We start from the raw sequence: 239,049 nt of genomic DNA, 5'->3' as shown, positions 1-239,049 counted from the left end.
GTGATCCATCCTGCTGCATGGAAGTTGCAGGGAGTGCCTAGTAGGAGGCTCTCTATTTAGGAATCATCTCCTTTACCATCAAGTATAAGCAAGTTAGGCCTCATAACCCAACCTGGCTATTACCTGATTAATGGTGAAATTTAGATATGTTTCCAACAAAGTATCTGTCTCCATGTCCAAGGGTCGATCCTTGCACAGTGTTGCTCTTCAAAATTCTGCTCCTGAGGAATTCTCAAGTTGAATTCTTATACAGTTTTCTTTCTTGCAAGCTTGTGGTGTGATATTATTGATGATCTTTTAGATTCATTCATCCACAATATTGCAAGTCAGCAGTGCGCCTTCTTATCGGAAGTAGCTTCCTTGTTCCTTGTTCCATTTGGCATTGACTGTCTGAAGACTCAGCATTCCTCTTTATATTCTACTGCAGGGCACAATTTTGTCATGGTGGCATAGAGTAGCCAGTTACCAAGCAGTTGTTAAGACATGTCCTTACCCCAGCCACTACACTCCAGGCTTTGTTATCACATAGTCTGCTATTCCACACAACCCATTGTTAGCCACTGACAGCCCACATTAGCAGCTATTCACCTGCCTAGCCAGACATTTATCCACTCCTTTGTCTATCCAAATGCTCTCTCTCTTTGGCCTCTATCCCCACCAATGTTTGCTCCTTAACTCCTCCCTAAATTCTGCTTTTTAAAAAAACATTTCCTAACCAGCATCTGAGGAAGGGTGATTGGATCTGAGACGTTAACTCTGGTTTCTCTCCACAGATGTTGCCAGACCTGCTGAGCTTTTACAGCAATTTATGTTTTTGTTTCTGATTTCCAGCATCTGCAGTTCTTTTAGTTTTTTTTTAAGTTAAATCTTGTAATTTTCTGCTGAGAATTTGATTGGAGTTATTGTCCCTTCAAGTGGCTATCAATTGTTAATTTTGTTTCATTTTAGTTTCTTTATTAAAGGTATTATAAAGAGACACTTGGCCCTTTTAAGTACCAGTTCCTGGTTTAATTAGTTAATTTGGTTTTTAAGTTCATTCTTTTTCCTAGAAGTATAAAGAGACATGGAAACTGTGACATGGTTGGGATTGGAGCTATACACTTGTAAATCATTTTGGAACGAATTAACATTGGCTCTCCTCCTATCATTCACCAACAAGCATTCCAGAAAGAAAGCCAAACATAGGGTGTTTGGTTATTCCCAGTGTGTCGGATCAACCATGACCCATAAAAGGGAAGATGGGGGTGGGGGGCATTGCCACCAAAGAGACACATCCCTTCAGAATGTCAGACTTGGAGTGTGGAAAGCTAGTCTCCACTCACCAGGTGTTTGCTTCCTAGGGTTAGGGTATTTAAGACTGGGGGCATATTTTTAAGGTGAAAAGAGAAAGATTTAGAAAGGACATGAGGGGCATTTTTTTTAATGCAGTGGTTGTACATGGAATGAACTTCCAGAAGAAGTAATGGATGTGGGAACAGTTATGAATAAATGACATTTAGATGAGTGCATGATTAAGAAATGTTTAGATGGATAAAGCAGGTGGGACTGTTGTAGTTTGGGATTATGTTTGGCATGGACTGGTTGTCTGAAGGGTTTGTTTGGGTGCTGTATGACTCATTGAGACCAGGCCTATAGAAAGCATGGTCAGTCCTGCTGAGGAAAGCCAGTGACCATCCACAGGCTCTGATCCGCACCATTACTTATTAGTCTGTGCTGTAAACAGGCTCATGGTTTCACACTGTCCTACTTGACCACAGAAGTTGCAGAACTGTAAAGACATGGCTCCTTTAAAAGAGACATTAATCAAATGCGAGATGATAAATAATTTCTTTTGATTTCATTTGAAAGGTGATAATAAAGCATGAGTTTATTGTGGAATCTGAAGGTACTGAGCGAGTCTTGGCTGGACGTGATCTTGGAAATTCATCTGAAAAATCCCAATGTTCTCCTACTGCAGAAACAGTTGAGAGCAGGAGCTGTATGGATGTTTCTGTGATTTATAATTTTTGACATCCTTCCAAAGCAACAGAGTCAGAGGACCAGAAGCATGTTTTTTGTTTAAAACGTCATTTTTTTAGAGACTCCGCTGATTTATTTGGTTATTTAGATTAGATTACATTACAGTGTGGAAACAGGCCCTTCAGCCCAACAAGTCCACACTGACCCGCCGAAGCGCAACCCACCCATACCTCTACATTTACTCCTTACCTCACACTACGGGCAATTTAGCGTGGCCAATCCACCTAACCTGCACATCTTTGGACTGTGGGAGGAAACCAGAGCAAACCCACGCAGACATGGGGAGAACGTGCAAACTCCACACAGTCAGTCGCCTGAGGCGGGAATTGAACCGGGTCTCTGGCGCCATGAGGCAGCAGTGCTAACCACTGTGCCACCAGGTCCTGGAACAAAGCATTAGAATCTGCAAGTGCTTCAAAGAGTTGATTCTCTCCAGGTAATTGTTCTGAAATACTAGGTCATTGGTTGCTCCAACAATTTCTATTCAAAATTTACCAACCTGCAAGATTTGAATAGACTGCAGCTCTCAAACTCCTAAAAGCACTTAAGGCAATAATAAATCCATCATCTACTTAAAATAACATCTCCAGTAAAAGTCTTAATAACACAATGTTTTCTTCAGGTTGAAACTTTAGTTCTAGTAGCAATTTAAAGGGACACTCCCCATCAGTAGACAAAATTTACCAGATTGGTGGCTTGTGAAGAATATAAGGGATATTCAGTCAGTTTAAAGGCAAGTGTAGTGTTCCCAAGCAGCAAGAGTTAGATAATTGCCAGTTGGAAAAACCATAACTAATCCTCAAACTACTGATAACTTTTGGAACTCTTGTTTCAAGCAATGGAGCATTTGGAAGTTACATAAGGTTTTTTTTTGAGATTGTAGTCATTCATAGGTCAGATTCTTCCTAAGGGAAGAGTACTAAACTGGGCCAAGGCCAATTATAGCAAAATTAGGCAGGAGCTCGGAAATGTGGATTGGACACAGCTATTTCAAGAGAAGTCCACATTTGAGATGTGGGAGGCTTTCAAAGATAGGTTAAAGATCGTGTAGGATAAGCATGTCCCATTGAAGGCAAAGGATAGGAAGGGCAAGATTCGTGAACCGTGAATAACAGGAGAAATTGTACGACTAGCAAAGAGCAAAAGGAAAGCGTGCATAAGGTCTAGGCAGCTAAGAACAGAGCGAGCCCCCTGGAGGAATATCAGAAGAGTAGGGCAAGTCTTAAATGAGGAATCCAATGGGCTAAAAGGGGTCATGAAATAGCTTTCGTGAGCAGAATTAAGGAGAATCCCAAAGCATTTTATTCTTATATAAGAAGCGAGTAACTAGAGAAAGGATTGGTCCACTAAAGGATAATGAAGGAAGGCTGTGTGTCGAACCTGAGAGAATGGTTGAGATTCTGAATGATTACTTTGCAACAGTGTTCACTGAGGAGAGGAACATGATGAATGTTGAGATTAGAGATAGAAGTTTGATTAGTCTGGATCACATTGACATAAGTAGGGAAGATGTGTTGGGTAGGCTAGAGATTATTAAGGTGGACAAAGCCCCAGGACTGGATGGGATCTACCTCAGTTGCTGAGGGAGGCGAGAGAAGAAATAGCTGGGGCTCTGACAGATATCTTTGTGGCATCTTTAAATACAGGTGAGGTGCAGGAGGACTGGAGAGTTGGTCATCTTGTCCCCTGTACAAGGAGGGTTGTAGGGATACTCCGGGTAACTACAGACCAGTGAGCCTGATGTCAATGATGGGAAAATTGCTGGAGAAGGTACTGAGGGATAGGATCTATTTATATTTAGTAAAGAATGGGCTTATTAGTGATAGGCAACATGGTTTTGTGCAGGGAAATTGTGCCTTACCAACTTAATAGAGTTCTTTGAGGAAGTGACCAAGTTGATAGATGAAGGAAGGGCTGTTGATGTCATATACATGGACTTTAGTAAGGTGTTTGAAACTGTTCCCCATGGTGGGGAGCAGAGGGATACAGATGCTTAGGAATTGACCAACTGGTTTAGACAGTACATTTGGATCAGCTCAGGCTTGGAGGGCCGAAGGGCCTGTTCCTGGGCTGTAAATTTTCTTTGTATTCTAGATAGGATAGTTTGGAAAACATTCCCCCTTGGGAGAGGCCTTCTCAAAGGGGAATAACCTTAACATTATCGGGTGGCACGGTGGTACAGTGGTTAGCACTGTTGCTTCACAGCGCCTGAGACCCGGGTTCAATTCCCGCCTCAGGCGACTGTCTGTGTGGAGTTTGCACGTTCTCCCATGTCTGCATGGGTTTCCTCCGGGTGCTCCAGTTTCCTCCCACAGTCCAAAGATGTACAGGTCAGGTGAATTGGCCATGCTAAATTGCCTGTAGTGTTAGGTAAGGGGTAAATCTAGGGATATGGGTGGGTTGCACTTCGGCGGGTCGGTGTGGACTTGTTGGGCCGAAGGGCCTGTTTCCACACTGTAATGTAATCTAATCTACAGCAAAGCTGTCAGGAGGCATTTTTCATATGAAAGCAAGCCATAAAGATTAGATCAGCTGACAATTTTAAGATTGATTCTGTTTTTGTTTGGTAAGGGTTGAGGAAACAGGACAATAAACTGGAATTAATCATAGAATCCCTACAGTGTGGAAACAGACCATTTGGCCCAACAGGTCCACACTGACTCCATAGAGTATCCCATCCAGCCCCATTCCCCTACCATGTTACTCCACATTTCCACTGACTAATGCACCTGACCTACACATCCCTGAATACTGTAGGCGGTTTAGCATGGCCAATTCACCTAATCTGCACATTTTTGGACTGTGGGAGGAAACCAGAGCACCCAAAGGTAACCCACACAGACTCCGGGAGAATGTGCAAACTCCACACAGACAGTCACCTGAGGCTGGAATCGAACCCAGGTCTCTGGCTCTGTGAGGTAATAGTGCTATCCCCGGTAACGATCAGGCATGATTGAATTACATAGCACAAAAGGTTCAAGGAGCTGAATTGTCTCCTCTTTCTATGTTGCTACTGACTTAATTATGAGCAAGGAGTTTCTCACATGCTCAGATGTTTGATAGCAATAACAGTTCCTTATGTAAAACTTAACTTCTACCGAAATCATTATAAGAACGGAGGAGAGAACAGGAAGAAAATATATGTTTTTTATTCTGCCAAAGAGCTTAAAAATAAATTACTTTCAACTGAAATTAACATTATTGCAGGCAAATATCACAACCCCTTTGTGTACAGTGTGGTGAGATGTGGTTTTAAGAGGGATTTCTTTGGTCCTGGTCCTCTTGAAGAGGGGTGGTGAAAATCTGGTGCCAAGGTGTCCGCACCATGGAAACTGACTAAATTGTTCTGGCTTTTTAAAAAATTAGACTAAAGAAGCATGAGTGGGTGGAGTCAGGCTCACACCGACCCAGGGTTTTAAGTTTGCTTTCAGTTGTTGAAGTTGGGGATTTCACAGTTGAAGTTGCTAGATACAGCTCTCACTCTGCTGCTGCAAAACGTTTGGGTTCTCTCTTTCTGCTGCGAGATTTTTCCTGTTGGCTTTTTCTTTCTTCCGGACTGGAGGAGATGAAAAATTAGCAAATCTGTTCTGCTGAATTTGTCTTTTCCAAGGATGTGTTTATGGGATGCTACTGTATTGGAACAGTTGAGAAATAGTTCAATAATATTTCACTTTGTTAAATATTTCAATAGAGTTAAAGTTATGCCAATTCTTCTTTTCATGTTTGTATTTTAACTGTGGTGTAAGAATAACATTTTGCTTAAAACCTAGTAGTTTGACCACTCAAATCAGATCTGGAATGCAGCTGCTTGCCTTTAGATAAGATAAAAGCTGGGGTCAAGGCTAAATCCCTTAATATGTTCTGAGAGGGTTTGATCTGGTCCATAACAAATTGAGGGCTCTTGATGGGATCAAAATCTCTCATTCCAGTTGAGTTTTAGAATTATTGGACTCAAAGAAAGTGAATGGTGAGTGTTGGTATTTTCAAGTGTTGAATTGAGTTGGTTTAAATAGGGAGTATCTTGTGTAATAAGCCACTGAAAGAGCTGTAAGCATTTTCTGGATGTGGAAGAAGTCACTTGGGGTGGTTTACAGAGGGTGCCTAAGGCAAAGCTTTCAGGATTGACAGACAAGCTAAAGTTGGGGTTGCCTTTGATGGTGTGGAAAGGAGAAGTAATTGTAGCAATAGCTCAGCATTTACAATGGCCAGAAATGCAATCGGAATAATTGGAAATAGCTAAAATTCAATTGCGAATAAAACAACTTGAATTTGAAAAGGATATGAAACAGTTTGAGTTACAGCTGAAAGTAGAAGAAAGGGATAAGGAAAGAACTTTTGAACTTTGGAAGTTGGAACTGAAAAGTGGAAGTTGACTTAAAATTTGATTTTATTTATTGTTATGTCCTTAAGTACCATTAGGTTTTGGCACCATGGTGCAAACAGTACACGCAGATCATTGTAAGCAAGGACATACAGATCACAGGGTGAAAGAAAACTTTGAGGCATACGGGTTACCTAACACAGGGCATGCACTAGGCAAGATCAACTATGGCTGAAGTAGAGGTGAAAGATTGGAGTAGTGCTGAGGACAGTGATGAAGAGCAAACCCATCGTAGCCAAAAGAGTGGTGCGGATCTGTCTAAACCTGTTCAAGCTCTGCCTAGGTTTGACAGGATGGACGTAGAAGCTTTATAATTTTATTTGAGCAAGTGACTAAGCAAATTAAATAGCCACCAGCCATGTGGGTTTTGATGATTCAAACAAAGAATCTTTGATAGGTGGACAGGGCATTGAAAATTGATCAAACATATGACGGTCTTAGACAGTTATTTTGCAGGAATTCCAAATTCACTTCCTGAAGATTAGCAGCAGAAATGGCAGATGAATACGATCTGGTTCATAAACCAAAGTTTGGCTTCCAACATTAGTTTCAATCTGTGAGGGATACAAATTGGGAAAAAGAGAAATCCTCAGCTGCTAAAGGAAAAGGAGGTCTTATTGAAGACGGTAAAGATAGGTTACCACAGTTTAAAAAAGAAACCCATGAGGGAGAAAGAGAAGTAAAAAAACTTCAGGTGTTTTCACTGCAATAAAGTAGGCCACATGAAGGGTGGCACAGTGGTTAGCACTGCTGCCTCACAGCGCCAGAGACCCGAGTTCAATTCCTGCCTCAGGCAACTTTCTCAGGCCTCAGGAGTTTGCACATTCTCCCTGTGTCTGCGTGGGTTTCCTCCCACAGTCCAAAAATGTGCAGATTAGGTGAATTCACCATGCTAAATCGCCCAAAGTGTTAGGTGGAGGGGTAAATGTAGGGGAATGGATCTGGGTGGGTTGCTCTTCGGAGGGTTGGTGTGCACTGTTTCCACACTGTAAGTAATCTAATCATGCAGTCTCAGTGTTGGTGGTTTACAAAAAAACACTGGAAAGGTGGGTGTGGGAAAATTGGATAAGCCAGGGCTTTGAAAAGGTGATAAAGGAAAGCATGGTGAAAGCTAAAAAGCTGCAAATTATGCTTGATGTAGATATAGGATAGGCGAAAGTGAGGACTGCACATGCTGGAGATTAGAGTCGAGAGTGTGCTGCTGGGAAAGCAAAACAGGTCAGGTAGTATCCGAGGGGCAGGAGAATCGACGTTATGGGCAAAAGCCCTTCATCAGGATATGCTACTTCACTTAAGCAATGTGCTTATAGACTTAACACTCTTAGAGTCATAGGGTCATAAAGATGTATAGGACTTTGGTCCAACTTGTCCACACCGACCAGATATCCCAAACCAATCTAGTCCCACCTGCCAGCACCCAGCCCATATCCCTCCAAACCTTCCTATACATATACCCATCCAGATGCCTTTTAGATGTTGCAATTGTACTAGCTTCCACCATTCTCTGCGTGAAAATGTTGCCCCTTAGGTCTCTTTTATATCTTTCCCCTCTCATTCTAAACCTATGCCCTCTAGTTCTGGACTCCCCCACCCCAGGGAAAAGATTTTGTCTATTTATTCTATCCATGCCCCTCATGATTTTATAAATCTCTATAAAGTCACCCCTCAGCTTCCGCGCTCCAGGAAAAACAACCCTATCCTATTCAACTTCTCCTTGTAGCTCAAATCCTCCAACCTGGCAACATCCTTATGAATCTTTTCTGCACCCTTTCAAGTTTCACACCTTTCTGATAGGAAGGAGACCAGAATTGCATGCAATATTCCAACAGTGGCCGAACCAATGTCCTGTACAGCCGCAACATGACCTCCCAACTCCTATAATCAATACTCTGACCAGTAAACGGAAGCATACCAAAAGCTGCCTTCACTATCCTATCTACCTGCGACTCCGCTTTCAAAGAGCTATGAATCTGCACTCCAAGATCTCTTTGTTCACCAACACTCCCTAGGACCTTACCATTAAGTGTAGAAGTCCTGCTAAGATTTGCTTTCCCAAAATGCAGCACTTGGCATTTATCTAAATTAAACTCCACCTGCCACTTCTCAGCCAATTGGCCCACCTAATCAAGATCCTGTTGTAATCTGAGGTAACCTCTGTGGTTTTTATTGAAAATGCATTCTGAATTTTTGCAGTGTAGTTGCTCCACTGACTGACCTGTTGAAGAAGTGCAGAGAATTTCAGTGGATAGAGGAGTGTCAGAAAGCCTTTGATGTCTGGAAGCTGTGTTGACTACTGTGTTACACAGTAGCTACTAATTAGGCGTAGCTACTGTGTTAGCTACGCCTAATTAACAAAATCATTCAAGGTGGCAATTGATGTGGGTGTCAGTGCTGTACTCTTACAAGAAAATGGTGAGAGAATTGAAAGGCCAATTGAGTAGTTAGGTTCTGCCAATTTTTTCTTAATATTTTAACTGTGGTGTAAGAATAAAATATATTTAGCTTAAAGACTAATTTGAATTGCACCTGGAATGCAGCACTTTACATTTGCCTGTAAATAAAGTAAAAGTTAGGGTCCGAGCTATCTCCTTGATACGTTTTGAGGGGGTTTGGTCTGGTCCATAACAACAGTAAAATCTGACCATGAAATAAATAACCAATTAATATTTTGTTTTGATAATGAAGGAATGTTGACCAATTGTAATTGTTCACATGAAAAGGCAGTCTGACATGTTGATTTAATAGTTCAATTTGGTGATGAGATGATAGCCTAGTGGTCTTATCACTAGACTATTACTTCAGAGACCCAGTCAACGTGACGAGGATGTCAATTCAATAGTAAATTTGGAATATAGAGTCTAATGAGGGGCATTGTTGGGTAGGCCTATCTGATTTATTTTAGGAAAACTGCTATCTTTAACTGGACTGGCCTATTTGTGACTCCAGACTCATAGCAATCTCGATTGCCCTCTGGGCTATAAGGAATGGGCAATAAATGCTGATAACATGCACATCCAATTTTTTTTTAAACATCCTATTTTAGTTTATCACCTCTCTCCTCTCTTTCAGATGAATAACTTCAGCATCCATTTTCTTGCAAGAATCTGTTTGTACAACACCAATCTTAAACCACCACATGAAACCCCCACCCTATGTTCTGCATATAAACCCACATTTTCCTAGCTACCATCAATTCTGAGGAAAGGTCATTTGACCCAAAACATTAAATCTGATTTCTTTCCACAAGATGCTGCCAGGCCTGCTGAGCTTTTCCAGCAATTTCTGTTTTTATTTCTGATTTACAGCATCTGCATTTCTTTAGGATTTTACCACATGAAACTGTTTGGCTAGTCTTTGACTCAGGACTAACCCTGGCATCTTCTATACCATGTGGATACAAACGGTTGTCAAGGCATAGAGAAAACAATATTATTCAAGCAAAGGTGAGTTTGCAATGGAATTGTAACTTTTACCAGCCTAGTTTTTAATTCCTCAAACTGAAAGAAAATGAAAACAAGGCTAGAACACAGTCAATTACATTTCGAACAAAGGAGGGGGAAATTAAGGTTGAAGTGGATTTGAATTATTAGTTGTTTTCGGCCTATTTTCAGATACAGTCCTGAGGTTAATGCATCTGAAAGTGGGTCTTGGGCCTACACAACTTATTTCTGGTGAGCTGGTTAACTGAGTATCTAGGGTCATCTCATCACTGGCAGCTTCCCAGAAGGAAGGAGATGAGGTCAAGGAGAATGGGACTAAACCTGCACCTGCAGCATGTCCTTAGGGATTGCTGACTCTAAATGAAAGTAACATTGAAGTTAAAGCCTGCTACTGCAGGATTCTGCTTGTTGCTGACCAATTTGACAAAGACTTCCTTGATCAGATGTTAGGCCCCTTGTTGGCATATGCAAGGGTGTCATCTCTGTTTAGGGTGCCCACCCAGGATGCCTGAACATCATCCAGAGTTAGAAGTATGTCATATGTCAAATTCATTTCTAACCATGCCTTGAAGGCAGGAGCAGTTTTAAGTTTGTTAGCCATTTCGTTTTGAAGTTCTATCACAGTGTGTTTACAAGCAGTCATGGGAAAAGGTTTGTGACATCAGTAGACTGATTGTGACACTAATAAGAAGGTAATATCCCTCCTCATCTTTCCACTTTCAACACAAAATCTGATGAGACAAGCTCTTCATAAGTTTAGATGTTCAAGAAGAAGTGCAGGAGAATCTAATGGTCATTGACTGGTAAGAGCAGCTCACTTAATGGGCCTTGGTTTAGAATATAGAGGTGCAAGAAATACAAATATGTTCCAAAATTCATTGTCAAGAATTTAATTTCTTTTTGATTCTCATGATGCATTATGCATAATTGTGAGATACAAACCAGAAAGTCCCATATCACTTCACATCAACGAGTGAGCGAATCTGTTAGAATGGCACTTGGAACAGACCAACTGACTGCACTGACGGAAAGGGAAACTAAAAAAACCAAAGCAGATTGATTTCTAATGCCAAGTGCAAGTATGGACAAGCTCAGAAAATCATAGCCACCGTGTTTGAATTGGCCTATTTCAAATTCACCGGATTCAATGACAAAGAAAAACCTATGTGCACGGAAGACCAAAGGAAAAATGATGGACAATGGAATTATTCTCCTGGAAAAGGCATCATGTGCAAGTGTGGGACTAATCCCAAAAGAAACATCTGGTTTTGTGATGAGGAATATTTGTTATAATTTTCATGAAAATAATCCTAAACATATGCATTGGGACTCATAAGTGTTTTTTAAGATTATTGAAAATAGTTTTGACCTTTATACATAGCTTACACATAGAATGGATGAGGAGTAGTCAGGCTGGAATTTAATTTGTGATTTATGTCCTTTATGGACACTTCATTCCTGATGAAAGTGCCTCTTTCTCACAGCCATTCATTTATTTTAATACTCCAAAGTGTTTAAAATAAATGGATAGCATTTCAGTGCTTAAATTACAAACTTCTGAATCCAATTGGTATTCACATGCTCAGTAAAATGAGGGATAGCTTTGGATGAAACTCCCATTATTTATTCAGCATTGGGTCTAAACCAATTCTTTATCCTCACACATGGGAAAATCTCTCATTTTGATTCCACAGTCCAATAAATGATACAAGATGGGATCAATTTTGCTATGTTTATGTTACATCTTATAAAGAGTTCACGACACAAAAATAAGACATGAATCCCAAATGGTCTATGCCAGCAGTTAAATGTCACACAAGACTCCTCTGAGCCCTCTTCATGTGACCGTCGTAGTAATAGCTTGATATTCCTTTCTTCCTGGTCCACTTATCCAGCTTCTCTTTAAATATATCTAAGTTACTCTTTTTTTAAAAATTCATTCATAGAATTGGGTGTCACTGGCCAGGCTGGCAGTTATTACCTATCCCTTGTTGCATTCATTGCTTTGGGGCTGGAGTCACATGTAAGCCACACCAAGTAAAGACAGCAGTTTCCTTCCCTAAAGGACATTAGTGAACCTTTTAAAAATAAATATTACATGTTTTAATGGAACATATGAAAGTAATACAGTCCAAGGTAGAGAAAATAATAATCGTTTCTCAAAGTCAGGAGGTTCTAAATTCTTCCGCTGCTGGAGAGGACGTCACTGAGGCTATTTTTGAAATCTGCTTTGCACTTTTGACCTTTCCCAGTGCATCTTGTGGGTTAATTCTTTGAGAAATTTGCAAGCAGGGGCATCCCTAGCCAAGAGTCAATGCCATCCTTTAATGGAGGCTTAGCAGACAAATCAAAGGTAGAAATAAATTTATAAAAGGAAGAAATAAAAGACGGAAACAGACCCTTTGGCCCAACTCGTCCATGCCAAGTTTCCCAAACTAAACCTTCCCATTTGGCCTGTATCCCCCTAAACCTTTCCTATTCATGTCCAAAGTCTTTTAAATGTTGTAACTGTACCTGCACCTACCACTTCCTCTGGCAGTTCATTCCACATGCAAAACATCCTCTGTGTGAAATCGTTCTATTGAAGAAACCTTGGCTTGTTCTTTCAGTTTAACTTACAGATGATGCCAATATAAATCAGTGGTGATGGGAAGTTAATGTTGAAGTTGGTGGTGGTGGTGCCAATCAAGCTGGCTGTTTTGTTCTGACTGATGACAAGCTTCTTGAGTATTGTTGAGCTGCATCCATCCAGCCAAGTGGGAAGTATTCCATTACACTCCTGACTTGTGCCTTGTAGATGCTGGACAGGCTTTGGGGGGCATGTCATCAATGAGGGCATAGTGGTGAGTTACTCACCACAGAACTCCTAGCCTGTAATCTGCTATTGTAGCCAATGTTTATATGGCTGGTTCAGTTCAGTTTCTGGTCAATGGGAACCCCAAAGATGATCAAAGTAACCAGAATGTAAAACGTGGCTTGCCCCGTGCAGAGTAAGGGAGTTGCAGCTGCACTAGGTTGGAACAGCAGTTATTGAACCTTTGTAGTGAACCTGTCTGCTGAGCCATCCAGGAATGTATCTTTAAATTAAGCACACTGTGAAATTGGTTAAGTTTCTGTTAAACATAGAACCACAACAAGTAAGAAGCACCTAAAATATAATTGCTTGAACTGGGTTGTCCTGACAACCTGTACTAAAGATCTCAGGACTTCAATGAGATCCTTGCCACTAGCTAATGACGATTATGATCCCCAAAAATCAATTAACTAGGAACTGTCAATGTTTAATTCTTTTGTTTACAAAGTTATGCATGATGATCAATGTTCTGCATACTATCTACAACACAAGGCTGACAATATGGTGAATTCTTGATGTTACTTCGTTTGGTTTTACATGGGTACCTAGCTCCCCACAGTGATTCACTACCATCATCATTCACCTCCATGGTGAGTGTGCATACTTATCATGGAGGAGTGTTTTGCACATTTATCCTCTAGTATGTGAACAATGTGATTTTCAGTACACTTGTCCGATATAAGTTGAGCACATCGTCATCCCTCATCATCAATACCCCTTCCGGCTGTAGAATCAGTACAGGAGGTGGTGTTTCTGCCCATCATATTGTCCTGTCACTAACTTCTCCTAGTTTTCCTGGTCTGAGAGTTCATCTCCATCAGACATTCAACGTATTGATTTTAATATGATCTGAGCTGCAATATTCCAGATTCTGAAAATTTTCAATTGTGTTCTTTTCTCCCTCTCCGCTGTTAAAGGATCTCAAAACATTGTAAGTCAGGATGGAAATGATTCCAGAAGACTTTAATCTGTGGGCGACCAGTAAATCTGCACCAACACAAGCCACTTTGCTTGGTCAGATTGTGCTCGATGCTGTTCTATTCCTCTGCCTTGCTGTCTTTGTGGTTCACGTGGTAAACTTTCTCATTAGGCATTTGTCCCGTCAACCTTCAAAGGTTAGTGGTCATTCTCTTGTTAATTACCATCTGACAGTACTAAGGCTTTTGGGACCATACTTGCAGTATAATGGCTTAATCAATAAAATTATTTGAATATTGAGGAAAACAAAGATTATCTTCCTCTAGGCTTCCTAAGAATAGATGATACCTTCAGATGGCTATACCTACTAAGAATTTTAAGTAGGCACATATCTTTGAGTAGCTCTGTTGGCTGCCTACCTGTGCCAGTCAGTGGGATAGGAAAACTGGGCTAATCTCTTAAAAAAAAAAACTGGGATCTAGTATTTCTTTCAAATAATGTGTTGGAAGAAATTGGCAACGACCCGAACTGGTGTTTGTCAGCTTGTTTATGTTCCATGAGGAAATAACAATAAGGTTGGCTCATTAACATCTTTTTGTTTTCGTGGGAAGTGGCTGCCACTGACTGAGCCAGCATTTATTTCCCATTCCATGTTGCCCTTGAGAAGGTGGTAGTGAGCTGCCTTCTTGAACTGCTGCAGTCAATTTACTGTAAACAGACCCTAAAGGCTGTTAAGGAGGGAATTCCAGGTTTTTGACGCAGAGACAGTGAAGGAACAGTAATTGTTTTCCAAGTCAGGATGGTGGGGGGCTTGGAGGGGAACGTGAAGGTGGTGATGTTCCCAAGTATCTGCTGCCCTTGCCATTCTAAATGGAAGTGGTCATGGGTTTGGAAGGTTCTATCTAAGGAGCCTTGGTAAATTTCTGCATTGCATCTTGTCGACAGTACACACTGCCGCCAGGATGATCATACTGAATGACAGAACAGTCTCAAGGGGCTGAATGGTCTATAACTGCTCTTATTAACACACCATGCTTCAAAGCATCACATTTAAGCAAATACAAAGAAATGTATTGCTGATAGTGAACAAAGTAACAGCATAGAAATTATTCATCAGCAGATACAATCCTGAATACATTGGGTTTTTAAAAGGTTATCACATTATATCAAGGACAAGAGACCAGGATTTCTATTTTTAAAACAGTCGTCTGAAATCAAGAAGTTCCCTTTGGCTTGCACTGACCATTTCACTTTCTCCAACACAGGAAAGACATTACAAACTCAATCCTTTAACACCAGATGAAACTAGAAGATTGCACTATGGAATCACCATCCAAAAGGTTATACTGAAAAAGATGCAACTTGTCGAGTTAAAGATTGGCTTGCTAAAAGCTATTCTCAGCTCTCTGAAGAAAAAGAGAAAAGTGAAACATATTCATGGCCACAACAGAAACTTATGTTGTGCATGTTCCTATTGCAACAATGCCAGTACTGGTACAGCTGGCACAGATGTTAGTGTGGCTGGATCAGACAGATGAAATACTGCAAAGAAATGTACTGCTAAATATTAGAAAAAAATTTGAAAAATATCTAATAATGATTAAAATAATCTACTCTAGTTTTTGTATCTGAATTCCGTTTGTGGATGTGCGTGCGAGTAGAAGATGGTCAGAGTTCATAAGAACAAACAAGCACAGAAAGTGCTGGAGAAACTCAGCAGGTCTGGCAGCATCTATGAAGAGAGAGAGTTAATGTTTTGAGTCCAGTATGACTTCTTCACAGTGATTCTGAACTCAGAAGAACTTTAAAGAGGAGTCATATTGGGCTTGAAATTTTAACTGTTTCTCTCTCTCCACAATTGCTGCAGACCTGCTGAGTTTCTCCAGCACCGTTATTTCAGATTTTCAATACCTGCAGTACTTTACATTACAATTTTTAAAAAAATTTGGTTGCCACAGTGTGACAAAAACTTGCATTTTTTTTTTTACATTATTCATGACCACAAAACATTACAAAGTACTTACAGCCATTTAAGGTTTGATACCATTGCAATGTAGAAAGCACACAAGCCAATTTATGCACCCAAAATATCCTGAAACAAAGTAATTCTTTAGCAAAACATAAGTAACAATGAATGTATGCCTATATTGATTTGGTTAAAGTTAGATACATATTTTTATGAACATTAATGTAACTGTGAGCATGACAATACAACCAGAATCATAAAGTACAAGGAAAGATTCAAGATACTTAGATTATTTTCACCAGAGCAGAGAGGCCTCGGTGGAAATTTAATAATGGTTTATTTACAATCATAGTATGTATGATAATGTGATGAGAAACAAAAAGCTAATCCCTTTGATTGGGAATTCAATGTCAACAGGTCAATTTAAAATGTTGCACAAAGTAGTATAAGGAATATTCATGGAAAAGGTTGCTGGAATCGTGGAATACTTTATCACAGGAAAAGGTTGAGACCAATCTTTTAAAACTTAAAAATCACACAACACAGGTTATAATCCAACAGATTTATTTGGAAGTACTAGCTTTCGGAGCACTGCTCCTTCATCAGGTAGCTACCTGATGAAGGAGCAGCGCTCCAAAAGCTTGTACTTCTAAATAAACCTGTTGGGACTATAACCTGGTGTTGTGTGATTTTTAGCTTTGACCACCCCAGTCCAACACTGGCACCTCCACATCATGGCTACAATCTTTTAAAAGACAGTTTAAGGATGACTTCAATGAACATTTACAACACAACAGATGGAGAGGGCTTGAGCTTTGGGATTCATTTGTGATTCTTCAAACAAAGGAACTGGCTCAACAAGTTTACAGTGGGAAAACTGATAAGTATCACCCTGGATAAAAGATATTCCAGATAAGTGCTCTGTTCTGAATTACTACACCATTTTAGTACCTGAAGAAGAAAGCCTAGACAGGCCAGGGCAGTACGGTGGCACAGTGGTTAGCACTGCTGCCTCACAGCACCAGCGACCCGGATTCAATTCCCACCTCAGGCAACTGTGTGGAGTCTTTCACATTCTCCCAGTGTCTGCGTGGGTTTCTTCCGGGTGCTCCGGTTTCCTCCCACAGTCTAAAGATGTGCAGGTTAGGTGAATTGGCCATTCTAAATTACCCGTAGTGTTAGGTGAAGGGATAAATGTAGGGGAATGGGACTGAGTGGGTTGCTCTTCGGAGGGTCGGTGCGGACTTGTTGGGCCAAAAGGCCTGTTTCCACACGAAGTTATCTAATCTAATAAATTGTACTCTCTGCAGTATAGAAGAGTCATATGTAATAGGGTTAAGGAGAATCCAAAGGGTTTTTGCAAATACATTAAGAACAAAAAGGTAACTAGGGTGAGAATAGGGCCCCTCAAAGATCAGCAAGGTAGTCTTTGTGTGGAGCTGCAGGAGATGGGGAGATACTAAATGAGTATTTTGCATCAGTGTTTACCATGGAGGAGGACATGGAAGATACAGAATGTAGGGAAATAGATGGTGCTATCTTGAAAAATGCCCATATTACAGAGGAGGAAGTGCTGGATGTTTTGAAACACATAAAAGTGGATAAATTCCCAGAACATGATCAGGTGTATCCGAGAACTCTGCGGGAAGCTAGGGAAGTGATTGCTAGGCCCTTTGCTGAGATACTTGTATCATCGATAGTCACAGGTAAGGTGCTGGAAGACTGGAGGTTGGCTAACGTGGTGCCACCATTTAAGAAAGGTGGTAAGGACAAACCAGGGAACTATAGACCAGTGAGCCTGATGTCAGTGGTGGGAGGGAATCCGGAGAGACAGGATGTACATGTATTTGGAAAGGCAAGGACTGATTAGGGACAGTCAGCATGGCTTTGTGCATGGGAAATCATGTCTCACGAACCTGATTGAGTTTTTTGAAGATGTAACAAAGAGGATTAATGAGGGCAGAGAAGTAGATGTGATCTACATGGACTTCAGTAAAGTGTTCGACAAGGTTCCCCATGGGCAACTGGTTAGCAAGGTTATATTGCATGGAATACAGGGAGAACTAACCATTTGAATACAGAACTGGCTTAAAGGTAGAGGACAGAGGGTATTGGTGGAGGGTTTTTTTCAGACTGGAGGCCTGTGACCAGTGGGGTGCCACAAGGATCGGTGCTGGGTCCAGTACTTTTTGTCATTTGTATAAATGATTTGGATGTGAGCATAAGAGATATAGTTAGTACGTTTGCAGATGACACCAAAATTGGAGGTTAACTGGACAGAGGTTACCTCAAATCACAATGGGATCTTGATCAGGTGGGCCAATGGGCTGAGGAGTGGCAGAAGGAGCTTAATTTAGATAAATGTGAGGTGCTGCATTTTGGGAAAGCAAATCTTAGCAGGACTTACACACTTAATGGTAAGGACCTACGGAGTGTTGCTGAACAAAGAGACCTTGGAGTGCAGGTTCATAGCTCCTTGCAAGTGGAGTACCAGGTAGATAGGATAGTGAAGGTGGCATTTGGTATGCTTTCCTTTATTGGTCAGAGTATTGAGAACAGGAGTTGGGAGGTCATGTTGCGGCTGTATAGAGCATTGGTTAGGCCACTTTTGGAATATTGCATGCAATTCTGGTCTCCTTCCTATTGGAGGATGTTGTGAAATTTGAAAGGGTTCAGAAAAGATTTACAAGGATGTTGCCAGGGGTTGGAGGATTTGAGCTATAGGGAGAGGTGGAATAAGCTGGGGCTGTTTCCCTGGAGCATTGGAGGCTCAGGGGTGACCTTATAGAGGTTTATAAAATTATGAGGGGCATTGATAGGATAAATAGGCAAGGTCTTTTCCCTGGGTTGGGGGAATTCAGAACTAGAGGGTTTAGGGTTAGAGGGGAAAGATAGAAAAGAGACCTAAGGGGCAACTTTTTTCATGCAGAGGGTGGTGCATGTGTGGAATGAGTTGCCAGATGAAGTGGTGGAGGCTGATACAATTACAAATTTTAAAAAGCATCTGGATGAGTATATGAATAGGAAGGGTTTGGAGGGATATGGGCCAAGTGCTGGCCATTGGGACTAGATGAGGTTGGGATACCTGGTCGACATGGACGGGTTGGACCGAAGGGTCTGTTTCTGAGCTGTACATCTCTATGACTCTCTAACTTAAATGAAACATAAAAGATGCTAAGAGAACATGGCAGTGTGAATGTCAAAAGGATGTTTCCGCTTGTGAGAGAATCTTGAAATAGGGGTCAGAGTTCAAAGATAAAAGGGGTTGCCCCTTTCAGAGGGGTGAGAGCCTTTGGAATCCCCTTCTTCAAAAGGCACTGGATGAGAATCCTTAATTTTGTTTTGAAAGGCAGATGGAGATAGATTCTTTATTGCTGGTGTGAGGGGGTGGGGTGAAAGATTATTGGGGATATGCAAGAATGTGGGGATGAGGTTAAAAATCAGATCAGCCATGAACTCATTGGATAACAGAACAGACTCAAAGGACAAAGAGGCCTACTCTTGTTCCTTGTTCGTATTGGTACCACTACAATTCACAAAAAAGTTGTTAAATTGAAGGGAAAAGAAAACTATGGTATAAATCCTTAATCACCATCAATGACCCTCCATTGCTGCACTCTCCTGATGGAGAGCACTAACATAGATATTAGCCAAGGGCAGGACTGGACCAAACTGTGAATCCGCTATCTTCATTCCTCTTACCAACACAGACCTATACAGTCAGGCCTCACACTTGAATAAAGGCTACTTTGTTAAGGTACTGGACTCATGAAACAATATCCCCAAAAATCAATGCATTCAAAACGGTGAGGGAGGAAAATTGAGAGTTTGGGAGGTTGGCTGGGTAGTCGGGTTGGTAGATGAATAGAAAATAATTTCTCCAAAGTCTTCTACCAACTTTTGACCTACAAGTAAAAATAGACTACTAGAGAAGAAATGGGGAAAACACTTTGAGACCTCAGTTGATTTGATACAAAATGAATAAAGTTGAAGTCCCAATAAAAGTACCATGGAGTGAAAGGCCTTGGGTTTGCACAGAGAATTTCAAGCATTTTCTTAGTCCTCTCATTACTTAAGTCAGAATGCCGTGAGAAACTAATGAGTAAAGAGTGTAGAAAGAAAGAGAGAGAGAGAGAGAGAGAGAGAGAGAGAGAGGATGAAAGAGGATGGGGGAGGTTCAGGACACCAAGTGGGATTGTACATTGAGATTTTTGGGAATGTGAGCTGCAAGGACAGCAATAGCTACCATGTGGCTTTGCCTTAGACCCCCGCCCCCCCAAACCTTTCCTGGTCTCACAGATCCAGCCTCTCCGACACTCGTCTCATCCACCCACCCTCCCGTGCCACAGTTGTCACAGAGGAGTTGCGATGATTCTTAAAATTAGGCCACAGTGAAAAATGTTAGGGAAACATGGCCTCAGCAGTTACACCATAACAAGTCACCTTAGTCTGTAGCCTAGGAAGACTAAAAGTGATTGGAAAGGGGATGTTTAAAAAGCAAAGATCATGCAATACGACCACGCAATTATGAAAATTCTCGACTAAAAATGCTCCTTTTAAACCTGGCACCATAAAAATACAACTTGCTCATTCCCAATGGTAGTTTGACCTGCAAACCTGATGTCCAAATAAGACCAATCAACATGCTTCATAAGGAAAGTACTAAAGATGTAAGTTAGTCGTGGGCATATTGTTTTTTTTAATACAACGCCTGAGTCACAAAACGACTTTCACCTCTCAATTTGTCCATTTATTGTAAATCAACACCACAGTGGAACTGAATTTATCACAGTTTTTTAAAGATAGGTTTGGTTTAACAATTCCAAAACATGCCAATTAAATAATCATACTGACTTTGATCATAGTTTGGTTCAAGGAATCCATGCTTACAGATATTGAATACTTTAAAGATAAAGCAAAACAAGCAGGATTCCAATATTCACACTGCCTTTGAAATGTGACGACCTTACTGTTAGTGACTTGTGAAATCATTGACCAGAGAAATATTTTTTAATCCACTCCCCAATTTAAATAATACTTCCTGTCTTGTCTCATTGTCCATTTTTTAAAATTTAAAAGTTCCATTGCTTAATTTAAATTCAACTTTAATGCCTCATTTGCAACATCTGTTTAATGTCAAAGCCACAAAAAAAGTTAAAAACTGAAAATAGTGTAAATGCACAGATCAGCACATGAAACAGGAACTAATCTTTGGCAATGGAGCCCTTCATCAGAATGGTTTCAAGCAATTTTTTTAATTTCCATTTTGTATACACAGAGGACTAAATAAAAAGTATTAAGAATACTGCACCGTTGATTGGTGTGCAAGATACAGATGTGCAGTAAGTCCTTTCTTTTCCATTGTCAAAGTAACATTATGGCTTATTCACTGCGCAAAAATGACTTATTCCTGATAAGCTGTTCTGCATAGTTAACAAACCAACTTCAGGCTTTTGAATGGACTGACCACAAGCTAAGGGCTGAGCCCATCGTCAACGCAAAAAGCAATGGCAAACTTCATCTCCAAATTCCTCACATGAAACATAAAATCTGCATTGCCCTCAGCTTCAAACATTTTGCAACGCAACCAAGTGATAATATTTGTAAACAACTTCTAGCTACCTCTACTGGTTCTATAGATAAAATATGTCAGACTGTGGGGTCCCGAGGTGTATATCAAACAAGGAATGTTTGACCAGCTGTTTTCCCTAGCATCACAGATGTCCAGTGGACAGTGGAAGAGATTCCAGAATCCTGGGCTACTTGGGGTGTTCCTGTTGCCACTTGTTGTTGATTGACCCACAAGGTTGGGATTGGAATGGGTTTGACAGTGACGCTCACTCCAACACATTGGAACACTCAGCTCATTAAAGTTCGCACATGAAAAACTGGGAACTTGGGCGAGGTAGTGGAGGGCTAGAATTACTGATGGAGAGCACCACTTGGAATGGAAGATCAACAGGGAGGAAAAGAAAAGCTCATGAAACCCTGCAAGTTAGTTTTTCTTACTTCAGCTGATTTGGAAATTTAAACAGCAACAAATGGGAAGTCAATGAAACTTCTGGCATCCCAGTTCATGAAATAACTATGACAGTAAACTACAAAGGTCCACAATTCAGCAGGGACAACACAGGTGGTGCCAACTAACTGTGTGCAGAGTCACATTCAGTGAAATATGTATAAATCTCTTCCATCCCTCAAACTGTACACACCATGAACATTTATTTTATACTTGGAACTGGTAATTTAACAACTGAATACAATTAGCAGCACCCTCACTTGACCTCTCTTGTAGCATACATTAATGCAAACAAAATGGACCAAGATGCTCTGGGCAATACAGAAAGATAAGGTAAGGTATCATACAAATTACTTCACAGGTACCAAATAAAAATGCATTATCACATGCCAGTTAAGGTACAGACTAGGATTATTTCAGTCAGAGTCAAGTTGCTTCATGTACAGTCACTTGCAAATGAAAGAAACAAAATATATACTTTAACCTTCACTGGTCAAAGCTCACTAGAATTCAAGTATTCCAAATATAATAAAATTAAACCTGACATAAAATGAGGGGTATCCACAACCCTGCAGAGATAAACAAAATGCTAAAACTGGCACCAGATTGAGCAAATTTTGCACCATACATATTATCAAAACACAAGAATCACTTTTAATCATGATAGGAAAAGCTATTATAGTGCATATTTACTCACATCCTACATCTGTTGACATAGACATGAGCAATTTAAAGAAACCCTCTTCACTAATAATGTTTGTAGTGTGAAAACTGACAATTAAACTACTGAACAAACTTGAAACTACCATTTACCTCCATATGTTTTTACAATTTTAACTTATTTTCACAGTGACTGAATTTTCTCCCCAGACACTATTCCTCGCCATTTCTTTTCTAAAAGCCTTGGCTCTTAGTGGGATAGAGTTCCATCAGTATTGTCCAGTACTTTTCTGTTGCTCATTATGTCGAGATAGCAAGTGTCAGTAGACTTGTTGACTGAGTTTCCAACATGCACACACAGACCATTTCAGTAAGGAAGTGTCAAAGCATAATCCTTAATTTGGCAGTTAAATGCCAATTGTAGCACTACTAAGCCAATTCCTCATATGTATGGTTAAGGCTGTTCTACCAACTGAGCTATCACGGAGCCCTAGAATAGACAGGAAGCTCACCAAATAGCTACTGTGCACCCAACATGCCCCGCTCCCTCAAAAAGAAGCAGGGAAAAGGAGAAGATAAAACATTTTACTATCACCTCACCTTCATTTCAGAAGAGAAAGGAGAAAACTCATTTGGCGACCAGCTACATTTACATTTATTCTTTTCCTAATCTCTTCCAACCCAGACCTTTATGGTCTCTCAAAAATTGTATCTCAAAACAGCATTCAAGTTCAACTCTAATCTATATCATTTAGAAAACTTGAGGCCATTAATAAAAAGGATTTTTTTTTTAAAAAGCCATTTAAATAGAGATGTTATCTCACAGTTTGCTGGTTTGGAAGGTAGCTAAAGCAAGAGTAAAATTTGCTACAGGATGCACCAAAATAAAGCTTTATAAATTTGCACTTTTACTTTGAATGTGACGTACATGAAGCAATTTCCAAGAGCACTTCGAACAACATCTCAGATATGATGCAACTTAGATTGAAAGATTTATAACCTTCGATATCTGTGCTGGTGTGGCTTAAATAGATTCACTTATACCACATTAAACTAGGCATGTGCTAAATTAAAAACTAATTCAAGTCTCAGTGTAGTTTTAACACAACTTAAAATATTATTTTGATCTGTACTGCTGGCAGTCAGTGCATAAGCTAAATGCGCTCAGATCCTAATCCAGTTCCCATATTACAAACATACAGTACAGATCTGCACTGTTCATGGAATGAAAACTTTTAAAAAAAATTTAAACAAAAAATACTATCCAATTTCTTAAGGGTGAAAGTAAGTTCCTTTCCCTTCTCTCAGTCCTTCTTCTTGTCCTTTAAGGCACGGAGTCTCTCCAGGAGAGGTGGATGGGAATAATGCCACATGGAATACAGCCAGTCAGCAACTGGAAAACCTAAGTTATCCTTGTTCAGTTTTATCAGTGCAGAATACAGGTCTGTGGCTTTTCCTAGATCCTTTGCAAATGTGTCAGCCTGGAATTCAAATCTCCTGCTCAGTACAGTCAGGCTAAAGGATAGCACCTATTAAAAACAAAAGTTCATCAAATGTCAGATGCAAACTTAGGAAATTGGGACAAAAGTAGGCCATTCAGCATCCTGACCCAACTTCACCATTCTAGATCAACTGTTGCAATGCCATTTTCCTGCACAATCCCCATATTCATTGATGTCATTATTCTCCAGTCATCTACAGATTCTGGTGTTGAACATATTCAATGACTGAGTGTCCACAGACCTCTGAGGTGGGGAGTTCCAAAAATTTTCTTATCCTTGGAATGAAGAAATTTTCTTCTCATCTATGCTCTAAATTGGTTTTACACATCTCAGCCAAGAAAAACATCCTAAATATTTGAAGGGTGGAAGTAGAATGGAAGTTCATTCAGAAGCAGTTTCCAGTTTAACAAAACAGTTGGTCATGGCTTGAAGATCGTAAGAAGTCTGCCCTGTCCCACCAGTGTTCACATATGGTGATGCATATGTCGACCGATTGGCTCCTCCACACTGCTGCACCATTCAATCCCTGACCCAAAAGGACAAACCTGATTCAGACTCACCTACAAGAGGAAATATCCTTTCCAAGTCTGCCTTGTCAAGATTATTGACAAATAAACCTGTTGGATTATAATCTGGTATTGTGTGATTTTTTAAAAACTTTGTCCACCCCAGTTCAACACCAGCATCTCCACATCAAGGTTGTTCAGAATCTCAAAGACATCCCATACTTTAAAACTCCAGTAGAAATAAGTCCAGTCTGTGCAACCAATCATGTACAACCTGCTCATTCCAGTATCAACTTAGTGAATCTCCCCTAAACTCCCTCCAAGCCTGTTACATACTTCCTTGAGGGAGAGCAGAACTGCAAACACAGCTCAAGATGTGATCTCAACAATGCCCTATTTAAATGGAGCGTAATATTCCTACATTTATGTTCAATTTCTCTTACAATAAATGGATTGCATTCAAAGAGTCATCTTCATGACTTTCTTTGCCTGTTTAATCTTTTTAAATGCATGTACTAGTTCACCTAGATCCCTTACAGCCATTATCCATTTAGGCAATACTCTGCATTTTTATTTTTCCTGCCAAAGTCAGCAACTTCACCTTTTTGCCCACTCATTCAAACTATTTATGGCCATCTGAAATCTCATATCTACTTCACAACATACGTATATTTGTGTCATCTGCAAATTTACCTGCTGTGCTTTTACTCCCTCACTGAAGTCATCATAGAGTCATAGAGATATACAGGACGGAAACAGACCCTTCGGTCCAACTTGTCCATGCCGACCAGATATCCCAACCCAATCTAGTCCCACCTGCCAACACCTGGCCCATATCCCTCCAAATCCTTCCCATTCATATACCCATCCAGATGCCTTTTAAATGATGCAATTGTACCAGCCTCTACCACTTCCTCTGGCAGCTCATTCCATACACGTACCACCCTCTGCATGAAACAGTTGCCCCTCAGGTCTCTTTTATATCTTTCCCCTCTCCCCCTAAACCTATGCCCTCTAGTTCTGGACTCCCCCACCCCAGGGATAAATGTCTATTTATCCTATCCATGCCCCTCATGATTTTATAAATCTCTATAAGGTCATCCTTCAACCTCCAATGCTCCAGAGAAAACAGTCCCAGCTTATTCAACCTCTCCCTATAGCTCAAATCCTCCAAACCTGGCAACATCCTTGTCAATCTTTTCTGAACCCTTTCAAGTTTCACAACATCCTTCCAATAAGAAAGAGACCAGAATTGAATGCAGTATACCAAAAGTGGCCTAACCAATGTCCTGTACAGCTGCAACATGACCTCCCAACCCCTGTACTCAATATGCTGACCAATAAAGGAAAGCATACCAAACGCCTTCTTCACTATTTTATCTCCCTGCGACTCCACTTTCAAGGAGCTATGAACCTGCATTCCAAGGTCTCTTTGTTCACTAACACTCCCTCGGACCTTACCATTAAGTGTATAAGTCCTGCCCTGATTTGCTTTCTCAAAATGCAGCACCTCGCATTTATCGAAATTAAACTCCATCTGCCACTTCTCAGCCCATTGGCCCATCTGGTCAAGATCCTGTTGTAAGCTGAGGGTACTCTTCTTCACTGTCCACTACACCTCCAATTTTGGTGTCATCTGCAAACTTACTAACTATACCTCTTATGCTCACATCCAAATATATATAAATGATGAAAAGCAATGGATCCAGCACCGATCCTTGGGGCATTCCACTGGTCACAGGCCTCCAGTCTGAAAAACAACCCTCCACCATCACCCTCTGTTTTCTACTTTTGGGTCAGTTCCATATCGAAATGGTTAGTTCTCCCTGTATTCCGTGAGGTCTAACCTTGCTAACCAGTCTCCCATGGGGAACTTTGTTGAACGCCTTACTGAAGTCAGTGTGGATCACATCTACCACTCTGCCCTCATCAATCCTCTTGTTTAATTCTTCAAAACATTCAATCAAGTTCGTGAGACATGATTTCCCATGCACAAAGCCATGCTGACTATCCCTAATCAGTCCTTGCCTTTCCAAATACATGTACATCCTGTCCCTCAGGATTCCCTCCAATAATTTCCCCATCACTGATGTCAGGCTCACTGGTCTATAGTTCCCTGGCTTGATCTTACCACCCTTCTTAAACAGTGGCACCACATTAGCCAACATCCAGTCTTCAGGCACCTTACTTCCCTAGTTTCCCACAGAGTTCTAGGGCACACCTAATCAGGTCCTGGGGATTTATCCACTTTTATGCGTTTCAAGACATCCAGCACTTCCTCCTCTGTAATATGGACATTTTTCAAGATGTCACCATCTAATTCCCTACATTCTATATCATCCAAAATACTCGTTTAATATATCCGCCATCTTCTGCAGCTCCACATAAAGGCTGCCTTGGTGATCTTTGAGGGGCAAAAGTGAGGAATGCAGATGTTGGAAATCAGAGTCTAGATTAGAGTGATCCTTGAAAAGCACAGCAGGTCAGGCAGCATCCGAGGAGCAGGAAAATCAAGGTTTCTGGCAAAAGCCCTGCCAATTAGAGACTCATTTATGCATAATGTTTTCTGCTGGCCAATCTTCTATTCATACTAACATATCACATCCTGCATTAGGAGTTCCCACTCTTCACAATAACCTTGTGTGCAGCACCTTGCAAATACCTTCTGTAATTCTAAGTACCGACAATCTACAGGCTCACATTTGTCCTCAGCACATTAGTCTGTCAAACAACCTCATTAAATTGGATAAATATGATTTTGCTTTCAAAACTATGCTGACTTTTCCCAACTATCTTGAGATTTTCTAAATGTCTGATTTTAATCTATTTAATGATTGATTTTAACATATTTCCCATAAAGATAGCAAGTTAAATGGCCCATTTTCCCGTTTTCTGCCTCTCTCTCTTCATGAAGTGGGACTAGATTGAGTTGGGATATCTGGTCGGCATGGACAGGTTGGACCCAAGGGTTTGTTTTCATGCTGTACATCTCTATGACTCTAAGTGTTTTATTTGTTACTTCCCAGTCTGATGGAACCTTTCCAGAATCTAATGAATTTTGATGACCTCAGAATATCACACATTAAACCAACTTAGCTTAAGTGTAATGTAATCCCTCAGTTTCCTGCTGAAAATGAGAAGCCCCAGTGGTAGCAACTAAAATGATTCAAAACAGTAAAGATACAAGAATTCATCATAGCTTCAGCTTACCTCATTGTAGGGAGAGAAAATGAACTGGAAGATGATCATCAATCCAATAAGAGTAGGCTGGGTGTCATAGAAACCAAAAGCAGAAAAAAGCTCCTTTCTATCCATGAGAACAGCAAACAAGAAAAAGCAGAAGAAAGAGTTCACCTGAAATACAAGCACAGGTAAGCTAGACCAATAAAGGCTACAACATGCTAATACAGCAATACCTACCATTGCAGATCATAAAAGAGCAAACATCTACATATTAGTCCACTCCAGACAGTCCTGTGGATGGTTACCTAACTCATGTTTTATTACATGCATTACACTTTTGTAAATCTTAATACAAAATGGAACTTGACGCCCATGATTCCTACGATTGCATTTGCACACAAACAATTACAAGCCCTCATTCAATTAAAGCACTAGAGTAAAAGTCAGAGCTAATTAAATACAACAGGGTTAGGGTTGGTATGTATACAAATATAAACCAATGGATTGTATTAAAAATACTGGAAATTTGGAATGTAGTATTTTAAAAGCAAGAACATTTTTATTTGCATCAAACTGATTTCAGAAATGTTATCATTTCCACAGTCCAGAAGCACTTCAGCTCCCTTCAAGACATCTTATCTAAACCACATTAGCACAGTGAGGAAGTACAATGCATGCACTGACATTGGCAAGTCCCAGATTTGATCAATGTAGGCAAAATCTAAAGCAACAGAAAATCCTAGAAATATTCAGCAAATTAAGCAATGACAAAACGTCAGTGAGAGCCTGAGCTTTCTCTTTCCACAGGTGCTGCCTAACCTGCTGAGTGTTTTGAACCCAGAGGTTTTTCACTTGCAATGAATTTGTGAATAGAAGCCATTAAAACTAATCAAGCACAGTTGGGAGCAGAAAGGGATTAAGGCAGATGGTGTAATGAGTAAATAATATCTTCCAGGGGAGAATTATATTTATTTTTCCCTTCAATATGCTGATATCTCTTCCACATTCACTTGCAGCCAGTATAAATCAAGTGATTCTGTGCAATTTTGAATTCTTCCAAGTGGATATACCCCATAAACACCATAGGTAGCAGCAATTTTGTGAAAAATTACTTTGGTTTTCCCTCCACATCAACAGGTCTGACAATTTAACAATGGATAATGGATCGAACAATGAAAACAAATTTGCCTCACAAATGTAATCAGAGCAAAAGAACTGCAGATAAAAACAAGGAGAGACTCAACAGGTCACTCATGAACCTCTGTAGTCAAAAGTTCCAATCAGATCAGCATCTTTGTAATGTTCACAACATGAACTGTAATACTCATGCCAAAGATAATGAAAGTTAATTGTGTGTCTTGGATCAAACTGGGAACTCTTTAAAATAAAAATCTCTGTGGAGAGAGATAAAGGTAACATTTTGAGCCCAATGTGGCTCTTCTTTGGATCATTGAACTGAGTTTAGATTAGATTAGACTCCCTACAGTAGGGAAAAAAGCCCTTCAGCCCAACAAGTCCACACCAATCCTCCGAAGAGTAACCCATCCAGACCATTTCCTACCCTATATTTACTGCTGACTAATGCACCTACACTATGGGCAATTTAGCATTGCCAATTCACCTAACCTGCACATCTTTGGATTGTGGGAGGAAACCGGAGCACCCGGAGGAAAGCTACGCAGACACAGGGAGAATGTGCAAACTCCACACAGACAGTCGCCTGAGGCAGGAATCGAACCCAGGTCCCTGGCACTGGGAGGCAGCAGTGCTATAACCACTTCAGCCGGCAAAGTTGGACAGCCCAGTACAGCTCGCAGTTAGATGGAAACCCAGACTCTGAGAAGTGGACTGGCTTGAAAAGCTCTCAACTATGAAATACCCATTCTACCAAGACTCCCATCTTAAGAATGCCTACATGGGAAACAACAATAAAACAATTTTATTGCAGCAAATCACTGTCTCCAGAAAGGGGAGACAATATCTCTTTACAGGTAACAATGAATTGTAATCTGTGTTTCAGACAACCTGACAGACAGACACACAAATATAAAAATGGACCACACATTACCTGACTAATAATGATGTTTTTCACAGTATGGCCCAATTTCCAATGCCCAAGCTCATGACCAAGTACTGCTAGAACCTCTTGGTTATTGCAGCCCTGCTTCTTATTCTGGAAAGAAAGCATACCTTACATGAAACTTAATTATTTTAAAAGTAATGTCCCAGTCTACTGTGGTGAGAAGTTCACAGATCAGTCATGTGTTTGAGCCAACATCTCAGACGTCATAGCCTGTTTTGATAGTGACCGACAGTTGGGTATGGCCATTTGGATACAGAACAGGCTCGAAGCTAGAAGACAGAGGGTGGTGGTGGAGGATTGTTTTTCAGACTGGAGGCCTGTGACCAGTGGAGTACCACAAGGATCGGTGCTGGGTCCACTGCCTTTCATCATTTATATAAATGATTTGGATATGAACATAAGAGGTATAATTAGTAAGTTGGCAGATGACACCAAAATTGGAGGTGTAGTGGACAGCGAAGAACATTACCTCAGATTACAATGGGATCTTGACCAGATGGGCCAATGGGCTGAGAAGTGGCAGATGGAGTTTAATTTAGATAAATGCAAGGGGCTGCATTTTGGGAAAGCAAATCTTAGCAGGATGTATATACTTAATGGTAAGGTCCTAGGGAGTGTTGCTGAACAAAATGATTTTGGAGTGCAGGTTCATAGTTCCTTGAAAGTGGAGTCGCAGGTAGATAGGTTAGTGAAGATGTTCAGTATGCTTTCCTTTATTGGTCAGAGCATTGAGTGTAGGGATTGGGAGGTCATGTTGCGACTGTACAGGACATTGGTTAGGCCACTGTTGGAATACTGCGTGCAATTCTGGTCTCCTTCCGATTGGAAAGATGTTGCGAAACTCGAAAGAGTTCAGAAAAGATTTACAAGGATGTTGCCTACTCGGGCTGTTTTCTCTGGAGTGTCAGAGGGGTGACCTCAGAGATTTATAAAATCATGCGGGGTATGGATAGGATAAATGGGGTGGGGGAATCCAGAACTAGAGGGCAGATGTTTAGGGGTGAGAGGGGAAAGATATAAAAGGGATCTAAGGGGCAATGTTTTCAAGCTGAGGGTGGTGTTTGTATGGAACGAGCTGCCAGAGGAAGTGGTGGAGGCTGGTATTAATTGCATAATTTAAAAGGTCTCTGGATGGATATATGAATAGGAAGGGCTTAGTGGGATATGGGACAAGTGCTGGCAATTGGGATGAGATCAGGTTGGGATAGCTGATTGGCGTGGACAAGTTGGACCCAAGGGTCTGTTTCCATGCTGTACACCTCTTTGATTCTATGATTCGACTTTCTCCAGTGCCCTGCCAACAGTTTCAGCCTAGGTTTTTGATTACTTATGACTACCTTGAGATGGCGCTTTCACTCTTCTCTCCACTACCTGATCCCCCACATGCCAGGCATCAATATCAAATTAAACTAAAGCAAATCATCGCCCATTGTCTCGAGAATAACCAATAGAAGAAAGTTGAATAGAAGTTGCTGGCTTACCTTTGGTCTTACTTTGGTTTCAATGCTCTCAGTTTCACTCCCATCTCCTGCAGCTGTCTGTATTTCAACGTTCTCATCAGTTGTCCCTTTATTTAATGGGGAATGATCTTCAAGAAGCGTATCAAACAGAACAATACGCTTGTTCTTAAAAAACCCATAAAAATATGCATTGCTGTGCGATGACCTCTTTGATCCTATTTAAAACATTAAAGATTTATAGATTTTATTACAAAGTATTGCAACATACGTTTTATCCACCTCATTTTTCCACAAAACTTTGGAGAGGCTCTGTAGTCAAAATCACCCTAAACTTCCAATCAGATCAGTATCCTTGGAATGTTCACAACATGCACATAGAACTGTACACTGCAGAACTGGCCCTTCGGCCCTCGATGTTGCACTGACCTGTGAACTAATCTAAGCCCATCCCCCTACCCTATCCCGTCATCATCCAAAGGTTGTTTAAATCTCCCTAATGTGGCTGAGTTAACTACATTGTCAGGCAGGACATTCCACACCTTTACCACTCTGAGTAAAGAACCTGCCTATCACCCCTCAATTTGCAGTTATGCCCCATCATACAAGCACTTTGGGAAATAATTGAATTCAGTTCCTCTTCACCTGTGTTTTTGCTTGTTACATTGTTTTTAATTTTAAAGAGTTCCCAGTTTGACCTAAAACTTTCAATTAACTTTCATTACCTTTGGCACGAGCAATATTATGAATGCACCGCAGATACTCAAGTAATAGTTGATCTCGTGTAAAATGTCATCATCCTAGGAAAAAGACTCTCACTGTCAACCCTATCTAATCCTCTGATCATCTTATACATCTCTATTAAATCCCCTCTTAGTGTTCTTCTCTCCAATGAGAACAGACCCAAGTCCCTCAACCTTTCCTCATAAGGTTTTCCCTCCAGACCAGGCAACATTCTGGTAAATCTCCTCCACACCTTTTCCAATGTTTCTACATCCTTCCTGTAATAGGGGCGACCAGAACTGTACACAATATTCCAAGTGAGGCCACACTAGAGTTTTGTACAGTTGCAGCATGACATCACGCCTCCGGAACTCAATCCCTCTTCCAATAAAACCTAACAAACCGTTTGACTTCTTAACAGCACTGAGAGATAGTGAGGTCTACAGATGAGTTGAGTGTGTGTTGCTGGAAAAGCAAGCAGGTCAGGCAGCATCCGAGGAGCAGGAAAATTGACGTTTCAGGCTGCAGCCTTTTATCAGGAACCGAATTTTTCCAGCAACACACGCTCACTTCTTAACAGCACTATCAACCTGGGTGGCAACTTTCAGGGAGCTACGTACACTGACACCAAGATCCCTCTGTACATCCACATTACCAAGAATCTTTCCATTGACCCAGTATTCTGCCTTCCTGTTATTCTTCCCAAAGTGAATCACCTCACGCTTAGCTGCATTGAAGTCCATTTGTCACCTCTCAGCCCAATTCTGCAGTTTATCCAAGTCCCCCTGCAACCTTCTTCCACATTGTCCACCACTCCACCGACTTTAGTGTCATGAAGGACAGTGTACTGTATATTCTCGAGTAATAGTCAAATTTTTTTTGACAATTTTTAAGGTTAAATTTATGGCGTCGACTATTACATGCATACTATTTTTGAGGGGCTGAAATTCGTCCCTGTCAAAATTCATACCGTATCATTAGCAGAAACCCAATTGATCTCTAAACAAATAAAGGAAAGAAAATGAATTATGGTAATTCTGAAAACCCAGAGTGGAACAAAACAGCCAGCAGACTGGAAGCAGAGCAGAACAAACGGCAGACTGGAACACTGGAGTGGGATGTGACAGCCAGCACACTGACTCATAAACATTGATCTGTTATCTGTGAAGAACTAGGGTTGACTTTTACACAAAATATATGGAAAATTCCAGATTATTTGGACAAAAATAGGGGGTCAACGTTTACACGAGATCAACTATTACTTGAGTATATACAGTACATTCACTATATTGCTCGTGCCAAAGGTAATGAAAGTTAATTGAAGGTTTAGGTCAAACTGGGAACTCTTTAAAATTAAAAACAATGTAACAAGCAAAAACACAAGTGAAGAGGAACTGAATTCAGTTATTTCCCAAAGTGCTTGCGCACGTAGCCCAGAAAGGACAATTACAGGGTAAGGCAGTAATGCAGCAATGAGGGCATCCAAGGAAAAGTTAGTGCAATTATATACAAAACATATCCTTTTCGGTACAGAGTATCGCTAACATTAATGTACCCAGGTTGACAAAGATGAAATAAAACAGAAAAAGGATGTTTATGACAATTGACAGAACCCAGATTCAGTCAATGACCTGGAAGATTATGGCAGCTACAAGAGGGAATTGCACAAGTTCCTAGAAAAACCAGAGAGAGATCACGAGAAAATATTGGCAGACAATATTTGATTCAACTCTGTATCATTTAATAAACATATAAAGTGTAAGCTGTTAGCTAGGGAGAAACATGGACCTTTTAAAAAGCAAAGGACAGCCTTTCATCGAGGGAGAGGACATGAAAAACATACAAAATATTGCCCCTGCTTTCATAAAGCAATTGGATAATGTGAAGTTCATACTAAGGACAGAAGAATGCTCTTGTACACGATAATAGACAGAGGAATCCCACTAAAAAATAATAACAATACTGAAAGTTGGTAAGTGAGCTGGTTCAAATGAAGTGAACTCCAAGTTGCTGAAAGGAACAAACGTAGAAATAGCAGATGCATTGGATCATTATTTCTTCATCGTGAATGATTACTAGTGTAAGGAGGACTGGAAGGTTGCTGATGTTCTGCTGCTGTTCAAGAATGAGAATAAATCAGGAAACTACAGGTCAATCAACCAGTGATTGGTGATGGGGAAGTTATTGGAAAGCATTAAGAGGAAACAAACTCTCAATTGGAAAGGTATGAGCTATACAAAGGGAGCTAGCATGGATTGATTTGAAAGCAGGCTGTATCTGTCTAACTTGATCAAATTTGTTGAGAAAGTAAAAGGAGATCGATGAAAGCTGGATAATGTGAATAATTATGGGTTTCAAGACAGAATTTAACGTACTTGTATATCATTCGCTGTTCAACACAGTGGTGATTTATCAGTGCTGCTTACAGACCAGAATTTTCACTGTTCCATGATATACAAACTAAAATTAGACACTCTGTAGGCCACAGGTGCAGAAATGTGAGCCAGTCCTTTACAAAGGATCAATTGGGAAAAGAAGCATACCAAAAGGCCTCCTAAACTGATATCATGAGAGATCAAATAAACTGACCCATACTCCATACCATTAACATACAAACTGAGCTATCATGTCTTTTTGGTCAATTTCAGACTGGGCTACTGGTAAAGTATGGCTACCTAGGGATAATATCAGAGTGACTGCAGGATGAAGGATCGAGGAGAGGAAAATAATATATGTATTACAATTTTAGGGAAAGAACACCACACATTGGGTTTCTAAGTCTTTCAGGAACAGCAGTTCCATTTCGAGCCATTGTAAACATCTCCTACCACACTGCAGGGCTAGCTTCAAGAAACAGAGGCCTACACAAACCGTGGTCAGAGAATTCCACAGATACAAAATCAAAGAAATGTAGGAAATGGCCAGTGTATAAGCCTACTATATGGAATATAATGAACTAGAAAATACACATTTGGATTGGGTTGCAAAGGATAAATCAAGTGATTGCTTAGAATTGCAAAATCAAAAAATCAAAGGAGAATATGGCTTATCTGCTATTTACAAAAAAAAAGTGACTTTGGAGATGGATTTCAAAACTTTTAAGACAGACAAGGGTGAAGTTTTGTTACTTTAGCTGCTGAACAAACAAACAAACAAACAAACATGGAAAATCCTGATGGATCTGTGCTGCCAACATCAACCAACATTGAGGTAAAGATTTTTTTCCAGTACACACCTAGAAGCTAGAAGCTATGGGCAGCTCCTAGAGAAGTTTGCAAGAATGCCATACTATCTCTCTCAGTTAGCAAGACTGGAATGCAGTACACTCTATATTTCTTTTAGCAAAACAGTTTGAAGAAACCTGATAAGATTTCAAATAGTGTGATTCCTAATTGTTTCTCAGCTGAATCTGTGCCCTAGTCTGAAGATTTTGCATTATAGGGGTTTAAAGGGATATGGGCCAAGTGCTGGCAAATGGGACTAGATTAAATTGGGATATCTGGTCAACATGGCTCGGTTGGACCAAAGGGTCTATTTCCGTGCTGTACATCTCTATGACTCTATGACTACACCTGAGCGGATGCAGTATAATTAAAGGAATTGCGAGGTTGTAGTGCCACAGGAGCAGGCCACTTCAAAAAGCCTTTAGCCAGTTTTTTTTCATTTGAGATAAAAATGAACACTCAGCAGATTAAACAGAATAAAGAAGGGAGCAAAAGTTGTATTTATACAGTACTATACACAATCACGAAAATTCTCAAAGTGCTTTACAAACAACGAAGTTGTGAATGTAAGACAGGAAATGTGGCAGCCAAGTTCAGAGCAAACCTCCACAAACAGGGATGTGATAATGACCAAATAATTAGTTTTGTTTCTCTGTTGCGTGTAGGATAAATTTCAGACCTTTACAGCCACTTGACCAGACAGCTGAGCCCTTGGTTGAATGTGTCACCCAAAAAGAAGACATCTACAGTAATGCAGCACTCCCTCAGCATTATAACTAGACTGTCAGCTTCTAATTATGTGCTCAAGTCCTCGAATGGAAGCTAAAACCTGCTACCTTGTGCTTTGGAAGTGAGAATGCTCCCAATGGAGAAAGAAACAGGTTTAACATTTCAGGTTGCTGATGACAACTTTTCTAAACGGCCTGATGAAAAGTTAACCACCTGAAGAACTCTGGTTTTTCATCTCTCCATAAGTGTTGCCTGACTTTCTCAGCACTGTCAGCATTTTACAGTTTCATTTTACGCCTTCAGTATTTTGCTTTTGAAAAGGCTCACCAGGATATAACTGCGCTTTCAGGCAGACAGTAGAAAAGAGCCAAGTACTCCACTTCAGTTAACAAGAAGGATTTCATTAAGCAGCATAGTATTCTCTTTAAACAGACTACTTTCAGTGAAAACGTGAAATAATTGCGTCTTCAAGTTTCATTGATTAAAATGCTACAGAAAAGACGTATTGTCTCATTAAACAAAGTGCCTTACCCTCTACTACATAAACCTTGGTTAAAGGAAAGCTGATACTCTTGGCCATTTCCTCAATACTCTCTCTCAACTCTCCATCAGGAAGTGGAGTGAATTTGTCAAACAGTGGTGCGATATAATCAGCATAGATAGTCACCAACACCTAAAGACAAAATGGATAGGGAAGAAATGTTAGAAGCACATTAACATTTCACAACCTTGTCATCAATCCATCAGCTGCTCAAGTCTGTCCCACCACTCATTAACACCATGCTGATCTGTTAGTTTCAGATCCCACATACCTATTTGATCCCAATAACTTCTAATTCCTTGCTGGACACCAATGTTCTGTCTGGACCACTGATATTGAACACATTTATCAAATATCCTCTCAACTCTCTTCTCTATGGAGAGCTCCTGACTCTCTCAAATCCTAAAATTACCACCTTCAGCAAAGGAAAGAATAGGGAATGGGAAGTCAAATTGGAAATCGGAGCAAAATCAGAATTAAAAATAAAGAGGGTTGCTGTGTACTCACCAGAGAAACAATCAATGTGAAAAGCCAAGCGTAAATGAAGAAATAATCACCACCAATTTTAATAATGTACAAAAGCAGAGAGGTCACGGGAAGCAAAATACACTGAGTCACTGCGAATTTCTTCAAGGCATCCTTAAAAAAGAATCCCAAAGTCTGCAGAAAAGAAAGACACTGCATTTGTTACAACCTGGCAATATCACACTGAGCACTGATTGCCTATTAAAACATACATTTCACTGTCACAACTGGGCAACACAACTGTTTTCCCATTTATTATTTATCAATGTATTAAGTATACAAAGGTTTAAAGGAGAAACTAACCAGCTGCAATAACGTGTTCACTCAATCCTCAAAAGAACAAATTATGAGTGTCCCGGACAAAGTCAATCAGGGCAACCTTAACAGAGCAGCCAAAATTCAGTGGGCACAGATTTAAGGCAATTGATAGAAAACTTAAGAGGAGGGATGAGGAAACAATTCCTCTCAGAAAGAGTGGTAGGGAACATGGAACTCACAGCCTGAAAGGGTGATCCAGACAGGAACTGCCACCCCATTTAAAACATTCTTAGATAAAACATACTTCTACTTGAAATACCATGACCTGCAAGATTACAGATCTGGTGCAGAAGTGGTTTTAGGCTGGGCCATTCTTCAACAAGAAGAGTGGACACAATGGGCTGAATTGCCTCCTTTTGCGCCACAATTATTTTCATAACTTCTGGAAGGATAATCTGGCCAAGTATTACAAATAATTACCCTCAAAAATCCAGTTTAAGACAAAAATGGGAGAGAATGAGATTCATGCAAATCATGGAGGGGAGACACCAGTCTACAACAAGCATGTAAAAAAAGACAGGTTTCAGACTCTACATGAGAGAGTTGCATTTGAGAACATAGTATGTATTGCTGTAAATAAAGGAGTGTTACAGAACACAACGAGGTGATACAAGGAGCAATTAGCCTCAGGGATGGTATGTGCCAATGCCCACAGCCTAAGATTCTCCATGATGTGGAGGAGCCAGTGTTGGACTGGGGTGGACAAAGTTAAAAATCACACAACACCAGGTTATGTTCCAACAGGTTTATTTGGAAGCACTAGCTTTTGGAGTCCCGCTCCTTCTTCAGGTGGTTGTCTAGGTGTAGGTAACGCAATTGGTTTAAAGCATGAGATAAAGCAATTATCTTAACTGAAATTAAGTTAATTTATAACTTGTGAAAAATGATAGCAACTGAACTTAAATCTGCTTTTTGTGATTTCTGTAGAGCCAACAGAAGCCAAAAGTTGATGGTGCTTTTTAAATTTTAAAAAGATCAAGCGAATTTTGTTTCAGACTGTCACCAGTCTTCCTAGATGCCACTCCAGCATATTTACATTACGGTACTTAGCACATACAGGTTAGCTGAAGAGTCAGAATCAATCTGCGATTTTTAGACAGCGAGACTGTAAAGTTTACAAAGCAAGTGTCTGAGTTATCTGGACCAATCTCGAGAACCAGCATGAGACAGAATCAGATTTCCATACACAACAGTAATTTCCATTTTACTCTCTATTTGGCAGGTTTGCTCATAATTCATCCCAGTCAAATGTTTTCTCACAGAAGGGACTGTGGAGCCAGGAAGATAACTGAATGAGGTACGGTAGGCTATTTTTATGCAACCTCTTAGTCCTGTACACATAGGAAGAAAGAGATATTTTATAGGATCTTTATAGTGTGTCAGCAGGCGATTTAGCCCATCAAGTCCACACTGACCCTCCAAAGAGCAGCCCCCACCACTGCCCAACATCCCTGTACCTCTGCATTCCCCGTGGCTAATAGAGTCATAGAGACGTAGAACATGGAAACAGACCGTTCGGTCCAACTCATCCATGCCGACCAGATATCCCAAACCAGTCTCATCCCACCTGCCAGCCCCTGGTCCATATCCCTCCAAACCCTTCCTATTCATATACCCATCCAGATGCCTTTTAAATGTTGCAATTGTACCAGCCTCCACTGCTTCTTCTGGCAGCTCATTCCATATACACACCACCCTCTGTGTGAAAAAGTTGCCCCTTAGGTCTCTTTTATATCTTTCCCCTCTCACCCTAAACCTATGCCCTCTAGTTCTGGACCCCCCCACCCCAGGGAAAAGACTTTGTCTATTTATCCTATCCATGCCCCTAATGATTTTGTAAACCTCTATAAGGTCACCCCTCAGCCACTGACACTCCAGGGAAAACAGTCCCAGCCTGTTCAATCTCTCCCTGTCGCTCAAATCCTCCAACCCTGGCAACATCCTTGTAAATCTTTTTTGCACCCTTTCAAGTCCTACACACTCCTAGCAACTATGGACAATTTAGCATGGCCAATCCACCTAACCTGCACCTCTTTGGACTGAGGAGGGAATCGGAGCACCTGGAGAAAACAGATGCAGACACAGGGGAGAACGTGCAAACTTCACACAGACATGATGTGGAGCTGCTGGTATTGGACTGGGGTGTACAAAGTTAAAAATCACACAACACCAGGTTATAGTCCAACAGATTTATTTGGAAGCACTAGCTTTCGGAACACTGCTCCTTCACACCAAAGCTTGTATTTCCAAATAAACCTTTTGGACTACAACCTGGTGCTGTGTGACTTTTAACTTCACACAGACAGACAGTCAGCAGAGGGTGGAATCGAACCCAGGTCCCTGGCACTCTGAGGCAGCAGTGCTAACTACCAAGCCACCATGCCGCATTTCATTCAGAAATACAGAGTAAATCAGGAAACTTCAATAAAAGTTAGTCAAAACATTTCTAACCTATTTTGAGGAAGAAAATTTTTTATTAAATTCCAGTAAAGGCTGAATGAATAAGTGGCTCCTCCAGCATGATACTAAACCATGGTGACCAGGTCCGATGAAAAGTCACAAACCTCAAACACAAACCATATTTTGCTTCCCATGAATGCTGCCTTACTTGCTAAGTTTTTCCAGAATTCATTGTAAATTTTCAGCAACCACTGGATTTTGCTTTGTCCAGGCAAGCGAGTTCCTGGTTCAATCCCTGGTGTGTTCTGAGTTGGCCATCAGTCAGGGCAGTAATGGAATCAATGCAATCAGCTGCAGTGGCCCTGATCTAGGGAGGGCATTGAAAGGGGTTGGGAGGTTTCGTTTCCAGACAGAACCAGGATCAACATCAGTGTGCCTGATGTAAATAGCCTGACACTCACTGGTTTAGTTTTAAACAAAGGAATAGCTACTTCATTCGGGTACCGGGAGGCTGCAATGAATGAGGATGCATGCACAACAAGATCACAGTCTGTGAGAAAAAGCAATGGAGAGGAAAGTACAAACTCTTCCTCTTTTTTTAAAAAAAAAAGCCCTGATTACAACAGTTACTGGAACACTGCAGATTTAGTTTCACAATTTACAAACTCAATAACATATACTCTATTCATTCTGTGGCATATGAAGCTATCAGCTACTTTTGCCTCAAGCAAGGAATTTCCTAAACAAAAACAAAAATTGCTGGAAAAACTCAGCAGGTCTGGCAGCGTCTGTGGAGGGAAAACTATTAATGTAACAGATCTAGTGACCCTTTGTCAGAACGGATTGCAGCTAAGAAAAGTTTGGTATATATGCCGAAGAGGGGGATATGAGAAGGACACTACAATGTTCTGTCTGCAAAAGTGACCAAGATTCTTGTTGCCTGCCTATTCAACACACCACCAAGTATGCCAGCCAAAATCTCTGTCTCAGGCTTGCTACAGTGCTCCAGCAAAGCTCAGCACAAGCTGGAAGAATATTTCATTTTCCACTTGGGGACCCCACAACCTTCAGGACTCAATACAGTGTTCAATAACTTTCCCCCGTGTCTCTCCATCACCCCACCACCCGACCCACCAGACCAGACTTTGTTATCACGTGGTAAAAACAATGACTGCAGATGCTGGAAACCAGATTCTGGATTAGTGGTGCTGGAAGAGCACAGCAGTTCAGGCAGCATCCAAGGAGCTTCGAAATCAACGTTTCGGGCAAAAGCCCTTCATCAGGAATAAAGGCAGTGAGCCTGGAGCGTGGAGATCTCTCCACGCTCCAGGCTCACTGCCTTTATTCCTGATGAAGGGCTTTTGCCCGAAACGTCGATTTCGAAGCTCCTTGGATGCTGCCTGAACTGCTGTGCTCTTCCAGCACCACTAATCCAGAATTTGTTATCACATGGGTTGCTACCACAACCAACCACTGTCGGTCACGAACAGTCCCATTAGCAGCTTTTGATTTTCCCAGGCTGACCTTTACCCATTCCATTGTCCCTCTGGACTTTATCTCCATCTATTACTTACTCTTCCATCCTCATCTTCAGCAAATATAGCAACCCTTTCTAGCCAGAATTGGTTCTGAAGGGTCACTGGACCAAAACGTTAAGTTTGTTTTCTTTTCACAGATGATGCCAGACTTGCTGAGTTTTTAGCAATTTCTGTTTTTGTTTCTGATTTCCAGCATCTACAGTTCTTTAGTTTTTAAGGAATTCCCTAAATCTCTCTCCTTCTATCTCTCCCTTCTTTAAGATACTCTTTAAACCTACCTCTCTGTCAAGCTTTTGTTGCCCTAGCCCTAATAGTTTACAAGGCATAAACAGTTACATTTGGTTTGACAATACTCCTTTAAAGTTCCATTGGACACTTCACCATGTTAAAGGCACAATATAAATGCAAGTTGCTTGTTTCCCCCCATATAAATACATTATCTTTTTGACTGACTACACCAAACACAGTTAATATTGCTTACTGTTAACTGTCTCTGTAAGCCTCAGGGCATATACATTACAGCTTTGCGTATCATGCCAAAAACAATGAAACGCTGCAATGTGCTTGCCAATACAGATTAATTAGTGTCCATTCAGTGACTATGAAATAGAATCTCAAGTGTTTGGAACATATCAAATCTGTCTTAAAGGGAGGAGTCAAATCAAGTCAAATCATTCCATTGAATTATAAATATCACCAGATATTGTTCACCATACCTTTTATATTTGACAGCAGATTTGCAGTCAGCAAACATTGTTTTGAATTCTCCAAACTGCTAACATTTAAACAATTGCTACTGTCTGGCATACAAGGATATCTTCGGAAATATTTGAAGCTATATTCTTAAGCTGCGCTGAACCAACAGCAAAGCCAACTTGGAGCTTGAAGATTCAATAATGACAGCGAAGCAAAGGATTATTTCTTTCACAGGTTAGTTACATACTTGGGGTTAGTGTCGCTGAGGCACCTTGGCTGTTTTTCATACTAGCATGATGAAGTTTGAATAATATTTAGTAAGACCAGATTATTTATCTGTTTATTAGAGTCATAGAGATGTACAGCATGGAAACAGAGCCTTCGATCCAACCCGTCCATGCCGACCAGATATCCCAACCCAACCTAGTTCCACCTGCTAACAACCGGCCCAAATCCTTCCAAACCCTTCCTATTCATATACCCATCCAAATGCCTCTTAAATGTTGCAATTGTGCCAGCCTCCACCACATCCTCTGGCAGCTCATTCCATACACGTACCACCCTCAGGTCTCTTTTATATCTTTCCCCTCTCACCCTAAACCTATGCCCTCTAGTTCTGGACTCCCCGACCCCAGGGAAAAGACTTTGCCTATTTATCCTATCCATGCCCCTCATAATTTTGTAAACCTCTATAAGGTCACCCCTCAGCCTCCGATGCTCCAGGGAAAACAGCCCCAACATGTTCAGCCTCTCCCTGTAGCTCAGATCCTCCAATCCTGGCAACATCCTTGTAAATCTTTTCTGAACCCTTTCAAGTTTCACAACATCTTTCCGATAGGAAGGAGACCAGAATTGCATGCAATATTCCAACAGTGGCCTAACCAATGTCCTGTACAGCTGCAACATGACCTCCTAACTCCTGTACTCAATACTCTGACCAATAAAGGAAAGCATACCAAAAGCCTTCTTCATTATCCTATTTTATTCAGTTAATTTGTTTGGCAGTTTATAGTCTTGACAGTGAATTTCACTATAATGGCTTGCTGACGATCAGCATGAGAAATATTGCAGCACAGTGACAAGGGATGTTATTCAGACATTAATTCTTGCTACATGTCCTGATAGCCAGCAGATAAAGGCTCACTCTGGTTGTGTATGTACTATTTTCAAGAATGAAATCAAACTCAAGGAAATATTGAAGTTTAAAAACTTATAACTTGTGGTTAGTTATTTTCTTTTTGTTTTTAACAATATTGATCATATTTTGGCCTCCTTTTCCGAGAGCAGTGGAACAGAGTGTCCATCCTATTTAACTTTAAAAATGTTAATGTTTGATATATTAACAAACTATAATTCACAAGCCATTTGTAGTCTGTTCCAAGAATTAATTTTTTCACTTAAAGAAATTCTGGAATCCACAGACCTGCTGATTGAAACCATGCTTCTCTTCAATGATAAAGGTGTTGTAGATGCTCCAAGGGAGACCTGTGACTGCACTGAATAATGTTGCGAGAAATAGGAATACCAAGGACTGAGTTATCTGTTCAAAGAAAACAAAAATATGAAGGAAAAGTTTCCTTAAAATAAAAGCACAAGCTGCACCACAAAGACAATTCTGAAAAGACGGATTCCTCATATGAAATACTCTACAATTTGTACATAACTTCAAAAATAATGAAATCACATCCATATCTTCCAATATGAAGCTTTGCAAGTGAGAATTCAGAATTGTAGATTCATTGTAAGTGGTAATGAATTGAAACTACAAGTTACTCCCTGAAAGTGCATAGATGTCCGATTTGTTTGAAAAGCAGGTACATGCATGGAGTGAAGAAAGGACGCAGACAGCCATTTTAATGTTTTCTGTAGGTCCTCCATCCAAACATTTTCACTGTTTGGTACAAACAATAGGCCATCTTCAAATGTACTTTATTCTTTTGACATTTTCCTGCTCCCTTCAGCTAAAATGTTTTGGAACTTGCTGAGGTGTAGACTTAAAATGAGACCATGAAAACATGATAACTGGTTATAGTTAGTGTTCCCCAGGACACAGAATATAATTGTTTGTCTTGTTATATACTGTCAGTTATTTTTACATCCATCTGAGGGGGCAGATAGATTAGATTACTTCCAGTGTGGAAATAGGCTCTTCGGTCCAACAAGTCCACACCGACCCGCTGAAGTGCAACCCACCCAGACTCATTCCCCCACATTTACACCTTCACCTAACACTACGGGCAATTTAGCGTGGCCAATTCACCTAACTTTGTTTTGGACTGTGGGAGGAAACCGGAGCATCCAGAGGAAACCCACGCAGACATGGGGAGAATGTGCAAACTCCACACAGTCAGTTGACTGAGGCGGGAATTGAACCCAGGTCTCTGGCGCTGTGAGGCAGCAGTGCTAACCACTGTGCCACCGTGCCGCCCACAGGGCTCAGTTAATCTCATGCAATATATGGTACTTGCAATAATTTTTTTTATTCATTCATGGGAAGTGGACATTGCTGGCTCGACCAGCATTTATTGCTCTAAGGGCAATTTAAGAGTCCACCACTTTGCTGTGGGTTTGGAGTCACATATGGGCCAGACCAGGTAAGGATGGCAGTTTCCTTCCCTGAAGACTATAATCAGACTTAATTCCAGATTTTCTTCCCCACACTGAATTCAAATTCCACCATTTACCATGGCAGGATTTGAACCCAGGTCCCTCGGACATTACCGGGGTCTCTGGATTAATTGCCCAGTGATAATACCACAAAGCCATTGCCTCCCCTGAAATGCAGCACTTGCACAAGCACTGCACTGAGTTATCAACCCAGGATGCTAATACACTGATGTTTCAGCAACACGGCTCAAATCAACTTTGAGTCAAAAGGTGAGAGCGCTGCCTCTTGACCAAAGATTAGTTTTATTTTCCCTCTTCCTCTTCCCTTTCTCAATGAGTGCCTCTTTCATCTCTGCACGATCTTCATTTGGATGGCACTAATCAAGCGTGACTGTCCTTGATTGGTTTTAGCTAATATGGTATTCAGGCAAGAATCATTTTACTTTTGAGGCCTCAGGCAGGGTAAGGATGAATGGTGACAGTTGGTCTAGCTCGAGCGTTAAAAAAAAGGATTGGAACTAAAGTTGTACCAAACTTCTGAATAAAATAACAATGTTAAAATTATAGCTTTGCTGGGTTAAAATAACTGCACTTAAAAATTATGGTTTGGCAAAGAAGCCGAGGCTAAATGTTAAGAAATTCTAAATTCTTCAATTAACCTTATAGGAAAAACAGAGTCATTGCAAGTTCTAGCAATTATGTTTTACACTTCAATTAACCCCCTGTCCACCACACCTCCTCACTCAAAGCTACCAGTTAGACTGATCTCACCTTCCATGCTGAGGCCGGGTTAGTTAAAACTGAAAAATTTGACCAGCTCAATGGTCATTTCTTCCATGTAAAGCAAGATAATGGAGAGATTTAGACTAGGAAAGGAGTGAGGGAGAAAGAAAGGTCATGACAGTGGGTCAGCAGTTAGCACTGCTGCCTCTCAGCACCCAGCACCTGGCTTTGATTCCACCCTTGGCTGACTGTGTGGAGTTTGCATATTCTCCCTGTCTGCTGTGGTTTCCTCCCACAGTACAAAGATGTGCAAGTTAAGGGGCAGTCCCAGCAGATTGGAAAATAGCAAATGTTACGCCACTGTTTAAAAAAGGAACTAGACAAAAGATGGGGAATTATAGATCAGTGAGCTTAACCTCTGCAGTGGGGAAGATACTTAAGACTATTATCAAGGAAGAAATAGCAGGGCATCATGAAAGAAATTGTCCCAATGTACAGACGCAGCACGGGTTCATGAAGGGCAGGTCATGCTTCCCTTTGGAATTCTATGTAGATATTTCAAGCAAGGTGGACAACAGGGACTCAGTGGATGTGGTGTATCTAGAATTCCAAAAGGTCTTTAACATAATGCCACACAAGAGGTTGCTGCATAAGATACAGATGCATGGTGTTGGGGGTACAATATGAGCAAGGATAGAGGATTGGTTGACTAACAGGATGCAAAGAGTAGGGATAAATGAGTGCTATTCTGGCTGGCAATCAGTAACTAGTGGTGTGCCTCAGGGATCGGTGTTGGGACCAAAATTATTTAAGATTTATATAAATGATTAGGAATTGAGGACCACATCCATGGTGTCAAAATTTGCTGATGACAGTAAGATGAGTGGCAGAGCAAAGTGTGCAGAGGACTGTGAAACTTTGCAGAGGATCATAGATACATTGAATGAGTGGGCAAAGGTCTGGCAGATGGAATACAATGTTAGTAAATGTGAAGTCATACATTTTGGTAGGACCAACAATAAAATAGATTATTATTTGAATGGTAAAATGTTGCAGCATGCTGCTATGCAGAGGGACCTGGGTGTCCTTGTGCATGAGTCGCAGAAGGTTGGTCTGCAGGTACAATAAGTAATTAGGAAGGCAAATGGAATTTTGTCCTTCGTTGCTAAAGATGTTAAGTTTAAAAGCAGAGAGGTTACGTTGCAGCTGTACAAGGTGCTGGTGAGGCCACTCCTAGTGTACTGCATGCAGTTTTGGTCTCCTTACTTGAGAAAGGATGCACTGGCACTGGAGGGAGTGCAGAGGAGGTTCACTAGGTTGATCCCAGAGTTGAGGGGGTTGGCTTGTGAGGAGAAGCTGAGTAGATTTGGATCATATTCATTGGAATTCAGAAGAACGAGGGGGGAGTCTTATAGAAGCATATAAAATTATGAAGGGAATGGATAAAATAGAAATAGATAGGATGTTTCCATTGGCCGATGAGACTAGGACAAGAGGGTGGCCTCAAGATTAGAGGAGGCAGGTTTAGAACTGAACTGAGAAGAAGCTTCTTCACCCAGAGGGTTATTAATCTATGGAATTCCTTGCCCAGGGAAGTAGTTGATGCTACTTCAGTAATCGCTTTTAAAGCTAAGGTAAATACATTTTTGAAAAATAAAGGAATTAAGGGATATGGTGAAAATGTGGGTAAGTGGAGCAGAGTCCAAGAAAAGATCAGCCATGATCTTTTTGAGGGACAGAGCAGACTCGAAGGGCTGAACTGCCTACTCCTGCTCTTAGTTCTTATGTTCTTACTGGTCGTGCTATAATGCCCATAGTGTTCAGGGATATGCAGGCTAGGTGGGTTGGTCATGTAAAATGCAGGGTTAAAGGGACAGGACAGGGGGTGGGGGTGCTCTTTGGTGGGGTGGGGTGGACTTGAAGGGGCAAACAGCCTGCTTCCACGCTATAGGGAAGCTATGATTGAAAAATATAACCCAAAATAACTTCACAAAACAACCTGACTAATGGAACAAGGCTAATTTTTGCTTTTTTTTCTGGTAAGGAAAATTAGGATCACAGTCCTGAAAGTAATTAAATGATTGTTGCGAGCTATCTGTATATGATGCCCGCCTCCCCCTCACCCCAGACAGAGGAAAATACAGACGAGATTCAAACCACATTATGGAAGCTAGATATAAGCCAAACTGAAGGATGTGTTCTATGGTACTGCCAGGAAGAATCACCAAAATCATTCAATATTGAAAATCTGATATTCTAAGTTACAGAGTGCTTACTTCATACTCAGGTCCTAGACCAAAACGTCCAATGACATGTCCGGATACATTCCATAGAAAAGGAATTCCACCAAGCAAGAGGATAAGCTGCAAAGAGAGAAGTACAATTACACGAATCATGTTACAATGATAGCTTTTTAAACCAGTGATGATTTGGTACTAAACCTTTACTTGTAACAAATGGGCCACAGTTGTACCCAAAATCACCCAATATTAAACCAGATGAGAATTGTGCCTTCAACACTTCACACTTTGCTTTGGGGTTCACATTTTCTCTTTGACTGTTTACAAAATCGGTTCTGAAATCTCACTCTCAAAAGGGTAACCATTCTTCAATCAAAGCACTGAGATCACCAGGCTATCCAACCATGAAAGGGGGGAACTGCAGACAAATCTTTTGGAGGGGGGGAATGGAAAAAGAGAAAAGCAGCGAGAGGGGAAATATCTGAAATCCACCGGATTATGGTATAAGTTTAATTGTTTCCGACCTGTCACTTATAGCTTGTCCACACTAAACATGGTATCAACCTTCAGTATTAAACATTGCTAAAAAGCTGCTAGAAGTCGAGACTTTTCATCTTCACTCATCAGTACTAGGTCAGAAGAAACAGACTCGAGAAAAAGAGACACCACGTCTTCATATTGCTAAAAGTCACACAATACCAGATTATAGTCCAACAGGTTTCATTCAGTTCATTAAGTTCTGAGATTTACATATTAATGAACAAAAACCTGCAACCCATTCTAAAAGATGAAAGACTTAACAGCAATCTAGGTTTGTTCAATATAGCATTTCAGTTGCATGACACTGTAATCTTTTGCTATAAAGTCTGTGTCTTATGATCCTCTACCTGATGAAGGAGCACCACTCCGAAATCTAGTGCTTCCAAACAAACCTGTTGGACTATAACCTGGTGTTGTGTGATTTTCAACCTTGTCCACCCCAGTCCAACACCAGCACCTCCACATCATAATATAGCATGAGAGATGTTGGTTGGTTAGGCCATCATCAACATAGCAATGCAGCAAGAATAGTTAACTGTTAATCTTAATTCTCAGGCCAGGCATGTATATTCTGATTGGTAAGGATGTCACTATGGGGATATAGCAGCTTTGGCTGTCTCATGACCCTTTTTCTTAATAAGGTGCAATATATGCCCACATAAAACAAGGTCTGAATATTTATCTACATAGTTTCTAGCACACACATATGCATTGTACTGGATTATGATCTCACATTTATTTCCTGTAGCACAGCTTGTTAGCCACATTCAATCATGAAAGGCAGTAGTCGAAAACAACTAACAGGTGGTGGATGCTCCAGAAATATTCCCATTCCCAACAATGGGGGCGTTCCGTATATCATTACAACAGATAGGGTTAAAACATCTTCAGCTAGATATGCCAAAGAAATTGCCCATTCCAGCTTCATTCAGAGGCCTGAGAATCAATGAATACAGCAAAGGCCTTGACAACATTCCAGTAACATTACCGAAGAGCTGTGCTCCAGAATTAGCTGTGCCCCTAGCCAAGCTGTTCCAGCACCGCTAACAATGTGGAAAACTGATTGGGTATGTCCTGTCTACAAAATCCAATCCAAGCAATTACTGCTCTGTCAGTCTACCTTTGCTCATCAGAAAAGTGTTGGAAGATATCATTGACAGTGCTATCAAATGGCACTAGATCAGCAATAATCTGCTCACTGATATTCAGTTTAAGTTCCACTAGGACCACTCTGTTCCTGACCTCCTTACAGTCCAGTCACTCTCCCACCGTGAGCCATCAGGAGCATTACGCTTACTGACAGTTGAACAAATGCATCCCTGCAACTCCAATCCACATAGTACATACACATACACACACACAATCTTGTTCTACCTGCATTTCACTTCAAATTCAACTCCTAATGGAAGGACAAAAACAGAAGAAGGAAGGACTTTTAGGATAGATGTGAAACACCATGCTGTTTTACCAAGCAATTGACAGCTGCACCACAACATATAAATATTTGAAGGCACATGGGTACATCATTTCAGATTTTTGGAAGACATTAACTTTCCCCGCCTTTCCTATTTCCTGAGGTTAGGATACAGCACTCGTGAAACATTGCAAGAAAACTTTAATAAAATCAAGAAAAATGCAAAACCAAATTCCTAATGAAATATTACCATGATAATGTAGAAAAATGCAAGAAAGCTAATACAACACTGAAGTTAAAAAGTACAAGATAACTGACAGAAAATTAAGACTTCATAAGAAATACACATTTAATCATATATTTGGAATTAGACAATCAAACTTCTATGTACAAATATATCATACACAGCACTACTCACTGTCCCCTCAGTCTCAGAATAAAGCCCAGACCAGAATCCAAAAGTACTTTTATCCAGCTGGTACAGACGCGATTTCTCAAATGTTTCAGAATCCATGATCTTTCCCAATTCTTCAGGCACCAATGTGGTGTCTCTGTATGTCTTGCGCTAAAAAAAGGTGAAAGAGACAGTTCATGCATCATGTCTGCAGTAGAAATGTATTATATCCCCATTTACTCTCCAATACACTGTCATTTTCTCTCTGATTCCTGCCTCCCATGCCTTTTAGTAAAGTGGTTGTTTACAAGCCTGAATAGAGTGCGAGCAGTCTCATCAACCACAGAGACACCAAGTCTAACTCACGTTTCAGCAGGGATCTCTTCATAGTTACCCAAACCAGAAATTCCGACTACTGCTTCCGCCTTCTCCCTCCAGCAGCTATCTGTGTAGTACCTTGGTCAAGATCAGCACAGTCCACCAATTCTGGAGTACCTCTGGTCCTTTATGACTTAGGTGCAATGATAAACAGTGCATTAATTCACTGAACATTATAAGGCGTGGGTGGGGGGTGGTAATCAAGCTAAATACATGAGCTGCTTTACACTTTTTTCCCCATTTTACAATAGGAAATCCTGAAATAAAATACTAATTTTCGTCCAATGGCAGAAGTTAGAAGACTTGTTCAATCAATTAGAAATTTTACAATAGCCAATCAGAGGCTATAAGAAAATGTAACAATTCATTTATGGAGACTTGGTGCCAAAATCCAACCCATATTACGATCAATGGCAATTGACGGTGGATGATAAGTAGCTCACTCTCCTTTTGTTTGGGGTGGGATGGGGAGGGGAGATCTCACTTGCAGGCATCAGTTCTGCTTCTGATTTTTACACACGAATGAAAGGAATAGGAGTGGAGAGGACCATTCAGCTCTTATAGTCACAGGTGGTTAGCACTGCTGCCTCACAGCACCAGGGACCTGGGTTCAATTCCTGCCTCGGGCAACTGTCTATGTGGAGTTTGCACATTCTCCTTGTGTCTGCGTGGGTTTCCACCAGTTTCCTCCCACAGTTCAAAGATGTGCTGGTTAGGTGAACTGGCCATGCTAAACTGCTCGTACTGTTAGGTGCAGGGGTAAATGTAGGGGAATGGATCTGGGTGGGTTGCTCTTCAGAGGGTTGGTGTGGACTTGTTGGGCTGAAGGGCCTGTTTCCACACTGTGGGAAATCTAATCCAATCTGGGAATCTAATCTCAGCTCCACTTTCTCACCGTTCCCCTTATCCCTCGATGTCTGAGATTCCAGACATCCATCTATCTCAGTCTTAAAAGAACTGATAGAAAAGATAGAAAATAGGAGGAGCAGGCCATTCAGCCCTTCATACCTGCAATGCCATTCAATATGATTGAGGCTGATCATCAATCTCAGTACCATGTACCCTTTGATCCCTTCACACTTACGAACTATATCTAGTGCTTTCTTGAAAGCATTCAATGTTTTGGCTTCAACAGCTTTCTGTGGCAGAGAATTCTGCAAGCTCACAACTCTTGCTCTTCATCTCAGTCTTCAATGACTTATCCCACACCCTTAGATTCTGAAGCCTGGTTCTGGACTCCCTGTTTATTGGGAACATCCTTTTTGCATTTACTGTCTAGTTTATAGGATTATAATTTTACAAAAAGACAATTTCCATTCTTACTTATCTAATCACAGCTGGAGAATCACTGGAATTAGCTTCTCTCCCTGCTCCAAGTCCTTGGTTCTAGTGTCCAAAAAACTATCCTTGGCCACTTCCTATTTCTCATCTACACACTGCCCTTCAGCCATGTCGTCCAAATACAGTTTTTTTTTCCACATGCATGTTGATGACACCCAGCTCCACATCACAACCACCTTTCTCAACTCCTTCACTGTTGCTAAACTGTCAGACTGCATAACAGACATCCAGTACTGGATGAGCAGGGATTACTTCCAATTAAATATTGGAAAGACTGAAGAGCCTTTGGTGCCCCCAGTCCAGTCTACAATCCCTTTCCCGGGCAACAGTCTGAAGTTTAGTCTTTTTGCAACTTCGGTGACACAGGATTCTGAGATGAGTGTTGGAACTCATATGGATACCATTTGTAAATAGCTCTTGATAAACAAACTCTTGATTTTAAAATTCACATCTTTGTTTTCACATTCGTCCATGACGTCACCCCTTTCTATCTCTGTATCACCTTCAAGCCTCCTTTATTCCAAAACCCTCGGATCTCAGTGTTCCTCTAATTCTGGGCTCTTCAGCTCCCCTGATCATAACTGCCCAACCTCCAGTTGCCAAGCTCTGGAAATGCCTGTATACTCTTCCCCTAGTTTAATTTCCTCCTTTAAGATACTCCTTTAAATATAATTCTTTCACAAAAAAACTTTGTGATCATCAAACTGTCAAAGTCTCACATCTTTTAAAAAATCTGAAAGACTAGGCAGAGTGTGAATCATGAACTTTAACTGTGGAAAATAATTTACGGAAGTGATCCTTGCCAAATATTTCCACTCTTCAGCAGAAGTACCTGTGTGCAATGAAAGCTCTACCTGACCTCCCTAGTTCAAAGACATGATCTAATTCAGATCAATCCAGGAATTACTGTCCTGTCTTTTTTTTAAAACCAAAACAAAGCATTGCCAGTCTCTCAACACAATCAATTTGCTAACACTAACTGGTTCAAGCTTGTACATTTTCTAATCAACCTGTTCACAGATGTTATTACACAACCCTGAAGCAAGGATACATGTCAGGTATAACAGCATTGTTTTAAGAAAGTGTTTCTTTTCAATACTCAACACAACTTTCCAAATCATATGCATGTGCATCTGGCACCAGAGTGAAAAACTCCCAAGTATCATAATCAACCATAATATCGTCACATGTTTGACAAGGTACCACATGGTAGACTTATTAGTAAGGTTAGATTACATGAAACAGGGAGAACTAGCCATTTGGCTAGAAAGGGGAGAGGTAATGGCCTTGTGATATTATCACTGGACAGTTAATCCAGATAATGTTCTGGATACCTGGGTTCGAATCCTGTCAGACCAGATGGTAAAATTTCAATTCAATATTTTAAAAAATCTGGAATGAAGAGTCTGACAATGACTAGGAATCCATTGTTAATTGTCAGAAAAAAACCCATCTGGTTCACTAATGTCCTTTAAGGGAAGGAAACTCCTATCCTTGCCTGATCTGGCCTACACGTGACTACAGATCCATAGCAATGCGGTTGACTCTTAACTGCCCTTGGGCAATTACAGATGGACAACAAATGCTGCCAAGCCAGAAACACCATTGTCCCATGAATGAATTTTTTAAATGGCTCAAAGGTAGTAGACAGAGAGTAGAGGCTTTTGACCAGCAGTGTGCTGCAAGGTTCGATGTGGGTCCACTTTTTGATTATTTATATCAATGATTTGGATGTGAACATAGGAGGTATGGTTAGTGATGTTTGCAAATGACACCAAAATTGGTGGTGTAGTGGACAATGAAGAAGATTACCTCAGAGTACAATGGGCCAAGGATTGTCAAATGGAGTTTAATTTAAATAAATGTGAAGTGCTGCATTTTGGTAGGGCAAATCAGGACAGGACATAAACACTTAATGGTAAGGTCCTGGGTTGTGTTGCCAAACAAAGAGACCTTGGCGTGCAGGTTCATAGCTCCCTAAAAGTGGAGTCGCAGGTAGACAGGATAGTGAAGGCAGCATTTGGTACACTTGCCTTTATTGTTCAGTGTGAGTGTAGGAGATGGGAGGTCATATTGTAGCTGTACAAGGTGTTGGTTAGGCCACTCTTGGAAAATTGCATTCAGTTTTGGTCTCCCTGCTATAGGAAGGATGTTGAGAAACTTGAAAGGGTTCAGAAAATATTTATAAGGATGCTGTCTGGTTTGGAGGTTCTAAGCTATGGGGAGAGGCTAAATAGGTTGGGGCTATTTTCCCTGGAACATCAGAGACTGAGGGGTGACCTTATAGAGGTTTATAAAATTATAAGGGGCATGGATAGGATGAATTGTCCACATCTTTCCTGCCAAGGTAGGGAGTCCAAACCTGAAGGTGGGAGGAAAGATTTAAAAGGGACCTGAGGGGCAACTTTTTCATGCAGAGGTTGGTGCATGTATGGAATGAGCTGTCAGAGGATTTGGTGGAGGCTGGTACAATTACAATATTAAAAAGGCATCTGGATGGGCATATGTATAGAAACCAAAAAAGAGAAAATGCTGGAAAATCTCAGCAAGTCTGGCAGCATCTGTAAGGAGAGAAAAGAGCTGATGCTTTGAGTCTAACTGACCCTTTGTCAAAGGGTTTATTCAGGGTATATGAATAGGAAAGGTTTAGAGGGATATGGTTCAAATACTGACAAATGAGACTAGATTAATTCAGGATAATTCAGCATAAACAAATTGGACCGAGGGGTCAGTTTCCAGGCTGTGCATCTCTATTACTCAAAGTGATTATCCCAAACTTGTAACACATTAACGCAAGGTTACAATTTTAGTCATTTGCAGCTGTTCACGAAAGGTGATGATTTTACAGGTTTAGGGCTATAGACTGGAAGGGCATGGGAAAGAACTTTTCCCACGGAGGAAGTGGTAATGTCCTGGAATTTTCTGTCCACCAATGTGACGGAAGCATGGACAATCAATGATTTCAAAAGGAAATTGAACTGACACCTGAAGGAAATAAATCTAAGGGACTACCAGCGGAGGAGCAAGGGAATGGGGCTCATTGGAATACTCCAGGGGGAGCTGGAACGGACTCGATGGCCAAATGCATTCCTCCTGTACCTTAATGACTTTACCCCAACCGATTCCCGATCGTTTCCCACCCTTCAAATATTTTACAACTGGACCAATGAATGTTTGATTTGTCAGTGGAAAACAAAATTTATATCATTTCAAGCCATCGTATATAAAATTTAACTGCGCAGAGAGGAATTATGCGTGCGACAGAGAGGGGCATTAGCCCCACTGTCGCATTGTCCAACTCATTCAAAAACCGTCAACCAAGCCTAAAGCTGAGAGGGGAGGGGAGGATTTTAGTTTCAACTTCAGCTATTAATTTAAAAAACATTGTAACCAAGTCTTTACACGTTAAATCAAAAGCTACAATGGAGCATCAAAGCTGATTTAGTGAGATGATATTCAAAGCTTCCTATTAGATTGCTGCACCGTTACAATGTATCGAACGCCTCCATACATTGTTACATTGTATCAAGATTGTCGGATACATTGTCTCAGCGAGGGGTGCGATTTCTTTCTCCACCAAACAGGGCGTGGTAACAAAATGCTCAGATTCTCCAAACGGGGGATTTTGGGTATTTTGGTGTTTGCTTCTTTCTTCCCCCACCCCTCCATCCCGACCACCATACCTGGGGGAAGGTGTTTGATGGAGACACCCACTCACCTGTCTGTGAGCCAGATAGGCCTCCCATAGATACACGGTCCATGAAAAGAGTAGCACCGAGTAAAAGATTTGATTTTCGGTGCTTATCTCTGCAATAACGTGAATCATAATTCCCCGGCCACTTTCGACTGTCACTGGCACCGAAAAACTATTCACTTTTATTTAAATCTTCTTTTGACAAGATCTCGACTGTCGCTAGAGAAAATAAGAGTTTTTTTTTTCAGAAAGGGCTTTTCTTTCTCTTTCACACTATTTTCTTCACTCACTATTTAACCCCCTCTTTAGTTAATTGAATTTTATTTTTTTTTCCTCGGTCTGTACACCTCAGTCAACTCATCGAGCTCTTGCCGCCGGCTGGGTTACACTTAAATAGATCCGGGTGGACAGGAAGTTGGTGCGCTAGTAAACTTTGTTCCAACGTACGAAAGGGATCTTTGGAGTTGAATGATATTCATCAAACTAAACAAATAAAAGTGCCATCTTTTTCAGAGTGGGACATTTAGAAATCTGAATCAGAGGAAAAAAGACAAACTTAACCCGAATGTCCAATACAGATTGCAACAGGTTAAGGAGGTAGCTAACCACCACCTCGTCAAGGGCAACTCGTGATGACAATAAATGCTGGCCAAGCATTCACATGCACATCCCAAGAGTGATCTTCAAAAAATACATAAGCAGGAGTCGGCCAGTCCACCCATAACCTTGCTTGGTCAAGCAAAAAGATCATGATTTAAGGCTCATTTGGTAGTGGTCTTAACTCCACATTTCAGCTTGTGCCCCACAGCTACAACATTTAAAAGACATTTGAAAAGGTACAGGAATAGGAAAGGTTTGGAGGTATATGGGGCAAATGCATCAAATGGGACTAGCTTGGTTTGGGAACATGGTCTGCATGGACTGGTTGGACGAAAGGGTCTGTTTCCACACTGTATGATTCTATAACCCTTAATTTCAGCAGGCATTCTAACCCAGCACATTTGATGACCCAGCCTCCAATGCCAGAGAGAATGTCAATCATTATAAAATGATGGAGGAAAGAAATCCTCAGCATCTTTGTCTTAAATGAGGGATCTCTTGTATTAAAACTATATCCCTTATTTCTAGATTCTCTCCTGGGGGGAAATATCCTCTCAGTGTCTAATCTGTCAAGTCCCAAATGTTATGTATGGCCTGTGATTTCAGCCAGTATTGGAAAAGCCTCGAGGGTTCCAATGGGTCCTTCATTTGCCTTCCCCATGGTTGCCCAAATATGGCACACACAAGAAAAAGGGATGGAGCAAAAGTAGTGAAGGGCAGTACCACAGGGTGTTTGTAATGTTAATCATTAAAGGTTAATTGGACATGCCTATAAGCAATGGAAGGAAAATACATGAAAAATAGGCTTGATGTAAAAACAGTCTGTTTTGGATGAATGGTAATTGCAATGACCTTAGCTGGATTTGGGAACAGGTTGTATGCAAAAACACAGAGACACCTGGACCAGTTATTTCACAAAGGAATGCATGGGAAAAGTACTCAGTGAAGGCAATAGATTGTGTAAAATCAGATTCAGACTAGGACTTTTCCCAACTTGGGGGACTTATCTCCATTGGATTGGAGTTCATGAAACCAGGGCCATTGAAACTGAGATGGAACTCCAAGTGCTGACCATCACCCAGGAATTCATGATGGGTAGAAGGCAGTGAGACTCATTTGTTGAATAAAGCCAGTACTTCCAAATAAATCTGTTGGACTATAACTCAGAGAGAAAGTGAGGGCTACAGATGCTGGAGATCAGAGCTGAAAATGTGTTGCTGGAAAAGCGCAGCAGGTCAGGCAGCATCCAAAGAACAGGAGAATCGACGTTTCGGGCATAAGCCCTTCTTCCTGACCTGCTGCGCTTTTCCAGCAATACATTTTCAAGACTATAACTCAGTGTTGTGTGATTTTTAACTTTGCCTGAAGTAGTTTAAGCTAATGCATTTGCTCATTGGTTTGCATGTATCTAAGTTAGATTAAGCTAACAAATTTGCCTTATATCAAAATGCATGTGTTTTCCTGTATTCATTTTGAACAGACTTTAAAGAACATGTTCAGCACTTTCAGCTTAACAATACACTTGATGCTGCAAGCAGAGTCTGAGCAAAACATTCAAGAGGGAAAAGGAGAGGAGAAAGACTGAAGGACGAGTTCTTTAACACCTCGGCTGGAGAGCAGGATGCTACTCATACCACTTTAATGACACTGAAACATTCCATGCCAACAGCTTGTTTGTCATCTGGTATCAGTGAACCAGCCTCAACTGTCACATTGTGTACTTTCTTTACTTAATTAACTCATGTATGACAGTAGCAACAGTTTGATTGACTTTAAGTTTGAGAAGCTGTGAGAAGCAGCCGTCTTTAATTGAAGTTGTCATATTGCTGGCATATTCAAAAACTGATAAGTTTTAGAAAAACTAGGATCATTGACAGTGGGAGCTGTACAGAAAATTGTAGAAATATGTGATGATAATTATGAGTGTCCTTGCTAGACTTTTGAAACAGGTTATGAAAGGAACAACTGAGTTGGAAACTATCTGGAATAGGTTAGCCTACAGTGCCATTTATGTGCTTTATAGTTGGTTAGAGAAAATAAAACGCTGTGAGATTTGGAAAAACAGCTACAGGATTAATATAATTACCAATAGGAAAGCATTGTAGCCATTATATGTAGTACAAAGAAAAGGCTGCAATTGGACCCAACATTGTGACTGGACAAACTGGAACATGATATTGAAACAAAGATAAAATGGACTTCTCTTTTAATACAGCAAAAATAAAAACATGCCAGACAGCAGTCTGTGAACCAACAGCAGCTGGGACTGTTATCTTGCAAGACAAGGAAGTAACCTTGGGAACGTAATTAACAGCAACTGTTCCATCCTTGTGCAGTGAGAGAAAGTTGGTGTGTACTGTCTCCCATAAGCCAGAAGGGGTGGACAAGACTTTCAAATCTTATTTGATTGAAAAGTTTTAAAAACTGTTTTGTTTTTAAAAACTGCTATAGAAAAATGTTGTGAAAAAATGGTTTAGCTTGTTCTGAAAAAATAGATGTGTTTTTAGAAGACATTCAATTTGAACTCAGAATTTGGAATGAAAATATTTTGTCCATTATTTGTATTTTTCTGAAATTCTTTAAAAAGAGTATTGATAAAGTTTTCTTGAAGACAATAGAAATTTAAATTGCCAATTTGAAATTATCAGAAGAATTTGACAGTTTTAAACCTAATATGTGAGAATACAACATGATGTCACTGGGTGATTTAGGCCTGTCCCTTCTCAGACCAGTAGAGTTAACTCTTGTGGCCAGCAGCTTTTAAACCTTTCCACACGCCTTCTGTCTGAGGAGCTGTGTCATTTTGCATAGGACTAAATTCTGAATTTCTAATATTACACTTGCAGAGTCATAGTATATTTTATTTTTGTGCTTTTAAACAGACTTCAAGAACAGAGCAAGGAAGCCGAAAGTCTTGTGGAGACAAAGTCTTTGAAAACAGGAGAAGCTGAAACTTTATTGCTGGAACAGCACAGCAGGTCAGGCAGCATCTAGGGAACAAAAGATTCGACGTTTCGGGCACATGCCCTTCTTCAGGAATGAGCAGAGAGTGTTCAGCAGGAGAAGATAAAAGGTAGGGAGGAGGGACTTGGAGGAGGGGCGTTGGAAATGTGATAGGTGGAAAGAGGTCAAGGTGAGGGTGATAGGTCGGAGTAGGGTGGAGGCGGAGAGGTCAAGAAGAAGACTGCAGGTCAGGAAGGCGGTGCCGGGCTGGAGGGATTCGGCTGAGACAAGGTGGGGGGAGGGGGGATGAAGAAACTGGTGAAGTCCAAGTTCATCCCCTGTGGTTGGAGGGTTCCCAGTCGGAAGATAAGACGCTCCTCCTCCGACCGTCGCGTTGTTGTGGTTTGGCGGTGGATGAGTCCAATGACCTGCATATCCTCGGTGGAGTGGGAGGGGGAGTTGAAATGCTGTGCTACAGGGTGATTGGGTTGGTTCGTCCGGGTGGCCCAGAGGTGCTCTCTGAATCGCTCCGCAAGTAGGCGGCCTGTCTCCCCAATATAGAGGAGGCCACACCGGCTGCAGCGGATGCAGTAGATAATGTGGGTGGAGGTGCAGGTGAATCTGTGGCGGATATGGGGCCTTGGAGAGAAGTGAGGGGGGAGGTGTGGGCGCAAGTGTTGCACCTCCTGCGGTTGCAAGGGAAGGTGCCGGGAGTGGAGGTTGGGTTGGTGGGGGGTATGGATCTGACAAGGGAGTCGCGGAGGGAGTGGTCTCTACGGAAAGCTGATAGAGGAGGGGAGGGAAATATATCCTTGGTGGTGGGGTCCGTTTGGAGGTGGCGGAAGTGACGGCGGATGATGCGCTGTACATGGAGATTGGTGGGGTGGTAGGTGAGGACCAGTGGGGTTCTGTCCTGGTGGCGGTTGGAGGGGCGGGGCTCAAGGGCGGAGGAGCGGGAAGTGGAGGAGATGCGGTAGAGGGCATCGTCGATCACGTCGGGGGGGAAATTGCGGTCCTTGAAGAAGGAGGCCGTCTGTGTTGTGCGTATTTTGAACTGGTCCTCCTGGGAGCAGATGCGGCGGAGACGAAGGAATTGGGAGAATGGGATGGCGTTTTTACAGGGGGCGGGGTGGGAGGAGGTGTAGTCCAGGTAGCTGTGGGAGTCGGTCGGTTTGTAGTAGATGTCCGTGTTGATTCGGTCGTCTGAGATAGAAACAGAAAGGTCTAGGAAGGGGAGGGAGGAGTCCGAGACTGTCCAGGTGAATTTGAGGTCGGGGTGGAAGGTGTTAGTGTAGTGGATGAACTGTTCAACCTCCTCGTGGGAGCACGAGGTAGCGCCGATACAGTCATCAATGTAGCGGAGGAAAAGATGGGGGGTGGGGCCAGTGTAGTTGCGGAAGATGGATTGTTCCACATACCCTACGAAGAGGCAGGCATAGCTGGGGCCCATGCGGGTGCCCATGGCTACTCCTTTTGTTTGGAGAAAGTGGGAGGATTGGAAAGAAAAGTTGTTCAGGGTGAGGACCAGTTCAGTCAGTCGAAGGAGGGTGTCGGTGGAAGGGTACTGGGTGGTACGGCGGGAAAGGAAGAAGCGGAGTGCTTTGAGTCCTTCGTGATGGGGGATGGAGGTGTACAGGGACTGGATGTCCATGGTGAAGATGAGGCGTTGGGGACTGGGGAAGCGGAAATCATGGAGCAGGTGGAGGGCGTGGGTGGTGTCACGGACGTAGGTGGGGAGTTCTTGGACTAATGGGGACAGGACCGTGTCGAGGTAGGAGGAGATGAGTTCGGTGGGGCAGGAGCAGGCGGAGACAATGGGTCGGCCGGGGCAGTCAGGTTTGTGGATTTTGGGCAGGAGGTAGAAGCGGGCGGTGCGGGGTTGTGGTACTATGAGGTTGGAGGCGGTGGATGGGAGGTCCCCTGAGGTGATGAGGTTATGGACGGTCTGGGAGATGATGGTTTGGTGCCCAAAATCCACAAACCTGACTGCCCCGGACGACCCATTGTCTCCGCCTGCTCCTGCCCCACCGAACTCATCTCCTCCTACCTCGACACGGTCCTGTCCCCATTAGTCCAAGAACTCCCCACCTACGTCCGTGACACCACCCACGCCCTCCACCTGCTCCATGATTTCCGCTTCCCCGGTCCCCAACGCCTCATCTTCACCATGGACATCCAGTCCCTGTACACCTCCATCCCCCATCACGAAGGACTCAAAGCACTCCGCTTCTTCCTTTCCCGCCGTACCACCCAGTACCCTTCCACCGACACCCTCCTTCGACTGACTGAACTGGTCCTCACCCTGAACAACTTTTCTTTCCAATCCTCCCACTTTCTCCAAACAAAAGGAGTAGCCATGGGCACCCGCATGGGCCCCAGCTATGCCTGCCTCTTCGTAGGGTATGTGGAACAATCCATCTTCCGCAACTACACTGGCCCCACCCCCCATCTTTTCCTCCGCTACATTGATGACTGTATCGGCGCTACCTCGTGCTCCCACGAGGAGGTTGAACAGTTCATCCACTACACTAACACCTTCCACCCCGACCTCAAATTCACCTGGACAGTCTCGGACTCCTCCCTCCCCTTCCTAGACCTTTCTGTTTCTATCTCAGACGACCGAATCAACATGGACATCTACTACAAACCGACCGACTCCCACAGCTACCTGGACTACACCTCCTCCCACCCCGCCCCCTGTAAAAACGCCATCCCATTCTCCCAATTCCTTCGTCTCCGCCGCATCTGCTCCCAGGAGGACCAGTTCAAAACACGCACAACACAGACGGCCTCCTTCTTCAAGGACCGCAATTTCCCCCCCGACGTGATCGACGATGCCCTCCACCGCATCTCCTCCACTTCCCGCTCCTCCGCCCTTGAGCCCCGCCCCTCCAACCGCCACCAGGACAGAACCCCACTGGTCCTCACCTACCACCCCACCAATCTCCATGTACAGCGCATCATCCGCCGTCACTTCCGCCACCTCCAAACGGACCCCATCACCAAGGATATATTTCCCTCCCCTCCTCTATCAGCTTTCCGTAGAGACCACTCCCTCCGCGACTCCCTTGTCAGATCCATACCCCCCACCAACCCAACCTCCACTCCCGGCACCTTCCCTTGCAACCGCAGGAGGTGCAACACTTGCGCCCACACCTCCCCCCTCACTTCTCTCCAAGGCCCCAAAGGAAACTTCCATATCCGCCACAGATTCACCTGCACCTCCACCCACATTATCTACTGCATCCGCTGCAGCCGGTGTGGCCTCCTCTATATTGGGGAGACAGGCCGCCTACTTGCGGAGCGATTCAGAGAGCACCTCTGGGCCACCCGGACGAACCAACCCAATCACCCTGTAGCACAGCATTTCAACTCCCCCTCCCACTCCACCGAGGATATGCAGGTCATTGGACTCATCCACCGCCAAACCACAACAACGCGACGGTCGGAGGAGGAGCGTCTTATCTTCCGACTGGGAACCCTCCAACCACAGGGGATGAACTTGGACTTCACCAGTTTCTTCATCCCCCCTCCCCCCACCTTGTCTCAGCCGAATCCCTCCAGCCCGGCACCGCCTTCCTGACCTGCAGTCTTCTTCTTGACCTCTCCGCCTCCACCCTACTCCGACCTATCACCCTCACCTTGACCTCTTTCCACCTATCACATTTCCAACGCCCCTCCTCCAAGTCCCTCCTCCCTACCTTTTATCTTCTCCTGCTGAACACTCTCTGCTCATTCCTGAAGAAGGGCATGTGCCCGAAACGTCGAATCTTCTGTTCCCTAGATGCTGCCTGACCTGCTGTGCTGTTCCAGCAATAAAGTTTCAGCTTTGATCTCCAGCGTCTGCAGACCTCACTTTCTCCTCGAAAACAGGAGAAGCCCAAACTGACTGGAATCACTTGAATCTTCAATATAAGAGAACTGTTTAAAACTACCAAGCCTGGATGTAATTGTTTCTGAAACTGGGATTGATAAAATTACTTGATACAAGTTGATAATTCAAACACACACTGGAAAATTTAATTGAATTTTAAGGTGTCTGTAAATTCAAAACTTTATATCTTAGTTTAAAAGAAGAGCCAAAGGAAAAAGTATGTGGTTTTAATTTGTATCAAGATAAAATAGGATACATCATTTTGGGAGGAAATTAATTGACCACAAATGAAACCTGTCAGCCCAACAATATCACTGGGGTTGTACATAAAAGAAACCCTTGAGTCTGTTGTTGTCAATTTTGAATTCAGAGTAATTTTAAAAGAAGAAAAGTTGAGTACAATCTAGCAAGTTGTGTTTGAGAAAATTGTATCTATCTTTTCATAAGAAAGACCAAACAAACAAAATGCTCGAAACAATAGAGTAATAATGTATGTTTATCTCTTGAAAAAGCTATTATGAATACAAAGTTAAAAATCACACAACACTAGGCTATAGTCCAACAGGTTTCATTGGAAGCACTAGCTTTCGGAGCGTCGCTCCTTCATCAGGTGGCTGTGGAGGACACAATTGTAAGGCACAGAATTTATAGCAAAAATTTACAGTGTGATGTAACTGAAATTATACATTGAAAAATTCCTTGATTGTCTGTTGAGTCTTTCATCTATTCGAATACCATGATAGTTTCACTTCTTTCATGTGTAAATCACAAAATGTTTTTTTTTTAAAGTTGCATTCTCAGGTTAGCTAACATATTGGTGTTAGCTAGACAATATGTTTAAGGTGTTAGCCCCTGTGTTCTCTGTCTATGTCATGATGTTTAGATTGATTCTAATCTAAAAGGTGAGATAACAAAGTTTTACATGAATTCATGCAGTTTTTGAGCAAAGTACAATGTAACTCTGCAAGTACAAATTCACCCCACAAAATATATGTATATGTGCGCATGTGTATGTGTCTGGGTTGGGGGATTGCGAGTGTGAGAGAGAGTATATAAGTGTGTGTATGTGAGTGTAGAGTGTCTTGAGTCTGTGAGGAGGTGCATGTGTGAGTGTGGGAGTGTGTGTGTGTGTGTCTGTGGTTGGGGTTGTGAGTGTTTGTGAGAGAGAGTGTATATATGTGTGGTCTAAATCTCTGAGAGGATGATTGTGTGAGTATGGGAGTGTGTGTGTGTCTGTAAGGGTCTGTGTGAGTGCCTATGTGCGTATCTGTGCATACATGTGTCCGTGTATATGTGTGTGTATAGGAGTGTGTGTGTGAGTGTGAGTGTGTGTGTGTAGGAGTGGCTCTGTGTGTGTATAGTGCAATGGTGGTTACCTGTAATGTGACATGAACCCAAGGTCCCAGTTGAGGCCCTCCCTATGGGTATGGAACTTAGCTATCAGCCTCTGCTCAGCCACTTTTCGCTGCTGCCTGTCTCGAAGTCTGTCTTGGAGGATGGTCACCTGAAGGTCCGAGGCCAAATGTCCTGGACCACTGAAGTGTTCCCCAACTGGGAGGGAACACTCCTGTCTGTTGATTGTTGTACAGTGTCCATTCATCCGCTGCAGAAGCCTTTGCTTGGTTTCCTCAATGTCAGCTCTGATCTCCAGCATCTGCAATCCTCACTTTCTCCTCACATGAGTACCTGCCATGCACATGGTGGGAGGTGTCCCCACGTGTAATGGTGGTATCCATGTCCACACTCTGACACGTCTTGCAGTGCCTACTGTGACAGGGTTGTATGGAGTTGTCCTGAAAGCTGGGCAGCTTGCTACGAACAATGATCTGTGGAGGTTTGGCGGTTGTTTAAAGGCTTCCTGGAAGTACTCAGGGATGCCCTCATAAGAACGTGGTACGATGCTCAACTCATCGACTGCCAGTTCCGACGTGCCACAGCAAAGAACCGTAATTACCTCCTCAGGAGACGGACACAGGCTGCAACCGACAGGATACTTCCCAGGAACTGAAAAACTACGCCATGTTCTTCGTGACCTGCAACACATTATCATTGAGGATGAGCACCTCGCCAAGACCTTCCCCACACCTCCACTGCTCACCTTTAGGATGCCCGGAGGCATGGTACATTAGGAAAACCGAGCAAAGGCTACAGCAATGGATGAATGGGCACTGCACAACAATCAACAGACAGGAGTGTTCCCTCCCAGTTAGGGAACACTTCAGTGGTCCAGGACATTAGACCTCGGACCTTCAGGTGACCATCCTCCAAGGCAGACTTCGGAACAGGCAGCAGCGAAAAGTGGCCGAGCAGAGGCTGATAGCTAAGTTCCATACCCATAGGGAGGGCCTCAACCGGGACCTTGGGTTCATGTCACATTACAGATAACCACCATTGCACTATACACATACAGAGACACACACACACACAGGCACTCTTATACCCACACATACACACGGACACACATATACACAGACACGCACACAGACACTCACGCACATCCTCTCAGAGACTTAGACCACTCTACACTCATGCACACACATATACACTCTCTCTCACAGACACTCACAACCCCCACCACAGACACACACACACACACTCCCACACTCCCACATGCACCCCCTCACAGACTTAAGACGCTCCACACTCACCTACACACACATATACACTCTCTCTCACACTCACAACCTCCAAACTAGACACGCACACTCACAAAGACCCATATGCACACATATACATATATTTTGTGGGGTAATTTGTACTTGCAGAGTTACATTGTACTTTGCTCAAACCTGCATGAATTCATGTAAAACTCTGTTATCTCACCTTTTAGATTAGAATCAATCTAAACATCATGGCATAGACAGAGAACACAGGGGGCTAACACATATTGTCTAGCTATCACTGATTGTTACAGCTAACCTGAGAATGCAACTTTAAAAAAAAGTTTTGTGATTTACACATGAAAGAAGTGAAACTATCATGATATTCTAACAGATGAAAGACTCAACAGACAATCAAGGTATTTTTCAATGTATAATTTCGGTTACATCACACTGTAAAATTTTATTATAAATTCTGTGCCTTACAATTGTGGCCTCCACAACCACCTGATGAAGGAGCGGCGCTCCGAAAGCTAGTGCTTCCAATTAAACCTGTTGGACTATAACCTGGTGTTGTGCGATTTTTAACTTTGTACACCCCAGTCCAACACTGGTGTCTCCAAATCATGACTTCCTGAATCAATTATAATGATTACTAAAGTACAAAATCATAGTAATAAATTAGAAAACTAAAGAAATTAGAAGTTCAAAAAAAGGTCTTTCCAACCTGATCCACACTAGGACCAAGCCTCCATTCTGTGTCAGCCCTCACCTCCAAACTGCACCAGGATTCACTTCCAGATTGCACGGGCTTCACCTTGAGGCTGTGAATCCACTCTGGGTTCACCTCAAGGCTGCGAGTCCACGCTGATGCTGTGAGCCCACTTGGGAAAAGTATTCAGAGATGGCAATACAGCATGTAATAGCAGATTCAGTATAAGATTAATATTGGGGGCCCAAATCGGGGTGGAGGGAAAGGAACCTTTCACCAGCGGACTGGGGTTTGTGTGACTAGTGCCGTGGACTATCCTCATTTGGCTGGGGTTCCTGAGACCGGTGCCATGGAAACTGAGATAGCGATTTAAACATCAACAATCACCTAGGACCCCCTGCTGGACAGAAGGCAATAAGATTCTGGATTAGTGGTGCTGGAAGAGCACAGCAGTTCAGGCAGCATCCGAGGAGCAGTAAATTCATTTGTTGAATTTGTCCAGAGTAGCTTAAGCTAAGAGATTTGCTCATAACCTTGCATGTGTCTAAATTAAATTAAGGTAATAAATTTGCTTTACATCAGAGTGCATGTGTTTTTATGTATTCATTTTGAACAGATCTTAAATAACCCATTAGATACTTTCAGCCTAACACTACACTTGGTGCTGCGAGCAGGATCTGAGCAAAAAGCTCAAGAAGGAAAAGGAGAAGAAGACTGAGGGACAAGTTCCCTAACACCTCGGCTGGAAGCAGGATGCCGCTCCCACCACTTTAGTGACACTGAAACATTCTGTTGACAACTTGTTTGTCCCCTGGTATCAGCGCACCAGCCCCAACTGTCACAGTGTGTACTTTCTTTGTCAAGCCGACAAATGTACCTCCACATCATGACTAATGCATGACAGCAGGCGCAGTTCAATTGGCTTTAAATTTGAGAAGCTGTGAGAAACAGCAATCTTTAATTGAAGTTGTTATATCACTGGTATATTTAAAAATGTGACTGATAGGTTAATGGAAGAGTTAGGATCATCGGCAGTCGGAGCTGTACAGAAAATTGTAGAAATATGTAATGGTAATTATGAATGTGTCCCTAATCTGTCTGATTCAATGGTAAATCCAACTTAGAAGGTAGTTACTCATTTGAAAATTGCATCTATGTCATCTTCAGCAGTGGCAATCACTCTCTAACAAGTATGATTATCCACCCAGGAAGTTCCGTGTCACTGGTCATGGGTTCTGTGGGTCCGTGTGTGGCTGATGAGCTCAAACCTAGAGCCACATCTCAAACACACATTCATCTGGTGTTTCCAGGAGGTGGAGTTGGTGCTTGGCATTGAAAAAGCTAGCATTCCTTTCTCTGCTTCATTTTGAGTATTGCTTCTTGGCAATGGGAGTTCTCACAAGAATTGTGTCCCTTCATACAGGAGTTTGCTCCAAGTCAGTTTCTTCTGAACAAATGTCTCCCAGGCACTGATGTCCATGTTGTATTTCTTGAAGGAAGCTGACAGGGAGTCTTTGAAATGCTTGCTTTATCTTCCTCTCATTCGACTTGTGCTGAGCGAAGATGATTTCCTTTAGCAGTCAGAACTCAGGCAACCTAGGCATGTGGCTGGCTCAGTGGAGTTGGTTTTAGATTATCATGGCCTTGATGCTGGTGATATTAGCTACTTCAAGGACAATGAAGTTAGTATGTCTGTTAACATGCCTGTCCTCCGAACCGATGTGGAGAATCCGTCTCAAAGAGCATTGATGGCACTTCTAAAAGGCCTTGTGGTGGTGTCTATATGTAGTCTATGTTTTGGAGCCATAAAGAAGAGTCAGGAGGATGACTGCTTTATACAGAAGGATCTTGGTATCTGCACGGATGTCACAAAGACTCTCATCCTTAGATGTCCATAGGTTATGCTTGCAGATTGGCTCTGATATTGAATCGTTGTGTTGATGTCAACCTTCAGTGAGAGATAGCCTGCCAGGGCAGGGAAATGTTTCACATTGTGAGGACTTCTCCATTGAGCTTAATGGAAGGTTGAACTAGAACTTGACCTAGGTTTAGTTGATAAAGAATTTGAGTCTTCCTGAGTTTGAGGCTGAGACTAATTCTTCGGTCTGCTTCCACGATGGCATGAAGTGAGACTTGAAGTTTCTCTTGTGAGAAAACAGAGGTGACATTTTCACCCACACGCTGAAGCTCCACAAATGAGGTCAGTGTCATTTTCTTCTTGGATTTCAACCGGTTAAGGTTGAAAAAAATTCTGTCCATCCCATAGACAATGTCCACGTAACTAGGAAGCTTGACCCCTGTCCTTAACTAGGACACACCCCTGCTTGACCCCTGTCTTGACCTCGAAGTGTTCTGTATGTGACAATCGGTGAGGACCGTCACCAACATCTTGTTGTGAAGGAGATGGAGGATGTTGATGAATTTCCCTAGACAGCTAGACTTTGACAGGGTCTTCCATTGTACTTCTCAATAGACCTAAGACTTGGTCAGGTCGATGAAGGCCATGTAGGATGGTTGGTGTTGTCCTTGGCATTTCTCTTGGAGTTTCTGAGCAGTGAAAATTATGCCTGTCATTCCACGGTTTGACCAAAAGCCACACTGGATGATGATCTTCCTGGTGATGGAGAGCAGGGAGATTCCTCAGTAGTATCCATAGTCCACTTTGAATTGGCAGCATCCCTGAGATCAATAGGAATTTCTTCTTTGTCCCAGAGTTTGATCTTTCTGTGACTTGGCATCTTGCTGCAATGAAGAGGCTCATGTGTTCCTTTGTTTTGCTTAGAATCGGAACAGGAGAGTGTTTCAATAGCATTCTTCATGGCTGAGCAAGCCTCTTCAGGGTCCATTCTGCTTGTCCTGCACAGGGAAGGGGCTAGAGAAAGTGCCATAAAAATTGTCTGCTCCAACAGTGACCTGGCTGGAAAGCTGTATCCAGTGGGCTCACCTACCTGCAATCTAAACCCTAAAGTCAAACTCAATCTCGGAATCTGGAATATATGAACCCACATGGATAATAAGCAGAACAATCACCCAGAATAAAGAACTCTCCTTGTTGCCCATGAACTCAGACACTTCAGAATTGCGCTGCCTCCAGGAGACTCAAAGAAGGCAAAGGGGAGCTGAGGATGGAAGGTGGTGATTGCACCTTCTTCTGGAGAGGGAAACCTGAGGATCAACACAGAACACATGGAATTGGATTTGCCATCAAGAGTGAGCCTGTCAACAGACTCTTGGAGCTCCCTGTTACATTAAGTGATCATCTCATATCTCTCTGCCTACAGTTTGTCAAGAACCATCAGGCAACAGTCATGAGAGCTCCAACCCTTGGAGTCCTAGATGAGTCCAAAGGAAGTTCCTACTCCACCTTAGACACTGTACTCATCAACATCCTGAAGGGAGATTAAACCATTCTCCTTGGAGACTTCACCACCGGAGTTGGAAAGGGCTCCCAACTCTGGAAAGGAGTGAAGAGAAAGGAAGGAGGCAGAAATTGCAACTCCAAAAGGTTTCTCCTGGTCACCAATGGCATTTACGTAACACTGGGGTTGACCGGCTTTACAGGATTTTGTACAACCTTGCAGTTCAGACATGACCAACTGATCTCCATTACCCAGCAACAGTACCTCAGGTTGCCATCTCCAAAATCAAAACAAAGAGAGAAAATAATATGCTGGGGCCTAATATACAGACCTCACTAAAAAGACAAAGAAAAGGTATCATCAACCAGACCTCATTTCGCCAAAGAGCCTTGATGATTTTCAGCATGGTTAAAATATACAAATCAGGTGTAAATTATGACCAAAGTGAAAAGTGCCAATAATAGCGTGATATGTCATTGAAAATACATTGCTGAGGTATTTCTACAAACCACTTGTCCCCATGTTTTTTTCCTGATAGATGTTATACACCCAATAAGGTGCCCAGGTAGAGTAGGATAGGAAAGTTGGAGAAGAGAACTGAGCAAGTAACCTCCTACGTCACCCAGAAATACCAAAATGACAATGTCTGAATGGAATCCAGAAACACACTCGAGATTTCTGTTGACACAATTCCATGTGCTGAGGAGCATAGATTAGATTAGATTCAATTCCATTCAGTATGGAAACCGCCCTTGGGCCCAACAAGTCCACACCGACCCTCCAAACAGTAACCCACCCCCCCTACATTTACTCCTGACTAATGCACCTAGCACTACAGGCAATTTAGCATAGCCAATTCACCTGACTTGCACATTTTTTGGATTGTGGGAGGAAACTAGAGCACCCGGAGGAAACCCATGCAGACACAGGGGGAATGTGCAAACTCCACCCAGACAGTCACCCGAGGCAGGCATCCAACCCGGGACTCTGATGCTGTGAGGCAGCAGTGCTAACCACTGAGCCACCATGCCACCCCGTGGTTGAAGCATTTGAAGGTAAAGGAACAAATGCCAATTTGACAGATCTGCCTGTGCAGGTTTGCAACAATTCAAGCACAGCTCCCAGGAAGTACTCCTTTTTTCTCAGTGTTCTCAAACAAGATGATATTCACCTCTGGCTTTCCAGAAATCGGTTGTAAAATCTGACCCCTCTGATAGTCCTTATGATGAGAGATCTCGGTTCCAAATGTCAGCCCTTTAAAAACAAGAATGTATCTAATTTCAATTTCAATTTATAGGGACTTATGCCAGATTGCAGTGGGTGGTTTTGGTAATGATTTTCTCCTATCCATGTTATCCATATTGTTGTTATTTTCAATGTTCCTTTATGAAGGGTGTAAGGCAAACAATGTAGCTGTGTTTTTATTTCTCTCCAAACATCTGGGCTGATGATAAAAATGTATATATCTGCACCATTTCCTGTTGTACACCTCATAATTTCATTCTAGATAACTATTATTTACTTTCTTTTCCTTTAATTCTTTCACATCGTACTTGCCTTGAAAGAAACTTGCAGATGATGGAGCTCCCACATACCTGCAGTCTTGGTGAAAGAGTCTTGGTGAATTTCGGTGTTGCACTTTGTAGATGTTACACACCGCTGCCTATTACGTGCTAGTGCTGAAGGGTGTGAATGTTGAATGTGTAGATAGAGAGTCAATCAAGCAGGTTGCTTTATCCTGGATGGTATTGAACGTTTTGAGTATCTCTGGAGCTATACTAATCCAGGCAAGTTGATAGTATTCATCGGACTCCTGACTTGAAGAGTCAGAAGATGATTTGCCCACCAATGTAATAAAAAAGGCCTATGGCATGCTTGCCTTCATTGGAAGTGGCGTTGAGTATAAGGATAGAACGTTATGCTGCAACTTTATAGGACTTCAGTTTGGCCACACTTGGAATATTACATACAGTTCTGGTCATCACACTACCAGAAGGGTATGGATGTTTTGGTGACGGTACCAAAATGTTTTACTAGGATGTTGCCTGGTGTGGGGGATGTTAGCTATGAAGAAAGACTGCATAGATTGGATTTGTTTTCATTGGAATGCAGCAGGTTGAGGGGCGACCTGATAGAAGTTTATAAGATTGTGAATGGCATAGATAGAGTGGAAAGTATGTGGCTTTTTCCCAGGGTGTAGGGGTTAATTACTGGGGACACAGGTTCAAGGTGCAGGGGTTGAAGTTTAAAAGAAATGGACGAGTCAAGTTTTTGACACAAAGGGTGGTGAGTGTCTGGAACATGCTGCCAGAGGAGGTGGTGGAAGCAGACACAATAGTAGCATGCAAGAAGCACCTGGGTGAATACATGAATAGGAAGGGAATACAGGAATACGGATCCTGGAAGTGAAGACAGTTTTACTATGGAAGGGCAAAATGTGTTAGTGCAAGTGTCAGTTCCTGTGCTGTATTGTTGCTTGTTCTTTGTTCACCACAGGATTCCTAGCCTCTGACTGGTCTTTGCAGTCTGTGTATTTATATGACTGGTCAAGTTCAGTTTCTGGTCAAAGGATATTAGTGGGCCATTGAATTTCAAGGGGAGTTGTTTAGATTTTCTCTTGTTAGAGATGGTCATTGTGTGGCATTTTCTTGTGCCAATGTTACTTGTCATTTATCAGCCTGAACTTGGATATTGTCCACGTCTTGCTGCTTTTGGATATGGACTCCTTCAGTATCTGAGAAACTGTGAATGATGCTGAACACTATGCAGTCATTAATGAACATCCCCACTTCTGACCTCATGATGGAGGGAAGATCATTGATTAAGCAGCTGAAGGTTGTTGGGTTTAGGACACTTGCACAGGAACTTGCACAGTGACGCAGGCGGAGATGACTGACCTCCAATGACTGCAACCATCTACCTTTGTGCCAGGTATGACTCCAACCAGTGGAGAGTTTTCCCCCAGTTGCCATTCATACTAATTTTGCGAGGGCTTATTGATGCCACACTTAGTCAAATGCTGCCTTGACATCAAGATGAGTCACTTTCACCTCATATTTAAGACATAGGAGCAGAAATTAAACCATTCAGGTCATCGAGTCTGCTCTGCTATTCAATCATAAGTTTCTCAACCCCATTCTCTCAGTAACCCTTGATCCCCTTAATACTCAAGAACCTATCTATCTCAGTCTTAAGTATACTCAATGACCTGGCCTCCACAGCCTTCTGTGGCAATGAATTTCATAGATTCACCACTCTCTGGCTGAAGAAGTTTTTCCTTATCTCCATTCTAAAAGGTCTTCCTTTTACTCTAAGTCTGTGCCCTTAGGTCCTAGTTTCTCCTACCAATGGAAACATCTTTCCAACTGTCCAGGCCATTCAGTATTCTGTATGTTTCAATTAGATCCCCCCCAACCTCCCCCCCCCCCATCCATCTAAACTCCATTGAGTATAACCCAGAGTCCTCAGACGTTCCTTATATGTTACGTTTTTCATTCCTGGGTCCATTCTCATGAACTTCCTCTGAACACGTTCCAGGGTCAGTACATCCTTCCTGAGATATTGGGCCCAAAACCACATCCAATACTCCAAATGCATTTTGACCAGAGCATTATAGAGAGGATTATAGAGACTCTGAAGTACATCCCTACCTTTATATTTAAGTCCTCTCAAAAGAAATGCCATCATTGTATTTGCCTTCCTAACCACTTGAGTTTACCTTCAGAGAATCCTGGACTAGAACTCCCAAGTCTCTTTGCACTTCAGATTTCTGAAATTTCTCCCCATTTAGAAAATAGTTCATGCCTCTATTCTTCTTACCAAAGTGCATGACTGTTCACACTTTCCCACATTGTACTCCCATCTGCCACTTCTTTGCCCATTCTCCTAACCTGTCCAAATCCTTCTGCAGCCTCTCAGGCTCCTCAATGCTATCTGTCCCTCTACCTATCTTTGTATCATCTGCAAACTTAGCCAGGATACCCTCAGTTCCTTCATCAAGAACTTTAACGAATAAAGTGACAAGTTGTGGTCCCAACACTGTACCTTGAGGAACACTACTTGTCACCGTCATGAGAAAGGACCCTTTTATCCCCACTCTCTGTTTTCTGCCAAACAGCCAAGCTTCTATATACTCTAGCACCATGGGCCTCCTGTAGCCTCAGTAGCCTCCTGTGTAGCACTTTGTCAAAGGCCTTCTTGAAGTCCAGGTAGATAAAATCCATTGGCTGTCCTTGGTCTAACCTGCTCATTACTTATAGTCATATTCATGGTCATAGTCATGCAGCACAGAAACAGACACTTCAGCCCAACTTGTCCATGCCGATCAAGTTTCCCAAACTAAACTAGTCCCATGTGTCTGCATTGGGCCCACATCCCTCTCATACTTTCCTATTCATATACCTATCTAAATGTCTTTATTGCTGTAACTGTACTTGCATCTACCACTTCCATTGGCAGTTCATTCCACTTGTGACACTGTGTGAAAAAAATTGCCCTTAGGTCCCTTTTAAATCCTTTTCCCCTCACCTTAAAAATATGCCGCCTAATTTTGAACTTTACTACCCTTGGGAAAGGACGTTAGCTATTCACCTTATCATGCCTCTCATGATTTTATAAATCTCTATAAGGTCATCTCACAACTTCCTATGGTTCGGTGAAAAAAACCCTCCTTTCATAACTCAAACCCTCCAGTCTTGGGAACATCCTTACCAATCTTTTCTGCACCCTCTCCAATTGAATCATCTCCTTCCTGTAATAGGTCGTCCAGAACTGCATACAGTAATCCAAAAGTGGGCTCATCAACATCCTGTACAACCACAACATGATGGCCCAACTCCTACAATATACTCAATAGTCTAAGCAATGAAGGCAAGCATTCTCAAAGGGCTGAATGGCCTACTCCTGTTCTTATGTTCCTAAAGTTGATAGGTTACAGGCAGGAAAGTAGAGCGGAGACCAAGATTTGATGTTACTGAATTTTAGAGGTGGTTCAGGAAGTTGTATTGCCAAGTCCAGTTGCTTTTCTTTCACTGAGTGCAAACATCTTCATCTTACATATTACATCTATAGTTTCTCCTTCACACCCCTACATGTGGTTGCCTCCCACAAGAACTCATGATGACAGACTTCAGGAGTCAGAAGGTGAATTCATCACTGCACAATTCTCAGCAGCCGCTGACCTGCTGTGATAGTCATAGTATCTCCATGGCTAGTCCAGGTCAGTTTCTGGCCAATAATAATCCCCAAGGTGGGGGTAGTGGTCTCCTCAAAGAATTCTAGCAGATTTGTCAGGCATGCTGACTTTGCCCTATTTTGCCAAACACTACAAAGTATTCAGAAATCTCATCCTTCACAATGGATTCCAGGATCTTATTCACGACTGAGGTGAGGCTAATCAATCAGTAATTTTCCACTTCTTGCCTAACTCCCTTTTTAAACAGGGGTGTCACATTAGCAATTTTCCAATCCTTTGGGACTCTCCCTAATTCTAGCGATTCCTGAAAGATCACCACTAATGCCTCCACTATCTCTTCAACTATCTCCCTTAGAACTCTGGGGTGTAGTCCATCGGGTCCAGGTGACTTATCTACCTTCAGGCAATTCAGTTTTTCTAGTACCTTCTCCTTGGTGATGGCCACCATACCCTGCCCCCTCACTCTCTTGAATCTTTGGGATATTACCCATGTCTTTCACTGTGAAGATTGATGCAAAGTAATTATTTAGTTTCTCAACCATTTCCATGTTCTCCCCTACTATCTCTCCAGCATCATTTTCCAGCAGCCCAATATCCACTTTTGCCCTTTATACATCTGAAGAAACTCCTACAGTCTTCCTTTACATTACTAGCTAGCTCACCCTCATATTAAATCTTCTCCCTCCTTATTTCTTTATTTATTGTTCTATTTAAGCTTCCAAATACTCTGGTTTGCCACATTACAGATATATGCTATCTCTTTTGCTGATATGGTATCCCTGACTTCCCTGGTCAACCATGGTTGCCTCATCCTCCCTGTACCATGCTCCTCTGTTGTGTGTCCTGAATTACTCCCAGAAACCCCTGCCATTGCTGTTCCACTGTCTTTCCTGCTAGGCTCCTCTCCCAGTCAATTCTACCCAGGTCCTCCCTCATGCCTCTGTAGTTGCCTTTATTCAGCTGCAATACCGTTCTATCTTCTCCCTCTCAAATTGCAGAGTAAATTCAATCATATTATGGTCACTGCCAGTGAAGGGTCCCTTCACCTTAAACTCCCTTATCAAGTCTGCAGAACACTGAGAAAGATTAATTTGGAGATATAACAATACTCTATACAGCCCTCGAGCCAGCTAGGAGTCGAACGTACAATCTTCTAAACTGTAGTCGGTCAGATTAGGGACAGCCTGGTGGCTCAGTGGTTAGCACTGCTGCCTCACAGCACCAGAGTCCTGGGTTCGATTCCTGCCTGACTGTGTGGAGTTTGCACATTCTCCCTGTGTCTGCGTGGGTTTCCTCCGGGTGCTCTGGTTTCCTCCCACAGTCCAAAGATGTGCAGGTCAGGTGCATTGGCCATGGTAAATTGCCCACTGTGTTAGTCAGGGGTAAATATGGGTTTGGTGGGTTTCTCTTCAGAGGGTCGGTGTGGACTTGTTGGGCCGAAGGGCCTGCTTCCAAACTGTAGAGAATCTAATCTAAAAGATTGTGCTACAGGCCTCGTGCTAGACAGACAACATGTTTTAAATGTGAACCCGCAACATCCAATTCATGGCTACAAACCTGGTCCATGTGGGGATTGAACCCATGACCTTGGCGTTATTAGCACCACACTCTAACCACCTGAGCTCTTTTAGTTGTATTCGGACCAAAGCAATAATGAGCTGAGTGGCCCAGATAGAACCCAGACAGGATATCAGTGAGCAGGTAAATGCTGCTTGAAAGCACTGTTGGTGACACTTTCCAACACTTTACTGATGATTAAGAGTAGCTGAATGGAGTAGCCATGGGCCAGATTGGATTTGTCCTGTTTTTTGTGTACAAGACATAGTGGGCAATTTTCCATATTGTCAGGTAGATGCTGGTGTTATAGCTGTACTGGAGCAGCTTGGCTCGGGGTATGGTCAGTTATGAAACACAAGACTTCAGTACTACTTTCAGAATGTTTTCAGTTTCCTTATGCTTTGCAATATCAGGTGCCTCCAACCTTTTCTTGATATGATGTGGAGTGAAGTGAAATGGTTGAAGTATCTGTGATACTGGGGACCTCAGGAAGAGGCTGAGATGGATAGTGTAAACAGCAGTTCCAACTGAAGATTGTTATGAATGCTTTTGCAATGATGTTCTGGGAATCCCCCAGCATCGAGGATGCGGATCTTTATGGACTCTCCTCCTCCTGTTAGTTATTTAAATGCCCACTACATTTGCCTTGGACATGACTGCAGACCTTGTGTCTGCTAGAATGGTTGTGGAATGGTTTACCTCTGTCTGTCCCATACGGATTCTGCAGTTTGGCACAGAACAGTCCTTTTTGTAACTTCACCAGGTTTACACCTTGTGTTTAGGAATGCCTAGTGTTTCTCCTGGCCTGCCCTCCTGCACTTTTGGTTGAATCAGATTTGTTCCCCTAGCTTGATGATAGTGGCAGACTGGAGGATATGCCAGGACATGGAGGTTATATATTGTGATTGACTATAATTTGGCTTTGCAGATAACCACAATGCCTTTTGTATATCCAGTTTTGAGTTGCTTCATCTTGTCAAAATATGTCCTACATAGGGCAGCCATAATGCCACACAAGACAACAGAGGGTATCCTCAATCAGAACATGGGACTTTGGATTCACACGTATTTCTTCTGATATTGTCATGGACAGATGCATCTGCTACAAGTAAATTACTGGCAAGTAGGTTCTTCTGTCTTGCTGGTTGCTCACCACCAACAGCAGACACTGTTAGCAGTTATGTCCTTTCAGACACAGCCAGCTCCATTCACAGGAGTGTTACTGCTTCATGATATTAATTACTCCTTGGTATTTCTAATGGGTCCTGGATCCAAATATTATTCGCTTGTTAGTGATGAGTATTTTTAAAACATATGTTTTGGGTCCATTCTACATCAGACAGTAGTTGTATGAAATTGCTTACTACATTGTCACTGAATCAAATCCTGGAACTTACTTTGTAACATTAATGTAGCAATGCTGTGGTCATATGGTCACCACACTGATTACATCAGTTCAAAGGGGTGCCTCACTCACTTAAAGTCAAGTAGGATTACAGAGTAAATACTTGCCTTGCTCCCAGTGACACCCCAACAAGTGAATGAGTAAATAAATGTAAAATGTGCATAATATGCTAACAATATCCCACAGTGCTTCTCTGAGTTGTATCAGAGCACAGTAGCAGATGCACAGGGGGTGTTCCTTTAATATGTAGTTGAGTAATCATTGCACACTGCATTTTCCAATGGCACTTTAACTAAGTATACTTAATCTTGCCAAGCAGTCAAGGTGATCAAACACCATGTCTCTCCATATTCTCTGTAAGATTAGACAGAAAGAGATAGAAATTATTCACGGTCCTGGTTCATTGCCACAAGCCAATCTCCTTAATTTCTGTGACATTAAATAACTCAGTCAAGTCTGGCTTAGGGAAGGTCTGCTATTGTGATTAGTGAAATTTGTTTCAGTCACCATCTGGATGTGTATTTCTTATTTTTTTTATCCTCCTCCCTTTCACTAACTATCGAATGACCATTCTTTATGGTGAGTTTAGACATTTAGTGTTGGTAGACCATTCCCCCATTACTGTCCCATGCTTCCCCTATCATCCCACAGACTACTTCCTGCTCATCCAAACATTTAGGATGTGGCAGGTTCTCCTGTTATGATGCCACTCATAACTCATTTTGAGTGCGAGCAGCAGCTGAGTTTAAACGAACCCGGAAGGCTACAGCTAAGAAAGAGCGGGAGCCGCAGGGGGAAGTGATGACGACCAGAGGGGCAGCCGGGAAGGAAAGCAGTGAGTATAAATACTCACCCTTCGACGCCAACGGTCATTTTGAGTGCGTGCAGCAGCTGAGTTTAAACAAACCAGAAAGGCTACAGCTAAGGTGAGACAGTTTGTTTTAAAATTACTTACCAGTAGCAGGCAGCGGTGTTTTTTTTTTCTCTTCACAGAAAGAGCGGGCGCCACAGGGGGAAGTGACGACGACCAGAGGGGCAGTCGGAAGCTGGTGTAGCGCAAGCTTACCTGGATAGGTTTTTTTTCCCATAAAAGCGCGCAGGAGAGGAACCACCCACCCTCCTCCTCTAACCTAATAATAAGACTCGTTGTGGTAAGTAGGTAAGTGCTGCATTTTGCTTGTTCTATTCTTTAGACCTAGTTTTTTTTTTAAAAGGTTACTTTTAGAGGGATGGCAGTGAAGGCAGTGCAATGTTCCTCTTGCAACATGTTTGAGGTGAGGGATGCCATGGTCATCCCTGCTGATTACACTTGCAGGAAGTGCACCCATCTCCAGCTCCTCCAAGACCGTGTTAGGGAACTGGAGCTGGAGTTGGATGAACTTAGGATCATTCGGGAGGCAGAGGGGTTCATAGATCGGAGCTTTAGGGAAGTAGTAACTCCAAAGATTGCAGACAGATGGGTGACAGTGAGGGGGACTGGGAGGAAGCAGCCAGTGCAGGGACCCCCTGCGGCCGTTCCCCTCAAGAACAAGTATGCCGTTTTGGATACTTGTGGGGGGGACGACTTACCAGGGGTAAGTAATGGGGCTCAGGCCTCTGGCACGGACCTTGTCCCCGTTGCTCAGAAGGGAAAGGTGGAGAAGAGCAGAGCAATAGTTATTGGGGACTCAATAGTTCGGGACACAGATAGGCGGTTCTGTGGGGACGAGAGAGACTCACGTTTGGTATGTTGCCTCCCAGGTGCAAGGGTACGTGACATCTCTGATCGTGTTTTTCGGGTCCTTAAGGGGGAGGGGGAGCAGCCCGAAGTCGTGGTCCACATTGGCACCAACAACATAGGTAGGAGGAGGGCTGAGGATGTTAGGCAGGCTTTCAGGGAGCTAGGCTGGAAGCTCAGAGTTAGAACAAACAGAGTTGTTGTCTCTGGTTTGTTACCCGTGCCACGTGATAGAGAGTCGAGGAATAGGGAGAGAGAACAGTTAAATGCGTGGCTACAGGGATGGTGCAGGAGGGAGGGATTCCAGTATCTGGATAACTGGGGTTCTTTCTGGGGAAGGTGGGACCTCTATAAACAGGATGGTCTACACCTGAACCTGAGGGGCACCAGTATCCTTGAGGGGAGGTTTGCTAGTGCTCTTGGGGGGGGATTTAAACTAACTCTGCAGGGGCATGGGAACGTAGACTGTAGCTTTAGGGTGCAGGACCTGGAGTGTAGGGAGGTTAGGAACATGGCATCAATCTCAAAGGAGGGTGCCTGTAAACAGGAAAGTGTCTTGAAGTGTGTATACTTCAATGCAAGAAGTATACAAAATAAGGTAGGTGAACTTGCAGCGTGGGTTGGTACCTGGGATTTCGATGTTGTGGCTATTACGGAGACATGGGTAGAACAGGGACAGGATTGGCTGTTGCAGGTTCCAGGGTTTAAATGTTTTAGTAGGGTCAGAGGTGGGGATAAAAGAGGAGGAGGTGTGGCATTGCTTGTCAAAGATAGTATTACAGTGGTGGAAAGGACGATGGATGAAGACTCGCCATCTGAGATAGTTTGGGCTGAGGTTAGGAATAGGAAAGGTGAGGTCACCCTGTTAGGAGTTTTCTACAGGCCTCCTAATAGTTCTAGAGATGTAGAAGAAAGGATTGCGAGGATGATTCAGGAGAAGAGTGAAAGTAATAGGGTGGTTGTTATGGGGGACTTTAACTTTCCAGATATTGACTGGGAAAGCTATAGCTCGAGTTCGTTAGATGGGTCTTTGTTTGTCCAATGTGTGCAGGAGGGTTTCCTGACACAATATGTAGATAGGCCAACAAGAGGTGAGGCCATACTGGATTTGGTTCTGGGTAACGAACCAGGCCAGGTGTTAGAATTGGAGGTAGGTGAGCACTTTGGAGACAGTGACCACAATTCGGTGACTTTTACTCTAGTGATGGAGAGGGATAAGTGTGCACTGCAGGGCAAGAGTTATAGCTGGGGGCAGGGAAATTATGATGCGGTGAGGCACGACTTAAGATGCGTGGCTTGGAAAAGTAGGCTTCAAGGCATGGGCACAATTGATATGTGGAGCTTGTTCAAGGAGCAACTATTGAGTGTCCTTGATAAGTATGTACCTGTCAGGCAGGGAGGAAAGGGTCGTGTGAGGGAGCCGTAGTTTAATAAGGAATTGGAATCCCTTGTTAAATGGAAGAGGGTGGCCTATGTAAAGATGAGGCGTGAAGGTTCAATTGGGGCGATTGAGAGTTATAAGGTAGCCAGGAAGGATCTGAAGAGAGAGCTAAGAGCAGCAAGGAGGGGACATGAAAAGTCCTTAGTTGGTAGGATTAGGGAAAACCCTAAGGCTTTCTATAGGTATGTCAGGAATAAAAGAATGACGAGGGTAGGAATAGGTCCAGTCAAGGATAGTAGTGGGAAGTTGCGTGTGGAGGCTGAGGAGATTGGGGAGACACTGAATGAATACTTTTTGTCAGTATTCACTCAGGAACAGGATATTGTTGCCGACGTGAATACTGAGTCACAATTAATTAGAATGGATGGCTTTGAGGTATGTAGGGAAGAGGTGTTGGAAATTCTGGAAAGGGTGAAAATAGATAAGTCTCCTGGGCCTGATAGCATTTATCCTAGGATTCTCTGGGAAGCAAGGGAGGAGATTGCAGAGCCATTGGCCTTGATTTTTATGTCCTCGTTATCTACAGGAATAGTGCCAGAAGACTGGAGGATAGCAAACGTGGTTCCCTTGTTCAAGAAGGGGAGTAGGGATAACCCTAGTAACTATAGGCCGGTGAGTCTCACTTCTGTTGTGGGCAAAGTCTTAGAGAGAATTGTAAGGGACAGGATTTATGAACATCTGGATAGGAATAATGTGATCAAGGATAGTCAGCATGGTTTTGTGAAGGGCAGGTCATGCCTCACAAACCTTATTGAATTCTTTGAGAAGGTGACTAAGGAGGTAGACGAGGGTAAAGCGGTAGATGTGGTATATATGGATTTTAGTAAGGCGTTTGATAAGGTTCCCCATGGTAGGCTACTGCAAAAAATACGGAGGTATGGCATTGAGGGTGAGTTGGAGGTTTGGATTAGGAATTGGCTGGCTGGAAGAAGACAGACGGTAGTAGTTGATAGTAAAGGTTCATCTTGGAGTGCAGTTACTAGCGGTGTTCCGCAAGGATCTGTTTTGGGACCATTGCTGTTTGTTATTTTTCTAAATGACCTGGAGGAGGGGCTAGAACGTTGGGTGAGCAAGTTTGCGGATGATACGAAAGTCGGTGGAGTTGTTGACAGTGAGGAAGGATGTGTCAGGTTACAGTGGGATATAGATAAGTTGCAGAGCTGGGCAGAAAGGTGGCAAATGGAGTTCAATGTCGGTAAGCGTGAGGTGATTCACTTTGTTGAGAGTAACAAAAAGATGGGGTACTAGGCTAATGGTCGGATACTTGGTAGTGTGGATGAGCAGAGGGATCTTGGTGTCCATGTACACAGATCTCTGAAAGTTGCCACCCAGGTAAATAGTGCTGTGAAGAAGGCATATGGCGCACTGGCTTTTATTGGTAGAGGAATTGAGTTCCGGAGCCCTGAGGTCATGTTGCAGTTGTATAAGACTCTGGTGCAGCCGCATTTGGAGTATTATGTGCAATTTTGGTCGCCATACTATAGGAAGGATGTGGAGGCACTGGAACGGGTGCAGAGGAGGTTTACCAGGATGTTGTCTGGTATGGTAGGAAGATTGTATGAGGAAAGGCTGAGGCACTTGGGGCTGTTTTCATTGGAGAAAAGAAGGTTTAGGGGTGACTTGATAGACTTGATAGAGTACAAGATGATTAGGGGTTTAGATAGGGTTGACCCTGAGAACCTTTTTCCACGTATGGAGTCAGCTATTACGAGGGGGCATAGCTTTAAATTAAGGGGTGGTAGGTATAGGACAGATGTTAGGGGTAGATTCTTTACTCAGCGAGTCGTGAGTTCATGGAATGCCCTGCCAGTAGCAGTGGTGGACTCTCCCTCTTTATGGGCATTTAAATGGGCTTATGGAGGATAGTGGGCTAGTGTAGGTTAGGTGGGCTTGGATCGGCGCAACATCGAGGGCCAAAGGGCCTGTACTGCGCTGTATTTTTCTATGTTCTATGTTCTATTGAATTACATAGAACTGTAACTCACAGCTACTGTGTCTGTTATCTATTCCAAAGTGTGCCACTGGAAATTCTTTTATACCATTGTGCCATGTGTTCTGATTTCAATGGGTTTTGAATGTCAGCTTATCCATATCGAAGTCAATTTCTTCATTTGAGGGAAAATATCAGTCCATTTTGATTTCACTGCAATTGTCTCCATGTTTCCTGGAGTAAAATTAACAAGGCATGGAGTAGAGACACAGAAACCAGTGTGCTAATGTCTTAGCTGGCAACCAGTTGTCAGTTCATTCTCTCCTAAACTTCTTGCCAAGTCCAGCATTTGGCATGGATGAATAAGTTGAGGCTGTCGCATGGGTAACTTGCTAGCGCAGTCATCCAGATTGTATATTTGGCATCCCTTACTGTTTACACATTAACAAAAGTACTTCACTCTTCTAAAGGCAGATGTGAACATTCTCAAAAATATAAGGGTGGTTTTTGGGGTGTAACAAAGGAGCCCAAGAGTTTGATAGAATCAATGCTGCCCAATTATATTGCCTCTTACATTTTCTGAGTATTGGAAAATGACATGATTGAGAAATGATTGAATATTGCTAATTAATTACCCCCTCAGACTCCTACAGTCAGTGGACATATGCCTCCCACATAGATGCTAAGATCAGTAGTCACCTTCATTGTCACAGATAACTCATGAGCAATGTCCACTGCTCCACAGTGCAGGAATTCCCAAATTGTGGATCATGACTCTCTGTGGAGCTCCAAGTCAAGACTTTTGTTGGGGAGCTTGGGCTAAATGCTAAAAAGTTGCAAGGTCCCTTTAAATTTTCACTTTTTTTTGTATTGATGGGTATGACCTAATGGACTGAAATTTGAGATTTGATTGTTACAGCAAAAAAATTAGAAATGTTAACTTTTTTTTTCAGGAAAATCTTGCAGTTGAACTCATCTCGCCCACGCCCCTGATCAGGAGTTAAAACTAGCCTAAATCTTGCTCAGGAACTATATATTACCCCTTCCCACATCTGGAACTTCCCCACCCTGTGCTCAAACATTGTCTGAGGCATTAAAATGAGGTCACACTAGAAAAGTAATTATGAAGCACTGCTCAGCTTTGCTGAGTTGACAGCATCATTATGGATTCACATCTGCAAGAATATAGACAGATAACTTGTGTGCAATACTTGCTTTATTGTTGAAGACATTATCTTTCGAATGTGATGTTATCTGTCAATGATAGTTGTAAAATGAGTGGCACGGTGGCACAGTGGTTAGCACTGTTGCCTCACAGTGCCAGAGACCCGGGTTCAATTCCCGCCTCAGGCGACTGACTGTGTGGAGTTTGTACATTCTCCCTGTGTCTGCGTGGGTTTGCACCGGTTTCCTCCCATAGTCCAAAAATGTGCAGGTTAGGTAGATTGGCCATTCTTAATTGCCTGTAGTGTTAGGTGAAGGCATAAAATGTAGGGGAATGGGTTTGGGTGGGTTGCGCTTCAATAGGTGCAGGAGTAGGCCATTCTGTCCTTCGAGCCTGCACCACCATTCATTATGATCATGGCTGATCATTCTCAATCAGTATCCTGTTCCTGCCTTATCTCCATAACCCTTGATCGCACTATCCTTGAGAGCTCTATCCAACTCTTTCTTAAACGAATCCAGAGACTGGGCCTCCACTGCCTTCGGGGCAGAGCATTCCACACACCCACCACTCTCTGGGTGAAGAAGTTTCTCCTCATCTCTGTCCTAAATGGCCTACCCCTTATTTTTAAGCTGTGTCCTCTGGTTTGGGACTCACCCATCAGCGGAAACATGTTTCCTGCCTCCAGAGTATCCAAACATTTAATAATCTTATATGTCTAAATCAGATCCCCTCTCAGTCTTCTAAACTCAAGGGTATATAAGTCCAGTCACTCCAATCTTTCAACATAAGATAGTCCCGCCATTCCAGGAATTGACCTCGTGAACCTACGCTGCACTCCCTCAATAGCCAGAATGTCTTTCCTCAAATTTGGAGATCAGGACTGCACACAATATTCCAGGTGTGGTCTCACCAGGGCCCTGTACAGCTGCAGAAGAACCTCTTTGCTTCTATACTCAATCCGTCTTGTTATGAAGGCCAGCATGCTATTAGCCTTCTTCACTACCTGCTGTACCTGCATGCTTGCCTTCATTGACTGGTGTACAAGAACACCCAGATCACTTTGTACTGCCCCTTTACTTAACTTGACTCCATTTAGGCAGTAATCTGCCTTCCTGTTCTTGCCACCAAAGTGGATAACCATACATTTATCCACATTAAACTGCATCTGCCATGCATCTGCCCACTCACCTAACCTGTCCAGATCACCCTGTAGTTCCCAACATCCTCATCACATTTCACCTTGCCACCCAGCTTTGTATCATCAGCAAATTTGCTAATGTTACTATTAATACCATCTTCTATATCATTAATATATATTGTAAAAAGCTGCGGTCCTAGCACTGATCCCTGCGGTACCCCACTGGTCACCGCCTGCCATTCCGAAAGGGAGCCGTTTATCACTACTCTTTGTTTCCTGTCAGCCAACCAATTTTCAATCCAAGTCAGTACTTTGCCCCCAATACCATGCGCCCTAATTTTGCTCACTAACCTCCTATGTGGGACTTTATCAAAGGTTTTCTGAAAGTCCAGGTACACTACATTCACTGGATCTCCCTTGTCCATCTTCAGAGTTACATCCTCAGAAAATTCCAGAAGATTAGACAAGCATGATTTCCCCTTCATAAATCCATGCTGACTCTGACCTATCCTGTTACTGCTATCCAGATGTGTCGTAATTTCATCCTTTATAATTGACTCCAGCATCTTTCCCACCACTGAGGTCAGACTATCTGGTCTATAATTTCCTGCTTTCTCTCTCGCTCCTTTCTTAAAAAGTGGTACAACATTAGCCACCCTCCAATCTGCAGGAACTGATCCTGAATCTATCGAACTCTGGAAAATAATCACCAACGCATCCATGATTTCTAGAGCCACCTCCTTCAGTACCCTGGGATGTAGACCATCAGGCCCCGGGGACTTATCAGCCTTCAGACCTAACAGTCTCTCCAACACCAATTCCTTCAGCGGGTCGGTGTGCACTTGTTGGGCCGAAGGGCCTGTATCCACATTGTAAGTAATCTAAAAGAAACAAAATTCCATACTACCACTTGAAGGATACGTGTCTCAGTCAGTTACAAGGTTCTGTGTTTAATTCCCAGGATTTAACACAAAAGGGCAATGTTGTCAAAGCTACTCTGTTGGTTGTGCTGTGTCTTAGAGGAGACATTAAAGTTTTTAACTGCCCTTGCAGATGAATACTAAAAATGTAAATATCTTTTTGGAGAACAGCAGCAAAATGATGCCCAGTGTTCCAGCCAATATCTTTCCCACTATTAAATCATAAAGACAAATTCTCCAGCTGCTATCACATTACTATTTATGGGAACTTGCTGTGTGCAAACTGACGACTGCGTTTTCAGTTTTGTAACAGTCACTACACTTCAAAACTCCTCATTTAACAGCCTTTAAAATGCTGTAATTGTACCAACTCCCATCACTTCCACTGGCAGCTCATTCCATACATGCACCATCCTCTGTGTAAAAACGTTGCCCCTTAGGTCCCTTTTAAATCTTTCACCTCTCCCCTTAAACCTATGCCTTCTTTGCACTCCCCTACGCTCAGAAAAGACCTTGGCATTTGCCTATCCATGCCCCTCATGATTTTATAAACTTCTATAAGGTCACCCCTCAGCCTCCGATGCTCCAAGGAGAAAAGCCCCAGCCTATTCAACCTCTCCCTATAGCTCAAACCCTCCAATCCCAGCAATATCCTTGTAAATCTTTTCTGAACCCTTGCAGGTTTAATAACATCATTCCTATACCAGGAAGACCAGAATTGAATTGAATGCAGTATTTGAAAAGTGACCTCACCAACGTCCTGTACAGATGTACGTGACTACCCAAGTCCTATATTCCATGCACTATTTACATTTACATGCTAAATAGCTGCAGGTAGCCCAATTTCAGGATGGGGAAGTGAGAAAGGTCTTAGGGAGAAAGAAGAATGATGGGAGCAGGAAGAGATGCTGAACAGATGGAGACCATCACCACCTTCAGCACAACTAGGGATGGGCAACAAAATGCCACCCCTGCCAGCAGCAGCACCCAAGAGTTAATGAAGAAGGAAAAAGATGTTTTGTTATGGATGCCTAATGGACAAGTCACTTTGGATTGCTTACTTCTTCTCTGGGTCCCATGTTAAGTGAATGAGTAAACACCAGAGCCATTTTAGAGGGTGCTGAGAACCATTATCAATAAAAAGAAACACGGTACAAAATTTCACTCATTCAAATATGAAGCTTTTTACTCTGATAATACAATACATTGTAGGTTGCTTAATGCTTCATTGTATCACATCTTGATATAGCAGGATGATTTTTTTTTTAAAAAAGGTGATTTATTTGTCAGTATCATTTTACTGGTGCTTGTGTCAGGTCGTACGATGAGAGTCCACTTCAGTGCTGAAGACGCTAGGTGTGTGGCATCGTGAACAGACACAGCTTGATGAACGGCTGGTACATTCTGAGCCAGCCACTCGACGTGTCATTTTCTTTGCAAATTTCATAATCATGTCTTCCATATCTCGGATCTTCATCTCCATCTGCTGAAGTTTCCTCATGATCTTCTCTTGGATGGCAAGCCCTCTACGGAAACGTTTGATTTCCTTCCTTTTTTTCTCGCTTTTCATGTACTTTTTGGTGGAGGTGGATCCTATTTTCAAAATGCATGCGTACTTCTCCCACATTTTCTGCAATAAACACATTCAACAGTTAACAAAGTGCGGCTTATGGGCCACAGAAGGTGTTTCCCCAGCAGGCCACAAAGAAATCCACTCAAAGATGATACACATTTGCACCTGATTGAAGGAAGTGATCTGTTAATGGCAGAACAGTGCTGTACAGCTCAAGCTGATGACGGACAGAACCCATGTCATTGTCTTATTTTATGAGTTCTATAGCACAGTGTGAAAAGCCAAATCCCAAAATCAACTTCTTTTCTAGGCTAATCTCATCTCGGGCAACAGTTGAGGCACTGCAATTAGTCTTAGTGATTTATGAAAAGAAAGCAGCCAGTGTCTACACACTTGTGTTGGTTGCTCAGCAATCCAACACCTTCTATGCTGAAAGTAGGTGTTTGGACATCAGAGGAATGTAGGATCAGGCTTAGCTACAATTGACCCATTCCCATCACAGAATCCTCCCCACCCCAGACAACTTAAATTATCTACAACTCCCACATGCCCCCTCTCCTCAAAACTGAACAGCCTGTAGAGTGTGATCATCAGGGTGAGATACTGATTCAAATGGGGTTATATTCCTGCAACAGTGAATGCATTCAGGAGCAAGGCGAGAAATTGACAAATAAGGAACAAATAGAAGAGAGAAACTTATGTAGCCTGTCAGTATCAGGCTATTCCATGTTTTGCTAGATATGTACAAGGCAAGTTTTAAAGTATGTAGAATTACCTATAATTTACAGAAACAAGCTATTAAACCAAAGCCTACTGTTCTCAAAAGCTTCTTTCTTTCTGTCACTCTATCAACACAATCTTCCATTCCTTTCTTACTCCTGTCTTTCTCCAACTACCTTAAATACTTCTGTGGTATTCATGAGAACATTCTTCTGAAATTGAATACAATCAGTCAATTTTTAAGCACAAATCAGGCCCGATCACCATAATAGTTGTATTTGTTCTCAACATGTTTGACAGAAACAATGAGAAAGTGTCCTTTTATTCCCCTTTCTTGGAATGTCAGTGCTTCTGGCAAGGCCTGTATTTGATAACCACCCCTAATCATCCTTAACTTAAACTCGGCCATTTCAGAGTCGAAAAATTTTCATCTATTTACAAACATAAAAAATCTATGTAAACCTGTCACATTCTTAATTGCAGCCTCCCATTAGTGATGCTACAGCACCACCATTGGTAAGAGGCTGTACCTACAACATTTTAAGTTTACACAATTTCCTGGATACATCTGGACATTGGAAGTTTAAACATTATAATAAGAAATACAACAAAGGTATTTAAAGTGTTTACCAACTAAAGTCTGTGCATCTTTTAATGTCACTTTATCTGAAGACTGTACATGACTGTGATTCCTTGAGTGCATCCGTAAGGTGCAGGCCTCACTATATCCAAATAATCCATGTAAATTCATATTACACTAACCTGTATAAAGAAATTCTACATATAAACTGCTAGCTGAAATATCATTATTCCATACTTGTAATAGGTAACTGTTTACTTAATAATGCTATTTGTTAAATATAATGCATGTTCTTTAATTACATAACTAACCATTATCATAGTCTGGATCCTACGTTTCTTTATAAAGTTAATGAAGAAACATATCAAGACAATTAGGCAAGCAACCAGGAAGGCACGGGCTAGGAAATTATCAAGGATAAAGCTTAAATCAGTTTCCTGTGTTATGTGGGGTGCACACCAAGACTTGGAGGATGTGCTAGTGAAGTCACTTGGGATGGTTTCTGTCCGAACCCTTTGCCAGGCCCGGCATCCAGTAGCTTCACAGTGCTCAGGATGAGCACCCCGTTTGGAAGAAAAAAACTCAGAAAGTAGCGCGGCCATTGAAACCTAGAGTAATAATAAGCTGCAGCTGCATGAGTAAGATTTTGCCACTGGCCAAGAAAACCCTGGCAAATACAGCACAAACACTTGTGAATTATGAGGTAACAAGTACCATTTGTGATGCCTAATCAGTTTAATGTGCTCCCTACCCCTCATCATTACTAAAGTTTGATTGGATCTTCTTCCCACCCCACCCCCATTTTCAATCAACCTTTGTGACATAAGAATCATATAAATTAAGCTTATGTCATGATCAATTGTGTGACTCTAATAAACCCTGAGCTTGAGTCCCCAGGCACTTGGTCTCAGGCAGCTAAGATAATGCATGGTATCAAACGCATCCACCCAAACCAGGGCGAGTGGACCCAGTCTGGTAAATCACCTTTGCATCCTCTGAAGAACCCTCACATCCTTCCTAACGTGTGATGAGCAAAACTGGATGCAATACACTAGTTGCCACTCAACTAATGCTTTATAAAGATTCAGTATGAAGTCCAAGATCTTCTATGCCTTGTAAACCATTTTTTCAATATGTCTTGCCATCTTCAAAGGTTAATACACAAGGATCCAAAGTTTCCTGCACATTCTTTAGAATTGTGGCATTAAGTCTATATTGTGTCTTCATATCCTTTCTGTCAAACTGCATCACTTTGCACTTCCCTGGAATAAATTCCATTTTGCAATCTACTTTCACCAATTTTAGTAGAATGTTCTTATTTCCTCTCCCACTGTTCTCCTGTTCTGTTCCACCCATTATCCAAAGGTAAAATCACATTTACACTTTTAGGTTCTGTGACTACATTTCAATTTGAGTATTCCATTTAAAGCTGGGTATTGAAGTTAGTCATTGTTACAAGATCATCAACTTCCAATATATAGTGTGCTTTCTTTCATCATCCTGGCAGGACTTTAGCAGAGAAATAGTGGGATTGTTATAGACTCCAGTTGTTAATCCTGCCCTCGATTTTCAGATGAACTTGAGTAAACTATTTCATTTCCTTTCTTCTGAAGTTGGAGCTAATTGTTTCAAGGCTTTGGCCCTCCAGGGGAGTCTCACTCTACAAATGCCTGGATCTAAAGAGTTGAACATGAAAGTCATCATGGTTTTCCCAGCAGGAGTCTTTACTTTAATTAACATCACCATCGCTGAGTCTAAAGATTACAGGGTAGAGACCCCGTTACAGACTGTTTCATTGAATGAAGACGAGAGTCCCGTTTCTGAATTCAGAGCTTACACCCACCCTCCACATCATCATCCCATCCTTTATTTTGTGGATGGTGGCCAGCCCACTGGTACAGTGAACGTCACAGTCATGCACAGTCATGTGGAGGTGGTGACGGCGGGGGGGGAGGTGGTTCATATCTGAGCCTGAGTTACTGTTAATCGGCCTGTACACCCTTCCAATTCCTTCACATTATTCGACAAGAGACAAGTGTGACGATGTGCCAACTACCGGACTGGTAATGAATGACTTTCCTTACTGCAGTGCTGGCTGAGAATGAATGATGCATTCAGTCAGTCCTTGATAGTGAGACAGCGACACTGCAGTTCTTGGATTTGACCAAGCTGTGCATCTTTGTTACACGCCACTAATTATGTGCATAGTATTATCTTGCAAAACATAAATATTTTGTAACCGCAAATCAAGCTTAAAATGATAATGTGCAACAAAAGGGACAGACGGCTGCAGTAAAGCTCCTGTTTACATTTTCAACTTCTTGTAAAAGCGATTCTGTACAGGGAGCAGGGGACGGTAACAGTCACGTCCTAGAGCTGACCCTTTGACATTAGAAGGGGGAGTGACAGCTGGGGAAGAAGGCACCTTATCCCTCAAGCTGACAGCTTTGGAGAGATTCCATGCCCCCTGTGTGCAATGGTGAAGAAAGAGCTCACGCATAATGGATTGCGCCGTCTGTGCATTGAACACTCCTCTCCCAGCCAGCTCTATGGACAGAGACAGAATAGAGAGACCCACTCAAGTGTGGCAAGGGCCTGGGTTGTAGCAGTCACAACGAAAATAATCCATTATCGTGTAACCACAGACGTCTTTGTGCGAAATTCCTTCAGAAAGTAGCAATGAATCTACTTAAAATACGTTTCCATTCCCCATTCTGGGGTACAGGTGCAGGAATCTGACCACAAGCATTATTTTTGAGTTAAAAAGGATGGGGAAGTAAATTAGCTCGGATTACAACTTCTAGTTATTAAGTAGTGACTTGAAATCAGTAACTGTGACTACATCTGTTCATCTGTATTTTGTGTATCTGCGTATATGTGCATTTCTCGATATGAGTGTGTATCTGTTTGTGTGTCTGTATGTGTCATTGTGCGTGTATTTCTCTATATATTGTCTGTTTATATGTGTGTGCTCACGTGTGTGTGTGTTTCTCTTTATATATGTGTTGTTTGTATGGGTGTGATTGTTTGTGTGGTACAAATTTTCAATGCAGAGTCAGGAATCTAACAGCTGGGTGGATTTTAGGTTTCTGCCAGCATGCCTGAGATGCTATTTTTTAATTCAAATGTCCTACTTGAGTAGGATGAAAGCTCAGTGTTGGAGCTTCAGGAGACAGGATCTATGTGCCTGACGTCATTAGCAAAGGCAGATGACAGCCATTTTGGGAGCTGCCACTGCCTTGTAAAAGAAAGCAGATGGTCCCTTAAGGCCTGACTGTATCTGTGATGCTGAAACAGGCCATACTGACCACTAGAACCAGTGCAAAGAAGTGCAGGAAAAATCACATCTAAATCAAAGATGAGAAGGTTTCTGTGGGCCCCGCATCCAACCTGACAATAATAGACACCAAACTATGTGCATTTACTGAAAATTAAAGATTAAAAATGCAATCAAAACACTAGAGTTCCTTAACAAGCTCATTAATGAACTTAAGGGGGCATTAAAGGAGCAAAAGGGCAGAACAGTGGCCTCACAGCACTAGGGACCCGGGTTTGAATCCACCCTGTGTGCAGTTTCCACATCCTCCCCATGGGTTTCCTCCAGGTGCTCCAGTTTCCTCCCACAGTCCAAAGATGTGTAGATTAGGGGGATTGACCATGGTAAATTTTCCATAGTGTCCAGGGATGTGCAGACTAGGTGAATTAGCCATGGGAAATGGAGGGCTATGGGAAAAGGGTAGAGGGCTGGGTTTGGGTGGGATGCTCTTTGGAGAGTCAGTGCAGACTGAATGGGCCAAATAGTCTCATTCTAAACCATTGAGATTTGATGATCAATTGGCAGTGAGGAAAATTCTCATCTTCCACCCTCTCACATCCTGGTCCCTGGCCCCTACCAGCTCATTGTAAAACGATCTTACAAGCATCAGGTCCCAGAAATGACCTCCGAGACCAGGATTTTGAAATGGCCCTGATCCAGGCCCTTGTGTTGCTGTCATTTGAAAATCCAGTTCTGTGACTGTCACTCTTATCTGTTCATTTCTTTTCTCTTAAAGTGTTGGATTCAGTGGTTTGGAATCTTTTCTCCGGGTGCATGGTCAACAACAACTACACCTTGTATTTATGTAGCACCTTTGACTTGGCACAATGTGCTTCTCAGAGCAATTATCAAATAAAAGTAAACATTGAACCTTACAAGGACAGGCGACCAAAAACTCCAACTAAGAATGAAGTGGTGAGGTGACCCTGCTCCTGAATGTCCCTCTGTATGACTGGAGTGTTAGGAGTACTTGGGTCTTGAGTTTGAAAGTTTCTGTATACATTAACAACTCCAATCTCCTTCAAGGTTAAAATACCTGATGCTACACTGCATCCCAAATAAAACATGGCAAGATGGGGAGCACTTGCAGGAGTGACCACTTACTCTGGGAGCCCAGAGGAACCCTACACCCCCTTCGACTCCACATCCACCGTCCCAAGTCAAGGACCTTCAATAAAACAGAGTAGGAGAGAAATCTGTTTTTAAAAGTACAACAGTGTGGATCTCCCACAGCAAGCTGAGCAGCAAACCAAGTCCAATACTGCTATAATATGTGACATTTACAAAATCATTGGGCTCATTTTAAATTCTATGGGCGCTGAAGAAAATGTAAATGCACAGTTGCAGATGATAAAAGAAATGCAAAAGCACAGCCTGGTGTGGATTGAATAGTTCAGGCAGGAAGGCTTCAAGCTATATCTCAAGTCTGTGCTGTGTCAGCTGTAGCTCACAGTGGGAAGTACGCCTGCTTCTCAGGCTCAAGATTCAATCCCCACACGAGGATTTAGAGAACAAAAACTCAGCTCCCACACCAGTGCAATGGGGAGGGAGGGCTGTGCTATTGTCAGTGTGGTCTTAAACTGGAGCTAACTGCCTTCTCAGAAGGATGTAAAAGATCCCAGTGCACTATGTTGAAGAAGTGGAGTTCTGCCATGGCCAATATTTATCACTCATCTGGTATCACTGGATAAAATGCTCGGATTGCCTAGTGACTCATTGCTATTGGTGGGAGTTCGCTGTGCAAATTGGCTGCTATGTTCCCTACATTTCAACCAGTATGGAGAGCTGGCTGTATTTTCACTAGGCTAGCAATCCAGGGGTCTTAAATTAGCACTGAGGATGTGGGTTTGAATCCCCTCCTCCTCCAAGGCTACTTATGGAATTTGAATCCAATTAATTTAAATTTCTGGAACATACAGCTGGCCTCTGTAATGATGACTACGACAGTGATCATTGCCTTTTGTCAAAACGCATCAGGCTTACTAAGGAAATCAAGCCTACATGTGACTCCAAAACCACGAGCAATGTGTTTGACTCTTAACTGCCCTCTGAAAGGCTGAGCAAGCCTAACCATTCAAGGGCAATTAGGAATGGGCAAAAAACGATGGTCTTGCCAACAATATCCAGATTACATGAAATGATAAAGGAGAATGGGGCTACGTAAATGTACTTATTTTAAAGTCTTCAATTGTTGATGTTTGGAAGTCCTAGTCTATGGAAATTAATGTGAAATTGGCCACATGTCTAATTGACAACGTGGAACCTTTACCACAAAGTATCCAGGAATAGAGAAAGCTTCAGCAAGTCTCCATGGTTGTAGGGTCAGCTGGATTGTTTGTGAAGAATTTCCATTTGACAGCAGCTGGTTCATAGACCCAACAGCCATCATTGCAACACATTGTGTGGGAAAAGAAAGGTGCAAAGAGCAAATCTAAAACATAAAATGCAACAACTGCATCATCGAAGATTTTTCATGCAACTTCCCGCGCAAATATTGTTTGCTTGTTTTCTGCAGATTAATGGAAATAATCTGTATTTCCATAATGCCTTGCATGACCAGTAATGTCCCAAAATTTTTACCCAGCCAGTGAAGTGTTTCTGAAACATAATAACTATCACAGGAAACTTGTCCACAAGACGATCTCATAAGTAGAAATGCGACCATGGTTTTATCATTTATTTTTAGGTATTGCATCTGGCTTAAATGTTGACCAGTCTCAAATTGTATCCCTTAGAAACCATCAAATTGGAGCTAGAAGATTCAGGGTTAATGTCAGGAATGTCTTCAAACAAAGCTGTAACTCTTTGGGTAACAGGAAAGAAAGTGGCATTGCAGTACCATCAAACCAATGGCTCAATGGTTAGTGCTGCTGCCTCACAACTCCAGGGACCTGGGTTCAATTCCATCCTCGGGTGACTGTCTATGTGGAGTTCACACATTCTCCTCTGTGTCTGGTGGGTTGCCTCTGTCTGCTCTAGTTTCCTCCCACAGTCCAAAGATATGCAGGCAAGGTGGATTGGCCTTGCTAAATTCTAAATTGCTCAAAGTATCCAGGGATGTGCAGGCAAGGCGAATTAGCCACTGTAAATGCAGGGTTATGGGGATAGGGTGGGTCTGGGGTGGGATATTCTTCCGAGGGTCAGTGTGGACTCAATGGCCAAATGGCCTGCTTTGACACTGTAGGATTTCAACAAATCATGATCTCATCAGATTGAAGCCTATAAAATTCTGACAAGGGAAATGTAGAAAGAATAGTCCAGAACCCAGCCTGAGAATATGGGGTAGGCCATTTAGGATTGAAATAAGGAGAAATTTCTTCACCCAGTTGGTAGTGAGCCTATGCCTTGGAAAGCATTAAAGCCAAAATATTGAATGATTGCAGATTCTACGACAGGTGCTGTTTAAATGGTCCCCCCTCTCAATATTCAACCAGCTATCTATAATGGCAATGAGAGGAGAGTTCAGATTCTGTACTGTATTTAGAAACTTTGTGCAACAGGGAAATCATGCTTGGCATATTGAAATAATCAAGGCCACTTGAATTGAATGTGCCAATTTTTAAAACATGGTCAGCTGTTTTACACTGTGCCAATTTAATTTCTTCATGGAAATCTGACTCACTTAGCTACTAGGAAAAAGTGAGGACTGCAGATGCTGGAGATCAGAGCTGAAAAATGTGTTGCTGGAAAAGTGCAGCAGGTCAGGCAGCATCTAAGGAGCAGGAGAATCGACGTTTCGGGCATAAGCCCTGAAGAAGGGCTTATGCCTGAATCATCGATTCTCCTGTCACTTAGCTACTAGCCCATTTTATGCTGCTGGCCTTAAATAGTTTCACACCTTTACAGTCTCACTTTGTGTTTGTGAAGGTTGAATGTTGGAGGTTTTCGGGTGAATTTGATGCGCAAGTAATCATTAGATACTAACAACACCTAATAGGTTGTTAAATTGCACAGTCCAAACAGGAGAACAGTAGTAGTAGAGTACTTGCCCCTTTTAAAAATAATATAATGTATAAGAGGTGACAGTTTGCTAGGATCTCTGGAACGACCAATAACTTTCAAAAAGGTGATGGAGGCAGGTTCAACTGAGGCATTCAAGAGAGCATTGGATATAAATAGTATACACAAGAATGGGGGGGGGGTAAGCAGGAGGCTGGCACATGGTGATGATGCTTGATTGAAAAGCTGGTGCAGGCACGATGGCCTGAATGGCCTCTTTCAGCACTGAACCATCCTGTGATTCTAGCATATAGGGCGAAAGCTGGAACAGGCTACTCAGTTGGATGATCATATTGAATAGCATAGCAGGCTGAAAGGGCTGAATGGCCTACTCTTTCTCTTATCTGCCATGTATCTAATGGCAGACAAGGCTCAAGAAGCTCTTTAGATCAAGTAGATTGGACGGGGCAGTGTTTGTGCAGTGTGTCCAGGAAGCTTTTCTAACTCAGTATGTAGATTGTCCGACCAGAGGGGAGGCCATATTGGATTTGGTACTCGGTAACGAACCGGGACAAGTGATGGGCTTGTTAGTGGGTGAGCATTTTGGTGATGGTGACCACAATTCTGTGACTTTCACCTTGGTTATGGAGAGAGATAGGTGTGTGCAACAGGGTAGGTTTTACAATTGAGGGAAGGGTAAATACGGTGCTGCAAGACAGGATCTGAGGAGCATAAGTTGGGAGCATAGGCTGTCAGGGAAGGATGTCATTGAAATGTGGAACTTTTTCAAGGAACAGATACGACGTGTCCTTGATATGTATGTACCTGTCAGGCAGGAAAGAGATGGTCATGTGAGGGAACCTTGGTTGACGAGGGAGGTTAAATGCTGAAAATGTGTTGCTGGAAAAGCGCAGCAGGTCAGGCAGCATCCAAGGAGCAGGAGAATCGATGTTTCAGGCATGAGCCCTTCTTCAGGAATGAGGAAAGTGTGTCCAGCAGGCTAAGATAAAAGGTAGGGAGGAGGGACTTGGGGGAGGGGCGTTGGAAATGCGATAGGTGGAAGGAGGTCAAGGTGAGGGTGATAGGCCAGAGTGGAGGTGGGGGCGGAGAGGTCAGGAAGAAGATTGCAGGTTAGGAAGGCGGTGCTGAGTTCGAGGGTTGGGCCTGAGACAAGGTGGGGGGAGGGGAAATGAGGAAGCTGGAGAAATCCATAGCAACACGACGGCTGGAGAAAGAGCGCCTCATCTTCCGCCTAGGAACCCTCCAACCACAAGGGATGAATTCAGATTTCTCCAGTTTCCTCATTTCCCCTCCCCCCACCTTGTCTCAGTCCCAATCCTCGAACTCAGCACCGCCTTCCTAACCTGCAATCTTCTTCCTGACCTCTCCGCCCCCACCCCCACTCCGGCCTATCACCCTCACCTTGACCTCCTTCCACCTATCGCATTTCCAACGCCCCTCCCCCAAGTCCCTCCTCCCTACCTTTTATCTTAGCCTGCTGGACACACTTTCCTCATTCCTGAAGAAGGGCTCATGCCCGAAATGTCAATTCTCCTGCTCCTTGGATGCTGCCTGACCTGCTGCGCTTTTCCAGCAACACATTTTCAGCTCCGATCTCCAGCATCTGCAGTCCTCACTTTCTCCTCGAGGGAGGTTGAATGTCTAGTAAAGAGGAAGAAGGAGGCTTATATAAGGTTGCAAAAACAAGGTTCAGACAGAGCGTTGGAGGGATACAGGATAGCCAGGAGGGAGCTGAAGAAAGGGATTAGGAGAGCTAAGAGAGGGCATGAAAAATCTTTGGCGTGTAGGATCAAGGATAACCTCAAGGCCTTTTATGCGTATGTGAGAAACATGAGAATGACGGGAACGAGGGTAGGTCCGATCAAGGACCATAGTGGGAGACTGTGTATTGAGTCGGAAGAGATAGGAGAGGTCTTGAATGAGTACTTTTCTTCAGTATTTACAAATGAGAGGGACCGTATTGTTGAAGAGGAGAGTATGAAATGAACTGGTAAGCTACAGGAGATACTTGTTAGGAAGGAAGATGTGTTGGGCATTTTGAAAAACTTGAGGATAGACAAGTACCCCGGGCCTAACGGGATATATCCTAGGATTATGTGGGAAGCAAGAGAGGAAATTGCAGAGCCGTTGGCAATGATCTTTTCGTCTTCACTGTCAACGGGGGTGGTACCAGGGGACTGGAGAGTGGTGAATGTTGTGCCCCTGTTCAAAAAATGGAATAGGGATAACCCCGGGAATTACAGGCCAGTTAGTCTTACTTCGGTGGTAGGCAAAGTAATGGAAAGGGTACTGAGGGATAGGATTTATGAGTATCTGGAAAGACACTGCTTGATTAGGGACAGCCAGCACGGATTTGTGAGGGGTAGGTCTTGGCTTACAAGTCTTATTGAATTCTTTGAGGAGGTGACCAAGCATGTGGATGAGGGTAGAGCAGTGGATGTAGTGTACATGGATTTTAGTAAGGCATTTGATAAGGTTCCCATGGTAGGCTTATGCGGAAAGTCAGGAGGCATGGGATAGTGGGAAATTTGGCCAGTTGGATAGAGAACTGGCTAACCAGTCGAAGTCAGAGAGTGATGGTAGATGGTAAATATTCAGCCTGGAGCCCAGTTACAAGTGGAGTTCCGCAGGGATCAGTTCGGGGTCCTCTGCTGTTTGTAATTTTTATTAATGACTTGGAAGAGGGAGTCGAAGGGTGGGTCAGTAAATTTGCAGACAATACGAAGATTGGTGGAGTTGTGGATAGTGAGGAAGGCTGTTGTCGGCTGCAAAGGGACTTAGATATGATGCAGAGCTGGGCTGAGGAGTGGCAGATGGAGTTCAACCCAGTCAAGTGTGAGGTTGTCCATTTTGGAAGGACAAATAAGAATGCGGAATACAGGGTTAACGGTAGGGTTCTTAGTAAGGTGGAGGAGCAGAGGGATCTTGGGGTCTATGTTCAAAACTCTTTGAAAGTTGCCACTCAGGTGTGTAGAGCTTGTAAGAAGGCCTATGGTGTATTAGTGTTCATTAGCAGAGGGATTGAATTCAAGAGTCGTGAGGTGATGTTGCAGCTGTACAGGACCTTGGTAAGGCCACATTTGGAGTACTGTGTGCCTCACTTTAGGAAAAATGTGGAAGCTTTGGAGAGGGTGCAGAGGAGATTTACCAGGATGTTGCCTGGAATGGAGAATAGGTCGTACGAGGATAGGTTGAGAGTGCTAGGCCTTTTCTCAGTGGAACGGCGAAGGATGAGGGGTGACTTGATAGAGGTTTATAAGATGATCAGGGGAATAGATAGAGTAGACAGTCAGAGACTTTTCCCCCGGGTACAACAGAGTGTTACAAGGGGACATAAATTTAAGGTGAAGGGTGGAAGGTATAGGGGGGATGTCAGGGGTAGGTTCTTTACCCAGAGAGTGGTGGGGGCATGGAATGCGCTGCCTATGGGAGTGGCAGAGTCAGAATCTTTGGTGACCTTTAAGCGGTAATTGGATAGGTACATGGATAGGTGCTTAAGCTAGGACAAATGTTCGGCACAACATCGTGGGCCGAAGGGCCTGTTCTGTGCTGTAATGTTCTATGTTCTATGTTCTATGTTCTAAGCCGAAAGGCTGACTCCTGCTCTTATTCCTTATTCTCCTGCATTCTGTCACAAGAAGCTGCAGTAGTTTGGGGCTAATTGAAAATGTAAAAAGTGATACCAATAAGACATTAGCAAGCATATTCAGAGCTATGGAGTGAACATGGTTGGATGGAGCTAAAATGTAAATCATCCAGGATCTAATGGAATAGTAGGACCAAAAAGCTGTTGCAAGATGAAGTGATGCCCATTTCTGGCACCATGTTGTATAGGTCATCGATTCTTGGTCAACCTCAGATTAATTTCCTGCACCATCCTCCTTTTAGATTGGAATCTACAGAGCCTGCTTGGTCTAGTGGAGTAGAGAAAGAAAATTGGGTAGTCTAAACTACTTCAGTTGTTGGTAAAGTGTTGGAAAAGGTTATAAGAGATAGGATTTATAATCATCTAGAAAAGAATAATTTGATTAGGGATAGTCAGCACGGTTTTGTGAAGGGTAGGTCGTGCCTCACAAACCTTATTGAGTTCTTTGAGAAGGTGACCAAACAGGTAGATGAGAATAAACCGGTTGATGTGGTGTATATGGATTTCAGCAAGGCGTTCGATAAGGTTCCCCACAGTAGGCTATTGTACAAAATGCGGAAGAATGGGATTGTGGGAGATATAGCAGTTTGGATCAGTAATTGGCTTGCTGAAAGAAGACAGAGGGTGGTGGTTGATGGGAAATGTTCATCCTGGAGTCCACTTACCAGTGATGTACCGCAAGGGTCGGTGTTGGGTCCATTGCTGTTCGTCATTTTTATAAACAACCTGGATGAGGGCGTAGAAGGGTGGGTTAGTAACTTTGCAGATGACACTAAGGTCGGTGGAGTTGTGGATAGTGATGAAGGCTGTTGTAGGTTACAGAGAGACATAGATAAGCTGCAGAGCTGGGCTGAGAGGTGGCAAATGGAGTTTAATGCGGACAAGTGTGAGGTGATTTGCTTTGGTCAGAGTAACCGGAATGCAAAGTACTGGGCTAATGGTAAGATTCTTGGTAGTGTAGATGAGCAGAGAGATCTCAGTGTCCAGGTATACAGATCCTTGAAAGTTGCCACCCAGGTTGACAGGGTTGTTAAGAAGGAATACAGTATTTTAGCTTTTATTAATAGAAGGATCGAGTTCCAGAGCCATTAAGTTATGCTACACTGTACAAAACTCTGGTGCGGCTGCACTTGGGAGTATTGTGTACAGTCCTGGTCACTGCATTATAAGGAGGATGTGGAAGCTTTGGAAAGGGTGCAGAGGAGATTTACTAGGATGTTGCCTGGTATGGAGGGAAGGTCTTACGAGGAAAGGCTGAGGGACTTGAAGCTGTTTTCGTTGGAGAGAAGAAAATTGAGAGGTGACTTAATAGAGACATATAAGATAATAAGAGGGTTAGATAGGGTGGACATGGAGAGCCTTTTTTCAAGTATGGTGACAGTGAGCACGAGGGGGCATAGCTTTAAATTGAGGGATGATAGATATAGGACAGATGTCAGAGGTAGTTTATTTACTCAGAGAGTAGTAAGGGTATGGAATGCTTTGCCTGCAACGGTAGTAGATTTGCTAACTTTAAGTACATTTAAGTCATCATTGGACAAGCATATGGACGTACATGGAATTGTATAGGTTAGATGGGCTTCAGATTAGTATGACAGGTTGGCAAAACATCAAGGGCCGAAGGGCCTGTATTGCGCTGTAATATTGTATGTTCTATGTTCTAAAGAGAAGAGACTTTTACCTGAGACAAAGTGTATCTAGTTCCACAATAGCAACGAGTAGCAAATTATTCTGCTATGTTGGACATTGTTACTGAATCTACCGGGGGGTGGGGGGGGGAGAACAAGATGGTAATGTTGACTTCCTTCAAGATTCAGAACTGCTCCCCCTCTCAAGTAAATACAATATTATGTCTGTACTGTCGTTACTGGTTAAGAGCTGATGTATTGTGTGCAGTATCAAACTCCGTACCTAAGAGAGAATATACTTGCCATAGAGGGAGGGCAGTGAAAGTCTACCAGGCTGATAACAGGAATGACAGGATTTCGTATGAGGAGAGATTAGTCCTACAGAACTTGTATGCACTAGAATTTAGAAGGATGAGAACAGATCCGATTGAAACATAAAACTGCAACAGGGCTGGACAGACCTGATACAGAGAGCCTTCCCCTGGCTGGGGAGTCTTGAACAAGGGATCACAGTCTCAGGTTACAAAGGAAGCATTTAGGACTGAGATGAGAAGGCATTTCTTCTCTCATGGAGTCATAGAGTCACACAGCACAGAAATAGACCATTCGGTCCAACTTGTTCATGCCGACCAAGTTTCCCAAACTAAATTAATGCCACTTGCTTACTTCTGGCCCATATCCCTCTAAACCTTTCCTATTCATGTATCTGTTTTTTACATGTTGTAAATGTACCTGCATCTACAATTTCCTCTGGCAGTTCATTCTACATATGAGCCACCCTCTGTATGAAAAGTTGCCCCTCAGGTCGTCTTTAAATCTTTCTCCTCTCACCTTAGAAATATGCCTTCTAATTTTGAATTCAGACATTCTAGGGAAAAATACCTTTGCTATTAACCTTATCTTTGCCCCTCATGATTTTATAGATCACCCTTCATCCTCCTATGCTCCAGTGAAAACTACCTCTCAGAGGATGGACTGGGGAATTCACTACCATAGAAGGATGTGGATGTCGGGTCACTGAGTATATTCAAGAAAGAGATTGGTAATGTTTCAGATAATAAAGGCCATCATGGGGTATGGAGAGAAAACAATATAACATTGAGATAGATTCTAGAATTAAGGGTCTAACAATGAAAATGAAACCATTCTCAAGTTTTGGAAAAATCACTCTGATTCACAAATGTCCTTCAGAGAAGGAAACTGCCATCCTTACCTGATCTGGCCTACATGTAACTCCCAGCCCATAGCAATGTGATTGACTTTTAACTGCCCTCTGGGCAATTAGGGATGGGTAACAAACTGCTGGTGTAGCCAGAAATACGCACATACCGTGAACAAACCAAGTAAATAAGATAGAGGATCATCCATTATCATATAAAATGGCAGAGAAAATTGGAAAGGCCAAATGGCCTACTGCTAGCTTCTATCTTTCATGGATACCATCATTTTGGGTGGAGTTTAATGCACTCCTCAGCATTAAACCTTTAGGAACAACAGCACGGGATATGGGGAGGGGAGATGAGTGGGCTCCTGCTCTTCCTAAAAGCTTTGAAAGTGTACGGCAATCAGTCAATCAGCGTGAACTATAATAGGAGATGGAATGTGGAGGCTGGCTTTTCCAAGGGGGTTTCTGAACCTTGTTTCCAGTCTCAGAATGGGGTTCATGAAACCAGTCTGGGAGATCACAGGGGTAATCAGAGGCTGCACAGCTTGAAAAAGCAGAGACAGAATGCCAGGGCAGATAACTGAGAGTTAGAACACATCACCCACCCACTTTCCTACACCTTTAAATCTGAAATAATGACTGAAGTAGCCGGGCCACTGTTGGAGGGACCCCCAGCCCCCAACAAAGATCCGCTTGCTGCTTAGAGGGTCTCGAAATCTCTTGTTTCTCTTGCTGCATATTTCAGATATTCTTCCATTCCGGGACATCTGCGGTATTTGGCTTTTTGTTGAATAGAGCAGCAGCTTGTCCTGGGTCTCTGAGAACTGCCGAATGAAACCTCTTGTTCCCCTTTGAACTGCAACAAGAGAGAGAAAAGCGAGAGAAAGAGTCTGTGTGTGTGTGAGGGAGCGTCAGGCTGGGAATTTGATAGCGGAGAGGAACTGCCTTCTGGCTTTGACAGATCAAAAGGGAATTGTTTCTCTGCAGTCTTTCCGATTGGCTGCAGAGCATCTTCAGAGAGTCCGGTTAAAATGAGCGTGGCCCTCCCCCACCCCACCGCATCCACTCCCAGCTCCAGCTCATTGCTTCAGACTCGTCTGTGGGTGACTTCAATCTCACTGCAGCGTGAAAGCTGCAGCATGTTACCACGGCAACAGCAGGAGTCAAATCCCAAAGGCAGCCCCAGGCAGCAGGCAGAGAACCTGAGGCTGGAGGGGGATACAGAAGCACATTTCATTCACACCACCTCGCTGTGCCTAACAGCTCCTTGGGCGGCCTTTAACTGTTCCCTCGTAATGAAGCAAACGCCAAGCTTTCCTCCATCTGGACTTGCCAACTGTGATTACATCTATTCCTGGAGGCTTCATTCACATGGATTGCCCCCCCCCCCCCCCCCCAACCCCAACCCCCGCTCCCTCCTGCTCCAAACCATTAGTTCGCCAACACATCCATCCTGTTGATATATGAACTGCCTCTCGACATCAATCAAAAAATGAGAAGAATCATTACTCAGTTGGATCAGGCTTGACTGTCAGCCAAATAGCCATTTGTATTTCCCTGTTCCCAGTCTGTTTATGGATATCATCATTTTGGGTGGAGTTTAATGCATTAGCATTAAACCTTCAGGAACAACAGCACGGGGGTGTAGGGAGGGGAGATGAGTGGACTCCTACTCTTCGTAAAAGCATTGAAAGTGTACAGTAGTCAGTCAGTCAGCATGAGCAGTAATAGGAGATGGAATGTGGAGGCTATCCTTTCCAAGGGGGTTTCATTATTTTGTTTTAAACGTGCCAGCAGTGTCCTGCAGGTTGATCTCCAGGTCCTGGCGACTCCAGGCCAATCCTGGTGAGTTGGTGTAGTGTTATCAGATCTATGTTGAAACTTTATTGCTGGAACAGCACAGCAGGGCCTGTGCCCGAAACGTCGAATCTCCTGTTCCCTGGATGCTGCCTGACCTGTTGTGCTGTTCCAGCAATAAAGTTTCAACTTTGATCTCCAGCATCTGCAGACCTCACTTTCTCCTGTTATCAGATCTATGTAAATTATGGTGGTATAAGTGATCACAAGACCCTGACATCAGCAAAGAGAAGACATCAATCTGGAAAGAGCATGTGAATAGAGAGGTCTTAGACATTGCACTGAAGAGATGTATTTCAGAACCCACTAGAGACAGATAAATAAACGAATGTTACAGTATGTAAGGAGTTTAAGACCCTACTTAGAAGTGAGAAGTAAATAGCGTCTAGGATAGTATTTTCTCACTCACCCGAGATATTCCAGATGTGCAGGTGGTCGGATTTTCTGAAAGCATCGGCTAAAGCTATCGGAACTGAAAATGTGTTGCTGGAAAAGCGCAGCAGGTCAGGCAGCATTCAGGGAACAGGAGAATCGACGTTTCGGGCATAAGCCCTTCTTCAGGAATGAAGAATAAAGCTATCGGAACCCTTGTTTCAATATGTTGGCTTGTGGACTTTGTTTTTGGGCGGCGGGTGGGGAACAAAATGTAGCTGCACAAATGCTCTTTGATCATTTCTGTTCTGTAGCAAAATGGTGATCTTGAGGAGGAATGATCTAATAATAGTCGAGATAAAAACAAAACTGCACATGCTGTGATTTTCAAAGAAATATGAGTGTCGTCAGCAAAGCTGGCATTTATTCCTCACCCGTGGTCACTGTGGAGCTGCCTCCACCATTCCATCCCCTTGTGCTGATTATGCTCTCACAGTGCTGATTTTTTTTAATTTTAAAAGTATACTTCATACATTTAAAATCTTTATATACATATATAATCACTAAAAAAGTTTGGTTCTGTATGGTCCTTGCAAATGGAGAAACAAACAAAGCAGGGACAAGTAGGACTAATAATTTAAACTGCATTTATTTCAATGCAAGGGGCCTAACAGGGAATGCAGATGAACTCAGGGCGTGGTTAGGAATATAGGACTAGGATATCATAGCAATTACGGAAACATGGCTCCAGGATGGGCATGACTTGCAGCTGAATGTTCCAGGATACAAATGCTACAGGAAGGATAGAAAGGGAAGCAAAAGTGGAGGGGGAGTGGCATTTTTGATGAGGGATAGCATAACAGCTGTGCTAAGGGAGGATATTCCTGGAAATACATCCAGGGAAGTTATTTGGGTGGAACTGAGAAATAAGAAAGGGATGATCACCTTATTGGGATTGTATTATAGACCCCCAATAGTCAGAGGGAAATTGAGAAACAAACTTGTAAGGAGATCTCAGCTATCTGTAAGAATAATAGGGTGGTTATGGTAGGGGATTTTAACTTTCTAAACATCGACTGGGACTGCCATAGTGTTAAAGGTTTAGATGGAGAGGAATTTCTTAAGTGTGTACAAGACAATTTTCTGATTCAGTATGTGGATGTACTTACTAGAGAAACTTGACCTACTCTTGGGAAATAAGGCAGGGCAGGTGACTGAGGTGTCAGTGGGGGAGCACTTTGGGGCCAGCGACCATAATTCTATTAGATTTAAAATCATGATGGAAAAGGATAGACCAGACTAAAAGTTGAAGTTCTAAATTGGAGAAAGGCCAATTTTGACGGTATTAGGCAAGAACTTTCAAAAGCTGATTGGAGGCAGCTGTTCGCAGGTAAAGGGACGGCTGGAAAATGGGAAGCCTTCAGAAATGAGATAACAAGAATCTAGAGAAAGTATATTCCTGTCAGGGTGAAAGGGAAGGCTGGTAACTTTAGGGAATGCTGGATGACTAAAGAAATTGAGGGTTTGGTTAAGAAAAAGAAGGAAGCATATGTCAGGTAAAGACAGGATAGATCGAGTGAATCCTTAGAAGAGTATAAAGAAAGTAGGAGTATACTTAAGAGGGAAATCAGGAGGGCAAAACGGGAACATGAGATAGCTTTGACAAATCGAATTAAGGAGAATCCAAAGGGTTTTTACAAATATATTAAGGACAAAAGAGTAACTAGGCAGAGAATAGGGCCCCTCAAAGATCAGCAAGGCGGCCTTTGTGTGGAGCCACAAAAAATGGGGGAGATACTAAATGAATATTTTGCATCAGTATTTACTGTGGAAAAGGATATGGAAGATATTGACTGTAGGGAAATAGATGGTGACATCTTGAAAAATGCCCAGATTACAGAGGAGGAAGTGCTGGATGTCTTGAAACGGTTAAAGGTGGATAAATCCCCAGGACTTAATCAGGTGCACCCTAGAACTCTGTGGGAAGCTAGAGAAGTGATTGCTGGGCCTCTTGCTCATATATTTGTATCATCGATAATCACAGGTGAGGTGCCGGAAGACTGGAGGTTGGCAAACATGGTGCCACTGTTTAAGAAGGGTGGTAAGGACAAGCCAGGGAACTACAGACCAGTGAGCCTGACCTCGGTGGTGGGCAAGTTGTTGGAGGGAATCCTGAGGGACAGGATGTACATGTATTTGGAAAGAAAGTGAGGGCTGCAGATCAGAGCTGAAAATGTGTTGCTGGAAAAGCGCAGCAGGTCAGGCAGCATCCAAGGAACAGGAGAATCGACGTTTCGGGCATAAGCCTGAAGAAGGGCTTATGCCCGAAACGTCGATTCTCCTGTACCTTGGATGCTGCCTGACCTGCTGCGCTTTTCCAGCAACACATTTTCAGCATGTATTTGGAAAGGCAAGGACTGATTCAGGATAGTCAACATGGCTTTGTGCATGGGAAATCATGTCTCACAAACTTGAATGAGGTTTTTGATGAAGTAACAAAGAAGATTGATGAGGGCAGAGCAGTAGATGTGATCTATATGGACTTCAGTAAGGCATTCGACAAGATTCCCCATGGGAGACTGATTAGCAAGGTTAGATATCATGGAATACAGGGAGAACTAGCCATTTGGATACAGAACTGGCTCAAAGGTAGAAGACAGAGGGTGGTGGTGGAGAATTGTTTTTCAGACTGGAGGCCTGTGACCAGTGGAGTGCCACAAGGATCGGTGCTGGGCCCTCTACTTTTTGTCATTTACATAAATGATTTGGATGCGAGCATAAGAGGCACAGTTAGAAAGTTTGCAGATGACAACTAAATTGGAGGTGTTGTGGACAGCAAAGAGGGTTACCTCAGATTACAACAGGATCTGGACCAGATGGGCCAATGGGCTGAGAAGTGGCAGATGGAGTTTAATTCAGATAAATGCGAGGTGCTGCTTTTTGGGAAAGCAAATCTTAGCAGGACTTCTACACTTAATGGTAAGGTCTTCTGGAGTGTTGCTGAACAAAGAGACCTTGGAGTGCAGGTTCATAGTTCCTTGAATGTGGGGTCGCAGGTAGATAGGATAGTGAAGAAGGCGTTTGGTATGCTTTCCTTTATTGGTCAGAGTATTGAGTACAGGAGTTGGGAAGTCATGTTGCGGCTGTACAGGACATTGGTTACGCCACTGTTGGAATATTGCGTGCAATTCTGGTCTCCTTCCTATCGGAAAGATGTTGTGAAACTTGAAAGGGTTCAGAAAAGATTTACAAGGATGTTGCCAGGGTTGGAGGATTTGAGCTAAAGGGAGAGGCTGAACAGGCTGGGACTGTTTTTCCTGGAGCGTCAGAGGCTGAGGGGTGACCTTATAGAGGTTTACAAAATTATGAGGGGCATTGATGGAATAAATAGGCAAAGTCTTTTCCCTGGGGTCGGGGAGTCCAGAACTAGACGGCATAGGTTTAGGGTGAGAGGGGAAAGATATAAAAAAGACGTAAGGATCAACCTTTTCACACAGAGGGTGGTACGTGTATGGAATGAGCTGCCAGAGGAAGCGGTGGAGGCTGGTACAATTGCAACATTTAAGAGGCATTTAGATGGGTATATGAATAGGAAGGGTTTGGAGGGATATGGACCAGGTGCTGGCAGGTGGGACTAGATTGGGTTGGGATATCTGGTCGGCATGGACGGGTTGGACCGAAGGGTCTGTTTCCATGCTGTATATCTCTATGACTCTATGACTTTCCCAACAGTTCCACCAAATCCATGGCATTTCCTACTTATGCAAGATACTATTTACATATTTGAGGCATCGGAAGGGTTTGAGAATTGAACAGCCCCCCCATTATAGTTTGGCTGAAAGCCCACAGACAGTGTTCTTTCCCCATTGTGCCTTGGCAGCAGCTGTCCCATGCTTTAGTGGGACCCTCAGCACATAGTCCTGGACCTTGGAAAGTGCCAATGACACTTAGTCGGGGTCAACTCCTTGCTCTGGAAGACCAACAAGTTTTGTGCAGGCAGACCAAAGAGTGTCTTTCATCGAGGTGATTGTCCTCCAGGTGCAGTCAATATTTGTCTAGGTGTGTGTCCTGGAAACAGCCTGCAAAGCACAGAGTCCTGCATCATGGAGCAGTTCAGGATGAAACTTAACAAAAACCATTGCATCTCTCTCCAAAGTTTCTTTGCAAAGGCACATTCCAACAGGAGATCTGCAACACTCTCTACCCCAACTGCAGCTACTTTGAGGGCAGCAGGCTGGTAGATTTGGATGGAGGATGGGTTCCAGGATTCTCACCCGGTGACAATGAGGAAACAGTGACAGCTACTTAAGTCAGGATGATGTGTAATTTGGAGGTGGGTGGTGTTCCCATTTCTTGCGTATTGCATGAGCCAAATGGCACTTCCACCTTAAAATCATAGCATCAAAGAAAGATAACAACACTCAAGGAGGCCATTCGGTCCATCAGCCCCATGTAAGAGCTACTCAACCTCATCCTGCCACTTCCAGGTAGACCTACATATTTGTCTTCTCTTGTTAATTATCCATTTCCTTTTGAAAGTCACCACTCTATTTGCATCCATCACCCTCTCAGGCAGTGCATGGTGGATGCTAACCACCCGCTGAGTAAAAAATACTTTTCCTCCTGTCACCCTCCATTCTTATAGAGTCATAGTAATGTACAGCATGGAAACAGACCCTTTGGTCCAACTCGACCATGCCAACCAGATACACTAATCTAATCTAGTCCCATTTGCCCTATTGCCAATCACCTTTAATCTGGGTTCTCACCACTTTTGTCAATAAGTACATTTTTTCCCTTTCTAAACTATTCGGGCCCCTCATGATTATTTTATTCTTGAGGTGCTGTTGCAATTCCAGTATTCTCTACAATGATGTCTACATTTCTAATGAAAGGCTTATGCCTGAAACATTGGCTCTCCTGCTCCTCAGATGTTGCCTGACCTGCTATGCTTTTCCAGCCCCACACATTCTGTGGGTGTGGCTGCTCAGTGCTAATTGGGTAACTCATTCCCATCTTCTCAAGGGCAACTCAGGTTGAGAAATAAATGCTGTAATATCCACACCCTGTGAAAGAAGTTTTAAAAAGCGTCTAATAAGAATCGCGTAACTTTTCAAAATACTTGTTTTCATTTTTAGAAATTTCATTGGTCCATGGTAATCACAGATTTATCACTGACATAAATTGTTAGTAATTAGAGAACCATAATCAGTTAATTGACTGTGTCTTTAACTTTTGGAATGAATTTTGTATTTATTTTCCCATGGTAACCACGCAACAAAAGGGATTGTCATTGTTTGTTGGTAATCATGTGACTGTAATGGATGTTGTTGATTGGAGATTGAATTCTGACCAGGATAATGCTCCTCTTTTGGGGCAATTGAGGTCATAGTTTTAGGACAAGGGGTGAGGATTCAAAACAGATGTGAGGATGAATTACTTCTCTCAAAGGGTCATAAATCTATCAAATTCACTACCCCAGAGCCTGGTAGATGCTGGGACATTAAGTAAATTTGAGGAGGAGATAGACAGATTTTTAATTAGTCATTAATTAAATTTAGTTGTTCATTAATGTCTTTTAGGGAAGGAAATCTGCTATCCTTACCCATTTTGGACTACATGGATCATAAAATCCTTACAATGTTCAGCCCATTGAGTCCATACCAACCCTCACCTCTAATCTATCCCATAATTAATCCACCTAACCTACACAAGCCTAGACACTATCAGCAATTTCCCATGGTCAATCCACCTAAACTGCACATCTTTGGACTGTGACGAAACCAGAGCACCCGAAAGAAACCCAAACAAACTTGGAGAATGTGCAAACTCCACACAGACAGTCGCGCAAAGATAGAATCATACTTGGGTCCTTGGTGCTGTGAGGCAGCAGAGCTAACTACTGAGCCACCATGTGGCCCCATGTGACTCCAGACCCACAGCATCGTGGTCGATTCTCAACTGGGCAATTATGGATGCGCAATAAATATTGGCCTGGCCAGAGACATCCATGTCCCATGAATGAATAAAACAGAAATAATGATTTGAAAGGTTATGGAGAGCGAGCATGAAGGTGGAGTTGAGGCCAAGATGACAATAACCATGATCGTATAAAATGACGGAATAGGCTTAAAGGGCTGAATTACCGACTCCTGCCCCTAGGTGTTATGTTCTTATGTCAGGATCATGAATTCATCTGAACTTTCTGGGACACACAAACTGACCTCCTTTTCTTTCATCTATTTCAAACAATTTATTTTATTTTCTCAATAAAACCCCAGGTTGACTCAGACAGAAACCCTCTTTTTTTATTCCCAATACTAGGAAAGCATCACCAGGAGTTCCTGTATGTTAAATATCTGACCAATAATTTTAAAAGGAAATTGCCAGTCCTATACAAACTGAACTGTTTCCCAGCCGATAACATCCAGCTTTATGTTGTTTTACATTTTAGCCTTTGGAGGGGATCTGAAAAGAATCTGTTTTTTAGGAACATATGCAATCTCCATATCCCTTGATGCCATTAATGTCTAGAAATCTATCAATCTCCATCTTGAACATACTTAATGACTGCGTTTCCACAACTCTGGAGTAGAGAATTCCAAAGATTAGTCTTGCACTAAATGAAGGAATTCCTCCTCATTCCTAAATAGACTGCATCTCCTGGTTCTGACTTCTAAGACTAGACATATAAACACAGTAGCTATAGCTGTGGATCAGAGACTAGGATCCTGCAGTGAACAACTTATCTCTGGACTCCCTAAAGCCTACCCACCTACAAGCCACAAGCCCAACGATAAGTAGATTAGGTGGATTGGGCATGCTAAAATAGTGCATCATGTCTTGGGATATGCAAGCTAGGTGGAATAGTCATGGTAAATGTGAGGTTCGAGGGATAGTGTGGGAGAGTTGGGTTTGGGTTGGAGGGTCAGTGCAGTCTCCATGGTCTGAATAGCCTCTTTCTACACTGTAGTGATTCTGTAATTCTATGAACACTCCAGAAGCTTGTCACTCTCCAGGATATCATCTGCCACAAACATTCAATCCTTCCATGACCAACACTCAGTAGCAGCAATGTGTACCATCTACAATGTGCACTGCAGAAATTCATCAAAGGTCCTTAGGCAACATCTTACAAGCCCACAACCTCAAACAACTGAAATGATTAGAATGACAGATGTATTGGGATCACTATCACTTGCAAGCTCCCCTCCAAGCCATGCACCATCCTAACTTTGGAAATATATTGCTGATCCTTTACTGTTGCTGGATCAAAATCCTGGAATCCCCGCCATAATGGCATGGTGGGTATACCTACACCAAATATACCAAATGGCAGCAGTTCAAGAGGTCAATTCACCAGCTTCTCAAGGGCAACTAAATGTTGGTCGAGCAAGTGCTACCCACTTCCCATGAATGAATTCAAAATAATCTCAGAGGGAAACTTCGGTCCTGCATCAACTCTGTTGATCCCTGTCAGAATTTTGTAAGTTTCAACGAGATCACCTTTCATTCTTTTAAACCCTAGGGAATACAAGTGTAGTCTTTCCATTCTGTCCTCACAGGACACACCAAACATCCCAGGAATTAGTCTGGTGAGCCACTGCTGCACTCTCACTATGGCAAGTATATCCCTCCTTAGGAAAGGGGAACAAAACTCCAAGTGCGTCCTCATCAAGGTTTCCTACAACTGAAGCTAGAACCTGTAACAAGAAACAAAAATAGAAATTGCTGGAAAACCTCAGCTTCTCTGGCAACATCTGTGGAGAGAAATCAGAGTTAACGTTTTAGTTCCAGTGACCCTTCTGTAGAACTGGTTTTTCCAGCAGTTTCTGCTTTGGTTTCTGATTTCCAGCATCTGCAGTTGTATTGGTTTTTGTTTTGTTTAACCAGTGACTAGATGTCACTTGACATTTTACATAGAATAAATAGATTACTTGTGCCCTATATACTCAGTGTTGCCCTAAGCATCACTGCAATGATAACATAACTAACCCATCCTGTAAACATCTGTTCACATCACCACAGACTCCTCAAACATGGGAGGACCACCCCAGAGTTGATTAAATTGCTTACAGCTGGAACACACTGGAACTGGGAGGGAGAAGATCCAGGGCAAAAGAAGGATTTGGACTTTATATATGATAATAATATACATTAAAAGTGTAGTCACCACTGCAATGTAAGAAATACAGCTGTCAATTGGAAATAATGTGCAGCAAAAAGGGGAAATAAGACTGATGTAGGCATGGTGGGCCAAACAGTCACCTTCTACACTGTGACAATTCTGTATGCATCAAGCCTCCATTGATAGAGGAATAATGACCAGATAGTCTGTCTTTATAAAAGCAAAAGACCCTTTTGATCAAAGAAAAATGAAGGGCAGAATTACTCCTCATTTAGGCTGAGTATCAATTTCAGGGACTTACATGGAGGGTTTCATAGGGCGGCTGTCTGTACATTCTCCCTGTGTCTGTGTGGGTTTCTTCCAGGTGCTTCAGATTCCTTACAAAGTCTAAAGATGTGCAGGTTAGGGTGGGTTGGCCATGCTAAGTTGCCCATATTGTCCAAGGATGTGCAGGCTAAGTGGGTTAGTCATCATAAATAGGTAATTACAGGGATGAGCTGGGTTTGGGTGGAATGGTCTTCAGAGGGTTGGTGTGGTCTCGAGGGGCCAAATAGCCTTCTTCCATGCTGTAGAGATTGGATGATTCTATGGTTTGCCTCCATGACCTCTTGCGACGTTTCTCACGCTGTTCTCCACTGATCACCTCATCGACTATGTATCCAGGCCCCACGATGTGTTGTTTGTTTATTTGTGCACTAAAAGCAGTAGCTGGGAGGTGGGGGTGTGAAGTGAGGGGCGTTGGTGCTTACTGTTGCTGGGATGTTCACATTGAGAGTGCCCTGTTTAAATACAAACTCTGCCAGCCAGGAACTACCATTCCAAGGCTCCTGCTTGACCACTATTTGAGAGGACATGGTCAAAAAGGATGGCATCCTAGTTTGTGGACAGGGACTTTGAGGTCCAGGTGAACTAAGTGGTGGAGAGGGAGGCCTTTGTGACCAGTAAAGGAAGCCACCACATAAGATGTTGATAGCCTGGACTGAGAGAGAGAGCGAGCTACCTGAGTCAATGCAGGTGTGAAGAAACATCTTGCAATGTTGAAGGAAGGTCAATAATCTTCTAGCCTCTGCTAGGGTAAGTGTCACCATCTTCTCTCTTCTACCTCACATTAACTCCACAATGCATACTCCATCCACCAAGGCTCCCATGCAGTACCTTCACCTCATGGTTCTCACACACTTCATCCTTCCAAATGTCTCAGTGCTTCTGACTCACTCACTGGGGGTACCTCTCCAGCTTTCCTATAACTGCCCTTCCAGACACTTTCATCTCACTCAATTCCTCCTCTGCCAAGATGATAAAGAAATCCCTCTCCCCATTCCATCCTGTGCTGTATCAGATCCTGCGCATATTTGGAGATTGCGCCGTTTACAATCATTACTCCTGCTGCATCTCAGTGTAATGTTCCCATCCCTCATGCCTGAGTTTCCTACTTTCCTCAACAAAGCATGGACTGACTCCTGATACCCTTTAATTTGTACTGCTTAAACATCCAGCACTGATCATGGTCCACTGACCTATAAGGACATCTCTGACTGAGGACATCCCAGCCTCTGGACTGACAGTTCCACCGTGATTTACTAGCTGTGTTCCTCAAACTGGTTGGACTTGACCTGCAGGACTGAGCATGGCCCAATCTCCAAACTAGTAGATGACAGACCACTGGCTCCTGATCATACCAAGCACCTGATGACTAATGCCAATCCCTTGGGCTGAGATTGGACTATGCTTTTGACTGAGTGCGGCAGTGCTTGCTGACTTACCTTAGCCCCCTACACTCAATTAAGAACTATCCCCTTAAACTTCCAGACATGGCCATTTGGTTAAAAACAGAAATCGCTGGAGAAACTCAGTAGGTCAAGGCAGCATCTGTGGACAGAAAGCAGAGTTAATGTTTTGGATCCAGTGACCCTTCTTTAGAACTGAGACTTTGATTAATTATGGCCACTTGGTTGAAGCACATACAATGGTTTGTTGTGGAAGCTGCTGGAATATGGTATAGGTGTGACATTGACATTGCACAGTGCAGTACGTACAGCAACATGTCCACACCCTTGATTGTCAGTGGTGGCATGTGTAGTAACTGTAATGTGGTCAGCCAGCTGGATCTAATAGAATATGAGTTTCCTGGTCCAACTGGGGAGCCCTGTCTGACAGATAACAAGGGGCGTGTCAGAGAATCTGCTCACTCTGAGAGCTGACTCTGAAGAGGCAGTAGTAAAGATAAGGACTGTTCATGTATAATTAAAGCATGACTTGGTGATGCTTGAAATCTGAAACAAGCACAGAAAATGCTGGAGAAACTCTGTAGGTCTGGCTGCATCTGTGGAGAGAGAAACAGAGTTAATGTTTCGTCTGGTGTGGCTCTTCATCAGAACCTTTGGAATTTTAAACAAGAGTCATACTAGACTCAGAACATTAACACTGTTTCTCTCTCTATAGATGCAGCCAGACCTATTGAATTTCTCCAGCAATTTCTGTTTTATTTCAGACTGGAAACAGTGGTTGGCAGACAAAACAGTAATGAACAATGAGGGGATGGTTCAGGCACAGTCAAGATATAATCCCTCAAAAGATTTTCCTCAAATCCCCTTTCAAATCAACTGTCTTTCACTTTAAAATAATGCTCCCATGTTATTAACACTTTGACTATGGGAACGAGAATATACCTGCTAACCATTACACTCTCATTTCCTATCCCAAGCTAATTCTGTATCCATGTTGCTTCGCTTCCTCTTATTCCATGACCTTTCACTCTCGTTAACAGTCTGTTGTGTGACTGAGTGCCACATTGCAGGAAGGATGAGGACCCATCAGAAAGAATGGAGGAGAACAGCTCCAGGGATAAAACACTCCAGTTACGTGGAAAGATCGGTGATGTTGGGACTATTTTCCTTGGAGAGAAAGTGAAGAGGAGATTTGGTAGAAGTTTTTGAAATCTCAAGGGATCTGGACAGATTGGATCATGAGAAACTGTTCCCTCTTGTAAACGGATCAAGAAGCAGAGGGCAGGGGTTTAATGTGATTTGCAGAAGAAGCAAAGTAGGGTGAGAAAAATGTAGGGTATGGAAACAATGTATAGATTAATGGGGCAAGAGGTAGGAGATTGGCACTGAGTGAAAATGTTCCAAGAGCTGGTGCTGATTCATTTACACTTACTTGGACCTCACATCTCTGCTATAGCTCACTGCATTGTCACATATTTCAGCACTTACAGTATTTCTGTCTTACATTTTATTGCAGACAGAAAGTTTACTGTCCTTCCTGAAGTAACACCACAGAGGCTGGTATCCCATCACCAAGTAATGCTTTAGTTATGCATGAACAGTCCTTATCTTTACTACTGCCTCTTCAGAGTCAGCTCTCAGAGTGAGCAGTATCTCTGACACACCGTACATACAGCACTGTGCAATATATTCTGTTATTTAGTTTTGGTCTATTTCGCACAGGTCTGGTCATTTACTGTCCACCAAATGATTATTCTCACTCCGGCTTGACCAAGGTCATTTTCCATCATCATCCTAAACCCTGTAGCATTGCAATGCAAGGAATCTGTGAGCACCAGCATGTAGTAATGCTGCACTGAAGTGTATTATAAGTTAGTCTGAGACGTGCCATCTTGATATGGTGAGGCTGGTGTTCTGCTGTTACTGACTTCCATGGACAGACAATGCAGGCAGTCCCTACCCACGGAGCATGCCCTGAGACACTTTGGAATGCTGGCCTGGAGAACATTCTGATGAGCTTCATCTGCTTAATACCCGCTTAGATTTAAAAGTCTGGAATTGTTTAGTTTCTCACTGGTACCTGGGAGAATCACGAGCTGCTTAGAAATAGGAAGGGTTTATGGAAGTTAGGCCAAATGCTGGCAAACGGGACGACATTTATTTAGGATATCTGGTCGGCTTGGAAAAAAAGGTGTATTTCCATGCTGTACCTCTATGACTCTACGAGTCTAAATGAGGTGATATTAGCTAATAATGAGAGGCTGATGCATATAAATAGCATCCTGCCACTTATGAGATTTTCATTAAAAGCTGCTGAAACCACAAGGGAGCTAAACTCTAGAATTGAGAGTGTGGTCCTGGAAAAGCACAGCAGGTCAGGCAGCAGCCGAGGAGCAGGAGAATTGACGTTTCTTAGATTCCTTCATCAGGAATTCTTGGTGAAAGGCTTATGCTTGAAACTTCGATTCTCCTGCACCTCGGCTGCTGCCTGACCTGCTGTGCTTTTCCAGCAACACACTCTCAACTCTGATCTCCAGCATCTGCAGTCCTCACTTTCGCCTAAACTCTAGAATGCACACTGAATTATATTTCAAAAACTGTTCTTTGAGCAACAAAACAAAGAAAAACAGATTTGGAAGAATAGGAAGGCTTTTGCTCCCTTCCGACTTCTCTTATCACCTCAGAAAACAGCACCCAGTGAAGAAAGGACGAGAAAAAAAAATTCATGGAATACTTTATCTACAGATTCCATTAGTGATGTGGATACAAGTCAACAATTAATCAGCTTCGTCTCAAGTTTAAAATTTGACATCTCAAAGATTTCGAGGGCTCTTAAATTTTGTGGTCTTAGTTCTCCCTGCTTGTACCACTCTTTCTTCAATATAAACCTGCTCTCTGTGTGTGTTTGACATTGCATTTTTATTATTACTTCTCAAGTTATTAGATAATAAAATGCCTCTTGCTTTCACTCAAGAAAACCTTGGTAACTGGTTCTTTCATTTTAATTCAAGTATGACAGCTGCATGTGAAAAGGAAAATAAAAATATTTGTTGTGGCTGACTGTGGGAAGGTTAAAAAAAAGAAGAGCCAACTTCCCCCCCTCCTCACCTGATCATCTCGACAAGAAGCACTTCATTAACCATAAAGCACTTTGGGAATGTCCTGAGGTCATGAGGGTGTTACAGAAACACAAGGCTTTCTTTCTTTCACACACTCGCATACCTCGGCACACATCCACATTCTTTCTAGGCAGTTGTTGAATAGATTTTGTTTCCTTCCCTCGCTGAGTGGTACTGCAGTTAACTGTAGCACCCTGAATGCTTGCTTTGGCTGAGATCAGCTGAACAATCACACGCTGGGTCTACCAGGTTTGTATGGCTGGGGTGAAAAAACAAACTGACAGTTGACTATTGTGGTACAGAAGCCAGCATTCCAACCTTTTAAGGATTATCATAAAATGTGCTTTAAATCTACAGTAAATGGAAATAAAGCAAACTAAATTCAGCTAATTTCACATTTTATTTGTGTGAAAGGATTCTGGAAGCAATTTAACGATACTGGGCTGAGAGTTTCCTTCTTTGTGCAACTGGGTACTGCACAGGACCTTGTTGTTCATACTCCATTGAGTCGAATTCTTTCCTGGAGACATTTGATCTCTGGCACCAAGTGCAGCAGCAGCTCTGTGACGGAGCAATGTTTTCAGACTGGAGCCTCCTTTGCTGTTCTACTTGATCGACAACATAAATAACCATATCTTCCACAGCGGAGAGTTTACATTCCACCAGATGGAGTCTTCTTGCCAGTCTGTCTTGTGCAAACATTCCCCTACGTAGGCACTGTATTTCTCTCAGGGATAAAGGCTCAGCAGCTTTGTTGGAAGCACATCTTCTCTTACAGAAATCTATACAGTTTCTATATAATATCTGTGGAAATAAAAAGGATTAAATGCATATCCATAATAATTATGATATAGGAATATCATCTCCTTAGAATTGATCTGGGAGAGGCAATCTTTATCCAGTTATGTATTTTTATTCCTGATCCCCCTCAGTAGCATTGATGCGCTGTATCACTACATTAATAATTTTTTTAATCACCCCACTAGATCCCACAGGAATTTCCCAGATGTCTTTCCCTTTAACCTTTGCAATTTTAAAAAATGTTTTCCTTTGCTTCTCCCAGGTATGATTTCAGGTTGAATTGGGAGAATGCATAAAAAAAATGGGGCCAGGAGCCAGCCATTCCTGCCTTCAGTTGGATTGTGGCTGATGTTCTTTCTCAAATACATTCAAATTGATTCCTGCGATGAGGGCATCACTGGCCAAGCCAGCTTTTATTGCTCATCCCTAATTGTTAAGGGTCACCCACATCACTACAGGTCTGGAGTCATCTGTAGGCGGGACCATAAAACATAGGACATTACAGTGCAGTACAGGCCCTTCGGCCTTTGTTGTTGCACTGATGCTGTGAAACCAACTAAAGTCCATCTAACCTACACTATTCACTTATCATCCATATGTTTTTCCAAAGACCATTTAAATGCCCTTAATGTTGGTGAGTCCACTACTGTTGAAGGCAGGGCATTTCATGACCCTACTACTCTCTGAGTAAAGAACTTATCTTTGACATCTGTCCTTTATCTATCACCCCTCAATTTAAAGCTATCTCCTCTTGTGCTAGTCATCACCATCTGAGGAAAAAGGCTCTCACTGTCCACCCCATCTAATCCTCTGATCATCTTGTATGCCTCTATTAAGTCACCTCTTAATCTTCTTCTCTCTAATGAAAACAGCCTCAAGTCCCTCAGCCTTTCCTCATAAGACCTCCTCTCCATACCAGGCAACATCCTGGTAAATCTCCTCTGCACCCTTTCCAATGCTTCCATGCCCTTCCTATAATGTAGCGACCAGAACTGTACACAATACTCCAAGTGCTGCCGCACCACAGTTTTGTACAGTTGTAGCATAACCTCATGGTTCTGAAACTCAATCCCTCTACCAATAAAAGCGAACACACTGTATGTCTTCTTAGCAACCCTATCAATCTGGTTGGCAACTTTCAAGGATCTATGTACATGGACACCAAGATCTCTCCGCTCATCCACACTACAAAGAATCTTAACATTAGCCCAGTACTCCATATTCCTGTTACTCCTTCCAAAGTGAATTACCTCACACTTTTATGTTTTAAACTCCATTTGCCACCTCTCAGCAAGCTCTGCAGGCTACCTAAGTTCCTCTATAACCTGCAACATTCTTCCACACTGTACACAACTCCACCAACTTTAGTGTCATCTGCAAATTTACTAACCCATTCTTCCATGTTCTTATCCAGGTAATTTATAAACATGACAAACAGCAGTGGCCCCAAAACAGACCCTTGCGATACACCACTAGTAGCTGAACTCCAGGATAAGCATTTCCCATCAACTACCACCTTCTTACAGCTTGCCAAATTCTGATCAAAACTGCTAAATCACCCTTAATCCCATGCCTCTGTATTTTTTGCAATAGCTTACCATGGGGGAACCTTATCAAATGCTTTACTGAAATCTATATACATCACATCAACTGCTTTACCCTCATCCACCTATTTTATCACCTTCTCAAAGAACTTAATAAGGTTTGTGAAGCACAACCTACCTTTTACACAACAGTGTTGACTACCCCTAATCAAATTATTCCTTTCTAGATGATTATAAATCCTATCTCTTATAATCCTTTCCCAAAACTTTGCCCACAACAGAAGTAAGGCTCACTGGTCTAGAATTACCAGGGTTGCCTCTACTTCTTGAACAAGGAGACAACATTTGCTATCCTTCAGTCTTCTGGTACTGTACACAATGATCAAAGCATTTACATAAAGATCAAAGCCAGATGTTCTGCAATCTGCTCCTTAGCTTTCCAGAGAATCCTAGGATAAATCCCATCTGGCCCAGGAGACTTATCTACTTTCACACTTTCCAGAATTGCTAACACGTCCTCCTTATGAACTCAATCCGGTCTAGTCTAATCGCCTGAATCTCAGTATTTTCCTTGACAACATAGTATTCACACAGGAAAAAGACAGACAAAAAATATTCATTTAGCGTTTCTCCCATGTCTTTGAACTCCACACACAACTCTTTCCCACAACTGTCCTTGACTGGCCCTAATCTTACCCTTGTCATTCTTTTATTCCAGACATACCTATAAAAATCTTTAGGGTTTTCCTTGATCCTCCCGACCAAAGACTTCTCATGTCCCCTTCCTGGCTCTTCTTAGCTCTCTCTTTAGGTTTTTCCTGGCTAACTTATAACTCTCAAACACCCTAACTGAGCCTTCACATCTCTACATAAGCCTCCTTCTTCCTCTTGACAAGAGCTTCAACTTCTTTACTAAACCACGGTTTCTACGCTCAACCACTTCCTCCCTGCCTTACAGGTACATGCTTATCAAGGACACACACGTGAAACAAGTTCCACGTTTCAATTGTACCCAATCCCCGCAGATTCCTTCCCCATCCTATATCTCACCTAATCTCATCATAATTGCCTTTCGCCCAGATATAACTTTTGCCCTGCAGTATATACCTGTCCGTTTTCAACTCTAAAGTAAACATAACTGAATTGTGGTCACTATCACCAAAGTGCTCACCTACCTCCAAATCTAACATCTGGCCAGATTCATTACCCAGTACCAAACCCAATGTGGCCTCGCCTCTTGTTAGCCTGTCTACACACTGTATCAGGAAACCCTCCTGCACGCATTGAACAAAAACTGACCCATCTAAATTACTCAAACTATAGCGTCTCCAGTCAATATTTGGAAAGTTAAAAGTTCCCCATAACAACTACCCTGTTAATTTCACTCCTAACCAGAATCATCTTTGCAATCCTTTCCTCGACATCTCTGGAACTTTTTGGAGGCCTTCAGAAAACTCCTGACAGGGTGACCTCACCCTTCCTGTTTCTAACCCAGCCCATACAACCTCAGTAGACGAGTCCTCATCAAACATCCTTTCTGCCACTGTAATACTATCCTTGATTAACATTGTCACACCTTCCCCTCTTTTACCACCTTCCCTGACCTTACTGAAACATCTAAACCCCAGAACCTGCAACAACCATTCCTGACCCTGCTCCATCCATGTTTCTGAAATGGCCACAACATCAAAGTCCCAGATACCAACGCATGCTGCAAGTTTACCCATGTTATTCTGGATGCACTGGCATTGAAGTAAACACACTTCAAACCACCTTCCCGCCTGCCAGTACACTCCTGAGACCTTGAAACCTTATTCATGACCTCACCACTCTCAACCTCTGATACGCTGGGGTTACAATTCAGTTCCCATCCCCTGCTGAATTAGTTTAAACCCTCCTAAAGAGCATTAGCAAATAATCCCCCAGGATATTGGTACCCCTCTGGTCCAGGTGTAGACCATCCCATTTGTAGAGGTCCCACCTACCCCAGAATGAGCCCAAATCATCCAGGTATCTGAAACCCTCCCTCCTGCACCATCCCTGTAGCCACATGTTCATCTGCTCTCTCTCCCTATTCCTCGCCTCACTAGCATGTGGCATGGGTCCAAAACAGAGATATCAACTCTGTTTGTTCCAGCTTCCACCCTAGCTCCATGAACTTCTGCTTTACATCCCTATCCCTTTTCCCACCTTTGTCATTGGTGCCTATGTGGACCACGACTTGGGTCTGCTCCCCCTCCCCCTTAAGGATCCTAAAAACACGATCAGAGACATCACGGACCCTGGCACCTGGGAGGCAACACACCAACCGTGTTCCCACAGAATCTCCTATCTGTCCCCCTAATTATGGACTCCCCAGTGACTAATGCTCTGCCCCTCTCCCCCCTTCCCTTCTGAGCTACAAGGACAGACTCTGTGCCAGAGACCTGTACCCAATGGCTTTTCATCCTGGTAATTCGTCCCCCCCAACAGTATCCAAAATGGTATACTTGTTATACAGGGGATCTCTGCGCTGACTGCTCCTTAGCACTTCAACAGTCACCCAAGTATCTTCATTTCTAGGAGTAACTACCTCCCTGTAGTTTTTATCTATAACTGTCTCTGCCTTCCGAATGACCCTGAGTTCATCCAGTTCCCTAACACAGTCTTCAGGAGCTGGAATTGTGTGCACTTCCTGCAAGTGAGGATGCAGTGTCCTTCCCTAAAGGACAGAAGTGAACCAGATGGGCTTTTCCTGACAATTCACAATAGAATGGATTCATGGACTTTCAATTCCAGATATTTATTTAATTCAAATGCCACTATCTGCCGTGGTGGGATTTGAACCCAGCTCTGCAGAACATTATCTGGATCTCTAGATCAACAGTGCAGCAATAATACCACTAGGCCGTTGCCTCCCCTGTTGCCAAACCACTCAAACAGCAAGGAGACCCTTCACAACCAAACTTAGCCCCTTCCTAGATCTATGGTTTGTTTGTAAAACCCTCTGGAAAGAAAGAACTACGTAGTAAAGAGGGGCAAGAGACTTGACTGTCTTAACAACCCAAATTGTGGGTGGCACGGTGGCACAGTGGTTAGCACTGCTGCCTCACAGCGCCAGAGACCCGGGTTCAATTCCCACCTCAGGCGACTAACTGTGTGGAGTTTGCACGTTCTCCCAGTGTCTGCGTGGGTTTCCTCCGGGTGCTCCGGTTTCCTCCCACAGTCCCCAGATGTGCAGGTCAGGTGAATTGGTCATGCTAAATTGCCCGTAGTGTTAGGTAAGGGGTAAACGTAAGGGTATGGGTGGGTTGCGCTTTGGCGGGGCAGTGTGGACTTGTTGGGCCGAAGGGCCTGTTTCCACACTGTAAGTAATCTAATCTAAAAAAAAATTCAGGAATGTTGCTCGAGACCATTGCATCCCCACACTGGGAAACTTGCAACGGTGATGGATGGACCACCAAAACCTGCCCTGCTTTTGGAATGGATGTTATTTAGGTTTCTGTCCCCTCTTCACCATTGATGAACCCTTGCAGGAAGCACAAATACACATTGAGCAAAAGGAGGATTGGGTTCATCTGAAACTTCCCTCGAGGTCAACACTGCTCAACAAAGCTCACATATGAGCAAAGGCTAAAACAACACTCTGCTGGTGCTGGGGATCTGAAATAAAGAACAGGAAGTGCTAGGAATACTCCAGGCCTTGGTAGTACCTGTGAAGATGAAAACTGAGTTAATGTTTCAGAGCTGTGACCTTTCATCAGAGTTCAGGCTTCTTGGCAAGAAGTTGGTGGTTAACATTCATGGAACTGAAACTGAACTGAGTCATAACCATTTTTTACGTAGATTACATTGTCCCAAACGAGTGAAAAAAACACCTTTGGATGGTTTCCCTTAAAGGATCATTTTCTGGCCATTATATAGCTTCCTCCACACTATAAAACTACCAGAGGTAATGTGTCATTTCTTGCTTGCCACCATATGCCCTCCACAGACCCAGCACTCGCTCCCAATACAGCCAATTGTATTTAGGTGAGTAACCTTCGCAAACACTTGCAGTGTTAAAATAAAACTTGTAATGTAAATAACCAAATACTGCAGTGTGTTTGGCCTTGAAGGTGTTCATTTGCACATACATGCTGCATTAATTTATCATGTGCCATCATTAAGGTTAACACTTTAGATGCACATACAGTATAAATTTGTATCATTAAAATAAAATGGATAAGTGCTGGAAAAACATGTTAATATGTAATGGTGCAGGTGGAGATTGGTGAGAGGACTGGGAAAATACCAGCTGTATAACTAGTAATAGAGTCATAGAGATGTACAGCACAGAAAGAGACCCTTCAATCCAACTTGTCCATGCCGACCAGATATCTTAAATTAATCTAGCCCCATTTGCCAGCACTTAGCCCACATCCCTCTGAACCCGTCCATATGCATTTTAAATGTTCGCCATGTCTTGGAGGTGCCAGTGCTGGACTGGGGTGTACAAAGTTAAAAATCACACAACACCAGGCTATAGTCCAACAGGTTTATTTGGAAGCACTAGCTTTCAGCACTCTGAAAGCTAGTACTTCCAAATAAACCTGTGGGACTATAGCCTGGTGTTGTGTCATTTTTAACTTTTAAATGCTGCAATTGTACCAGCCTCCACCACTTCCTCCAGCAGCTCATTCCATACACGTACCACCTTGTGATTGAAAATGCTGCCCCTTCAGGTCCCTTATAAATTTTTCCCCTCTCACCTTAAACCTTTGCCCTCTAGGTCTGGACTCCCCCACTCCAGAGAAAAGACCGTGTCTATTTACCCTGTCCATGACCCTCATGATTTTATAAACCTCTATAAGGCTAGCCCTCAGCCTCCGACGCTCCAGGGAAAACAGCCCCAGCCTATTCAACCTCTCCCTGTAGCTCAAACCCTCCAACGCTGGCAACATCCTTGTAAATCTTTCCTGAATCCTTTTAAGTTTCACAACATCCTTCCCATAGCAGGGAGACTAACTAAAACAGCAAGGTCCCTTTTGGAGGCTGGATTATTGAATGAGGCTTCATCCTGTTGACTACAATGTGACATGTCTTTAATGCTGTAGGCGCTTTGTATTGAAACTCTCCAGAAGCTGACTCTGTGTGTGTCTCACTCTCTCTCTCTCCCCACCCTTGATTCCTTTTCCTCCAGTGCTTTTTGACAGTTAATGTTTATCAGGAAAGCTCTAGAGCTAAATTGAAGCTACAGAAAATGCAGAAGCTGGTTCACTATTCCCTCCCCCACCTCGTCTGCCTCATGTCAGGAAGTCTGTTGCTGCAGGGTTTGTCAGTCTGTCAGCACATTAAGCCAGCCCTGTCCACAAAGCTCCTCTTTAAAATGCTTAGAGATAGCATCACAATCGATACCACCAGTTAAAGCATTATTTATTACCCTTGCTCTCTCATTCGATCTAAAAGTCTCTGAAATTATTTAGTGACAGAAATAATTCAGTAAGTACCGAGTGTTCACTTAATTGGTAATTTTGACTCCTCCTGTGTGGGCCAGTCATTTAGCAATTGTGAAAGAATGTGAATAAACAATTATCATGAATTTATCAGTGTGCTAACCTTGATAATGTAACTAAACCTTCTGTAAAGCAATACTGAGCCTTCAGAGTGCTTCGTTAGCTTGGTAATGCTACACTGCAGTCAAGTGCTCTTTCTTTTGTCCCTGAGTTTCTAGCCTTTCCCCTCCCCCTACCCATCACAAACCCACCCGCACCACTGCAAGTATTAAATCCTGTGCAGTAGGCTCCTCAGAGCCATCTAATTCCAGCAATACTTACTCCCAAGGTGAAGTGCCAAGTTATTCTATAATGTGTCACATCCCTGGAGTGTCAGAGGCTGAGGGGTGACCTTATAGAGGTTTATAAAATCTTGAAGGGCATGGATAGGATAAATAGACAAAGCCTTTCCCTAGCATGGGGGGAGTCCAGAACTAGAGGGCATAGGTTTAAGGTGAGAGAGGAAAGACTTATAAGGGACATAAGGGGCAACTTATTCAAACAGAGGTGGTGCGTGCATGGAGTGAGCTGCCCGAGAAAGTGCTGGAGGCTGATTCAATTACAACATTTAAAAGGCACCTGGATGGGTATATAAATAGGAAATATGGGCCAAGTGCTGGCAAATGGGACTAGATTTATTTAGGATATCTGGTCGGCATGGACAAGTTGGACCAGATGGTCTGTTTCTGTGCTGTACTTCTCTATGACTCCATGAGTCTATTGCAGCTGAGTGATAAGCAGCAGTTAAACAGGTGAGGGTGAAGGGGTGGGGAGCAGGGCCAAGCTCATGGATATAGAGGCCTCAAAATTTAAAACCTCCTGATCTGGTCACTTTTATAACTTTTCTTCTGTTTGTTATATTTTCCTTCCCATCGCAGCAGGAGGAGGCCATTCAACCCGTCGAGCCTGTTTCATCATCCAATTAGATCATGGTTGATCTCTATCTGTACCCTGCTTCCGAAACACCTAACGTATTGGCGTAACAAAAAAAATCCCTCAACTTTGAAGAATTTAATAGCTTCTCCCATTTGAGCTTCAGTGATGAAGTGAGTTCCACATTTCCTCTGCTCTTTGTCAGGAGGAGGCTTCATGTCAGCACCCCTTCAAGGCCTAGCTTGATTAAGGGTAGGGCCTATTATTCAGGATTTGTCCCACTAATGGAAATAATTGTGTTTAACTCCTCCAATGCAATTGGCCCTCACTTGCTCTATAATAATTTCCAAGCCTCCCACGCTCCTGTTTCTCCCAGGTTGTCCTTTAGCCTGCCACTCCTTCGAACTTTAATTGCTTGGGTGTTAATGCTAACCCTTTGCACTCAGTCCCACTTTTGGCAGTTGTATTCCATTCTGCAGACTTCCCTCTCTAAACCCTTCCACCTCCATCTTCTTCTTTCACTTCTCTTTGAACAACCCCCAATATCTCCTTCTTGAGCTCAGCGCCCATTTTCCTACTCCCTGCAAAAGGTCCTTGGGATGTTTTGGTACATAAGTTGCAGTGGCTGTTGTATTAAGCTCACAAACGGTGCTGAATTCTGAATGGGAATGAAACTTTGGTCAAGGTGGGTGGCTTTCGATAACACGTCTGCCATCAAGCCATGGAATGATTCAATTAAGGATGTGGAAAGGCATGTCAGGAGCAGCATCAGGCATACCACAAAATGAGATGTCAACCTGATGAAGCTACAAGATTACAACTATTTTAAACAGTAAAAACTGAACAATCACACAACCAATGGATCAGACTAAAGCTTTGTAGTCCTGTGCAATCCAGTTATGAATCTGAAGGACAACTAACCAGAGGAAAAGGCTCCACAAACATCCATATGTTAAATGATGGGGGGAGTCCAAGGCCTGAACATGGAAGAGAAGGTTGGAACAGTATTCACACATCGCTTTGGCCAGAAGTGCTAAGTAAATGATCCACCTCTGCCTTCTCCAGTGGTCCCCTGCGTCACAGATGCCAGTCTTCAAACAATTCAATTCACTCCACATGGCAACAAAAAACATATGTCTGCTCATTGGCTATTGCAAAGGCTATGGGTCCAGACAATATTTTGGCAATAGTACTGAAAGCTTGAGCTCTAGAACTTCCTGCACCTCGAGCCAAACTGTTCCAGTACAGGTACAACACTGGCAACCACCCGAAGATGTGGGAAATTTCCTCAGTGTGTCCTGTACACATGAATAAGTCTAATTGGCCAAATACTTCCTTCATCCACCCCAATCAAGGACAAAGTGAAGGGGTCATTGAAAGTGCTGTCAAGCAATAATTACTCAGCAGTAACCAGCTCAATGATGTATAGTTTGAATGTTATCAGGACCACTCAGCTCCTGACCTTGTTTCAGCCTTGCTCAAGGACGAGATTAAATCCAGAGGTCAGGTGAGGAGAAGCAAGAGCAACTTGACATAAAGGCAGCATTTGACAGAGAATGGCATCAAGGCGTCCTCACAAAACAGGAATCAGAGGAATACCCGTTTCTTGGGAGCCACCACTGACCAGAAACTGAACCAGACCAGCCATGTAAATATGTGACTACAAGAGCAGGTCAGAGGCCAGGAATTCCACAGTGAGTGGTCATGTCCTGCCTCCCTAAAGCCTATGCATCATCCAAAAGGAGTGTGATGAAATAATTCCCTGAATGGCTGCAACTCCAACAATACTCAAGAGGCTTGACACCATCCAGGATAAATCAGCCCATTTTATTAGCACCTATCGCCCATTGTAAACAATCATGCCCTCCACCACCATAGACGCCATGTGTATTATTTGCAAGATACACAGCAACAACTCAGCAAGATTCATTTGACACTGTCTTCCAACCTTTACAGGGGAGAAAAACAAGGGGTGAAGATACATAGGAACATCACCAATTGTTCCTCTCCGAATCTCACACCATTTTGGCACGGACCTTTATCATAACTCCTTCACTATCACTATCACTGTGTGAAAATTCTGTGGGCATACGATCAACAAAGGAAGAAGGGGGCTCACAAACAATTTCTCAATGACAAGTTGGAATGAGTAACAAATGCCAGTGATTCCCACATCCCATGAATGAATAATCAAAACTAACCTTCAATAGAGAGTGAATACTGTTTCTCTTGAGAATAAAGAGGGTGATGGAAACTAGGATTACCAAGCAGGCAATCAGCAAGGCCATTCCTGGGAAATAGTTAACAAACTCAGAATACAGTTTGTCAGACAAACATGCATCAGAGGACGGTGGTGAAGCGTTGCAGATGGAGTTCGTGAAGTCATTTGGGATATTTTCCATACGAATTCGAGACCAGGTTGTCGAATCTGTGGCCTTGCATTGATTGGGATTAGTGGTACACTTGGAATCATAGAAATCAGTCACCAATCCAGCCATTTAGATTGAAAAAAAGTGGAGATAATTTGACGAATGGTACCACATAAACACTAACCCACACTGACTAAAAAGCCCTGTACCACACAATAGATGGATTATGAGGTAAACCACAGTCATCAGATCTTTGTGATGTTCCCTTATTACATATTGAATTGCAGCTTATTTGAATACAGATTTCTGATTCGCTGAATGGTGCAGCTTAATTGAAGATATTATGAGCATGTCACATCCTTTGATGTCAAATTGAATTCAATCCCACATGATCTGTTCATTATGTAAAGTGACTAACAATTGGAATAAATTTTTAAAATAACTGGTTTATATAACAAAACAAAGAACTGCGGATTCTGGTGATCTAATATGAACAAAAATAGAAATTGCAGGAGAAACTCAGCAGGTCTGGCAAAACATGTGAATTGTTTCGTATGTTAAGTATATCTTTTTTCAAATAAGGAGATCAAAACTGTACACAGTACCCTCCAGATGTAGTCTCAAGACCCTGCACAGCTGCAGTAAAACTTCCCAAAATTTACATTTTGTTCTTCTTGCAATAAATGACAATACTCCATTTACATTCCCAACCACCATCTGACTTTTTTTGTGATAGAGTACCAGGACAATCAGATCCCTCTGTATTCGCAAGTTCTGCAAGCACGCTCTTTTTAATTAATGAACTGCTCTCCTAATCTTCCTATTACAGCTCGTCAAACCAAAAAAGACACATTTATCCCTACTGTCTGTTTCCCATTAACCAATGGACCTATGGTGGTTGGTTAGCTCAGTAGGCTGGATGGCTAGTTTGTAATACAGAGTGATGCCACCTCGCCTGAGCTGTGGGACTTTGCCAACTTTACCTTTGCTAATCCATCATCTCTGATAATATGTTATCCCTACACCATGTGTTATCTTGTGTAGCAACATTTGATGTGGCACCTTATCAACCACCTTATGATAAGTGTACCGCATCTACATGTTTGCTCCATCATCCATCTTGCTTCATCAAAGACCCAAATAAATTAGTTAAACAGGATTTCTGTTTTACAAATCCAAGCTGCTTCTGCAGATTACACGGTAATTTTTCCAAGTATCCTGCCATAACCTCACTAATCATGTTTTTAAGCGTTTTTTTTTAAAGACAGATAGAATCATAGAGTCATAGAGATGTACAGCATGGAAACAGACCCTTCGGTCCAACCCGTCCATGCCGACCAGATATCCCAACCCAATCTAGTCCCACCTGCCAGCGCCCAGCCCATATCCCTCCAAACCCTTCCTATTCATATAACCATCCAAATGCTTCTTAAATGTTGCAATTGTACCAGCCTCCACCACATCCTCTGGCAGCTCATTCCATACATGTACCACCCTCTGCGTGAAAACGTTGCTCCTTAGGTCTCTTTTCTATCTTTCCCCTCTCACCCTAAACCTATGCCCTCTAGTTCTGGACTCCCCGGCCCCAGGGAAAAGACTTTGTCTATTCATCCCATCAATGCCCCTCATAATTTTGTAAACCTCTATAATGTCACCCCTCAGCCTCCGACGCTCCAGGGAAAACAGCCCCAGCCTGTTCAGCTTCTCCCTGTAACTCAGATCCTCCAACCCTGGCAACATCCTTGTAAATCTTTTCCGAACCCTTTCAAGTTTCACAACATCTTTCTGATAGGAAGGAGACCAGAATTGCACGCAATATTCCAACTGTGGCGTAACCAATGTCCTGTACAGCCGCAACATGACCTCCCACTCCTGTACTCAATACTCTGACCAATAAAGGAAAGCATACCAAATGCCTTCTTCACTATCCTATCTACCTGCGACTCCACATTCAAGGAACCATGAACCTGCACTCCAAGGTCTCTTTGTTCAGCAACACTCCCTAGGATCTTACCATTAAGTGTATAAGTCCTGCTAAGATTTGCTTTCCCAAAATGCAGCACCTCGCATTTATCTGAATTAAACTCCATCTGCCACTTCTCAGCCTATTGGCCCATCTGGTCCAGATCCTGTTGTAATCTGAGGTAACCCTCTTCGCTATCCACTACACCTCCAATTTTGGTGTCATCTGCAAACTTACTAACTATACCTCTTATGCTCGCATCCAAATCATTTATGTAAATGACAAAAAGTAGAGGGCCCAGCACCAATCCTTGTGGCACTCCACTGGTCACAGGCCTCCAGTTTGAAAAACAACCCTCCACCACCACCCTCTGTCTTCTACCTTTGAGCCAGTTCTGTATCCAAATGGCTAGTTCTCCCTGTATTCCATGAGATCTAACCTTGCTAATCAGTCTCCCATGGGGAACCTTGTTGAACGCCTTACTGAAGTCCATATAGATCACATCTACTGCTCTGCCCTCATCAATCTTCTATGTTATGCTGTGGCCCAAGTTTCTTTCTTTTTGTCTCCCGCTTTTATCGAATGAAAGGATCTGAAAAAGCTTGGAACCAGATGGGATACTACAACAATCAGTACAGGCTGTAATAGTTTCCATTAGGCTGGCTAATAATTCCAAAGATCACAGATTGTGAAGTTTAAATCAATGGTGGGACTCAAACCCATGTCCCTAAAGCATTAGCCAGGGTCTCTGGATTACCAGTCTAATGAAAATAACACTATACCACCACATCACCTGAGGATTAAGGATAGCATCCATTTGGAAGAAAAGTCATAAAATGTGGAAAATATTACTGGTAAGCCAGAGGTTTGCAAAAGCTTTGGAAAACCGATAGAAAAAGACTTAAAGTAAAAAAAGAGGCAGAAAATATACTTAGAGGATAAACTTGCAAGTATTATGAAGACAGATAGCAAGAGCTTCTTTAAATATACAGAAAGGATGAGAGAGGCCTAAGGAAACATAGATACCTCAAAGAATGAAGCCAAGGAAATAATAATGGGCGTCCAGGAACTGGCAGAGAAGTTGAATAAATGCTTTGTATCAGTCTTCATAGTAACACACAAATAGCATTCCAAAAATACTAAATATTCAAAGGGAAAAAGGGAGAGAGGAAATAATTACAATAACTATTACTAAAGGAAAAATTACTCAGGAAACTAATAGGGCAGAAGACCAATAAGTGCCTTAGATCTGATGGGGTGCATCCTAGGATATTAAAAGAACTAATCATAGAGATAATGGATGCACTGGAATCTTTAGATTCTGGAAAAGTGCAGGATAATTGAAAAACAGCCAATCTAACACCTTTATTCAAGAAGAGAAAGAAAAAAAGCCAAAAACAACAAAAAAGCTGTTAACTTAATAGCAGTTATTCGGATAATGCTCAAATTTATTATAAAGCATTTAACAGCAGAGCATTTAGAAATGTACTATATGATCAAGCAGAGACAGCATGGCTTCATGAAGGGGAAATCTTCGACTGACAAATTTACTAGAGTGGAGCCGCAGAAAATGTGGGAGATACTAAGCAATTATTTTGCATTAGTATTTAGGACATGGAAGATATAGAATGTAGGGAAATAGATGGTGACATCTTGAAAAATGTCCATATTACAGAGGAGGAAATGCTGGATGTCTTCAAATGCACAAAGGTGGATAAATCCCCAGGACCTGATCAGGTGTACCCTAGAACTCTGTGGGAAGCTAGGGAAGTGATTGCTGGGCCTCTTGCTGAGATATTTGTATCATCGATAGTTACAGGTGAGGTGTCAGAAGACTGGAGGTTGGCTAACATGGTGCCACTGTTTAAGAAAGGTGGTAAGGACAAGCCAGGGAACTATAGACTAATGAGCCTGACGTCGGTGGTGGGCAAGTTGTTGGAGGGAATCCTGAGGGACAGGATGTACATGTATTTGGAAAGGCAAGGACTGATTAGGGATAGTCAATATGGCTTTGTGCATGAGAAATCATTTCTCAGAAACTTGATTGAGGTTTTTGAAGAAGTAACAAAGAGGATTGATGAGGGCAGAGCGGTAGATGTGATCGATATGGACTTCAGTAAGGCATTCGAAAAGGTTCCCCATGGGAGACTGGTTAGCAAGGTTAGATCTCAAGGAATACAGGGAAAACTTGCCATTTGGATACAGATCTGGCTCAAAGGTAGAAGACAGAGGGTGGTGGTGGAGGGTTGTTTTTCAGGCTGGAGGCTTGTGACCAGTGGAGTGCCACAAGGATCAGTGCTGGGGCTATTACTTTTTCTCATTTATATAAATGATTTGGATGTGAGGATAAGAGGTACAGTTGGCATAACTTACAGAGGTAAGTTTTCAGATGAACCAAAATTGGAGGTGTAGTGGACAGCAAAGAAGGTTACCTCAGATTACAACAGGATCTTGATCAGATGGGCCAATGGGCTGAGAAGTGGCAGATGGAGTTTAATTCAGATAAATGCGCGGTGCTGCATTTTGGGAAAGCAAATCTTAGCAGGACTTATACACTTAATGGTAAGGTCCTAGGGAGTGTTGCTGAACAAAGAGACCTTGGAGTGCAAGTTCATTGCTCCTTGACAGTGGAGTCACAAATGGATAGGACAGTGAAGGCGGTGTTTGGTAAGCTTTTCTTTATTGGTCATGATTTTGAGTCCAGGAGTTGGGAGGTCATGTTGCGGCTGTACAGGACATTGGTTAGACCACTGTTGAATATTGCATGCAATTCTGGTCTCCTTCCTATTGGAAAGATGTGAAACCTGAACGGGTTCAGAAAAGATTTACAAGGATGTTGCCAGGGTTGGAGGATTTGAGCTATAGGGAGAGGCTGAACAGGATGGGGCTGTTTTCCCTGGAGCATCCAAGGCTGAGGGGTGACATTATAGAGGTTTACAAAATTGTGAGGGGCATGGAAAGGATGAATAGATAAAGTCTTTTCCCTGGAGTTGGGAAGTCCAGAACTAGAGGGCATAGGTTTAGGGTGAGAGGGTAAAGATATAAAAGAGACCTAAGGGGCAACTTTTTCACGGAGAGGGTGATACATGTATGGAATGAGCTCAGAGGATGTGGTAGAGGCTGGTACAATTGCAACATTTAAGAGGCACTTGGATGGGTATACGAATAGGAAGGGTTTGGAGGGATATGGGCCGGGTGCTGGCAGGTGGGACTAGATTGGGTTGGGATATCTGGTGGGCAGGGATGGGTTGGACAGAAGGGTCTGTTTCTGTGGTGTACATCTCTATGACTCTATGCAATAAGCAGGATAGATAAAAGGGAATCAGTAGATGTAATATATTTGGATTTACAGAAGGTATCTGATAGCGTATCACATGTTAAATTATTTAATAAGATAACCTCATTGAGTTGGAGGTCATATGCCAGCATAAATAGAGGATTGGCTCAGCAATGAAGACAAAGGGTTGGGAAAAGGGGGCATTTTCAGGATAGCAAACTGTAACTAGTGGAGTGTCACAGGGACCAGTGCTGGGGCTAGAATTATTTGCCATATTTATTAATGATGAAACAAAGATGGTGAATATACTGTAGCCATGTTTGCAGATGACACAAAATCGGTGTGAAGGGAAGTAGTGAGGACGACAGAGTCTGTCGAGGGATATGGACAGATTCAGTGAGTGGGCAAAAGCTTGGCAGATAGAATATAATGTAGGAAAGTGTCAGGGTATACACTTTAACAGGAAGAATACAGGAGCATATTATTATTTAATTGGAGAAAGACCACAGAAAGCCAGGTTGATCCTGAGTATACAGGTATTGTCTTGTGAGGAGTGGTTGAATAGGTTAGGCCTGTACTCATTGGCGTTTAGAAGAATGAGTGGTGATCTTATTGAAACATAAGATCCTTAGGGCACTGATAGGGTGTGCAGAGAGATTGTTTCCCTTTGTGGAAAAGTCTGGAACCAGAGAGCATAATCTCAGACTCAGGGGCTGTCTAGTTGGGACAGAAATAAGGAGGAACTTCTTAGAATCATAGTCATAGAGATGTACAGCACAGAAACAGACCCTTCAGTCCAACTCGACCGTGCCGACTAGATATCCCAACCCAATCTAGTTCCACCTGCCAGCGCCTGGCCCATATCCCTCCAAACCCTTCCTATTCATATACCCATCCAGATGCCTTTTAAATGTTGCAATTGTACCAGCCTCCACCACTTCCTCTGGCAGCTCATTCCATACATGTATCACCCTCTGCGTGAAAAAGTTGCCCCTTAGGTCTCTTTTACATCTTTCCCCTCTCACCCTAAACCTATGCCATCTAGTTCTGGACTCTCCCAACCCAGGGAAAAGACCTTATCTATTTATCCTATCAATGCCCCTCATGATTTTATAAACCTCTATAATGTCACCCCTCAGCCTCCGACGCTCCGGGAAAACAGCCCCAGCCTATTCAACCTCTCCCTATAACTCAAATCCTCCAACCCTGGCAACATTCTTGTAAATCTTTTCTGAGCCATTTCAAGTTTCACAACATCTTTCCAATAGGAAGTAGACCACACAATATTCCAACTGGTCTAACCAATGTCCTGTACAGCCGCAACATGACTTCCCAACTCCCGACTTCAATACTCTGACCAATAAAGGAAAGCATACCAAACGCCTTCTTCACTATCCTATCGACCTGCGACTCCACTTTCAAGGAGCTATGAATCTGCACTCCAAAGTCTCTTTGTTCAGCAACACTCTCTAGGACCTTACCATTATGCGTATGAGTCCTGCTAAGAGGCTTTCCCAAAATGCAGCACCTCATATTTATCTGAATTAAACTCCATCTGCCACTTCTCAGCCCACTGGTCTATCTGATCAAGATCCTGTTGAAATCAGAGGTAACCTCCTTCGCTATCCACTACACCTCCAATTTTGGTGTCATCTGCAAACTTACTAACTATACCTCTTCTGTCAGAGACTAGTGTATCTGTGGAATTATTTACTTCACAGGACTGTAGAAGCTGGTCTTTAAATATATTCAGGGCTGAGATAGACAGATTATTAATCAGTAAGGGAATCAAAGCTTATGGGGAGAAGGTGGGATTGCTAAATTAGTGATGATCTCACTGAATGGCAGAAGAAACTAATGGGCTGAATGGTCCACTTCTCTTATCTGATATGGTCCAGATTTTCAAATTTCTTCAGGACATTTTCTAAGTTTTCTATAGTAAACTCAGACAAACGCCTGTTCAAACCCTCCTCCAATGGATGGTTTTAATTTTCAATTCCCCAGACACACACTCTCTAGCACTAGCTGAAACTACCCTTTGCCTATGTAATTACTTTAGAAACTCTTTGCTACTGTACCTGGCCCTTTCCCTTATTCTCTCCAGCCAATCCCAGGACATTCTTTGCTTCAAATAATTATCAAAAGATTCTGAGTTGCTCCCTCTGTAGGGAAACACACCGAAGCAGAAATTGCTGGAGAAACACAGAATGCCTGGTAGCATCTGTGGAAAGAAAAGAGTTAACATCCAGTAGCCCTTTTTCAGAACGTTATCTGTTTTCTCTCCACCGATGCTGCCAGACCTGCTGAGTCTCTCCAGCAATTTCTGTTTCTGTTTGTTTTAGATTGGCACCACCTGCAGTTCTTTGTTTTATCTTGATGTTGAGACATTCTTCATGCAGAAGCTCCTTGTTGTTGACATCTGTGTGCATACCAAAATCTAGTCCAACATTCAAGTTCCAGCAATCCTCCCTAACCCTCTTTGAATCATTGAATGGTTGCAGCACAGCAAGTGCACATTCAGCTCATGGGGTTCATGCTGGAAATTTTTCTAAGCACAATTTTGCTGGTCCACTCTGTTGTCCTTTCCCTGGAGCCCTGCAATAGTATTCACTACTGGCGCTTTTGAAAGTCACATATAAATCCACGTTTTGCCATTTTTCCTCATATCGGCTTTAGTCCTTTGCCAATCACCTTAAATCAATATCTTCTGATTCTTGACCTTTCCACCAATAGAAACAGTTCCTCACGACCTACCCTACCTAGATCATCCATGATTTTGACTATTTCGGGTCAAATCTGTCAACCTTCACAGGAAAACAATTTATTTATCCGTATTACTCAGGTACTTACCCCCAAAGCTCTGGGAAGAGACTCACAGGAATATTTTGTGGAATGGTTGAGACACAATTTAGACTGTGAAATTCTTTATTAAGATCCTACACAAAGACATATGTTGACAGATTGATCTTAACTTTGTATTTCTGGCTTAAAGAGAACACAACTCCATTTTAGTATTTTCTGTGTGATAATTAATCAGATAATTTATTATATTTGGAATGGAGGTGTGTTTTGTATCACACTATGCTCTAAACTATTGTAAATTGGACAGAGGTTACATAGACGAGGTTCACTCATCTCATCAGCCAAACATGTAAGAAAATCTGCATTAGCCTGTCATAATCTAATTAATTCATAATTTACATTATCTTGTCATACTATGTCAGAAATATAACACAATTATAATTTCACTTCAGTTAAATACCTGGAATTTGAACACCAGTCAGATCCTTTTCACAACAAAAAAGTCATAAATCAAACCAAAATCGCAAATTTATTAACTTTGACCTTCTGTTTTATACTTCATGCCAGTGATGAGTTGATGGAGGGGTGTTGGTATAATTACCATGATCTTAGTGACTTTCATTCATGCAGCTATTGTTTGTCTGAAACAAGTTGTTGAGCACTGATGGACAATTTGACCGCAACTGACCTCAATCGTATGGGATCCTACCATCCACATACATTAAAATCCAGACAGCAGTTCTCTGGTGAGACTAAGGACCCTGGTTAATTGTTTTTGGCAGTGTATAGTGGTTCAGTCTCAGCCTGTGAGGATGTTATCATAAACATTTCACAAATCACAAGATTGCAAGATAATTATAGACAACATGATAGTTTGTCCATTTAGAACTACACTAAAGATCTTCCATTGCTGTGAGCAATTGGTCCTTGCATGATTTCACAGTTTGCTTCCCTATTAACCCTTTCCTTGTGTGAATCTCCTGGTATCACACACATTGAAAATGATCTCACAGGCAGCAAACAAAATGTATTGATCGTCCTTTATTCTTAATTAAATTTACAGAGAATATAATAAATGACTGCGGGATTAATATAAAAACATGCCAATTAGGAGCAACAGTCGACCAATCAGTCCTTCCAGCCTGCTCTATCATTCATAGAGTGATCGAGTCCCTAGAGTGCGGAAACAGGCCATTCAGCCCATCTGGTCCACAACAACCCCATGAAGAGCATCCCATCCAGATCCACCCCCAACCTGATTATTGTAACCCTGCATTTCTCAAGACTAATCCACCAGCCAACACATCCCTGGGCACTATGGGCAATTTAACATGGTCAATCCACCGTAACTTGCACATCATGGGACCATGGTGGAACTGGTCATGGCTGACCTGCCTGTAACTTCAATTCCACATTCCTAACTACCTCCAGTAACCTTTAACTCTCTCATTAGCCAAGAATCTATATACCTTCACCTTAAAAACATTTAACGATCCAGCTGCCACTGCTCTCTGGCGCAGAGTTCCAAAGGCTCACAGCCCTCAGAGAAAATAACATTGCCTCATCTCCATTTTAAATGGGAGATACAAGACCCTAAACTGTGTGCTCTAATTTTAGTTTCCCCCATAGGAGAAAACATTCTTTCATAGAGTCAGAGTCACAGAGATATACAGCACAGAAACAGACCCTTCGGTCCAACTTGTCCATGCTGACCAGATATCCCAAATTAATCTAGTCGTATTTGCTAGCACTTGGCCCATATCTCTCTAAACCCTTCTTATTCATATACCCATCCAGATGCCTTTTAATTGTCCCAGCCTCCACCACTTCCTCTGACAGCTCATTCCATACAAGCACCATCCTCTGTGAAAAAGTTGACCGTTAAGTCCATTTTAAATCTTTCCTACTCTCACTCTAAACCTATACTATCTAGTTCTGGACTCTCCCAACCCAGGGGAAAAACCTTAGCTATTCACCCTATCCATGCTCCTCATGATTTTATAAACGTCTATAAGGTCACCCTTCAGTCTCTGATGCTCATCTTTCAGTAAGATCTCCTCTCATTCTTCTAAACTCAAACTTTCTCTCATAAGATAAAATCCCATATTCTAGTTATCCATTGAATGAATCTTCTCTGAATTGTTTCTAATGCATATCTTTTCTTAAATAAGTAGACCAAAAGCATTTCACACATGGTCTCACCAATGTACCCCTGTAGCAAAGCATCCTTAATTTTGTCTTCCAGTTCCCTTGCAATAGTTGACAACATTCCATTTGCCCTCATAATTGAAAACAGAAATTTCTGGAAAATTGATGAACAATCATCAGACTCAAAACGTTAATTTTGCTTCCTTCCCAGAGATAGTGCCAGACCTATCGAGTTTCTCCAGCATTTTATGCTTTTGTTTCAGATCTCCAGTAATTACAATTCTTTGTTTTATTTCAGTGCCCTTTTGATCACTTGCTGTACCCACACACTATCAATTTGTGATGCATACACAAGGACACCCCAATTCCTCTGTACCTCAGAGTTCTACAATCTCTCTCTATTTAAATTATAAATTGCTTTCATATTGTTTCTGCCAAAGTGGCCAAATTCACATTTTCCCACAATATAGTCCATCTGCCAATATTTTGTCTACTCATTTGATATATCTTTATCCTGTTGCAGACTCTTTATGTCTCTCGCACCACGTACCTTCACATGTCACCACAAAATTTAGCAACTATTCATTTCAAGGAACATGGGAACTTAGAAGTGGGAATAGGCCATTTGGCCCTTCATGCCTGCTCTACTATTCAATTAGAGCGTGGTTAATCTGTTTGCAATGTTAACCCGGCTTTCCTCTCTGCATCCCATACCCTGACTTGTCTATCAAAAAGAATCAGAATGTATCCCTCAATGCTATTATCTTAAATGATGTCTTAATGAGGAAATGGAGACTATCACATATTCAGGCAGATGAGAAATGGGCAGAAGTTCAAGTCGTATTGCCAGTGGTTTATAGAAAGATGATATTGCTGGTAGTGCTTGACTAGGGGGTATTTTGGGGTGAGAAAAGCTCAAGCTAAAATACAAAAACATTTTTACTGACCTGGACTGCACAAGGACCTAGTTGAATTGTGCCAGACATGTCATACATGTCAGGTAATAGGAAAACAACAGGCAGTAATAAAACCTACATCTTTAATACCTATTCCTGCATTAGAGGAAACTTTACAAGAATCTTAATTGATTGCATAGGACCCCTACCTAAAACAAAAAATGGAAATCAGTATTTGTTAACAATAATGGATGCGTTCACTAGATTTCCAGAGGCCATTCCATTGTGCAATATCACAGCTAAAAGGATTATAGAGGAATTACTCAAATTTTTCACTAGATATGGACTGCCCACAGAGATACAAACAGATCAAGGGTCAAACTTCACATCAAAATTATTTAAAGAAGTTAGGAACAGCTTAGGAATAAAACAATGCAGATCTACTGCAGACAATCCAGAGTCGCAGGGAGCACTAGAAAAGTGGCATCAGACATTAAAGACCATGTTGAGGGCGTTTAGCAAAGACTATGCAGATGATTGGGATACGGAATTCCATTTATACTTTTTGCCAACGATGGACCAAATGAATCGACCAAATTCAGTCCATTTGAATTCGTTTTTTGGCACAAAGTGAGATGATTGCTAAAATTGATTAAGGAGAAATTGGTAAGTCATAATTCAGAGACCACATATTTGGACTGTGTGCCAAATTTTAGGGAGCAATTAAGTAGAGTGGAGGAGTTGGCTAGACAGCATTTAAAACCAAGAAATCAAAAATGTGGAATTTTGCTATTGGAGATAAGGTGTTAGTGCTAATTCCAGTGATAGGTGAACCTTTAAAAGCAAGATTTAGTGGACGTTATCAAGTCAAAAGGAAACTGAGTTAGGTGAAATATTTGATGAGGACTCTGGACAGAAAGAAATCTCAGTGTGTCATGTGAACGTGCTCAAAAGGTATCTTGACAGGGAAGAAAAGCCAAAGGAGAATGTGTTATTGGTACAACACAGAGTGACAGACCAATTTCAAAGGATTCTGAATTGGACATTCCTCAAATTAAATTGGACAATGAGGAAGTTGTCAAAAATTAAGATAAATTATGGAATTACCTTCCAGAGGAAAATTGAAATGTCCTGGAAGAATGATTACCCATATAGGAAAATATGTGGAAATAAGCTGGGAAGTACTAACCTAATTATGCATGATGTAGATATAGGAGATGTTGTTCCAATTAAGCAACATCCTTATAGGGGTAACCCTCTAAAGTTGCCACAGGGTCAAAAGGAGATTGAACGCATGCTCTAGATGGCAGAATCAAAGTAAGTTCCAGTGACTCACCCATAGTAATGGTGCCAATACAGATGGTACCCAATAGTTATGTGTGGACTATCGCAAAGTCTATACAGTTACAAAGACTGATATATATCTGATTCTGCATTTGGAAGATAGTGCTGAAAAGGTGGGACAAGCAACTTATAAATATAAGTTGGATTTGCTCAAAGGATACTGGCAGGTACCTTTGTCCAAAACAGCAAAGACAATTTTGGCTTTTGTAATGCCGAATGGACTATATCAGTTTAAAGTCACGCTGTTTGGTATAAAAAATGTGCCAGCCACATTTCTGACATAACCAATAAGGTCATTTTGGGATTACCCAATTGTGTAGTTTATATTGATGACCTGGTGATTTTTAGTCATTCGTAAAAGGGACATTTGCAATATTTATCAGAATTGTTTCATTGACTTCAGGAGGCAAGTTTGGTGATAAACCTGGCTAAAGCTGAGTTTGCCAAAGCCCACATCATCTTCCTGGGATATGTTATTGGACACGGACAAACGGCCACACAGAATGCAAAAACAAATGTAACTGGGGAATTTCCCATGCCACTGACAAAAACAGCAGTACTACAATTCTTGAAATTGAGTGGATTTTACTGAAAATTTGTACTAAATTTTAGCAGTGTGGCTCTCCTCTCATTGAATTGTTAAAGGAAGGCAAAACGTTTCAGTGGACAGCAGACTGTCAGAAGACGTTTGACAGCCTGAAAGCCGTGTTAACCACCGTGCCAGTATTAGCCACACCTAATTACGTAAAGCCTTTCAAGGTGGCATTCGATGCAAGTGATGTGGGTGTGGGTGCTGTACTCTTACAAGACGACGATGAGAATACAGAAAGGCATATTGAATATTCCTCCAGGAAACTGAACATTCATCAGCAGAAATATTCGACAGTTGAGACTTTGAGTTTGGTGTTGGCGTTACAACATTTCAGTGTTTATGTTACCAGTAATATATAGAGTGTTACAAGGGGACATAAATTAAAGGTGAAGGGTGGAAGGTATAGGGGGGGGATGTCAGGGGTAGATTCTTGACCCAGAGAGTGGTGGGGGCATGGAATGCACTGCCTGTGGGAGTGGCAGAGTCAGAATCATTGGTGACCTTTAAGCGGCAATTGGATAGGTACATGGATAGGTGCTTGAGCTAGGACAAATGTTCGGCACAACATCATGGGCCGAAGGGCCTGTTCTGTGCTGTATTCTTCTATGTTCTATGTTCTATATCTGAGTCAATCATATATACTGATCATAATCAACTGAAGTTTGTGGAGAAATTTAAGGACTAAAGTTCTAGACTGCTTAGATGGAGCTTGATGTTACAGCCATTCAATTTTAAAATTGTCCATGTGGCTGGACAAGAAAATGTGATTGCCGACGCATTGCCGAGACTTGAATGAGAAACTGAGGCATTCGGTGACAGATGTAAAACAGAATGTAGTTGTGCATGTTTGTATGATTATTGGCAAAGTAAGGTATATGGGTGTTGTAGTGTACTAATGATTTAAGATTAAGGGGTTTTAAAATGAAGCCATTGTTGGATATTGATGGTTAATTTTTTGTGGGGTGGGGGGGGGGGCAAGGTGGTGGTGTTACGATGCAGGTCCTTTAACAAAGTTATGCTGTCCTTGGCTTTTCTTTTCAGAGAGGTCGTAAAAGCAGTGATTAAAGGTCTAGGTTTGAAGGGTTTTCAGGCCAATTTGATTCGAGCCAACAGATATTGCCTCAGCAAAGATTTTAAAAAATCACTTGTACAATGAAAGGGGAGTGGCCAGTTCTCCCAGCTCAGCTTCTCGCTGGTTTGGATTGGTTTTAGCAAACAGAGTTTGAAACTGCTGGACCCAAAGAGACAGGTCCATGCTGATCCTCCCTCTCTCTTGCATCGCTCCTGTAAGACCCTGTGTTTGATTTTATCTTTTGTGCCAAGTGGTGTTCATGGAGATTGTTACAAGTATTTGGAACAACATCACTAAGTTGGAATAATCTGCTGGGTTTTCGGATAGGTTAATTTGTTCCGTATTCTGTTCTCTTTTGTTTGTGTCTCATTCGATAATCTTGTTAATAAATTTTGTTTTGTTTAAAACTAAGTGGTTTGACCAGCTGCATCCCTCCTGGAATATCCTGCTTAAAACAAATAGCAAAGTTAGGGTTTGGGCTACTTTCTTGAAATTGTTTGAGGATGTCTGGCCTGGTCCATAACAGACTGCATTGTTCATATTTTCCTAATAAACCTGTTCATGAAATGTTATTGCACCTCCACAGGAGATGGGATCTGAACCCAGGTCTCCTGCCTCAGGGGTAGGGACACTACCACTGCAGCACAGCAGCCCTCCAGGACAGCTATGGTTCAAGAAAGGTGACTCATTACTACCTTCACAAACAAGTAATTGGGATGGGCAATAAATTATGGTTTTACAAGTGACACCCATACCCATGAATACAAAATAAACAGATAGAAGGAGAACACATTACTTTCACAGTCATTATTTCTGCCAAAATAGCATTTAATAACAGCACTCACTGAAGAGCAAAGCAGGCTATGCTTCTGAAAGAGATAAGCACAGAAATTGCTGGAGAAACTCAGCAGGTTTGCCAGCAACTATGGACAGAGAAACAGTGTATCAAATCTGTCAAGACACTTCTTCAGAACTGTTTCTCTCTTCACAGAAACTTCCAGATCTGCTGAGTTTCTCCAAAACGCTCGTTTTTAAATTTCAGATTTCCAGCATCTGCAGTATTGAGTTGCTTCTCAAAGTGATGCTGGCTTTCAACTGGAAGAAGGGATAGTTGGAAAAGAAATATAAAGGTGTGCACTTACATCACACGCCAGATATACCAGGATGTTCTGACGAAGGGCCACCAGACCCGAAGCGTTAACACTGTTTCTCTCCCCACCGATGCTACCAGACCTGCTGAGTTTCTCCAGCAATTTCTATTTCCAGCATCTGCAGTTCTTGTTTCATGGACCCAGAAACTGATTAGAGGTGAAGGTTCCCCAAGTGTCGAAGCATTTAGCTAAACTTTGATAAAGGCCCTGTCGTTTTTCTTTATTCACGTGACTGTGTGCTAGCTATACTCCTGTGAAATAAAATATTTTGTCTTCCCGTTGGAAGGGCGCTGCCCAGATGCAATTCGAGATGGTTCATCCAAGAAAGAAAGAGTCAGGCGTACAACCAGGGGAGGGTGATTGGCTTTCCTATTGCTCCAGGAGATTTGCTCGGTAGAGTGGGCGGATTAGCTGCCCGGACATTGTGTCCCGTGTATTAATGTTTAGGTTTTAATCCCCACCCACAATGCTCCTGCCAAGAGCCGCCTCAATCCCTAGCGATCCGTCTTGTTGTAGTTACAGACATTGGGCTGAGAGAGGAGCATGGATGAGTTTCAGGCGGGAGAGGAGGTAATGCAACGAATCGAAACTAAACATTTCACTCTGGGCTTTTCTTTTTGCGGGGGGGGGGGGAAGCTTGTCTGTTCCTTTTGTGTCTGTTTGACGCGGACGGAAATACCAAATTCCTGTGATCGTGGGGAGCTGCTGTGCTTGGGGTGGGTGCGATAGTACAGACAAGCCCCACCAGTAGGAGCCTCACTCACCGCATTGGGGTCGGGGGTTGTGTACATCTTATCCCCACCCCACCCCAGCTCCTCAGGGAGTGGCCGAGCTCTTCCCAGACCTGCGGATGGAGCATTTCCCCCCGGCCAATGTAGAGAAATCTACAATAAACCAACACCTCCCCCCAAACCCCATGTCAGCATTGTGACAAACGTTTGCGGCTCATGGTTTTTTAGTGAAATAGTGGCGGGGGGAGGGGGGAGAAATGTTAACATTTTCATTATTGATCAGATACATTTTTCAAACGGATACGGCGGGGATGCTGAATGTTTTAGCTTTCACATTTGTGATTCTAAACAAAATACAACCAACCCTTCGACTGGGAAAGTTACTGTTGCTTGTCGTGTTTGTAATGAGACATACAAAATGGATACTAAGACACTGGGTGAGAAAGCGAAACAAAGTTTTTGAGAATGAAATCTAGCATGGCTTCATAGGAACAGGTCATCAATTTTCCTTGTGTTCTAAAGAATAGAACTTTCTTACCTAGAAGAGAGTGGCAACCACATCAGGCGAAGTCGCCATAAGGCTGTTCCTGCATTGAAGAGAGATGGGAGGGGGTGCTTTAACCGAAGGGTCACGATGCCTCAGGGTAGGGTAGAGTTTGAGAAGGAGAGTCCTTCATGGTAACCTCAGGCGATGCGGGAATTTAAAACTGTTGGCATCACAAACCAGCTGTCCAGCCAACTGACCACCCACCACGTTACTGTGGGTCAGGAGCTATATATAAGCCAGACCAGGTAACAGAAACAGATTTCCTCAACTAAAAGTTTTTTTTAAAAAACAAATAATTGATAGTGTTTATATTATTGATTATCCAAATGAAATAGTGCCTGCCCATCTTGTTGGGATAATCCAGGTTACCCTGTTTTTCAATGCAAGAGGCCGGGGGAGGGCAGATGGACTCAGAGCATGGTTAGGAACATGGGACTGACATATCATAGCAATTACAGAAACTCAGGGATGGACAGGACTAGCATCTTAATGTTCCAGGATACAAATGCTACAGGAAGGATAGAAAGGAAGGGAGGGGAGGGGGAATTGGCATTTTTGATAAGGGATAGCGTTACAACTGTACTGAAGGAGCATTATTCTGAAAATACATGCAGGGACATTATTTGGATGGAACTGAGAAATAAGAAAGGGATGATAACCTTAATAGGATTGTAATACAGACCCCCCTCCCCCTCCCCCCTTAATATCAGAAACAAATTTGTAAGGAGATCTCAACTATCTGTAAGAATAATAGGGTGGTTATGGTAGGGGATTTTAACTTTCCAAACATAGACTGGGACTGACATAGTGTTAAGGGTTTGGATGGAGAGGAATTTGTTAAGTGTGTACAAGAAAATTTTCTGATTCAGTATGTAGATGTACCTACTAGAGAAGGTGCAAAACCTGACCTACTCTTGAGAAATAAGGCAGGTCAGGTGACTGAGGTGTCAGTGGGGAAGCACTTTGGGGTCAGCGACCATAGTTCTATTAGATTTAAAATAGTGATGGAAAAGGATAAACCAGATGTAAAAGTTGAAGTTCTAAATTGGAGAAAGGCCAATTTTGACGGTATTAGGCAAGAACTTTCAAAAGCTGATTGGGTGCAGATGTTCGCAGGTAAAGGGACAGCTGGAAAATGGGAAGCCTTCAGAAATGAGAAAACGAGAATCCAGAGAAAGCATATTCCTGTAGGGAAGAAAGGAAAGGCAGGTAGGTATAGAGAATGCTGGATGACTAAAGAAATTGAGGGTTTGGTTAAGAAAAAGGAGGAAGCATAAGTAAGGTATAGACTAGATAGATCGAGTAAATCCTGAGAAGAGTATAAAGACAGTAGGAGTATACTTGAGAGAAATAAGGAGGGAAAAAAGGAGACATGAGATAGCTTTGGCAAATAGAATTAAGGAGAATCCAATGGGTTTTTACAAGTACATTAAGAACAAAAGGGTAGCTAGGGAGAGAACAGGGCCCCTCAAAGATCAGCAAGGCAGCCTTTGCATGGAGCTGCAGGAGATGGCAGAAATACTAAACAAATATTTTGCATCAGTATTTACTGTGGAAAAGGACATGGAAGATAAAGACTGTAGGGAAATATATGGTGACATCTTGAGAAATCTCCATATTACAGAGGAGGAAGTGCTGGATGTCTTGAAATGCATAAAAGTGGATAAATCGCCAGGACCTGATCAGGGGTACCCTAGAACTCTGTGGGAAGCTAGAGAAGCGATTGCTTGGGCCTCTTGCTGAGATATTTGTATCATCAATAGTCACAGGTGAGGTGCCAGAAGACTGGAGGTTGGCTAACATGGTGCCACTGTTTAAGAAAGGTGGTAAGGACAAGCCAGGGAACTATAGACCAGTGAGCCTGACGTCAGTGGTGGACAAGTTGTTAGAGGGAATCCTGAGGAACAGGATGTACATGTATTTGAAAAGGCAAGGACTGATTTGGGATAATCAACATGGCTTTGTGCGTGGGAAATCATGTCTCAAACTTGTTTGAATTTCTTTGAAGTAACAAAGAGGATTGATGATGGCAGAGCAGTAGATGTGATCTATATGGACTTCAGTAAGGTGTTTGACAAGGTTCCCCATGGGAGACTGGTTAGCAAGGTTAGATCTCATGGAATACAGGGAGAACGAGCTCTTTGGATACAAAACTGGCTCTAAGGTAGAAGACAGAGGGTGGTGGTGGTGGTGGTGGAGGGTTGTTTTTCAGACTGGAGGCCTGTGACCAGTGGAGTGCCACAAGGATCGGTGCTGGGCCCACTGCTTTTCATCATTTATGTAAATGATTTGGATGTGAGCATAAGAGGTACAGTTAGTAAGTTTGCAGATGACACCAAAATTGGAGGTTTAGTGGATAGCAAAGAGGGTTACCTCAGATTACAACGGGATCTTGATCAAATGAGCCAATGGTCTGAGAAGTGGCAGATGGAGTTTAATTCAGATAAATGTGAAGTGTTGCATTTTGGGAAAGCAAATCTTCTCAGGACTTATACACTTAACAGCAGGGTCCTAGGGAGTGTTGCTGCAGGTTCATAGCTTGTTGAAAGTTCAGTCACAGGTAGATAGGATAGTGAAGGCAGCTTTTGGTATGCTTTCCTTTATTGGTCAGAGTATTGAGTACTGGACATTAGTTAGGCCACTGTTGGAATATTGTGTGCAATTCTGGTCTCCTTCCTATTGGAAAGATGTTGCAAAACTTGAAAGGGTTCAGAAAAGATTTACAAGGATGTTGCCAGCATTGGAGGATTTGAGCTATAGGGAGAGGCTGAACAGGCTGGGGTTGTTTTCCCTGAAGCATCCGAGGCTGAGGGGTGACCTTATAGAGGCTTATAAAATCATGAGGGGCATGGAAAGGATAAATAGACAAGTCTTTTCCCTGGGTGGGGGAAGTCCAGAACTAGAGGGCACAGGTTTAGGGTGAGAGGGGAAAAATGAGACACCCTAGGGGCAACTTTTTCACACACAGGGTGGTACGTGTATGGATAGGAAGGGTTTGGAGGGATATGGGCTGGGTACTGGCAGGTGGGACGAGATTGGGTTGGGATATCTGGTCAGCTTGGACAGGTTGGACCGAAGGGTCTGCTTCCATGCTATACATCTCTATGACTCTATACGCAAGGACTCTGCCCCTTCAGCTCTGTGGCAACAAAATCCAAAGATCCTCGACCCTCAGAATAAATTCCTCCTTATCTAAGGATGAAGGCAAGAACCTTCATGAGCAGCAGCTCAGAGTTTGGAGAGTGGGAATTCCTACAAATGGGTTGATTAAAATGAGCTATTGAGGGGAAGTGTGGCATGTTATTTTTGTAATGTTGGACTTGATACAAGGAAACCACATCATGAAAGCAAGAGTATCCCTGTTTTTATTAACCTATTGTTCTTATCAACCTGTTCAGAGACATTCTGACACACCTTTGGCACAGTTGGGATTTGAACTCAGGCCACCTGGTCTAGGGGTGGACACACTAGCAGTGCACCATTAGATGGACCTCAGGGGTATCTCTGCACTCCTTTTGTGGACATAAAACACCTGCAAAAGACAACTATCTAACTCAGCTCACAAAGGGAGGTAAATGCTGTTACAGCCCAGGTGACACGGTGTTTCAGATAGACATTGGATATTGTGGAGATAACTCCTGGATGAAAGGACTGAAAGATACTTGGAGGCAACAGTGTGGAAGGGTCTCTGTTCTTGGCAAGTAAGAGAATCCAATGATCATACTTAAATTACACAAAACTCAAGAAGTTCAGTGTACAAACAGAGATAATTTCCCATGTGTTTCTCAAAATATTTCCTTCTTTCACCTGGCCCTCCCATATTAGAAAAATGCCACAGACTCCTGGGAACATAATACAAGTAGCTTTCTGTTAGAGCATGTTAGACAATTACCTACACTTTGACTATCCTTCAGTCTTCTTCCATCTTGGACTGACCTTTCCTGTCTTCCCCACAAACCAATTATCAGAAAAATTCTCAAATTTCTTTCCAATTTGCAAACTTTGTATCTTTAATCATGCACTTTTTAAGCACTAAAAATATGATACTAAACTAATTTACATTGTATAACTGATTAACTCAATGGGATTGATGCACAGGCGATGTGGCATGGTCCAAGAACATAAGAGGAATCAAAGTTACTAGAGACACTTGCCAACTGATTTGATGCACATGTTCATTCCACTAGGGAAACAACCGATACAGATTTAAATCATGGTCACTCTCTACAATGCTCAATACTTCACCGGGCAAGGACTGATGTCCCTCCTCATGGTGTTCGCAGACTCTTTCACATTGATCAGTTTTTAAGTTTGTGTAAATACAGCTGTAATTCAGTCTTTTTTAAAAAAAGCATCTCTGTTTTCTCTAGTCAGAACTCAATGGTGGTGGCATTCAGTAAGTGTAACTGACATAGATAAACCAAGGCCACATTAAATAGCAGAGCAGCCTCATGGGGCCTGATTTCTTTTGTTGGTATTAAAAGGCATTCTTTACAGTGGATGTGAATTTCTAACTTTGAAGTAAACTGTTTATTAACAAAATGAAACTTGGTGAAAAGAAACATGTAGTTTTAAATGAGTCAGTGGCCAGGAACTGATCCCCGTTCTGATTTGATTTATTGTCACATGTACCAAGATACTGTGAAAAGTATTGTGTTGCATGCTATCCAGGCAAATTATAACTTATACAAGTATATCAGTGTAATAGAACAGAATGCAGAATATGGTGTTACAGCAGAGGTGTAGAGAAATGTCAACTCCTTTTCAGAGGTTCGTTCATTTATCTATTGTTACATATAGATAACATTGTGATAACAGAAGAGAAGAAGTTGTTCTTCAATCTGTTGGTACGTATTTCTTTACATTAGATTCCCTACAGTTTGGAAACAGGCCCTTCAGCCCAACCACACCGACATTCCGAAGAGTAACCCACCCAGACGCCATTTCCCTCCGACGAATGCGATTAACACAATTGGCAATTTAGCATGGCCAATTCACCTGACCTGCACATCTTTGGACCGTGGGAGGAAACTGGAGCACTCGGAGGAAACCCACGGAGACACAAGGAGAATGTGCAAACTGCACACAGACAGTCATCTGAGGCTGGAATTGAACCTAGTACCCTGGTGCTGTGAGGCAGCAGTGCTAACCACTGAGCCACCGTGCAGCCAAGAAACTTAAATATTTAAAGTGGACAGAGTGGGGATTGTTTGTGAATGGAACTACAATTGGGTTTCTTGGAATCAGCACACTGTAGTAGTCAGAGAATCATTTAGTGAGATTGGCTGCAGGATTCACTAGAAACCAAGCTGCAATTAAATTGTTAATGTTCCTGAAGCTTGCAAACTGACCAATATCCATTTAAGTGAGCACAACAGTAGATAAGTCCATGTGAGATAATAATTTGATTCTACTGAGAAACACGATTGTATTAAAATTCATTATACATCAGTTTGGCGCCTCATGTTTCTCTCTTGTCTTCCAGGCAGCTTTTATTGTTGACGACGTAAGCACCATCATTAAAGAAGTGAGTGTATTACACTTTAGTGATGTTTTACACAGTGAGCTGATTGATTTTGGTTTGTTGATCTTGTTCCCCTTAACTTTGCAGGCAGTGGAAAATACAATTGGAGGGAATGCCTACCAGCACAACAAAGTGAATCAATGGACATCTGCAGTGGTGGAGCAATGTCTCAACCAACTAACCAAATTGGCCAAGCCTTTTAAATACATTGGTGAGCAATTAAATATTTAAACACAGCTCAGTTTTTTATGTGGCAAAAAATCAAGTCAGTAAACAAAAAGATTACAAATCTTTTGCAATCTAGAAAGGTGAGCTAGTCTGATCCTCACATGAGGTGGCACAGTGGCTCAGTGGTTAGCACTGCTGTCTGTCAGGGACCTAGGTTCAATTCCCACCTCGGGCAATGGTGTGGAGTTTGCACATTCTTCTAGTGTCTGCGTGGGTTTCCTCTGTGTGCTCTGGCTTCCCCCCTCAGTCACAAAGATGTGCAGATTAGGTGAATTGGCTATGCTAAGTTGCCGATAGAATAGGTGGATTTGGGTCTGGGTGGGTTACTCTTCAGAGGGTCGGTGTGGACTTGTTGGGCTGAAGGGCCTGTTTCCACACTGTAGGGAATCTAATTTTAAAAATCTAATTTAAACTATTTGTATTTTGAAACGCTAATGCTTTCATCAAATGTCACCTATAAAATTTTATTATTTTCAATCTGCAATCCATAAATCCAAACCCAAGTATGGGTAATTAGCTTCCCTTCCCTTTAGCAAAAATACTTCAGTACAGAATATATGATTAACACAATGTAAAGCAATTTCACTGTGGAAAGTCCCAGTTTTGCAAATGCAAACACTGAGTTGACTATCACAAAATTTCCAACAATCCTTTCAAACAGAATTTTAAAGTGATTGTGGCTCATTGGAGTTGTACATTCAACCGGATTGGACCCTAATTCCACTTTGTGCAGAACTTGAACTGCTAGCTAAAGCTTAAAATATATATAGAGAAATCTCGATTAGCCGGCATTTAGCTACGCGAATATTGGATTATCCGGCAAGATCGCAAGGTCCCTATGCTTGGCTAAACTATGTTATCCAGCATTCAATTATCCAGAATTCGATTAACCAAACTAAATACTCCCCGCCTGTGTCCTTTGGATAATCGAGGTTCCTCTGTAGTTATAGCATTTGAGATGTGGAATAGCTTAATCACTCAGTAATTGCAAGATGTTTATAAAAGGAGAATACATTTGAAAAATCCTTTTGAAACAAGTCAGTCTATTGTGTTCATTACATATAATCTTGGTAACCAGCAGGGTTTTTTTGATGAGGTCAGAGCCAAGATAATACTTTCACAATTGCAAAAGACAATGGTTCAGTGCTATTGCCAGACTCAAAACCTTTTTTTCCTTCCCCCCTTTCAGTAACCTGTGTTATAATGCAAAAGAATGGAGCAGGCTTGCACACTGCTAGTTCATGCTTCTGGGATAATTCTGTTGATGGTAAGAAAAAAAGAGCAACTTTATTTTGTTTAATCCATTACTAATGGTAGAGCCAGTATATGATTGAAATTAATTGCACATAGGCCGAGCTGAAGGCATAAAATGGATCTCATTGTTCAGTTTCAAATTTATGGAATTTTGTGATGGCTTGTTTGTGCAAAATCCCAAGACCAACTTGTAAAGAACTCTGCTACAACAGTGGTCCTGGATTTTTCAGTTACGACGACAGTGGAACTGCCAGCATTCACAGTCTTTCTGCAAAAGAGATAGTGGCTTAAAGTGTCAATGGATTTGTCAGTTAACTGAGAGAACCCAGTTGCTGCAATGAATCCATCCAACGAACAATGTACACTGTTGAAATTTCTGCAAACAATCCTTAGAAATCAGTGAATTGATAATTTCCCATTTCAAGGTGCAATGTCCCAAAAAATTAAAAACTAGTTTCAACTCAAGGCAGAATGACAATATAAACGAACTATTGAACAACCTCTCTGACCCTGCAAACAATTTCGAATATCAATTTGCATGATAAATTCTAACCTTAATCTTCTATATTTACTCCAGCATGATCCAATCCTTTCAAATATATTTTACAAAGAGCGAAATGATAAAAAGACAATCAGTGCATTATTTGCTCTTCAGAAATTCTTGAGATTGTCTGCTTTGCTACTTGATGCCATCATTGGTAGTCACACTTGGAGATCCTCTTCACTGGCTATCAGATTAATAATGTTGGGAAAGGTGAGCTCCACATTGTAAGAGAATGCTCAATCTTTATTAGGACAGCATTATTTATGGATAGCAGTGAACATGGTCACAAAATTGTAAAAATCCAAACTACCGCTTTAACTTCTATATACTTTTCCAAAGTTAACATTAGATTCTACTGACACAATCACAAGTTATGAGTTGTCTTCACTGTTGCATGCTTCTTTGAACATGCCAAATTCATAACATAACCAAAAGGAAAAATGCTTTAACTCATCCATTGACAGAATTTAGGTTCAAGGGAGTGTTGCTGAACAAAGAGACCTTAGAGTGCAGGTTCATAGCTCGAAAATGGAGTCGCAGGTAGATAGGATATTGAAGGCGTTTGGTATGCTTTCCTTTATTGCTCAGAGTATTGCTTACAAGAGTTGGGAGGTCATGTTGCGGCTGTACGGGAAATTGGTTAGGCCACTCAATGGAATATTGCGTGCAATTCTGGTCTCCTTCCTATCGGAGAGATGTTGTGAAACTTGAAAGGGTTCAGAAAAGATTTACAAGGATGTTGCCAGGGTTGGAGGATTTGAGCTATAGGGAGAGGCTGAGGCTGTTTTCCCTGGAGTGTCAGAGGCTGAGGGATGACCTGATAGAGATTTATAAAATAGTGAGGGCTTGGATAGGATAAAGAGACAAAATCTTTTCCCTGGGATGGGGCAGTCAAGAAATAGAGGGCATAGATTTAGGGCGAGGGGGGAAAGATATCGAAGAGACCTAAGGGGCAATACTTTCACACAGAGGGTGGTAAATGTATGGAATGAGCTGCCAGAGGATGTGGTGGAGGCTAGTACAACTGCAACATTTAAAAGACATTTGGATGGGTATATGAATGGGAAGAGTTTGGAGGGATATGGGCCATGTGCTGGCAGGTGGAACTAGATTGGGTTGTTTCCATGATGTACACCTCTATAATCTAAGTCTAGTACAAGACTATGCTCTCACTGAGCATGACAATTCAGACATTTTTCCTCTAGTTTTATCTAGTTTGGCTGAAATTCAATGAAGTATTGATCCACAACAGTCAAAACCTCAAAATGATTCCCAAATGGCCTTTTTTTAAAGAAAGAGAACCTAGACTGAGTCCAAAATGTTCAACGTTTAATGCTGACTAGTGCCGCATCTTTGGTTGACATGGCACTGTCCAGTAGGGGGCACTTCATTATTAGGAGCTAGAAACCTAATCAACTGGAGTCTCGCCTCCAATATAGCATTATAGGGTGATCTAATCGAAGGTGGATATGAAATTTGGGACCTTGTGGTTTATAGCCTGTTTTTGCAGTTTCCTCATCAAATCCAGCTTCAGAGACCAACTTTGGCACATCATAATAGTTAGCCCTGCATGTGCACTCAATACTCAGTTTACTTTTCAATCAAAGCATACCAAATTAATTATACAAGATACATTGCCACTCTGAATGTGCCAACAGGACAAAAAAAAACTAGAGTTTGTGGCTAGCACACTACTGATGACAAAGAAAGCTGTTTATAAAGACCTGTAAGATTCCTTTCCAGTGTTTTCCCCATTTCCAACAGCAGTTAACATCTGGACGTTGGGGATGTGGGGGGAATGGTGTGCAGCAATGACATTAGCAAGACATTAAACAGCCAATTGCTTTTCCAAATAATAAATTGAGTTAATAGCACTTAGTCTTTCACTTTTATTTTAAACTGTCAGAGTAAATTAAATGATTGGGTTAAGTTAGGAACCAAAAGGTAAATGTTTTTACATGTGGAACTTGGAGAAATGATATTCGACAAATATCTAATCAAACTTAAGGGGCAGTGAAGGTGCAGAGAAGTAATGATGAATGTAGCACAGAAAACCAGTCACACCTCATCTTACCAGCTGTAATGCTTTCAAGGGGTTGTACATGACTATTAGCAGAAGAATTGAAAGTTAATAAATGCAGTTGATTTCTACCGTGGTAGGTCCTCTCTGGCTCATCCTCTGGTAAAGCACAGAATCACCTAACAACTTTTGGATTTCTGCTTTGCTCTGCAAAGGTGCAGACTTCAAAGGCTGCTGTCAGTTATGGTGTCTTTATCAAAATAAACAAAGGACTCCAGATCCACCACAACTTAACCACCCTCCAAATGGCCTAGCTACTGTAGCATAAAACCTGCAATAGAAACCAAGCATTGTCAGATCACCTCACACACTGCAGCAATTCAAGCTCACCATCACCTTCATGGAGAATTGGTAATGAACACTGGCCTTCATGTCTCAAGAATAAAAAGTTTAATAAAAAATGATTCTAAAGGAAATGAAAACTACACAGTAAATGTACAATTGTCAAACAATACATTTTACTAGTTTTTGCACTTATCTTACCTGATTTTGTAATTATCACTTATTTTTGTTTTTAGGAAGCTGCACTGTCAGATGGGAGAACAAGACCATGTACTGCATTGTTAGCATCTTTGGCCTTGGTGTTTAGAACTTCAGTTATTGCTGCATTTTGTCTGTAAACCATCTATAAAATCATCTCTAAGTCTATTATACCAAAATGCATTACTAAGGGCTGATTTTTGTCATTAACTAATACTGAAATGGCATTTAATAGAATTATAAATGAAAGTTAATGCAATGCAATCTTGATTTGAATTTTAAATTGTTCTAACTCATTTCTGACACACAATATCAGGAAAAGGGTGGCATATTATTTACAGAACTTTGCATATCTGGTGCCCGATTATCATTTAATTATCTCTACCCATTTGCATCATCCAAAAACTAAGCAGCTTGAGGAAACAGCTGTATTGCTCAGTTTAAGTTTTTATGAAAACGATATACCCAAATAGGAAGTTCTCAGTTTCTTTCCTACACATGAACCATTTATTAGAGTAAATGAAATTACAAAAACGTAGTGTAGAATGATCTCTACTTCAGAATACAGACGCTTAGCTACACAGACAGGGTGCATGACAGGTGGCTTAACCAAACTGACTGTCCAGTTACAGCTGGAGCGTATTACTTTTGCAAATAGCTACAGTTTCCCTGCCCTGGTCAGAGAATCCAGATGATCACCACAGATGGGTTGCGATGAGAGAAACAGAATTAATCAAAATGCAGTAACTGATTCTATGTGGTGCAAGTTTACAGGGATTTTAAATGGGAGTGGGGGCAGGCAGGATGTGAGTAGGAATTGTCTTGCCCAAAATAGCCTGATCTCACCATAGTAAGGTGAATTGTTTAAGCAGGCCAGAGAACTCAGCTGGTACCTGTGGAACAGATGTTGGAATTGGGAGGTGAAGGGAGAGAAAAAAAAAATCCACATCAATATACAGTTACAGCAATACCAATTCATCACAAGACCTCAGAACCTTCAAATTAGAGCTGGGCCAGAGCTGATGTGAACACTTCAAACAAGGCAACTGAAATCTGAACCCTTGCCAAAAGATGGCATTGAAAAGAGATGGAATTAAGGTAGCAATTATGTATGATCTTAAAAACAGGTTTTAGGGCTGATTGGCCTCATGTTTTCTTGGCTGACTCAGAGGGTTTGAAGTTCAAGTCTCACTTCAGGGCCACAGCACAAAACTCATGGTTTGCATGCAACTACAATACTGAGTGAGTGTTGCACCACCGGAAGTGCCATCTTTTAGAAATGTTAAACCACAGCCGCTTCTGCTATCACAGCTAGATGTTAAAGATCCCCTAGCACTGTTCAAAGAACAGGGGAGTTACTTTCAGTATACTGACCAAAATATTTAGCCTTCAATGAAAAATAAATCAGATCACTTACAGGACTGCCGATGACAGCCTGCTACAATGTCTACTGCACAATAAAGTACTTAATTAGCTTTAAAGTACTTTGAGACATCTGTAGTCACGGAAGTCATTGTATAAGTGCTCATCTTTTCTATCACTTCCTCAAACTGCTCATTAGTTCTAGTGTTGGCTGAAATTCTCCTAGCCAAAACATATGCACAAATTCAGTTGTGATATATTAGACACCAAGAATCATTGCAAAAGGCTGTTTAGATTTTCTTTAAAAACCTTAATACAATCTCCGGAAACCTAACTTAGAAGCATATTTGAAGTTCTTTAAAACCTCTTTTATAAAAGCCAAGGACAGATTTACCAATTAGTCTCAGTATGCATTAGACAACATTGACCAGTTGATATCTATAGAACATTACAGCGCAGTACAAGCCCTTCAGCCCTCTATGTTGCACCGACATGTAAAAATCAATCTGAAGCCTATCGTTCCTACACTATTCTATTTTCATCCATATGTCTATCCAATGACCATTTAAAATTCCCTTAAGTTGGCGAGTCTACTACTGTTGCAGGCAGGGTGTTCCATGCCCCTACTACTGAGTAAAGAAACTACCTCTGACATCTGTCCCATCACCCCACAATTTAAGCTATAATTGGGTTTGTTACATAAACTAAGTATGTCGCTAGCAAATGTTCATGTCTCAACTTAATGGCAGCAATGTCTGCAACCTTAAGAGATTAGAGACAGGAAACAAGGCTGTAGAGGAATGAGAATTTAAATTCATAAGAGATTTAGCCAGGAGTTGATATAGGATCAATGAGAACAGGGTTGATGGATGAATATGACTGTAACATGAGTTGCAATAGTTGCAGCAGTGTTTTGGACAATAAATTTACAAGAGAAACTGATCAGGAGTGAAAGAGTTAAGTGTAAAGGTAATAAAGGTATTGTCAAAGATGTTAGCACATCAACTAGCTGAGGTGTTGTTGGAAAATGTTAAGAGTTGGAGATGGATGTTCAAACAAGACACCAAGGTTGCCAAATGTCTGATTCAGTATGCTGTTGTCAGGTGAAGGGAAATAGCAACTAGGGAACAATTTTACAGCAAGGACCAAAGACAGATTTCTCAATATATAATCAGCAGAAATTTCTACTCACCTAGTACTGAATTTTGAACATACCAAAATTTAGACAGTAAAAAGTTTGAGGGGGGTTGATGAGGGATAGAACTAGATGTCATCAGCTGAAAAAGTGTTTTTAAAATGATTTTACTGAGGATCATATAGATGAGAAATAGGGAGGAGTCAAATAAATCTTCAGGGGACATTCAAGCTGAGAAAGCAAGCAGAGGAGCCACTGCAAGTGACTGCTGGTCACAATTAAGTATATACGAATAGAACTAGGAGAGAGCAGCTGCTCCCAACTAGACAATAGTGGACAAATGTTACACTATGGTTAAGAATGTCAAAGATTGCAGATAGGGAGAAGAGAGAGTGTAGGAATAGGTTAACTTCGTCACAATCTCTCAGATGTTATTTATGACTTTGAGAAACCTGCTATAAGGGATTAAAATCATGGAATTCCAACAACGATGAAAACATTTTAGAAATGACAACATATTCAAGAATCAGGAAGATAACTACAAAGCTGGTTAAGAAGCAGTCATTTGCATGGATGGTGGGATCAGGGGATAGTTTTATTTTAAACTGAAAAATGATGCCAGGTTTGAAGAGTAAACAAAATTGGATAATATGGTAAGAATGAAGGGCAAAGTTGGCTGGTCAGTAGTTTAGATTAGATTACCTATAGTGTGGAAATAGGCCCTTCAGCCCAACAAGTCCACACCAACCCTCCGAAGAGAAACCCAGCCCCCCTATATTTACCCCTGACTAATCCACCTAATACTATGGGCAATTTAGCATGGCCAATTCACCTAATCTTTAAGGGCATCTTAGACAATGAAGTCTATAAACTGGTACAAAACCAAACTGCTTTGAGTATGGGAAACCACATAAATCACTGTGGTGGAAATACTCAGCAGGTGACTTGGCTATCTCTCTGAAGAGTGAGAAATAGAAATAATTGAATCAATGTTTCAGGTCAACTTGGGTTCTGATGAAAGGTCACTGGCCCGAAACATGAAGTGTTTCTTTCTCTGCTAGACTTGCCGAGTAATTCCAGTGTCGTGTTTCTAGCTACAGCTGAATATTTGATGATCTATTTGGAATACACTGAAGGATAATGGAACAAGGTCAGTCAAGACCAAGCTGCTTTGGTAGCCCTTGAAAGCAGCTCTCAATGAATTCTAAACTGTTTCCAACATTTGGTATGCAAAACTTGTGTTGAGTTTGATATCAGCAACTGAGATTCACCCTTAAAATTAGTTACTCCTTAAGCTCTTTTCAAAGTTAACTTACAGGTTTCAGATTAAGGATCCAACACAACGTACGCTGGAAAATGCTCCACAAACTGAGGTGCTATAGCATCACGTGGTAATGTTTGAAATTCTAACTTTTCCCCTAATTCATACAAGTTAAAAACAAAGTGTAGTAAAATGACTATGATAATTTGTTCACCTGTAGCTCAAGGCAAGAATGAATGTAAATGACAAAATTGCACTTGCTTAACCAACAGGATGAAAGGCGACTGAAGCTTTTATCCTCGAATATGTCCCTGAAGGTGACATACCTCAGTTAAAATTAGATAGAATGCAGAAGTGACGTTTTACATTCAAGGCAAAATGTAAGAATTCACAAAAAACAGAAGTCAGGTTTTCTTTTGGTACTTTTAAACTGAACAGTCAAGTGAGAAAGAAAAGCCTGGTATTATATATAATGTGAAGGGGTTTCACACAGGTAAAGTACCTAGCAGAGGAAGAAATCACTTCCTCAAACTGGCACTTGTTAGCTTCTGTAGCAGTGAGAAAGAGGATTACATTTCTTGGTCTGAAAAGTTTTTTTAAAGATATCAGTGTCTCGGTGATTTCATCCAATTGCCTTGTTTCAGAAAAGTTGAAAGGTATCAAGGATAAATTATATTCACCTGCTTTGGCTTTGTTTGCATGTCTTGGATAAACCTTTCAAAATGAAAGAAACAAATGTGTATGGGATGTAGAATGAAGAGACAAATCAGAACGTCTCAAAATAATATGAGAAAGCAAGAAGGGTGCTCCCTTCACTTCACAGAAGTCAACAATAAGAGGGAATAAGAATGGAAAGGACAAGCAATCAAGGAAAGTTATGGAAAGGAGTGGCAAAGCTACAGTTGTCTCACGTCCTCCAACCTATATGTAGCCTACACCTCTGGCTGGTTTCTACCAATACTAAGTGACCCCCATATAAAAAGGAAAGGTAGAGTAATTAAGGGGCTCACTGAGAAAAAAAAATAAGTGGAAGACAAAGAGGAAGAAGGAGAAACAAAGTCACGCAGCAAGACAGACGAGTAATCACATTCTGAAGACTAACTGTTGCATACCAGAGAGACATGAAGTGTCTGAACTCCATTTAAATCAACTTCCTGTTAATAATGAAACCATATGGCAATATTTCCTTAACAGCATTGTGAGTTACCTACAGCACAGACTGCAACAATTCAAGGTAACAGCTCACCACCACTTTCTCAAAGGTAGTTAAGGATGGGCAATGAATGTTGGTCCAGCAAGTCATTCTTAACACATGAACAAACAAATTAAAAAAGCTCCAATTGTTAGAAAGTATCACTCTTTTGATTGCGAGATGCTGGGTTCTTTTCTGACGGGTATAGGTGGAAGGAAAGAGACAGAAGGGAAAAGAGAGAAAATATGGAAATCAACATGTGAACATGATTTGTTATTTTATTAGTTTAAATGTCTTCCTCTGGCCCCATTACCAAGTTGGAGTTTTCCTTTTGAAGTAGTGCATTTAGGGTTTAAGCACAATGGTTTACAGTGAACTGTTACGGTGTCATTATACAAGAGCAGAACGTGGATTTAATGAAGTTTTTGCAGTCTGCAAGTTTATTAGCAGTGAAATTAGAAAAAATGAGACATGATTGACATCTTACAGCAAGGAGATAATTTGATGGTAAAGCTCAACAGAGCAAAGGCCTGCCCAGAATTTGCTGCAATGACATTTAAGATGCAGTGAAATAAAACACTTGGCTCAGTCTTCAAGTAAACGTTCGTAAAAATACTAGAAAGTGTGAGATTGTGCATTTGGAAGGTTTAAAATTTTCATTTGCATTTCGGTTTAAACTTGGCAAAAAGTACATGAATGCATTTGTTTCAAACTGGCATTGCAGTACTTAAAACACAAAGGCACAAAACAAATAAGCTATACAAAGAACAAGCACATTAAGGTCAAAGACTGCCTCATTTGCTGAGACTACCCATAAAAATTTAATACTTTGAACTTACTAAGCTGCATCCCATTAGTTTAATGGATTTCAAAGCATGAGTCAATCCAATACTAATAGTAGTCTCATGAACTTAACAGAAAACTAATAGCTCAGTAGCCTAATCAGCTATCACAAAATTAGGTTAAAAATAGAACTTCATTCAAATTTGTATAAAGTTTTTTTATAACTGCAAAGTGTAATTTGACATTCTGTAATCAGGCTAGCTAGTAAAAATCTTCAGTTCACTTTTTCATTTTGAAATTAGTTACCATAGATTTAATTGTCAGTTCCAACTTATTCCTATACTGCTTAGAATTCCCAGCTATAGTTCAGGAAATTCACTTCAAAGTAAACAAACTAAGATATTATTATAGTAAAAGGAGTAGGCTGTTCAGTCCACTGAGTCTACCACGCCAGTCAGATCATGATTAATTTTCTATCTCAACACAACTCTCAAGGATTCTCCCCTAAATTCCTTCTAATCTGCTCAGTTACTGGGAAGGTCCACAAACATCAACTAGCATTCTTATGACTTGTACTTCCAAAAGCTGCTAACAGATCTATGTAGTGTCAAAAAAAAAAAGGGAACATGGTTCTTTTTTGTTTTCCGAAACCATTCTGTGCACACTCCAAACACAAATACCTCCTACACAGGTATAATAGTCAAGTTTAAAAAAAACTTGAATGTTATTTGCAACATGTAGCTTCCTTTAGAGAGTTGTGATGCTTTGGAATTACAAAACCCCAAAAAGTGCAATGCTTTCCAAGAGCAAAGAGCATGTATTTAATAAATTTCATTATGCTTCAGGGGTCCACAGGATTAGTCTAATTTATCCAGTTATCAGATGAAAAATATTTCAATAGAAACAGATTAGAAGCCCACTGTAAAATCTACAGAATAAGAATTGCTGTATTTAAAATCACTTATTAGGAAGAACATTATCTTCTGTTTTCTCATGATCCTTGAAAAAATTCAACATATCGCTCTATCAAGGCATATAGCAACAGGAACAGAATTAATTGAAATACACAGCGAAGTGCTGCAGTGGTCTACTGGTGCATTTTATAAGGAAAGTGGAATCCACGAAAGAGCTTCACATTAGTAAGCTCAGGAAAAATTCCATTTATAGCAATAAAACAATGGAGTTCTTTAAGATCAAATTTTAAGCCAATATTTGTGTAGAAAATAAAGTTGAACAGGTGGAAACGACCAAAAACAAAGTAAGCCACAGTATTTGTATAAATTGAGCAATTAGTTTCTATGTCTTTGTAATTTCAGAGTAGGCAACAGGTTTTACTTAAAATTGGGTTGATCAAAGCTCTATTGCAGCACAAGAAATATCTTCTTTATTGATAACTTAACCATCAAGACTATATTGATCCCCAGAAATCAATTAGGTGACCAATGTGCCTTTTTCTCCCCCAAATGCATCAATACAAGTCAACTTATGATACAAATCCATCAGTACAATGTTTTGTGAAAAATTGCCATTTAATTGACTGTGTACTATCTCAAAACCCATACATAAAGGAGATGTAGTGTACAATATATTACAGAAGAGCACCAGTATGTGCACATTCAAGTCAAGTTCTTTTAGTAAGAACTACTAATCCCCAATAAGTACCCTAATACTTGTTCCATATACACACACACAATCATGCACAAAAACCAGAAGAAACCAAGGTTTTGTTTCCCAAACGGAAGTTCCAGGTGTATTCACTTTTTATTCTCTGCAGCACTGTTTTCACTGTTCTAAATAGGTTACAGTATAGTGATTTCAGTTTGCACAATAGATACACTAGTTCTATGAACTTCCCACACAAAGTTCATCACTCTTTTTCGTTGGAAACAGTTTTAGTAGGGGGTTGGAAAACTCTGATCTTTCAAGGACTACTACTGGGCGAAGAAAATGAAGTTGCTTTAAGGCTAAATCTCCACAGTCTGTGAGTGCCTTATCCAATATTGTTCGTAAATTCTCCAAAGATGGAGACTGCCCCGGTGAAATTAGAGGCTCAATTGCTGGAAAACTGCTATGTACAGAGTTATTTTTGTTGCAGTCTGAATTGTACTCTTTATAGTTTTCCATTGTCGGTTCTTTCAATCCAGTGTTAACTGCTGACTCCCTCTTTTGTGAACTATATTTTTTGCAGCGCTTAGGTGGCTCCCAGTGCCACGTATCATCATCATTCTCAGTGTCTTCACTTTCTTGAATAAACTTCAGAAATGACGCTTCAAATCCTATTGGCTTATATGTGGTCAAGTCAAATGGTTTCTGCTGACCATTCTGGCTCTGTTGGCCATCTTTGGCACCAAACATTGAGCCTTGTGTCAAAGTGGTATTTGTTCGCTGTGCCTCCATTTCAGATTTTCTTTTCAAAGGCTGCTTCAATTTCGTGAAAAGTAAATTATTCTGGCTCCCACTTTGTTTTGCTGAGTTTGTAATTAACCCTCCATTTTTAGGTACAAAAGCCCGATTTGCAACATTTTCTTTGAAGCTTGGACTTCGGTTTGTCATCCCCACGGCAGAACCGCTACTTACAGTTTTCCCAGTAAACATTACACTTACACCACTGGAAAGACTATCATTTCCATTTCCTATGCTGCAGTTATGCAACTGGTGTCCTGTTCCAATTTGCTCCTGCTCAATTTTAAACTCAGTTTTCACAGGTACTTCTCCATTTTGTTGCCTGAGAACACTACAACCTGGAGTTTCCTCTGTTTGCTCAGGGACCACATTTTTAGCATGTTTTGGTGCATCAGATCCCAATTTTTCACCATGCGATGGATCAGAGTATTTCTTGCACACTAGGAGCGTGTTAATGTTCTGTTCAATATATTTAGCAGTCATCTTATGCTGTATCTTATAGTGTCTCAAAACACTCCGTCGGCTTAGGACAACTGCTTGACAGTCATCAACCATGCATGGAAACTGATCTCTCAAAACCTCCACTTTGCACATGGCAAATCCGTGGTCTATACTCTTCAACAAAAAATCACGACACTTGCCCAATTTTCTTGAATCCTTTTCAGAGTCATTCACAAGGGAACCATCCAAAGCCAGACAAGATTCATTTCTCTCACTATCCACCTCATGCAGTACCGAGTCACTTGTGTCATCAGAATGATGTTCAGTCACGCTCTTGCCTGAGTCGAATTCCAATCCTGTTGCTTTTCTAAACCCTTTATCTTCAAGATCTCCACTGCTGTGATTTTCAAAGTTAGATTCATGATTTATTGCTGAATTGTATGAGTCTAGATGCTCCTGGTAACTTTCAAAATCAGGCTCAACATCAGATTCCGTTTCACTACTGCCTTCATCAGAAACATGGTTTGCACCGATTCGTTCCAAGTTAGGCTGACTCAGTAGTGCAGAGCCACAGCTGTCTTCATCAGTGAGATGTGCTTGCCCAAATAGATTATCAGGTCCAACCACAGATGAGCTATGAGCACCTCTATCAATTAGATGGCTGAGGTCACATCTTTCCAAATTAGGTTTATGGTCATACTGAAAGTTTTTGCGAGGCCTCACTAATATTGACTTGTAGTGGGCTTTATGCTGTCTTTGGACATGGCGCAGGTAACTGGAGCGGATAGTGTAAGTGCGGCTGCAACCATCTATACTGCACTTGAATTGTAAATCACCCAGGGTCTCTCTTTTGACTTCAAGATTAATCTCATGAGCTTGTTGCAGGTGGCGTCTAAGGTTGCTATACACATTGAAAGAGGCTAGACAGTCTGGCTGATTACAGGCATACTTTCCAGTTTCACCACCTGCAACCTTGTGAATTTCACTGTAGTGTCTCAGAAGCACTCTAGGATATTGAAAGCGTTTGGTGCAACCTTCAAATTTGCATTTGAAGATTTTCTTCACTTTGGTATTGTCTTTCTTGGCATTTCTTTGATCTTCTTCCAAACACATTTGTTCCCGGTTGTACTGGTGTACAGTCTGGTAATGGCGTATCAAATTTGGTTGGCCAGTGAAAGCCGCAGAACAGCCCTTATGAATGCAGTGATAAGGTTTGTGATATTTATTTAAGATGTAACACAAGTTACTTTTAGCACCAATCCTTCGGCTTCCTCTACCCTCTTCCTTGGATTCGGAATCATCTGCACTATCTGGCATCATACTAGATTCCATGCTACCATTCAAACGCATTTCCTCAGATTTTATAGATTCGGTGGATTCAGAACATTCCCTTTCAGTAGTAAAGGATTCATTCATTGTATTCTCTGAATCACTTTCAGTGTGACGCCAACTTCCACTCACTGTGCCAAGGTGTGAATGTTCATCATCGCCAAATAAAGTCAAGCTTTTTGTTTGGTAAGAAACACTCGTTGGGTAATGACAACTCTCTTCATTCTTAATAGGCCCAGCATTCTCAGACAAACTAAGCCTTTCAGTGACATTCTGAGCACGATTCACAGTCTCTTCATTCATGTGCAGACTGTCATTCTCAGTTTTAATTATGATATTTGGCACATTCAGCTGTGGATTTGTATTGCTAGGAACAGAAACACAGTTTATATAGGAAAACTTGCCTTTCTGCATGTCCTCTTTACTGAATCTATGCATTTGTTTATAGTGAGTTCTAAGATTAGTTTTTCTTGTAAATGTTCTTAGGCAGATGTGGCATTTGAATGGTGCAAACCTGAGTTGAAATCTGCTTAACTGAAGAACCTTCTCCTTAGAGTACTTGTGAGTTTTCACATAATGGTTGATGAGGCCATCTTTGGTCATTGCCTTAAAGGCACATCCTTCGTTGTCACAGACAAATGGCTTAATGATTCCAGAATCCTCTTTAGATGAATCACTTTGGAAGAGCTCTTGAGAATGTGGTTGCAACTGAGAATCATTATCTGAACGTGTGGAAACGGAAGCATCGCTGGTGAGGATCGGTGTAGAAGGCGGCTTTGCCAGAGGTGAAGGTAAAGTGGAAGCACATGTCATCACTTCATTTCTAAACACTTCAGATTTATCTAACCGCAGCTTCTGCAGAGCTCTTATAAGTTCTTCCAGAGTTGGCACTGCAGGAGCACAGCTGGCAACACTTGCAGACTGGCCTTCATATCTCTTCATAGGAGTGGTCTCTGCATTATTCTCAGCAAGTAACGGGCATTTTATTTTGCGAGCCAGGTGGCCACCAAGTGATTTGGGATTCGAAAACTCTTTAAAACACCTGGAGCATACAAACTTATTATCCTTAAAAATGGCAGGCCATTTGGCATTCCTGTTGTTCTTAGGCTTCTTAGCTCTCTGTGTTTTGAGCAGCACACTTTTACCTCCTGCAAGATCATCAATTACAGGTGGAACTGACTCGCCTTCCAATCTGAGAGAGGTCGGTAATCGTGATGCCTGCGGTCCTGCCTCAGTTTTAATTTTGACTTGATTTGATACAGAACTTTTCAAAACATCTCTGCAGTGTTTATCAATTCGTTTCTTAGCCTTGTAGTAGTTTGGATGAGCCATTTTGATATGCTTCCTGAGATCCTTTGTCAAGGCATACACCATAACACAGCCATCAATCCCACAAGCAAGCTTATTTAAGGCTGGAGAGCTACCTCCAACCCCAGTTGGGATTTTGTGCTTTGCCAGGCTCCTGTTAATTTCTGGATGAAGGGTAGCTGCTTTCATCATATCCTCAATGTCACTGAGTTCTTTAAATGATGCCAACTTTTCCAAGGGCACAAGAAGATTTTCGGAATAAACATTCTGTTGAGTACTATTTCCAGATCGATTCTTGCTGTCAAAGCCTAAATTTGCACCATCAGTACCTTGTACCACTGGAAAACGTGAACCGCTTGGGCTGTATTGTGCTTCATTTTCCCTTTTAACAACATCCTGGGGCAGAGAATAGCTGCAACTTTCTGAAGATCTTTCTGATACTTCATTCAACGTCTCACTTGTATTTTCTGTGCAACTGTCAGACAGGGGAATGAGTTGCTCTTCTGAAGTCACAAGCTTAGGGCCATCATCAACCAGACCTTCTGTGGTGTCACTCTCTTTTTTCAGAAATTTGGCCTCAAAGTCTTCCAGTCTTGTTATACCATGCGTTTGCAGATGATTTTGAAATTCACTTTTTGAAAAGTAGAATTTCTTACAGCCAGATAAATTACAGGAATAGGCTGCTTCCCTGTAATGCTGAGCTTCATGGTGATACAGCAAGCAAGATCCACTGAAAACCTTATTACAACCTTTAAATGTACATCTGGATCGGAATTCTTTATGCTGTTTTCTGTGCTTCACTAGATCAGCAAAGGCCTGAAAGCTTGCATTACAGTCCATCTGAATGCAAATGTATGGTTGCAACCCGGAGTGTACCTTTAAGTGAGCTTTAAGATGGTAGTCACTGACAAAATGACGCCGACAGTACTTACACAGTGCCTTCCTGTTATTCATTTCAAGGAAATGTTTCACATTTTCATCATTGTCCAAGTGATCATTTTTCAAATGGGCTGTGAGATTTTTGTAGTATTTAAATGACCTCAAACAATCTGTACCTGGGCATGGATAACTTTCTGTCCACTGCGAAACAACAGCTTCATCTACTTCAGCTTTGGGCTGGTCACCTTGACCTTCTTCCACTGAGTCAGTTCCACTGAAGATTATGTAGTCATTTTCCTCAACTTCTTTTTTAGCCAAACCTTTCACTTCATCTACAGAAGGTTGCTGCTTTGGAGGTGTAGCTGCACTTAATACAGGAAGTGAAAGTTTTTCAGCTGCTTCTAGTTTCTTTTTCTGTTTCTTCTCTCTCTTCGGTTTCTTTATATGCTCCTTTACATGTGGAGTAAACTGTTCCTTTCTCTTAAACTTTTTTGCACAAACAGGGCAAGAAAATATCCCATCCCTAATATGTGTCTTCGCATGGTGTACAATTCTTGCTACAACATAATCTTTCTTGCACAGCACACAGAAGAACATATTTTGAAGCCATCTGTAATATCTCTCAGACATCACCCTTTCTTTCTTTTTGTTTAAATTTTCTCCATCTTTCTCTCTTCCATCAGTCATTGTCTCTGGAATTTTACTCATCTGATCAAAGAGTTCATTACCATCCAATTCATCTTCACTGAGTTCATCTTCCGAAATGGCACCAGCTTGGTCCCCCAGATGCCCCCGACAATGACGTTTGAGTGTTTTCCAATCCCAGAATTCTGGATCGAAGGGCCAATGGGATTTCAAAACCAGTAGAAGTTCACAGTGTAATGAATTGGGAATAGGGCCATTTTCCTCATCATATTTTTGATCAGGCTGCTTATATAACTTTTCCACTTCACGGTAGGCATCCACTGTCGGTTCCAGCAGGAACTGAGTGAGCTGACAAGCACGTCGGACTTCAAGGTCATCTGGCATTAAGCATGCAATGGTTTTACAGATAGAAATCTTCATCTCTGCATTTTCGTTAGACTGAATACGAAGGGCTCCTACACACAGTTCAATAGAAATGGGGAGACCAGCTCCTTCTGCCTGCAAAACAAAAAGAAAGTTTCTTGCTTGACTAAAGAAATGTGTACTGTTTTAATGTCTCTTGGTAACACCAATTAAATGCACTTTATAAATAATTTTATGCACAAATCAAAAATATACGAATTGACACTAATTTCTTATTTTGGAAGTCAAGACAGACAGTGCTTCACATGAACAAACAGTCACCTGCGTTTTCCTAACAGGCCTTCTAGCTTCAACTACATTCCACAATATGGTAGCCAGCTAAGAGTACATATTTTGATTGTATTCAGTAGCGGATCACTGAACAGACTGTGTTCTAACATCCAGTTTAAGGTGTGCTGGTGTAAACAATATTTGTAACATTTTGGCTCATGGTAGATCACAAATCCATACCCAATTTCAAATAATTAAAAATGAAGATGGGGATCCAAGATGGCGGCATCCTAATAGGATCGAGTTTGCTGGGCTCAATGCTGCAACACCGACCCGACAGAGCCAGGACCCATCCAAAGCACTTTACTGTACATAAAAACACAGTAAAAAGAGTTGGAAACCTGAAAAATTTTACCTACTTTTGACCTTGCAGCTGGAGAATGCTGAAGAAAGGTTGAAGCTCACCCAGGGCCTGAGCCACGGCCCAGCCCACTGAAGCAGCTGCCTTGCTTACTTACCAGACCCTGGTTGAGGAGCTGACCAAACCTCACGAGGTCCTGGGAGGCCGATCCAGGAAAGTATCAAGGAGAAGCTGGCTCCTGTATCCTCTATGCTGCAAGACCTGGGAAAAAGGACCGATGAGCTCGAGCGCTGAACTGCAGGGGTAGAGGCAGAGACTGACTCCTCCAAGAGCCAAACTGAAGCCCTGGAAACACAGGTCCAGGGTCTGTTGGATCTGGTAGACGATCTCAAAAACAGGGGCAGAAGAAAGAACCTATGCGTTGCTGGCATATCAGAGGGGACAGGAGGTGAGCAGCTGATGGAGTTCTTCGAGAAGTGGTTCCCAGAGTTTCTACGTTTGGAAACTCAGAAGGAAAGGATAACAACTGAAAGAATCCACCAGATCGTGATATGAAAACCAGTCCAGATCAGTGCCCACGCCATGTCCTGGTAAGGTTCCATCATTATATAGATAGAGGGTCATAGAAGCCTCTAGAATCCAGGGGAGGGACCCAAAGGCGTTGGTATGTGACTGCTCCAGGGTGACGTCTTTTCAAGACTTCTCGGCAGCAGTGGACAAGAAAAGGAAGTCCTATGATGGCGTCAAGAGGAGACAGAGCATGCTTGGGATCCAATATTCTTTAAAATATCCAGCAGTGCTTCAGATCAATCATACTAGATCCATACATTTGTTCGACTTGTCAGAGAAAGCAAAGGACTTTGTGGACATGCTGACTTAAGTCGAATGGCCAAATAGGCGTAGAGAACAGAGCTGTGCGGGTTTTCTTTTCTTTAAAAAAGGACTTGATGGAGTCTCGTTTCTCGTAATAAGTTGCATGAAATGATGTCTGCGATGGATTGAATATTCATTTCTAATTTCTATTTAAGGATGGGTGACATTTATTTTTACTTTACTTGTCTATAGTATTAACTTTGCTCTTGGGTGTTATTTTTTCCTACTGGGTGGTTGGTGCATGTGGCGCAACCCTAACTGGTAGCAGTTGAGGGGGCAGTTGGGATGGTTAGTAGGGTTCTAGGATGTGTAGGCACCCCTTCGAATGGGGAGGATAAATTCTTCTAATCAGTGCCTTTGGTGATTTTTTTTCCTGTTTTTGCTGTATATAGTTTTTAAGTTTGTAGATTTGTTGGATGCAGTTATTTTAGTCTGTGTAATGTTTGGGTTCTGTGGATTCTTTTGCATTAAAGCTCAGCGATTTGTAGTCTGGGTTCCTCCTCTCTGGAGTCTAGATGGTGCTGTGGAAGGTGATGGCTCAGGATGTGGTTTAGTGGTGGACCTGGAATATTAAGGGTAGTCACTCACCTGTCAAGAAGAAGATGATACATTGCAGCCTTAAGAGAGGGTGGATGTTGCCTTATCACAAGAAACACACTTGGATGATGCATAGCATTTGAAGCTGCACAGAATGGGTACAACCGGGTTAATTTTTCATCTTTCAATACGAGTAGAGGGGTGGCCATTTTAGTTAGAAAGAATCTCCCATTTAAGTTATTGGAGTGCATTAAAGACACACACAGGAGATTTGTAATCCTTAAAGCTTTGATACATGGGTAAGAATACGGGCTCTTAAATGCTTACTTGTCCCCTGGTCCAACCCCTTAAATTCTTGACAGATGCACTTTCTAGACTGGTTAAACTTGCATCTCAACATATGATCAGAGGGGATTTCAACTGTCTCATTGAGCCTCCAGTTGACAGATTGCCCAAAGGCCCGCTGATATCTTCTTTGCGATCTAAACAATTAAGGGATTTGTGCGCTGAATTGGGATTGGTAGATGTTTGGAGGCACTTTCATCCTGCTGGCAGGGACTTCACGTTCTTCTCAAACTCACATAAATGCCATACCAGGATTGATCTTTTTCTGATCCCCACAGCACATCTGGGCTCGATGGCATCATGAACAGTTGGCAATATCACTATTTCCGATCATGCCCCAGGGTAGTTAATGGTTAAGAATAAGGATGTGGTGGTAGGCTCGAGGCACTGGCGACTGGACCCCTTCATCCTTAAGGATAGCAAGTTTATTGAATTCTTTCCTACTGAGTTCAGGGCTTTCTTAGATATTAATTCAGGCTTGGCCAGTAGCCCATCCATTCTTGGGAAACAGCTAAAGCCTATGCTAGGGGGTTGGTTATCTCCTATTCAGCCAGTAAGAAGTCACAGAGGAGTGAGCAGCAACACTTGCTCAAGTCATGCCTGAAAGTAGCTGAAAAGGCATACTTTGACAGGCTGTCGCTGGTGAAACTGCAGAGGATCACAGCGCTCTGGTCTACGTTAAACTCCATGCTCACTTGGACACCAAGAGGGAGCTTACATTTGCAAGTCAAAAGCTGTTTGAGCATGGGGATAAGCCGGGCAAGTACCTAGCAAACCTTGCTAGGAAAAGGAGTCCCCCTCAAGCCATTACCTCGATCAGAGAAGACACTGGAAATTTGACCTATGATTCTAAAAGGAATAATGCAGCATTCCAGAAATTTTACTGAATTATACCAATCTGAAAGCTGAGAGCGCAGACGGGTTATAATGGTGTCCTTTAAGTCGTCCTTTGGGCCATCTGGGAGTGACCCCTGAACAAGAGTTTCTCGACAATGCCCCACTGTCAGAGCAAGAGGTGCAGGAGGCTAAGAGGCAACTCCAGAATGGGAAGGTGTCAGGTCCTGATGGGCTCCCCAGTGAGTTCTAAGGAATTTAAAAGTACATTGTCAAGGCCAAGGCTTAGCATGTTTAATGACTCAGTTGTGACCTCCTCCCACTATCACTAAAAGAGGCGAACATCTCTCTCATTCTTAAAAAAGGGGAAGGCCCCAGAGGACTTGCAGCGTGGGTTGGTACCTGGGACTTCGATGTTGTGGCTATTACGGAGACATGGCTAGAACAGGGACAGGATTGGCTGTTGCAGGTTCCAGGATTTAAATGTTTTAGTAGGGTCAGAGGTGGGGGTAAAAGAGGGGGAGGTGTGGCATTGCTTGTCAAAGATAGTATTACAGTGGTGGAAAGGACGATGGATGAGGACTTGCCATCTGAGGTAGTTTGGGCTGAGGTTAGGAATAGGAAAGGTGAGGTCACCCTGTTAGGAGTCTTTTACAGGCCTCCTAATAGTCCTAGAATCATTGAAGAAAGGATAGGGAAGGTGATTCAGGAGATGAGTGACAGTAATAGGGTGGTTGTTATGGGGGACTTTAACTTTCCTGATATTGATTGGGAAAGCTATAGCTCAAGTTCGTTAGATGGGTCAGTGTTTGTTCAATGTGTGCAGGAGAGTTTCCTGACACAATATGTAGACAGGCCAACAAGAGGTGAGGCCATACTGGATTTGGTTCTGGGTAACGAACCAGGCCAGGTGTTAGAATTAGAGGTAGGTGAGCACTTTGGGGATAGTGACCATAATTCGGTGATTTTTACACTCGCGATGGAGAGGGATAAGTGTGTACTACAGGGCAAGAGTTATAGCTGGGGTCAGGGAAATTATGATGCGGTGAGGCATGACTTAAGATGTGTGGCTTGGAAAAGTAGACTCCAAGGCAAGAGTGTAAATGATATGTGGAGCTTGTTCAAGGAGCAACTATTGAGTGTCCTTGATAATTATGTACCTGTCAGGCAGGGAGGAAAGGGTCGTGCGAGGGAGCCGTGGTTTAATAAGGAATTGGAATCCCTTGTTAAATGGAAGAGGGCGGCCTATCTCAAGATGAGACGTGAAGGTTCAATTGGGGCGATTGAGAGTTATAGGGTAGCCAGGAAGGACCTGAAGAGAGAGCTAAGAGCAGCAAGGAGGGGACATGAAAGGTCCTTAGTCGGTAGGATTAGGGAAAACCCTAAGGCTTTCTATAGGTATGTTAGGAATAAAAGAATGACTAGGGTAGGAATAGGTCCAGTCAAGGATAGTAGTGGGAAGTTGCGTGTGGAGGCGGAAGAGATTGGGGAGACACTGAATGAATACTTTTCTTCAGTATTTACTCAGGAACAGGGCATTGTCGTCGATGTGAATACTGAGTCACAAATAAGTAGAATGGATGGCTTTGAGGTATGTAGAGAAGAGGTGTTGGAAATCCTGGAAAAGGTGAAAATAGATAAGTCCCCTGGGCCTGATGGCATTTATCCTAGGATTCTCTGGGAAGCAAGGGAGGAGATTGCAGAGCCATTGGCCTTGATTTTTATGTCCTCTTTGTCTACAGGAGTAGTGCCAGAAGACTGGAGGATAGCAAATGTGGTTCCCTTGTTCAAAAAGGGGAGTAGGGATAACCCTAGTAACTATAGACCGGTGAGTCTCACTTCTGTTGTGGGCAAAGTCTTAGAGAGAATTGTAAGGGATAGGATTTATGCACATCTGGATAGGAATAATGTGATCAAGGATAGTCAGCATGGTTTTGTGAAGGGCAGGTCGTGCCTCACAAACCTTATTGAATTCTTTGAAAAGGTGACGAAGGAGGTTGATGAGGGGAAAGCGGTAGATGTGGTATATATGGATTTTAGTAAGGCGTTTGATAAGGTTCCCCATGGTAGGCTACTGCAGAAAATACGGAGATATGGCATTGAGGGTGAGTTGGAGATTTGGATTAGGAATTGGCTGGATGGAAGAAGACAGAGGGGAGTAGTTGATGGCAAAGTTTCTTCATGGAGTGCCGTCACTAGCGGTGTTCCGCAAGGATCTGTTTTGGGACCATTGCTGTTTGTCATTTTTATAAATGACCTGGAAGAGGGGTTAGAAGGTTGGGTGAGCAAGTTTGCGGATGATACGAAAGTCGGAGGAGTTGTTGACAGTGAGGAAGGATGTGGCAGGTTACAGCAGGATATAGAGAAGCTGCAGAGCTGGGCAGAAAGGTGGCAAATGGAATTCAATGTAGCTAAGTGTGAGGTGATTCACTTTGGGAAGAATAACAAAAAGATGGGGTACTGGGCTAATGGTCGGATACTTGGTAGTGTGGATGAGCAGAGGGATCTTGGTGTCCATGTACACAGATCTCTGAAAGTTGCCACCCAGGTAAATAGTGCGGTGAGGAAGGCATATGGCGTACTGGCTTTTATTGGTAGAGGAATTGAGTTCCGGAGTCCTGAGGTCATGATGCAGTTGTATAAGACTCTGGTGCGGCTGCATCTGGAATATTGTGTGCAGTTTTGGTCGCCATACTATAGGAAGGATGTGGAGGCACTGGAACGGGTGCAGAGGAGGTTTACCAGGATGTTGCCTGGTATGGAAGGAAGATCGTATGAGGAAAGACTGAGACACTTGGAGCTGTTTTCATTAGAGAAAAGAAGGTTTAGGGGTGACTTGATTGAGGTGTACAAGATGATTAGGGGGTTAGATAGGGTTGACAGTGTGAACCTTTTCCCGCGTATGGAGTCGGGTATTACAAGGGGGCATAGCTTTAAATTAAGGGGGGGTAGATATAGGACTGAAGTTAGGGGTAGGTTCTTCACTCAGCGAGTCGTAAGTTCATGGAATGCCCTGCCAGTAGCAGTGGTGGACTCTCCCTCTTTATGGGCATTTAAGCGAGCATTGGATAGGTATATGGAGGATAGTGGGTTAGTATAGGTTAGGTGGGCTTGGATCGGCGCAACATCGAGGGCCAAAGGGCCTGTACTGCGCTGTATTCTTCTATGTTCTATGACTGTGCTTCCGATAGACCAATCTCACTCGTGAATGTGAATTTCAAAATTCTATCCAAGACTCTGGTATTAAGGCTAGAAACTGCACTGCCCTCCATCTTTAAGGAAAACCAGATGGGGTTCATAAAAGGTCGCAGATTGACAGATAATGTCAGGAGATTACTTAACATGATCCAAGTATGTCAACAACAAATCAGTGCAGAGATTGGTGATCTCCTTAGATGTGGAAAAGGCATTTGACAGGGTTGAGTGGTCATATCTTTTGCATACTTTGAAACGGTTTGGCCTGAGAAAGACCTTCATCAAGTGGGCGGAGGTTTTGTATAGTGATCCTCTTGCCGCGGTCCTCACCAATGGTGTACAGTCAAGCAATTTTGATATTTGTAGGGGCAGTCAACAAGGCTGCCCCTTGTCATCATTGCTTTTCACACTGGTGATCGAACCACTGGCAGAGGCAACACACAGGGATCCCAATATAACCGCTCCAAAAGTGGGAATGAAGTCACACTAGATCGCACTGTATGCGGATAACATTCTTGTCTTCCTATCAAATCCAACAGTCTCAGTGCCATGTCTGACACAATGCATCAATCTATTTGGTGGCTTCTCAGGTCAGAAGATCAACTTAGCGAAATCAGAGGCCAAAACCGTGGGTGATTTCCTGAATGCCTGATCCTGAAGGCGGATCTCTGTTCCCCTTCAGATGGTCGCAGGAGGGCTTTCTCCACTTCAGCATATTTATTACTCCCATTTTTGATCACTATTTAAAGCCATTTTTTCCCATTTATTCAACAGAATCAACCAGAACCTTCGTAGATGGGAGGTGCTTCTGAACTCTTGGTTTAGATCGGATAGTCCTCATTAAAATGAGCATTCTGCCCCGTCTGTTGTACCCTACACAAATGCTTCCTCTACTTTTTACTAAGCAAATATTTAGAAGGCTGAATGGCTGGTTTAGTTTATTTATCTGGTATCACAAGCAGCTCCTAATTAAATTTACTAAATTGCAGTTACCTTACAGACTGGAACAGACTGGGCCTCCTGGATATCAACAACTATCAGTTAAGCTCGTTACTGTCTTACTCGAATTATTGGGCTCAGGGTGACGCTCACTCACGTTGGTTGGACATCAAAGCAGCTCAGGCAAGACACCCCCTTATTGGCCTGCTGTTCTTAGACAAAATGAGAACAGATAAGGAATATTGCCATAACCCAATAGGCATCAGTACTGTTAAGGCGTGGAGGGCCATGGGTCAGGGTGCAGGTAATATTGTCAAATCATTTTTGACACCCTTGGTTGGTATGCCAGGCTTTCAGACAGGGACGACAGATTCTGGGTTTAAACTATGGGGGCTAGGGGCATGCTTCGCCTGGGTGATTTATTTGAAGGGGACATACTGTTGTTTTTTGACCAGTTGCCTCAGAAATATGAATTGCCCAGTAGGGACCTTATTTGGTTCTTCCAAATTAGAAACTTCATACAAAAAAAACCACACTTCTCACTGATCCTTATAGGTCCAATATGGAGAAGAGGATGTTCAGTGCTGAGAGCATATTATCCGTTAGCAACGCTTATCTATTGAGAGAGGGCCCCTCAGACGAGGCCGAATGGCTTTGTAGGATATGGGAGAGGGAGTTCGATGTTGGGATCTCTTCTGGGAAAATGCAAGAAGGATCTTGATTTGCAACAGCACCCATGCTTTGCAATTGAAGATTCTCCACAGGGTCCATCTGGCCCCAGACCACCTCGCTAAATTTCAAGTGGAAGCATCTCCAATCTGTCCTAAATGTAAAGTGAGCATGGGCACACTGACTCATTGTCTTTGGTCCTGCCACAGACTGCAGGCATACTGGAGTGCTGTGGTAGGCGAAATAGAGAAGGCCTTCGGGATGGAGGTGAGCATGAAACCGGTATCTTTTCTTCTAGGCTTTGTTAATTCAGTTTCATTAGATGCACACAAAAAAGGCTTTTCAGTATCCTCACTTTTTGTGCAAGAAAGAACATTCTATTAGGTTGAGTGTCAGAAAATTCCCCCAGGGCTGCTAAGCTGGCATAAGCTAGTCATGGAGCACACCCCCAGGGGCTTTCTGAAGAGTATGGTGCACCATAAAACTCAATTGCTATAAGACGTTTCGGCCCTTTTTGGACTGAGTACAGATTTGTCCGCCATATTAATAAGAGCCTTTATATAGCCATAGCAATTCTAAGCAATAGACAATAGGTGCAGGAGTAGGCCATTCAGCCCTTCGAGCCTGCACCGCCATTCAATATGATCATGGCTGATCATTCCTAATCAGTATCCTGTTCCTGCCTTATCTCCATAACCGTTAATTCCACTATCTTTGAGAGCTCTATCCAACTCTTTCTTAAATGAATCCAGAGACTGGGCCTCCACTGCCTTCTGGGGCAGAGCATTCCACACAGCCACCACTCTCTGGGTGAAGAAGTTTCTCCTCATCTCTGTCCTAAATGGTCTACCCCGTATTTTTAAGCTGTGTCCTCTGGTTTGGCACTCACCCATCAGCGGAAACATGTTTCCTGCTGCCAGAGTGTCCAATCCTTTCATAATATTATACATCTCAATCAGATCCCCTCTCAGTCTTCTAAACTCAAGGGTATACAAGCCCAGTCACTTCAGTCTTTCAGTGTAAGGTAATCCCGCCATTCCAGGAATTGACCTCGTGAACCTACGCTGCACTCCCTCAATAGTCTTTCCTCAAATTTGGAGACCAGAACTGCATACAGTACTCCAGGTGTGGTCTCACCAGGAGAAAGTGAGGTCTGCAGATGCTGGAGATCAGAGCTGGAAATGTGTTGCTGGAAAAGCGCAGCAGGTCAGGCAGCATCCAGGGAACAGGAGAATCGACGTTTCGGGCATAAGCCCTTCTTCAGGAAACGTCGATTCTCCTGTTCCCTGGATGCTGCCTGACCTGCTGCGCTTTTCCAGCAACACATTTCCAGCTGTGGTCTCACCAGGGCCCTGTACAGCTGCAGAAGCCCCTCTTTGCTTCTATACTCAATTCCTCTTGTTATCAAGGCCAGCATGCTATTAGCCTTCTTCACTACCTGCTGTACCTGCATGCCTGCCTTCATTGACTGGTGTACAAGAACACCCAGATCTCTCTGTACTGCCCCTTTACCTAAATTGATTCCATTGAGGTAGTAATCTGCCTTCCTGTTCTTGCCACCAAAGTGGATAACCATACATTTTTCCACATTAAACTGCATCTGCCCACTCACCTAACTTGTCCAGGACACCCTGTAATCTCCTAACATCCTCATCACATTTCACCCTGCCACCCAGCTTTGTATCATCAGCAAATTTGCTAATGTTATTGCTGATACCATCTTCTATATCATTAACATATATTGTAAAAAGCTGTGGTCCCAGCACGAATCCCTGCGGTACCCCACTGGTCACTGCCTGCCATTCCGAAATGGAGCCGTTTATCACTACCCTTTGTTTCCTGTCAGCCAACCAATTTTCAATCCAAGTCAGTACTTTGCCCCCAATACCATGCGCCCTAATTTTACTCACTAACTTCCTGTGTGGGACTTTATCAAAAGCTTTCTGAAAGTCCAGGTACACTACATCTACTGGATCTCCCTCGTCCATCTTCAGAGTTACATCCTCAAAAAATTCAAGAAGATTAGTCAAGCATGGTTTCCCCTTCATAAATCCATGCTGACTCTGTCCTATCCTGTTACTACTATCCAGATGTGCCGTAATTTCATCCTTTATAATAGACTCCAGCATCTTTCCTACCACTGAGGTCAGACTAACTGGTCTATAATTTCCTGCTTTCTCTCTTCCACCTTTCTTAAAAAGTGGTATAACATTAGCCATCCTCCAATCCTCAGGAACCAACCCCGAATCTATCGAACTCTGGAAAATAATCACCAACGCATCCACGATTTCCCAAGCCACCTCCTTCAGTACCCTGAGATGCAGACCATCAGGCCCCGGAGACTTATCAACCTTCAGACCCAACAGTCTCTCCAACACCAAATCCTGGCAAATATAAATTCCCTTAAGTTCAGGTCCATCAGCCACTGATACCTCAGGGAGATTGCTTGGGTCCTCCCCAGTGAACATAGATCTGAAGTACCCATTTAATTCCTCTGCCATTTTTTTGTTCCCGGTAATTTTAGTCCTAACCATTTTTTTGCCTTGCACATACCTAAAAAAGCTTTTACTATCCTCCTTTGGTATCCAATGGGTTTGGTATCCAGAGGAGAACTATGAACATATGAATACATACACACTTGTGCGCACAATAATAGAGGGCTATTGTTTTGTTTTGCTGAGCTGTGTTACGGTTGTTATTCTTCTTATTGTTAAGATTTTCCTTTTTTAGCTTAGCTATTAGTTATTTGTGTAATTAGCAGCTTTGTTTTTTTAATATTAGTTTGAATGGTTTGATTTTGTATTTGTTATAATATTCAAAAGAAACTTTTTAAATAAAAATATATTTTAAAAAATGAAGGCAACACTGGCTAAAGAACTATCATATTACAAATGAAATATTTAACAGCTTGCATTTTTAAAAATCAAATAACTCAAGCAAAGGCTATAAAGTGAGCTAATTTCAAGACAACTATTAAAGTAAGGCACTGCAAAAAAAAAAATGATACTGAACAAATAGCTTTTCAATGTGTTTCAAATTTCAAGAAACCAACTGGTTACTTACTTCAGATTGGATAACTTTTATAAGGAAGAATATGTGGTACACTGTTCTTGCAATGATACCAAGTTGACGACAGCGTTCTAGAAAGGAATCTAAAGAGGGATCCATTCTTCGCTGCAACTTGCTCCAAAACAGAGTAAGTTCCCTTGAGGAAAAAGGATGACAAACAATTATTTCCTTTTTAAGTACACTTTTAAGATGTCATACCATTTCTGGCTTAAAAAGTGGCAGTATAACTAGATTCCATTCTCACAATCACTACATGCAGACAAAATAGTATGCCTCTCATGTTGTTTTCTCAGCAACATCATTCACAATTAAAACCACATACAAACATAGAGGGCATTTGTTTAACTTACCAATTTTGACCTATTTTGGACAAGTACCAAAATATAACCAAAAACACGTTGAATTACAATATAGCAGTGAGAACGTTCCTCATGACGAAATAGTAAAATGCTTCTTGCTTGTACTGAGATACCTATTCATATACATGGCAGCAAGAGTCACTCACTTGGATCCAGAGGGTAAAGATCAACTCAAGTTTCTGCTTCAGTCTCCAGATAGCAGACATGAATGAGGATCAGATCAGACTCAGCTGTGACGCTATGCACGATGAATACGTCACCTAGTCTGTTTCAATTTTGCTTCAATGCACATTATGTCAAGTTGGACGAAGAACTAGACAGCAAAATCCCAATGAACTTTTACTTTCACAAGAGCAAAAGGTCAGGGTGGCAATGAACTATAGTTACAGTTTCAAAGCAGAGATTAAACACAGGTGCTCAATTTAATCAATTTACAATCCATCAACCAGCCCGAACTACAGAAATACAAAAGGGAAACAATCACACCACTCACTATCACCGTGAGTTAGTACAGCATGCTAAAATCCAAATAATAATTCTCCCAGCAAGTGTGAACGTAAAGGCATGGAAAAATCTGATACCTCAAATATTTTAATACTTAAAATACCTAAAACTTACCAAGAGCAATAGACACTTTCCTGCTGTAGCTGATGTGTAAGGAATGTTGTACACAGGACAAAAGCAGCATTATCCTGACCATCAGACTCCAAATTACAAATAATATCCAGTACTTCCTTGCAATCAACATGGGCAATCTATCCGAAGTAGAACATTTTGGATATTAGACAGGATAATCATTGCAATGTAATTTAGATACATAATGCAAAGTTCATTTCAAAATGTGGGACAAAACCAAAACAGACACTCAATTTTCTGAAAATGACATTATTCCTGGAAACTTTTAGAACCACGTTGTCCATAAGTAACAATGTATTTAATTTAAATATTGCAAGAACACAAGACAGATACCAATGAAGGTTATTCAAGCGATGTTCCAGAATGACCTTTCGATCCAAGACAATAACAGAGGTCCTAAAATTATTCTAGCATTTTAGTCTCCAACACTCAACCAAACATCTATTTCATGTGTTGATTGCTTTTGCAAATTAGATTAGATTACTTAGAGTATGAAAACAGGCCCTTCGGCCCAACAAGTCCACACCAACCCTCCGAAGAGTAATCCACCCAGATCCATTCCCCCTGACTAATGCACCTAACACTATGGGCAACTTAGCATGGCCAATTCACCTGACCTGCATATCTTTGGACTGTGGGAGGAAACCAGAGCACCTGGAGGAAACCCACGCAGACACGGGGAGAATGTGTAAACTCCACACAGTCACCTGAGGTGGGAATTGAACCAGGGTCCCTGGCGCTGTGAGGCAGCAGTGCTAACCACTGAGCAACTGTGTTGCCCCAAATCTTTTGACGTCTGCCTTAAAGTTTCATGGATTTGTAGATGTTCCTATTTTATACTATTATGATTCACGACAAAGTTCAAGACTTGACTATTCTATATGCTGTTTTATTTGATAATCTATATCACATCATCTTTTAAATCCAAAAACCTTAAGTTTCTTTTGCTTCCCTTAGAACTCAGTACTCTGAGTTGGAGGACCACCTTGAAGCTTCTCTCTAAACTGCCATGAGCTTGAAGGATTCCCTTAAGCTTTGACAACCGCAGCACTGTCATCAATTTTCACTACTGCCCACCAGAATCTGCTTTTGTGAAAATTCTATCCAAATTTTCATATTGGGGTCTATATTCCTTCGCAGAGTAATGGATCTTTCAAGAACAGAAAAGCCTCCACTTTTTAAAAACTACTTACCTCTTTTGCTGCCTCCTCATTGGGTCCCATGGTGCAGAGACAAGTGAGGTAGATTTGTCGAAAAGCACCTTTGTTGTTAATTTCTGCATTTTCTGCACAACATTTCGCTAGCAGCGTTGCTTCAAGCTTACGATCTGTCTTCATCAAATGTTTAATGCGTATCTCAAGGAATGCAGGCCCCTCCTGGATCAAGTAATTCTTGACTATATAAACAGAAAAGGTCATTTGGTTATAATCTATACCTTGGACGACTATCGTGATATTTAATAAAACAAAGACATGTCAGAAATTAGGCTACCAAAATAAAAGTTAGCATCTACAATACAAGGAAATTAATCCTGTCAGAATGGTTTATACTCTGCCACCCAATTCTGATCAATGGTAAATGACTAAACACTCTTTCCTGGCTTGAATTAACTTTCAGTCTGATGTGGGCAAATACTGGATTTAGCAACATAATATTTGAAGGACTGTAGTTTCAAATGCAGCCTGAAATCAGTACAAAGACTTTTCAGGCATATCGTTTATATTAATCCAAAAGGTTTGTGTGCATCAATAGGTTACATTGCATATTAAATTGCAAAAATACAAGAATCTTAATTAAAAAGTTTCTTTCACAATTGAAAAATGTTGAAGTAAATAGCCTGTTCGGAAACAAAAGTTTGAGCAGTAACACTTGTACATGCGAAAGATAAGCCCTCATTTCATTTTTGTGGTACTGGCTACAGGTAAAAGTTCCAGCGTAATTATTCTACTACATTGAGTCCACATTACATGTTGGCTAATTATTTCTGAAAGCTATTTCTTGATCAGAGATTGTATTTCTGACTTTTGTCCTGCAATCTCGTTTTCACTTTGCACCCTATTCCCAAGACACCAGCATTACTAGTCCTTAAATGCTTCTTCATACCAGCAACCTAGCCCAGTAGCAACATCAGGCAGACATTCTCAATTATTCAGTTGAAAACAAATTTTCCATTTGTCTAAGCATTCCAATAAATTATATAGCAACAACATGAAATGAAAAGCATAAGCACAACCTAATCAAACTGTTAGTTTTACTTCACCATCCACCAAAAAGACTATTATTCCTGCAACCTAATATTAACACTGCATCAGAATGCAGTTTCTTTTAAACAGGCAAAACACAGCCCTTCCAGAGCTTTTATTCAACAAATGAAACCAAGAGCCCTTTTATATAAATTCTTAGATTAATATTGCGGGAGAAAAAGCCCAACATATAACCATATCTTTTTGATATTTATGTAAGAGGAAAAACTCAATTGATATAAATTACTCTACAGGAGAGATTTATGAATGATTTTATTGCAGTAGTGTCACTAGATTATCAAAGGGGTCCTCCAGGAAAAAAAAGTACAAGTGCCTTGTTTGAACATCAGGAAAGAGACAGATCAACGGGCACTTACTGATCAAACACTCTTATACTTAAGAGGTACCAGAGCATATCTGGCATCTATGACCACGGCTACCTACGAATGTAGCTTTTAAAAAATAGCAAAAGGGATTCTGTTCCACTAAGATCCTAATCTATAGCACACCCAAGTTTTAGAAAGGAAATTAAATGCAAGTTAGAAAAGTGGAAAAAAGGCAAGGAAACCAAGTTACCTGCATATCGTAAAATACAGCACACCAATTTCAATTTAAACAAGCTGTTTCCTATCAATATCATTCCGCACTGCAGAATTAGAATGATACATACAGAGGACCATGCAACACATTGTGTGTGGGTTAGCTCTATGGGCCAGCTCTCCAATTAATCCCATTCTCTTACTCTTCCCTCACACACCTATCCATTTCTTTCCCTTTGAGTCTTAATCAAATACATTCTTGGTTAAAAGCTGATTTTAACCAGCCGTTTAACCAGCCACTTAAGGTCACAACTCCCTGCATAAAAATAATTCATGTCACAGCTTTCATTTTTAAAGCACATTTACTTCTCAATAAATGAGGATGCATCCCATGCACACAACTTTCTACTTTGAGATCTTACAAACCTTTAGTACCTCCTTTTCATTCTATCCAATGAAGTTAAAATGCCTCCTCCTTTACAGCTGCTTGGGCAGCATCCTCTTCGGGTGAAGGATGTAAAACACCTCAGTTTCTGCATTCACAGATTTTGTGTTTCAGTCCCACCATTTCACTATTGTGTAGTTCTAAGACAGTTTTGGATTATTTTTGTTGTAGCTATTATTCTATTATAGTACACTCACTCTTTTGTTCCTTTAAAAGACTTGTTCTGAACATTCAATATTCAGCTTACCTCTGCTATACCTTTTCAACAGATTTAAATTAAAAATCACAACACTAGGTTATAGTCCAACAGGTTTATTTGGAAGCACTAGTTTCCAAAGTGCTGCTTCTTCATCAGGTGGTTGTGAAGGAGGACGATAAAACACCATTTATAGCAAAAGGTTACAGTGATACAATGATTGAACAGACCTAGATTGTTAAGTCTTTCACCTTTCAGAATGGATTTGCTGGTTCCGGTTCTTTAATATGTAAATCCCAGGTGTACATTATTTTGGCAATGAATCCCTAACCTTCTTTCAGACATTTAACTGTATAATTGAGTGTAAAAGGCAAGGCAGTAAAGGCTGAACAGTCACTGTTTTTTCTCTCTGAAAAGGCACCAAAAGCTACCAAAGATCAGCTTTCTCAGTCTCGATTTTGAATACCAGATTACTAAACAAACTTCCCATAGGTGTAAAATTAAGTCCTCAAATTTATGCTCAGAGGTTGGCATCTTTCCAGCTGAGAGGGATGATGGGCATACAATCTGTGAACTTTGGGAAGGTTAAACAAAATCAACTACTGCACTTATGAAGGCAAAAGCCAATTCTGAAAGGGCAAAATCTGTTTAAAGTGCCGTACATGAAACCATCCCCGGTCAATGGTGCAGAAAGGTATCTGCTGACCCCTTATTTGAAGTCTTGGTGCCTACTTTGCAGCTTCAGAAACCATATAATTGGGATGGCAAAAACCCTGCCCACTGTTGGTGTAGGTAATTTCAACTATTGCCAGGTAGTTTCTCATTCTTGACAATTATATTGCTGTCGTTTGATAGCCCATTCTCTGATTCAAGAATGTTGTCTCCCAGGTTTCACAGCCTTAGAGAAACAATTTTCTATATGCCCAAAAAAGCCGAATCAAGCCGTCTTTGTTTGATCACTGCTGGCATGATCAGCATGCTCGCCTAGAAAGGTTTACTCAGGTGGTGACATTTTCCTTTCAATATAATGCCAAGGATGTTGAAATACCCAGGATGGAAGCTATAGGGCCTTTGTCCTTCCTACTTGTAAGCTAACAATTTCTGCCAAACAGCAATGTGAAGATACACAGTTGCAGATAAGCGCCTTGTCTGAAAAGAGGCTTCTTTCTTTTCTCTTCCATGCCTGTTTTGTTAGTTGATCAAAGTTGGCTATTTCCACCATGTATGTTGAGCTCATTATGAGCTATCAGTCTGTCAATGTTGACCTAAGGTAGAAAAAAGTACTAACTGCTTCTAATAGCATGCTGTTGCTGAACCTGATCACAGACAGACACGACATCCTGTCCCATAACTACATTGCTCCTGACACCGAAGGGGAGGAGAAAATGACAAACATGGGTCAATGCATTGGCCTCTGAAGCTCAACTATCTTTAGTGTAAAATACAGAGGAACCTCGATTATCCAAATGACACGAAGAGAGTATTTTGTTAGACGATCTAACGTTCAGATAATCGAATGCCTGATAACAATTTAACCAAGCATTGGGATCTTGCGATCTTGCCGGACAATCCGAAATTCAGATAATTGAATGCCAGATAATCGAGGTTCCTCTGTGCTTAGTGAATATTAGATTACCTATAGTGTGGAAACAGGCCCTTCAGCCCAACAAGTCCACATTGACCCTCCAGAGCGCAACCCACCCAGACCCATTCCCCTATATTCACACTTGAATAATTCACCTGACTTGCACATCTTTGGACTGTGGGAGGAAACCAGAGCACCCGGAGGAAACCCACGCAGAAACGGGGAGAATGTGCATACTCCACACAGACAGTTGCCAGAGGCGGGAATTGAACCCGGGTCCCTGGTGCTGAGAGACAGCAGTGCTAACCACTGAGCCACCGTGCCGCCCAGTATTTCAGAATATCACAAATTCAATGCATTTCATAGTTAAGTGTATTAAGGGCTTTTGTGGTCGTCACCCTACTTTTGAGCAAGGAAACCCAAGTTCAAGTCCACCTTTTCTAGAGGAATGTCATAACATCTCTGAACAAGCTGACAAACCTTTTTAATTATACCTAGAGACTTAGATGAATGAAGTTTAAATATACATGCAGCATGAATTATTTCTGAAAAGGTGGTTAAGAGAATCATTAAACTGCATTCATGCATACCTTCTTCAATGTCTGCTGGTTGTTTGGTAAGAATGCATTGTAGGAGTGGATTTTTCCATGCACCACCATCATTTGTGATAGCAACAAGGGCCTGCAGTTCATTATGCCCAAATTCCAGCAATGTGATGTGAGAATCCTATCAAAAAGATAGTGAAAAGTTTACAAGCACACCATGATGAAAAGCTGCACATTGTTTGGCTTTACCCTCAGAACAAGGTCACTGATAAATGTATTCACAAACAACATCTAATCTGTTCTGTTTTTATAGTTCACAGCACATTTCAGTTACCTGCTCATTTCAACAATTTCATAAAGCATGAAACCAGCATCAATATTACAGCAACACTGTCTTCTGCACGATTGTATTGAACTTTCAAGCCAATTCTCAGTTCCAAAGTATGTGTTGCAATTCTGTACACACTATTCTACAAATCTTAGCAAAATTAGCTTCAGAAAATAAATCCATTAACATATAAATCACATGAGCTATATGGACCATTTTAGATTAGGCCCTTCATAGTAAACACAGAAACTGCCAGACTAAGAAGCTTCATAATAAAATGCACAGTAACATGCTGTAAAGTGTGATTCATTAATCCATTTTGACAATTTATCGTTAGAAATTGCATTTTACTTCAGTGGGCTTTTTTCCCCCCCTCTAATTCCATGAAAGCTATGTATGACAACATTCACTTCCAAGTAGAAGAATTTTTTCTAGGAATGACACCAGAAAGATCTTTGGGACAGATGATCATTGCAGAAGCACTCATATAAATAAAAGTTTGAGAATGATCACTCACTCCTCCCAAAACCAAAATATACAGTTTATAAAGTCATGAGGGGCATGGATAGGATAAAGAGAGAAAGTTTTTTTCCCCTGGGGTGGGGGAGTCCAGAACTAGAGGGCATAGGTTTAGGGTGAGAGGGGAAAGATATGAGACCTAAGGAGCAACTTTTTCACGCAGAGGGTGATGTGTATGGAATGAGCTGCTGGAGGAAGTGGTGGAGGCTGGTACAATTACAGCATTTAAAAGGCATCTGGATGGTTATATGAATAGGAAGGTTTTTGAAGGATATGGGCTGGGTGCTGGCAGGTGGGACAAAATAGGTTGGGAAAAGGATGACTAAGGTAGGAATTGGGCCAGTCAAAGACAGAAGTGGGAAGTTGAGTATGGACCCTGTGGACATTGGAGAGGTGCTAAACAAACATTTCTCATTGGTTTTCACTCAGGAAAAGGAGAATATCATAGAGGAGCAGAATGAAGTATGAGATATTAGACTAGAAAGGATCGAGCTTAGATACAAAGAGGTGTTATCAAGTCTAGGAGTGTAAGTAAACAAGTCCCCTGGGCTGAATAGGATTTATCAGAGGATTCTCTGGGAAACTAGGGAGGAGATAGCGAAGCCTTTGACTCTGATATTAGTGTCATCATGGTCTACAGGTTTAGTACCAGAAGACTGGAGGATTGCAAATGTTGTACCCTTGTTTAAGGGCAGTAGAGATGATCCAGGTAATTGTAGGCCATTGAGCCTTACTTCTGTTGTAGGAAAGGTTTTGGAAAGGATTACAAGAGATAGGATTTATAATCATCTAGCAAGTAACAATTTGATTTCAGATAGTCAACATAGTTTTGTCAAGGGCAGGTCATGTCTCACAAACCTGAAATTTTTGAGAAGGTGACCAAGCATGTAGATGAGGGTATGGCAGTTGACGTGGTGTACATGGACTTCAGTAAAGCCTTTGATAAGGTTCCACATGGTAGGCTGTTGGAGAAAATGCAGAGGCATGGGATCGAGGGTGATTTAGCAGTTTGGATTAGAAACTGGCTTTCTGAAAGAAGGCCACGAGTGGTGGTTGATAGAAGATATTCAGCTTGGAGTCAGTTACTAATGTTGTGCCACAAGGATCTGTTTTGGGCCCACTACTGTTTGTCATTTTTATAAATGACTTAGACGCAGGCATAGGTGCTCAATTACTAAGTTTGCAGATGACACTAAAGTCGGCGGAGTGGTGGACAGTGTAGAAGAATGTTACAGGTTGCAGGGGGACTTCAATAAACTGCAGAATTGGGCTGAGGGGTGGCAAATGGAGTTCAATGCAACTAAATGCAAGGTGATTAACTTTGGGAAGAATAACAGGAAGGCAGACTACTGGGTCAATGGAAAGATTCTTGATAGTGTGGATATGCAGAGGAATCTTGGAGTCCACGTACAAAGATCCCTGAAAGTTGCCACCCAGGTTGATAGAGCTGTTAAGGCACAAGGTGTGTTAGGTTTCATCGGTAGAGAGATTGAGTTCCGGAGCCACAATGTGATGTTGCAAATATACAAAACGCTAGTGTGGCTGCACTTGAAATACTTGTATAGTCTGGTTGCCCTATTACAGGAAGGATGGGAGGCATCAGAAAAAGGTGCAGAGGAGATTTATCAGGATGTTGCCTGGTCTTATGAGGAAAGGCTGAGACACTTGGGCCTGTTCTCATTGGAAAGAAGGCTAAGAGGAGATTTGATAGAGACATACATGATGATCAGAGGATTAGATAGGGTAGACAGTGCAAGTCTTTTTCCTAGAATGATAAGGTCAGATTGTACTAGGGGTCATAGCTACAAATTGAGGGGTGATAGATTTAAGACAGATGTCAGAGGCAGGTTCTTCACTGTGGTTAGGGTGTGGAATTTCATATCTGCCAATGTAGCTAACTCAGCCACATTAGGGAGATTTAAACAATCCTCGGATAAGCACATGGACGATGATGGGATAGCATGTGGGGACGAGCTGAGTATAGTTCACAGGCCGGCACAACATCAAGGGCCGAAGAGCCTGTTCTGCGCTGTATTGTTCTATGTTCTATATCTGGTCGGCATGGACGAGTTGGACCAAAGGGTCTGTTTCCATGCTGTACATCTAATAATCAATTTAACCGTCATTGTGACGTACTTCAAACGTTTTGAGAAAAAAAAACCTTTATTTGCCAAACATTGCCCTATTACTCTAAAGTATAAGTCGTTCCAAAGGTATCTGCCACATCAATTATCTGCATGAGACATTTCGTAGCACGGTGTTAAGAGTGTATTTGACATGAGGAATAATCACAGACAAGCTGGATCCTCTCCTCTCACATTTACATTTTACAACAGCTTCTGATTTCAAATCAGGAGTGGGATCCCCACGCCAAATTCAATTACAATGCTCCCACTGCTGCTTTGGTTTAGATTATGATTGGGAACTGAACACAAGGAAGCGGTCAGTATCAGGTTTCAGTTCAGAAGAATAGTTTCATCTCAGGATAGCAGATGGTTTGTGAAGTCTTCAAGCAGGAAAGTAGTCAAATTTTTTTTAAAGCAGTCCCAGCACACACAGGCGGTAAGAGACCAAATTTTTCTCTGATTCAGTGGAAAGAAATCAGTCAGTAGTTTTGTGTCTCCAGGAGAGACAATAATGGAGAGAATCACACTTGGTGAATGTGTAATTGCCAAAAGGAAAAGCTTGCAACTTGTCAGCTCAGCAAATAATTAAAGACTTTAGATAGGAGTGATATTTTACTTAGATGGACTACCAGCAAATGATAGCATTGTAAATTGTTGAATCTTCTCATGTTTCGATTTTTCTACTTCATAATTAACCATTTGTGGTGATAAGTTGCTTTTTTATTTATAGAAGATTTATTGGCAGTTTAATGTTCAGGGATTGATGACTATGATGACCGAACTACAAAGAGATACATTTTATGATCTATCAAGCCAGGTTTCACTGAGATGGGTCTGGCCGATATTTTCGCCAACTGGGATCAGAAAAAAACCTACATATTAAAGCACTCCAATGAATGAAATCAAGGTTTGGATCATTATTGACTACAGTGCAATTGAGAATTAGAGCAAACAAAACTCATTTCAACAAATAATCTGCCATTTCCAACCGATCACTCACCTGTAACGTCTGTTGCAGCTGCTGCCATACCTCTTGTGGAATCTCATTTTCAGACAGTGACAATAGAAGTTCAAAACAACTCCTAAAATTTTAAACAGGGTTAATAAATGAGTCAGCTAACTCCTTTTGAAAGGTTCAGACTTATTCTACTGAAGATCTGTTGCATCTGTTGCCAGGAAACAAAAACAAATGTCTCTTCAGAAAAGCAAACATTTATTCTGTTGCCAATAAAGACGAGGAATCTTACAAGTGTAACTTATTCTATACAACTTATTCTACACAGTATTTCATCAAATCTGCTCAAGTACCAAATAAACAGCCATAATATCATAAACCATAATGTTTTTAGTAAAGTGACATTTAGATGGTTTTAGAATTTCCACCATGATTAGTACAGGTGGTTAAGTTCCCCAACTGCACCTGGATGCGTAAAAACGGTGGATGCCCTTCCGAAAGGCATTGAGGGTCTAACTGCAGAACATGGACTGCAATAGTTCAAGAAGGCAACTCACCACCACCTTCTCAACGCCCATTAAGAATGGTGGCCAATAAAGTCTGGCCAGCTAGTGACACCAATGCCCCACAAGAATAAAAAACCTAACATGCATTTAGCAACAATACTAACGACAAGGAGTACAGCACAAATTCTACCGCAAGACACCAAAACCCATAGCAGTCCACAATACTAACTACTCAGTCACAGAGTTATATTGTACGGAAACAGACCCTTCAGTCCACCTGTTCCTTCCAACCAGATATCCTTGAGTGATTGAGTCATATTTGCTAGCAGTATTCCCCAGATCTCTCTAAATCCTTCCTATTCATATACCCATCCAGATGCCTTTTAAATGCTGTAATTGTACCCCCTCCTCTGGCAGCTCATTCCATATAAACACCACCCTCTGCATGAAAGTGTTGTCCCTCAAGTCCTTTTTAAATCTTTTCTTTCTCACCTTAAACCTATGCCCTGCAATTTTGGACTCTCCTACTCTAGGAAAAAGACCATGGCTATTCACCCTATCCATACCCCTCAAGTGTTAACCCTCAGTCTCCCATGCTCCAGGAAAATGTCCCCCAACCTATTCAGCTTCTATAGCTGAAACCCTCCAATCCCACAACATCCTTGTAAATCTTTTCTGAATCTTAAGAGTTTAACACCATCTTTCCTATAGCAAAGACATCAGAAATGAACACAGTATTTTAAAAGTGGCCTCACCCATGTCCTGTACAACCACAACAGGATGCCTCAATTCCTATATTCAATGCACTGACCAATGAAGGCAAGCATGCCAAATGCGTTCACCACCTGCAACTCCACTTTCAAGGAACTATGCGCCTGGACTCATAGGTCTCTGTTCAACATCATTCCCCAGGCCCCACCATTAAGTGTATAACTCTGCCCTGGTTTGCCTTACCAAAATGCAAAATGTCACATTTATCAAAATTAAATTCCAGCTGCCACACAAAGAGCAAAGAAATCCCAAGCTTATTTTCTACACTTAAGATTCTTGCAGTTGAATTTTCATAGAAAAATGCCATTAAGTATAGTGGCACTTACACTGCTAATCGATTCAGTACAAAATGAATATGAGCACAGTCCGTAGTCAGGTAAGGCCTTGCGTTTGTGTAACTTTGGATAGAAATCCGATACACGTCCAATAAAGGTAGGAGTTCTTCAGAGGCTTTGCACTTCTCACCATATTGTACAAAGATCTACAGTGAAAGAACAGGAGTCATTATTTCAGAACCCAATCACCAAATTAGCTACTCAGGAGATAGTGTTTTCTGTAATCTGCAGTGATATGGAAACATTTTTAAACATGCTTTAAGTCAACAGTAAGCTCAAAAGAGCAGCAGTGTATTAGCTTGTTTCACCGGCTAGATTTAAACCAGTACTGACAAGAACCGAAACACATGGCAATTAGAACTAAAAAAAAAGTACCCATTACTATTACAAGGAATGATTCAGAGCTGAAATCTCTGGTTTCTAATCAATATTTCACCTTCTCTCCTATTTCTGGGATTCCATGCCAGAGGGCCAATTCATTTGCCTTCCAGGATGGAAAATGGCTATTCCTCCAATGAAGCAAGCCACCAGTTCACATTAGTTAAAAAATTAAAATGTTTTGAGAGCATAATGTGGAATAGTTCTGAATTCTACCAGTGAATATGCACACCATCACCTGTGTTTTAAGGTATCTCAAAAACAAGTGCCAAACAGCATCCAGAGTTGCTATCCGCAGATCCAGTGTTGATGAGGAGCAGATACTATATTTAGCAACAGTACCAATGACAGTGAAGGTTGACATTTTGGTGGCCCCCAAACTCAATACTGCTACATACTTAAGGTGCAGATTTGGTTCAGTGCATTTGGATCACTAAGCAAAGTGATACAAAAAATCAAGTCAATATGTTTCAAGGATGCTGCTAATTTTTTTGAACCAAATTCCCCCATTACTGAAAGGAAATTCAAAGAAAAAACAATCTTATGAGTCCACATCTAAAAACATGACTGAAATGATCTCTGGCATATTCAAGCCAAAAGCAAAGAATGAAGATAAAATGAATTATGCACCAAAACTGGCTAGCATTTACTTTTAATTTACTTCAATTTTCATATCTCCAGGGACTGTTAGTTATACACGAACATGTGAATTAAAAGTAGTACATTTGACCCCTAAAGCCTGCTTTGCTATTCAGTAAAATTACAGCTAATTGAATTGTGGCTTTAACTTCACTTGCCTGCCTACTGAAAATTTGATTTGTCCTTAGTGAAAGATCGCTATCTCTGCCTTTAAAGCATTCAAATTCCTTGCTCTGTGGAGGAAGAAAAGAGCACAGAAATTGACTGAGAAATAGGGCTCATCTGTGCCTTAAATGGGAGAATTCTTATTTTAAATTGTTTCTGTTAGTTCTAGTCTCTCCCACAAAAGGAAATAGACTCTTTAATGGAGTAAAATACCCCAAGGTGCGACACCAGAGAGGTATAAAACAAAATACAACCAAGCCACGAGGACATATTAGATTAAATGGCCATTAGCTAGAGCAAACAGCTAGGTTTCATGAAATGTCTAAAAGGAGGAAAGAAAAATAAGAGTCAGAGAGAGGGAATTCAAGCCAATGGTGGAGTAATTAAAATTGGGGCTGCTCAAAAGGCCAGGAATATATGAGAACATCTATTTCAGAGGAAGGTGAAGCTGGAGGTGGTGACAGAGATGGGAAGAGGCAAAAACAAGTAGGAATTTGAAAACAAGGATGTTAACTTTAAAACTGAGGCTGTGCTTGAACAAGAACCCATGCAGGTCAGTGAGCAAAGGGTGGGTCAGGACATGGTCAAAGCTCTGGGTGACCTCAAATTTATGGAGGGAAGAATCTTGGAAGCTAGTAATGTCAACCTCGAAACTACAATCGCTTGAAATAAGGATTCAACAGAGAAAGGGGCAAAATCAGGCAACATTACAGGACTCATGTATAGGCTGAAGCTGATGTCAACTAAAAGTTGGTTTAGTTCTGGGCATTTGCCAGGGAAGGGAGTTGAGTCAACATGCACTTCAGGTGCAATCAAACAGAATTAAATCAATTTTTAGATAGCAATTATATCATAAATGAGGCATGAGAAAAGATATCTGGACATTCATGGTTTAACATTTCAGAAGTTCCAACCTGATATCTGCATCCAGTAAAAGTCATGGCCAAAAGGTTAATAAAATTCCTCTTTAAAAAGGACAGGAAAGTATTGACGAGGTGCAAATTCCAGTTTCCTATTGTGAGACACTTGTGGAAGTATTTACTGCAAATATCAACACTAACTTTGAGGTGAATAAGTCTTTTGATTCTTTAAGTCTTTAAACCGGAACTGCACTTGACATGTCACCACTTGCAGAATTTAAGCTCGTAATAGAAGAATTCATATTTCTTAAAATGTTCCTCACTACTAGCTACCTGCACCACACAAAACATTTTCAATACAAGAATTACATTTTAGGTTCTGTTATCAACTCTAGACAAGTTGTTAATCTTTCATCAGAACTGGGAAAAGTTAGCCAAGGAATAGGTTTTGGGCAAAACAATTTTATTACATCTTTAAACTTTTCCAGTTCTGATGGAAAATCATTGGCCTGGAAAATCCACAGTTGCTATGCAAGCTAAGAATTCCAGCAGTTTTTAACCTGAGATTTCCAGAACAGACAGTATTTTGCTTTCTGATTAGAACTAAACTGCATTGATTTTACAATGACTTCAGGCAACCTGCCATTTTACTATCTCCATGGGAATGTTTTACATCCCAGAATGCTTTACAGGACCATTAACATATGACACCAAACCACTTGACGAAAGATTAGAAGTGATCAACATTGACAGTCCTAAAAGGAAGGTGACAGTTTGGGGACCACGTTTCAGAGTTTAAGTAGTGATATCATGGCTGTCATCAGTGGAGTAATTGAAATTGGGAATGATCAGGTGGTCAGAATTAGAGCAATGTAAATGTCTTTAGTTCTGTGGCAAGGTTACAAACAGATTTGAAAACATTGACAAAAAATTTAAAATTAAGGCAGTACTTAACTACCCAGTTGAACAAGGGTGTACTGGGCGAAAGGAACTGGATAGGAATTGATGGCACATACAGAGCTACAGGCGAGCTAAAATATATGAAGAGTACAATGTGGAGACCATAAAAATAGGCAACCTCATTGTTAGGATAGTTGACATCAAACCTAAATCTGTTGAAACAGCCTCCAACTTAACGATAAGAGATTGAGGGGCAAATAACATACAACTATACATAAAGGTTTCCACAGCTGCAGCAAAAGGATACTTTTCTGTACTGTGTTATCAGTAAGCCTGACAATAATGATAGTAATTTACCCACACTTTCAGCAGAGGCTAGATGTTAGGAATGAATATATCTGATGTTTATCAATGCTCTGTTCTTTTCAATTTATCACAGGAAAGCATTAGAATTGACTCAACACTTTGCTTATGCTGCCACAGTCTGATCTCTTCAGTACTCGTCTGTGGTAGAGCATTTCCTTACTGCATTACAGTGCTTCTGTGCATATTGAGCAACATGTTTTAAATGCAATTCAGGACCACGCAGCCATACTTCCTTCCAAAAGGAGTGGACAGAAACCTTGAGTTTTTTTTTCGCTTTTGTTACAATCAGTGATTTTTTTCAAGGTCAAAAATGAACTCTACAAGATGCAAACACATCCTAGACATTCTTAGTAATACAGTTCCAAAAATCCCTACCGGCATTCAAATGAAAGTAAATTTGAAGCTCACTACAGGAAAGGCATTTAGTGCCCAACATCTGTGATGCAGAACCTAATGCTAAATTTAAAGACATCGGATGTGCAACAAGTTCAGTAGGGATAAGGAAGCATCTTATGCATTTATTTGCAGCTTAATTATAGGAACTTTACTACAAAGAAGCATAATTAGTGAGAGACAGGTGAATCAATGGTCTCCATTACAAGTATAGACATTTGCAATCTTAAAATTAAACAGCTGTCAGAAAATCAAACAGTACAGAAACATAATTTGTTCGTTAGTTTTCACCGAGTGTAAAACAACAGGAAATCAGCAAAGTTGTCCATGACATTGAGTAAACTACTGTTTTGCAGATAGGAAGAAAGTCTACACTGGGATTCCTGGAGGGTGATACTAAAACCACAACTTTGTGTGACCTATGTTAATGACCTGGGTGTGCAAGCCTCAATTTCAAACTTGTCAGGTGACTAAACTTAGAGTACACAAACTGAGGTCAACAATGATGGACTTACAGTCACCTAGTTCAGAAATTGAATATTACTTAAAAACGATACTACAGAAGATTTGCATTTTTCATTCATCAGAACGGAATAGCAAGATACTGAGTTTCAAAGGTGAGCAATTTATACTACATAAGAAACATGTTGTTGATTGATTTGAGATGATGCTGAAGAGAATGCTCAAGGGATCCGAGCTCTCATGCAGTATAAACTGCTGTTCTCTTCTGAAATTTAGTATTCTTGCAAATTTGTTCTGATGAATGCAATAACGCCAAAAAAAACACTCTTTTCTCAGGAATACTGAAGTGATAGTTTTAGGAGGACAATGACAGACAGGCTGGTGGAATGCACAAGCAAGTGGCTAGGTAAATTTCATGCACAGAAGTGTGAAGTGATATATTTGACAAGAAGAATGAGAAGAGACATGAAAAAACAATTTTAAATGAGGTATTAGAGCAGAGGGACTTGGATACACATGCACAAATCGTGGTCAGTGCATACAGACAGGTGTTAGTTAGAATTTCAGCTTTGTGATTTGAAGCAGTGTGTATAAAAGATAATTATGACCAACCACAAAAATCAGATTAAACCTCAAATGGTGTAGTGCATCCAATTGTGTCCATTCCATGTCACACTAGGAAGAATGGCGAGGTATTAGAGAAGATGCAAAAGAATTTACTTCATTCTCAGCTTAAAGATCCTCAGTCACATATCAATTTGATAAGCTGGGACTATTATCCTTAAAAACAGAAGGCCGAGAGGAAGCTTGAGAGAGGCTTTCAAAATCAAAAGTGGGCTGGACAGAGTAGATAGGAAAGAACTATTAGCATTGGTAGAGGATGACTGAATCAAAAAATATAAACACAAGGTGAATCGCAAAAGAGTGTCATGTGAATTTTAAAATACAGCCAGTGAATAGGATCTGAAATGCACAATCTGCATTTGTGATGCAGGCAGATTCAACTGTGGTTTTCACAAGGGAACAGCATAAAGGTCTAAAGGAAAAAATGACCGATCAGAAAGAAAGAATGGCAGATGGGACTAACGGAGTTGCTTTCGCAGAAAGCTGGCATATTTTGAGATTCCACAAATATAAACTGGAAATGGATTTACACAGACAAAATCAATTCAGAATGTGTTTTAGAATGGAGGCTGACAGCAAGAGACAGAACTCAGCTAAGACAAATGGTTATTTGTTTTACAAAACGTTCAAGTTCTAAATTGAAGGAAGGCTGATTTTTACAGTATTAAGCAGGAACTTCCAAAAGCTGATTGAGGGCATATGTTTGCAGGTAAAGGGATAGCTGGAAAATGGGAAGCCTTAAAAAAATGAGATAATGAGAGTCCAGAGACAGTATGTTCCAGTTAGGGAGAAAGGCAAGGCTGGAAGATGTAGGGAATGCTGGATGACTAAAGAAATTGAGCTTGTGGTCCAGAAGGAGGACCAAGCATATATCAGGCATAGACAGCAAAAATCGAGTGATTCCCCAGAAGAGGATAAAAGCAGTAGGAGTACATTTAAGAGGGAAACCAGGAGGGCAAAAAGGGGACATGAAATAGCTTCAGCAAATAGGGTTAAGGTGAATCCAAAGGGATTTGACAAATACATTATGGATAAAAGGGTAACAAGAGAAAGAATAGGGCTTCTTAAAAGATCAGCAAGGCCACTGTCTGTGGAACTGCAGATGGGGGAAGATACTAACCATGTGTTTTGCATGAGTGTTTACAGTAGAGAAGGATATGGAAGATGGAGCACATGGGAGATAAATAGTGACATTTTTCAAAATGTCACTACTGCAGATGGGGTGGTGGTGGGCATCTTAAAACACAAAGGTGGAAAAAATCCCCGGGACCTGATCAGGCACACCATGGAGCTCTATGGGAAGCTACAGAAGAGATTGCTGAGCCCTTTGCTAAACTTTTTGTGTCAACAACCACAGACAAGTTGCCAGAAGACTGGAAGTGGGATAACGTGTGCCACTATTTAATAAAAGTGTAAAGAAAAACCAGGGAATTGTAGACCAGTGAGCCTGACATCAGTGGTCGGCAAGTTGTTGGAGGGAATCCAAAGGGACAAGATTTACGTGTATGTGGAAAGGCAAGGACTAATTAGGGATGGTCAGCATGGCTTTGTGTATGGGAAATCATGTCTCAGAAACTTTATTGTGTTTTCTGAAGTAACAAAGATGACTGATGAGGGCTTCAGAAAAAGTGTTTGACAAGGTTCCTCACGGCAGACTGGCTAGCAAGGTTCGACCACATGGAATAGAGGGTGGACTAGTTATTTGAATACAGAACTAGATCAAAAGGTAGGAGACAGAGGGTGGTGGTGGAGTGCTATTTTTCAGACTGGAGGCCTGTCACCAGTGTGCCACAAAGATCAATGTTGGATAAATGATTTGGATATAAACATAGGACATCTGGTGAATAAGTTGCAGATGACGCCAAAATTGGAGATGCAGTGGACAACAAGGTTACCTCAAAGTACAATGGGACCTTGATCAGATGGGCCAATGAGAGGTAATTTAGATCAATGTAAGGTGCTGCATTTTGGAAAGGCAAATCAGGACAGGACTCACACTTAATGGTTAGGTCCTGGGGAGTGTTGCTAAACAAAGACCTTGGTGTGCAGGTTCATAGTTCCTTGAAAGTTGCCAGGGTTGGAGAATTTGAGCTACTGGGGGAGGCTAAATAAACTGGGCTATTTTCCTTGGAGCATCAGACACTGAGGGGGTGACATTATAAAGGTTTAAAATCATGAGAGGTATGGACAGGGCAAACAGCACGGCCTTTTTCTTGGGGTAGGGAGCTCAAAAAGAGGGCATAGGTTTAAGGTGAGAGGGGAAAGATTTAAAAGGACTTAAGGGGCAACATTTTCACAGCGGGTGTTATGGGTATGGAATGCACTGGCAAAGTATTGGAGGCTGGTACAACATTTAACAGGTATTTGGATGGTCATAGGAATAGAAAGGATTGAGAGAGATATGGACCAAATGCTGGCAAATGGGGCTAGATGTATATATTTCTGGTTGGCATTGACGAGTTGGATCAAAGGGTCGGCTTCAGTGCTGTATATCTCTTGACAATTTCAGGCAATTGCAGAAAAATGTTTTGATATTTGCAAAACTATTGTAGACTAAATGCATACAACAATGCAGCAAAAACATAAAATAAAAACAAAAGATTAGAAATATTTGCTAGATCTGACAAATCTGTGCAGAATTCAAGTGCTTGCATTTTAGATAAGTACTGGTTTGGCTTTTCTGAAAAGTAGTAAGGAAATATCCAAAATGTTTCTGCAATTTGGGGCTGGGAATGCAATAGGTAGATGAAGTTGGGGAGAAGGTGTTCAGTTGGAGGAGGGTGGAGCGGACAGATGGGAAAGATGATGGCCTGGCCAACAGGACAGTGCAAGTTGGAGACTTGGGACTGGGACTGGCGCGAGGGGCTAAGGGAAGTGAGGAAACCAGTTAAATCCACATTGATCCCATGTGGTTGCAGGGTCCCAAGGCGGAAGATGAGTTGTTCTTCCTCCAAGCACCAGATGGTTAGAGTTTGGTGATGGAGACGAGCCAGGACCTGCAAGTCCTTTGGAGGAGTGGGAGGGGGAGTTGAAGGGGAGAGGGGTGTTCGAGATTGTTCAGGTGAATTTTAGGTTGGGGCAAAAGGTTTTACTGAAGTTGATGACTGGCCGATACATATTCTTCAATGTAGCAGAGGAAAAGGTGGGGGATGGTGCTGTGTAGCTGCAGAGGATTGACTGTTTCACGTACCATACAAAGAGACAGGCAAAGCTGGGTCCCATGCGGGTGCTCATGGCTATCCCTTTGGTTGAGGTAGCGGGAAGATTGGAAGGAGAAGTTATTAAGGGTGAGGACCAGTTCAACCAGGCAGATGAGGGAAGGGTACTGGTTGGGACGGCGTGAGGGGAAGTAATGGAGGCCTTCGTCGTGACAGATAAATGTGTTGAGGGACTGAATTTCCATGGTGAAGATAAGGTGCAAGGCGCAGGGGAAAAGAAAGCGTTGAAGGTGGTGAAGGGCGTGCATGGTGTATCCCAAATGTAAGTGGGGAGTTCCTGGACTAAGAGGTCAGGACAGTGTCAAGGTATGCAGAGGTGAGTTCAGTGGGACAGAAGCAGGCTGAGATAATGGGTTGACTGGGGAAGTCAGGTTTGTGAATCGTTGGTAGGAGGTAGAATCAGGCGGTGCAGGGCTCGTTTTCAATGAGGTTGGAGGCTGTGGATGGGAGATCCCAAGAGGTGACGAGGCTGTGGATGGTCTGGTGATGGGAGGTGAGGTCGTGGTCGAGGGGGCAATAGGAGCAGGTATCTGCAAGTTGGTCCCTGGCTTCAGAGGTGTAGAGATGGAAATGTGTTGCTGGAAAAGCGCAGCAGGTCAGGCAGCATCTAGGGAACAGGAGAATCGACGTTTCGGGCATTAGCCCTTCTTCAGGGCTAATGCCCGAAACGTCGATTCTCCTGTTCCCTAGATGCTGCCTGACCTGCTGCGCTTCTCCAGCAACACATTTCCATCTCTGATCTCCAGCATCTGCAGACCTCACTTTCTCCTTCAGAGGTGTAGAGGTCAGTGTGCCAAACTACCACAGCACCCACCTTGACTGCTAGTTTGATAATAGGGTTGGGATTGGAGCAGAGGGAGGGAAGGGCTGCGTATTGGCAGGGCAGGAGGTTGAAGTGGGTGAGTGAGTTCATGTCACGGCAGTGGTCAGAAATGAAGAGGTCAACAAGCCAGCATGCGGTGTCCAGGTGGTCGGATGTGGGAGGATCCTTGGACAGAGGTGAGGGGGTCGGATGTGGAAACTAAAGGGGTAGCCATGGGCACCCGCATGGGCTCTGGCTATGCCTGCCTCTTTGTCGAGTACGTGGAACAGTCCCTCTTCTGCAGCTACATTGGCACTATCCCCCACCTTTCCCTACGCTATATCGAAGACTGTAGCGGCACCACCTCATGCTCTCATGAGTCGGTTGAATAGTTCAACTTCATCAACACCTTCCACCCAAACCTCAAATTCACCTGGCCCAATTCAGACACCTCCCTCCCCTTCGTGGACCTCTCCATCTCCAGCAACCAACTAACCACGGGCATCAATTACAAACCCACTATTTCCCACAGCTACCTGAACTACGTCTCCTCACACCCTGCCTCCTGTAGAAATGTCATCCTTTATCCCCAATTCCTCCACCTCTGCCACATCTGTTCCAGGATGACCAATTGCACCTTAGAAAATCCCAAATGGCCTCCTGCATCAAAGACCACAATTTCCTCTCCCACATGGTTGACGATGCCCTCCAGCCCATCTCCTCTACTTGCCGCATCAAGGCCCTTGAACACCGCCCGCACGCCCCATCCTCACCTTCCACCCCACCAACATTCATATATATATCACATCATCCTCCGCCACTTCTGCCACCTACAAACAAACCCCAACACCGGAGATATATTTCCCTCCCCACCCCTATCAGCATTCCAGAGAGACCATTCCTCCCGCAATTCCCTTGTCAGAACCATTGCCCCGTGGCTGAACACTTGACTCCCTCCCACCTCACCAAGGACATGCAGGTCCTGGGTCTCCTCCATCGCCAAATCCTAACCACCTCGAGGAAGAACACCACAACTTCTGCCTTGTAACCCTGCAACCACAGGATTAATGTGGATTTCTCCAGTTGTCATTTCTCCTCTCTGTTATCCCAGTCCCAAGCCTCCAATTTGACACCGCACTCCTGACCTGTCCATAGTCTTTTCCTATCTATCCGCTCCACTGTCCTCTCCAACCTATCACCTTCTCCCCCACCTTTATCTACCTATTGCATTCTCAGCTATCTTCCCCCCCCCTTTATCACTCAGCCCACAAGCCTCATTCCTGATGAAGGGCTAATGTCCAAAGCATCAACTCTCCTATTCATCAGACGCTGCCTAACCTGCTGTGCTGTTCCAGCACCATACTCTCGACTCTGATCTCCAGCATTTGCAGCCCTCCTATCATCCCGTTTCCCTATCCCCATATCAGTTGAAACAAACACTCAGACAAAGCATGGCTTTGTCTCCTTCATCTTTATGCTGCGCCCTGGAGGGGGAGAGAATGATTGCCCATGTGCGCAGAGACAAGTTCTTGGTCTTCTCTCGAACTGCAGATTCTTAATGATGAATTACATAGTCACTTACAGGGAGCAGCATCCAAATAAGGCAACACCTATATTGATTGGGTGACTGTTACAATCAGCGAACATCAACAGTAAAGATTAAGCCATCTGGTGTTATACAATGAACGTTCTTAACCTTGTTAACTGGCTTCACATAATGAATACTTTTTCACCTCATCAACCCACCACCCTTGCCTCCAACATCTCATTTACTGCAAGTTCTTACCTGATCCAAGTCACGCTAGCTGAGCCTTTGTTTCTCACAACCCAAAACTTAACTCTTTCCCTACCTGCTCATACCTGATACACTTTCTCACTCCTTTTCTTCTAACTGTAAACCACTCAAGTTACACAAGGTTCCAGTCACTTCACATAAGTTTCTTTTTTTCCAAACTGGATGATCTGTTCAATAACATATGCCCCTCTCTATTGCCATCTGATTATGCTGTTCTTGTAGAATCAGAATGTAGATGGTTTTCAGAATGGTACTACCACTACAACCGGGAGGTTCAACTTCCAGTGACCAATCACATAATAATAGAAGGGAATCGAACAATTGCAGCCCCAGTGGTAACTGGCAAACCATTTGTGCACTCAGCGAAATTTCTGCATCCACATGATGTTGATTCCCATCACTAAACTCTTGCCTATGATAAAGGTACAATGTATATTTAACCTAAAAGTTAAACATGAATATTTATAAAGTAAAATCCTTTTTTTAAAATTGGACGAATATTAAGGTCCAATAAAAATCATTTCAGCAATGATAGAATACATTAAAGATGCAACCCTAGGTAACAATATTGTTTAATATGTATTTTTTTTTACAATGATTCAATTATGACGCAGTTCACAAGTGTTCAAAGTTTGCCAGTCAGCCAGACTCCTAGTTTTTGGTCAACTTCCTATCCTAATCACAGCCAGATGAGTTTATACCTCATTCACTGAAATTTTTGCTGTTTATTACTGGTTTAATAGAAGTTGGAACCAAAATTGTCACTTTTTTTTTATAGTACTTAAACCCCAGTGTCTGTTGAATCTATGACTCAACAATATCAATATGACATTTAAAATCGAAAATAAATAAATTCATTAGAAGGCAGTTCAAATGTTTTGAGAAACTGGATCAGAGTTTATGCAGTACCCCTGAAACCAAAGTGCCACAAAGTACAAGTAGGATATAAGACCGTAAAGCCATGGTAATGGTATAACATGGCTGGTATCTTGGAGTATATCAAACATTAACATGATGTCAAGAGTCATACATTCAACAGACATTCTGGGATTTAAGTACTATCAAAAAAAAGGACTAAGTTTGGGTTTCAATTTCTATTAAACCAGTAATAAACGGCAATAAAGTGAATGAGATTACAACAGGATCTGGACCAGATGGGCGATCACTCTCTCTCCCTCCAGGGCCCTGAATAAAGATGAAGGAGGTCAAACTAGTGTCTGAGCGCTTTCTTCAACTGAGGCAGGAACAGGATGACAAATATATTAAGCTAGGTCTGTAATATATAGATGCTATCTTCTGAAAATGTAGCAATAAAAAGCTTATAATTTCAGGAGATCCATCTCATTGAAATGTAACATTCACTGTGCAGTTTACCAGAGACTTGTATTTTCTACCAAGTATAATGCATCACAATTCAGTTGACCTACATCAAGCCTCACGTAAGGAACAAGGCAAATCCCAAAAGGGGATTTCATTGGGTATTCCAATGTCTGAACCATTCATTCAAATACTGGCAATCATTTGGAAAATAGTGCAAGTTTTTAAACTGCTGGAGCAGACAAGTGGAAACTGCTTCACACAAAAGTTTCACCACTATGAAACAGCAACCCAAGAATCGATAAAGCCTGTGCAACTGGAGCTGATACTAACCAGTTTAACAGTTCTTAATTTACACAGTGCCCTCAAAATAGTCCTACATTTACTGTGTAAAGCATTCTTTTCAGAAACTTTTGCGAATGGCATTCAGACCTCACTCAGTTTCAGCAGGAAGACGACCCTAAAGATGTTCAGAACGCAAGATTCAATACAAAACAGGATTATAAAAACATCCACAATCATGCCAAAGAACACTCTTCTTTCCAACTGAGATTTAATGGGGCAGTTGAAAATTACTATTCCCATTTTACTAGAATCTGAAGATTACAGTATGATGTGCACTATTGCACAAATTCAATAGCAAAGATTTTGCCCTCAACAAGTACTACTGCTCTGAATACAGCCTAAAGGGACAGAAGTGCTTTGCAAGAAAGCAAATTGCATACCAAGGTAAACAGCCAAAAAAGAAGTTCAATTCTTACTGGTTATGATTAACTGACCTCCAGGATTGACAACCAAACCCGAATTATAGGAGGCAGACTGGAGATTAGATTCAAGGGTACAACCAAACTGGTCAGCCACAATCTTGTCAAATGGCGAAGTAAACTTGAAAGGCTGAATCTGTTTGAGATAAGTGTGAACCTTTGCTATAAAAATCCCACACTCATTTTCATTGCACAATAATCCAAAGTTCCTTTGCTTTTAAAGCAGTTAAACACAGAAAATAGGAGGAATACGCTAAGTGGCCTTCGAAGTCTGCTCTGCCATTCAACATGTTCTAAGCTGGTCATCCAACTCAGTAACCTGTTTCTGCTTTTGCCCCATTAAGAATTTCTTTGCATTAGCAAAAGTCTCAATAGATATTATACTAAAATAGTTTATGACCTTTGTAAGTGTTACTTAATAATTGCTTAATGTACCTACACATACCCCAATGAGTAATTTTCAGGCCAAGAGATTTGAATTTTCAATCAAACCACTTAATTTTGGTCTTGGGAACAGGAAGAATTTTAAATTCTCCTTTTCCAATTCACCTACTGCCAGCTGCAACAGAACTGGCAAAAGAACTGTACATATTTACAAAATCTCAACTTGAGTACGCCACATATACTTTTATGGGATTAAATTTTAATTTTAGTCTGCCAGTTGTATTGAATGTCTAATTCTAGAGTGACAATTTTACATAGGTCATTTCCACTATAAATGGAGATACGGACTGAGAATGAAAAAGGTGATATGGATGCAAACAAGATTTTACCGAATTAGCTATCAGTCACAGCTCTTGGGTATGCATTAAAATCTAGGCAAAAGTGAGTACTGCAGATGCTGGAGATCAGAGTCAAGATTAGACTGGTGCTGGAAAAACAGGTCAGACAGCATCCGGGGAGCAGGAAAATCAATGTTTCAGGCAAAAGCCCTTCATCAGGAATGAGGCTTGGAGCTTGATGAAGAGATAAATGGGGAGGGGGGTCGGGCTAGGGCAAGGGCACGGGGAAAGCAACAGAGTACAATAGGTGGATGGAGGTGAGGGTGAAGCTGATAGGTCAGAGATGATGGTGGAGTGGATAGGTGGGAAGGAAGATTGAGAGGTGGGGTTGATTGGTGCAGGCATCCCAGAGATGTTCTCTGAAACGCTCTGCGATTAGGCACCCTTGAAATTTTTTTGGAGTTGGGGGGAGGAGTTTTGTTTCCTGTGCACAGTGGTGTCTGCTCCAGGTGGCACTCCAACTACAAGCCTAAATGATGCATATATCGAATGCAGGAATGACTTTGTATGAAGTGATATCTGCCAACCTTTTGTCAAGCTTTAGCAAAGGAGATTCATGTTTTTCCAGAATCTCTGAACTCTATATACAAAAAAAGGTAAAATGTCACCCTCTGACACCATGTAAGTTTAACAACGCAAGGATACCATATGGAATTAATCAATCACAAGACCAAACAACCAGTAATAAATACAGAAATGCAGGAAACACTGAATCAGGAAATTATTTAGGCAATGTTTATCATGGTGCTCCCTCTCACTATTAAGGTTGGCAAACATTTAATTGCACTTGCTCATTTCACTTAAAAACCGCTTTGCTTAGCCTGGTTTGTCAAAGAATAATTAACAAACAAAAACAAGTGCTGGAAATACCAAACAGATCTGGCAGTATCTAAACAGAGAAAGATAATGCTTCAGGTTCATAAAACAGAAGTGGACAATCAACACACAATTCTTCAAGAAGGGCTCCTGCCTGAAACATCGATTTTCCTGCTCCTCGGATGCTTCCTGACCTGCTGTGCTTTTCCAGCACCGCTCTAATCTTGACTCTAATCTACAGCATCTGCAGTCCTCGCTTTAGTCTAATCAACACAATATTAATGGCCTTTCTCCACAGGTGCTGCAAGACATGTTTTGGTTCAGATTTCCAGTACTCAGTATTTTGTTCTGTTTCTAAAAAAAATTAGCATCACTATTGTAAATTGCCATTTGCACATGGAAGATAATTGATACGTTGGGGGTAGTCTCACGAATTAACCTTGCTCTTTTTACAAGACGAATATAATATCTACCAATCCTCTCTGCTCTGGCAAATGTAATTGTTCAGAGATAACTCAAGAGGTACAGGCAAGTCTCCATTTTCCTACTGAACCACAGTCAGGGCTTTAATGCATTTAGGAGAAAGTGAGGACTGCAGATGCTGGAGACCAGAGCTGAAAATGTGTTGCTGGAAAAGCGCAGCATTCACATGCTTTTACACAAAATGGCATAATAGACATATAATACCTCTCCATAACTGACATTAATACCTCTCCACCAGAGATACAGAAACAGAATACAGGAATAGACCATTCAGCCCTTCAAACCTGTTCCACCGTTCAACATGGTCATGGCTGATTACCTAACTCAATAGCCTGTTCCCACTTTCTCCCCATTCCCATTGATCCATTTAGGCCTAAGAACTATATCTAACTCTTCGAAAAGGATTAATATTTCAACACCACTTTCTGTGGCACAGAATTCCACATGTTCACTATTCTCTGGGTAACATTTTTTCAGTTCTATACACCTACCCCATTACCTTGGACTGTGAGCCTCTGTTTTGAACTCCTTAGTCATCGAAAACATCCTTCCTGCAATCACCCTATCTGGCCCTGTTAGAATCTTTAGGTTTCTGTGAGATGCACCTTCATTTTTCTGAACTCCAGTGAATACAATCTTAACTTGTCCAGTTTCTCCTCAGGTATGAATCCTGCCATTCCAGCAATCAGTGTGTAAAACTTTGTTGCCCTACATAACCAGAATTTCCTTCCCCAGATAAGGAGACCAAAATCCCATATAATATTCCAGGTGTAGCCTCACTGGGCCCCATATAATTGCTGCAAGACATCCCTGCCCTTGTACTTGAATCCTCTTGCTATGAAGGCCTAACAAACAATTTGAATGTACCATCTATAGCTCAACTGGGTAAAAGGCAAACCCAAAACATCCAAGGGGAAATAATCAATATTTTGTTTAAGAACAAAGTGGATAGTGACTCAACACACTCTGACCTACCAATTACTCAAGTCTCAGCACATCAGCTAAATTTTCTGAATGCTTTTGGAAATACTTGTGGGAGGGTGACTTTTTTCAGTTGGATCCTACGTATTTGACTTGCAGAGCAATCGATTTAGATTCCAGTAATAAATTCCAATAATTATCAGTTTGCACCAAAAAATAGAAATGTCTTTGATCATACCAACAGCCTTTGTATCCCAGTAACAGCACTTCTATAGAAAGTTTTGTGAATACTAAACAACGCTTTACACTTGTCCCAGAGGATCTAGGGCTCTATACCACTAAATTCAGCTCAAGTACACCAATGCACTCGCTAAAAAAGGATTTCCAACACAAAGATTTTAAAATAAAACCAGTAATGCTGAACTCCCTTAAATATTTAACACACCTGCACGTGGCACCTGAACTTATCACATACGCACATCAGTAAGTAATTGCTCTGGGGCATGGAACGCAGAAACTAAACAGGCTTAATTGAATCTCAGCTGGATCACTGTGGAACTGGAATCAAAAATAGCGACATATACTTTAAGGAGTGAAGGAAGCACATTGCAGAGTATTCTAACCAGAAATGAACTCATTTTGAGGAATCCTTGCTCTGGTATTAGTGCAGTTGGGGTGGTATATAGGTCATGTGTGATATCCCCATCTTTGTAAGCCAGCTGGCTCCATCGCCATCAGATCCAATCACAGGTTCACACTGTATAATCCACGAGTACACATCACTGTCTCAAGGGAATGCCATGAAACATCTGAGATGGCATGTGGGTGGGAACTTACAAATATAATTTAAGTCCAAACATTGTCATTGGCAGCATGAGGACTGCTTTAATTAATTTGCTTTTAAAGTTGAAATTATCTGCAATGATGTAAGCACTGCTTAACCTAAAGCTTTTTCTAGGTTCATGCAAATAGCTCTAAAATTATTTTCAAATCAACTTGCTCAGAGATGTCATTACACATCTCTAGAGCAGGTGGGACATGAAACAGAGTCGCCTGCATAGTCCACACAAAAATCAAGGTCTTTTAAGGTCCAAGAAAGTTCTATGCTTAGCATGTTATGGCCATTACTAAACCAATGCTTTCAGTTTGCTGAGTCTAATAAATGTCCTCAATTAACAAAATGGCATAAAGTTAATAAAGAATGAGATTACATCAGAGCCAATCATGGCTAACCACATGGATAAGCAAACTTACTTGACTCTTGCTCCTACAAATCAGCCATCAGGAAACTTTATATTCTGACCATAACCTTTGACAGCTGAGCCATCAAAATGGCTCAAAATTTATTGGTCCAGAACTTAATTTAACAATGCATGCAGGAAGCATGGATACGCATCAAGTTGTGACCATAAAGGTGTCAACAAGGTCACACAATTGCACGTGACATCATCTTTAAAAAGCTGAGTCTCCAATGTTATTGTTATTGTAGTAGTAGTAGTGCTTCTGAGTTTCTTATATAGCTGCAAGGCCATGAACCTGAAAGGTACTAAGAAACTCCACGTGCATCACCTGCGATTAATGCATCATATCAAACAGTAGGCAAAATCATGAAAGTATCATTAAACACTACAACTGCCAACAATTTCAGTTTGATAACAAACATGTTATTGCAAGCTGCAAAGATAAACATTCCAACAGTAGGCAGAAAGCATTTGAAGATGGTTTAAAATTCTTTTCAGCATATGTAACAAAACCATGCAACGGGAAGACACACCACAACACTTGCACATCATATCACTGCGATATTACTTCTCGATCTGAAAACAAACATACACAGAACAAAAAGCTTTCAATTATGTAACATTTAAATACATCCGAAGGAGTTTCACAAGGGCATGTTATAGAACCTAGTATTACCCTTGTGGTCAGCGTGGGTTTTACATGCAAGTACTATTTGAGCCATCTGCCAAAATGAAATAAATTTCATTTGATTCACAAACCAAAGCTGGTTCAGTGTGATCCTGCAATAAGGCATGTATTTTCAGGTCGATGGAAACATGGAAACATTAAACTACAGGCACTGCTCCATGCTAAGCATTCAGAAATAATCAGCAATATTTACAATCAAAGCTAAGGAAAAAATACTAATACACAGAGATCGTTTAAGTATATGAAATGAAAAGGAATAGGATCCCTTAAAGGCCAAAGTGGATATATACGTGTGGAACTGCAGGCGATAGGCAAGGTCCTCAAAGAATATTTCTCGTGTTTACTGTGAAGACATGAAGACTTGAGGTTAATGGTAATATCTGAAGGAGGGTCCATATCCCAACAATTAAAGGGAGTCAGGGGGCTGAGTTGAATATGGTTGCCATTACAAAAGAGAAAGTGCTAGAAAAGCTAAAAGGTCTTAAAATTGATAAATCTCCTGGCCCTGATGGGTTACATCCTAGAGTTCTGAGGGAGGTGGCTGAGGAAATAGCGGAGGCGTTGATTGAGATCTTTCAAAAGTCATTGGAGTCGGGGAAAGTCCCGGATGATTGGAAGATCGCTGTTGTAACCCCCTTGTTCAAGAAAGGATCAAGGCAAAAGATGGAAAATTATAGGCTAATCAGCCTAACCTTGGTTGTTGGTAAAATTCTAGAATCCATCATTAAGGATGAGGTTTCTAAATTCTTGGAAGAGCAGGGTCAGATTAGAACAAGTCAACATGGATTTAGTAAGGGGAGGTCGTGCCTGACAAACCTGTTGGAGTTCTTTGAAGAGGTGACAAGTAGGTTAGACCAGGGAAACCCAGTGGATGTGGTCTACCTAGACTTCCAAAAGGCCTTTGATAAGGTGCCACACGGGAGGCTGCTGAGCAAGGTGAGGGCCCATGGTGTTCGAGGTGAGCTACTGGTATGGATTGAGGATTGGCTGTCTGACAGAAGGCAGAGAGTTGGGATAAAAGGTTCTTTTTCAGAATGGCAGCCGGTGATAAGCGGTGTCCTGCATGGTTCAGTGCTGGGGCCGCAGCTGTTCACATTATATATTAATGATCTGGATGAAGGGACTGGGGGCATTCTAGCGAAGTTTGCCGATAATAAGTTAATAATAATGAGACTTTATAAAGCTCTGGTTAGGCCCCATTTGGAGTACTGTGTCCAGTTTTGGTCCCCACACCTCAGGAAGGACATACTAGCACTGGAGCGTGTCCAGCAAAGATTCACACGGATGATCCCTGGAATGGTAGGTCTAACATATGAGGAACAGCTGAGGATCCTGGGTTTGTATTCATTGGAGTTTAGAAGATTAAAAGGGGAGATCTAATAGAAACTTACAAGATAATACATGGCTTGGAGAGGGTGGACGCTAGGAAATTGTTTCCGTTAGGCGAGGAGACTAGGACCTCTGGACACAGCCTTAGAATTAGAGGGGGTAAATTCAGAACAGAAATGCAGAGACATTTCTTCAGCCAGAGAGTGGTGGGCCTGTGGAATTCATTGCCACAGAGTGCAGTGGAGGCTGGGACGCTAAATGTCTTCAAGGCAGAAATTGATAAATTCTTGATATCACAAGGAATTAAGGGCTACGGGGAGAATGCGGGTAAGTGAAGTTGAAATGCCCATCAGCCATGATTGAATGGCGGAGTGGACTCGATGGGCCGAATGGCCTTACTTCCGCTCCTATGTCTTATGGTCTTATATCACAGCAGAGGTGGTGTTGGATGTATTAGAATGTATAAATCTCCTGGTCCTGACAGATACATCCAAGAACTTTGCAAGAGGTTAGAGAAGAGATTTGCAGGGGCCGTGGCTGATATTTGCATCACTGTTAGCCACAGGTGGGGTCCCAGAAGACTGGAGGGTAGCAGGTATTGTGCCCTTATCCATAGGCTGCAGAGAAAAACACCAGAACTATAGTCCAGTAAGCCCAACATTTATGGTAGGAAAGTTATTAGAGAAGATTCTGAGGGATAAGATATATATGCATTTGGAAAGACAGGGTTTGATCAGGAGTCATCAACATGGCTTTGTGCTTGGGAGATCATGCCCCTCAAATTTGAGAGTTCTTTGATGAAGTGAACAGGAAGGCTGAGGAGGGCAGTGTGTCGAAATGCTGTCAAAATGGATTTCAGTAAGGCGTTTGATAAAGGTTCCACATGGCAAGATGCTATGGAAGATTAGATCACATGAAATCCAGGGGGAGCTGGCAAATGGAGACAATTGGCTTGATGGTAGGAAGTGCAGGATAATAATGATACTAGTCAGACTGGAGGCCTGTGATGAGTGCTGTGCTTCAGGGTCAGCGCTGGCCCATTGTTATTTGCTTTCTATATCAAAGATTTGAATGAGAATGATTCAATGCATGATTACTAAGTTTGTAGATGACATGAAAATAGGCAGCATCATAGACAGTGAGGAAAGTTATCGCAAATTACAGCAGGACCTTGATCAGCTGGGAAAGTAGGCTGAGAAGTGGCAAATGGAATTTACTACAGGTAAGTGAGAGGTGTAGCATTTTGAAAAGTCAAATCAAGGTAGGAATTTCATGGTGAACAACATGGCCCTAAGGAGTGTAATGGAATAGAGGGACCTTTGACTTCAGGTGCACAGGTCTCTGAAAGTGGAGTCACAAGTAGACAAGACAGTGAAGATTTTCTTTAGAGCATAGGAGACTAAGGGGAATCTTATAGATGTGTATAAGTTCATGAGAGGCATGGATAGGGTGAATGCACTCACTCTTTTTCCCAGGGTTGGGGAAACAAGGACTAGAGGCGATCAGTTTAAAGATAAGAAAAGAAAGAATAAATGAGAACTTGAGGGGCAACTTTTGTTTTTGCAGGAGGGCGGTAAGCACATGGAATGAGCTGTCAGTGGAACTGATGGTGGTGGGTACAGTACATTTAAACGGCATCTCAAGCATATACTCCCTCACATCTCAAGCACATGCTCACAGCCCCTCCCCAACAATCTCTCTCTCCCTTTCTCACCCACACAATCTCTCTCTCCCTCTCTCATCCCCCCCCTACACACACAAATCTATGTGGTGAATTTGCTTATTTGTATTTGCAGATACATTATATTTTGTTCAAAAAGCACACAATTTGTAGACAATGTGGCATTTTAAAATAAAACCAGCCTGACGCCAGGTTGAGACACAGACTTGAAACAAAACCTCACATCTAAAATGTATAGTCTGATCTGAGATGTCACTTTTATACTGGTAAGTTATATTCAGGCAGTATAAATCTTAGGATTTACATATTAATTAATCAAAACCTGCATCGCCATTCTTACTGATTAAAGACTTAATAGCCATCTAGGCTTATTCAACACATTTGCATAAGTTGTATGACCTGGTGATATTTTATTTATAAATTCTGTGTCCAATGTATTCTCTCTCACTAGCTGCCTAAGGAGGGAGTGCTGCTCTGAAAGCCTGTGGTTTCAAACAAACCTGTTGGACTATTACCTGATGTGCCCAGATTTTTAACATTTAAAAGGCAATTTATAAAGACATGAATAAGAAAGGTTTAGAAGGGTATGGGCCAAATACAGGGAAATGGGGTTAGCATAGATGGACATTTTGGTCGGCATGTTCCATTTTGGGCTTCTATGACTGAACTTTTGGCGTAAAATGTTCAATAGATTTGCTTCCAATCCACAATTGCCTCAAAGAAGATACAACTACTCGGTGTCAAAGAGCCACAGAACAGGATACAAGATTGTCATGATTGACATGAAAATTTAATTATGACACTCACTTGACAAATCAAATTTTGATATCCAATTCACTAAAGCCCAATCAGCATTAATTTTCATATTAAGAGCTAAACCAAAAGTGAATGTAACTCAATGAGTAGAAAGAGAGGGGTCACAGCAAATCCATATACTGTATAAAACAAATGTGTTCTACCATTAAAAACAAAATCAGATCCTAATGATCTGGTTTATCTTGATAGTTTAATGTTATGCAAACTGTCTCAGTGAAGGCAGGACAGACAAACTGCCTTCAGTAAAACTTAAAGCGGGAGAAATCAGACGATGAATGTCTAACTGAAACACCATTCAATGCATGACTGGCATTGATTAGATTGCATAATCCTGTCACACTGTCAACCCAAAAGATTAATAACAGATCTTCAAAGTTTTATCTTAACTAATTGATGTAATATACGGTTTCAAAAATCTTTGTTAATCTGCATTCAATTTGCTCTAAAAGCACTGAACACATCTTGACATCTATGTAACATTTCAATGCAATAGCTGAAACAATCCTGAACTTAAATTTCCTGCAATGAAGGGAGTTCAAAAGTTTTTGACACTGACAATTATAAGATCATTTGCTCCATCTCCCAATGTTAATGGATCCTTCAAAGTAAATCCAAAATGCAGATCCAAACTTCAACAGTTATCAATTCTTCCCTGGTCTACACTGTAGCTCGGTTTTGTTGAAACCTGGAAGACTATTAGCACTGGCCACATCCCCTCGAATTTACATAACCACATCATCAAATCATACTTAATCAACCATGACTCCACGTTCCCTCCCAACCCTCATATCCCTGGTTTTCTTGTGTGCCCAAAAATCTACTGTACAGAAACCAGCCATTGTTCAAGGCAAGACAAGGCAGGATTTATACACTTAATGATAAGGTCCTGGATTGTGTTGCCAAATAAATACTTTGGAGCGCAGGCTCATAGTTCCTTGCAAGTGGAATGATAGGACAGTGAAGGCAGTGTTTGGTGTGCTTGCCTTCATTAGTCAGTACATTGAGTACAGGAGTTGGGAGGTCATGTTACGGCTGTACACGATATTAGTTAGGCCACTTTTGGAGTACTGCGTTCAATTCTGGTCTCCCTGCGATAGGAAGCATGTTGTGAAACTTGAAAGGGTTCAGAAAAGATTTACAAGTATGTTGCCAGGGTTGGAGGGTTTCAGCTATAGGGAGAGGCTGAATAGGCTGGGGCTATTTTCCCTGGAGCATTGGAGGCAGATGAGAGATCTTACAGAGGTTTATAAAATTATAAGGGGCATGGATATGTTAGGTTATTTTTCTGACTTTTCACATGAGATGCAATTCACACACACCAACTTCTGCAAACAGTTAAAAAGTTTATTAAAGCATGTACAAGCTAAATGACCCCTTTGACACTCTTCACAGGTGTGCGGAATAGAGTCAAATGTGCCCCAAACAAAGGAAACACATCCCCTTTATACAGGTCAGTTGGTAATGCTCACAGGTTCTCTGGCGACTTCCCCCACCATAACCACGTTACCCTAGGTACAATGGTAGGATGAGGTCATTCTCAGAGATAATGTAAATGTAAATGCCCTAATCCCTGGGGAATCATTATGCAAATGATTTCCTGACTCAGTGAGTCCCCAAGACAATGTAAGTGTGATATGCCTTAGTATTAGGGGATGATAATGCAAACAAATTTGATTGGCTGGGGACTGGCAACAAAGCATTTCTGAATGGAAGGGACTGAATGAGAGTTTAATTTGATAATAGCAGTGGTGTAGTAGTAAATGACTGCCCAAATGAAGTGGGAGTCATCCACATTCCTGCATGAATGTCGACCCCCACCTGCTTCCTGTATGCTTAGTTTCTGGGAGAAAGACAGTACAGTTTAACCTTTTAACATTACATTGATGTCCAGAGAGATAGTACAATTTAATCTTTTAACATTACAGATAGGTTGAATAACCAAGGACTTGCCTCTGGGATAGGAGAGTCAAAAACTAGAGGGCATAGGTTTATGGTGAGAGGGCAAAAATTTAAAAGGGACCCAAGGGGCACCTTTTCATGCAGAGGGTCGTGTATGTATGGAATGAGCTGTCAGAGGACGTGGTGGAGGCTAGTACAATTACAGCATTTAAAAGGCATCTAGATGGGTATATGAATAGGACAGATTTAGAGGGATATGGGCCAAATGCTGGCAACTGGGACTAGATCAATTTAAGATAGCTGGTCGGTATGGACAAATTGGACCAAGCTGTACTTCCCATGCTGCACAGCTCTAAGAGCTATTCAATTAATTACATTTGCCAATTCCACGTAACACTTACAAGGTTACTCCTTGAAGTAGTTAATACATTTTCAATACCTATTTGAAAATTACCCATTTGAATGTCAACATTCCTTCAGCCAATGCATTTTACACTAACTCACTGCGTAAAGGAATTTCTCTAGTCTGATTCTTTTCCCAGATACCTTGACAAAATCTTTCACCAGTGAAAAGACAGAGAGGGTGGAGGGTTGTTTTTCACACTGGAGACCTGTGACCAGTATTTTTCCCACAGGATCAGTACTCATTTGTTATTTATATAAACCATTTGGATGAGAAGATAGGAGGCATGGTTTGTAAAGGTGCGGATGACACCAAAATTGGTGCTATAATGGACAAAAAAGATTCGATCAATTGGGCCAACAGAGTGACGAGTGGCAGGTGGAGTTTAATTTGAATAAATGCAAGCTATTGCATTTTGACAAAACAAACAAGGGTAGGACTTATACAATTAATGGTAGGGCCCTGGATAGTGTTGTAGACCACAGAGACATAGGGGTTCAGGTACTTAATTCTTTAAAATTTGCACCACTGGTGCATTCAACATGTTTGTCTTCATTGCTCAGAACATTGAGTCTAGGACCCAGGATGTCATGTTGATGCTGTACATGACGTTGGTGAGGCCTCTTCTGGAGTACTGTATGCGGTTCTGGTCACTGTTATAGGAAGCTTATTATTAGAGGGAAGAAGGTTCAGAAAAGATTTATCAGGATTTTGCCGGAATGGAGGGTTTGAGTTTAAAAGAAAATAGGCCACGTAAGCTGTGATTTTCATATTACGGGAGGCGATGGTCAAGGGTTGATGAAATGATGAGGGGCATAGATAAGGTGAATAGCAAAGGTCTTTTCTCTAAGGTGGGTGGGGGAGATAGTGAATACTCGGGAGCCTGTTTTTACAGTGAGAGGAGAAAGATTTGCAAAAGACTTATGAAGCAACTTTTTGATGGTTCATGTGTGGAATGAACTGCCAGAGGAACTGGCGGATGCTGACAGTTACAATGTTTAAAACACATTTGGATAAACGCATGAATAGGAAAGGTTTGAAAACATAGTCAGCATGTACTAGTTGTGCTGAGAGGTCAGTCCCATGCTGCACGATTCTTCAGTTTAAAGTCTTTTACAAGTCTTCACTTAACCTTTTCTTTTCTATGGAGAATTCTTATTTCCCTAGTTTCATCACATCACTCAAATCCTTCATGCTGGTATCCTTCTAATCCTCCCCTGCATCCTCTCCAAGATCTTGAAATCACTTTTAAAGTTTGATGCTAGTAACCGACTACAACACTCCATCTGGGTTCTATTACTTGATAGATGTTTCTTTACTTGTGTACTCAATGCCTCCACACATACAGCCAAAGATTTCTTATCACAACCTGCATTGCTGACTGAACTTTGGAGGACAAAATGCACTCAGAAAACCAAATGACAGCAAAACAGTCTCAAAAAAAAACAGAATGGGAATGCAAAACCATCACACATCTAACCAATTAAGACCACAGCCACCTCTAGGCTTTCCAATCATAATGGTACTTGACACGCATTAGTTTAGAATTTTCATTCTAGATAAAACAGATATTTCAAAGGTAAAACGTATACCTGGTGATTTATATTGATCAATATGGGGAATGCCATGGCATGATAATTTCCACTGTACACTTCGACATTCAAAATGGCAAACTGAGTTGTCATGTACAGTTTCTTTAACCTCTATCCTTTTCAACATATTTTTATACCAGCTTAAAATATACCGAGCTTACACTGCATAATGATTCAGTCTGTAAATTTTGCTCAATTAAAGTTATCAAAATGGCAACCTGATACCTCCATAAACTGACAACAGCCTCAGACTATAATCCACTCTCCCCAACATTGTGGTGCATATAATTGGAAGTTACTTAAAGAATTACTCCATTCACACAATGAAAAACAGATACATTAATGGAGTCATCTGTTATTTTATGGATGTCTGATACCTACATGGAATGCTAGCAGTGGTAAGCAAATTGAAATCTTTACAAATCTATTTTATTTAAACATGCTATCCCCATTATAGTTGATGAAAATTAGAAGAACTCTTCAAAAGCGCAAACTACTATGCCTGCAACGACCAATCCCATGATGGAAGCATACACTCTGGACAGAATCTCACACTTTTAGAAAGGGAAATCATGTGATATCAGCTTCACGCAGGGCAGAGATCAAATAGATCAGTGTTCATCACATAGAAGGTTGGTACAGCCTGATGTTCAAATGATCAACTCTAAGATTGTATGAGTAGCAATGGACTGAAGCACACAAAGTTGAGTTTTTAAAAAATTCTTTCACTAGAATGCGTGCATCGCTTGAAAGGGAGTCTTGTGTTCAGCCAGTGCTAGAATGACAAATTACTTGTGGACTAGAGAAATTTCTGCTATCTGGTTCAAATCCGATGACTTCCTTTAAAGAAATACAGTTTCGCACCATGGGCACCTAAAGAGTGAAGTAATGGAAATTCAAGATAATGGTATAGGAATGGATGTGAAACAACAGGTATGCAGATGAGACAGGCAGCAGGTGAAAGGGAAAGGAAACCAAGTGGAGATCTCTAAGAATTGGTCAGATGATTTTCATGTTTAGATATCCATGTTGCAAACTTTAATTCAAAGATGTCCATTGGAAATTGGTCAAATTCACAGGCACATTAAAGCAAGGCAGTGAATTACACGTGGTGTACAGGAATTACATGTTTTACTATATTCATTTTACTGGTCATAGAACAATATTTAACAAAAACAAATGTATTGAAGAATGCACATAGAAAGGCAGCGCAAATAAATATACCCAAAAAGTGACAAAGTAGCCAAGGATGATATTGGAACATCCAGATTTGTAACTACTCGTTACTCAACATGTCCAACTGCTGCAGGCCAGCAATCAAAGTCTACATATAATTCAAAGATATAGTTAACAAAATTGTGCTGTACTAGAACAATGTACAAGTCAACTCAAGTCTCTATGCATGAATTCTGGTCAACAAGATACCAGACAAGAATTCAAATCCTGATGGCAAGCCAAACGAGATTGACAAGGACAAATCCCAAGTACCAGATGACCAAGCTGGAGAAACAGAAAGCTTTATTGGTTCAGCCTTGAAAGACAGTGATAATAGGAGAGAGCAGACAAGATTAACAGGGCTGTAAAGAAACATGGAAACACTGCTGCAAACAGAAGCCTGACTGTAGGTGGTAGTGGACAAAATGGATAAGAGAAAAAGTTAACAACACTATCAAGTCTTTCAAATAAGTTTTTCAATTATCCATCAGTCTAAAAAGGGGATCTGGGTGTGGGTGGTTTTGGGGCGGGGGCAGAAGACGTAGTAAAGGTATTAACTTGTAAATTAAGTCTAACAAATAAGGGAGGGGGGGGTAACTGTTTGGGAGCTTCAGGAGAATAAGTTATGATAAGCTGATGCAAGTACACCTGAAATTACTGCCAGTAATTGCTTGTATAAAGAATTCAGTTCAGAATATTACCAAGACTGCTTTTTAAACTGGCAGCCATAGAACATTGTACTTTCTGGCTCAATTCAGAATGGCTATTTGGGAAAAAAAAAAGGAAGCTGACATGAGCTGCTGTGTAATCCAGTGGAAGTCAAACATTGTTGATGTTGGAAGAAACAGAACCGATTGACCACTATCCACACCATTGCTTAAGCAGGTGTCATGAGAGCTAGGTAGTCTGCTTTTCTCTGGTCCAAATACCTGCTCCAGAAAATGTGAAACAGTTCAGAACTAGTCAAGATCATTTCCCACTTTGTTGAACTAACTGATATCAAAGAAGGAAATTGACCCAACACCTTCTTGGAATCAAACCTCTCCTTTAACACCTGCTTAGCTACTGCCTGGATGAATGTCCTGCATTTTGAGTAATCTGTTCTGGACCTCAACCTGCCTCTTATTTGCTATCTACCTTGGATCTAAATAAATCTATTCCATAACAACACAACTATATCATTTCATTTCAATTTATTAAATGATAAATGCCATATATTGCTACAAGGGACTCAATACACACTTGCTCAGTGAACCATTACTCACTAAGCATAGCACAGTAAAAATAATCCTCTTGGGAAATGGGAAAATATTTCCTTGGAGAGTTATTGCTGTTTAAAAGTAGTCCCAACAAACTTTACATCAGGATGCAAATTCATACAGTCAATGGGAAATTGAGTTGTGTTTACATGAGGGACACTAATATATGCGTAATGGTATATTAAACAGCTATTTGACAAGCCCTAATTTAATATGAAGGAAGCCTTTCAGAACTGTCCCTATTATTCCAATGATACATCTTTTTTGCACCAGTCATCCATACAATTCGTTCTTGCAAAATACTCAACTTTACTATCATTAGTACCATGTTATCTCAAAGCAAAACAAGTATTGCTTGCTTTAATACACTGACAACAGATGTTTGAGCTAGCCAGCAGCCAAAATAAAACTTGCCAGGATTACTAAGGTCAACCAACTGTCTTACTTATAAGGTAACTGTACTTTCTATGATGCCAGTAGCTGTATCCATTATGAGCTAGCAATACTAGCATGGAAGCACAATTTACATTTATAAAGCAGCTTGATGCAGTAAAACGTTGCAGTGTTCTGCACCAGAAAATTATCAAAACATTAGATAATGAATGACACAAGGAAAAATTTGAAAAGGTGACCAAGTGTTAGATCAAGAGGTAGATCTTCTGAAGCATCATAAAGAGAAGTGGGAAAAAAAGTATAAAAAGGTTATCCCACATCAGCAGGTCATTAGCTACCAGTGCAGATCAATTAAAATCACAGATACTTGAAAAATCAGACAGAAGAATACAGAAGTCTCAGATTGTTGCACAGTTGCAGTACATTGAAGATAAAGCAGGGTAAGGCCATAACAAGATATAAAAAAGGAGAAATTAATTGAAGTGGTGGATAAGCTGCTGGAGAGGATTCTGGTGGACAGGCTTTATGTATTTTAAAAGATAAAGTCTGAGTAGGGACAGTCAACATGCCTGTGTGTGTGGGAAATAATGTGGAAAGAAGATTAATGAAGGCGGAACGCTGGATGTTGGCTACACGGACCTCAACAAGGTGTTCAACAAATTTTTGCACAGCACACTAGTTAGCAAAGTTAGATCGCATGGAATCCAGGTAGAGCTAGCCATTTGGATACAAAATAGGCTTTAAGATAGGAGACAAAGGGTGGTGGGGGAGGGTTGCTTTTCAGACTGGAGGACTGTGACCAGATGGGCCACAAGGATCAGTGTTGAGTCGACAGTATTCTGTCATTTATGTAAATTATTTGACTACGGATATGCAGAGATATGGTAAGAAAGTTTGCAAATGACACCAAAATTGGTGGCTTAGTGGGCTGTGAAGGTTATCACAGAGAATAATGGGACCTTGATCAGATGGGGAAATGGGCCAAGGAGTAGCTGATAGAGTTTAATTTAGACAAATGTGAAGTGTTGCATTTTGGTAAAAAAATCAGGACAGTTACTGTTAAGATCCTGGGGAGTGTTGCCAAACAAAGAGACCTTGGGGTGCAGGTTCATAGTTATTTGAAAGTGGAGTTGCAGGTAGATAGGGTAGTAAAGGCAACATTTGGTACGCTTGCCTTAATTTCTCAGTGCATTCTGAGAGTTGAGGGGTCATGCGGCGGTGCACAGGTCATCGGTTTTGGAATTGCATTCAATTCTGGTCTCCCTGCTATAGGCAAGATGCGGCGGAACTTAAAAGGTTTAAAAAATTTACAAATACGTTGCCAGGGTTGGAATGTTTGAGTTATTGGGAGAGGCTGAATAGGCTGGCACTATTTTCCATGGAGCATTGAAGTTGAGGGGTAACCTGATAGAATCAAGATTAGAGAGGTGCTGGAAAAGCAAAGCAGGTCAGGCAGCATCCAAGGAGCAGGAAAATCAACGTTTCGAGCAAAAGCCCTTCTGCCTGAAATGTCGATTTTCCTACTCCTTGGATGCTGCCTGACCTGCTGTGCTTTTCCAGCACCACTCTAATTTTGACTCTGCTGTCCAGCATCTGCAGTCCTCACTGTCGCCTAGTTGATTGTAAACTTGCAGAGGCTTATAAAAATCATGAGGGGAATGGATAAATAGACAAGGTCTTTTCCCCCAAGGTAGGAGAGTCCAAAAGTAGAAAACATCAGAATTATAAAATGCTAGTTTTCACAATCTGGTTTTAAGATTTGGAGACAGTACCTTTCTTCCACAAGGCTTTTTTTGGTTGAAGTTGGACTATTTGTAACCCTCTATGTCCATGTCAATTGTTTTTAACTAAGGTTCCCCACGGGAGACGGTTAATAAGGTTAGATCTCACAGAATACAGGGAGAACTAGCCATTTTGATACAGAACTTGCTCAAAAATAGAAGACAGACGGTGGTGGTGGTGGATTGTTTTTCAGATTGGAGGCCGGTGACCGGTGGTGGACCACACGGATCGGTGCTGGGCCCACTACTTTTCATCATTTATATAAATGATTTGGATGTGAGCATAAGAGGTATAGTTAGTAAGTTTACAGATGACACCAAAATTGAAGGTGCAGTGGACTGCAAAGAAGGTTACAGACAACAACAGGATCTTGATCAGCTGGGCCAATGGGCTGAGAAGTGGCAGATGGAGTTTAATTTAGATAAATGAGAGGTGCTGCATTTTGGGAACACAAATCTTAGCAGAACGTCTACACTTAAGGGTATGGTCCTAGGGAGTGTTGCTGAACAAAGATCTCGGAATGCAGGTTCATAGCTCCTTGAAAGTGGAGGTGCAGGTGGATAGAATAGTGAAGGCGGCGTTTGGTACGCTTTCCTTTATTGGTTAGAGTATTGAGTACAGGAGTTGAGGGGTCATGTTGCAGCTGTACAGGACATTGGTTAGGCCACTTTTGGAATTTCATGTGCAATTCTGGTCTCCTTCCTATCAGAAGGATGTTGTGAAACTTGAAAGGATTCAGAAAAGCTTTACAAGATATTGAAAATGTGTTGCTGGAAAAGCACAGCAGGTCAGGCAGCATCCAAGGAACAGGAGAATTGACGTTTTGGGCATGAGCCCTTCTTCGGTCTCTGCAGTCCTCACTTTCTCCTTTACAAGATATTGCCAGGGTTGGAGGATTTGAGCTAATTGGGAGGGGATGAATAGGCGAAGGCTGTTTTCCCTCGAGCATCAGATGCTGAGGGGTGACCTTAAAGAGGTTTATTAAATCATGAGGGGTACAGATAGAGTGAATGGACAAAGTCTTTTTCCTGGGGTGGGGGAAGACCAGAACGAGAGGGCATAGGCTTAGGGTGAAAGAGGAAAGATATAAAAGAGACCTAAGGAGCAACAGTTTGACGCAGAGGGTGGTGCAGAGGAAGTGGTGGTGGCTAGTACAATTGCGACATTTAAAAGACATCAATGCGTATATGAATTGGAAAGGTTTGGAGGGATAGAGGCTGAATGCCTGCAGGTGGGACTAGATTGGGTTGGGATATCTGGTCAGCATGGACAAGTTGGACCAAAGGTTCTGTTTCCATGTTCTATGACTCTACAACTGCTCCATCAGTTTACATCCAGCTTGTTTGCTTATTGGGAAAAAGGGAAGCATGTAAAACTGAACAAAGCTCTGAATTTAGGATGAATGAATCAGGTAAACAATATTATCTGCATTATCTTGGAGAAAAAAGTGGAGATCTGCATCCATTGAAACAGTAAGAGGCAACTTTTATGAAATACGTGAGATCAGAGGGACCTTGACTTGCAGAACAAAGGGTGTTTCCACTTGTGAGAGAATCTAGAAGAGTCACTTTTAAAGGGTTTGCCCATTCAAGACAGACATAAGGAGAACTTTTTTCCTAACTGCCTCAAATCCTGAAGAAGGGCTTATGCCCGAAACGTTGATTCTCCTGTTCCCTGGATGCTGCCTGACCTGCTGCGCTTTTCCAGCAACACATTTCCAGCTCTGATCTCCAGCATCTGCAGACCTCACTTTCTCCTCAAATCTTAGGAAGTCTTCCTCAAAAAAAATCATGAAATCTGATGCACTGAATGCGATTAAAGTCAGGGTGGTGAGGTCAAGGGTTAGGAAATAGGATGAAATGTGGAGCGATCAGCCATGAATTTATTCAGTGGTGGAACAGTCTCAAGGTGGTGAGTGTTCAACCCTTGCTCCCAATTCATGAGAGAGAGGAAAAAGAGTAAACAAGCAAATGAATATGACTTGAGAAATTCAGAACAATATCTGCCAGCAAGATACTATGAATGTTACAAAAGCTATTTAGACAACTTATTTAACCTTTAAAAGCTTTTATTGCAAATGAGAAGAGAACTTGCGTTGCTCTCCCACCTATTGTGACCTCATTAAATTCTACTCCTCGAAGTTCCAGAATTCAGAGATAATAATCCCCTTCAAGATATCAGAACTTCATACCATTTCAGTGGCAGAATTTTAAACAAAAAAGTTTCAAAACACAACAAGATTAAATATAAACAATTTAACACAAGTGTGATAAATAAAATTTGGAATTATGCATCATTGAGTTCTACACACTACTCTGACACTCATCATACGTACCCACAAAATGCTGGTATGATACTACCTTATTTTAAGCAAAAATGCAAAGTCTAAGCAGTACAACTTCCCATTTCTACCAACAGTTACAATGGATGAAAGAAGTAATTTTAGTTGAACAATACTCAATGTTACATCTATCCTTATCTTACAACTTCATGCAACTCAAACATGACAAACCACTGAAGAAACTAAAATATACATGAGACAATAAAATGGCAGTGAAAGTTAAATGCATAACTAAGATGAGACAATTAAAAAAGACATTAAGCAAAATATTTAAAGCTGACTTTAATGATTTTACTGAAAACTTATATGACCAATTTGTATGATCTTTGCAGATTTGGAACAGAACATTTATTTTGCTGTATTCAACGCTACCTAATAAACGAGCCCCACACATGCGTGAACTGAGATACATACACGACCAATAAAATTAAACACCAATATACCAACATGATATAAACAAACCAATACAGCCTCATCGCTTTTACATGGAGGCTCAGGATTCAGTATATTTTTTGACTTCACATGAGACTAACTTCCTAAAAAGTTAAATTGTGCAAAACAAAATTTGCAAAACTTCAACAGATTTGGGGCATTTGAGACGCTTCATCGAATTGCAAATGCCGTCCTAAATAGAAAGCATTCGAAGAAATGGTAACATATCTAGTCACTGCAGCACTAAATTTACTGAGATCAGAATTATTTTATAAAATGCTAGACTTCACAACCAGGTTTTATCTGAGATTGCCATTTTGCACGAAAAGAGCGCAATCTATTCATTAGAAAAAATGGATTATTTGTAAATCATTTGCCCCTGTTGAGTTGTGGAAAGGTTGTTCTTTCAGGCTATTGTTCGGTGCTGAGGCAACACTTCAGAAGCAGGGAGGTGGGAGAATCACGATTAACTATTCGAGACCAGAGTGCGTGAACTGAACATAAAAAAAGGGCTAGTTTAACGGTTAACTTTTGAACCGCAATGATTGTAGTGTGAGAAGAAGCCAGGCGAAGTAACAGCGGTGGGGGTGGCGAAGAGAAGATGGTTATTCTGTTAGCCCTCCCACATTTTCGGGCCCAGTGCGAGAGAAAACCCCACTAGAGTACATCCCTTCCCGTCCACCTACGTTCGTCCCCGACTCCGAGTCTCCCAAGAAAACAACCCTCCGCCTTCACCACCCCCACCCCCCGCCCCCCCCGGCCAAACCACACCACCATCCGGCCACTCGCTTCGATACCGCTGCAGAACTGTCGGCTCACCTCGCAGAAATGCTGGCAGTACTGCGCCGAGGACTCTTCGGACAGACCGCACCTCCTCAGCTCGGCTTGGGCTCTCCTCAGCCGCTCGGTGAAAGGCTCGAGGGCCTGCTCGCTCTCGCCGTCCGCCATCTTCGCTCTCCACTGTTGCGCGTAGACACCGCTCACGTGACCAGCCCCTCCTCCTTCCTTCCTCCCGCCCGCCCCGCGGAAGGGAGGGTCCACCCCGTTGTGACGGTCCACCCCCTTGTGACGTCATCGCGCGCACTGGACACGCCCTCACATCCCCGCCTTCTTATGACGTCGCTATATCCCGCCCCCTCCCCGCCCACACTGGTCTGTGACAGTCTCTCCTGTTTACATAGAAAAATCTCACTGTCCACAGGTTGTTATTCCTTTATAACACATACAAGTCATACACTGCATACAGGATTACATTCCTTTGTAACATGTAATGCACTTAGCGGGGCAGCACGATGGCTCAGTGGTTAGCATTGCTACCTCACATCACCAGGATCCAAGCTAAATTCCAGCCTCAGGGACTGTGTGAAGTTTACATCTTCTCCCCGTGTGTGTGTGGGTTGCCTTCGGGTGATCCAGTTTCCTCCCACAGTCCAAGTGTACAAATTAGGTGGATTTGCCATGCTAAATTGCTTTGTATTGCTCAGTGGTGTGGAGGCTAGGTGGGTTGGCCATGCTAATTACAGGGGTGCAGGGATAGAGTAGAGGGGTGAGTCTGGATGGGATCCTCTTTGGAGGGTCAATGTGGAATCGATGTGTCGAATTGCCTGCTTCCACATTTTACAGATTCTATGATTCACAGTTACATAATGTCAGAGGTTGATATTACTTTATACCAGTTAGAGTATCGTCACACTGCCCACGTTTTTATTCCTTTATAATGTTTATGATCAACCATAGGTTAATTTTCCATTTATACTTATAGTGCAATTACACATTGAAGGTCTGCTCTCTCAAGAGATAGAGACCTCAGGCAATGGGAAAAGTTGAGGATGGGATTCATTAATTGTTTCCTCAGTTTGTGTATGAATTGAACTCATGCTGTTAGCATCACTCAGCATTGCAAACCAGTTGTCCAAGATAACCAACCCGTGGGCAGTGTCATAAATGAAAATCAACCTGTGGGCAGTGAGTGATTTTTACTGCAAATTTACTTTTACTTTTACTTTTATTGTGCAATAACACAGCCTGCAAAATTGATAATTCTTTCCAAGATATCACATATATGATTACATAACATGAGCTGATTGTGTTGGGGTAATATATTAACATAGGTAAAAGATTGGCCAACTAATAGTGTTCAAATAAAGAGGATATCTTCAGGATGACGGTCTGTAACCAGTGGACTGCCACAGGGATCACTAGTGGGACCAAAATTTTTTGCAAGATCTATTAATGACTTGGATGATAGAATTGAATGTGCAAACACCAAATTTACAGTTTGCACAAATAATCAGGAAGGACCAAGGAGTCCACAGAAGGATACACACAGGTTAAGAGATTGGACAGAAACTCGGCAGATTGTAATGAAATGTGGGAAAAAGTGCACTTGGCAGGAAGAATAGAGGAGCTGAATATTATTTAAATAGGGAAAGCTTAAAGGGATTTGGGGGTCTCAATGCATGAATCACAAATAGCTAGCATCTAAGTTCAGTGGGTAATTGGGAAGACAAATGGGCGTTGATCTTTGTTTCAAAGGGAATTGGAGTGTAAAAATAGAAATGTGTAGGTAAAACTATTTAATGCATGAGTCAAAGCACATCTGGAATACCGTGAGCAGGTTACTGGCATTGGAGGCTGTCTTGTTACGACACAGGGTAAACCCTCCTGCTTAATTTAAACCATTATACAGAAAAGATTTATCCCGTGCAGTAATCTGTGAAAATTTGAGAGGCCAAGAACTATCTAAAGTAAAAGTAACAACTTTATTTCTTAAAGCATAACAGAGAAAATTAATGAACAATTATTTACAACTCCTTCCTCTAATCTTTCTTTTACCTTCACCTTCTATAATACCAGTCCGATAAAAAATACCCAATTATGATTTACTGAAAAAATTCACATTTCAAAACCAGCCAGATGTCAAATCTTCTTTTCTTCTTCATAGGGATTTCTGCTTCACAGGTTATTGATCGATAAAGGTACTTTAAGAGAGCTATTCTCTGGACAGTCTGCAGAAGTAATTGGCTTGGCAGTTCTCCTCCCAGCTGTTCAATTTTCCCCGGTCTTATACCCCCAAAGCATCAGATTGTGTCACTGACTTTTAAGATTGTCAATATGCTAAATTCAAACTTGATTGGAGATTGATATTTTTCGGGGTATAATTTAAACTGATTGGCCTAATTCAAATCTGTTTGGTTATTTCTAGGCAATCCAGCTAATCAAGTGTTACATTGTTACCTTATTCAGAACACTTGGAGCTGTCAGGTAATTCTGCTGGTTTTTAACTCTATAAAAACTACAGTATATGCACATCTTCATAACTCCTCCACCTTAAGAAAAAATGAACCGCCATAATGAAAAGATGGCTTCATTTTTTTCCTATTCTTTAAACACATTACCCGAACATACAGATAACTTTAGTCTATGTTCACTTTAACATCTTCCCATATAACTGTGTATATGTATATAACATTAAATAAAGATAAATCTCATCTAAACTTCACCAGTTAAATCTGCGATAACGCATCTGCTATTACATTCTAACAACCTGCAACATGTACGATTTTTAAATTAAAAGTCTGTAACATAAGACTCCAATATAATAATCTCATATTCTTGTCTTTAAAGCATTCTAAGAACGTAAGCGGATTGTGATCCATGTACACAACCACCTCCGACACATTGTTCATGACACTCACATTAAAACGTTGTAAGGCCAGTACCAAACTCAATTGTTCTATTTCGATTGTGGAGTTATCCTCTGGTGGATGTTGATCTTCTTCAAAAAGTAACCAACTGGCGGTTCGATCCTATCCTCATCTTCCTGGAGGAGTACAGCTCCAGCTCTTATGTCACTAGCATCGATAGCAACTCTAAAAGGTTTTGAAAAGTTTGGTGTAGCTAAAATTGGTATGGTTATAAATATGGCTTTCAAATGATCGAATGGCTCTTGGCATAGTTCTGTCCACCGAAACATTGTATTCTTCTTCAGCAAATTGGTTAATAGTACCACTACACTGTTGAAGTTTGGAACAAACTTCCAATAGAGTCCGCTGAGTCCTAAGAATTGAAGCACCTCTTTCTTCGAGGTTGGCGTGGAAATTCCTCGATGGCCTTCATCTTTGCCCTCTATGGGGTCAACCTTCCATGACCGATGTTATGCCCCAAGAACGTCACCTCTGCTTTCGCAAATTCTGTTTTATTTAAGTTTATCACCAGTTTTGCTTCTCATAGTCGTTCCAAGACCTCTGCCAACTGTACCATGTGATCTTTCCAGAACTTACTAAAGATCACTACATTGTCCAAAGAGACTGCACAGTTTGTTAATGCAGCCACAACTCTGTTCATGAGTCTTTGGAATGTGGTGGGTGCGTTCTTCATTCCAAAGGGCATCACTTTAAATTGAAATAGCCCATTTGGGGTTAGAAAAGCAGAAATTTGTTTAGCCGTCTCTGGTAAAGGTACCTGCCAGTAACCATGCATTAAGTCCAACTTGGTGGTGTAACTGGCTTGTCCGACTTTCTCGATACAGCCCTCCAATCTAGGAAATGGATATGCGTCCAATTTTTGTAATCCATGCAGAATCATTGAGTCCAGTCCAGTTTGGGAGCTAAGATGAACTCCACTCGCCCTTGGTTCAATGATGTCCTTGCTGGAAAAGCGCAGCAGGTCAGGCAGCATCCAAGGAACAGGAGAATCGACGTTTCGGGCATAAGCCCTTCTTCAGGAATGCTTATGCCTGAAACGTCGATTCTCCTGCGCTTTTCCAGCAACACATTTTCAGCTCTGAACTCCAGTATCTGCAGCCCTCACTTTCTCCTCAATGATGTCCTTGTCAAGCATGGCCTCCACCTCCATCTGGACCTGAATAGCTATGAAAGGATTAAGCTGATAGGGGTGTTATTTTATCGGAGCAGTATTCCCTGCATCTACTTCATGTACAATAGCATTAGTCCTCCCCATCTGATTCTTACATATGTCCTTATACTGCAGTAACAAATCTTTCATTCTATGCTCATGAGACAGCTAGTTTACTAACCTATCCTACTCCTCAAGTACTTCTTCATTTTTAAATCTATTTTGAGGCACATCAACACCCACATCATCTGGATTTGATTCCTCACTTTGCAGGGCAGTAACTCACACCTATTTCTCCAGTTCTTTCTCTCTAGTATAACATGGTTTCAACATGTTCACATGACATACCCGATACCTTCTTTTTCTATCTGACATCTTTACTAAAAAGTTCACCTGACTCAACTTTTTCTTAATTTGATAGGGACCACTAAACCTGGCTTTGGAGGGATCTTCTATCACTGGTTACAGTACTAGCACCTCATTCCCTCAGAAAAACGTCCAAGTCTCACAGTCTTTATCTGCCACCTGCTTCATTCTACACTGTGCCCTCTTTAGGTGCTATTTAGCTAACTCACTTACTCGATTTAGTCTCTCCCTCACCTGCAATACATAATCTAAGTGTGAGATCCCCAACTTTGGTCCTGTCAATTTTTATTTAATTAATTTCAAAGGGCCTCTCATTTCATGACCGAATATTAACTCAAAGGGAGTGAACTGAATAGATTAATTTGGGCCATCTCTAATGACAAACAATACGAATGGGATATCTTTATCCCAATCATTTGGGTAATCCTGACAGTATGCTCTAAACATGGACTTCGAGGTCTGATGCCATCTTTCTAGAGCTCCAGGGATTCAGGATGATACATACTGTATTTAAAGTGCTGTATACCTAACCTAGCCATATCAAGCTGTGATGCATCCATGTAGAATGCTTTCTATGATGCATCTATAAAAATTGGTAAGAATCATTGTGGACATGCTGAATTTTCTTAGCCTGAGGAATTGGTGTTGTTGGTGTGCTTTCTTGACTGTAGCATCAACGTGACTGGACCAGGTTAAATTGTTGATTACTTACTCCTCGGAATTTGAAGCTCTCGATGACCTCCACCTCAGCACCATTAATCCAGGGAGGGATATGTCATCCACTTTGCTTCGTGAAGTCAATGATCAGTTCCTTCATTTTTCTGACATTGAGGGGGAAATTGTTTTCTTTACGTCATGTCACTAAGCTGTCTATCTCTTTTCTGTATTCTGTCTCATCATTGTTATACTTTTATCACGTACACCCAGGAATTAAGGAATGAGACAAAAGCTCAGTAAAGCTTCTATCATTTGTATTTTCAATAAGTGGATCACGTACATTAATTACATTACACCTTTTTTGGCTATCTCCATTATAAAAGTTTGAAATGAACTCAAGTGTCTTTGATTCTTTGATTGTCTTTGGCATCACAATGTGATTGAATTTTATGCTAAGTTTCAAAGTGAGGTAGTTCAGTTGGAAATAAGGGTGTTAAATTTGAATAAGAGAAACTATGAAAGCATAAATTGGCTGAGCTAGATTGAAAAATGGCATGATTGTACATAGGTAATGGACAGTCTTTAAAGAACTATAACATGACTTATATTCCATCAAGGCATAAAAACTCAAGAAAGGTCAGTTACCTGTGGCTGACAAAGGTAACTGGATTGTATATGATTAAAAGAAAATGCTTATCAAGTAGTTACACATGATAATAAATCTGAGGATTTGCTTGGGGATTTTACTTTAATTTGAGGAAAACCTGGGTAGTGACAGAATCATGTAGCCTGCTCCAAATTGTCCCCAACAAAAATTGATGACTTGGTTGCTATGGGGCATGGCAGGCCCAGAATTGACTGGAAGGAAGGTGCAAGACATTCAGACCCATGAACAATGTCAAGTGTAACAATACTGATTAGGGGTCAACTTTTAATCGCTGTGTTTCAGAGAAATACAAGGTACATCAGGCTTGAGAAACAGTTATACTTAAGCTGCCTGTTAAGTTCAAAGATAGATTGGAGTTGGGATCTAGAAGATAACCAGTTAGCATTTCTACCGGGATTCATATTGCCAGAGAGGTGGGCTTTGGAAAGAGAAAATGTCAATAGAAAGCTATTGTGGTATCAGGTTGCAATAGTGTCTGAACCTCAGACACTCAACAGTCTGTAACAATCTGACAGGCAATGAATAAGAGTTAGAGGCAGCCAGTCCTGCAACAGAGAAAATGTTAACTCTGTCGGACAACGTTCAAAATGTGAGTGGCAGATTGTGTTCTGATTGAAAAGATATAATTTGAAAGGATTTAAAGAGGTTGTCAGTTTGCCATCATGGACTGAAAGGAAGGTTTCTTCAGTATAACCCTCAAAATAAACATCAGTTGTGGGATTCCCAACTGGGAAAGAAAGAAAACAAAACTAGCTATTAGAAACGAAGAGTGGTGAAGTGTCACTTAAGGTAAAGTGTAAAGAATAACTGTAGCAAGCAATTTTCAGTCATTTTAAAAGCTAAATGTGGAATTTAGTGTTTGGATAATGTTGCCTTTAGTTTGTTTTTACAGTACAATTTTAATTCTATAACGCTTTTGGTCATGTCATTTCAGTCACTGGATATTTAACTTTTTTAACTATCTTCTTTTCAATCTAATTCTATATATAGGTCCCTTCTTATCTTCATTTAATAAAAATCTGTTGATCACTTGTTTAAAATTAACTTTGATCCAGCATCAATTTTCTGCTTTATTTTGTGAGTACCAGACCTTCCTAATTACATTTCTGAAATGACTGTTTCCACTTTTTGCTTTCTAAACTTTCTGTTTCCCTTCATATCTTTTGGAAATTTTGATCAAATTACTCCTTAAACTTGCTAAGTTCCATGGAATGCATTAATAGTTTGTGTAATTGATCTTCAAAATTTAATCCTTAGAGTCCAGATCTAATTCTTGTCAGTCAATAAAACTGTCAGTAAAAGTGTTACACGCAGATCTGCTCACAGTACTTCAGGTGTGATCTAACCAGGGTTTTGTAAAACCGAGGAGAAAGTGAGGTCTGCAGATGCTGGAGATCAGAGCTGAAAATGTGTTGCTGGAAAAGCGCAGCAGGTCAGGCAGCATCCAGGGAACAGGAGAATCGATGTTTCGGGCATAAGCCCTTCTTCAGGAATGAGCCTCATTCCTGAAGAAGGGCTTATGCCCGAAACGTCGATTCTCCTGTTCCCTGGATGCTGCCTGACCTGCTGCGCTTTTCCAGCAACACACTTTCAGTTTTGTAAAACCGAAGCATGACTGCTAACTCCCACATTCTGAACTCCTGGATATCTAAGCCAACATTCCATTTGCCTTTTTGATCAACCTCTATATCTGTTCATGACATTATAATTATTTATGTACGGAAAGCCCACTATCATCTCCCTCCCACACAAAACTTTCATTGGATCTTCCTAGTTCCCAGCTTCTCACCATTTAGAGTCATAGAATCATAGAGATGTACAGCATGGAAACAGACCCTCAGTCAAACCCATCCTTGCCGACCAGATATCTCAACCCAATCTAGTCCCATTTGGCCCATATCCCTCTAAACCTTCCTATTTATATTCCCATTCAGCCTGTTAAATATTGTAATTGTATCAGCCTCCACCACTTCCTCTGGCAGCTCATTCTATAGACACACCCACCCTCAGCAGGAAAAAGCTGTCCCTTAGGTCTCTTTTATATCTTTCCCCTCTAACCCTAAATCTTTACTCCTTTAGTCTGGACTCCACCACACCAGGGAAATGATCTTTTCTATTTATCCTCTCCATGCCTCTCATGATTTTATAAACCTCTACCAGGTCATCCTCAGACTCCGACGCTCCAGGGAAAACAACCTCAGCGTATTCAATTCCTCCAACCCTGGCAGCATCCTTGTAAATCTTTTCTGAACCCTTTCAAGTTTCACAACATCCTTCCAATAGGAGGGAGACCAGAATTGCACACAATATTCCAAAACTGGCCTAACTAATATCTTGTACAGCTACAACATAACCTCTCAATGCCGATATTCAATGCTCTGACCAATAAAGGAAAGCATACCAAACGCCTTCTTCACTATCCTATCTACCTGTGACTCCACTTTCAAGGAACTATGAACCTGCAGTCCAAGGTCTCTTTGTCCAGCAACACTCCCCAGGACTTTACCATTTATTGTATAAGTCCTGCTCTGATTTGCCTTTCCAAAATGCAACACAGTGCATTTATCTAAATTAAACTCCATCTGCCACTCCTCGGCCCTTTGGCCATCTGATCAAGATCCCGTTGTACTCTGAGATAACCTTCTTCACTGTCCATGACACTTCCAATTTTGATGTCATCTGAAAACTTACTAACTGTACCTCCTACGTTCACATTCAAATCATTTATATAAATGACAAAAAGTAGTGGACCCAGCACCAATCCCTGTGGCACACCACTGGTCACAGGTCCCCAGTCTGAAAAGCAAATCTCCTCCACCACCCTCTGTCTTCTACCTTCAAGGCAGTTCTGTACCCAAATGGCTAGTTCTCCCTGTATTCCATGAGGTCTAATCTTGCACATCAGTCTCCCAAGAGGAACCTTGTTGAACCTTGACTGAAGTCCATATAGATCACACCTACCGCTCTGCCCTCAGAAAACGCAATCAAGTTCACGAGACATGATTTCCCACGCATAAAGCCATGTTGACTAACCCTAATCAGTCCTTGCCTTTCTAAATGCATGTAAATCCTGTCCCTCAAAATTCCCTCCAACAATTTGCCCACAATCAATGTCAGGCTCACTGGTCTATAGTTCCCTGGCTTTTCCTTGCCACTTTTCTTAAACAGTGGCACCACGTTAGCCATCTGCAGTCTTCTGGCACCTCACCTGTGACTATTGATGATACAAATATCTCAGCAAGGGGCCCAGCAATCACTTCTCTGGCTTCCCGCAGAGTTCTCGGGTATACCTGATCAGGTCCTGGGGATTTACCCACTTTTATGCATCTTAAGACATGCAGCACCTCCTCCTCTGTAACATGGACATTTTCAAGATGTCACCATCTATTTTCCCACATTCTGTATCTTCTATGTCCTTTTCCACAATAAACACTGATGCAGAATACTTGTTTAGTATCTCCCCCATCGCCTGCGATTCCATACACAGGCCGCCTTGCTGATCTTTAAGGGGCCCTATTCTCTTCCTAATTACCCTTTTGTTCTTAATATATTTATAAAATCCCTTTGGATTTTATAAATATATTAACCCTATTTGCCAAAGCTATCTCATGTCCCCTTTTTTGCCCTCCTGATTTCCCTCTTAACTATACTCCTACTGTCCTTATACTCTAAGAATTCACTTGATCTCTGCTGTCCAAATCTGACATATGCTTCCTTCTTTTTCTTAATCAAAACTTTAATTACTCTAGTCACCCAGCATTCCCTACACCATCAGCCTTGCCTTTCACCGAACAGAATCATATTGTCACTGGACTCTTGTTATCTCATTTTTGAAGGCTTCCCATTTTCCAACCATCCCTTTACCTGCAAACATCTGCCCCCAATCGGCTTTTGAAAGTTCTTGCCTAAGACTATCAAAATTGGCTTTCCTCCAATATAGAACTTTAACTTCTTGGTCCAGACTATCTTTTTCCATCATTAAAGTAGAGAGTTGAGTAGTGTAACTTTATTTGTCATTTCTATCACATACAACTGAATTTCAGATGGGAGAGAGTCCGCTCATACTGTATTAAGGAGCCTAATGGCTTGGGGGAAGAAACTGTTACACAATCTGGCATGTGAGAAACAGAATGCTCTGATATCTTCTGCCAAATGGCAGGAGGGAGAAGAGTTTGAGTGAGGGGTGTGTGCGGTCTTCCACAACGGTGTTAGCTTTTTGGATGCAGCATGTGGAGTAAATGTCTGTAATGGGGGGAAGAGAGACCCCAATGATCTTCTCAGCTGTCCTGACTATCTGTTGTAGGGTCTTATGGTGTAATTCCCGAACCATGCAGTGATGCAGCAGCTCTGGGTACCCTTAATAAACCCTCTGTAGAATGTGGTGAGGATGGGGGGGGGCGGGGGGTGGGGGGGGGGGGAGATGGGCTTTCCTCAACCTGTGCAGAAAGTGGAGACGTGCTGGGCTTTCTTGGCTATGGAGCTGGTGTTGAGGGCCAAGGTGAGTTTCTCCACCAGGTGTACGCCAATAATTTGGTGCTCTTCATGATCACCACGGGGGAGCCGTCGATGTCCAGTGGAGAGTGGTCACTCTGTGCTCTTCTGAAGTCAACACCTATCTTTTTCATCTTTTCCACATTGTCCACATTCAGAGACAGGTTGTTGGCTCTGCACCAGTCCATTAGCCGCTGCACCTCCTGCCTTGTCGTTCCTGCTGATGAGACATGATTCAACCTGTGCATCACTGCACAGTCATGTGTCAGCAGGGTGAACAGCAGTGGACTGAGCATACAGCCTGGGGGGCCCATGCTCAGTGTGATGCTGTTGGAGATGATGTTTCCAATCCAAACTGACTGAGGTCTTCCAGTCAGGAAGTCTAGGATCCAGTTACAAAGGGAGCTATTTTAAAACTAATAGAATTATGGTCACTGGCCCCAAAGTGCTCCCCTACTGACACCTCAGTCACCTGCCGTGCCTTATTTCCCAAAAGTAGGTCAAGTTTTTCACCTTCTCTAGTAGGTACATCCACATACTGAATCAGAAAATTTTCTTGTACATACTTACCAAATTCCTCTCCATCTAAACCCTTAACATTATGGCAGTACCAGTTTATGCTTGGAAAGTTAAAATCCCCTATCATAACTACCCTATTATTCTTATAGATAACTGAAATTTCCTGACAAATTTGTTTCTCAATTTCATGCTGACTATTGGGGTGGTCTGCAATGCAATCATCCCTTTGTTATTTCTCAGTTCCACCCAAATAACTTCCCTGGATATATTCTCATGAATATGCTCCCTAACTACAGTCATAAGGTTATCCCTTGTCAAAAATGCTACTCTCCCTCCTCTCCTGTCCCCCTTTCTATCTTTCCTATAACATTTGTATCCTGGAACTTTAAGCTGCCAGTCCTGTCCATCCCTGAGTCACATCTCTGTAATTGGTATGATATCCCAGTCCCATGTTCCTAACCATGCCCTGAGTTCATCCGCCTTCCCTGTTCGGCTCTTGCATTGAAATAATGCAGTTTAATTTATTAGTCCTAACTTGTTCTCTGCTTTGTTCCTGCCTGCCCTGACTGTTTGACTCTCTTCTGTTCTCAACTGTACCAGTCTCAGACTGATCTCTTTCCTCACTATCTCCCTGGGTCCCACCCTCCACCTTATTAGTTTAAATCCTCCCAAGCAGCTCTCGCAAATTTCCCTGCCAGTATATTAGTTCACTTCCAATTCAGGTGCAATCCGTCCTCCTCGTACAATTCACTTCTACCCCAGAAGAAATTCCAATGATCCAAAAATGTGAACCCTTCTCCCCTGCACCAGCTCCTCAGCCACCCAGTCATCTGTTCTATCTTCCTATTCCTACCCTCACTAGCTTGTAGTAACGAGGGTAACCCAGATTTTACTACCCTCGAGGACCTCCTTTTTAAATGCCTGCAGGACTTTCTACATTCTCCCTTCCGAATCTCAACCTTTTCCCTTCCCGTGTCATTAGTTCCAAAGTGTATAACAACCTCCCGCTTGTCCCTCTCCCCTTTGAGAACATTTGGAAAGTTTTAAACTTTTGAGATCGAAAGTGGATGACTTCATATTTGCATACTTTGGAATCCATTTGTCAATGTTTTGCTGATTCAGTTGGAAGATCTCTTTGTAATGCTTTGCTTCCATTCTCATTGCTTTAAATACTTTGTCAACAGCAAACCTAAAATGAAGCATTCTATCTAGTTGGCTAAATTGTTAATGAATGCAGCAAATAGTTGAAGCTGCATCACAGATCCTTGTGGATCATAACCAGTCTAATCCTACCAACTAGAGTACTTGCCCATTATTCGTGTTCTATATATCCTGCCATTCAGTCAATTTAATCTGTCCATTAATTTGTCTGCAATTCCACACATTTCAATTTTAGCAATCAGTCTTTTATGAAGGGATTTATCAAATTCTTTCCGGAAGTCCATACAGTCCATTCTGCTATTACATGAGTTTCGTCCACGCAAATTGGCTGTAATGCGATTGATGAATAGGTGAATGCTGTTTGTAAAATGCGAACTTTTGCATATGTGTATTAGCTATTACGTAATTCCATCCCCAGCACTTTAAGTATCATGGTGCATGGAAGAAAACAATGTTTACGCCAACAGAATCTCCGTGACAACAGCACATGTTCAGTTGACTCGCATGCTTTTTGAGTGGTATTCTGTAATTTTTGATCTTTGATTTGCAAGTTTTGCTGTGTTACCCATAAATATGGGAGGAAACGTTAACAAGAATGTTTACAAGAAACATCCTGGTGATAAAATTGCGGGTGGTGAATGTAAAAGAAACGCTATAACACTTGAAGAGAAGCTAGATGTTATAAAGCATTTTGAATGTAATGAAAGAACATGTGATATTGTCCATGCAACAGAAATAAAGGAGTTTACATTACACACCATTACAGACAATGCAGAAAAAATTAAAGCAAACTGTACTGCTGGAACAAGCCATTCACTTCCGGATTAACTGTTTTTTGTCCTAACCCCACAACCACAATTGCGCCTGAAGGTGACAATGATGATGACCCTCAGCTCCTGTCTTAGTAACTCAGCAAACTCAAAACCACCCTCCTCTCCCCATCAATTTATCTTCACATTTTGTCAAGGTTAATTTTGCTGTATTATTTCATTATTAGATATGAATTTAACATTTATTTAAACTGTGCTATCCTTTGTGTTAGGCTAATTACTATATTTGTTTTGATTTTAAGTAATATTTTTGGTGGTCTGCCCCCCCACCCTATTCTTTCCAAAAGCCCTATTATTTTTACTGTGTGGTTTTCTGCAACACGAGGTCACACAAGAACGTAATTATCGTGTTATTGCAGAAAGGGCTGTACATATTTCCATTGCTCAATCCACCACCACCATTATGTTTTCAAAAAATTCAATCAGGTTTGTCAGGCCTAACGATTACAATTTCCTGATGATTGAAAAGTTCTGATCAGCTGTTTGTGCACAGCTATGGGCGCCGCATTGTAGGGACGATGCAAATACATTGGAGAAAACACAGAAGTGATTTACTAAAACGGTTCCAGGTGTGAGAAACTTCATGGTATGTGAATGGATTGAAGACATCGAGACTGTTCTCCTTGACTGAGAGAGATCAGATTCACTGTTAATGCTTGTAAAAGTAACAAGAACGCAAGGGCACAAATTGAAAATGTTGTGCAAGTGAAGCAAGGGTTAGTTGCTAGGGTTTGGATGCACTGCCTGAAAATGTGGTAGAGGCTGGTCTATTTGAGGCATTCAAGAAAGCATTGGGTGGTTATTTGGATAGTAAGGGTATGCAGTGATATTGGGAAAAGGCAAGAGAATGTCAGATTTTCACAATCCCTTGTTTGAATATATATAATCAAGTTTATCAAAACCACTCTTTGCAAAGTCCCAAATGTCATCTAATGTGACGGTGGTAATTGGCCCTCCTCAACCTTTACACCATGTCTGCAGACTTTGACATAGAACATAGAAGAATACAGCGCAGTACAGGCCCTTTGGCCCTCGATGTTGCGCCGATCCAAGCCCACCTAACCTACAAATAGCCCACTATCCTCCATATGCCTATCCAATGCCCACTTAAATGCCCATAAAGAGGGAGAGTCCACCACTGCTACTGGCAGGACATTCCATGAACTCAAAACTCGCTGAGTAAAGAACCTACCCCTAACATCTGTCCTATACCTACCACCCCTCAATTTAAAGCTATGCCCCCTCGTAATAGCTGACTCCATACGTGGAAAAAGGTTCTCACGGTCAACCCTATCTAAACCCCTAATCACCTTGTACACCTCTATCAAGTCACCCCTAAACCTTCTTTTCTCCAATGAAAACAACCCCA

At 41.8% G+C, this 239,049-nt stretch overlaps 3 protein-coding genes and 2 long non-coding RNA genes across 9 annotated transcripts; 2 read left to right on the top strand and 3 right to left on the bottom strand.

The window, feature by feature from the left end:
* The first annotated feature begins 2,340 nt into the window (after positions 1 to 2,340).
* Positions 2,341 to 15,230, top strand: LOC148142140 (uncharacterized). Of its 3 annotated transcripts, none has more exons than XR_015752128.1 (3): positions 2,341 to 2,455; positions 13,612 to 13,809; positions 14,878 to 15,230. It is a non-coding gene; the product is annotated as an uncharacterized LOC148142140 (long non-coding RNA). The 3 variants fall into 3 exon arrangements; XR_015752127.1 differs by lacking the exon at positions 2,341 to 2,455 and adding an exon at positions 7,335 to 9,843; XR_015752126.1 differs by lacking the exon at positions 2,341 to 2,455 and having other exon boundaries at positions 11,981 to 13,809.
* A 632-nt stretch (positions 15,231 to 15,862) lies between these two features.
* zmpste24 (zinc metallopeptidase, STE24 homolog) lies at positions 15,863 to 55,511 on the bottom strand. The gene is made up of 10 exons (XM_043717383.2): positions 55,038 to 55,511; positions 49,625 to 49,771; positions 47,289 to 47,375; positions 43,106 to 43,222; positions 36,713 to 36,865; positions 36,196 to 36,337; positions 31,013 to 31,206; positions 29,517 to 29,621; positions 27,476 to 27,619; positions 15,863 to 23,786 (listed from the first exon to the last, which is right to left on the bottom strand). Exons 1-10 carry the CDS (start codon positions 55,143 to 55,145, stop codon positions 23,562 to 23,564), a joined length of 1,422 nt encoding a protein of 473 aa, XP_043573318.1. The 5' UTR covers positions 55,146 to 55,511; the 3' UTR covers positions 15,863 to 23,561.
* A 62,232-nt stretch (positions 55,512 to 117,743) lies between these two features.
* On the bottom strand, positions 117,744 to 144,485 carry LOC122563531 (uncharacterized). Its single transcript, XR_006315627.2, has 2 exons — positions 143,699 to 144,485; positions 117,744 to 118,166 (listed from the first exon to the last, which is right to left on the bottom strand). It is a non-coding gene; the product is annotated as an uncharacterized LOC122563531 (long non-coding RNA).
* dynlt1a (dynein light chain Tctex-type 1a) lies at positions 144,165 to 155,354 on the top strand. Of its 2 annotated transcripts, none has more exons than XM_043717381.2 (5): positions 144,165 to 144,277; positions 150,471 to 150,512; positions 150,597 to 150,720; positions 151,927 to 152,004; positions 155,134 to 155,354. In XM_043717381.2, exons 1-5 carry the CDS (start codon positions 144,251 to 144,253, stop codon positions 155,202 to 155,204), a joined length of 342 nt encoding a protein of 113 aa, XP_043573316.1. In that variant the 5' UTR covers positions 144,165 to 144,250; the 3' UTR covers positions 155,205 to 155,354. The 2 variants fall into 2 exon arrangements, with proteins under 2 accessions (XP_043573316.1, XP_043573314.2); XM_043717379.2 differs by lacking the exon at positions 144,165 to 144,277 and adding an exon at positions 144,828 to 144,875.
* A 5,099-nt stretch (positions 155,355 to 160,453) lies between these two features.
* Positions 160,454 to 225,099, bottom strand: rlf (RLF zinc finger). 2 transcript variants are annotated; one of them, XM_043717375.2, is made up of 8 exons: positions 224,952 to 225,099; positions 191,368 to 191,522; positions 189,810 to 189,891; positions 185,882 to 186,017; positions 181,477 to 181,679; positions 180,266 to 180,402; positions 179,283 to 179,424; positions 160,454 to 168,331 (listed from the first exon to the last, which is right to left on the bottom strand). In XM_043717375.2, exons 1-8 carry the CDS (start codon positions 225,078 to 225,080, stop codon positions 162,671 to 162,673), a joined length of 6,645 nt encoding a protein of 2,214 aa, XP_043573310.1. In that variant the 5' UTR covers positions 225,081 to 225,099; the 3' UTR covers positions 160,454 to 162,670. The 2 variants fall into 2 exon arrangements, with proteins under 2 accessions (XP_043573310.1, XP_087832879.1); XM_087976753.1 differs by lacking the exons at positions 189,810 to 189,891; positions 224,952 to 225,099 and having other exon boundaries at positions 160,456 to 168,331; positions 191,368 to 191,493.
* Positions 225,100 to 239,049: the final 13,950 nt, after the last annotated feature.

The sequence above is a fragment of the Chiloscyllium plagiosum genome, unplaced genomic scaffold (genome assembly GCF_037043375.1).
Source record: "Chiloscyllium plagiosum isolate Xiang-an unplaced genomic scaffold, Cpla_swu_hap1 HiC_scaffold_30, whole genome shotgun sequence".
NCBI classification, from domain to species: Eukaryota; Metazoa; Chordata; class Chondrichthyes; order Orectolobiformes; family Hemiscylliidae; genus Chiloscyllium; species Chiloscyllium plagiosum.
Note: the sequence above shows the minus strand (reverse complement) of the source record. Positions and strands in the feature narration are given on the sequence as shown.

Bases quoted from the DNA above. Each gene is read 5' to 3' on its own strand.
- zmpste24 (XM_043717383.2), bottom strand. From the start codon at position 55,145: ATGATTCACGTTATTGCAGAGATAAGCACCGAAAATCAAATCTTTTAC. The intron at 31,207-36,195 runs GTAAGGCACTTT...TGTTTTAAATAG, and splicing joins CAAGGTTTATGTAGTAGAGG to GATCAAAGAGGTCATCGCAC. The intron at 23,787-27,475 runs GTAAGCTGAAGC...TGTTTTTAATAG, and splicing joins TTTTCTCTCCCTACAATGAG to GTGCTATCCTTTAGCCTGAC.
- dynlt1a (XM_043717379.2), top strand. From the start codon at position 144,843: ATGAGACATACAAAATGGATACTAAGACACTGG. The intron at 150,513-150,596 runs GTGAGTGTATTA...TTAACTTTGCAG, and splicing joins TAAGCACCATCATTAAAGAA to GCAGTGGAAAATACAATTGG. The intron at 152,005-155,133 runs GTAAGAAAAAAA...TTTTGTTTTTAG, and splicing joins CTGGGATAATTCTGTTGATG to GAAGCTGCACTGTCAGATGG.
- rlf (XM_043717375.2), bottom strand. From the start codon at position 225,080: ATGGCGGACGGCGAGAGCGAGCAGGCCCTCGAGCCTTTCACCGAGCGG. The intron at 181,680-185,881 runs GTATGCATGAAT...CTGTTTATATAG, and splicing joins ACCAGCAGACATTGAAGAAG to TCAAGAATTACTTGATCCAG. The intron at 180,403-181,476 runs GTAAGTAGTTTT...TACTTCGGATAG, and splicing joins ATGAGGAGGCAGCAAAAGAG to ATTGCCCATGTTGATTGCAA.